This window comes from Scyliorhinus torazame, chromosome 21 (assembly GCF_047496885.1).
Source record: "Scyliorhinus torazame isolate Kashiwa2021f chromosome 21, sScyTor2.1, whole genome shotgun sequence".
NCBI lineage: Eukaryota > Metazoa > Chordata > Chondrichthyes > Carcharhiniformes > Scyliorhinidae > Scyliorhinus > Scyliorhinus torazame.
This window is the reverse complement of record NC_092727.1, coordinates 11,672,217-11,960,574: the sequence shown is the minus strand read 5'-3', so window position 1 is coordinate 11,960,574 and position 288,358 is coordinate 11,672,217. Positions and strand designations below refer to the sequence as shown.

General features: G+C 47.9%; 3 protein-coding genes and 1 long non-coding RNA gene across 6 annotated transcripts in view; 2 read left to right on the top strand and 2 right to left on the bottom strand.

Moving 5' to 3' along the window:
- Positions 1-28,004, top strand: part of bace1 (beta-secretase 1) — a 143,709-nt gene extending 115,705 nt beyond the window's left edge. The window contains exons 4-9 of one of the 2 annotated variants that reach the window (XM_072486514.1): positions 11,679-11,816; positions 16,109-16,243; positions 16,920-17,021; positions 20,986-21,135; positions 22,463-22,634; positions 27,131-28,004. In XM_072486514.1, coding sequence (XP_072342615.1) covers positions 11,679-11,816; positions 16,109-16,243; positions 16,920-17,021; positions 20,986-21,135; positions 22,463-22,634; positions 27,131-27,372 — 939 coding nt within the window. In that variant the 3' untranslated portion in view covers positions 27,373-28,004. The remainder of the gene's footprint in view (positions 1-11,678; positions 11,817-16,108; positions 16,244-16,919; positions 17,022-20,985; positions 21,136-22,462; positions 22,635-27,130) is intronic. The other variant, XM_072486515.1, reaches the window with a different exon arrangement.
- A 22,141-nt stretch (positions 28,005-50,145) lies between these two features.
- Positions 50,146-105,493, bottom strand: LOC140398167 (RING finger protein 214-like). Its single transcript, XM_072486507.1, has 16 exons — positions 105,419-105,493; positions 104,066-104,219; positions 98,595-99,102; positions 95,854-95,913; positions 94,214-94,354; positions 88,298-88,437; positions 76,811-76,879; positions 72,836-72,932; positions 69,998-70,086; positions 67,549-67,630; positions 64,235-64,339; positions 58,276-58,529; positions 57,715-57,829; positions 56,616-56,756; positions 53,316-53,411; positions 50,146-50,531 (listed from the first exon to the last, which is right to left on the bottom strand). Exons 2-16 carry the CDS (start codon positions 104,209-104,211, stop codon positions 50,466-50,468), a joined length of 2,109 nt encoding a protein of 702 aa, XP_072342608.1. The 5' UTR covers positions 104,212-104,219; positions 105,419-105,493; the 3' UTR covers positions 50,146-50,465.
- Positions 105,494-105,557: 64 nt separating this feature from the next.
- Positions 105,558-123,057, top strand: LOC140398168 (uncharacterized). Its single transcript, XR_011937429.1, has 2 exons — positions 105,558-105,677; positions 122,340-123,057. It is a non-coding gene; the product is annotated as an uncharacterized lncRNA (long non-coding RNA).
- Positions 117,387-281,804, bottom strand: abcg4a (ATP-binding cassette, sub-family G (WHITE), member 4a). 2 transcript variants are annotated; one of them, XM_072486505.1, is made up of 15 exons: positions 281,520-281,804; positions 228,924-229,161; positions 171,278-171,395; positions 170,988-171,120; positions 161,169-161,219; positions 155,183-155,328; positions 150,791-150,914; positions 142,052-142,166; positions 139,288-139,430; positions 136,816-136,914; positions 135,063-135,231; positions 132,343-132,443; positions 129,604-129,762; positions 128,466-128,584; positions 117,387-122,985 (listed from the first exon to the last, which is right to left on the bottom strand). In XM_072486505.1, exons 1-15 carry the CDS (start codon positions 281,562-281,564, stop codon positions 122,760-122,762), a joined length of 1,986 nt encoding a protein of 661 aa, XP_072342606.1. In that variant the 5' UTR covers positions 281,565-281,804; the 3' UTR covers positions 117,387-122,759. The 2 variants fall into 2 exon arrangements, with proteins under 2 accessions (XP_072342606.1, XP_072342607.1); XM_072486506.1 differs by lacking the exon at positions 281,520-281,804 and adding an exon at positions 251,836-252,276.
- Positions 281,805-288,358: the final 6,554 nt, after the last annotated feature.

The window sequence follows — 288,358 nt, the reverse complement described above, 5'->3', positions numbered from 1 at the left end:
CTCCAAGTCACTCATTATCCTGACTTGGAAAAATATTGCCGTTCCTTCACTGTCACTGGGTCACAATGCAGGAACCTTCTTCCTAACAGCACTCTGGGCGTGCCTACACCTCCGGGATTGCAGTGGTTCAAGAAGGCAGCTCACCACCACCTTTTCAAGGGCATTTATCGATGGGCAATAAATGCTGACTGAGGCAGCGATGTCCGCATGCTGTGATATAATTTTTTTTAAATGATGGCCTTCCAGGTAACACCCACATCCCGAGAATTAATTTTAAAAAGCCATTTGGCAGAAAGAACCTTCACAATACAATGCGAATGAAAATGTTCCTTGTACCCTTAGAAGCTTGCATTTAAGCTCAGCTGGATTTGTGCCAAGTTAATGTTACAGATATTTCTTTGAAGTCGACAATCAAACAGTGGATCAATGTTGTTGGTGAGCTGGTTAATATTGCCACGCTCCTTCAAAATTTTCTTTCAGCAATCCCAAAAAAATGAATCAGTTCTGTAATGATGTTAACATTTCAATTAACGTTTCTTGATTCACTGAAAGTTCAAAAGAAATTGACAGATTCTTTAAGAAACTGAACACTGATATGTTTGATCAGCCATCCACATTGGTCATCACTCTGACAGGAAGAGTCAAAATTTATTCAGATGTACAGTTGACTAAAAGCTTTTCACACTGTATTTATCCTATATATAATGATAGATCAAATACCTCTTAGCTTGTCAGTGGGGACAGAGGCGGACGATGGTTATGGGTGTGAGGGACGGAGGGATACTCTCGAGGATGGGAATATGAAACGAGACCCAAACATTCCGCACGGCTCAATACATGTAATAATAAAGTTCATGATGGAGTGCAGTGGTGGTCAACCCGTGGCCAGGGGATCACATGCGGCACATCTGGCTACTGACCATCGCCAACATGCAGGGTCGCCACATTCCGCTAATTTTTTTTTTTTCCTACCGGTATGGCTGAAGCGATCTGCACGTAAAGCGAGGGCGAATGAAATGAGGTGCGTGCTGATTGCTCACAACATCGACTGCGAGAGCCAAGTGCTCCCTCTGCATCCAAAGAGCAAATGTTTATTTTGTTTTTACCATTTGAAGTTAATGAGAGTGCAATTGATATATGAATGATTAAGTATCTTCTATAACTCAATATGAAGGGCAGGATTCTCACTTCTGGGCACTAAGTCTGTGCAGAAAACGGGCGGGAATCACTCCGGACTTTTTCCTAGGAAGTCCGGGGTGATTCTCCGTCTTCAAGGTGGCTAGCAGGGCCCTGGCATGCATCCTGCAGCTTGGGCTGCCGGTGGGTTCCTGCAGTTACGCCTGCGCAGCCACGCATGCGCACGGCGGCCGACCAAGGGTCCGCGAATGTGTGCGGCAGCTGTCTTCGCACCGGCCCCCATGCAACATGGCGACGCCCTACAGGGGCCGGCACGGAGGAACATAGGCCTTCCTAGGAATGAGCGCGCCCGCCGATCGGTAACCACCGATCGCTGGCCTGGCCACAGTGGAGGCCCGGAGTCGGATCCCCCCGCGCCCCCACCAAGACGGATCCCCGCAGCCAGGACGCCGAGGTCCCGCCGGGTGGGACCACAAGTGAACCACGTCGGCGGAACTCGGCGGGCACCTGGCCCGTCGAGCACGGAGAATCGTCGCCGGTACCGCTTTCAACGGCTCCTGACCTGTGCCACGTCGATCGCGCGCGACTGGTGGCGATTCTCCGGTCGCCGGAGAATCGCGTGCCGGTGTGGGAGCCTATTTTGGGTCATTCTTCGCTGCTACGCCGAGCGCGATTTCGGCGCAGAGGGTGAGAGAATCCCGCCCGAAATAATCGCCATGTGTTAAATATAATTCATGGGATTGTGGATAGGGAACAAGCCCAATTTCAATCATGCAGTCTATTGAGATGAAGGAGGGTCATTCAGGCGGCCCACTCACTAACACAGCAGAGTAATTCTTCCCAAACATATCTAAGTGTGGTCTCCAGCGAGAAACCTGCGCGATTCCCATTGGATCGGCACCATCCAGATCGCAATCCACCCACACTTAGACAATTCTTTGGAGGTTGGGGTGATTTGCATCGTGAATGAGATATGCAGGACCTAAAGACGCCTACAAGGCCCGTTCCTCAAAATTAAGTGACAGGCCCTATTAAACCATCCCCCCCCCCCCCCCCCTCCCCCGCTCACCCCGGTCCCATAGGCATCGTGACCTCCTCGCAGACATTGAGGGCATGGTAGCACAGTGGCTAGCACAGTTGCTTCGCAGCTCCGGGGTCCCAAGTTCCATTCCCGGCTTAGGTCACTGTCTGTGCGGAGTTTGCACGTTCTCTCCGTGTCTGCGTGGGTTTCCTCCGGGTGCTCCGGTCTCCTCCCACAATCCAGAAATGTGCAGGTTGGTGGATTGGCCATGCTAAATTGCCCTTAGTGTCCAAAAATAAAGGTTGGGTTGGGTTGGACGGGTTACTGGGTTACAGGGATAGGGTGGGGATGTGGGCTTAGGTAGGGAGCTCTTTCCAAAGGCAGGTGCAGACTCGATGGGCCGAATGGCCTCCTGCTCTGTAAATTCTACATGATACAAGGTGGGGGAACATTCCAAACCTTTGATCACAGAGGGGGAAACTGCCCCCAACTACTAAATGTTCGGGTCACCCCCACTTTCCCCCCCCCCACACCACACAGAGATCATGGTGACCCAACCCCCCCCCCCACCTCACCCTCACCAGCAGCATTCCTCCCCACCCCCGCCACACATCCTCATTGGTATCAACCCCCTCCCACCCCCAAGGTTCGCTTACATCTGGGCCCTCCCAATGGGGTTCCCTTCAGGCCCTGCCTCTTCAACCTTCAGGCCCAGCCCCTTCGGGCTCCACCTCTTGATACTGCCTCCTGATACCCTTGCACTGCCGACCTGGCACTGGAGGATTGACACTGCTATGGAGCCGCCATGCTTCCAACTGCCCGGGGGCTGCAATAGCCTCTGAGCCCTCCGGATTGGTAATCACATATGTGGAGACCAGTAGTGATTTGCACCAGCTTCTCATTGAGCCGGTGGGTGGGGGAATTGCAGGAGTCAGGCGGGTTCAGCTGAAAGCCTACCTTGCATGTTTCAGTGTGAGTTTTAATGTGCTGATGGTTCATGCCCAGCCAGGGTGTGAACCAGGTTACATCTGCTGGGAGCATCCTGGAGGCGCAGAACCGGTTTGGCGCCGCGGAAATCCCATTTCGGGCCTCTCCCGGAATTCTCCCGACAAAGCGGGATTTGCGGCAAAACATATCTGGCGAGTCGCCACCAGGTTGTCCATCACTGATGGGAGTAGCTTGTGAAGGGTTTGTAGAAGGATGGGCCAAATGCCCTTTTCTCATGCCATGCTTTTTCTTGTGTTCTAATGGATAGTTCTCCATACTGGAGAAACCCACAAACTATTCACCCAGATTGGCGAGTCTTCATACACAAACCTCAGGATGGCACTGTGCAGACAGAGCGAGTAACTTGGAAAGCAAATGGCAGTTTAGACTTTATCAGAGGGGAGTGGAGTAAAAGGATAGGGAAGTTTTGCTGGTGTACGGTTTTTGTCTCCTTACCAGCGGACGGATCAACGTGCCTTGTGGGGGCTGGGAGGGGGGGATTGGAAGCAGCCAAAGGTTCGCTAGATTGATCCCTGGGGCAAGAGGACTGTCCTATGAGGAGAGATTGAGTAGAATATTCAACGGAGTTTAGAATAATGATCACATTTAAATGTATAAAATTCTGAGAGGACTTGACATTCTTTGGGGCTGGATTTCCCATTGAAACCAGCCCACACCGTCTCGAAACCAGCTGGCGGGGGTGCGCTGGCGGGGCGCCGGACTCTCCGATTCTGGGACTATGCCCCCACGCCATTGTAAAAACTGTGGCCTTTGACGACAGAAAAGCAAGCAAGAAAGGACCACATATTCATTGCCATGCACGGGGCCAGCAGGGACCCGTCGTAAATCTTGCAGTTTTTGCTGTAGATATGGGCTCCTGCACTTCCGGGTCAGAGGTCGCGCATGCGCACGGTGGCCGCCTCCAGCGGGGTCCATGGCAGACTCAGACAGCGAATAGTGCCCCCAATCGGCCGCACGCCCGACCTGGACACCCCGCCCAAAAGTACCCCGGGCCCATATGAGGCCCCGCCCTCCGATCGGCCCGCCCCCCCCCCCGACCATGGCGGCCGCGGACTGGGTCCACAGCCGGCAAGCGAGTATCCCGACCGGCAGGACCAGGAGTCGTCCACGCCGTCGGGTCTTCGGCCAGTCGGGGGCGGAGATTGGCGGAGCGGGCCTCCAACAATGGGCGCAGGTAGGTGATACGCGGCGCGGCGTACTCTCTGAGTACGCCAAGTTTCGGGGCCCGCAGAATCGGGGAACCACCGCCGGTCCTGATTCCGTGCGCGGAAGTGGATTCTCCTCCCCGGCGCCAGACTCGATTTCGGCGTTGGGGTGCCGAATCCAGCCCTAGAACTGGGGTCAGCCATTTAGGACTTGAGATGAAAAGAAGTCCTTCACGCACAGGGTTGTGAATCTTTGGAATTTTCCACCTCAAGAGGGTTGTAGATGATCAGTTGCTGAGCATGTTCACAATGATGTGCTCATATTCACGGGATCGATAGATCAATAGGGAATCTAGGAATGTGGCGATGGGGATGGGAAAACAAAGTTGAGGCCGAGGATCTGTCACATATAATAGAATAGCAGCAGCGGCCTTACTATAACTTCAATTTCTTCTTAAGTTCTGCCAATACACTGCCTCTATCATTATATTTCCATCGTAACCAGCGTCTCGTACTGATTTTCTACCCCATAGACTTAGTCAGCTCTCTTGGCTAGTTCTTCTAATTCTCCTTCTGACCTTTGAAAAATATATTTTTGACACCAGTGGGTTAAATTCCTATGTTAAGTTTCTGTCTGTGCTCTTTCAGCGTAGCTGCAAACTCATTCATCTTAAATACTGTCCCTGTCACCCTTATGGCCCGCAAGGTGAGCATGCCCATCTTGAATAACTTGTGAGCAATTTTTTTGCTCCAAATTATCGCACAAGCTTGAGCTGCCTTTATTGTAAATGGGTCAATGCGCATAGGTTGCGAATGGCACTAAGAATAGCCTGAAATGGAAACTGAACCTGCAATGCCGATATTTATAATTTATATCATTTCCAAATTTGATGCAAAGTCGTTGGTGATTTTGGGGATTAAGTTCCGTTGTTTTTTCTCCTTGCTGTGATTTTAATGAGCGCCTATTTTTTTTTTTTTTTTTTTTTTGCAGTTTTGGCACTATTTCTTGCAACCGTCTAATGTTACTACAGCTGTTCCACAAAGTGATATTCCCTTCAGATCAGCCCTTCATACCGTTTGAAAACTCTCTGTTCGGGTGCTGGGATGCAGTTGCTTGCCTCAGGAGGCAGAGGTGGCATGCCTGCTCCCGAAAGCTTCTGAATTTCTGTTTGAGTAACCCTATTTAAAAAGGCAACAACATTTTTGTTGAAAACGCATCGATGGCAAATCTTTTGAATGAAAAATTCACAAATCTAATCTACTTTCACCAATCCAGAACAGTTAGAATCCAGCACACCCCGCCAATCCAGAGTCGGAAAATACATTTCCAAATTGAACGTTGGCAGAATGTTGAATGTTTCTCAAAATTATGCAAACGGGGAGTTGTGTCCTCACGTACCCACAAACGATGGACGGGATTCTCCTTCCCGGGACACCTGGATCGCGTTCCCCAAAGGACGGAGAATCGGGCGTTGGGGCAAAATCGGGATCGATGCCGGGCGCCGGCCTGATCTCGATGCTCCAACCACCTGCTGGGAACGAGGTCCATGACCGCGCGCCAGCGGGAGCATGGAAATCAATGCAAATAGGTCTCAATGACCCATCCGCATCTATAAAAATCTGTAAAATTCTAACAGGACTGAACAGGGTAGGTGCAGGAAGGATGTTCCTGATGGTGGGGGTGTCCAGAACCAGGGGTCACAGTCTGAGGATACGGGCTAGAACATTTAGGACAGAGATGAGGAGACATGTCTTCACCCAGAGAGCGGTGAGCCTGTGGAATTCGTTACCACAGGAAGCAGTTAAGGCCAAAACATTGAATGGTTTCAAGAAGCAGTTTGATATAGCACTTAGGGTGAGGGGGATCAAAGAATATGGGGGAAAGCAGAATTAGGCTATTAAGTTGGATGATCAGCTATGATCATAATGAATGGCGGAGATGGATTGAAGGGCTGAATGGCCTCCTCCTGCTTCTATTTTCTGTTTCTATTTAGCAGGCTCAGCGCCCAATCTCTGGCCCTCGGTGATTCTCCAATTCCCACAGCCGGGAATCACGTGGAAGCTGATCACTTGTGGTCTCCACCAGCATGACCCTGGCATGGTTGACCTTGCAGTGGTCCCCCCAGGCTAGGGCCACACTGGGGGAGGCCATCCGAGGGCCACCCCACCCCGAACAATGCACTGCCCGCCCATGCCTCCTCTCCCAGACCCCCCTCCCCCACGAACCCCTGGGGACCCACAAAATAGGGAGCCCCCTCCCCAAGGGACCCTGTAATTGGGGACCGCCCACACACAAATTAGACCCCTTTCGGGAAGCTAGGGAACAGTCCAGGCAGGGGTAGTGAACATAGAACATAGAACATACAGCACAGAACAGGCCCTTCGGCCCACGATGTTGTGCCGAACTTTTGTCCTAGATTAAGAATAAATTAATCTACACCCCATCATTCTACCGTGATCCATGTACCTATCCAATGGCCGCTTGAAGGTCTCTAATGTTTCCGACTCAACTACTTCCACAGGCAGTGCATTCCATGCCCCCACTACTCTCCGGGTAAAGAACCTACCTCTGACATCCCCCCTATATCTTCCACCATTCACCTTAAATTTAAGTCCCCTTGTAATGTTTTTTTCTACCCAGGGAAAAAGTCTCAGACTGTCTACTCTATCTATTCCCCTGATCATCTTATAAACCTCTATCAAGTCTCCCCTCATCCTTCTCCGTTCTAATGAGAAACGGCCTAGCACCCTCAACCTTTCCTCCTAAGACCTACTCTCCATTCCAGGCAACATCCTGGTAAATCTCCTTTGCACCTTTTCCAAAGCTTCCACATCCTTCCTAAAATGATGCGACCAGAACGGCACACAGTACTCCAGATGTGGCCTTACCAAGGTTTCGTAGAGCTGCATCATCACCTCATGGCTCTTAAATTCAATCCCTCTGCTAATGAACGCTAGCACGCCATAGGCCTTCTTCACAGCTCTATCCATTTGAGTGGCAACTTTCAAAGATCTATGAACATAGACCCCAAGATCTCTCTGCTCCTCCACATTGCCAAGAACCCTACCGTTAACCCTGTATTCCGCATTCATATTTGTCCTTCCAAAATGGACAACCTCACACTTCTCGGGGTTAAACTCCATCAGCCACTTCTCAGCCCAGCTCTGCATCCTATCTATGTCTCTTTGCAGCCAACAACAGCCCTCCTCACTATCCACAACTCCAGCAATCTTCGTATCATCTGCAAATTTACTGACCCACCCTTCAACTCCCTCATCCAAGTCATTAATGAAAATCACAAACAGCAGAGGACCCAGAACTAATCCCTGCTGTACGCCACTAGTAACTGGGATCCAGGCTGAATATTTGCCATCCACCACCAATCTCTGACTTCTATCGGTTAGCCAGTTTGTTATCCAACTGGCCAAATTCCCACTATCCCATGTCTCCTTACTTTCTGCATAAGCCTACCATGGGGAACCTTATCAAATGCCTTACTAAAATCCATGTACACTACATCCACTGCTTTGCCTTCATCCACGTGCTTGGTCACCTCCTCAAAGAATTCAATAAGACTTGTGAGGCAAGACCTACCCCTCACAAATCCGTGCTGCCTATCTCTAATCAAGCAGTGTCTTTCCAGATGCTCAGAAATCCTAGCCCTCAGTACCCTTTCCATTACTTTGCCTACCACCGAAGTAAGACTAACTGGCCTGTAATTCCCAGGGTTATTCCTATTCCCTTTTTTGAACAGGGACACGACATTCGCAACTCTCCAATCCCCTGGTACCATCCCTGTTGACAGTGAGGACGAAAAGATCATTGCCAACGGCTCTGCAATTTCATCTCTTGGATATATCCTGTCAGGCCCGGGGGACTTGTCTATCCTCAAGTTTTTCAAAATCCCCAACACATCTTCCTTCCTAACAAGTATCTCCTCGAGCTTACCAATCTGTTTCACACTGTCCTCTCCAACAATATGTCCCCTCTCATTCGTAAATACAGAAGAAAAGTACTCGTTCTAGACCTCTCCTACCTCTTCAGACTGAATACACAATCTCCCGCTACTGTCCTTGATCGGACCTACCCTCGCTCTAGTCATTCTCATATTTCTGACATATGTGTAAAAGGCCTTGGGGGTTTCCTTGATCCTACCCGCCAAAGATTTTTCATGCCCTCTCTTAGCTCTCCCAATCCCTTCAGTTCCCTCCTGGCTATCTTGTATCCCTCCAGTGCCCTGTCTGAACCTTGTTTCCTCAGCCTTACATAAGTCTCCTTCTTCCTCTTAACAAGACATTCAACCTCTCTTGTCAACCATGGTTCCCTCACTCGACCATCTCTTCCTTGCCTGACAGGGACATACATATCAAGGACACGTAGTATCTGTTCCTTGAACAAGTTCCACATTTCAATTGTGTCCTTCCCTGATAGCCTACGTTCCCAACTTAAGCACTTCAGTTCTTGTCTGACAGCATCATATTTACCCTTCCCCCAATTGTTAACCTTGCCCTGTTGCACGCACCTATCCCTCTCCATTACTAAAGTGAAAGTCACAGAATTATGGTCACTATCTCCAAAATGCTCTCGCACTATCACTTATCCTGGTTCATTACCAAATACCAAATCTAATATGGACTCCCCTCTGATCGGACAATCTACATGCTGCTTAGAAAAGCTTCCTGGACACACTGCGCAAACACCACCCCATCCAAACTATTTGATCTAAAGAGTATCCACTCAATATTTGGGAAGTTGAAGTCACCCATGACTACTACCCTGTGATTTCTGCACCTTTCTAAAATCTGTTTCCAAATCTGTTCCTCCACATCTCTGCTACTATTGGGGGGCCTATAGAAAACTTCCCAACAAAGTGATTGCTCCTTTCCTATTTTTGACTTCAACCCATACTACCTCAGTAGGCTGATACTCCTCGAACTGCCTTTCTGCAGCTGTTATACTATCTCTAATTAACAATGCCACCCCCCCCCCCACCTCTTTTACCACCCTCCCTAATCTTATTGAAACATCTATAACCAGGAACCTCCAACAACCATTTCTGCCCCTCTTTTATCCAAGTTTCCGTGATGGCCACCACATTGTAGTCCCAAGTACCGATCCATGCCTTAAGTTCACCCACCTTATTCCTGATGCTTTTTGCGTTGAAGTATACACACTTCAACCCATCTCCGTGCCTGCAAGTACTCTCCTTTGTCAGTGTTCCCTTCCCCACTGCCTCATTACACGCTTTGGCGTCCTGAATATCGGCTACCTTAGTTGCTGGACTACAAATCCGGTTCCCATTCCCCTGCCAAAGTCAGAGGAATTACAGCTGTAACACATACCTTGCAGCTCCACCTGTCCATTCCTGGAAGGAGAGAGCTGTGAAATACGTCTGGTTCCCACAGAACCTTTAGCTGCAAGCCATTCATAGCTTTGTAGTAGTGGTCTGTGATTGCCAGCTTGTAAAAAACCATCTGCAGTTTTGATTCGTTCATCTCACTTCATGGTTCAGTGGTCTAAGTGGTAAAACGCCAATGTTTACAAATATTGACACACCAAGGAGAGGTAAGTGCAGTGAAACAACACACAAGCAGAGATGGGGGAGGTCCTTTAGGCATGGGGTCCCTGTGAGCCATCTCCCTATTCCAGGGGCCCTGTGGGGGAGTCTCCCTATTACAGGGGTCCCGGTCGTGGGGTCTTCCTATTACAGGGGTCCCTGTGTGAGGGCTCTCCCTATTACAGGAGTTCCTGGGAGGGGGGTCTTCTTATTACAGGGGTCTCTGTGTGAGGACTCTCCCTATCACAGGGGTCCCTGTGGGGGGCTCTCCCTATTACAGGGGTTCCTGTGGGGGGGCTCTCCCTATTACAGGGATCCCTGTGGGGGGGGGTCTCCCTATTACAGGGGTCTCTGTGGGGGGGATCTCCCTATTACAGGGGTCCCTGTGGGGTGGGGTTCTCCCTATTACAGGGTTCCCTGTTGCGGGGGTCTCCCTATTACAGGGGTCCCTGTGGGGGGGTCTCCCTATTACAGGGGTCCCTGTGGTGCGGGGTTCTCCCTATTACAAGGATCCCTGTTGGGGGGGGGGGTCTCCCTATTACAGGGTTCCCTGTGGGGGGGGGGGGGCTCCCTATTACAGGGGTCCCCGTTGGGGGGGGGGGTTCCCTATTATAGTGGTCCCATGGGGGGGTCTCCCTATTACAGGAGTCCCTGTTGGGGGGTCTCCCTATTACAGGGTCTCTGTGGGGAGTCTTCCTATCACTGGGCCCCGGGAGGGGAGGAGTCGAGTTGCTCCGTATTTAGGGGTGGGGTGTGCACTGAGGCAATCCAGGGGTGGGGTGTGCTGTGCAGTGCAGGGGTGGGGTGTTCGGGCCGATTGGTGGTGCCGGGGGCAGTTGGGTGGCCGGCCGCTGGACCACACTATCCGACAATCCACTCAAGATGGTGGCCCGATAGCGGGATTCCCTGGGACTGCAAAGGGATCATAAAACTGGTGCTCCGGTGAGAAGGATTCACCGTTTCGTAATCGACGATCGGGGGGGAGAATCCCATCTGATGCCGAAATTGGGGGCGGCGCCTGTTTGACGCAGTTTTTGTACCCTCCGTCCCCTCCGAAATGGCGTCACCGCGTCGCTCGCTGCACACCATTGGGACAGCGTTTGCGCGTCACTTGAAGGCCCTCCCGTGATGCTCCGCCCCTAATGGGCCCAGTACCCCAACCGGGCGGGGGACGTGTGGTCTCAGTGGTCGGGAACCCAGCAGATCGTCGCCGTGCGCATGAGCGCCCACAGACCCGCCAGTTCTCCAGGTGTTTATATCAGGAAGGCCGTGCATTTTACGTGGCGCGGCTGCTAGCCCCTCACCGGTCGGAGGATCGGTGCCGGGGTCGGCACCAACGTTTTCGTCGTAAAACCAGACACTTCCTCCGGATATAGCCCCAAAATCGGAGAGTCCAGCCCATAGTCTCCCAAATGGAGAATCCCGCCCAACGTCTCGAACTGATGATTATTTTACAGTCTCCGTCAACATTCCTTTCCTTTCACCGACCCCGCTCGCTATTCTTCTTGTCATGTGTTGCAGATCTTTGACTCTTTGCTGGTTTAGTGATGTTTTTGTGCGTATTTTGAAATCTTGGCTTGCTGTTGCCAGTCTTGGATGCTCTAATGGTGGCACCGGCTAGAGGGGCTGAATGGCCAGTGTTATTTCATCAGAATTTGGGAATCGCTCCTACATGCTGGACCTGTTTGTTATTTCTGATCAGTTTCCACAGCCTAAAGCTTACTCTGGCGTCTTATGAGTGTTCCTTTAAAGGAAGAATATGATTTGAGTTACATCCTGACCTTCTCCTCCCCGTTATTATCTCTGCAGCCCGATGAAAACTTGGAGCCCTTCTTCGACTCGCTGGTGAAGCAGACCAGGGTCCCCAACATCTTCTCACTGCAGCTTTGTGGGACAGGCTTCTCCTTCAATGACTCCGACTCCGCATCGTCTGTGGGAGGGAGCATGGTGAGTGTACAACCCACCCCCCCCCCCCGCCCCCGCTCTCCCCCTCCCCCACCCCACCCCCGTTCCCCGTTTCCCTCCCCCCCACCCGCCCCCACCTCACTTCCCCAGTCCCCCGTGTTCAGACACGTTGGCTTTTAAGTGCACCTGTGGTTAGTGCTTCAAGTCGGTCGCCTTCCCCAATCGTCCAGCTCGTCCCCTGGGTCAGTAACTGCTGCGTTCACAAAAGCAAAGCACTGCAGCTGCTGCAGACCTGAAATAAAAGCAAAAGACAGCTCTAAATCCTCGGCAGAGCAGGTAGCATCGGTGGGGAGTCTGGGTTAATGTTCCAGGGAGGTGGGACGGTCCGCCGGCAGGACTGTTGTGATGAAAGGTTACCGCTTGGAAACGTTGGCCGGGAAAATTCGACTACCCGCGGATGTGCCGGGCCGTACAAACCTCCATTCTCGGAGACGAGGACCGGACAATCCCGCCAGCGTGAGGGGCGGGGCGATCCCGCCAGCGTGAGGGGCAGGGAGATCCCGCCAGTGTGAGGGGCGGGGAGATCCCGCCAGTGTGAGGGGCAGGGAGATCCCGCCAGTGTGAGGGGCAGGGAGATCCCGCCAGTGTGAGGGGCGGGGAGATCCCGCCAGTGTGAGGGGCAGGGAGATCCCGCCAGTGTGAGGGACAGGGAGATCCCGCCAGTGTGAGGGGCGGGGAGATCCCGCCAGTGTGAGGGGCAGGGAGATCCCGCCAGTGTGAGGGGCAGGGAGATCCCGCCAGTGTGAGGGGCGGGGAGATCCCGCCAGTGTGAGGGGCAGGGAGATCCCACCAGCGTGAGGGGCAGGGAGATCCCGCCAGTGTGAGGGGCGGGGAGATCCCGCCAGTGTGAGGGGCAGGGCGATGCCGCCAGTGTGAGGGACAGGGAGATCCCGCCAGTGTGAGGGGCGGGGAGATCCCGCCAGCGTGAGGGGCAGGGAGATCCCGCCAGTGTGAGGGGCAGGGAGATCCCGCCAGTGTGAGGGGCAGGGAGATCCCGCCAGTGTGAGGGGCAGGGAGATCCCGCCAGCGTGAAGGGCAGGGAGATCCCGCCAGTGTGAGGTGCGGGGAGATCCCGCCAGCGTGAGGGGCGGGGAGATCCCGCCAGTGTGAGGGGCGGGGTGATCCCGCCAGTGTGAGGGGCAGCGAGATCCCGCCAGTGTGAGGGACAGGGAGATCCCGCCAGCGTGAGGGGCAGGGAGATCCCGCCACGTGAGGGGCAGGGAGATCCCGCTAGCGTGAGGGGCAGGGAGATCCCGCCAGTGTGAGGGGCAGGGAGATCCCGCCAGCGTGAGGGGCAGGGAGATCCCGCCAGCGTGAGGGGCAGGGAGATCCCGCCAGCGTGAGGGGCAGGGAGATCCCGCCAGCGTGAGGGGCAGGGAGATCCCGCCAGTGTGAGGGGCAGGGAGATCCCGCCAGCGTGAGGGGCAGGGAGATCCCGCCAGTGTGAGGGACAGGGAGATCCCGCCAGTGTGAGGGGCAGGGAGATCCCGCCAGCGTGAGGGGCAAGGAGATCCCGCCAGCGTGAGGGGCAGGGAGATCCCGCCGTTGGGTCCGTTTCTGTCCGTGGCACCTGCTGAGTATTTTCAGCATTTGTCTTGTTTTTATAGCCGCCTACATTTCCCTGACAAGGGGTGGACTTGTCAGCGAAGCAATTGTTAAAACAAAACCTGAGAGACAGTCGGGAAATACTGAAAACAGACGCTCCTGCCTGTCTTGTCCTCGGTCGACAAGAAAATATGTGCCTGGCAAATCTGTCTAAATTCCATTACCTAATGCTTGTACTCGCTTCATCTGGTGAGATGCGTTGCGGAAGTCAAACATGCGAGACTGCTTTGTAGATTTTTCATAAAGTGCAGTTAATTTGAATTGGAATCGGTTGACATCTCACAGAGGAAGACAAGTTATCATTTCAAACGTAATCCCTCCAGGAAGCAGGCCAGGAGTTTGTTTTTATCATTTTACTGAGTTCTGACTGACAGGGAGGTTTGGGGAGCAGATGCATTGACGGCGTTCAAAAGGCATCTCGACAAATACATGGATAGGATGGTTGGATGGATGATAGGATCGGGCAGCACGGTAGCATTGTGGTTAGCACAATTGCTTCACAGCTCCAGGGTCCCAGGTTCAATTCCCAGGGGGGTCCCTGTCTGTACGGAGTCTGCACGTTCTCCCCATGTGTGCGTGGGTTTCCTCCGGGTGCTCCGGTTCCCTCCCACAGTCCAAAGATATGCGGGTTAGGTGGATTGGCCATGCTAAATTGTCCTTGGTGTCCAAAATTTCCCTTAGTGTTGGGTGAGGTTACTGGGTTATGGGGTTATGGGGATAGGGTGCAGTTGTGGACCTTGGGTGTGGTGCTCTTTCCAAGAGCTGGTGCAGACTCGATGGGCCAAATGGCCTCCTTCTGCACTGTAAATTCTATGATTCTATGAGGATGGGTCTAGAGGGATACGGCACGAGGAAGTGCTGAGGGTTCTGGCCAAGGGACGGTGTCATGACCGGTACAGGCTTGGAGGGCCAAAGGGGCCTATTCCTGTGCTGTATTGTCCTTTGTTCTTTGCTAGTTTCTTCAAGACACATCTGAGCCAAAGATTGCTGCAGTATATGGAGAGCTGGAGTAGAATTGGGTCTGTGCTCTCTGAAGTTTCAAGAGTAAGAGGTGAACCTCATGGGGAGAGTCCAGAGCTGGGAGATCACAGTCTGAGGACAATGGGTAGATCATTTAGGACTGAAATGTGGAGACATTTCTTCACCCAGTTGGTGAGCCTGTGGAACTCTCCGCCACAGTCGAGGCCAAAACATTGTGGACATGGCCGGGATGCTCCACCCCGTTAATGCTGCTAGCGAACGGCGAGCTTCTTCTCTCCGTTCGCTGGCGGTGGGTTTCTTTACTCCTGCCGCTTGTCAATGGGATTTCCCATTGAAGCTCCCCCCCCACGCCGCTTGGAAACCCCCAAGCGGGGGGGGGTGCTTGACCAGAGAATCCAGCCACCAGTGAATGGCCAGAGAATCCCGCCCTGTTTTCAGGATGCAGTTAGATGAGGCTCTTGGGGCTCAAAGGTTATGGAGGGAAAGCGTGAACAGGCTATTGAGTTGGATGATCAGCCATGATCATGATGAATGGCGGAACAGGATTGAAGGGCCGAATGGCCTCCCCCGGGGCTTGCCAGGGTCGACGTTGAGCAGCTGTTTTCGCTTAGCTGAAGAGTTAAATACGTGGCAGAGTCTCAGGACAATAGGGTGGGCACTTTTGGGCCGAGATTCTTCACTTGGAGGGTTGTGGATGTTTAGAATTCTCTACCTCAGAGGGCTGTAGCTGCTCAGTTGTTGAGTGTACACAAGCCCGGGATAGATGGACTTTTGGGTTGGAAGAGAATCGAGAGATATCGGGATTAGACAGGAAAGTGCAGTTGTGTCGAAGATCAGCCACACTCTTATTTGAAGATTGAACAGGTTCGAGGAGCAGAATGGGCCTACACTGCTCCCACTTCTTGTATTATTCCCTCTCCTGAAGAAGGCAGCCTCAACCGGGATGCTTCTCGCTGTTGACAGCTGCCGTCCAATTTGACCATTCTTCAACCATGAGCCCAGAAAAAGAGTGTTAGCGGGCGATGGGTTGGAGGGAGGTCACTCCCCTCCTCACCATGCTAGCTAAAGACCAAGGATGGCTTTCCTCCGGGTGCTCCGGTTTCCTCCCACAGTCCAAAGACGTGCAGGTTAGGTGGATTGGCTATGCTAAATTACCCCGTAGTGTCCAAAAAAGGTTAGGTGGGGTTACGGGGACAGGGTGGAGGTGTGAGGATAGGGTGAATGTGTGGGCTTGGGTGGGGTGCTCTTTCCAAGAGCCAGTGCAGACTCATTGGGCCGAATGGCCTCCTTCTACACTGTAAATTCTATGATTCTATGGCAGCCATGATGTATCTCACTAGCTAGGGCAGGGAAAAGGCCATTTTTAATTCCCTTTCTGAGCTTTGAGTGAGATCAGCTAACCCGGTACCCAGAAAGAGATGAAACTTGGAAACATCTAGTGTGCATGGAGTAGATGGAGTTAAGATACAGATCAACCATGATCTAATTGAATGGTGGAATGTACTTCAGGGGCTAAATGATCCACTGCTATTCTTGTATATGGCTCAGTTTTCATCTGAGCCCACATACTTCATGAAGTAGTTACAAGTGATGGCTGCAGATATGTTTACGGAGAAAATGTTGGTGTGTTACTGAGCTACGGGACGACTTTATATGTGACCACTTCTCACTTTCCTCCCAACACATAGATAATTGGTGGAGTTGACTCTTCTCTGTATCTGGGCAACATCTGGTTTACACCAATCCGGAAGGAGTGGTACTATGAAGTCATCATAGTAAAGATTGAGATCAATGGACGGGACCTGAATCTGGATTGTAAAGAGGTGAGAGATACCCACACATTTCCTACACACTCAACTAAACACAAGCCATTGGGCTGGAGCGCACACAACCTGACACAATAAAAATCTTTATTATTATAGCAATAATCTTTATTGTCACAAGTAGGCTTACATTAACACTGCAATGACGTTACTGTGAAAATGCCCTAGTCACCACACTCCAGCACCTGTTCGGGTACACTGAGGGAGAATTCGGAATGTCCAAATGACCTAACAGTATGTTTTTCGGGGCTTGTGATAGGAAACCGGAGCACCCGGAGAAAACCCACGCAAACACGGAGAGAACGTGCAGACTCCGCTCAAACAGTGACCCAAAGCTGGGACTCAAACCTGGGACCCTGGCGCTGTGAGGCAGCGGTGCTAACCACTGTGCTACCGTGCCGCCCTTATTGAACTTATTCTCAATAAAATACAATTAATAAATAAGATATGATGACATTTTGCATCATTTATTTGCAACATTATCGCCAAGATTAAGAAAACTTTTGTAATTTAACAACAGGGACTGAATAATGTCTATATGCCACTTGTCTACCTCACTGTTGCGTGATTTCTAGAATCTCAACCGAACTGGTCACTTATTCTCATTTGTACGTCGTCCATTATGTATTTGGGCTTGAAACGCTATTCCCTCTGTTCTGTTCCACCTTTTCCTCAGTACAATTACGACAAGAGCATCGTAGACAGTGGAACCACTAACCTCCGGCTACCCAAGAAGGTGTTCCAGGCCGCGGTGAAATCCATCAAAGCCGCGTCTTCTGTTAAGTACCGTTTCTTAAAAGGAAAGAAAGTTGACACCGTATGTTTAAGCCTGTTATTTCGCCCCATTCCTTCCTCCCTCGCAAAGTGGTTGGAATTGTCATCCTCAGTGGAGGAAAGGTAGGAGTGTGTGAGTATTTGGGTAGCACTTTCAAGAGCTCGCAAGGTACAATGGCCAAATGGATTCCTTTGTGCTGCATCATTCTGTGGTTCCTTCAGATACACTCCAATTATACCGTAGGACTCCGTCTGACAGAAAGGTTTAGGCTTTATCTGCAGAGGTAGTTGATCGCAGCCAGACAATTATAGGGACACTACGATTGGCCTCATTTACCTAGGGGGAGGATAAACAAAATCATAGTCATTTACAGCACAGAGGCAGGCCATTCAGCCCTTCCAATCCATGTCTGCTCGCCATTAGAGCAATCCAATCAGTTCCACATCCCCACTTGATCCCTGTAGCCCTGCAGATTTATTTCCTTCAAGTGCCCATTTGATTTCCTTTTAAAATCACGGAGTGTTTCCACAGCCACCACTGTGGGCAGCGAATTCCAGGTCATTATCCTTCGCTGTGTAAAAAATGTTCTCCCCACCCACCCACCCCCCCCCCCCCCCCCCCCCCCCGTCTCTTGCCGAAAACCTTAAATCTGTGTCCGCTAGTCCTTGTAGTTTCATAGTTTTACCTCGTCTACCTTATTCAAACCAGTCCTCATCTCGTACACCTCTATCTTCCCTTGACCTCTTTCCTCTCTCGATCGTTGTCGGGTGATTCCTGTGGGTAAGTCCACACATCTGATATCAAGTTTGGACTGGTAGTACGATGGCTCTCGAGGTTGATTACCCTGCATTTACTCACGATCCAGGTATCATAGAATTCACTGTGCAGAAGGAGGCCATTCGGCCCATCGGGTCTGCACCGGCCCTTGGAAAAAACACCCTACTTAATCCCACGCCTCCACTCTTATCCCCGTAACCCAGTAACCCCACCTAACATTTGGACACTAAGGGACAATTTAATTTGGCCAATCCACCTAACCTGCACATCTTTGGACTGTGGGAGGAAACTGGAGCACCCGGAGGAAACCCACGCACACACGGGGATGATGTGCAGTCTCCGCACAGACAGTGACCCGAGGCAGGAATTGAACCCGGGACCCTGGCGCTGTGAAGCAGCAGTGCTAACCACCGTGCCGCGCCAAAAATTCCCATTTATTTCATCATTTAAACCATTTTCTTAATCATGCAAATCATTTAAACTTGGCGTTTAATATTACCAGAGATTTTTAAAATTTATTTATAAATTTCAAGTACCCAATTCATTTTCTTTTCCAATAAAAGGGCAATTTAGCGTGGCCAATCCACCCACCTGCACATCTTTGGGTTGTGAGGGTGAGACCCACGCAGACACGGGGGAAAAAGTGCAAACTCCACATGGAGAGTGACCCGGGGCCGGGATCAAACCTGGGTCCTCGGTGCCGTGAGGCAGCAGTGCTAACCACTGCGCCACCGTGCTGCCTTGCTGTGTAGGTGTTACTGATTAAAGTACAGCACTTGGGTGAAACACAGGAGGACGACCAGTGCCCATGACTCTGCACGCCCGCACGAGTCAGCACTTGTAGGAGAGCTGAGGAAAATAAATGACTCTAGAATCTAGCCACGATGATGTGCAACACTTTAAACATTTAATGGATGTGTAACTTAAAATGAAACATTAACACTTGACCCAGTCTGGACCCCTCAGATGGGCATTAGATAAGAATATTTTGCAGAGGGGCAGAAAAGGTCTACCCAATGTCCTGGCCACTATTTATCCCTGCACCAACATCACGCAGAGAGATTATCTACCACGATTACATTGCTGTTTGTGGAAATTTGCTGAGCCAAATCGGCTGCGGTGTTTCCTAAATTATAACAGTGACTATACTTCAAAAAGTATTTAATTTAGATGTAATCTGGAACATCCTAAAGTTGTCAAAGATGCCATATAGATACCAGGGCCGGGATTCTCCCCTACCCGGCGGGGCGGGGGGTCCCGGCGTGATGGAGTGTCGGGAACCACACCAGTGTCGGGCTGCCCCAAAGGTGCGGAATCCTCCACACCTTTAGGGGCCAAGCCCTCACCTTGAGGGGCTAGGCCCACGCTGGTGTGATTTCCGCCCCGCCGGCTGGCGGGAAAGGCCTTTGGCGCCACGCCAGCCGGCGCCGAAAGGACTTCGCCGGGCGACGCATGCGCAGGAGCGTCAGCGGACGCTCACGGCATCCCCACGCATGCACAGTGGAGGGGGTCTCTTCCGCCACCGCCATAGTGGAGACCATGGCGAAGGCGGAAGAAAAAGAGTGCCCCCACGGCACAGGCCCGCCCGCCGATCGGTGGGCCCCGATCGCGGGCCAGGCCACCGTGATGGCACCCCCCCGGGACCAGATCGCCCCGGAGCCCGCCCGTGCCTCCAGTCCCGCCGGTAAGGTAGGTGGTTCAATCCACGCCGGCTGGCGAGGGTTGACTACGGCGGGACTTCGGCCGAAGAATCGCGGGGGGAGCCCGCCGACCGGTGCGGCGCGATTCCCCCCCCCCCGCCGATTCTCTGGTGGCGGAGAATTCGGGACACGGCAGGGGCAAGATTCACACCGCCCCTCGGTGATTCTCCAACCCGGCGAGGGGTCGGAGAATCGCGCCCCAGTTCTTTCTTTTTGCTTTCCTTAACCGCACATCGAACAATAAAATACATTGAGGGAGAGTGCTTCAAACTCTACATTTGGGGGAGATATTCAGGCCTTTGGGAGTTACTTTTTGAGGTACCATCTTGAGCAGTAATAAGAATGAACCTCAAAGGCGACTAGCTTGAAGTCACAGCCTCATGCTCCTCTGAACATTCACGATGGATAGTCTATATTGTGCTGTCAGCTTCATCGCATTGGGGAATCTCTCCGTTTCAGGCGGAGTCCTGTCTCCACAGTTGTAGATTGATTCCTTCATTAGACAACCTAACTGTGGAGGAAATGAAAGCGGCAGCCCTGAAAATTGTGGAATGGCAAAGTTGGGAAACTTACAGGTGATACAAAACTAGGAGAGGGGGGGTGGACAGCCTAATCACAAGGCACCCAAGCGACAAGCTTAAAATGTGTATGTGGGTGGACAGTGCCTCAGTGGTAAAGTGGAAGAAAATTAATCGGCATCAGAGGTATTCCATAAATGGTATTGAATTGGTTTAAGGTGAAGTTGGAAGAGTTGCAGAGTTTTGAGCGGAGCGGCTGCTGAACATGCCCGATGGTTACAGTGGAGCACTTAGCACTGATCGAAGTCAGTATAAGGTGAAAGAGTTCAGGCGTAAACTATTCACTGCACTTCATCAGCATGACTACCAAGATCTGGAGGAAGACATTTATGTCTTTGGAGACACTGAAGTGAAAAGCTGTTCAAAGTGATCGCCAACATCAAATGACTGGCTTATAAGGAAAGATGGGGAAAAAAGCGTAGGTTTTCAATCTCGATGGGAAGCAACCAAGTAACGATCTCACAGGCGGCGCCTCCGGTTATAGATAGTCGTGGACATCGCTTGTGACAAAAGGAGGAGATGTTGAAAAAGACTAATAGGAGGAAGTGCCTCTTCACACACACAGCAGTGAACATCTGGTCGGGACCCTGCTGAAGAGAGAAAGGAGAGAAAAAAAATCTGCAATCATTTAAGAAATAAATGCTGCAATTGGGGCACAATTGTCGCTCCTTTATGGATGGTTGAGCTCCAATGGCCTTCCTCATATGTCTCTTTTGTGACTTTGCAATGGTCGGACTCCCTTGTGCCATATCTTAATATACATAACACGCAAATGCACGTTTAAATGATAAATAACTGTATTTGGAAACTTGTACAACATCTGTTCTTTATTATCGGCTCTTGGGATAATGAAATATTCATGATCGTCATTACTACCTTCCTTTTTTTAAAACTTTTTTTCTCTTTTGACAGACTGAGAAATTCCCTGATGGCTTCTGGTTGGGTGAGCAGCTGGTGTGCTGGCAGGCTGGCACCACGCCCTGGCACATCTTCCCAACAATATCGCTCTACCTCATGGGGGAGGCCACTAATCAATCTTTCCAAATCACTATCTTGCCACAAGTAAGTTAGCAAGATGGGTTCCTCTCCCCCCACCCCCCCCCCCCTCAATTCTAACATTTAATGGATTTAACCTTTCCTTAATAATGAGTTTTTGTTTCACATCGGTTGTATATCCAGCTTTCAGAACAGTCGCCATTGGATAGATATGATAGATAGGGTGCGAGAACTTCATTTGTGAGCTGTTAGTCTCATTTAAGGAAAGAGATGGTACTACCAGGTTGTTTAAAAATCTAATGCCCTTTAGGGGAGGAAATCTGCTCTCCGTACTTGGTCCGGCCGACATGTGACTCCAGATTCACAGCAATGTAGTTGACTCTGAACTGACCTCTGCAATGATCTAGTAAAACACTCAGTACATCGACAACACCTGCTCGCAGGCAACTGGAGATGGCCAATAAATGCTGGGCTTCTCAACGATGCCCTCATCCCAGGACAGAACAAAAACAAATAATTAATTAAGTTCAGTTAGTGCAGGACCGAGCAAGAATTGAAACTGGGATCTTCCTCTCTAGCTATTCCTAGTCCAGTACAGGGTAATGAGATGAATAATTCGATAAAGACCTGGGGAGAAAAAGAGTGCAGGGCTACCAGGGAAGGGATGGCGAATGGCATTAGCCGAGTTGCTCCTACAGGGAGCTGGCATGACCAAGGCTCGCCGAACGGCCTCCTCCTGCACTGTTACCATTCTGTGGGCAAAATTGTACACCCCCCTATGTGGGGGTGGGGAGCATAAAATTGAATGGACGGCATTTGACCCCGGGAACCTGCCCACTCAAACGCAGATGCAATTTCACGTTTGGACGTGCAGAGACTCAGGCAGGAAACCCGTCCATTCACCTATTAGAGCCTTTAAGTGGCCATTTAAGGGCCTTATCCCACCCAGTCACAATAGCAACGCCCCCCCTCCCCGAAACACCGCCAGGCATCCCCTTCCCTCCTGCCGCTAGCCCCAGGCACAGCATTGCAGTACCGCATCTGGCCACTGCAGCGCTGCGCCTGGCCGGGTTGAAGAGTTGTCGACCAATCTGATTGGTCAACAGCTCTCTTGGCAGGACCTCCTTCCAACGCCGGGCGGACGTTCCCGCCCACTGCAAATCGACGCTCTGCGTTAAACGGCAGTCTGGGTGCGAGGGTTGGCGGCTGTGCATTAGGCGTTGATTCTCGGGATGGCCAGGGCCGATTGCTTGTCATCCTTAAAACTCTATCCTATGATTCTTTGAAAGTCGCCAGTCACTATGCTGGTGAATGAGGGTTCTACGCCTGGGCAATTGCAACCCTGTCGTGAATGTGTGATTGATTTCTGATCCTCCATTTCTTTTATTCACAGCAATATCTGCGTCCGGTTGAAGATGTGGCCACTTCTCAGGATGACTGCTACAAGTTTGCCATCTCCCAGTCTACCACAGGAACCGTGATGGGTGCCGTCATCATGGAAGGGTTTTACGTAGTCTTCGACCGTGCTCACAAACGCATTGGATTCGCAGTTAGCACCTGTCACGGTGAGTGTGACCAAATCAGTGTATGTGCTTCCAGTGCGAAGGTCATACCCGATGGAGTCCCCTTTCGTCGTCATCCTTTTAATCCTTCCCTTAGCTCTTGGGATTCCTGTCCAGGCGCCGAATCCAACTAAGTGTGCGAATGACTGATCTGCTCCTGATTCTTTGAACGTTGCTACCACGAACATGAGACTGGCCCACGGAGGGACTCCCATCTTTCCATATTCATAGGAAGGTGCCTACCCGTAACCACCCACCCACCACCACCAACCTTCCCGTTGTCAGAACATCTTTACCTCGGCAAGGCTGAGATAGAAAGTGTCTGTCAGGAATAAACCTATGCATCTTAACACTGTACTGCTCTTCCACAATATTGCACCCCTGCATGGTCCCTTTTCCTTGAGATATAACATATCGCATTTAGAAAATCTTAACGTTGTTTCTAATAGCCAATGACCCCTTGCAACAAACCTGTCCCAATAATTGCTCTCATTCATTCATATCTGGTAAATCCACAGGGAAAGGCAACAGAACAGCTGATGTGGGAGATGGTAAATTGTCAGATTGTTTGGGACTGATGTACATTGTTAAAGATGAGGGAAGCTTTACTCTGCGTTAGACCTGACCTGGAATTACATGATACCGACCAGGACACCATTCCCCAAAGCTATTACCCCTTACCTCGATAATATAACATATAATTTAATAATAATAATCTTTATTATTGTCACAAGTTACACTGCAACAAAGTGACTGTGAAAATCCCCCTAGTCGCCAGACCCCAGCACCTGTTCAGGTACACGGAGGGAGAATTCAGAATGTCCAATTCACCCAACAAGCACGTCTTTTGGGACTTGTGGGAGGAAACCGGAGCACCCGGAGGAAACCCACGCAGACACGGGGAGAACGTGCAGACTCCGCACAGACAGTGACCCAAGCCGGGAATCGAACCCGGGACCTTGGCGTTGTGAAGCAGCAGTGCTAATCACTGTGCTACCGTGCTGCCCTTTAAGCACACAAACTGCATGAAGGTTTTTTGTTTGTTCCACTGGCATCAAAGTAGTATCAACCCTTAATGGAAGTGTAACTCAAGCTATTTACAGAGCGCATTCCCTGCTCATGCCCCAGATCTCCGTCCTCTTTGGGTTCTCACTTTTGTTCCAGCTTGTTCTGGTGACCAGCTCCTGGCTGCTGTTCTGCGTAACCCTGTCCCCGTAACCCCACCTCACCTGCACATCTTTGGACTGCATCTGTCTCAGCCCCTCAGTCTTTCAGAGACTCCACTCCCAGCGGGGAGGGGGCCCACAGGAGCCGACCAGTTCCCCTGCTACCCCAAACGTCGCTGCTGGAGGCCCCACTACAATCAGCACAAAATATTCACGATAAGTGTACATTTTTTTAAAAAGTCTCACCGGAAGGCCGATAAAGCAACATGATAAAGAGGAACAAGGGGAATTGAAGATTTCAATATCAACTAAAGGAAGATGACAGATGGAAAATGTTTTAGTGATCTCGAGTTTTCTGCTATTTTCATTCCGTATTTTAGTGATTTAAAGTAAGTTTCTGAATGGAAGCTGTAAAATAGTTTTTAGCACCTACTTCATAGCATGTGGTTTTTTCTAATCAGATTACAAATCTCCCCGTGCATCCGCAGCACTAGCTGTGAAAAGGTAAAGTAACAACATGCTTTAATATAACGTGCTTTACTTCATTGCAATGTTCAGAAGACACTCGAGTCAATTTTAGGATCCAATATTAATGTTTCTATTATTTCACATACTAAAGCTAATGAATAAGTGAAACATTTAAGAGCAACGTGGTGTTAAAATGTCTGAATTTGTAGTTTGACTCGACTCGTAGCTCAGATCGCTGAAATGTTTCTCCTTTACTGCAGAAAGGAGGATAAGGGTTTGACTGAATGTTCTCTGAGATCAGCAGCCTCTAACACACCAGCAAATGCCTCACAGAAAGCGACTATGGAAGAAGTCTGTTTGCAGGCCTCAAAGATTCATGGTGGCACGGGGAAATATAAATTTAAAAAGGATAATAATGACTGGTTAAGAAGAGTATTTGGTAGAGTTGGAGCTGGTACAATTGGATTAAATCAGGCAGAGCTCACTACACTTGCTTTCCATGTGCTGACTCCTGTTGGAAAGTATGCATATTTCTCTTTTTCTCTTTCCACTGTCACTCTGCCTCCATCTCTCTCCCTTTCTTTATCTCACTCTCCTCATTTTCTCTATCTCTCTGCCTTTCCTCTCCCTCATTCACTCCCCTCTCTCTGTCGCTCCTCGCCTGTAACTCACCATCTCTCTCTACCTCCTTGCTCTCTCTTTCTCGTTCTCCCCCACCCTGCCTCCTCTTTCTTTCACTCCCCTCTCTCTTTCCCCTTCTCTCACTCCAGTCCTCACTCTTACTCAATCTCTCTCTCCCTCACTGTACTCCCACTTTGTTTCTCTAGTTGGGTGAAGATAAGATAAGCCTCAACTGCAGTCACTGTCCAGACTTGCACACGAGGAACAAACAGTTACTTGTGCAAAGTACTCCTTGCCCCCTGCAATCAACATTTCCCTCAGCGGAGAAAGGTGGCTGGGCGGACAAAGCTTTGTAGACAAGGGCTGGATGTGCAGCATGGCTCTCCATTGTCAACATTGTATATCTCTGTGACGGGGCAGTGGCTTAATGTTATTGTTGCTGGACTCGTAATCCAGAGCATCAGGATAATGCTCTAGGACCTGGGTTCAATTCCCACCAGGGTAGATGCTGAAATTTGAATTCAATACAAAAATTGGAATTAAATGTCTGAAGGCGACCATGAAACCATTGTTATTTGTCGTAAAAACCCATCTGGTTCACTTATCTGTCATCTTTATCCGGTCTAGCCTACATGTGACTCCAAATCCACAGCAATGTTGTTGACTCTTAATTGCCCTCATGATGCCCACATTCCATGAACGAATTTTAAAAAACTGAACTTGGTTGGGTTAATATCTCCCAGACAGACAAGTCAATGTTGATAACAATCGCGTACGCAATTGCAGCCATCTGCACGCCCTTCCTACTTTGGCTGTGCTGATCTAATCATCGAATCTCCATTCTCTCTTGTCCACTGTCTCCATTTCAGCTGGTTCCCAGTTCTGTTCACAGTTGCTTAATTAGATAAATCCACAGTGAGTTTGGATTAGAGTATTGAAAGTCAGAGAGATCTAGGTGTACAGGTCCACAGGTCACTGAAAGGGGCAACACAGGTGGAGAAGGTAGTCAAGAAGGCATACGGCATGCTTGCCTTCATTGGCCGGGGCATTGAGTATAAGAATTGGCAAGTCATGTTGCAGCTGTATAGAACCTTAGTTAGGCCACACTTGGAGTATAGTGTTCAATTCTGGTCGCCACACTACCAGAAGGATGTGGAGGCTTTAGAGAGGGTGCAGAAGAGATTTACCAGAATGTTCCCTGGTATGGAGGGCATTAGCTATGAGGAGCAGTTGAATAAACTTGGTTTGTTCTCACTGGAACAACGGAGGTTGAGGGGTGACCTGATAGAGGTCTACAAAATTATGAGGGGCATAGACAGAGTGGATAGTCAAAGGCTTTTCCCCAGGGTAGAGGGGTCAATTACTAGGGGGCATAGGTTTAAGGTGAGAGGGGCAAGGTTTAGAGTAGATGTACGAGGCAAGTTTTTTACACAGAGGGTAGTGGGTGCCTGGAACTCTCTACCGGAGGAGGTGGTGGAAGCAGGGACGATAGTGACATAAGGGGCATCTTGACAAATACATGAATAGGATGGGAATAGAGGGATACGGACCCAGGTAGTATAGAAGATTGTAGTTTAGTCGGGCAGCATGATCGGCACGGGCTTGGAGGGCCGAAGAGCCTGTTCCTGTGCTGTACATTTCTTTGTTCTTTGTTCTTGTTCTTTGATTTAGCTCTGACAATATTCTTGCTGTGGATTTTTTTTCCCTTCACTGGAATCAGGAATGAATAACTTGGCTGATTTTCCTTTGCCCAGCCAGTGGTCCTGAAGCGGATAATATTGGGTTCATTGCAACAAGCGCCTGAGACCAGCCACCTGAAACTTGCACCTTCTGCTCCACTGTGTCCCAGTTACACACCACCTTCACCAGCTCAGCATCCAGCAGGAGCTTGAACTGGATTTAAGTCTCGAATAGCAATGCCACACAGAATGCGGCACCCCAATTCACCTTAAACACTCTTTGCAACAGAATTCTAACCTGGGTCAAACAATTGCAATATTAATAACCTGCTTGGAGTGAATGACCAAGGGGGCTGTCTTTCAGGAATAGCAAATAAAGATCGAAGGCAGCCAGTTGTATCTGCCATTGGAGTAAAATTTCTGATACTAGCACCAAATTTAGAGATGGGCAAAATATTGAGGTAAACAGTAAAATGCGTTAGAATAACCAATATATTGTGAGGGTTTTCTCGGTGACACCACACCCCGACAGCTCAGAGACTAATGTTCTCTCCTTTGCTTTCAGTGCACGATGAGTTCCGTTCAGCCACGGTGGAGGGTCCATTTTTTAGCACAAACATGGAAGACTGCGGATACAACGTTTCCCAGACAGACGAGTCGACGCTGATGACAATTGCGTATGTGATGGCGGCCATCTGCGCGCTCTTCATGCTCCCCTTGTGCCTGATGGTCTTTCAGTGGCGTTGTTTCCGTTGCCTTCGCCGTGAGCACGATGACTTTGCAGATGACATATCGCTGCTGAAGTGAACGAGGATGAACTATTCGAAATGGAAGAAAACTTATTTTTCCCTTTTCTTTTTTAACAATGAAGCAGTTTACAGTGATCGCTAGAAGAGCAGGTTGTTTCGAAACTTCAATACCAAGAGTTGTGGCTGGTTTGAGACTCGCAGCAATTGTAGAGTAGACAAGATTACTTCCCAGATATACAGGCCCTTCCATATTGCATTACTATTCAGGCAGATCATTTCCTTGAGCTGTGACTGAACGTGCACAGGGCAGCCCAACACCCTATCGGCAGTGACGTTCGAGAGTTCAGTAAGTCAACAATGCTGGTACGCAACTCCTTCCCCCATGCGAAATGTCAAACTTACTGGGAGATGTCCACTTAAGTATCACTTTAAAAATAATCTCTAAATGTAAGCCACAGAGAAACATTTTTTTATTTGTCAAACTCCTCATCTTAGGTTATAACCAACCGAATTCCATCATATGTTCTGCTGGACTAATGGAAAATATGTGAATAGTAGAAATGATTGTTAATGACATCTCCTTGATTATTGTTAATCCCTGGCCTGACTAGTGCAACAATGGCCAATATCAATTGAGTGCAATACGGTTTTACACCACCAGCACATTAACACTATCTTACCATTTACAAAGTGTGGTGTATACATTTGTGTGTAAATGTCTAGAAATGTATACATTGCAGGATTGCATATTTAAGTTGCATTACATTTATAGGGCAGCATCGGATTATTGTGACATTTGTTACAATGACCACGCAATGACTTCTTTTCCTTTTCCTCCTGAAGACCAGGAACCTTTGCACAGTTACCGTATAATAGATGCTGGGCAAACTTAGTACTTGCCCCAAGTGATTTACCAAATGCAAACCCGATAATAAATGTAAACAAGTCAATGGTCGTGGTTTCCACCGCAGCTGAGCCTGATAGTGCCATTTGCACAGTGGGTACATTTCCCGCAGTGGCCTTTGGATGCTCATCGGCATCGGGAACCATGGCTGATTTTCCCTATCCGAGCCCAGAGTGCTGCGGCCAATTCTATATTTTCCTAACTAGGAGGGCAGGCATCCCGGCACACAGACTGGAGTCTGAACTTGGGACTTCCGGGATTGTATGGGTCACTTGCGCAGTCAGCTAAGCCACCGAGAGGAATCTGTACATTTTAAACTTGGCTGATGTTACAGTACAACCAGAACCCAATTGCCTTATACAGCTCTTCTTGAGATTACCCAACTCTGGTCACCCTCGTGAGCTAAATGGTGTTTTAATAGCAAATCTTCAACTCGGAACCAGAAAGCCTATGCTGAAGTTGTGTACTAGTCTCTATACCAGTCACCATTAAGACCCAGTTATATTGGCCCTATTTACACAAATGTCATATTGGTCAGTTTTTTTAATACTTTAACAGCTAAACTGATTAGGCAACACTCATTTGTTAACTTGCCAAAATTTTACCGATATCAAACTGCTGCCAAAGCTGGTGGCAGAGTGAAATAAGACAACATTGCTTTGTTCACATGTTACACATATAAAAATCAGATGCAATTTGTGGATTCAAGTTTTGGTAACTTTCCAACTTGTTCCACAAGGTTTTCCGCTATTAACATGGATTTCAACCTCAGGTGCAGATTACATTCATTTGTTGGCAAAACCTATTTGGTAGAAACAATTGAGATGAGTCTTGCACACTGGGGCAGGGATGGTTAACGAGGTGGAGGAATGTGCGGCTGTAATTACAGGTGGTCTGCAATATTGTGATATCAGTTCTTTGTGGAGCATCGTTCTTAAGGAAACTAGATAGCAATCGTCATTACCCTGGGATGTTCTCCCCGTGACTGCGTGGATTTCCTCCGGGTGCTCCGGTTTCCTCCCACAAGTCCCAAAAGATGTGCTGTTAGGTGAATTGGACATTCTGAATTCTCCCTCTGTGTACCCGAACAGGCGCCGGAATGTGGCGACTCGGGGATTTTCACAGTAACTTCATTGCACTGTTAATGTTAGCCTACTTGTGACAATAATAAAGATTACTATTATGTGCTCAAGGCAGTACAGTACTAATAGCTGTAACATGGCTCAGCACAGCATAAAGACAGGGCAGTGTTTGATGGGGCTGTGAGGGAAATAGTGGAAGGCGACCAATCAGAAAGGGTAGAGAGAAGAGACCAGGATTTGAGGGCAGAGAGGTTGGGTACGGCAGTGATAGGATTGATAAAGGAGGCAATTGATTCAAACATCCAGGAGGAATCAGAAAAGATACAAGGTGCAGTCACGATGGCAGCAAAGGAAAGAGACTGATCTGGGTCACCAGGCGAGTGACAGGATTGGACACAGCCTTGGTGGAAACAAATTAGGGTAACGATGGGAGCGAGACAGAGAAGGAAAGTAATTTAGTGACAGAGCAGGGATGTGACAGAGGGACAGAAAGGAAAATAACAGAATCATATGAGAAGGGAAGTTGATTCAGTCTGAAACGCTGCATAGTTCCTTCAAGGATCTGGGGAAAGCAAATCAGTTTTTTTCAGGCAGACATCGTGCAGAGGCACTAACATCAGTTTCCTGCCGTCAGCCAAAGAAATTGGCTTTTTTAAAAAAGTGACAAGCGTGCAGGGAAAATGTCTATAAATAGAAAATGTGTGCATCTAGTCTGCATCTGTCACGGTGTAGATATCACACTTCAAGGTGTCCAAAACATTTATAATGACAAAGAAAGCCAGCCACTTCCAGCTTTTTTTTCCTTCCCTGACTTTTCTAGCTTGGCCTTTCCTCGAAGACAGAAGGCGACATATTTACCCAAAACTGTCAATCTACAGAAAATCTGTCAACATTGAGCCGCAATGGGCTTCAGAATATGCTTCCTTGCATCGCTCCCTCGTGATAGCATTACCTGAGCAATTAAAGAGCACCGTCCAGGTTAAACACTGTTCTGTTTTAGCAGCTAAACATTACAAAATCCCGGATTGTTTATGATCAATGCCCCAAGAGATTAGCAAGACCTTTTCACAGTTTGAGTTCAGCTCAAACCGATACGAGCTTGAAGTCTTCATCTATTCAGTAGTTACAACTGGTGTGTAAGCAATACTGTGCCAAGTGGGGCGATACGATGGCTCAGTGATTAGCACTGCTGCCTACGGCGCTGAGGGCCCAGGTTCGAATCCCAGCCCCGGGTCACTGTGTGTGTGGAGTTTGCACATTCTCCCCATGTCTGCGTGGGTTTCGCCCCCACAACCCAAAGATGTGTAGGCTAGGTGGATTGGCCAAGCTAAATTGCCCCTTAATTGGAAAAAATAATAATTGGGTACTCTAAATTTATTTTTAATAAACACTTTGCGAAGTGGTTCAGGTGGAAATACATGGCTATTGCTGTTTGTTTGCTTATGGTCTTTACTGATACAAGTTCCTCTTCATCCAATATCGATCTATAAAGGGAAACAATTGGATTGTGGTGAAACAATTTATATTCTGCACCTTATGGACGCCATCTTGCAGACTTCCTAAGCTTCCACCCTGGGTCAACAAAATAGCCAAATTTACAAAATTAATTTAATTGCAACTTTGATATTCAAGGCAGCATCTCTAACCATCCAGCCTGGTAAGTCATGACAAGAATCTTGTAGCATGTTGGTACAGATTAGTCCCAACCTTTGTAAATACATGAATTTAGAACTCCTCGCGAATGCCAATGAGGGGAATGTGCCCACTCTGTTGAAATGAGTTCAGGACAGTCTGAAGTGCTAACCACTGTGCCACCGTGCTGACACAGCACAGAACTCTGGCAATCTCGCTCAACTGTGTTACCAGGATTATTGCTGTTGGAAAGATATCTCCCAGATTGTGAGGAAAAGGATGTTTATAAATTGGAATTAAGGCATATGTGTTGGGCGTATGACAGGGAGATTTAACCTGTAACTGATTAATGCAAATACAGAGGACCTGAACACACTTGACAGGCCAGCTAACTAAGGCATCGCGCGTTTAATGCTGTCCTCACTGACTGTCCACACACGCATACTGTCCACCAGAAATCACTGGATTGTAGTCAGAACCAAGGGCACTGAGACGTACTGTAGCTGAAATTAGCAAACACCGAACAGACCAGGGATTAATCGTGGTACCTGTTTGCTTTGTTACTAGTCTCAGCACCTAACCTACCTTTCAAACGCGTTCCTCAGAAACAAAATATTGCTAAACTGCAATGCAATTTACAAGACTCTGGGAAGCCACGCTCCTGCGGTGTAAGTTAGGGTGAGCATCTGTAGAGAGGACACTTCAATTTGGCAGAACAGCGGGGGTGCGGGAAGGGAGGGGGGGGGGGGGGGAGCCAACTCCACATTTAAGCATTACATTGACAGCAGTTTAATCAAGAGTGGATATGCTCCATCTAATTTGAAAAACAGCTGCATCGCCTAGCTGGTGGTCTGTAATCTGGGAGATAAACACTCCTCCTCCCGCTACGTTGAAAAAGTTACTGAGCAACCATAAAACTTTCATGCTCTAAAAAAAGTGGTGCGGCGATAGAATGAGGAACAAGCAATACATACTAGGTAGAGTCACCTGCCGTTTACAGAGCATTGATGGCGTTCCGAGGAGCAGCAACAAACACACAACTTACAACTTAGTTACTTCTGAGCTGTTTCGCAGTCATTGGTACCAGATGTGAAGTATTCTTCTTCGACCAGTCAGTATAATCACTTTTGAAATTACCATGCACAAAATTCAGTGATTCCTGATTGAGACTGTCAACTAAAAGAGAGGAATGGGCATTGTTTGGAAGGTCAAGAAGCTGTTGTGATATGGAGTGCCCTGCTGGGGAACACTGGTGAAACAAAGATCCTTCATGGTTTTGAAATGAGAAGTGGATCATCAACATTTGAAAAAGGTAAAAGGAAATGTATGAGAGAGGGGTTTTCAGAGATGGGGTGGCACCGGTGTAATGGGCCAAATGGTCTTGTGCGAAAAGATTCTGATTCGAATGCATATTTTCACACTTGTTCCTCTCTCCCTGTGCTTATCTAACTTCTGTTAAACGCATCTAAGCCGTTCACGTCAATGACTCTTGTGGTAGTGAGTCCCACTCTCTGGGTGAAGACTTCTTAGTGACCATCTAGCACAGCCTGTAATTCTGTTCTCTCCTGCAAATGGAAAAGCCTTTTCTCTGCGTGTTCTGTCAAACCCTTTCATGATCTTGAAAGACCTCTATCAAGCCACCCCTCAACCTTCTGTCTTCTAGAATAAAGAGATTCTGTTCAATTGTTCCTGACAGCTATAACCTCTCAGTCCTGGCATCATCCTTATAACCTTGTTTTGTTTTTAAGCTCTTTTGCCTGTAAATCCTTTTTAAAAAATAATATTGGGCCCAGAACTGTTCACAGTCCTGAAGTGTGATAATTGATTCAATCACCTGGAAGAAAATGAATCGTCATTGCAAATGGACAGAGATGTACAGCATTGTTCCCAAAACATTAATTAAAAACCTTGGAAAATGTGGGAATGCTACGTAAATAAATGTGGAATTTGAGTTACAGTAAAGAATAGCTCAGGCACTTTTGAGTCATTGATGGTGGGTTATCAATCACGGATGACCCAGCTGCTTCGTTTGGAACTAATGGGCTCTGGTCACGTTGTTTGGTATTAGCAACAAAATCATTCATTTGAAACTCTTCTGTATCAACAAGGACATTAACCTGCTCAAAATAAATGGATTAATGTCTTGGATGAACCAGCAGACAGAGGAATTTCATATATCGGTTGCTAACATTTCTCAACGTGACTCAACCCCATAGCTAATAATTGCATCTGCTCTGATGAACACTTTATATCATTTTGCATTTAATGTCTTTGTGACCAAGGCTGATGGAGTGTGTGTGCAGGAGCTAATTGAATCACAACTTGCTTCATTCTTTCCAACATTGTGCTTGAGCCAAGTGGCGAATTGGAAAGCTGTTACTACAATAGTTGAAATGTTAATTTACAGCTAGGTCCCCGTGCCGGTTGAACCGACCACCTGCCTCGCATTAAACCGGGCACTCTGGGAGATGTTTGCTCGCTTCCCTTCACGACGTGGCTTATCGCCCAGGCATGCTGGCAATGAGTGGGAAAAGGAAGACTTGCATCTCTATAGCGCCCTTCACAATCCCAAGACGTCTCAAAGCGCTTTATAGCCAATGAAGTACTTTTGCCATCACTATTGGAATGTGTGGAACGCAACAGTCAATTTGCACGCAGCATGCTCCCACAAATAGCAATGTGATAATGACCAGTTAATTTTGTTTCTAATGATAGTTAAGGAAATGAATATTGCCAGGACACCTGATAATGCCGCCCTACATATCAAAATAACACCATTAGTATTTTTACAGCCACCTGTGGTGCCTTGGTTTAAAATCTCATCAGAACGATAGCATCGCCGACGGTTTGTTTTTGGAGTGGGGTGTGGACCCACCGCTTTCAAACTCAAAGACGAGAGTCCTACACACTTGAGTCGCGGCTGACACCTATGGACAAATACACTCATCAAGGATGAAGAGGAAAGTTTGGAGGGAGATGGGTTGAGAGTGGAAAAGTCAGCCATCTAAGAGGAACAGTGAAAACAAAATTATAACGTGAGAAACAAAAGCGCTCCCACCAAGTGGAACCTGGTCTCCTGTGGGAAGCCATCTGGTATTGCAGATACCACAAATCTAGTCTAAACAGGACAAATTCACAGGAACAATCACTCCCTTGAAAATAGGGATGGTGGGTGTGCAGACATTAGTTTGCAATACAAATGCATTTAATGTAAAATATCTGTGCAGTGTCTAATTAGATCAACGTTCACCTCTCCTCGGAGGATCTGATGGTTGCACTGTTGACAGATTATACCCTTTCTGGGGTGGGTGAACTGTTCATGTGACACCTTCCAGTTACGCTGCGGAGCAACAGGTGAAGACAATGTAGCACCTCTGAATTTAAACCGTAAATTTGAAGAGCATTCACCTGCCAGCCAAAGTGGTCATTATCAGCATGCATCAGAACATGGACTACTGCTTACCAATGTCAGAAAAGACAGAACCGATACAGTTTGTACTCAAAGATCCTGAAAAAAAAGTTCAAACTAAATTACATCTATCTGAAAGGGCGCAATATATTTATTGTTGAGAATCTAGTTATCGTGCAAGATGGTTGACTGGGGAATGGTACAGTTGCACAGGTCAGCCTAGTACAGAGCCACATTCCATTCCCTGAAGAGCGTCACTGAATCATTTTACTTTCTGCAGCAAATTCGGTGCCTCTCATGATCATTTTTTTCTTAATGCTAGCCCACAAACAATGGGCAGCACGGCAATGTAATTTCCACGCCAGCTGGCGGGGCGGAAATCAGTCCGGCGCGGGCCTAGCCCCTCAACGTTAGGGCTCGGCCCCCCAAGATGCGGAGCATTCCGCACCTTTGGGGCGGCGCGATGCCCGACTGATTTGCGCCGTTTTTGGCGCCGGTCGGCGGACATCGGGCCGATACCGGAGAATTTCGCCCAAGATCAGGCCCATGGTTTCTAGTGTGGAAACAGTATGGTCAGATAGCACCATTGCTTCACAGCTCCAGGGTCCCAGGTTCGATTCCAGCTTGGGTCACTGTCTGTGCAGAGTCTGCACATCCTCCCCGTGTGTGCGTGGGTTTCCTCCGGGTGCTCCGGTTTCCTCCCAAAGATGTGCAGGTCAGGTGGATTGGCCATGCTATTGGCCATTGGTCCTTAGTGTCCAAAATTGCCCTTAGTGTTGGGTGGAGTTACTGGGTTATGGGGATAGCGTGTGGAGGTGTTGACCTTGGGTAGGGTGCTCCTTCCAAGAGCCGGTGCAGACTCGATGGGCCGAATGGCCTCCTTCTGCACTGTAAATTCTATGAAACCGGATTTTAACAAATTCACACAACTTACTATGGCGGGTCTTTGAACTCTTGAGCTTTAGATTGATAGTCCAGTATCATTATCACTGAACTGCCATGTTTCTTATAGTGTATCATCTAGGGTGCTTAATAAATATAAGCATTTTTTATAAGACATGTTTTGACCATTCTTACATTTAGCATTTACCAAATTCGGTGGCTTTGGGATGGGTGGGTAGGTGGGGAGGGTGTTACTTTATATAAATCCAGATTATAATTCACAGTGTGTCAGGGACAGTTTGCAGCATAATGAAAATATATAATGTAAGTTTTTCAGATTGTGACCTTCACTTTGCAGTTACTGGTACAGTATAACAACAGCCGACAGAAAGCTACACCACACCACCCTCAGTTTGGCTACTTTAAATTCTACATTTACAAGGTTTCCTACCCAAGTTGCTGCAAATATCTGGTTACTATAGTAACTTGTGGAGTAGTGGTATTTTGGAGCAGTGATATTGAACAGTGAAATTGGGTCTTCTCGCTTCATCTCCCCCCCACCCCCGGAAGGGCTGTGGATTCTATATCATTCAAAACTGAGGTCAATGGGATTTTCTCGGATATCAGGGAATGTGCAGAAAGGGGGGTAAAAAGTGTTTAGGTATAGATCAGTCCTAATCTAATTGGAGCAGCATTAAGGGTTGTATGGCCTCGTTCTGTTCTGCCTGTTACCTGTGCCTTGCTGCCACCCTTCAAATGTCTCAATATTAGCTTTGTGCATGTATCTGTGTGATTAGAAATACATTGCTCCCTTTGGGGGAGAGTAGGGGGGCTAATGGGAACACTGTATCTGACCATACTGTTTCCACACTAGAAACCATGGGCCTGATCTTGGGCGAAATTCTCCGGTATCGGCCCGATGTCCGCCGACCGGCGCCAAAAACGGCGCAAATCAGTCGGGCATCGCGCCGCCCCAAAGGTGCGGAATGCTCCGCATCTTGGGGGGCCGAGCCCTAACGTTGAGGGGCTAGGCCCGCGCCGGACTGATTTCCGCCCCGCCAGCTGGCGTGGAAATTACATTGCCGGGCGGCGCATGCGTGGGAGCGTTAGCGGCCGCTCACGGCACCCCGCGCATGCGCAGTGGAGGGAGCCTCTTCTGCCTCCGCCACGTTGGAGACCGTGGCGAAGGCGGAAGGAAAAGAGTGCGCCCACGGAACAGGCCCGCCCGCGGATCGGTGGGCCCCGATCGCGGGCCAGGCCACTGTGGGGGAACCCCCCCGGGGCCAGATCGCCCCGCGCCCCTCCCCCCCAGGACCCCGGAGCCCGTCCGCGCCGCCTGTCCCGCTGGTAAGAGAGGTGGTTTAATCCACGCCGGCGGGACAGGCATCCTAGCAGCGGAACTTCGGGCCGGAGAATCGCGGGGGTGGGGGGCCCCGCCAACCGGCGCGCCGCGATTCCCGCCCCCGCCGAATATCCGGTGCCGGAGAATTCAGCAACCGGCGGGGGCGGGATTCATGCCAGCCCCCGGCGATTCTCCGACTCGGCAGGGGGTCGGAGAATCTCGCCCCTTAACTCTGCAAATGAATGGGTTTTGAATGAGTTGGAATCTAGCCCCACCTCTCAACCGTACTTTCCACTTGCTGGCCCCTGTGATCATTGAGGTTTGGAGAAATGTTTTGTCGGCTGGTAAAGGTCAGACTCAACACTATGGGAATCGTACAAACGTTCCTGTGCTAGAAATAAACGTGGTTCCGAGTGTGCCACCTCTAATTTTACATCACATCACCAACTCCTATCTCTCCTACTCCCTCGAATTTTGTCTGTGTAAAGCTCCATGTGGGCTGGGCATTTTGTGATACTGGACTGTGAAATTTGGCATGCTATTCAGCACGGGAGAGATTGAGGCTAAATTGACGACCATCCTCGGAAAGGCACTCTTCAGTTGTGCTTACTGGATAATGATCATGAGAAGGAACTCCAAGTTACCTTTCTCCTGCCTAGCTCAATTATACTGCAGACGAGGTGAGCTAATTCAGGCAAGGTCTACTTTCTATTAAAACAAAATATTTTAGACATTGAAAAGGAGTGTAGGTAAGGATACAAGGGAGAAAGAAATCGAAAGGACCGCTGATAGGGTGAGATGAAATAATGTGGCTGCTGGATTTTGTGCAAACAAACGCTGGCATGGACCAGCTGCCTATTGCTGTGCTGTAAATTCCAGGTGATATATTCAGAAAATTACTTTATCAAGGGAGCAGCTGTAAAAGAGGATATAAGTTGATCAAAAGCACAAAGGCTAAAGTAACTGGAATCACTGATGTAATGACTTTAACAATCATGAGAACAATTCTCATCCAGCATCCCCTCTCCGGAAGTCCCCTTTCACCATCAGTTCTGTCAACAATGATTTTGCTAAAGATGCTGAACAAACACTCGCTGTACACATCAACAAAGCTAGCAGATGGAACACCAATGTCCTCCTAAAGACACATTTATATTATACCTCATACTGCATGCATTTCTTGTCAACTTCTCCCATTACACATTCATGTGTCAACATTTATAATGGTAAGTTCCTATGTAAACACGTCATTCTGTAATTGCATTCCGTTGCCAGTGGCGGCGCTGTAACATATTTTGCACACTCAGCTATTTGATCCACTGCAGATAAAGGACAGGGGGCACGATTCTCCGCTCCCGCGCCGGTTGGGAGGATCGCCTGGGTCGCCAAATTTTCCCGCGACGCCGGTCCGACGCCCTCCCGCAATTCACCCAAGCGGCGAGAATGGCCCCGTCGAGTTCCGCGCGGTGCAGGCCGGAGAATCGCCCGAGACACCCAAAATGGCGATTCTCCGGCACCCCTGCTTTCCTCAGGCCCGGATGGGCCGAGCGGCCTGCCCAAAACGGCGGATTCCCCCCGGCGCCGTCCACACCTGGTCGCTGCCGGCGGGAACAGCGCGGGAACGCTGGGGGGGGCGGCCTCAAATGGGGTCTGGCCCGCAATCGGTGCCCACCGATTGTCGGACCGTCCTCTCTAAAGGAGGACCTCCTTTCTTCCGCAACCCCGCAAAATCCGTCAGACATCTTCTTGCGGGGAGGATTCGGAGAGGACGGCAACCATGCATGCACGGGTTGACGCAGTTATGCGGCGCCGGCCGCGTCATGTATGCGGCACCAAGGCCTGGCGTGTGTAAATGACGCAGCGCCGCTCCTAGCCCATTATCGGGCCCTGAATCGGTCGGGATAGGGGCCGTTTCACGCCGTTGTGAACCTCGACGGCGTTCACGGCGGCGCAAACACTCTGCCTCCATTTCGGAGAATCCCGCCCTGGATTCCCGGTCCCTCAGCGGCGTGCTATTCGCCGGCGGTGGGATTCTCTCATCCCACCACTTGTCAATGGAATTTCCCATTGAAGACATCCCACGTTGCCGGAAGACCCACGAGAAAAGAGAATTCCAGCCAAGCGCACAATGTTGTAATGGACCAAAAGACATGGACAGGATGTCTGGCTTCAAGTTGGAGACTGAATTACATTATTCCCCATGAAAGATTCAGAATACATCTCCACATAGCATGCTTTTCACCCGTCCTCCTTTTAGTCTGCTGGGCATGACAACATAATGATAACCTTTATTATTGTCACAAATAGGCATACATTAACACTACAATGAAGTCATTGTGAAAATATGACATGTCACTTTCTGTACACATTGGAACACAGAGAACTGGAAAGGATCATACCAATCGATCTGACTCCACATTTCAGAAACAGAATACATAGTTCATTATTTCTGAGTCCGAAGGTCGTAGGTCTAAGTTCCATTCCAAATGGAGCACAAAAATCTGAGGCAACACTGCCCTGGGATGAGCCTTAGGAACGAGGCCTTGTCTACCCTGACAGATGGATGTAAAAAATCCCATTTCACCAGTTCAAGGAAGAACAGGATATCATCGCCAGTGTCCTGGGTAAAAGAAAAATGAACACTGATCAATGTCACAAAACAAAACAGATGATCTGGTCATTATCACATTGCTGTTTATGGGAGCTTGCTGTATACAAGTTGGCTGCCACGTTTCCCTCATTACAACACTGACTACGCTTCAAAAATACCTCGTTGTCTGTAGAGTGCTATGGAATACAATGCAGCTGTGAAAGGTATACAAAAGAAAGTCCTTTTTTTTTCTGGTTTACTTAAATCCCTCGATTGATTTTCTCAGCAAATGCCTGTTCAGCTCTCTCTGAAAGACGCTGCCAGCAATCTCGATTATTCCTTCTGCAGCTCCTTCCAAACATTCACCATTTTGCTAGTTGTATGCACCTATCCCTCTGCCCAGCTTCATTCCAATGACACCCTATATAACTCTCATCTAACAGTTTGAACAATGGGATTAGATAGGAGGGTGGGGGATGGCAGGGAGATGTCTTATTAATGTATATTTATTTTACAATCAAATCTAAGCAATATTGTTGAATGACAAATTCACAGCTGTTCATTCGCAAAGTGTGGTATAGAACCGCAAGTCCAACTTGAAGAAAGGTGAATAACCTTTAACTGTTATAAGTCATATTCATTATAATTACAAGGACACTTTGTACCTCCATTTTTGCCCAAATCAAGTGAATGTCTTTTTGAAACCTATGGTACTACTAAAAGAAACTTGTATATGTAATGTGTAAAGATCCTAGTGGTAGCTGAAATGTATCTGTACTATGTGATTGTTAAGTCCTACTTTATGTGTATAAGCCATAAGAATGATTTGTATGATGAAGAAAAAAGTCCTAAAATTCAGAATAGTTTATCAAATAATTATTAGATTCTTTTCCTCCTCAAAAAGCCTTTGAACCAATCACTCTTTGTGTCTCGGAATTCACCTACATACAGAAGTTAACATGTATGAATTCACACATTTTGTCTGTGCAACTCAAATCCTAGTTTACAGAACTCTGTCTCCACCAAATTCTCTCTCCGCCTCTCTTTAAAAATGCAATTCTGGCAGGGGTCTACCCAGGAGAAATAAAAACAGAAAATGCTTGGAATGGTGAGGTGAGCAAGCATCTGTGGAGATGCTTCAGGCCAATTTCCCTTTCAGCCATTAACCGCGTCTCTCTCTCTCTCCACAGACGCTGCCAGACTTGCTGAGTATTTCCAGCATTTTCTGTTTATATTTCAGATTTCCAGCCTCCGCAGTATTCCTCTTTGCAGTTGGCGAACATCGCTGAGTGTTTTTTTTTCCTCGACCTGCTCATCGAGAGGACTGGAATGTTCAGTCAGGGGGAGGAGTCCGTGGCAAACATCACCTCCTTCTTGCTCCAGTATCCACACCTGCCCTCAGGAGGCACTGAACGGTGGATGCTCAAGAACAACAACTAGAGTCAAATGGTTTTATTCGTAGACAGGGAGCACAGATGCTCCAACCATATTGCCACAGTTTGTGTCTCATTCTAAAATGGAAAACAGTTCGGAGTTGACTTTTTAAAAAAAGTTAATTTATTTTTTGTTTTAAGCAGCAAGCCCGTCGTGGGGAAAGTGCAGTGATCCCCCAGGTAAGACTCTGTGCACATCACTTTGTGCTACTATAGAAGTATCATGCAAAAATTGTACGTCATTTATAGATATATATATTTTGAAGACTCACGGAATGCGAGTGTTGCTGGGAAGGTCAGTATTTGTTGCCCATTGCTGATTGCCCTTGTTGAGAAGGTGGTCACTGCTGGCCACGTGGTGTAGGTACACCCACAGTGCTGTTAGGGAGGGAGCTCCAGGAATTTCACCCAACACCAGTACGAGAATGGAGGGATAGTTCCATGTCAGGATGGTGTGTAACTTTTGGAATAAAATTTGCAGGTGATGGTGCTCCCTTTGAGATGGTAGAGGCCATGGAGTTGAAAGGTGCTGTCGAATGGGACTTGGCAGGTTGCTGCCGTGCATCTTGGCAAGTTGCTCCCCAGTGGTGGAGAGACAGAATGCCGAAGGTGGTGGCTGGGGTGCCAATCAAACAAGCTACTTTGTTCTGGTGTTGAGCTTCTTGAGCGCTGGAACTGCACTCAACAGATAAATGGAGACTATTCCATCACACACCTGATTTGTGCCTCCAAGATGGTGGAAATGCTTTGGGGAGGCAGGAGGTGAAATGCCCGCTACAGATTCCTAGCTCTGACCTGCTCTTGTAGCCATCGTATTTATACGGTTGGAGGGCAGCATGGTAGCATTGTGGATAGCACAATTGCTACACAGCTCCAGGGTCCCAGGTTCAATTCCGGCTTGGGTCACTGTCTGTGCGGAGTCTGCACATCCCCCCCGTGTGTGCGTGGGTTTCCTCCGGGTGCTCCGGTTTCCTCCCACAGTCCAAAGATGTGCAGGTTAGGTGGATTGGCCATGATAAATTGCCCTTAGTGTCCAAAATCGCCCTTAGTGTTGGGTGGGGTTACTGGGTTATGGGGACAGGGTGGAGGTGTGGACCTTGGGTAGGGTGCTCTTTCCAAGAGCCGGTGCAGACTTGATGGGCCGAATGGCCTCCTTCTGCACTGTAAATTCTATGAAATTCAGTTTCTGGTCAATCGTAACCCCCCCCCCGCCCCCCCCCCCCCCCCAGGATGTTAATAGTAAAGAATTTAAGAGTGGTAATGCCATTGAATGCGTGTTTTCCACGCGTTCCACGGGTGTTTCCCACGGCGCCGGTGCTACCCCTCACCGCTAACAGAATCGGCGAGGGTTTTGCGTCGATTTTCCTGTCGTGAAACACACCGGATCCTCCGTTGGCATCCGCCCTTACCCTCAGGAACAGAGAATACAGCCCATTGTCTCTTGTTGAAGATGGACATTGCCTCGTATTTGTGTGGCATGATTGTTACTTGCCACTTTTCAACCCAAATCAGCACATTGTCTGGGTCTTGCTGAATATAGATACGGACTATTTCCGTATCGGAGGAGTCACAAATCACACTGCACATTGTGCAAGCGTCAACAACATCCCCACATCTGATTGCATGATGGAGGAAAGGTTAGTGATGAAACAGCTGAAGATGGTTGGGCCTAGGACCTACTCTGAGGAACTCCTCCAGAGATATGCACAGGCTGGGGTAATTGGCCTCCAACAACCACCTTCATGAGCATTTGATCAGCAATTATTGTATTCAATGGCAAAGTGGGCACAAAGGGCCACGCCTGCTCCTATTGCTGGTGGTCTGTGTGCTGGACATGACTTCTAACAGTCAGAATCTTTCCCCCGGACTCCCATTGACTTCAGATTTGCTGGGGCTCCTTGATATCAAGTGCTTCCTTGATTGCAGGGCAGTCAGTCTCACCTCACCACTTTTAGTTCAGCTCTTCTGCCGAGCTTCTGACCAACAATGGAGTCAGGAACAGAGCAGGCTCGGTGGAGCCACACCCAGCGTCAGTGAGCAGGTTATTTGCTGTCGGGGCTGTCTGATTGCACATTTACTGATAATCAAGGTTGGCCTGAAGTGGCGTTAATTGGCTGGTTTGGATTTGTCCTGCATTTTGTGGACTTACACCAATTACATAGTTCCTGTGTTTAAGCAGATAAATGATGAGGTCACCCCCAAAACCTCATGTTTGTGCCAGATATTGGTTTCTGTGTAACATGGTGGAGATATGGGGCTGCATTCTCCGCTTTGCAGACTACGCGCTGACAGCGGCGTGGGAACAGTGGTGTTTTACGCCAGAAAAAATGGCGCAACAGCTGCACCGATCCTCCGTCCAGTGGGGGGGCTAGCAGTCGCGCAGCATAAAGCCCCTGGCTTTACCTGCGGATACGGCCGAGTCCGTGGCTGCGCATGCGCACGCCGGCAACCTGCGGCAGCCGCGCGGTGCAGCATGGCGCTGGTCGCGTGCAGACCCAGCCTGCCAAATAATGTCACCCATAAACCTCCTTCACCAAACCCGGATCACACTCCACCAGCCCTCGCCGAAGCCCCCACCCCCGGCCAGCGCCGCTGGACCTCAGTGCCATGCGGGGTCCACAAAATACCATCGTGTTCCACGCTGCCGGGAACTCGGCCCATCGAGGGCAGAGCATCGGGGGGGAGGGCCTCAGGTGATGTCCTTCAGGTCCGCCGCTTTTTGAGGGGGCGGAGCATTGCAAAAGCGGCGCCACCCCCGCCTTCGGCGCCAGCAACCGGAGAATCCCGCCCATGAGATTTACAGTGTGAGGGTCGCTTCACCCCCACCCCAACCACTGAGCAGCCTGAATTCAAATGGTGGTTTTGATCCTCACAAAAGTTCCTCGCAAAGTAATTTTACCATCTTATTATTATAATACTACCCTCTTCCCCGGAATGGAGAAGGTTGGCAGGTGCTCAAATGGAGGTCTACAAGATGATGAGTAGTTTGGCTTGATAAGTGCTGCTCCCCATTGATTTAATGGGGTTATTGATTTAAAATCATTGACAAGAGAACTACAGTGAAGAGGATTTCACAGCGTTGTCAGCATCTGCAATGCTCTACTCAAACAGGGTCTGGAAACCAATTCCCTAAATAATTGTAGAATTGAGTCAGAACCAATTGAGGATGGGGAACTTATTAGGGTTACAGACAGAACCAAAAATAGGAATGCAGGAATATGGGGCGGGATTCTCCGAAATGGAGGTAGCGTGTCTGCGCCGTTGTGAACACCGTTGCGTTTCACGACGGCGCGAAACGTACGCTGGCACTACCGAGGGGGCCAGCACGGTGCTGGAGCGGTTCACGCCGCTCCAGCCTCCCTTCCTGGCGCCAACTGGCCAACCCGCACATGCGCAGTGGCACCGTGCCAACCGTCACGTGCGCGGGGGACGTCCTCAATGCGCCGGCCCCAACGCAACATGGCGCGGGGGCTCAGGGGCTGACCGCGTAACAAAATAGGGCTGGGACTGGAGAGGCCAGCCCGCTGATCGGTGGGACCGGATCGAGGGCCAGACCCCATCGGAGCCCCCGTCCCGCCCCCCACAGGCTGCCCCCCGACCCTGCGTGCAGAGTTCCCACCGGCTGCAAGCAGGTGTGATGGTGCCGGTGGGACTCTGCTGTTTCCGCGCAGCCGCTCGGCCCTACAAACCTGGAGAATCTGCGGCCTGGCCGCGGACAGCGGCCCGCGACCGGCGCAAATAGCTCCAATTCTCCGCTCCTCGGAGAATCGCGTGCCGGCGGCATCAAGGCGGCATGGCGCGGTTGCGGCGATTCTGCAGCCCAGCGTGGTGCTCGGAGAATCCCACCCAAGGAATAATCTACTCTTTCCAAGAGCCAGCACAGACACCATGGGCCGCATGGCGTCGTTCCAAGCTGTAAACTTCTTTAGCACAAAACACAATGGATATTTCCGGGCAGCCCACTCAAAAACCGCAGAGCTGGGAGCTGCCAGGTCTAAAAGAGACATTGTAAATGAATCGTACAGCAAAGCGAACAAAGGGTCAGTTTCCCCATCACACAAGTGAAAACTCTGAAATACATCAGTGTTTTGCCTCAGCTGTTTCTTTTGCTGCAGCTTTTACAGAGAAACTGGGAAAACAGCGAATACTCTGATCCGGACCCTCAGATGAGCACATGAATGTTTTCAGGCGACATTAAAGAATTATGCATATTCATTTTTATTCACAAACATCTCAGGTAGGAGGCGAAAACAAATGTTATTAATCATAATTCTGCGGGGGCTGTGTTATAAAATTATTAGAAACCACAAGTTTCATTGAGATTCTGTATTCCAAATAGGACCTTTTAAAAGGGAGAGAGCTACAAAAAAATCTAATGTAGTTCCAGTGGTAAAGGAATAATTCACCTGTAGGATCAAAGGATTTCAATGCTGGTTAAGATCCAGATTTGGATAGTTCTGCCAAGACGATGGGCGCATTTATTCGTCCAAACTCAGGAGCAAGATTCATAACCATTCCAACAATTAAAACATAGTGATGCTCAGTATGGCGAGGACCTACCTTCATCACTCATTCATGATATCCCGTCCTGCCAGAGGCTTTATTGCATAAAGATTATTGGTAATGGCGTGTTTGAGTTGCCATGGTAGCATGCACATACATGTTGCAGTCTAGAACCATGAGTAGCGACGGTAAAGGCTCCAACATCCTTTCTACCAGATGACTGGCCAGAAATCTCTCCTGCTCCCAGCTGACATTGCCGAGTGCTGGAAGGATTTTCAGGTTGATGTTCATGAACTTAACCTCCTCGGCCATCAAGTCTTGGGGTGGGATTTGAACCCGGAGCCTCTGGCTCAGAAGCAGGGACGCGACCCGCTGTACCACAAGACCTCCAAACAATACTGGGGTAAATGTAAAATATACAATTGAACTTTCAAAAATAGTCCTGCGCATAAAATAAACTTAAAAGTATTGCAGGGCGAGGAAGTACACTTTAACCTTGATTCACTATTTGTTCTTATTCTTGCAATTCCTCCCTCCAAGCTGTGGCTCCGGCACTCTGGCCCTGGAAGCATCAAGCCCCAAGTCCCAGGCACTCCCAGAAGAAAGGCTGCTCCTGCAGCAGCAGCAGTGCTGGTCCCTTGCTCCAGTTGGAAGAAAATAAGAACCGGTCCCTCGAGCCTTCTACGCCTTCTACAAAAAGATCATGGCTGATCTTTTTGTGCACTCCAGTCCACTTACCCGCCCGCACACCATAACCTTTTATTCCTTTACTGTTCAAAAATCTATCTACCTTTACCTTAAAAACATTTAATGAGGTAGCCTCAACTGCTTTGCTGGGCAGGGAATTCCAGATTCACAACCATTTGGGTGAAGAGGTTCCTCCTCAACTCAGTCCTAAATCTACTCCCCCTTATTTTGAGAGGGCTACGCCCCTTAGTAAGGGACTATGCCCCCTAGTTGTAGTTTTACCCGCCAGTGGAAACAACCTCCATGCTTCTCTTCAATCTATTCCCTTCATAATTTTATATGTTTCTATAAGTTCCCCTCTCATCCTTCTAAATTCTAATGAGTATGGTCCCAGTCTACTTAGTCTCTCCTCATAAGCTCATCTTTTCAATTCCGGAATCAATCTAGCGAATCTCCTCTGCACACCCTCCAGTGTCAGTACATCCTTTCTCAAGTGGGGAGGCCAAAACTGTACAGTACTCCAGGTGTGGCCTCGCCAGCACCCTATACAGCTGCAACACAACATCCCTGCTTTTAAAATCCATCCCTTGAGCAATGAAGGACAAAATTCTATTTGCCTTCTTAATTACTTGCTGCACCTGCAAACCAACTTTTTGCGATTCATGCACAAGGACACCCAGGTCCCTCTGCACAGCAGCATGCTGCAATTTTTTAACCATTTAAATAATAGTCCATTTTGCCGTTATCCATACCAGAATGGATGACCTACATTTATCAACATTGAGCTCCATCTGCCAGACCCTTGCCCACTCCCTTAAACTATCTATATCCGTCTGCAGACTTTCAGTATCCTCGGCACACTTGGCTCCAGCACTCATTAGTGTAATCTGTGAACTTTGGCACATTACACTTGGTCGGCAACTCCAGATCGTCGATGTAAATTGCGAACAAACTAGGCCCTGCATGCAGCACAAGCTGTGATCAGGCAGGCAATCCAAAACAGTCTCTCTCCCCAGCTCCTTCCCTCTTCTCAAGAAAATAAATAAATAAATAAAAATTCCTCTTCTCTCTACTTGCAAAGAAACAGGAAAGTCCAAAGTTCCTCCACAGGGAAGGCAGTCAGCAGGGCCGTAAGCTCTAGTCGAGAGGCATGATAGCAATGAGCATACCTTTGACTACCAGATTATTCCCATTTTAGATAAATCAAATAACAAATTAAACTACATCAAATAAACAAGGGATCCACCATTTTCTACTCCCATTGCGCTTTGGGGACTGTGTAAAAGAATTTCTCACTGGATTGAAACAGGTAAGGATAGGGATCTCATTCTATCAGGATTGATCCCACTCCCCAAAGTCGCCGTTGAGAAGATAGTGCCAGCTGGAACTCAAATGCAAAGTTTGCATCTTGGAAAATTTATCCTGCGTAACTGTGCGGAGGTGGGCGAGTGACGCGGAGACTGTGCTGCCAATAGCAGTCTTATGCAATTAAAAAAATACCCATGCGGAGAGCGGAGAAGGCACCTTGAATAAACGGAAGAGATCCAGCTTCATTTAGAGCTCATGCATCCCAAATTATTTCAAGCTTGCACCAGAATAAAAGCAAAAACGTGCACAGTAACAGGTCGCGCCGTAAAAGATGAAATAGGTTAGTCAGCATCCAAACGAAATAGGTTAAGGTTCATGCGGCACCCTCCCAACTTGACAGGTCTATAGCACAACTGAATTCTTCAGAACAATCGAATTCTTCGGAACAATGCAGGAGGCCAGCTGACTGACAGGACATTATTGGTTGGCCCATTATCTTGCCTAAGCAGCAACTCATTGCTTTTGAAACTGCTACACCCGCATCTGCTGCTAATACGCCTAATCACATTTTAGAAAGAGACAACAAAATTAGATAACACACACCACCGAAACAGAACAAGGGAGATGAGGCTGTCTGGAGTGGTGTGATTCAGTGGTTAGCACTGTTGCTTCACAACGCCAGGGTCCCAGGTTCGATTCCCAGCTTGGGTCACTCTGTGCGGAGTCTGCACGTTCTCCCCATGTCTGCGTGGGTTTCCTCCGGGTACTCCGGTTTCCTCCCACAAGTCCCGAAAGACGTGCTTGTTAGCTGAATTGGACATTCTGAATTCTTCCTCTGTGTACCCGAACAGGCGCCGGAATGAGGCGACTAGGGGCTTTTCACAGTAACTTCATTGCAGTATTAATGTAAGCCTAGTTGTGACACTAATGAAGATTATTATTATTGCATTTACACTTTGCAGAAAACAAATAAACTGCAGTTATGATTCCTTGCAATGACAAAATAAACCTGATAAAGGAGAGAGATATGACAGCACAAATCCCCTCGTGGGGTTAGTAGAGTCATTATCTGTAGCATCAACAGTAGTTTTCGGTTCTGCATGAATTGAATAGGATAAACTGATTATTACAGCAAAAGTGAATGATGAGACCAGATGTAATGATCCAGTGTGTACGGTTTATCTTTGGCTATTGGTCTTATACACAAGTATTCAGTTTGTCAGTGCATTTATGCAATCTACATATCTCACCTTGCGACGATGAGATCAGTTTTTCTCCTTCACTCCAACACATGACTTCACAGTCAGGAGTTGAGATGAATGCACATTCCATTGTTTACTGAAGGAAGAACTAATTTGGTGCAAAGTTATACAGGGCATTTCATCTCCACTTGTGGCACGTTTAGGCAGGAACAGGCTTCAGCTGGGCTTGGGGCCAAGGTGGGGGTGGGAGGGGAAGAGAGGATGGCGAGGAAAGGAGCTAGGTGGGCTCCCATTGTTCCGATCCTGCTGGGAAGCATGTGCACAGACACCAACGTAGGGCAAAATCAAGAGTTGTGATGCCCTCGAACTCTGCTTCTCACATGAGGAATGAGCACCCGAATTATGTAGCAGATCTCACGGTGTCAACACTTGAAAAGCAAAGTGCCAGACCTCCCTCTCTCCGAATGACAAGAGTCAATGGGCAGAGTGGACAGGGCAAGCCTCTAATCCAGCGATGGGCAACCCAGGCTGGTGAGTGGGCCACAAGAGTGACCCTCCTTCATCTCAAGAGGGCTGCAAGATTGAAATCGGGCTTGTTCACAAACCATGACCCACGGATAAGATTTAATATTCTTTACTCTGTCATGGGGTGTGGGCGCCGCAGGCAAGGCCAGCATTTGTTGCCCATCCCTAATTGCCCTCAAGCTGAGTGGCATTTTAAGAGTCAATCACATTGCTGTGGGTCTGGAGTCACATGTAGGCCAGACCAGGTAAGGGTGGCAGATTTCTTTCCCTGAAGGACATTAGTGAACCAGATGGGTTTTACAACAATCGACAATCATTTCATGGTCATCATTCGACATTTTTTAACTCCAGATATTTTATTGAGTTTTAATTCCGCCACCTGCCGTGGTGGGGTTTGAACCCAGGTGTCCAGAGCGTTATCCTGGGTCTTTGTATTACTCGTCCAGCAACAATACGACTATGCCACCGCCTCCCCTAAATATTTCATAATGGGATATAGAAAATGCTCAATCATTCATATATTAATAGAACTATTAATTTAAGCAAAATAAATATTTATACGTTGGACGCAGAGGGAGCGCACGGCTCTCATGGTCAATGTTGTGAGCAATCAGCACACTCCTCACTTTACTTGCCCTCGCTTTACGTATGGGTCACTTCAGTCAAACCGGCAGAAAAAAAACCTTCTATGGAACAAAGTCAGCGGAATGTGGCAACCCTGCGTGCGGGCAACAGACAGCAAAGTGTCTCGTGGCCCGCATTCAGAACCCAGGTGGGCTGCATGTGCACCCACCCCCCCTCCCCGGGCCGCAGGTTGCCCACTGCTGCACTGGATCCGAGCTTGACAGGAACAGGCATGTCACCTGATCTCGGGCTTGATCGGAGCCACCAGGCCGAGAAGCGATTCATGGCACAGTGCAAACTGAGGGCTTGTGATGGCAAATCAGAATCTTCCCCATGGTTGGAAGGGATGGGATTAGCCTCCAATATCTGGGGCAATGGGGCGGAAGTAAATTGAACACCGACAATAAATAAACCTCCAATTTCTTGCTCGTTTTTATCTTCAAAGTCCCGACCAAGATATTTCTTTAAGCTGTTAATTGTCAACAAGCCTCCCCCACAGAGCGAGTCGAGAGGACACTGCAGTACATGGTTCTCTTAAAGCTCGCCTGCTGCTTTTGTCTCGCAACTTCGCTTCAGTCCTACCAAAAAGGAAATATTCAAAGACACCCTGTTCACTGCAAACCGATGCTTCCAAACAGGAAAAGAATGAAGGAAAACAACAAAGTTTGCTGCATGCATAATGTGACCATCAATAACAAACGCGGCATATTTTCCCCCAAAAAAATCCATTTTATTCTTCGGAGAAAGGAACGAATCTCATAGCAGCATTAACTCTCTAAAAATAGAAAACCAGCATAATATATTTTTCCCAACATTTTTAGAACATTGGTGTCAATTTAATATGAACCAACACATTTGTGATTTGTCAGCTGCCCACTTGGAGCTCTTTTTCTTCTTCTTTCGAAACATAAATAGCGCACATCATACTCAGAAGTGCAATGCGGTCAGAATGCTCCAAGTATGAGGAACAATGTCAGGACAGCACGGATTCCTCCACCTCCGCCAGTCCTGCCCGTTGGAAACATGTATCATCTCGGTGTGGGGCAGAAAGGGCAGCTACTGTTTTTGTTGGACTGTGCCCAGAATTTGATGCACTGCGGAAAAAAAAACACCAAATACAAAATTAAAAGCAGAAAGCAAATTGCAGGTAGGCACCATTTGATAAGCCGGAATTGAAAAAAACCCAACACATTTCCTGGGCAAATCATTGCAAACGGAAACACGGGTCTGAGAGGTCAAGTATCTATGGAGGGAGGGGACTTGATGAATCAAATAATCTTTTCTCGATGAATGTTTGATGTACTTTAAAAAATTAAGTAGGAACCACAGGGAACATGCAAATGTCTTTCTAGACAGGGATAACTGATCACTTGAAACAATGTGCAGGTGTACAGGGAAAAGGCAGGGTTATGAGCCAAAGTCATTACTTTTGTTTGGAGATGGGCCAAATGGCCTCCTTCTGCACCGTTACCATTCTGTGAAAATTCTGCCAAGCTATCTGCCCGAACTGAATGACGGTGTAAGATGGCACTCAATTCTTTTAAATCCATTAGTCCATCAGCGCTTTCATTTGCTCCACCAAATTTGAAGAGCAACTCTCCTTAACGTTACTGATCTCAGTTGTGATAACCATGGGAAGGAGGCAGAGTAATATGTAACACAAGTGTTGCCTAAAGAACTTTCTGGATCACCTGTGTTACGATCCCGGACCAGACCCCAACAACTGCTAGGATACGGACAGAAACCCCAATATTTTATTTCATTTGTAAAACTGTGAGGAAAGTATACTTCACTCCAGGAATGATTCCACGCATAAACAGGGCTATGGTATTTTAAAACAAACTAACACAGTATTACTAACTTCAGCCTCTTAAAGAAAATAGCTTACAATTACCAGTTAAACAATGCTTAACAATAACAAACTGCTATTTTTTTATCTCCACACAAGCAAAACCCATCTCAGGTCAAAATCCATTTTTAAATAGTTAGCCAGCCCAGGAATACTTGCTGAAAAGAGATGGCTTGGATAAACCAATTTGAGAGAGAGAGATCCTTCAGGAACCAGCTGCAGATTCTTGCCTGTGTCAAGCTGCTGCTTAACCTGCTAGCCTTTTCAGAAACTTTTTAACTAAACTGCTTTGTGAAAAACTGTTTGCCTATACACAGTCAGATCTTTAGTCGACTGTTTCACCAGAAACTGCTGGTCTGCTCACAGGCAGATCTAAACTGAACTCTCCAAAACTCAACACCTGACTGCTTCAGCCCCTGGCTCCTCCCAGTAACTACATCATCTTGCTAAGCTAAAACAGAATGTCTCTAATTATCAACTCCCCTGGAAATCTTCTTTATGTAAACAAAAGTCCATTAGCCCAGCTTCAGGTAAACAATATCCATGGAGAGAATATTGATCTCATTTTTACGATGCTTTAATTATCTCTGTTGGAGCCACAAAGCCTGGTTGCCTTTCAAACCAGTTTTTTTTTTTTTTTAAACAACATCACTGCAGCAGTCAGATACACACCCTAACACAAGCTTTTAAAACCCTTACAGGACAAAATACTTTTAATAACACATCTGAAATTCCTACATTCATCACACCTGCAGCACCCAAACGCCAAGGCTGCAGGCTAACCAGCTCGTCAAATCAGAATGCTCCAGGCAGACGTGGCGAGTGTTATTATCCCGAAACTCACAGGATTGAGGGTGGGAGTGGGACTGATGGTCCAAGGTTGGCTTGGATAGCGTTGTGTAATCATCTTGTCACTAGTAGGCTTACATTTACACTGCAATGAAATTACTGTGAAAATCCCCTAGACGTCACATTCCGGTGCCTGTTCGGGTGCACAGAGGGAGAATTCAGAATGTCCAATTCACCTGACAAGCAGGTCTTTCGGGGCTTGTGGGAGGAAACCGGAGCACCCGGAGGAAACCCACGCAGACACGGGGAGAACGTGCAGACTCCGCACAGACAGTGACCCAAGCCGGGAAATGAACTCAGGTCCCCGGCGCTGTGAAGCAACCACTGTGCTACCGCGCCGTCCTTATTCTACTTAATAATAACAATAATAGCTTATTGTCACGAGTAGGCTTCAATGAAGTTACTGTGAAAAGCCCCTAGTCGCCACATTACGCTGCCTGTTCGGGGAGGCTGGTACGGGAATTGAACCCGTGCGGCTGGCATTGTTCTGTATTAAAGCCAGCGATTTAGCCCACTGTGCTAACCCATCTCCTAAACTTGCAGCCTCTCAGGATAATGTTGGGATGGGGGCAGGAATCCTTCCCAGTTTTTTCTCTTAGAAGCCAACGGTGCCTTCCCCACACCTTGCCATTTCCTCCCACAAGATTAGTGAGCGTTACATATCAACAATTTGCACCCGGAATGTTCAGGAGTATTAAAGGCTCCAGTGCACAACGACTCATCCAACACAATACGTATTGAAATGGTTCCTGACACAAAACTCCTTGGGCAGGATTTCCTAGTCCTTCCTGCCCCGGGATCGGAAATCCCCGCCCAAGGGCAACGGCCCTTTCTCTGGTTCGGCGAATTATCCATCCCGTCCACAAGTATTTGGGCCCCAATGTCCAAATAAATGTACCCGTCCTCAACAACACGACTCTTGCATGCGGTCGATCAATTAAGACATTTGGAAAGGAAGACAGAACTAAATTAAACTGACGATTTACATTCGCAACGGATTACTTATTTTGTGACCAATAGCTTGCAAGCGATTCTGCTCAGCGGCGAAAACAGTCCGCGACCCAAAAACATCCTCAGATGTTTTGTCACAGCTACAATCTACAAAAGAATGTTTTTCACATGAACAGTAGTGTCGGACGCCAACGGTCGCCTGATTAATGTCAGAAAATGGGGCACTCACCTCTCTGTGGACAATGTGTGAACAACCCATTGGCTGTGCTTCACCGACTTGCACAACCTGCTGACACATTAGACAGAGTCGTGGACTGCTCGGCATCTAAAGTTTAAAGGAACCCAATTAATACTTACACGGAGCTTTGAACTGATTAAACTCAGTCAATTCAATGATGTCAAGATTCTTCTAAAAAGTACTGGATAAAAGCATGAAATCTTCAAATCCTGGCTCATGGGATCTTTTTTTCCAATTTCACTTACGTGATGTGGGCTTCGCTGGCTAGGCCAGCATTTATTGCCCATCCCTAGGTACCCTAGGTGGGGAGTTGCCTTCTTGAACCGCTGCAGTTTTTTTTACAGGGAGTTCCAGGATTTTGTCCCAGCGACAGCGAAGGAACGGCCGATATATTTCCAAGTCAGCGTGATGAGTGACTGGGTGGAGGGGTTCCCAGGAATCTGCTGCTCTTGTCCTTCTAGATGTTAGTGGTCTTGGTTTGGAAGGTGCTGTCTAAGGAACCTTGGTGAGTTACTGCAGCGCATCTTGCAGATGGTACACACGGCTGCCACTGTTCCTCGGAGGTGAAGGGTTTGAATGTTTGTGGAAGGGGGAGCAATCAAGCGGGGCTGCTTTGTCCTGGATGGTGTTGAGCTTCTCGAGTGTTGTTGGACCTGCACTCATCCAGGCAAGTGGAGGGTATTCCATTACATTCCTGACTTCTGCCTTGTAGACAGTGGATAGGCTTTGGGGAATCAGGAGGGGAGTTACTCACTGTAGAATTCCGAGCCTTTGACCTGCCCTGGTAGCCACAGTATTAGTGCGGCTAGTCCAGTTCAGTTTCTGATCAATGGTAACCCCCAGGATGGCGATTGTGGAGGATTCAGCGATGGTAATGCCATTGAATGTCAAGGAGCAATGGTTAGATCCTCTCTTGTCGGAGATGGTCATTGCCTGGCACTTGTGTGGCGCAAATGATCTTACATAGGATCAGGAGGCAATCTAGCCCCTCAAACCTGTTGTATCATTGAATGAAATCACCGGTTGATCTGTGACCTTAAGTCACATGGCCACATAGCCCCAAATACCCTCGGCTAACAGAAATCTATCAATCGCAGGTTTAATACGAACAATCGACTTGAGCATCACATGCTGTTTGTAGAACAGAGATTCAGTGAATCCCTGCAGTGTAGAAGGAAAGTCGGCCCATCGAGTCTGCACCGACCCTCCGAAAGAGCACCCTCCCAAGGCCCACCTCCCCACCCTATCCCCCGTAACCTCGCACATTAATCATGGTCAGATCTATTTAACCTGCACTTTTTTGGACTGTAGGGGAAAACCGGAGCACCCGGAGGAAACCCACGCAGACACGGGGAGAACGTGCAGACTCCACACAGACAGTGACCCAAGTCCGGAATCGAACCCGGGTCCCGGGTTCCTTATTTCAGTCTTGAAAACCTGAATTATTTAGACTGTTCCTCCTGGTCCTAACCTACCCAGCCAGCAGAAATAGTTCTGTTCCCCTTATGGTCTTGAAAACTTTTTTAAAAATTTTTTAAAAGTCCAATTAAGGAGCAATTTAGCATGACCAATTCACCTATTCTGCACATCTTTGGGTTGTGGGGGTGAGATCCACGCAGACGTGGTGTCATGTGAGAGCGCCTTTAAGAAATGGATGTTTAAGCAATGTACCTTTAAGAAATGCAGTGATGTCAGAGTGTGGGTGGAGCTGGGCTTTAGATCAGCTATTTTGCAGTTTGAGTTTTCAGTTTGAAAAAGAGCTTGGGTGTGTGTCTGTGTTTGCAGTGAGCTGGATCTGCTGTGATCTCTGCCATGAAAGACTATCTCTGGATCATTTGGGTGATTTAAACTCATAAAAGTAATGCCTTTAACCTGATGTGCTTCTGTTTAAAGGTGTTAAGTCTCTCTTGGATGCTGAAGGAATAACTGAAGGATTATTTAGTGTTGTAATATTTTCGGGGTTATCTTTGAAGTAAGGGGGTGTTAAGAGATCCAATGTTTATTTAAAGAGTTAAGTTGAGTTCATGGAAGAAACACTATTTTGTGTTTAAAAGCCACGTGTTCATAATTGTAATCCCACACCTGGAGAACAAGCCGTGTGCTCGGAAACGCAACAAATACATTAAAGGGGGAGGTTGGTTGAACTCGATGATGCATTTTGGGGTTCTGAAAACACCTCGCCCATAACAGTGGGGAGAATGTGCAAACTCCACATGGACAGTGAGATAGAGCCTGGATCGAACCTGGGACCTCGGCGCCGTGAGGCAGAGGTGCTAACCACTGCGCCACCCTGCCACCCTGTCTTGAAAACCTTTGATCAAAATCACCCCATAACCTGTTAACTTTCAGGAAATTCTACCCTAGTTGGTAAATTCTTGACTCGCTCTTGTACAATTAAAACAAAGTGTCAGTCAGTGCAGGGTCACTGTGTCTACGTTGTATGAATTAGCACTCAAATTCTGTGTTTCACAGCTCCACTTCGGCCGGTTTCACTTCAATCTATTCAGCTCCTTCCCTCATACGCACACACTTCAATTCTAATTATCTGTCCGACAGCCAACTCCCTACAACGTCAGCAAACAGACTAACACGAATTTACAAACTCTTAATCAAACCTCTCATTCGGATTCCAACCCTCGACCTGTGGCTCTTCCAACTTTGCTGATCCAGTGGCTCGCACAGCATAACCACGTCAGCATTTGGGAAGAGTGGGCTGTAAATTTTCCCACTTGCTGGAAACGCCTCGGTTAAAAAATATCCTGCAATCTTCACCCTGGGGAAGGTTGGGAGGTTGTGATGGGGGCGGAGGGGCAGCGCTGGACCAGTGAACCCCGAACCCAGTGTTGGTAGTTGCTTTAGAAATTGTTAGGTCCTCTGCCCTTCACACTCTCCATGCCAATTCAATGCCAATCTAGGCCTGCCAATCAAAGCAGACCAGCAGAGTTTTCGGTTCAGAACTCTCATTGGCAATCGCAGCCTTTTTTTTTTATAAAAAGAAAAGTTTAATGAGCACGTCATTTAAAAAATAAAACTTTAGGCCATGACCTAATAGAGAGATTCCTGTTCGGCGAGAGAACCAAAGGTCATTGCGGTAGATGGGAATGTGGAACTCGAAAAACCGATTAGCCATGATCTTATTGATTGGGGCAGGCACGAGGGGCCGAATGGCCTACATCTGCTTCTATCTCGCTCCAGGGTGGCACCCATCATTTTCCAAGATCGGCGGTCTCCAGCCTGATGTCTTTTGGGCCAGGAGGAGTTTGTACGACATGGGCAAGGGAATTTACTAACCATCGCTGGACTCTCTTGGTATGAAGTCTGAGCTCCAGTTCTACTTTTCGGCATGGCCAGGTAAGGGTTGGTCTGAGAAGTTGCCAGTGGGAAGTGTCCAGGTGTGTCGGCAGAGACTCGAAATGGATGCAGGGGGTGCGTCTGAGTGGAATGGTGGCAGAAGATGTATTTTAAATTGACATTCATTAACATCGGAAACAATTGCATGCTTTAAGTCTTTATACGCTCTTTTGTACTCTTGCAATAAATGTATATGATAAATTTGTTTTAAATTTAAAAAAAATATATTCATTCTCAGGTTGCTACACTTGCAATCTTTGCTCAGCATCACCATTCAAGAGGCCCATTCACTTCGACTGCTCGATAAAACTGAATAGGTTCCATACACAGCAGATTCCAATGCCCATGGCCTGTGCCGGCTTCCCCATTCTCCGGCACCGATTCTTGGGCGCCCACAGGATTCCCGCCGCGCCAGTTGGGAGCCGTTGACAGCGCCCCCCCCCCCCCCCCCCCCCCGGCGATTCTCCGGGCTCCGATGGGCTGAGTGGCCGACGGGTTTGGCAGAGTAGGTTACCTGAAAGGTGAGTCTGCGGGGGCCGTCCTGTTGCGGGGTCATGGGGGTCCGACCCCAGGGTGGGGGGTGGGAGCATGGTGGCCTGGCCTGCGATGGGGACTTACCGATCGGAGGGCGGGCTGGTTCTGTGGGGGCCTATTTTACTCCACGCTGGACCCCTGTAGGGCTCCGCCACATTGCCCGGGGAAGGCGCGGAGAAGGAAACCTCCGCGCATGCGCGGGAATACGCCGTCCGTTCCGCGCTGGCTGGAGCTGCGGGGACCACTCCAGCGCCAACCTAGCCCCCTAGGAAGGGGAGCATTACCCATTATCGGGGACCGCTGACGCCGGAGTGGTTGGCACCGCTTTTCACGCTGGCGTGGGGACATAGCCCCATTATTGCAGAATCTCGCCCCATATATACCGCAAAGAAAAAGCTCAAAATAGCGAAAGGAAAGTGTTATTGATCGTATCGTGCAATAACCTATTGTTCAGAGAATATTGACCTCCACATTCACTTATTCAATTTTGATATTTGACACCTACCTGCTCGGCTTCCACCAGCCTCACAGCCACTTGGTGCGTTAGTTCATCCACGGAAAGGCCAGCAATTGTTCCCCGCGAGTTCTTAATCTGCTGTAGAATGTGGGTCAGCTGAGCCCTGGTATGAAGGAAAAGTAAAACAACGGGCCACTTGCTATTTACAGAGTGGTACAGCACGGTGGAGGTCATTCAGCCTGTGTGTATACACGTGTGTTTGCACGTGTGTGTGCGCAAACATGTGTGTGTAGGCATGTGTGTTTGCACGCGTGTGTGTGCGCGCGCATGTACATGTTTGTGTGCAAACGCGTGTGTGTGTGTGTGCATGCATGTGCCGGCTTGTTGAGCGAGTTATCAGGTAGACCCACTCCCGTGCTCTCTCCACCCCCCCACAACCCTGCAATCGTTCCCCCCCTTCCAAATGTTCATTCGATTCCCTCCAGACACGGAGATCACCTATAGGGAAAATTGCAAGTCTCCACACTTTCCCCACCCCTTTGATCCGATTCATTTAAAAGTAGCACGTGGGGCGAAGTAGGTCGAGTGGTGGGTTCGAGAGCAGCGTACCTGGTAGAGTTAGGAAATTTTGTCTCCAGTTTTTCCAGAAGTTTTTCCAGTTTGGTAGCAGGTTTGGAGGTAGGTGGAGCACTATGGCCAGCAAACTCCAGCGGCGCTCCCAGGTCCCGCAGACAAGCTGTAGCAGGGAAATCCGCTGGGTAACTGGCAGCTGCGTGCGAAGGTGCTGTGGAGTGGACGGTACTGGGGAAAAATGGAGGTAACTTTGGAGAATCTTGCCACGCTCTTTGAAGCACTAGATCAGGCTACCAGGTTAAAAGGAGGAAACAAAATGCAAAGAATTAGAATACTGTTCATGTTTGGCCATGAGGCAGAACCGGAGTCAATTATCCAACACAAACTATGGATTTCGGTGATAGCTAACAAACACAGCAAATGGAAAAATATTCCAAACTGCGACAGTCTGTTTATGATCGTTGGCCTTAAAATTACAGTTTAAAATAGGAAATGGTGAGTGGGCAGGGGAAATTCACAAGGACATGTGAAGTGTTCTGATTAGGGTGACAGTACGTTTGGAGTCAGTGTGATTTTTTTCAAAGTGATGATGTTGCCTGAAACAACTGTGCGTGTATGTGTGTGTGTGTATGTGTGTATGTGAGGAAGTCACTGTGTGTGAGGATGTCACTGTGTGTGAGGATGTCACTGCGTGAGGGTGTCACTGTGCGTGAGAGTGTCACTGTGTGTGAGAGTGTCACTGTGTGTGAGAGTGTCACTGTGTGTGAGAGTGTCACCGTGTGTGAGGGTGTCACTGTGTGAGGGTGTCACTGCGTGTGAGGGTGTCACTGCGTGTGAGGGTGTCACTGCGTGTGAGGGTGTCACTGCGTGTGAGGGTGTCACTGCGTGTGAGGGTGTCTGTGTGTGTGAGGGTGTCTGTGTGTGTGAGGGTGTCACTGTGTGGGAGAGTGTCACTGTGTGGGAGAGTGTCACTGTGTGGGAGAGTGTCACTGTGTGGGAGAGTGTCACTGTGTGAGGCTGTCACTGTGTGAGGCTGTCACTGTGTGAGGCTGTCACTGTGTGAGGCTGTCACTGTGTGTGAGGGTGTCACTGTGTGTGAGGGTGTCTGTGTGTGTGAGGGTGTCTGTGTGTGTGAGGGTGTCACTGTGTGGGAGAGTGTCACTGTGTGGGAGAGTGTCACTGTGTGGGAGAGTGTCACTGTGTGGGAGAGTGTCACTGTGTGGGAGGGTGTCACTGTGTGGGAGAGTGTCACTGTGTGGGAGAGTGTCACTGTGTGGGAGAGTGTCACTGCGTGGGAGAGTGTCACTGTGTGTGAGGGTGTCACTGTGTGGGAGGCTGTCACTGTGTGAGGGTGTCACTGTGTGTGAGGGTGTCACTGTGTGTGAGGGTGTCACTGTGTGTGAGGGTGTCACTGTGCGTGAGAGTCACTGTGCGTGAGGGTGTCACTGTGTGAGGGTGTCACTGTGTGAGGGTGTCACTGTGTGAGGGTGTCACTGTGTGTGTGTCGCTGTGTGTGAGCCTGTCGCTGTGTGTGGGTGTGTCACTGTGTGAGTCTGTCGCTGTGTGTGGGTGTGTCACTGTTTTGAGTCTGTCGCTGTGTGTGGGTGTGTCACTGTGAGAGTCTGTCGCTGTGTGTGGGTGTGTCACTGTGTGAGCCTGTCGCTGTGTGTGTGGGTGTGTCACTGTGTGAGTCTGTCGCTGTGTGTGGGTGTGTCACTGTGTGAGCCTGTCGCTGTGTGTGGGTGTGTCACTGTGAGTCTGTCGCTGTGTGTGGGTGTGTCACTGTGTGAGTCTGTCGCTGTGTGTGGGTGTGTCACTGTGTGAGTCTGTCGCTGTGTGTGGGTGTGTCACTGTGTGAGTCTGTCGCTGTGTGTGGGTGTGTCACTGTGTGAGTCTGTCGCTGTGTGTGGGTGTGTCACTGTGTGAGTCTGTTGCTGTGTGTGGGTGTGTCACTGTGTGAGTCTGTCGCTGTGTGTGGGTGTGTCACTGTGTGAGTCTGTCGCTGTGTGTGGGTGTGTCACTGTGAGAGTCTGTCGCTGTGTGTGGGTGTGTCACTGTGTGAGTCTGTCGCTGGGTGTGTCACTGTGAGCCTGTCGCTGTGCGTGAGCCTGTCGCTGTGTGTGAGCCTGTCGCTGTGTGAGTCTGTCGCTGTGTGGGTGTGTCACTGTGTGAGCCTGTCGCTGTGTGTGGGTGTGTCACTGTGTGAGTCTGTCGCTGTGTGGGTGTGTCACTGTGTGAGCCTGTCGCTGTGTGGGTGTGTCACTGTGAGAGTCTGTCGCTGTGTGTGGGTGTGTCACTGTGTGAGTCTGTCGCTGTGTGGGTGTGTCACTGTGTGAGCCTGTCGCTGTGTGTGGGTGTGTCACTGTGAGAGTCTGTCGCTGTGTGTGGGTGTGTCACTGCGTGAGTCTGTCGCTGTGTGGGTGTGTCACTGTGTGAGTCTGTCGCTGTGTGTGGGTGTGTCACTGTGAGAGCCTGTCGCTGTGTGTGGGTGTGTCACTGTGTGAGTCTGTCGCTGTGTGTGGGTGTGTCACTGTGTGAGTCTGTCGCTGTGTGTGTGGGTGTGTCACTGTGTGAGTCTGTCGCTGTGTGTGGGTGTGTCACTGTGTGAGTCTGTTGCTGTGTGTGGGTGTGTCACTGTGAGTCTGTCGCTGTGTGTGTGGGTGTGTCACTGTGAGAGCCTGTCGCTGTGTGTGTGGGTGTGTCACTGTGTGAGCCTGTCACTGTGCGTGAGCCTGTCGCTGTGTTTGAGCCTGTCGCTGTGTGCGTGTGTCACTGTGTGAGCCTGTCGCTGTGTGTGGGTGTGTCACTGTGTGAGCCTGTCGCTGTGCGTGAGCCTGTCGCTGTGTGTGTGTGTGTGTCACTGTGTGAGCCTGTCGCTGTGTGTGGGTGTGTCACTGTGTGAGCCTGTCGCTGTGTGTGTGAGCCTGTCGCTGTGTGTGTGGGTGTGTCACTGTGTGAGCCTGTCGTTGTGCGTGAGCCTGTCGCTGTGTGTGAGCCTGTCGCTGTGTGTGGGTGTGTCACTGTGTGAGTCTGTCGCTGTCTGTGTGGGTGTGTCACTGTGTGAGCCTGTCGCTGTGTGTGTGAGCCTGTCGCTGTGTGTGTGAGCCTGTCGCTGTGTGTGTGAGCCTGTCGCTGTGTGTGTGAGCCTGTCGCTGTGTGTGTGAGCCTGTCGCTGTGTGTGTGAGCCTGTCGCTGTGTGTGTGAGCCTGTCGCTGTGTGTGTGAGCCTGTCGCTGTGTGTGTGGGGGTGTCACTGCGTGAGCCTGTAGCTGTGTGTGTGGGTGTCACTGTGTGAGCCTGTCGCTGTGTGTGTGGGGGTGTCACTGCGTGAGCCTGTAGCTGTGTGTGTGGGTGTCACTGTGTGAGTCTGTCGCTCTGTGTGGGTGTGTCACTGTGTGAGCCTGTCGCTGTGTGTGTGAGCCTGTAGCTGTGTGTGTGGGGGTGTCACTGCGTGAGCCTGTAGCTGTGTGTGTGGGTGTCACTGTGTGAGCCTGTCGCTGTGTGTGTGGGGGTGTCACTGCGTGAGCCTGTAGCTGTGTGTGTGGGTGTCACTGTGTGAGTCTGTCGCTGTGTGTGGGTGTGTCACTGTGTGAGTCTGTCGCTGTGTGTGGGTGTGTCACTGTGTGAGCCTGTCGCTGTGTGTGGGTGTGTCACTGTTTTGAGCCTGTCGCTGTGTGTGGGTGTGTCACTGTGTGAGCCTGTCGCTGTGTGTGGGTGTGTCACTGTGAGTCTGTCGCTGTGTGTGGGTGTGTCACTGTGTGAGTCTGTCGCTGTGTGTGGGTGTGTCACTGTGAGTCTGTCGCTGTGTGTGGGTGTGTCACTGTGTGAGTCTGTCGCTGTGTGTGGGTGTGTCACTGTGTGAGTCTGTCGCTGTGTGTGGGTGTGTCACTGTGTGAGTCTGTCGCTGGGTGTGTCACTGTGAGCCTGCCGCTGTGTGGGTGTGTCACTGTGTGAGCCTGTCGCTGTGCGTGAGCCTGTCGATGTGTGTGAGCCTGTCGCTGTGTGTGGGTGTGTCACTGTGTGAGCCTGTCGCTGTGCGTGAGCCTGTCGATGTGTGTGAGCCTGTCGCTGTGTTTGAGCCTGTCGCTGTGTGTGGGTGTGTCACTGTGTGAGTCTGTCGCTGTGTGTGGGTGTGTCACTGTGTGAGTCTGTCGCTGTGTGTGGGTGTGTCACTGTGTGGGTCTGTCGCTGTGTGTGGGTGTGTCACTGTGTGAGTCTGTCGCTGTGTGTGTGGGTGTGTCACTGTGTGAGTCTGTCGCTGTGTGTGTGGGTGTGTCACTGTGTGAGCCTGTCGCTGTGCGTGAGCCTGTCGCTGTGTGTGAGCCTGTCGCTGTGTGTGTGGGGGTGTCACTGTGTGAGCCTGTCGCTGTGCGTGAGCCTGTCGCTGTGTGTGTGAGCCTGTCGCTGTGTGTGAGCCTGTCGCTGTGTGTGTGAGCCTGTCGCTGTGTGTGTGAGCCTGTCGCTGTGTGTGTGGGGGTGTCACTGTGTGAGCCTGTCGCTGTGCGTGAGCCTGTCGCTGTGTGTGAGCCTGTCGCTGTGTGTGGGTGTGTCACTGTGTGAGTCTGTCGCTGTGTGTGGGTGTGTCACTGTGAGTCTGTCGCTGTGTGTGTGGGTGTGTCACTGTGAGTCTGTCGCTGTGTGTGTGGGTGTGTCACTGTGAGCCTGTCGCTGTGTGTGTGGGTGTGTCACTGTGTGAGCCTGTCGCTGTGTGTGTGAGCCTGTCGCTGTGTGTGTGAGCCTGTCGCTGTGTGTGTGAGCCTGTCGCTGTGTGTGTGGGGGTGTCACTGTGTGAGCCTGTCGCTGTGTGTGTGAGCCTGTCGCTGTGTGTGTGAGCCTGTCGCTGTGTGTGTGGGGGTGTCACTGCGTGAGCCTGTAGCTGTGTGTGTGGGTGTCACTGTGTGAGTCTGTCGCTGTGTGTGGGTGTGTCACTGTGTGAGTCTGTCGCTGTGTGTGGGTGTGTCACTGTGTGAGCCTGCCGCTGTGTGTGTGAGCCTGTCGCTGTGTGTGTGGGGGTGTCACTGTGTGAGCCTGTCGCTGTGTGTGTGAGCCTGTCGCTGTGTGTGTGGGGGTGTCGCTGGGTGTGTGAGGATGTCACTGTCTGTTGACAATTGTTCTGTTGATATTGAGCAGGACTGGACGATATCTCTGGAGATTGGATGAATGAGAGATAATCTCATTGAATCGTATAAAATTCCGAAGGGGCTTGGGAAGGAGGGTCTGAGTGGCTGCTTTCCTCACTGGCTGAAGAATCTGGAAGTAGGGGGTCATATGTTCAAGATAAAGTGTCAGCCAATTTGGACTGAGAGGGGGATAAATATCTTCACTCAGTGGGCTGTGGATTGTTAACCACAGAGGGCAGTGGATGGTCAATCGTGGAGTACACACAAGACTGAGATCAACTTTGGGTACAAACCGAATCTGGGGATGTGGGAAAGAACGAAGTTGAGATTGTATGGAAGTTCATCCACAATCTAACCGAATGGTCTGCTCCCTATCCCACTTCATAGATTTTTCAAAACAAAATCATGCGAATTCCGGAAATCTGAAATAAAAACAGAAAGTGCTGGAAAAAGTCAGCAGGTCCGGCAGCGTGTGTGGAGCGAGAAATCGAGTTAGCATTTTAGAGTCCAATAGGACGCTTCTTCCAAAGAAACGTGAACTCATTCGCTGTAAAGGTGGCCAGACCCGCTGAGTTTTTCCAGCTCCTCCTGTTTTTATACATTTGCTGACGGCAGGTAGTGGAAACGACAGTTGCCGCTCTTTTCAGAGTTGCTGAATACATCCACACCACGCTGATCCTGGTATTATGTTCATTGATTGTGGTTTTTTTTTTAGAAAAGAGAAATTATTGAGAAGGGAAACACAGCTGGATTTAAGCGCGTCAAACAATTATACCAGAACATTGCCGCCTGTAGTGTTTAAATCTGGAGGGGACCCCAGTACTTTGAAATTCAGCTAGTTTTCACTTGTAATGTTACAAAATACTGTCAACTTACCAATACCGCTGGAGGAGCAGGTGGTAGCTTTGGTAATTGTATGTGAGAAAGGCTACCAAGCTTTGTCCCATTCTTCACCATCTGGATGTGACCATTGTACTGATTCTGTAGGCAGGATTCACAGAGCAAGGTACATTTTTTAAAAAATCTTGCGTTTCTATGGTGCCTTTCACAACCTTTGGACATCCAGAGCACTTTACAACCAATGATGTATTTGAGAACTGGGCCCGCTGTTGTACGAATGGAAACACAACACCTGGCTTGCACACAGCTCCACGGACCGCATCGAGAAAATGGCCATATTAACTGTTTTAGATGTTGAGTGAGGAATAAAGATCAGCCAGGAAACGGGGGAACACTCTTAGGCACGCCTTCAAAGTTTTTTTAAAAATTCCAATTAACGAGCAATTTTCGCCTGGCCAATCCACCTACCCTGCACATCTTTGGGTTGTGGGGGTGAGACCCACGCAGACACGGGGAGAACGTGCAAACTCCACACGGACAGTGACCCAGGGCCGGGATCGAATCTTGGGTCCCCGGCGACGTGAGGCAGCAGTGCTAACCACTGTGCCACCCCAGTCACTCCTTCGGAATAAGTGTTGGGGGATCTTTTACATGTCTACCCAAGAGTGCAGACATAGGGCCCCTCGGCTTCACGTTTTGTCTGAAGGACGGCACCTCAGTCAGTCCAGCACTCCAACTATTCCTGCTCCTACTTCATACGCAAGCTCACGTGCAAAGGGGTGCCAGCCTAGATTTGGGTGTTCAAGTGTGGGAGCAAATAGGTGGTAATGTGACATAGTGGGGGGAGAGGGGCGGTTGGTTAGCTCAGCTGGCTGGATGATTGGTTCTTGATGCAGAGCGACGCCAACAGAGCGGGTTCAATTCCTGTACGCCCGCGCCGCCTTCTCAACCTTGCCCCACCCCAGAGGAGTGGTGACCCTCAGGTTAAATCACCGCCAGTCATCCCTCCCCCTCAAAAAGGGGGCAGCAGCCCATGGCCCTCGGGGACATTGGAGACTTTTATTTTCAGTGGTATCGCCACCAGGTTAGTAGCCCTGAAGCCCAGGCTAATGTTCTGAGGACAGGGGTTCAATGCCCAACACAGCAGCAGGAGGAATTTAAGTTTAATTTATAAACCTGGAATATAAAGCTAGGTCTCAGTCATGGTGATCACACCCACCATCATGGTTAAAACAAAAAACATCTGGCTTACAGATGTCCTTCAGGGAAGGAAATCGGCCATCGTTATCTGGTCGGGGGCTGCACGTGGTGCACAGCAATGAAATGGGAAGGAGACTGGATCAGCGCACAAGAGGAGAAGAAAGGTACGCGGGCCGTGGGGAAAGGAAGTGGAGTGAGATGAATTGGACAGCTCCTTGCGAAGGGCTGCCACAAGAACACTGGGCTGAATGGCCTCCTTTGGCGCGGCAACTTGCTGACTCTCGCAGGCAAGAGCTTGACCCACCAAGCGACAGAGGGCAACAGCGGGGAAGGGAGCGCTTTGTAGATTTCTCTTGCTTCGCCTCGCAAGCTGCCTGCAGCAGAAACCAGCAAATTATTCAGACTGGGGATCTCTCGACAGAAGAGATGCCAGGTTTGTGAAAAAGAGGAAAGGAGACTTTTGATATATTTAAATGCCCGCAGCAGATGGCAGCACTTCGCAGTTATGGGCAGGATTCCCCATCTAGTGGCCAGATGGAGTACTTACAACAACAAAAAATGGCTCTTGGGCAAATTAATAAAATCTGAGCTGCAGAGACGCAAAGAAAATGCCCAGTGCTGGAAACTCCGAAGGGAAAACAGAAGTTAGAAATAAAGCAAGAGGCCATCAGCAGATCAAAGAGAAAGACAACGAGTTTCAGCTGAAGCTCTCTGAAGGGTTTTGAGGGAAGAACCAAACAAACAATGATAAAAGGAAAACCACAATTGTGAAGTTTTAGAATCCCTGGCCATTCTGTTAAAGAACGCAAACTAAAATTGCAAAACTCTTTTCCCTTGGAGGCTGACTGAGCTCCAGTATTCCTTTTATTACAATTTTAGGGAAGCCAGTGACTTATAGCTGGCAGTGCCCGCGCCCCTTAATAATAATAATCTTTATTATTGTCACAAGTAGGCTTACATTAACACTGCAATTAAGTTACTGTGGAAAGCCCCTAGTCGCCATATTCTGGCGCCTGTTCGGGTACGCAGAGGGAGAATTCAGAATGTCCAATCCACCTAACAAGCACGTCTTTTGGGACTTGTGGGAGGAAACCGGAGCACCCGGAGGAACCCCACGCAGACACGGGGAGAACGTGCAGACTCCACACAGACAGTGACCCAAGCCGGGAATTGAACCCGGGATCCTCGTGCTGTGAAGCAACAGTGCTAACCACTGTGCTACCGTGCCGCCCGTCTTTAGTCACAAGGTTCCGGTGTAAGGTCCCACTCCAACTGAAGCACAGAAATCCAGGCCGGCACTGCGTTGTAGCACGGAGGGAGTGGCGCACTGCTAGTAGTCGTCGTCTTTTGGATGAGGCGTCAAATCAAGGCGCAATCTGCTCCCTCGGGCAGGATGTACAAGATCCTATGGTGCTATTTCGGAGAAGGACAGGGCAATTGTTCCCTGGGTCTGGCTAATATTTATCCCTCAGTCACCATCATGAAACAGATCATCTGCCCATCATCACATTGCTGTTTGTTGGAGCTTGCTGTGCACCAATTGGCTGCTCCATTTCCTACATTGCAAATTCAAAATGCCTCATTTGACTGTATAGTGGTTCCTCATTTCACTCCCGAAATCTCTATGTAAATGTTTCGACTGTACCTCCTGGTCCGAGACTCCCCACCCAGCCAAAACAGCCCCGTAATAATCAGAAATAGTTCTGTTCTAGCTTCCCTTTCTGTTCCCCTTTTTGCCTTGAAAACCTTGATCGAATCACCCCATAACCTGCTACATTCCGGGAAATACAACCCTCACTTGTGTAATCTCTCCTCGTTCGTGTAGGACTTAAATGAACTGGCTGACATTACAGGGTCACTGTACGTCAATATTGTACAAGTTAGCACCCCCACATTCTGTATTTCGCAGCTTCTCTCTGCTCCGTGTCACTACACTCGATGCAGTTCGTCGTAGTGAGAAAAAAAACTGTTCTTTTCCATACGCATTGGGACATTCCAGCATGTCCTGTCTCAGCAACGTGGCTAAGGCGCCACAACATTCACTACTGCACCGTTAGTGCCGGCCTGGTACGCACAGAAATACTGCGCTCCCGTTCCCGATTTGACGGTCGCAAGGCAGCATCTCTCCACAACACAGATAAAAGTCTTACATTTATATTCTCCTGTTGTTCATTGATGTCTTTCTGCCTTTCCCGCCATTTCTGGACAAGGTTTGAGCTTCCTGGGACAGAGCTATGCGAGTAAACAAAAATAGACATATGAAACATTGGGAAGAATCATGCAGAAGCATCGGGAGGGGGGAGCGGGGCGCCTCCTGGCTGGTGACCTGGTGAGAGACTCAGGAAGGCCCAACGAACCACAAGCCAATCAAGCAGTGGCAAGGCCGCTGGAGTCGGCAGCCCGGCAGCTCTTGTGCTCGGCAGCACCGGAGTGAGCAACATAGGGCAAAGGGACGGGGTTTTCATGGCGAGTAGGGTATCTAACCCTCCTCCTGGCATGGGCATCAATGTGATTGGCAAAGAAAACTTACAAGGAGATTTTAAAACCACAGTTCACTGATGCCAGAGTGAGTCCAGCCAGTTTAGTCCAGCACCGCCTCCCAAACCAGCAAGGAGGGTCCAGTGCGCTGGCTGGGAAATGCACTCTCTCTATCCCTGTGTGGTGGACAGCAGGCTACAACTCCATGAGAACACGGGAGAGGGAGAGGGACAGGAATTGTATTGATCGCTCTCTGCTTGTACTCATAACCAATAAACCTGATCCAATCAACTCAAACATTGACAGAAAAAGTGTCACACAAAATACTGATAATAAGGAATAATATTTGTGAACAAAATGCTCAGACCACACATGGGGCTTTTAATAATATATCAACGGTACAACACACTGATGATAAAAATATCTCAATTTTATTTTCTACGAAAAGGGCGATAGGTTAAGATGCAATATTTTGTTCAGTTGGGTCATATTTGATATGCTATCTTCACAGGTTGCCTTTTTTCAGAAGTCAATCACTTTCAACTAACTCTTCTCAACACAAGGAAACATTCAAAGTTAACTGCTCACACAGAAGCTATAATAAATGCACCCAATTAGACAGATCTCTGTAAAAGGTTAACAGAGTGGATATGCTGAAGTATGACATATATATATATATATATTTTAATTTAGAGTACCCAATTCATTTTTTCCAATTAAGGGGCAATTGAGTGTGGTCAATCCACCTACCCTGCACATCGTTGGGTTGTGGGGGCGAAACCCACGCAAACACGGGGTGAATGTGCAAACTCCACACGGACAGTGACCCAGAGCCGGGATCGAACCTGGGACCTCGGCAACGTGAAGCAGCAGTGCTACTCACTGCGCCACCGTGCTGCCCTAGTTTTTTTTTTTAGAACATAGAACATACAATGCAGAAGAAGGCCATTCGGCCCATCGAGTCTGCACCGACCCACTTAAGCCCTCACTTCCACCCTATCCCCGTAACCCAATAACCCCTCCTAACCTTTTTGGTCACTAAGGGCAATTTATCATGGCCAATCCACCTAACCTGCACGTCTTTGGGCTGTGGGAGGAAATCAGAGCACCCGGAGGAAACCCACGCAGACACGGGGAGAACGTGCAGACTCCGCACAGACAGTGACCCAGCGGGGAATCGAACATGGGACCCTGGCGCTGTGAAGACACAGTGCTATCCACTTGTGCTTCCGTGCTGCCCAACATATAGATGATGTTGTATCGCCGACACATCAGTCAGTCACGTGCGAGGCTCTCTCTCTCTCGATGTTGCTAAAACCAAGAACCAGGGTCTGTCTAAGAGGAGATAGGTCTTGCACACCAGTGATTAAGAACCACGCCAGGAGTCCGCAGATGATGGGGACTATTCAAAACAGTCTCCATTACCATTATCCATGATATTGCTTTTCATACATTAATTCCACGAAAGGGGGATGTCAGGAAGCAAAAACAGGCAGGGGAGGGGTGCCTCTCAGCAACTGCTACCTCCCGCCTCCTCCCTCCACCCCCACTTCCCTCAATCTGGCACCGAGTGTCTTTAATCAAGGGACACTTTCCAGCCCACCCCACCAGGTTGGTAAGCACGGGGTTACCTCTGGTGCTCGCTGCCCAGCGACAGGCCATCTGCAGCTGGGCTAATACCAGTGTGGCAGTGGAATTGACCTCAATTAGTGGGAGGGCAGGAAGGTCGAACATGGGCCTAATTCCGGAGGCCAGAAGGTGGCGGGGTTCAGGCCCCTCCACCTGCCTGCCGACGCAAATGCTCTTCCCACCGCTAAGCTCACCACCACCACCGAGAGCAGAAGATTCCACCCGTTATTTCTGGTTGTTGCTCATAGGGATGTGAGGGGGACAATGCAAAACAAAACTGTTTCTTCACATAACGTAGCCAGCGATGGTCACAGAGCTGCAAGGCAAAGATAGGCGGAAGAAGGAGATGTAAAGTGAAATCTCGGGAACTGTCCTACCTTCGGCATTGAGTAAAGCCCTAAACGGGAGATGGAAAGAATTGGGAAGGCAGAGAATAAAGAAAACAATGCAACAGCTCTTTTATAAATCGGTTTACCTCACTTGTACACTGACCTTAAGTTGCAAATATGTAGTTTTGCCTCATTCGCTGCTTTGTCCATCATCATAATTGCAAACTCTCTTTTGCTCTCCAGAGTCTGAATCTGCAATAGCAGATGCATTAATGACAATTTGTTAAGGTAACGTTTGAGAACAAGGGCATCTTTATTCCCCATTCCCGGGTAAGGGTGGCTCTGGAGAGGCCACCATTTATTGCCCATTCCTAGTGCGATAAATGTAGGAATTTCAGATATATATATTGTTGTATCATATGTATCTGGTGCAAGATGGTTAAAAGCCTGGATTTGTGTGTGCATGTATGTATCTGCTGCCGTAATATTTTTTTTAAAAATCCCGGTTCAAAAGGCAGACACTGTGGCTACAGGAGGGGTCATTAATGCATCTTAAAATGAGATCATCCTTATTTCGAACCATGTTTAGGTGTAAAAGGACAAGCCTAATGGATTTTTGTTATGATTTCTGGGAGTGGATAATTAGAGACATTGTACTTAAACTTAAGTAATCAGGTCATGGGATTTGAGTGGGATGAGGATGATGTAATTAACGGGAGGAGCCAGGGGCTGAAGCACTCAGGTTTTGAGTCAGTCAGTTTAGATTTGTGAACAGAACAGCAGCTTCTGGAAAGAGTTGTCAAGTTAAACAGTAGTTTGGCACTGGCAAGAACCTACAGGTTGTTTCCTGAAGGAACCCACTCTCTCCAAGACATCTCTATACAACATGTATTCCTGTGTTTGCTAACAGTATTTAAAAGTGGGTTTTGTCCCGAGATGGGTTTTGCTTGATTGGAGAGAAAGAAGATAGCACTGAGGAGTTAAAAGTGTTTTGTTTTATTGTTAAGCATGGTTTAACTGGTAATTGTAAGCTATTTCTTTTACGATGTTAAAGTTAGTTTAATACTGTGTTAATAATGAAGTTTGTTTTAATAAACCATCTCTATTTGTGTGTGCGATCACTCCTGGAGAAAAATATTCTTTCCTCACCGCTTACAAATAAAAAAATATTGGAGTTTCTGTCTGTCATCCTAGAAAATCCAGGATTGTAATACCAGATTAACTCAAGAATCTGCGAGTAGACCTTCTTCCTGAACTTCTGGAGACTGTGTGATGAAGGTAGCTCGACGGGCATAATTTTATGCTCGCCCAAGGCATAGAAATACATAGAATATACAGTGCAGAAGGAGGTCATTCGGCCCATCGAGTCTGCACCGACCCACTTAAGGCCTCACTTCCACCCTATCCCCGTAACCCAATAACCCCTCCAAACCTTTTTGGTCACTAATGGCAATTTATCATGGCCAATCACCTAACCTGCACGTCTTTGGACTGTGGGAGGAAACCGGAGCACCCGGAGAAAACCCACGCAGACACGGGGAGAACGTGCAGATTCCGCACAGGAAGTGACCCAGCGGAGAATCAAACCTGGGACCCTGGCGCTGTGAAGCCACAGTGCCATCCACTTGTGCTACCGTGTTGCCCTCGCCCAGTTGCATGTTTTCCCGCCCAGCCTCAATTTTTAGGTTGGCGGTAGAAGGTATGAATAGGGTGGGAAACAGAGAAAAAAAAAGTGTTTCTTCATCTTGGGCGGGACTTTGGGGGGTACAAGGGTACGCTTCAATCTGAAAGCCCCTTGTTGACTACAGAGGTTTAATAATTCACATGTGGCACCAATTAGCACAGGTCCACCTTTAACGAGGTTGATTAACCATCAATATCAAAGATTGAATTATCTAGTTCTAAACAAAATTATACAGAACGATGCTCGGCACCAAATGCAAATAAAAGATCAGCAATGTGAGTGACCAACATCATCATAATAATCTTTATTGTTGTCACGAGTAAGCTTACATTAACACTGCAATGAAGTTACTGTGAAAAGCCCCTAATCGCCACATTCCGGCGCCTGTTCGGGTACACTGAGGGAGAATTCAGAATGTCCAATTCACCCAACAAGCACGTCTTCCGGGACATGGGGGAGGAAACCTGAGCATCCGGAGGAAACCCACGCAGACACGGGGAGAACGTGCAGACTCCGCACAGACAGTGACCCAGCGGGGAATTGAACCTGGGACCCTGGAGCTGTGAAGCAACAGTGCTACCCACCGTGCAATAGCTGAGAGATTAGACAAGACAATACCCCAGAATCGTAACATAGGCTGAGATTTTTCCGCTCCCGTTCTTTTCAGACGGGTTTTGACGGCGGGAGCAGAAAATCTTGCGAAAGACCCAAATCGCGTTTAATGTTGGCAAGAAGTTGAGCCGCGATTATCGCCATCCCACCTCGGCAGTGGCAGAGCAGGAATCACCAGGAAAAGTATAATGTATTTGATAATTCCACCCCACCCCACAATCCCACACATCAGAGGAAAATTAATTCCACGCAGCGCGAGTCAGGCCACTATAAATTATAGCTGATCCCCCACAGCGTGCACCTTGTGGTCACAACTCCCAGAGGAGCTCAGGTGAGTGCATCGCTCGGAGGGGGAAAAGAGGGTCACGCCCGGGCACTGTGTGTCTTGTGGGAGGGTTGGGGGGGGGTGGAGAAAGAGCGGTATCCATTTGAGCTTTTGTCTTTTAAAGGGGTGACCTTTAAAAATGGCGCTCCGATCTAATAAAAAAACAGCTTTGCTATTGGGGCGTGCCCAATCAGAGCCCCCCCCCCCCCCCACCCTCAGCATTACATCGTGGGACCCACCACTTGGCTTTTTGGTTTCTTTTATGTTCTCAACAACACAGCGGGGAAAGCCGCCGGTTGATTCTGGTTTTTCCATCCGCTGCCGCACTCTGCCAACCACAGAGAAAATTCCGCCCATAGCCTAAAGAAAGAAAGACAAACCTCCGCCTTCAGGGCACGCTCCGTCTGCTCCAGGATGTTCTTGTTGAGCTCCGCGTGCTTGCGCTTCAGCTTTGCCAAATCCTCGGTCAGCTTCTCCCTGCAACAGCCAGTCAATTCGCTAGATTAAAACGGGAGTGCTACCAAATCAGCGTTTAATATTAATAATCTTTATTCGGGTCACAAGTAGGCTTACATTAAGCCCCAAGTCGCCGCACTCCGGCGCCTGTTCGGGTACACCGAGGGAGAATTCAGAATGTCCAATTCACCTAACAAGCACGTCTTTCGGGACTTGTGGGAGGAAACTGGAGCACCCGGAGGAAACCCACGCAGACACGGGGAGAACGTGCAGACTCCGCACAGACAGTGACCCAAGCCGGAATCGAACCTGGGACCCTGGTGCTGCGAAGCAACAGTGCTAACCACTGTGCTATCGTGCCACCAATCAGCAACCCGATGCTCAGACTTAATTTTCCCCTCAAGAATGGGGAAAGAGAGAAAGAGAACAGGCAACTAACATCCAATTGGACAGCTGTCACAATGGAGATGGCACAGGAAGGACGGGCCGAACAGTCTCCTACTGCGCTGGGTGATTTCAGCTTCGGAGCGGTACAATTCTGGGTCGACACCGAACTGCGCTGAATCGAGAGCAGCATTGGCTACAGTTTGACCACCTGCTCACAGACGATTCGGGTTTTCGAAAAACCACCAGGAAGGAAAATTATTTATCCGTTCGACACATTATGACACTAAAGTTACTCAAACACATAGTCTTGCAGTTTGAAATCTGCATTGTGGAAAAATAAATTCTAAATTTTACAAAGACAAACGAAACATACTCTCAACACACGATAAATCTTACCATAAATCTTACCAGTTTCAAAAGGAAAAAGAAACTAATTTTCTGGGAATGTTGCTTGACTCTACCTAAAACGTTAACCCACTGTTGCTCCTCTACAGGTACTGCAGTACTCCCAGCATTTTTAGATATAAAAATTAGGCAATTGTGTTACAACGGGATAGAGTTTCTGCTTGGTGTAATCAGAGATCCGGGTGCAAACAATGTTGGTTTTCAATTAGTTGATCCCTCAATTTCTGTGCAAAATCTCTTGTAATATTGAAAGTATAATCTGCCAAGAACCAGCACAATCAGGTAGCATTTCAGAACGTTATTTTAAATTATTTTTTATGCTTCAAACTATATTCCTTGATGAATACAGTGGCAGAGTGCTGTCATTTGATTAATGCAGCAGAAAAAGTATATTTAATCAGATGTACTGTCCACAATCTGAGCAACACAATTTTAAATAAGCAAAAATGATTTAAAAACGATAGGGTTATTTACAGGGGTTAGTTTCTGAGTAATGCAGAAAAAAGACACGTTGTCGAAGTTTTGCATCTTGCACTCATCAGGGTAATTCACCGTTTTCTACTAAACAAAATAGTGCAGGTCATGAGGTGGGTATCGGGAGAGTCGTGGGCGGGTATCGGGAGAGTAGCGGAGCGATCAGTCGCATCGTTCTCACGATGGCCCCGATCGTGGGAGAAATGCCCAATAGCCGCTACCGGCATTTTTGTTGAGAACGGCAGCCGCTGCCATCTTTTAAATAAGAGAAAAATGAGGCTGTGTGCAGTCTTTCGGCCAGAAGTGTCAGCAGTGAGCAGGTCATGCGGCCTGCATGTACCCGTGTCGTCAAGCTCCCTGTATGTACATGTCTTTGGTGCCAAACCACGGAGGAACGCTTCTTCCGTTTTCTAGCTGCTGGCAAGCAAGGCAATCGACTGTGAGATTGAATCGTTTTCTTACAGGCAATAGACGGCCAGAGACATAAATAATCAGTTTATCTACTGGCCAGGATTTCACATCTGAATCTACTGGAGAGAGCTGCGCAGGAGAGTCCAGGGCAGGATAGAGCAGTGCTAATGTTAGCTGTGTACACAGCTCATGTCCTCTGATTAACAGCCTGCAAAGAAGAAACTTGGGGGGGGAAAAGCAGTAGAAAGATGATTTCTTGAGATATGGTTTTGTCAATTGTGCCAATGCACTAAGGATGTAAAGCCCATGTGTGTTATATGCAGGGAAGTTCTGACAAATGAGAGGAGAAGTTTCAGATTTTAAAGAGAGTGGTGGATGAAAACTTCCTTTTGAGGTATCCTATCATTCATCTGTTAACTAGCATATTCTCCGTGGTAATACCTCTGGATTAGCAGGTTACAGAGGGATATAGATAAGCTGCAGTGCTGGGCTGAGAGGTGGCAAATGGAGTTTAATGTAGAGAAGTGTGAGGTGATTCACTTTGGAAGGAATAACAGGAATGTGGAATATTTGGCTAATGGAAAAGTTCTTGAAAGTGTGGATGAGCAGAGGGATCTAGGTGTCCATGTACATAGATCCCTGAAAGTTGCCACCCAGGTTGATAGGGTGGTGAAGAAGGCCTATGGAGTGTTGGCCTTTATTGGTAGAGGGATTGAGTTCCGGAGTCAGGAGGTCATGTTGCAGCTGTACAGAACTCTGGTACGGCCGCATTTGGAGTATTGCGTACAGTTCTGGTCACCGCATTATAGGAAGGACGTGGAGGCTTTGGAACGGGTGCAGAGGAGATTTACCAGGATGTTGCCTGGTATGGAGGGAAAATCTTATGAGGAAAGGCTGATGGACTTGAGGTTGTTTTTGTTAGAGAGAAGAAGGTTAAGAGGAGACTTAATAGAGGCATACAAAATGATCAGAGGGTTAGATAGGGTGAACAGTGAGAGCCTTCTCCCGCGGATGGAAATGGCTAGCACGAGGGGACATAGCCTTAAACTGAGGGGTAATAGATATAGGACAGAGGTCAGAGGTAGGTTCTTTACGCAAAGAGTAGTGAGGCCGTGGAATGCCCTACCTGCTACAGTAGTGAACTCGCCAACATTGAGGGCATTTAAAAGTTTATTGGACAAACATATGGATGATAATGGTATAGTGTAGGTTAGATGGCTTTTGTTTCGGTGCAACAACGTGGGCCGAAGGGCCTGTACTGCGCTGTATTGTTCTATGTTCTATGTTCTATGTTTAGCACAGGGCTAGGGGCTGGTTTAGCACAGGGCTAAATCGCTGGCTTTGAAAGCAGACAAAAGGCAGGCCAGCAGCACAGTTCAATTCCCGTACCAGCCTCCCTGAACAGGCGCCGGAATGTGGCGACTAGGGGCTTTTCACAGTAACTTCATTTGAAGCCTACTTGTGACAATAAGCGATTTTCATTTCATTTCTACCAGATTCCACTCGTCAACCAATCAGCACACTCTGCTCAAGAAGTATAAACGTTGCTCCTTTTTAACATTCTTATGAATTATCCCGACGAGTGCAGAACAGCATGTGTATTTTCAGTGATACTCAAGTTCTATACTACCAAATGATTAGTTTGTTGCTTGGTAGGTTTTCAGAAATTGCTCTCAGAAGTTTTTCCAATGAGTGCCGGTGATATGCCCTGTGCCCCAAAGAACCAGCTTAATTTGATGAATCTCCTCGAAAGCTAGAAAACGGGACACAATTGGTGGAAACTGCCACCGGAATTCTCCAGAGGCAGGTCGCCATTGGCCAGCTGGTTCTGTTAGTGGCGCAGCCGGTGAGCGACGCAAATGGTCATCGGCTTCCACGGGACCAGGCGATCCTGCCGGCGGACAGCGGCAATCTGCGTCCGGCACCGGAATACTCACCGCGGGGGGGGGGGGGGGGGGAAGAGTGGAATTTCTGCCCCAACGTTAATTCATTTGATCTGGGATTTGTGGTCAGCTCCCAGTGCAATGTTTTCCCAGTTTTACACCAAAGATTACGGCAACTTAATCTGCATTTAAAATTCTGAGATCATTTGCAAGGATCTTTTCCCGTTTCAGGAAAACTATGCTGAAATAGACAGCATTGTCAGGGGGAACTCAAATGACATTTTTAACTTCGTCAGGATTGGGTTGAGATCAATAAAAAGCGTTGGAGCAAAAACTTACTCTTTGTCCGATTGGTCACTGATCAGGATGGCCACCAGGTTGCCCTTTTCTTCCTCTTCCTTCATCAGCCTGGAAATAAAATGAAAGACTTGCTGTAAAGTGACAAGGGTCAGACTAGGCTCAAAGGACAAGACTCAACCTTGGGGGCGGTGGGGGGGGAACATAACAGGAAATGCTGGAAATACTCAGCAGGTCGGGCAGCATCTGTGGAGAGAGAAAATAATTAAGGCCTGTCAGCTGCCTACGATACAGTGCAGCACATTGGCCTGCCCCTAAAGCCATCCGGAATGCTTCCAACCTGGCTCGGGACAGCTGCTGAAGGACTTCTTCACAACAGAGGATTCGGAGTCCACCTTGAGCAAGGGAAAAGCACATGGAGAAATCAGGCCGACAGACTACCAGGGGGCTCAATGCTAGCCAACCCTTTTTAACATATATACATCTATATAATGACCTGCCAACAATCACGTCACACCAGGTCATCCTTGATGATGATATCTGTTGTGCCATTCAAGCTTTATCCTTCAGCTTTTGGCCAGGCTGACCCTTAACCAAGTTGTTACAAAGCTGATGGATTGCAGTACCTGACGCCTCATGTTAAATCTCCCCAAAACCTCCACAATGCTCGTGCCAAAAAAAAATTGAAAATCTACATGGATGGCCAGAGGCTAAACCATGATCCCCGAACAGGCGCCGGAATGTGGCGACTAGGGTTTTTTCACAGTAACTTAATTTGAAGCCTACTTGCGACAATAAGCGATTTTCATTTTCCATTTCATTTCATTTCAAACCAACATACTGGAGAGTGATCCTCAGCAGGATTCTGCTCTTCTGGGACTACCTGAACAAAACAGCAGCAAAAGGCGAAAGCCAGAAAGTCTACTGACCAAACGTGCTGGACCTACGTGGGGCGTGTCTGCCACAACCCATGAACCTCAGCAATTTCCCTATCATACTCTGCAGCAGAGTACTGCTCACACATCTCGCTGCGCATCTTAACTGGGGCCCTTTGCTCGACACCCCTCCCCTGGCCTCCTCACTTCTCAAACATTTACCCCCCCTCACCTCACATATCCGACTGATGAAAACACATAAGCTGGTAGAAGACAGCTGTGCTGCACCTCACTTGCCACTCCATGGAGACCTGCTCAGCCCACCTATCCACCCAACCCACCATCCATCTCAAGGCCCCAGACATAGCGTCCTTCCTCAACAAGATCTACTTGCAGGCAACCATTAGATTAAGGAATTGAAAAGCTCGGCAAGTCACTGACAACCTACTCGTGACAAGCCCCATCCGTTGGATGGCAGGCTTTGAACTGCCACGGTGAGAGTGGTCCTTGCTAAATAGGTTCAGAAAAAGCCAGGGCCCCTCTGCAACCAACCTCCACCTTTGGCGCCTCAGTACAAACCCCTTATGCACTTTTGCAAAAGATATAAACAGTGCTGCAGATTACCGAGGAGTGTCTCCTCTACAGACTAATGGTGGGTTAATCACCTTAAACTCAGCAAACGAGGTGGCTTGGGGGATTTGTCTTCACTGGGGGGAAAAAGAAAGTCCATCTGTGGTCATCGTAAAAAAGGTCCCTTTTAATAAATAACTATTCCTTTCGACAGCTAAGCTCTGCCTGTGCACTGCAAGTGTTATTTCCCGTACTGTGTTACCTTACGATTTCTACACACATGATGTCTCGCCTTGTCATTAATCCGGCCTTGGTCCTAGGGTTGGCCATGCTATGAAGAAGCTTCCACCACGGATTTATTCCGCTGCTGTCCTCGCTACTTGCCCACATTCAGGTGCCATCTATCCATGCCATCTCGGGTCTTCCTCGCACAGGTTTTTCAGACATTCTGCCTTACATGACCTCCTTTTCCAAACACTCCCATCCTGTTCGCACCATGCATCTAAAAGATGGGAGCTTCCTTGATATCACTGCCTCAGACAAGTTCCCCTAAATATGCGTTAGATTAGAATAATTTTTAGCTAAACCAGCCGTGTGTTAAGCAGCCATCTTACCTGCACAATCTTCTCAGGAACAGCACACCCTATTGGAGTTGGGTGTGGCTCCCTTGTAAGCATATTTACCCCTTGGGGAGGCGGGGTGCAGAGATGGGAACATTGAAAAATAACGAGTGGGATTTTCCCACCAGCCCGCCGCGTGTTGTTCGGTGGAGGATCCATCAGATCCATCAATCCCGCCATCGTCAATGTGGAGGCGTCCTGCCGGTGTCAACCGTTGACAGCACCCCTCGTCACCGGGAAACCCATGCGCCGGCGTGGTACCGGAATTTCCCGCCAGCGTGAACAGCCGGCAAATCACGCCCGAATGGTTGTGCCGCGGAGTTCTTTGGGCCGCGGCTCCGTTGAAGGTTCTGAACAATTGCTACATTCAACGTTGGTTACAACGAGTGACGGCTTCTTTCCTGCTACTGAACATTTGTGGAATAGTTTGAAAAATAATCCCTCCACACATGAAGCCGCAACAGTGAAAAAAAATGTAAATTAGATGGTTTAAAGCTGGATTTCTGGCAACTGCAAGGAATGGTGATACCACAGCTTGTAAGAAGTAGAGGCAATAATGTGTGAACATAGTGGGATATGCAGAATGGACGATTGCTGTGATTAAATTTCCTCAATCTATCGAGTTTGGCAGCTCCTTGAAACCAGTATCTATTATAAAGCTCCTCAGGAACGCCTCCCCCTCTCTCCATAAAATATATATACTATTCTGCACAAAGACTTGGAATTTATTGTGGCAATCACATCCTTTGAAGTACTATTCCTTCACAATCAGAATGGTTACAGCACAGGAGGAGGCTATTTGGTCCATTGCACCTGCGTTGGCTCTCAACCTCCCTGCCCTTCCCCTGTGATGCGCAATCAATTACACTCAAGACGAAGTGATTCATAACTGAAGGCTTTCATCTGCTAGAACTCTTCCCCAGCAGCTTCGATACAGAAAGTGAAGGCTGCTGGGATGGCACCGTTTCTTAAACTCCGCCTCTCAGGGCGGAGCTACGTACAACAGCCAATGGTAGACTCCTGGGTCTGACCAATGGTCATCAGCCTCTTGGGTGCCGCTATACCTGGTACTACCACACCCTGTATCCCTCCAAATTTACCCTTATCCACTCCTTTCTCAAAGCCACAAGTGAACCTGCCCCCGCTATCGGACAGCATATTCCTGATTGGAACCACTTACTCTGAAAAAACATACTCTCCTCATGTCGCCATTGCTTCTGGTGCCCTGCACCTTGACTCCGTGCCGCTGTTTCTCCACTCTGCCACTAGTGGGGGCAGTTTCTCCCTATTTCCTCTGTCTCGAACTCTCATGATTTTGAAAGCCACAAGTAAATCTCCTTTCAACTATCTCACCTCTTTAGCTTCTCTTAATGTATCCACATAACTGAGGTCCCTCGAGAACCAGTCTCATAAATCCTGTACAGGCCCCTCTCTAAACTCTACACATCCGCCCTACAGTGCGTCGCCCAGACTTGGACACTATACCGCAGTGGAGGCTGTTTTGCTACAGGTTCACGCCAGCTTCCTGGTTTTTTGCAGCATATGCCTCCATCTATTTTTTTAAAAAAATTTAGAGTATCCAATTTTTTTTTCCAATGAAGGGGCAATTTAGCATGGCCAATCCACCTAATCTGCACATCTTTGGGTTGTGGGGGTGAGACCTGGTATATTACTGGTTAGCAATATGTCATTACTCTATGCTTTATATTTCCAGAATGATTTGAGGGTGTGATTATCAAGAAACCACTAATCTTTAACTCAAAGCAAAATAGGTTTAATGAATAACAAATCAAATAATGTTGAGTTCGTTCACTCTTGCAGAACTACAACCAGTGATTAAGTAATTCAGAATAAAGTATTAACGATAGTTAACTGCACGTGCTAACTATGCTATTATCTATCTCTCCAATTCTAATTCTAATGATCTCTCCACTCACCTGAGGAAGGAGCAGTGCTCCGAAAGCTAGTGATTCAAAACAAACCTGTTGGATTTTAACCTGGTGTTGTAAGACTTCTTACTACCTCTCTAACACACTGTTATCTAGTCACTACAGGTTCGAAGAGACCCAATATCCTTTGAGTTCACATATTTATACATGAATCTAATGCTGCCATCTAGTGGTTGTTACCCCTTTATAGAATATACAGTGCAGAAGGAGGCCATTCAGCCCATAGAGTCTGCACCAGCTCTTGGAAAGGGCACCCTACCCAAGTCCACACCTCCACCCTATCCCCATAACCCAGTAACCCCACCCAGCACTAAGGGCAATTTTGGACACTAAGGGCAATTTAGCTTGGCCAATCCACCTAACCTGCACATCTTTGGACTGTGGGAGGAAACCGGAGCACCCGAAGGAAACCCACGCAAACACGGGTTTTTTTTGCAGTGATATGAGAAAGACCCAAGCAGATATGGGGAGAATGTGCAAACTCCACACAGACAGTGACCCAGGGCCGGGATCGAACCCGGGTCCTCAGCTAACCACTGCACCACCCTGCCGCCCTCTATGCCTCCATCTATGACAACTCACGATCCTGTTTCTTAAATCACTTTTTGTCCTATCACTATCAACGATTTGCGCACAAAGCCTCCGGCAGGAGCACATCATGGCCTAACTCTTGGTCGAAGGGCTAAGTTTATGTATGAACAATTCTCTTGCAACAGGGCATGTCCAGGACACGTCGGGATGAATGATCTGTCGCTCTGCATTGGACGCAGGAACCGTCAGGAGTGGTGTCACACCTTGCTCGCTTCCAGGGAGAGAATGGTTCGACTTCTGTGTACCAAAGGACACATCAACATGAAACAACACACTGTGCCCCATGTCCATGTTTTTAAAATATTTCCCTGGCTGGACCATGATATTCAAACAAAAGCATATCGAAGGATATTTTACACAAGAAATGTGAACCCACCTCCCTCCCCACCAATTAGAATAGAGCTGATCACCTGTCCATTGTGAGGAGAGGTTTCAGTCTCCAGGTCACAAGTGATTTTCACAAACAAGGGAAAGAATGCAAGGATCCGAGAGGGAAATTCTTTCAGACAAGTGGCACTATTCCTCTTCAAGCAAACCAGGGAATAAATGTTCAGGTGCAGCATCGAAAGTCAGGGAATCACCGAAGAGGCAACTGCACATTCTTATGGGAAGGAGGAACATTGAAGGGGAGAGTGAAATAAGAGGGGACGAATAACCCTCCTCATCCATAACGGCAACACCTATCACAATCTTGGATATTCCCACGGTGATCTCTCCGCCAAGCTTTAGTGCAATTTAATGCAGGGTTTAAAAGTCTTAGACGCAGCCAACAGGCAGTTAGAAGCATGTCTGAAAAATCCCTTAAATATAAAAGTGGCAGGGATAAGAACATAAGAACTAGAGCAAGAGTAGGCCATCTGGCCCCTCGAGCCTGCTCCACCATTCAATGACATCATGGCTGATCTTTTGTGGACTCAGTTCCACTTTTCGGCCCAAAAACCATAACCTTTAATCCCTTTATTCTTCAAAAAACTGTCTATCTTTATCTTAAAAACATTTAATGAAGGAGCCTCAACTGCTTCACTGGGCAAGGAATTCCATAGATTCACAACCCTTTGGGTGAAGAAGTTCCTTCTAAGCTTAGTCCTAAATCTACTTCCCCTTATTTTGAGGCTATGCCCCCTCATTCTGCTTTCACTCGCCAGTGGAAACAACCTGCCCGCATCTATCCTATCTATTCCCTTCATATAATTTTATATGTTTCTATAAGATTCCCCCCACATCCTTCTAAATTCCAATGAGTACAGTCCCAGTCTACTCAACCTCTCCTCATAATCTAATCCCTTCAGCTCTGGGATTAACCTAGTGAATCTCCTCTGCACACCCTCCAGCGCCAGTATATCCTTTCTCAGGTAAGGAGACCAAAACTGAACACAATACTCCAGGTGTGGCCTCCCTTACACCTTATACAATTGCAGCATAACCTCCTCCCTAGTCTTAAACTCCATTCCTCTAGCAATGAAGGACAAAATTCCATTGGCCTTCTTAATCACCTGTTGCACATGTAAACCAACTTTTTGCGACTCATGCACTAGCACACCCAGGTCTCTCTGCACAGCGGCATGTTTTAATATTTTATTTAAATAATAATCCCTTTTGCTATTATTCCTACCAAAATGGATAACCTCACATTTGTCAACATTGTATTCCACCTGCCAGACCCTAGCCCATTCACTTAGCCTATCCAAATCTCTCTGCAGACTTCCGGTCTCCTCTGCACTTTTTGCTTTACCACTCATCTTAGTGTCGTCTGCAAACTTGGACACATTGCCCTTGGTCCCGAACTCCAAATCATCTATGTAAAATGTGAACAATTGTGAGCCCAACACTGAACCCTGAGGGACACCACTAGCTACTGATTGCCAACCAAAGAAACACCCATTAATCCCCACTCTTTACCTTCTATTAATTAACCATTCCTCTATCCATGCTACTACGTTAACCTTAATGCCATGCATCTTTATCTTATGCAGCAATCTTTTGTGTGGCAACTTGTCAAAAGCTTTCTGGGAATCCAGATACACCACATCCATTGACCCCCCCCGTTATCTACTGCACTGGTAATGTCCTCAAAAAATTCCACTAAATTAGTTAGGCACGACCTGCCCTTTATGAACCCATGCTGCGTCTGGCCATGGGACAATTTCCATCCAGATGCCTCGCTATTTCTTCCTTGATGATAGATTCCAGAATCTTCCCTACTACCGAAGTTAAGCTCACTGGTCTATAATTACCCGCTTTCTGCCTACCTCCTTTTTTAAACAAATTAACAGTTTGCTAATTTCCAATCCGCCGGGACCACCCCAGAGTCTAGTGAATTTTGGTAAATTATCACTAGTGCATTTGCAATTTCCCTAGCCATCTCTTTTAGCACTCTGGGATGCATTCCATCAGGGCCAGGAGATTTGTCTACCTTTAGCCCTATTAGCTTGCCCATCACTACCTCCTTAGTGATAACAATTATCTCAAGGTCCTCACGTGTCATAGCCTCATTTCCATCAGTCACTGGCATGTTATTTGTGTATTCCACTGTGAAGACCGACCCAAAAAACCTGTTCAGTTCCTCAGCCATTTCCTTATCTCCCATTATTAAATCTCCCTTCTCATCCTCTAAAGGACCAATATTTACCTTAGCCACTCGTTTTTTTTTCTCTATTTGTAGAAACTTTTACTGTCTGTTTTTATATTCTGAGCAAGTTTACTCTCATAATCTATCTTACTCTTCTTTATAGCTTTTTTAGTAGTTTTCTGTTGCCCCCTAAAGATTTCCCAGTCGTCTAGTCTCCCACTAATCTTTGCCACTTTGTATGCTTTTTCCTTCAATTTGATACTCGTACCAGCCTCTGCGAACAGACGCTGGAATGTGGCAACTAGGGGCTTTTCACAGTAACTTCATTTGAAGCCTATTTGTGACAATAAGCGATTTTTATTTCATTTCATTTCATACTCTCCCTTATTTCCTTAGATATCCACGGTCGATTTTCCCTCTTTCTACCATCCTTCTTTTTTGTTGGTATAAACCTTTGCTGAGCACTGTGAAAAATCGCTTGGAAGGTTCTCCACTGTTCCTCAACTGTTTCACCATAAAGTCGTTGCTCCCAGTCTACCTTAGCTAGCTCTTCTCTCATCCCATTGTAATCTTTGTTTCAGCACAAAACACTAGTGTTTGATTTTACCTTCTCACCCTCCATCTGTATTTTAATTCCACCATATTATGATCGCTCCTTCCGAGAGGATCCCTAACTATAAGATCATTAATCAATCCTGTCTCATTACACATAACCAGATCTAGGACCGTTTGTTCCCTCTTGGGTTCCATTACATACTGTTCGAGGAAACTATCGCGGATATATTCTATTAACTCCTCCTCAAGGCTGCCTTGACCGACCTGGTTAAACCAATCGACATGTAGATTAAAATCTCCCATGATAATTGCTGTACCATTTCTACATGCATCAGTTATTTCTTTGTTTATAGCCTGCCCCACCATAATGTTACTATTTGGTGGCCTATAGACTACTCCTATCAGTGACTTTTTCGCCTTACTATTCCTGATTTCCACCCAAATGGATTCAACCTTATCCTCCATAGCACCGATGTTATCCCTTACTATTGCCCGGATGTCATCCTTAAATAACAGAGCTACACCACCTCCCTTACCATCCACTCTGTCCTTCTGAATAGTTTGATACGAGGGATACAAGACAAACGATGCTATCCTTTTGCCTTGCCAAGACTAGCTTTCGTTATCTGGGGGTCGGGATGGCCCACAATTGGGCCTCACTTCATAAATTAAATTATACTAATCTGTTGACAGTATCAAATCGGCCTTACAGAAGTGGCAAAACCTCCCCCTGACCTTGGCAGGGCTCAGACTATTTAATTTTTAAAAAAATTCTTATTCGTTCATGGATGTGGGTGTCGCTGGCTGACCCAGCATTTATTGCCCCTCCCTAATTGTCCTTGAGGGGGCAGTTAAGAGTCAACCACATTGCTGTGGGTCTGGAGCCAGACCAGGTAAGGCCGGACCAGGTAAGGACGGCAGATTTCCTTCCCTAAAGGACATTAGTGAACCAGATGGGTTTTTACGACAATCGACACTGGTTTCATGGTCATCACCAGACTTAATTCCAGATTTCTTTTAGTGGATTCACATTTCACCATCTGCAGTGGCGGGATTTGAACCTGTGACCTCGGTGTACGCTGGGTCTCCGTGACAATACCACTACACCACCGATTCCCCAAAATGAACGTACTCCAAAAGGTTTTGACTTCTTTTCAATATCCTCCCCATTTTTCCCCTCCAGTTCTTTTTTGTCAAAAATCAACAAATTAATGTCCTCCTTTATTTGGGCAGGTAAGACTCCAAGGATCCACGGGGCTTTACTCCAAAGAGAGAGACAATCGGGGGCCTGGCTCTACCCAATTTATTATTTTACCATTGGGCAGCCAATATTCAGAAGGTATTGGTGTGGTTCAGCAATCCTGGTTCCATATGGGGACAAATGGAATTCTGCACTGTTTCTCGTCTTCGTGCAGTAGTTACTGCGCCATTGCCTTTCTCTCCAGTAAGATTTTGCCTGAATCCAGTGATGGTGTCCACCCTGAGAATTTGGAAGCAGTTCTCGCAGCATTTTGCGTTCTGTTCCCTGTCTTTTCTATCCCCCATTTGGAACAACCACCTTTTTCTGCCAGCAGTGGAGGGGAAGGGTTTGGAGATGTTTGGAGACCTGTTTGTGGAGGGTGGGTTTGTCAGTTTTAAGGTCAGCTGTTAGAGGGCTTAGTTTATTTTGGTGCTCAATCTTAATATGTACTTTTGCTTGTTAGGCTCTTTCTTCTATTGTGTAATTTTGGTTAATTGTAGTTGTATGGTTCTATTATGGAAAATCTTTAATCATTTTTTAAAAAACTTGCCCCCTAGTGTCTCTCAGCTTTATCCCGAATCCAGATTGTTGGAGCCAATATACTTCCTCAATATTGTGCTAATTTCCTCTTTAACCAGCAATGCAACCCCACTGCCTTTTCCTTTTTGTCTATCCTTCCTAAATACCGAATACCCCTTGATGTTCAATTCCCAGCCCTGGTCACCCTGCAGCCACGTTTCCGTAATCCCGATTATATCACACCCGGTTCCATCTATTTGTGCGATTAATTCATCCACTTTATTGCGAATACTCTGTGCATTAAGGCGCAAGGCCTTAAAGTTGTCTCTGTAACATTTCTCGTCCCGTTATCATTATTTTTCACTGTAGCCCTGTTTGATTCTGGCCCTCGATTTCCCCACCCATCACTTTCCCCCAAATGTTTTTTGTTCTTGTCCGTGTTTCCCCATCCTCGGACACCTTGCACAGGTTCCCATTCCCCAGTCACTCCAAATACTCCCATCCGCCCTGGTCCTGCCCAGGTGCAACCCGTTCAGTTTGTACTGGTCCCACCTCCCTTGAACAGGCCGATCCCAATGTCCCAAGAATCTGAAGCCCTACCCCCCTCACACCCCTTTATCCATGTATTCATCGGATATATCCTGCCATCTCAACTGACTGGCACACGGCACTGGTCGTAATCCTGAGATCACTACCTTTGACTTCTCAACTTTCTTCCCAACCCCCTATACTCTGCTTTTAAGGCCTCATTCCTTTTTTACCTATGTCGTTTATACCAATGTGTACCATGATTGTCTTGGATTCGCTGGTGATCACCCATTTTCTTCCTGCCTGTGGAGTCTTAGTCTGTGGTGAGGCCACCTCTCTATACATACTATCCACGATGCTCTCCAGCTCGCGGATGTCCCGGTGACCCCAACCGCCGCTCCAGCTCCGAAACCCAGGCTTCCAGGTACTTCAGTTTGAGATACTTCCTGCACACATGCTGGCCCCCAGGCACTTGGAAGCGTTCCTGGCTTCCCACGTGGAGCAGGAGGAGCACACCACAGCTTTACGCTCTCCTGCCATGACTTACACCTTTAATTTAAACCTTTTGGAAGATGCTTAAAATCAAATAATGTCAATCCTGACATTATTTATTAGGCCCTTCTTCCCTAATCCTCATTACTTAGAATATAGCCGTTACAAAACTATAAACCACAAAATAAAGACCGTACAAACTACGAGCGCTAAAAGTAGTAAATACTGACATCAACTCAGGAGCTGCAAACAGAAAGCTAGCACTCCGATTTCTCACTGCACTCTCGCGCCTTTTTCAATCACCAGCCTCCGCTCTCAGGCTCACTCTATCTTGCGCTCTTTTATCCTCCCGGCTCTGTTAAAAGATAGTGCATCTTTGTTTCCATTTTCTTTGAAACATTTCTATTCACCAAATATAAAATATTGAAAATGGGGAGAGGCGGGTGGGGGGAGGTGATGAGGCCGGTTGGCTGACAGTCAAGCATCATCCAATTGGGTAATGAGTCTTTGCTTTCCTATTGGCATAGGAAGGTGCAAGGATGGATGTGTTGGCCGGCCATTGGCTGGAGCATGGGGGCAAGTCTTTTGCCGAAACCTCCAGGAGTACATTTAAACACAGTTGGAAAACCTAATCCATCCTCCTGCCTCAGTTCAACATCTGAAATGAAATAATCTGGCCTTCATTCACAGAACCATTGTTATTACTTTACGAGTGAAGTTCGTTCAGGCGTCTCACAACCCACAGAATGAACGAAAATCCAGTATCAAGTGGTGCCTCATAGCTTCTCTCTCTAAGCAACCCTACTTTTCTCATCTGTACAGTGTATCCAAGGTTCAACGGCCCCTTCGACCTAATCATTATTACATCAGTTATAATCAAACGACTGATTGTTTAAATCTGTATTAAATCTGTTTAATAATCTGGAAGACTTGCCGCATAACAATATTGAAGCATTCCCAATTTGCTTCCTGTGCAAGATAACACCTCTCAAAATAAACCAGAAACAAAATATTTGCGTACCATTTCCCATTCTCGTAAAGCCTGGTGACTTCGTTCTTCAACTCTTGCTCTTTTTGAACAAACTCTTTCTTCTCCTTTTCGGATTTCCTCTTCAGTTCTTCCAATTTTACCTTCAACTCCTGGACCTGCTTAACATTATCCTGCATGGTGTGTAAAAATAAATAAGTCATTCATGCGTCAGTCTCTTGAACTTGGCGGTCATGCTAAAATTAAACCTCCTTCGTAAAAGCAGTTTCATCCGTTTTTGCATCATGGGAGTGTTTTAGTTTAAGATGCAAATTCTGAAGCCATCATCAGCAAAAGAAAGTTTAAAAACAAAAGGTGATTGACCTTGACTGTAAAAATTATCATGAGAGGTGTGTTATGGGCCAGGGTTTAGAGAACCCCAAAGTGTATCATGGAGTTCACCTGGCCCACAACCTTTAATAGATTGTGGTTATGGGGAGCACACGGCCCACTCTACAGGTGTGATGCAAGAGAGATCTAAAGTACTTTTTAAAACAACACCATTTTTAATTATGAATCCTGTTAACACTTTATAAACCCACAGTAAACTTAACAACTATCAACTCCAATAATCCCCACAGATACAATATTCTATAAGTAACCCATTATAACTTTCCTAACAACATCCATAAGGCCAAAATACCCTTTTTACAGAAAGACAGCAGGTGTAAATTATCTACAGAAATGGGTATTACTTTGCAATCACGCAAATGATCTGTAGACAGTCTTTAGATTGTAGAGAGACAGATCCTTATACAGCTGCTTGCTTTGCCTGCAGCTGTCCAGTTCTGAAAACAAAACTAAAACACACTGTAGCTGCCTGCTCAAAAACGAAAGTGAAAGACAGACAGCCCAGCTCCACCCACACTCTGACATCACTGCAGCCAGTTCATATGTATCCATTTCTTAAAGGTACATCCACTACAGCTATTTGATAAACAGCCAGTTCTTAAAAGTACTCTCCCATGACAGGTGGTACATCAGATGTGGGCACTTCACATGCAACCATGGTGGTTTATTCAGCTCCAGCACAGAGACAGCCTCAGTCAGTCCAGTAATGGCTCATTTCTCCTATTTCAGACAGAATCACAAAATGCTTCTGCAATTCTACGCCAGGATCCCATGTGGAAGTATTTGATTCATTGTCACATGCCCTTGTTTTATTTCACGCCTTATATTGATGCTTGCATAGGCTGTCTGACCTCCACAACCTTAGTCAGTGCTTCAGCAAGATCATCAGCATTTGCCGGCAAAAACAAAAATAAGCTCAACAGCAATGCTGACGAAGAATAGCTCATATTAACTATTTGTGGGGGCGGCACAGTGGCGCAGTGGTTAGCACTGCTGCCTCACGGCGCAGAGGACCCAGGTTCAATCTCGGCTCTGGGTCACTGTCCATGCGGAGTTTGCACATTCACCCCATGTCTGCATGGGTCTCACGCCCACAACCCAAAGATGTGCAGGGTAGCTGGATTGACCACACTAAATTGCCCCTTAATTGGAAAAGAAATTGGGTACTTTAAATTTATTTTAAAAAATTAACTTTGTGGCCGTTTAATTTTGGAAAGACATCCCACTTATACTGCAATGACCAAGATCGAGGTCAATAGCTACGGTACTCATGTTAGCCAGGCAGAACATAGAACATTACAGCGCAGTACAGGCCCTTCGGCCCTCGATGTTGCGCCAACCTGTGAAACCACTCTAAAGCCCATCTACACTATTCCCTTATCGTCCATATGTCTATCCAATGACCATTTGAATGCCCTTAGTGTTGGCGAGTCCACTACTGTTGCAGGCAGGGCATTCCACGCCCTTACTACTCTCGGAGTAAAACCTACCTCTGACATCTGTCCTATATCTATCTCACCTCAATTTAAAGCTATGTCCCCTCGTGCTAGACATCACCATCCGAGGAAAAAGGCTCTTACTGTCCACCCTATCCAATCCTCTGATCATCTTGTATGCCTCAATTAAGTCACCTCTTAACCTTCTTCTCTCTAACGAAAACAGCCTCAAGTCCCTCAGCCTTCCCTCATAAGATCTTCCCTCCATACCAGGCAACATTCTGGTAAATCTCCTCTGCACCCTTTCCAATGCTTCCACATCCTTCCTATAATGCGGCGACCAGAATTGCACGCAATACCCCAAATGCGGCCGCACCAGAGTTTTGTACAGCTCCAACATGACCTCATGGCTCCGAAACTCAATCCCTCTGCCCTGTGGTGTGAAAACCCGGAGGCTAAATTCAGTTGCTGCTCTTCCCAGTGGAAAAAGGATTTATGCAGCAATCTTAGCACTGCTTAAAATCATTTCAAAGCACATGTAAATTTCAGTGCAAACAAATCTCAGCTCCAAATAAAACAAAAGATATGTTAAACTTGAATAGTTACTATCGTCTAGCTGTCAGTGTAATTCAAATTTTATCAGCGGAGAATATGGATATTTTATTTTAAGTTAACTTGTAACAGGATTACTCGTTGGTAGAAAGTTCGGAGTTTGAAATCCACTCCACAAAATGTTATGATGAAATTGAGTTATTTTTGTCCACAGTCTGGTCTCAATCAGAACCTGAGTTCGGATTATAGGTATTATGTTATTTTAGTTCTCCCGGCTTGCAAGCTCCACTCACCCTGACAAATGCAGAGACCACTGTCTCCACGTTCCCAGAGTGGGTGGACAAAAGAAAGGCAAACATGTGCTCTCATACACATTCACGCAGGAACACATTCACGCAGTATCAAGTTCCACATACACCCGACCAAATAAGATAATGGTACGAATACAAGATTCTTATAGGTCCTTTACCCATATTCCTTGACCTGGCCATATAACCTAACCTTCACAGCCACTGATCCTGATAGGCCCATTACACATTCCTCCCCTTGGGCCTCTTTCTCCCAACATCCTTTGTGCAAAGAACCTGTCCTAATAGTTACCCATCCCCCTCTCGCCATGCTTTGCCGAATCCCTTTGTTCACTCCCTGCAACCCGAATTAATGTCTATAATGCCCTATCCCATTCCTCTGCTTTCCTATATTAGCCATGATGTGGAGATGCCGGCGTTGACTGGGGTGAGCACAGTAAGAAGTTTTACAACACCAGGTTAAAGTCCAACAGGTTTGTTTCGATGTCACTAGCTTTCGGAGCGCTGCTCCTTCCTCAGGTGAATGAAGAGGTATGTTCCAGAAACATATATATATATATATATAGACAGATTCAAAGATGCCAGACAATGCTTGGAATGCGAGCATTAGCAGGTGATTAAATCTTTACAGATCCAGAGATAGGGTAACCTCAGGTGAAAGAGGTGTGAATTGTGTCAAGCCAGGACACAATTGGTAGGATTTCACAGGCCAGATGGTGGGGGGTGAATGTAATGCGACATGAATCCCAGGTCCCGGTTGAGTCCGCACTCATGTGTGCGGAACTTGGCTATAAGCTTCTGCTCGGCGATTCTGCGTTGTCGAGCTTCCTGAAGGCCGCCTTGGAGAACGCTTATCCGGAGATCAGAGGCTGAATGCCCTTGACTGCTGAAGTATTCCCCGACTGGAAGGGAACATTCCTGCCTGGTGATTGTCGCGCGATGTCCATTCATTTGTTGTCGCAGCGTCTGCATGGTCTCGCCAATGTACCATGCTTCGGGACATCCTTTCCTGCAGCGTATGAGGTAGACAACGTTGGCCGAGTCGCACAAGTATGTGCCGCGTACCAGGTGGGTGGTGTTCTCACGTGTAATGGTGGTATCCATGTCGATGATCTGGCACGTCTTGCAGAGATTGCCATGGCAGGGTTGTGTGGTGTCGTGGTCACTGTTCTGAAGGCTGAGTATCCTAACTGGTCATCCCAGTCTAATGCTTTTTCTTTAGTTCAATTCCTCAGTTGCACAACATTTTAAAAAATTAATTCTCGGGATGAGGTCGTCACTAGCAAGAGAAGCATTTGTCGCCCATCTTTAGCTGCCATCGAGAAGATGGGAGTGAACCACCTTCTTGAAGAGCACCAATTTATATGCTGAAGTTACACCCAGAGTGCTGGTCGGTAATGTAACGACACCCTGGGCTGCGCGCGGTCAATCCCAGCCGCACATCACAAGTGAATGACCCAATAACTCTTCTTAAAATTCCAGACTTCGGTGGCCCTTGGCTTGTAGGTTTGCAACTTAAAAAAACAATCAAAGTTCATTTGCAATAAGATTAATGGTGAAATACGCAGCCGGTACAGTTGGTTAACTCCCTAACACCTACTGTATCTTGCCTCCCCCCACCCTCTACGCATATAAGGCAGACAAACACAGAGGTGGGGGGGGGGGCAGGGAAACGAAAGAGAAAAAAGCCTTTGCTTCAGATGATGGGTCCTCGCAGGCTTCCACCACAGTAGCTTGAGAATCACAGTCCTCGCTTTACAGCCTGTACTCTCAATGTTCCTGGCGAGACAGAGTCCCCGTTTCATCCGACTTTGCTCTCTGGTCGTGGCCCACCATCAGCACCTGCTTTCAGGAAACACACACACAGGCCTATTGAAGAGACTGGATATTTTGGGAGAGGTTTAGCAGCCACTCTCTGGATCTTTTCCCTCCACTGCCAGAACCAAAAGTGAAACAAAACCGCAAAATCAATGACCTTGAAAACATTCTAGTGGGTTCAGATCCAATCAGCACCCGTTACCAGGCATTGCGCAGCCCTTTGGGCCAATTCATTGGCCACTAGACAAATCAATCCAATCGAGTCATCACTGAAGCCAACAAATCTCCAGTCACTGGCTAAAACAGCACAGCCTTCTGGAATCTGCTTGTTTATATTAAAGGCTTCTTCTTGTAGGTTGCTTATTCTTAAAATCACAGGCCCATTAAACATTGAGGGATCAGAAATGTAACGGCACAAATAAAAGAAAGGGGAAAACAATGGAATCGACCAGGAATACACGAGGAGGAACAGGAAGGACCCTTACACTAGCAGCCCAGGTCCTGACACAGTGACAATGAAGAAATGTCTGACAGTGAAGTAATGGCCAAGAAAGAATGGTGTTTTAGTTGGTTGGTTGGTGACGGTGTACCAATGCAGCTTTTGTGGTGGTCCTTCTAGGTGGAGAAGGTTTTGGGTTGTCAAAGATGTCTTTATGCTCGGTATGACTGGAGTTTTCCCACTAACTTCAATTTCAAAAAGAATTATGCTAACAATAGAACTTTCAATTATGTAATCATTACAACAAAAGATCTTAATTTGTGCAGTGGAATATTTTGAGTGCTATGATTATTATATCGAAAACTAAACGTGGAAATCAAATCATAGAATCCCTTCAGTGCAGATTGGGGGCCATTCGGCCCATCGAGTCTGCACCAACCCTCTGAAAGAGCACCCTATCTAGGCACATGGCCCCACCCCATCCCCGTGACCCCACCTAACCTTTTGGAATTTATCGTGGCCAATCCACCTAACCTGCGCATCTTTGGACTGTGGGAGGAAACCCACGCAGACCCAGGGAGAAAGTGTAAACTCGACACAGGCTGTCACTCAAGGCTGGAATTGAACCCAGGTCCCTCACTGCTGTGAGGCAGCAGTGCTAACCACTGTGCCACCGTGCTGTCCCATCAGTGTCTATATTACATCGTTAAATAGGAATATGGGCCGTGAACCCACGACTTTCTGATCCCTGGTGATCAGCTCTAGCACAACACAATAGAAGTTAAACCTATTCTCCCCATTTTCTTGGGAAAAATATTTTATCCCTCAACCAATGTCACTAAAAAGAAAACTGCTCATTATATTATAGTCGGTGCGAGCTTGCTGCGCACAAATTGGCTGCCACATTTTCTGCATTACTGATGTGTAGTCTCTAATGTAAAATGCATCATTGGCTGTAAAGCCACATAGGGTGTCAATTTAACACAAGTCTTTCTTTCTATTTTACCTGGTAAATATTCTGTTCTTCTTCCTGTCGCTGCTGAAGCCGTCGAACTTTGACTTGGAACTGGTTCTCCATCTGCGTCTGTCGATCCAACATCTCCTGGTATCTATCCTTCAAAACCTCTCGTTCAGCTGTCACTTCATTCTGAAGCAGTCCCACAAGGACAGATTTAAGAAAAGGTAATAACTCAGGTGCATGGAGCAAATCCTTCCTGCTATGAGCGTACGCAACTATGTTTCACAAAACTCTGCATAGAGTTGTTTTAAAAAAAAATGTTTAAATATTCGTTCATGGAATGTGGACGTCGCTGGCTGTGCCAGCATTGTTTGCCTTTCCCTAATTGCCCTCAGGGGGCAGTTAAGAGTCAATCACATTGTTGTGGATCTGGAGTCACATGTAGGTCTGACCAGGTAAGGCCAGCAGATTTCCTTCCCTAAAGGACATTAGTGAACCAGATCGTATTTTTACGCCGATCGGCAATGGTTTGGGCATCATTAGACTTTTAATTCCAGATTTTTTATTGAATTCAAATTTCACCATCTGCAGTGGCGGGGTTTGAACCCAGGTCCCCAGGGCATTATCCTGGGTTTCTGGTTTCTAATCTAGTGACAATACCACTACGTCAGTCAATAATTTAATCAATCCTAAATAGGGAGCCCAAACACAACATTAAGTGTAAATGCCTTGCCTGTTTTTAAATGGGTGCAGCAATGAATGGGTACAGGAATCCACTTGCTGTCAACTATTGCCATTTCTAAATTGCCACTGCATGGGGAGGGGGTGGCGTAGTGGTGTTTCCACCGGACTAGTAATTCAGAGGCCCAGAATAATGCTCTGGGGTCCTGAGTTCAAATTCCACCACAGCAGAAGGTGAAACTGGAATTCAATAAAAATTTGGAATTAAAAGTCCAATGATGACCAGGAATTCACTGTCGGTTGTTGTAAAAACCCACCTGGTTCACTAATGTCCTTCAGGAAGGAAATCTGCCATCTTTACCTGGTCTGGCCTTGAGGTGACTCCAGTCCCACACAGCGATGCGGTTGACTCGTAACTGCCCCCACCGCCACCCCCACCCCTCCCCCTGACTGAAATGGTCCAGCAAGCCACTCCGTGGCTTTGGGATGGGCAACAAATGCTGGGCAGCAACGTCCACATCCCAAGAACAAATGTTTTCTTTTGCAATTTCTGGGATTAATTGGAAACAAGTCCTGAAGGTTGATCTCCGCGATAACTAACCGTCCACCTGCGAATATCACTTCCCCAATTACTGGGTGGGTTTTGGCAAGTGTGGTAATACCAGGTATTGCGGTACCTGAGAGGTGGATGACCATTGGCTAGACCCAGGAGTCTACCATTGGCTGATGTACATAGCTCCGCCCTGAGAGGCGGAGTATAAGAACCAATGCCATCCCAGCAGCCTTCACTTTCTGTATCGAGGCTGCTGGGGAACAGTTCTAGCAGATTAAAGCCTATTAGTTATGACTCACCTTGTGTCGAGAGTAATTGATTGCACATCAGCAAGCTTATCACATGCATTGAGCGGACGTTGTAAAACTTCCCTAATCTCTGAAAAGGAATAATTGAATGCTGGGACACAGCAGTATAGTTAACAGCAATAAGGTGTTAAGTGGTACTTACTTACCATGTACCTTTTAACATCCTGGTCAGTATTGACCACTGCATCTACAGTAACACGGTCTGTCTGGAATAGAAAACAGCAGCTTATGTTTCCAGTCCTGAGCAGATTCACATATTGGTAGAAGTTAGAAATTTACTTAATAAAAGGAAATTAAAACAGTCTTGCAAAAAAAATTGAAAGGAAAGCTTAATGGCATCATGAACTGAATTTGATATAAATTCTTGTTACAAATGTTTGCTTAAACCACAAACAATGTTGTACTTAAGAACCTCAGGAGCTCTCTGGAGGTTCTGAGTGAAAAGTGAGGTGGAGAGGTATAGGGTCGAGGCACCGAAATGAACAGCAGTGTGTTTAAATTGGGGATGCCCAAAACAGCAGAATGAGAGGAGCGCAGGGAAATGGAGGATTACAGACATAGTGAGGGGCAAGAGGATTTGAAAACAAGGTGGAGAATTTTAAAATCAAGGTGTTTAAAGCGGACTGCAAAGTGACCAACACTTGGGGAATTAATTAAGGGACGCTTCAGGGGAGTGGGTGGTTCGCTGGTGAATCATTGGAAGCAGTGGGATAGGATGCTTGGAAACCTCAGAGAGTGGGGTATGCACGTGTGAAGTGTCTTAACAAATCTGGGTGGCGCAGGCTGCAGAGAAGACAGCGTACAGTGTGCATGGATGGGCGGGTAACATACTTCAATTAACGCAATTATGGGCAAAACACGTCCTGGGTAGATCTGACCTGGGGCACAGGAGAAACGCATCAAACACGAGATGGTCTTAGAAAACCCAGGAAAGTTGGTCACGCTCCTTGACCGGGGGCCAATGTCGGTCAGTAAGCACAGGAGGCGATAGGGAATGGGTCTTGTTGAGAGTTATAACACAGGCAGCAGAATTTGGGAGAAGCTGATGTTTACAGAGAGTAGAACGTGGGAGACCTGCCACGAGTGTGTTGTAATCGTCGAGTCCAGAGCCAACGACGGCACGAGTAAGGTTTTCGGTGGTAGATGGGCGGAGACAGGGGGTAAAGTCAGACAATGGAGGTGGAAATGGGCAGTCGGCAAGATGGTGTGAATGGAATTGGAAATTCACCTCAGGCACCAAAGCTAAAAACTGAGATTAATCTCAGACTGTTGCAACGGAGAGGGATGGAGTCAGTAGCGAGGGAAGGGAGCTTGAACGGGGGATGAAAACAATGCTGTCAGTCTTCCCAATATTTCAGCTCATCCAATATCGGACGTCGGATAAGGGGTCTGATAATTCAGCAAGAGTGGAGGAGGTTGTAGCGAGTAGAACTGGGTGCCATAAACATACATGTGAAAACTGATTCTGTGCCTTCAGATGATCTTGACAAAGGGCAGAATATAGATAAAACATAGGAGGCCAAGAATAGATTCTTGGGAGACACCAAAGGCAACGGTGCAGGAACAGGCAGAGAAGCCACTGAAGCCGACTCTCTGGCTACAATAAAAATGGAACCAGGTCAGAGCAGTCCCACCCAGCCACAAGACTGCAGCAAGATAAGATCATAAGACATAGGAGCAGAATTAGGCCACTCGGCCCATCGAGTCTGCTACACCATTCACCATAGCTGATAATTTTCTCATCCCCATTCTCCTGCTTCTCCCCTGATCCCTCTTTTTTAATCTAAATTTAGAGTACCCAATTCTTTTTTCCAATTAAGGGGTAATTTAGCGTGGCCAATCCACCTAACCTGCACATTTTTGGGTTGCGGGAGAGAGACCCACGCAGACACGGGGAGAATATGCAAACTCCACACAGTGACCGGGGCCATGATCGAACCCGGGCTATCGCCGCCTGATCCACTTACTAATCAAGAACCTATCTATCTCTGTCTTAAAGATACTCAGTGATTTGGCCTCCACAGCCTTCTGTGGCAAAGAGTTCTACAGATTCACAGCCTTCTGTGGCAAAGAGTTCTACAGATTCACAGCCTTCTGTGGCAAAGAGTTCTACAGATTCACAGCCTTCTGTGGCAAAGAGTTCTACAGATTCACCACCCTCTGGCTGAAGAAATTCCTCCTGATCTCTGTTTTAAAGGATCGTCCCTTTAGTCTGAGATTGTGTCTTCTGGTTCTAGGTTTTTCTACAAGTGGAAATATTCTCTCCACGTCCACTCCATCCAGGCCTCACAGTATCCTGGAAGTTTCAATAAGATCCCACCTCATCCTTTTAAACTCCAATGAGTACAGACCCAGAGTCCTCAACCGTTCCTCATATGACAATGTCTTCATTCCAGGGATCATTCTTGTGAACCTCCTCTGAACCCTTTCTAAGTTCTTCATTCCAGGGATCATTCTTGTGAACCGCCTCTGGACCCTTTCTAAGTCCAGCACATCCCTCCTTAGATACGGGGCCCAAAACTGCTCACAATACTCCAAATGGGGTCTGATTAGAGCCTTATACAGCCTCAGAGGTACATGTTGGACGCTGGCAGATAGGTTGAGAAGGACAGGGAGGGAAAGTTTACCTTTATCACAGTCACATTGGATGTCATTTGTGGTCTTGATAAAAGCTGCTTCGACACAATGCCAGAAACCCGATTGGAGGGATAAATATTGAAAAGACAGCACCTCGGACGGCGCAGCACTCCCTCAGAACTGCGTTGCGAGGGTCAGCCCAGACTGGGTGCACAAATGCCTGGAGGGGGGCTTCAACCTACAAGCTTCTGACTCATAATGAAAATATATGACACGCCTATTTCCTGTGCACATTCTGGCTTCACCTCACCTGCACTGAGGAATCTGTATATCTTGTCAATCTTGTGAATTGTTTCAAATTATTGTGCTCCTTGTCCAGGGAGTCATGTGGTTCCTCTTTACGGAGTGTTGGCACAGTGTCGCTAGTGCTCAATTTCTCTCTACTTTTCCCAAAACTATTCATCAGCTCGTTGTCTCTTAATGGTTCATCAAGGAGCACCTTTGGGAACTGGCCATCCGGCGTCTCAGTTAGCCAACTCTGCCCGATGCAGTTTGACACTAAAGGATGCAGTGTTTCTCTATCATCAATAAAGGGCACAGGCTGCTGGAGTCCAAGGACCACTTCAGACTCTGAATGGGCATCCATTACATCCGGTACATCATCAGCAAATTCATCCTCTGCACTGTTTTCTGGGTCAGATTCATAGATGTTATCAGAGTCCTGTGCGAGTGATCCAGGATATTGTGGAGCGGTGAGCACTGTGGGCTCAAAGCCTGCAGGAGGGGCCCGTTCCTCAGGCGGAGACAGATCGGAATCACTGGGAGAGGGGGAAAAAAAACAATCAGCATCGATTTGGTCTTATTCAAAAATAGAATTTTCCTCCAATCAGAAGGGGGAAATCGCACAAAAGCTCCAATGCAGAGTTCACCCCCAACACCAAAATCACCATAGCTCTGGAACTCAGCATTAGGCTGCAGAGGGAAAGAGCAACATATCTTAACCAGCAGTTTTAATATATAAATACGTTAGCCCACTTGAGCACCAAAATAAGAATTTTTATTATGTCACAAGTAGGCTTACATTACCACTGCAAAGAAGTTACTGTGAAAATCCCCTCGTCGCCACATTCCGGCGCCTGTTCGGGTACACAAAGGGAGAATTCAGAATGTCCAATTCATCTAACAAGCACGTCTTTTGGGACTTGTGGGAGGAAACCGGAGCGCCCGGAGGAAACCCACGCAGACACGGGGAGAACGTGCAGACTCCGCACAGCCAGTGACCCAAGCCGGGAATCGAACCCGGGTCCCTGCCGCTGTGAAGCAACGGTGCTAACCACTGTGCTACCGTGCTGCCCACGGTCAAATCAAGGCCGACATTCCAGTGCAGTACTGAGGGAGGGCTGCACTGTCTTTCGGATGAAACATTAAACCAAGACCCAGCCTGCCCCTTCATCAGTAAAGATCACTATTTTGAGAGAAGCAAGGGAATTATCCTCTGTGTTCGGGTCAAATCTGCCATTCTTGTCTGGTCTGGCCGACACGTGACTCCAGGTCCACGGCAATACGATTGACTCGTAACTGCCCCGAAAGGGCCACCAACAAGCCACTCAGTTAAAGGGCAATTACGTTCGGACAGCAAATGCTGGCCTTCCAACAATCCCCACATCCCACGAAAGAATATTTTTTAAAACTGCTGTTTGTGGGGGTTTACTACGAGCAAATTGATCCCGTGTTTCTTACATGACAAGAGGGAAAAAAACTTCAAAAGTACTTCCCCGTCTGTAAAGTATGAGGCGATATCCAGTGGTCCGCGAAAGGTGCTATAGAAATGAAATCTCTCTTTTCTATCTTTAGCAGTGCATTTACAAATTTGGCCCATCAATCCTATCGAAGCACTCTCTGGTTGTGAAATGGAAGTAGTTTTAAAAAAAAAAAAAGATTTACTGTAGCGCCACTCGAGAGTTCTGAGCAGAATATTTTCCCAGTTCTGTTGGCCACAGCGGCTATCCAGCACTCAGGTAAAAGTTGGCTTCCGATGCAGAGCTAGCCTGCCATGACTGCACCTTCTTTATACTCTTTATTGCCACAAGTAGGCTACCATTAACTCTGCAATGAATTTACTGTGAAAATCCCCTGGTCGCCACATTCTGGCGCTGTTAGTGTACACGAAGGGAGAATTCAGAATGTCCAATTCACCCACCAGCATGTCTTTCGAGGCTTGCGGGAGGAAACCGGAGCACCCGGAGGAAACCCACGCAGACACGGGGAGAACTTGCAGACTCTGCACAGATAGTGACCCAAGCGGGAATCGAACCTGGGACCTGGGAGCTGTGAAGCAACAGTGCTACTATTGGCAGGAAACATGAATAAGCACCTCCACTGTGAAATGAAGGGAGCTGACCGACACCGCTCATTACAGACAGTCTGGTTTTCTATGGGCCACGTATAATTAGAAACTGAAAATTAGATTATCCAAATTCACTCAGAATCGCTATAGTCAGTGACGACAGGAGACAGTGCATCTGCTGGGGCCACAAGTCCCAGAGCAGAAAACCGGTGCAGCTCACTCTGTTATCCTGTCTTTTCCAGCATGTATTTTTTTAATTTGTAGATTGTACAACTTAAAGTAGGTAAAGGAGTGGTAGGTCGGCTTGGGAAATATCCAGGAAACCACTAGTTTTCACGATAGAGAAATCCAGGACCCTGGGCTGAATTTCCGTGTGGGCGGAAAGGTGGGTGCTGAGTTGCAGCTGCCCCCACTTTTAATTTTGGCGAGGTGGGTGTCTGAAACCCGATTTAGGAGCAGGTCTGAACCTTGTGGAATTTTTTGGATAAAGCTGGGTGCCCTTTTGGAGAGGCAGGTTACCTTTCGGATATGGTCCAAGGAGACCTTTGGGGGAGGCCAGATGCTGTTTGGGATTGTTAAAAGTAGGCATAATCATGCATACACTCATTGGAGCTGTCAAGGAACTGTCAACCATGTCAGAGAACTGTCAAAGAAGTCAAGGGATTCAACTCTGCTGAAGGTTAAATTTTTTTTAAATGTGGGGAGTTTAACTGTTATTTCACTCTGTTAACATAAGCCTGAGGGCTTATTTTCTGTGTTGAATGACTGATTTTACAATCTAACATTGTCACAGTGGGTGCCTGTGAAGTGAGCAGATTGTTTGACAGTTCCAATTGGTTATGGAATCCATAGGAGATTAGTTGAAGGAATCAGTGAGAGTTTTTCTGATTCGTCAAGATAGACAACTTTATTCCATATCAACATGGCTCGAGGTTTTCCCATGGTGGATAGTCGGCGAAATGGTATCGAAGGGGTAAGAGCAAAGGGTGATGGTGGAGGATCTGGGCTGGCTTGGTTTTACACAGTAGGTATAAAGGTCATGCGGGATAGATATGGGGTAGCTTGAGGACACAAGGGTCGATAGGGTGCCATGGGGAGGATGTGGCATAGGTTGGCATGGAGGTGTGACGGCTGTTGTTTGCTTTTCTTTCTTAACGTCAGCTAGGTTCCCGAGGCAGACCTTCCACCGTGCAAATCTCTGCACCCAGCAGCCTCCGCAATTGTTCTGGGGGTAGCGGGCCAGTCTTCTAATTTAGACCGCTCCCCCTGTTCCAGACTGAAAATTTGACCTGGCAGGCCTCTTTTCTCAGGTCGGGCTCCTGGACCTGGAAAATATCCCAACTCTGTGCACCTGAGCCTGGAGTAAAAGTCCAGGCCCCTGTAACCTCCTACAGCTCCACAACCGTCCCAGATCTCTGCGCTCCTCAATTCTGGCCTCTCCTGCATCCAGGGTTTGCACTGCTCCAACATTAGCAGACATCCCTTCAGTTGCCTTTGCCCTACGCTGCAAAATTCCCTCCCTAAACCATGCTAACTCTCTCTCATCCTTTAAGATGCTCATTGAAACGTTATTCAAGCTTTACTGCTATCTCCAAATGTGGCTTTGTGTCAAATTCTATTTGATAACACAAAGGTATTTGATAAGGTGACACATCAAAGGTGTGAAAGATAATGGGCGGGATTCTCCATCAGCTGACCAGAAATCGGGATAGGCGATTGGGCGGAGAATCGGTTCTGACTCCGAAATTGCGGCAGGCGCTAATTTGACGCCAAATCGCAATGCCCCAGCACCTTGCCAGATATTCTTGGACCCTCCGCGATTCTCCGCCTCCGATGGGCCAAGTTACCGACGCCGTGATTCACTTGTGCTTTTAAAAATCTTGAAACCGGTGTGGCAGCTGCTGGGGGAGAGAGAGGGGGTAGGGAAGATGTCCAACATCACCACAGTTTGCTGACAGCTGAGCCGCTGGCCGGAGGGGTGGGTGGCCAGGAGGTGAGCTGTGAGGTCGGGGTGGACGGGCACAGAACACCATTGCCGCAGCCGGCAAGGCAGCCATGCAGCTGCGCACACCGCTAACAGCCCACTTTGAACCTAGTGCCACGGGCCGTACAGGTGCCCCCCCCAGGTGCCCTCTGGAATCAGCTGACCCATCAGCTGTATGGGCACGCTCCAGCGCAACCAGTGGCATCTTGTTGGCTGGGATGAGTGTGTGTGGGGAGCGCAGTGTGTATGTGCGGCTGCAGCTTGTCAGCCTCCCGAGTGTCAATTACGGACCCGGCGAATCCCGCACCGTTTCCCATTGGAATAGGTTGTGTTCCGCGTGGCGCCGGTGCTAGCCCCTCAACGGTGGCGGAATCGATTCAGGTGCGGCGCCGGTGTTTCTGTCGTAAAAGTCCACAGATTCTGCCTTGGCACCAACACTTAAAAGTCTCAGAAACAGAGACGCCGGAGCAATAGCTCGTGGCGTAAGGGAGTAACATATTGGCATTGATTGAAGATTGGTCAGATAACAGGTAACAGAGGGCAAGCATACATGGGTAGTTTTCAAAATGTGAATAGTCCATTTTGGCAGAAAAATGAAAAAGCATATTCATAGAACCATAGAGTCCCTACAGTGCAGAAGGAGGCCATTCGGCCTATCGAGTCTACGCCGACCCTCTGAAAGAGCAACGTACCTAGGCCCACCCCATTCCCCGTAACCCCACCTTACCTAAACATCTTTGAACACTAAGGGGCAATTTAACGTGGCCAATCCACCTAACCTACACATCTTTGGATTGTGGGAGGAAACCGGAGCAAACCCATGCAGACAGCGGGAGAATGTGCGCACTCCGCACAGTCATCCAAGACAGTAATCAAACCTGGGTCCTTGGCGATGTGAGACAGCAGTGCTAACCACTTTGACACCATATCGCCCTATTATCTAAATGGTGAGAGATTGCAGGGCTCCAAAATTCCAAGGGATCTTGGTGCCCTAGTACATGACTTGCACAATGTACGCAGACACAGCAAGTAATTAGGAAAGCTAGTAGATATTATCATTTATTGCAAGGGAAATGGAATACAAAATTAAGGAGGTTATGTTTCAGTTATACAGGGCACTGGTGAGGTGACATCTGGAATACTGTGTACAGTATTGGTCATCTTATTTAAGGGAGAATGTGAATGCATTGGAAATGGTTCAGAGAAGGGTTTTCTGGTGTGGTATGGCGGTACAGTGGTTACCACTGCTGTCTCAGTGCCCAGGTTCCATTCTGGCCTTGGGTCACTGTCTGTGTGGAGTTTGTATGTTCTCCCCGTGTCTGCATGGGTTTCCTCTGGTTTCCTCCCAGAGTCCAAAGATGGGAGAGTTAGGTGGATTGGCCACGATAAATTGCCCAACTTGAGCAGCCTTTACTATATCTACATGTTTAAAAAAATGCATGCGGACTACCTTAGAGTAAGCTTTGAGAGTGCTGCATCACGCTCTACAGCTGTAACTTGTCCAGCAGCGTCCAGCGACACATCGGTGGACACGGTTTCTGGGGACAGGTTGGCAGATTTTGAATCAGTTTTGGTATCCGTATCCATGACTTTCATCGCAGGCTCTGTGTTGACAATGGGATGAAATTGTTTTAAAATGTATGCCGTACAGAAATTTCACAAGATTTAAATTCATCCCTTTCTTTTTTTTAAAATGTGCACTTCACTGACACTCCTCCACATCTCTTTGCCACCTCATGTTAAACAGATTATCCAACTTGCGACATCCCCTCCGAGCTGCACACTACCCTCCCTTGGAAATATATATGTGTTCCCTCATTGCTGCTGGGTCAAAATCCTGGAATTCCCTTCCAACAGCACCGTGGGTGTACCAACACCACATGGACTACAGCGGTTTCCGGTGGCAGCTCAGCACCACCTTCTCCGGGGGGGGGGCCTTTATGGAGGGGGTAACAAACGCTATTCGGCCTATCGAGTCTACGCCGACCCTCTGAAAGAGCACCGTACCTAGGCCCACCCCATTCCCCGTAACCCCACCTTACCTAAACATCTTTGAACACTAAGGGGCAATTGATCATGGCCAATCCACCTAAGCTGCACACCTTGTGGGTGGAAACCGGAGCACCCGGAGGAAACCCACGGCAACAGAGGGAGAGTGTGCAGACTCCGCACAGGCTTACCAAAGGCCGCAATTGAACCCGGGTTCCCAGGCGCTGAGGCAGCAGTGTTAACCACTGCGCCACCCTGCCGCCCCTCGCGAGAGAAGGTGCTGTGGGGCACTTTGGCATTGCTCCTTGTGGCAGCTTGCTGTGCCCATATCGGGCACCACACTGCCAACACTAGAACAGGGAGCCCACTTCAAAAGTACTTAATTGGCTGCAAAGAGCTGGGGGGGGGGGGGGGGGGGGGAAGAGATACCGAGGTCACAAAAGGTACTATGTGAACTCAAGTCTTTCCTTCCCTCACCAAGGCCTATATCTGTGCCAGCCTTGAAGTCAGAAAAGCACACATTGAAGAAAAGGGAAAAACAAAAGGCTGATTTCTGAATCCCATCGCTGCTCAGTCCAGACCCGACAAACAACTGGCTTTGGTGCTAGAAACAGTCTGAAAGTTTCAGCACCAAGCCTGATATTTAACTTAAAAAGCAACGCGAGTTTATTCTTTATTTTGCTTTAAAATTGGTGTTCAATTCCACAGAGCTCCCCAATCAGACTGTATAAAACGCCACTAAAAGAAACCGCAGGTCTCTTGAATCACAAACTAAGGCAGGGATACAAATTCCGACTCTGCTTCTTAAACATACCGACCTGACTGCTCTCCGGGGGGGTCACTGCTGCACAGAAAAGTATCACAGGTCCACCAAGCAGCGACAACAGTGCTTATTGGTGCAGCCGCTGAGCTCGTTCTTATGTTGCAGGCCAATAAAAAAAGGGTTTGTGCTATTCTGTGTGTTGTTCCCACAGGATCTCCTCAGCCTTGGCAGTAATGCTGCTGCTGTCATTTCCTCCCCGGTCCGCAGCTCGCCCCCCGGCTAGCGGGCAGGTTTGGTCGAATGCAGAAAGGTGAGAGAGCGAGATTGAGCCAGGTGGCAGTGAGTGAGCCAGGGTGCTCCTGCTCTGCCCCACTTGCTGCACCCCCCCCCCCCCCACCAGTGTACTCCTGCTCTGCTCTGCCCCACTTGCTGTACCCCCCCCCCCCCCACCAGTGTACTCCTGCTCTGCTCTGCCCCACTTGCTGTACCCCCCCCCACCAGTGTACTCCTGCTCTGCTCTGCCCCTCTTGCTGCACCCACCCCCCCAGTGTACTCCTGCTCTGCTCTGCCCCACTTGCTGTACCCCCCCCCCCAGTGTGCTCCTGCTCTGCTCTGCCCCACTTGCTGCACCCCCCCCCCCCCAGAGAGAGACAGCGAGAGAGGCACAGAGGGAGAGACAGACCAAGAGAGAGACAGAGAGACAGAGAGAGAGAGAGAGAGAGAGAGAGACAGACAGACAGACAGACACAGAGAGAGGTGGAGAGAGAGATTTACTGAAGAGCGACTGAGAGAGAGACACACAGAGAGAGACAGAGAGAGAAACAGGCAGAGAGACAGGCAGAGAGACACATAGACAGAGAGAGAGAGATTTACTGGAGAGAGACAAAGAGAGAGAGAGACAGAGAGAGAGATTTACTGGAGAGAGACAAGAGAGAGAACGCAGACTGCTGGAAAGTATTCAGTACGCCAACCAGCCTCTGGAAGCCAATAAGTAGGTTAGCCAATGAGGTAACAGCCTTTAGCAATTGCGGGCATCAGTCAAAATATTAATTTGCTTTTTAGATATAGATTGACCTGCTGTGCACTTCAGCAATTCGTTAAAACACTAGCACGTTTAGAACTATGTAAACGATTGTTCCTGATGATTTGCAATTTAATATTTTACCTTTTGTAATAGGTCAACCGTACACCTTTCAAATTAAACCCAACATTGATTATAATAATCTTTATTGTCACAAGTAGGCTTACATTAACACTGCAGTGAAGTTACTGGGGAAATCCCCTAGTCACCACATTCCTGCGGCTGTTCGGGTACACGGAGGGAGAATTCAGAATGCCCAATTCACCCAGCAGCATGCCTTTCGGGACTTGTGGGAGGAAACCGGAGCACCCGGAGGAAATCCACGCAGGCACGGGGAGAACGTGCAGACTCCACACAGTGACCCAAGCCGGGAATCGAACCTGGGACCCTGGCGCTGTGAAGCAACAGTGCTAACCACTGTGCTATTATGGGGATTTTGGGCATCAGAGACTCACCAGGGTATTGAGATCAGTCTGGATGTTCTAATAAAATACAGCAATTCCGTCGCCATGGCCTGACTAACAAGCTTCAACCATCTGAATGCATTTAGATTGGGTGCAGAGTACCACAAACTAAAGAAGCAAGTGAACAACTGCAGAGCGAAGAGGACTAATGTTTCCGGCAAGGCCTCTCTCACTGCCGAAGCTGATATTTCTCACATTTTCTGCTTTTATTTCTGATATCCTGGCATTTGCAATTAATGTAGATTTTAAAGTTACCACCCAGTGTCTGCTTTGTTTAGAAGCCACCGGTTTCAGCTAAATCCTATGCAAAATACTTAGGACCCAGCTATAGTTTCCAAGCGAGTCGGTGCACTGTGTCCAATTCTGGGAATCGAACCCGAGGTAGGACGTGAAGGCTTGGGAGTGGTTCGGAACGAGATCCATGGTGCCAGGGACGAGGGGCTGGAGTTGCACAAGTAGACAGAAGGAGCTGGGGCCGCTCTCTTTGGAGCAGAGAACAATGCCAAGAGGGGATTGGATAGAGGTCTTTAAAACCATGAATGTTTAGAGAGTGTAAAAAGAAGAGGAACTGATTCCAGTGGCTGAAGAGTCGTAAACCAGAGGGCCCAGATTGGAGGTGATTGACAAAAGAACCAGGAGGTGACGAGGGCATTCTTTTCCCTCACACGACGAGTGGTAAGGGTTTGGAAACATTGATATGGTTGGGGGATACATATTCAGTAGCAGCCTTCAACAAAGCAATTGGATAAATACTTGATGGGCCGAATGGCTCCCTTCTGTGCTGGACTATTCTACGATTCTTGGACTATTCTACCGCCGCTTGGAACAGACCCTCCCAATAGGAAAGATGGAGAAAAAGATCATTTCTGATATTGGTCACCATAACATACTGTACCTGCAGAAAGTAGGCATCCTGGCGTGGCAACAGAATGAGATGAGGATTCCTTGTGTAGACGTGCCTCTGTACCATCAGGTTCCACAGAAGTACTGGCGTCATCTTCAATTGTGCTCTGAGGTCTGTCACATGATAGGACTATTGCATCACCTTTGATGTCTCCAGGAGATTCAGGATCACCCATCTCTGTACTTGTACCAGTGTCGCCTGAACGGTCAGTGCAGTCATCGAGGTCCCGAACCCCACCCTGGGGCATGCATCTGTCACTGTCCTCTGTATAACCTCCCGACGTGTCAGGATTGTTGACAACAGCAAATACATTTTTCTGTTCTGGGCATTCGCTCGATGTTTTCTGTACGTGAATTGCATCATTGAGCGCCTCGTAATCCATTCCCCTCCCTAACATCACCTCCAAACATTAGAAATCCTTCTGCAGTACAGAACCTGGCTGTTTCAATGGATATTAGCTGGGGCCAACTGCTAAAATGCAACCAAAATAGGACAATCTGAAATAACATTCTACTTTTAATTTGAATGACTGCATTTAATCTTTCCTCAAAGAGAAAGCTAGGTTTCCACTTCTTAAATAAAAAAACTGAATTACATAACCAGGGCCGGGTGAGCTCAGTTGGTTGGAGGGCTGGTTCGTGATGCAAAGTGAGGCCAACGGCGTGGGTTCAATTCCTGTGTCGGCTGAGGTTCATGAAGGCCCCGTCTTCTTAACTTTGCCCCTCTCCTGGGGTGTGGTGATCCTCAGGTTAAATCACCACCAGTCAGCTCTCCCCCCTCAGAAAGGGAAAAAAAACAGCCTATGGTCACCTGGGACTAAGGTGACTTTACTTACTTACACCATTGGACCCAACTGGTCTGAGCTGATGTCCCAACTCATGAGTCCCCTTCTGCACCGCTTCTAATTCCACCGACATATTTTCCTCAGCTACGTTGCACAATCGAACACTCTCCATCGTTGAATACATTGAAGGCTGGGATCGACCGGTTTCCCCTTAATATCCTGAAAACTTAATCAAATCATCGCTTAACCATCTAAATTCCAGGGAGCACAATACTAGTTTGTTTAATCTCTACTCATAATTGAACCCTTGGGAGTCCAGATATCAATTCAGTCAATCTGGACTGCACTCCCTTCAAAACCAATCTCTATTTCTTAACATGTGATGCCTAGAACGGAGCCTAGACATCAATCGTCCCTGGTTTAATGAACCATTTTGTGCATGTTTCAAATTGGGAAATGAACCGGATGCAATCAGAAGCATTATCAACTGGGTACTTGAAGACATTAATATATTTCCTGGGAGGGAAATTTGCTACGGCTCTTCGGGGGGGGGGGGGGGGGGTTAAACTAATTTGTCAGGGGGCTGGGAAAACAAGCTGTCGTCCAGAAGCCAGTGTTAAGAGTAGTGAGGTACTGAGGAGGGTATCAAGGTCGCAGGAGTGTACCGGCAGGCAGAAAGGTGGGTTGAAGTGTGTCTACTTCAATGCAAGGAGCATCCGGAATAAGGTAGGTGAATTTGGAGCGTGGGTTGGTACTTGGGATTACGATGTTGTGGCCATTACGGAAACATGGGTAGAACAGGGACAGGAATAGTTGTTGGAAGCTCTGGGGTATAGATGTTTCAGTAAGAGTAGGGAAGGTGGTAAAAGAGGTGGGGGAGTAGCATTGTTAATCAAGGATAGTTTAACGGCTGCAGAAAGGCAGTTTGAAGGGGATCTGCCTACTGAGGTAATATGGGCCGAAGTTAGAAATAGGAAAGGAGCGGTCAGATTGTTAGGAGTTTTCTATCGACCCCCAAATAGTAATAGAGATGTGGAGGAAAAAAATTGCAAAACAGATTATGGATAGGTGTGGAGGTCTCAGGGTAGTTGTCATGGGTGACTTTAACTTTCCAAATATTGATTGGAACCTGTATAGGTCGAACAGTTTGGATGGGGCAGTTTTTGTACAGAGTGTGCAGGAGGGTTTCCTGACACAATATGTGGATAGGCCGACAAGAGGTGGGGCCACATTGGATTTGGTACTGGGTAATGAACCGGGCCAAGTGTTAGATTTGGTTGTGGGAGAGCACTTTGGAGATAGTGACCACAATTCGGTGTCTTTCACTATTGCAATGGAGAGGGATAGGGCCATACGGCAGGGCAAGGTTTATAATTGGGGGAGGGGTCATTATGATGAGATTAGGCAAAAATTGGGGAGCATAAGATGGGAACAGAAACTGTCAGGGATAGGCACAAATGAAAAGTGGAGCTTGTTCAAGGAACAAATACTGCGAGTCCTTGATCGGCATGTCCCTGTCAGGGAGGGAGGAAATGGCCGTGTGAGGGAACCATGGTTCACAAAATAGGTTGAATGTCTTGTCAAGAGGAAAAAGGAAGAGTATGTAAGGATGAGAAAACAAGGTTCAGTAGGGTCGCTTGAGGGTTACAAGGTAGCAAGGAATGAGCTGAAAAAAGAGCTTAGGAGGGGGCATGAGAAGTCCTTGGCGGGTCGGATCAAGAAAAACCCCAAGGCTTTTTACTCTTATATGAGAAATTTAAAAATGACCAGAGTGAGTGTAGGGCACCGGTCAAGGACAGTAGTGGGAATTTGTGCATGGAGTCAGAAGAAATAGGAGAGGCGTTGAATGAATACTTTTCTTCTTCAGTGTTCACAAAGGAGAGGGGTCATGTTTTTGAGGATGAGAGTGTGATTCAGGCGGGTAGGCTGGAGGAGGTAGATGTTCTGAGGAAGGATGTATTAGCAATTTTGAAAAACCTGAGGGTCAACAAGTTGACTGGGCCAGATGGGATATATCCAAGGATTCTTTGGGAGGTAAGGGATGAAATTGCAGAGCCTTTGGCTTTGATCTTTGGGTCCTCGCTGTCCACGGGGATAGTGCCAGAGGATTGGACAGTGGCGAATGTTATTCCTCTGTTCAAGAAAAGGAATAGGAATGACCCTGGTAATTATAGGCCAGTTAGTTTTACTTCGGTGGTCGGTAAGATAATGGAAAAGGTCCTGAAGGATAGGATTTATGACCATTTGGAAAGATGCAGCTTAATCCGGGATAGTCAACACGGATTTGTGAAGGGTAGGTCTTGCCTCACAAATTTGATTGAATTCTTTGAGGAGGTAACTAAGTGTGTAGATGAAGGTAGAGCAGTTGATGTTGTATACATGGATTTTAGTAAGGCGTTTGATAAGGTTCCCCATGGTCGGCTCATGAAGAAAGTAAGGAGGTGTGGGTTAGAGGGAGATTTGGACAATTGGATGAGTAACTGGCTATCACATAGAAGACAGAGAGGGTGGTGGTGAATGAAAACATTTCAGACTGGAGACCAGTTACCAGCGGTGTACCACAGGGATCAGTGCTGGGTCCTCTGCTATTTGTGATTTTATCAATGACCTGGAGGTGGCGGCTGAAGGGTGGGTCAATACATTTGCTGACAACACCAAGATTGGTGGAGTAGTGGATGAGGTGGAGGGCTGTTGTAGGATGCAGAGCTGTGCTGAAAACTGGCAGATGGAGTTTAACCCTGATAAATGCGAGGTGATTCATTTTGCTAGAAAACATTTGAATGTGGATTACAGGGTCAACGGCAAGGTTCTGAGGAATGTGGAGGAACAGAGAGATCTTGGGGTTCATGTCCACAGACCTCTGAAGGTTGCCACTCAAGTGGATAGAGTCGTGAAGAAGGCTTATAGTGTGTTAGTGTTTATTAACAGGGGGCTTGAGTTTAAGAGCCACGGGGTTATGCTGCAACTATACATGACCCTGGTGAGACCACATTTGGAGTATTGTGTGCAGTTCTGGTCACCTCATTACAGGAAGGATGTGGAAGCATTGGAAAGGGTGCAAAGGAGATTTACCTGGTTTGCAGGGTAGGTCTTATGAGGAAAGGTTGAGGGAGCTAGGGCTTTTCTCTTTGGAGCGGTGGAGGATGAGAGGCGACTTAATAGAGGTTTATAAGATAATGAGGGGGATAGATAGAGTGGACGTTCAGAGACTATTTCCTCGGGTGGATGTAGCTGTTACAAGGGGGCATAACTATAAGATGCAGGGTGGGAGATATAGGAGGGATGTCCGAGGTAGGTTCTTTATTCAGAGAGTGATTAGAGTATGGAATGGACTGCCTGCTGTGATAGTGGAGTCGGACTTTAGGAACTTTCAAGCGGTTATTGGATAGGCACATGGAGCACACCAGAATGACAGGGAGTAGGATAGCTTGATCTTGGTTTCGGACAATGGTCAGCACAACATCGAGGGCTGAAGGGCCTGTTCTGTGCTGTACAGTTCTATGTTCTATATTGACTTTCAAAGTGGCACCGTGTTCCTGAAGTAGTGATACATGTGGATATATACATGGGGGGGGGGGATATTCAACGTACATTAAATATATTTAGGGCGTGATCTGCTGGCCGCATCTTGCCCGAATGGGAGCAGAGTGAGGTGATCCCTCTTCTGGGATCTACCCTGCTCGCCACGCCTTGTGAGATCTAACGCGATCTCGCTAGATGTTATGATCTGAATATCGTCCATTGTGGCGAGATCACTTTACTTTTTAGCAAATCTGCACATTGGAGTGAGACTAATGTGCACACCCACCATCGACCTACCCAAGGTGTTGGAGCTAACCCTCTGGCCTTGGAGACCTCGGGTGAGCGTTGTTCACTGCTGGCCTCTGTGGTAAACCACTGTTGCACCTGTATTAGGTGATGTACGGTAGGACCTGTACTACAGGTTTGCCGGTGGTCCCTGCCTGTATAAATATGCATGTCCTCCAGCCAGCAGCCATTTCGCCAGCTGCTGTGGGAGGCCACACATCTGATAGCAATAAAGCCTCAGTTGGATTCAATCGTCTTTGTCCAATTGATCGTGCCTCAGTCTCCACAAATGGAGACCAGATGGCATGGCACTGGTGGGGAGCTCCCAGGGAATGAGAGGCACACAGGTGCCTGCCCTCTGGGCCGGGTGGAACACTGGCATAGTGTCAAGCTGGTAGTACCAAGCTGGCATTTTTCCCATGATGGGAAATGGGACAGGGAAGGGCTGAGGACCCCCTTATCAGGGAGTTGGGATTTTGGGGAGGGGGGGGACGGACGAGAGATCGGGACACCATTTCAGCCATGTCGGGGCAGTCCCCACTGAGGCCCTGCACCTACCCATGTGGGTGTTCAATAGTGTTGTTTCTCGGTGCACCAAGTGCCAGGAGAAGGGGGAGGGGTAGGGGTAGGGAGGAGGGGGCGAGCGGTAGGGAGAAGGGGAGGGGTAGGGAGGAGGGGGAGGAGGGGAGCGGGGGAGGGAGGGGGAGGGATAGGGAGGAGGGGGAGGGGTTGGGGTGGGGCGAATGTGGGAAGGAAGGGGCGGAGGGGAAAGGGGGAGGGGAAGGGGGGAAGGTAGGGGGGGCGGGTAGGGAGGAGGGGGAAGGGGTAGGGGTATGGAGGTGGGCGGAATGGGTGAGGGGGGAGGGGATGGGGGGGCGGGTAGGGAGGAGTGGGAAGGGGTAGGGGTATGGAGGTGGGGGGAATGGGTGAGGGGGGAGGGGAAGGGGGAAGTGGGGAAGGGAAGGGAGGTGAAGGGGAAAGGGAGGGGGGTGGAGGAAGGGAGGGGGGTAGGGGAAAGGAGGGGGGAAGGGAGAGGGAAGGATAGGGAGGAGGGGAGGCGGGGTAGGGAGGAGGGGGGGATGGTTGGGGAGGGGTAGGGATGAGGATGGGAGGGGGAGGGGGTAGGGGTAGGGTGATGATTGGTATAAATATTGGCCTTCACGCCCATGATCTTGCCTAACTCACCGTGGAACACGCCCTGGTACCTTCAGAGGACATCTTGAAAAACGCTGTTTGAAATTTTAAAGATTTCCAGCCAATTTAGTTTAATTCGCTGTAACCAGTCCCTTCCCAGCAGGCTTGGCCTGTGGCCCTCTATTTTTCTTCTTATGGAAGTTTACTGTGAGCAGGCCTTCTGTGAAATTGCCAGGCCGAGAGCGAGAATTCTTCCATGTGGGCGTCACTGGAAAGGCGTCCCCACCCCAATAGCCCTTGAACTGCGTGACTCACTCAGCCATTTCAGAGGGCAGTTCAGAGTCACCCACATTGCTGTGGGTCTGGAGTCACATGTAGGCCAGACCGGGTAAGGACAGCAGATTTCCTTCCCTAAAGGGCATTAATAAACTTGATGGACTTTTACAAGGATCAATGAATGTCACATGGTCACCGTTACTAGACAAACTTCATATTTCAGAGGCTGGATTCTCTGTTTTTGGGACTATGTCCCCATGCCGTCAGGAAAACTGAGGTCTTTTATGCCTGGAAAACTGGCGTCAAAAGGCCACAGATTCCCCATTTTGCTGGGGGCTAGCAGGCAGCATCGTGGAGCTCGCAGCTCCAGCTGCCGATACGGCCCCCAGCACTTCCTGGTCAGAGGCCGCGCATGCACACAGCGGCGGCCTGCCGCGGCCGCGCCGTGCTCCGTGGCGGACTCAGCCCGCGGACCTGAACCGGCAAAACAGTGCCCCACATTGCCCCCAGCCTCGAATGAAGCCCCCCCGCCCGGCGATCGGCCCTCTCCCGACTGTGGCGGCCCCGGACTGATTCCGCAGCCGCCAGACGAGGATCACGGGTAGTGGAACCATGTTAGAACCACGGCGTCGGGAATTCGGCCGGTCGGCAACGGAGCATCGCGGCGCGGGCCTCAGGCAATGGCCTGAGGCGGTGGATACTCGGCGTACGCCGATTTTCGGAGGGCGGAGAATTGAAGAACAGGCGCCGCTGCCGATTTTGTGCGCGAAAACGGTTCTCCGCCCCATTGCCGAACGCGATTTCGCCGTCGTGAGCGGAGAATCCAGCCCCAGATCTTTATTAATTGAATGTAAACTCCATTAGCTGCCATGGTGATATTTAAACCCACGTTCCCCCATCACCCTAAGTCTCTGGGTGACAAATCCGGTGATTTTGCCTACGCCACAATTCCCCAGTGAATCAGCAACCTGTTTAATCCTGGGTGGGAGGGGGTAAGAGGGGCCCAGAAACAGGGGCACAGGGGGCCATGATTTCTCTCCCTAGCCCTGTCTCCAGCCTAGGAGGAGCTGGCTGGTCTCTGAAAATGAAACAAAAAATGAAAATCACTTATTGTCACAAGTAGGCTTCAAATGACGTTACTGTGAAAAGCCCCTAGTCGCCACATTCCGGCGCCTGTTTGGGGAGGCTGCTACGACAATTCACCTAACAATAGCCCTGGATTCAGGAATGAGTTCTTCAGTGTGCCCACCCTCCAGGGATTGAGGATCAACAAACTCCCAGGACACTGTCCTGTGCAACGCTGGTGAAAAATCATCAAAGCATTGAAACATTTTTGTTTTTGTCATTTTCTTCGACATTTCCCGTTATAAAAATATTGAAAATGGTTGGTAAAATGGCGTTTGGCTGCCCGGAGGATATTATCCAATTGGGTAAAGGGTCTTTTGCTTTCCACTTGGGAGTGGGATGCAGTGCGTCACTAAGATGGTTGCATTGGCCGACTAATGGCTGTAACGCGGGGGACAAGTCATGTGAGGAAACCTCCAGGAATACATTCCATCATAGTTGGCCACCCTAGCTCCCCTCTCGACTACTACCTCCACATTGGGTTGCAAACTTTGGTTGAATGTTGTTCCAGAGCATGTGAGCTCTCTCCCTTCCAACTGCCCCATCCAGTTAAACAACCTCCTTCTCCCATTTTCCAATATTTTCATAACAAATAGATGAAAGAGTTCAAAGAAGATAACAGGCGGGATTTTCCGGCCTCCCCAGTCGCGCTTTTCTCGGCGGCGTGCCGTTCGCTGGCGGCGGGTTCCTCTCTTCCCGTCGCTTGTCAGCGGGATTTCCCATGGAGGCCACCCGTGAAGTGTTGCTACACAGACGAACCAACACGGTTGCGAATGGTACAACGCAGTTTTATTTCAGACATCTATTTACACTGGTAAACTGTTTACTGAGGTTCGATCATGACCCTTGATTCTGTGGACCTATTCCTAATTCTATCGTGTAGTGGCACTCAGCACATGGTGGATGTCTGAGTGGCTTGTAATGAGCTCTGTGCCCTGAGCCGTCTCCTGCTCGAGTGCCCAGGAAGTGTCGTGTTCCCTGTTTTGCACTGTGTATGCCCTTGCCTGTGATTGGCTGACGTGTTGTGTGTGTTGATTGGTCCGTTGATCTGTCCATCAGTATGTATGTATGTATGTGCTATGATGTTTACCTGAATATCATGACAACCCGGACACCCGCAAGCTGGGGCGCGCTACCAGCGGGAAAAGAGAATCCCAACAGTTGGAGAGTTCCGGCCAACATTACATGAAACACCCCAACGAGCATCAGGGTTGGGGGTCAGCTGGAAGAATAGCGTTCTTCACTCTCAGCCTAGATTGAAACTTAAAGAATGGAAGAAAGGTCAGTTGAATTCGATAGTAGCATGGCCTCATTGTCCGATATCCATGCCTGAGTCAGCAGCTTCCAAAGAATTCAACTTGGGGTGGCACGGTGACGCAGTGTTTAGCACTGCTGCCTCACGGTGCTGAGGATCTGGGTTCAATTCTGGCCTCGGGTCAGTGTCCTTGTGGAGTTTGTACATTCTTCCCAGGTTTGCGTGGGTCTCACCCCCACAACCTAAAGATGTGCAGGGTAAGTGGATTGGCCGCGCTAAATTGTCCCTTAATTGGGGGGAAAAGAAGAATCGGGTACTCTAAATTTATTTTAAAAATAAAGAATTAAACTTGCCGTGCAAAATCGAACTTGGGAAGTCTTCAGAATTATGTGTGGGTACAACAAACCTTGTATTTATATAGCGCCTTTAATATAATAAAACGTTGCATGGTGTCTCACAAAGCTAAATTTGAACCTGAGCTGCATTGGCCGGCACCTTGGTCAGGGATATAATTATTAAGGAGCATCTTAAAGGACAAGAGGTAGGTTTGGGGAGGGAATTCCAGAACTAGGGGCCTATGCAACTGAAGGCGTGACAACCAATGGTGGAGCAGATTATTTCAGAGCGTGCTGGGGATTACAGAGATCTGAGGCCATGGAGGGAATTTGAAAACTAGGATAAGAATTTTAAAATTGAGGACTTGCTTAATTAGGAGACAATTTAGTTCAAGCACAGAGGTGATATGGGAACGGGGCTCGGTGCAAGTAAGGGCACAGACTTGTGATATTATCATAAATATTAGAACTGCAAGGGTTAATGAAGTGTCTAGATCAGCCACTAGTGGGAGCTAGAGTTACAAGTATATAAGACATTGATGCTAAGCTTTGTGGGGGAGAGAAGTGAAGGAGTTAGCTAGAGCATAGACTGAAGGAAAGATAGTGTAAGAGCAGATCATAGTTTATTATAGTGTAGAGTATTATCAACTGTGTATTATTTAGAAGTACGTGTCAAATCCAAATTAGTAGTGTTAATAAATTTATAGCTTTGTTCAAGTTAAAGCTATTTTGTGGTCTTTGTGAACAGTACGCCAACCAGCCTGAATTTAGCATCACAAAAAACACCACAGCAGTGATGGACAACCTAGGCTGGTGAGTGGGCCGCAAGTCCTCAGCATTATAGAGATCAAAGATCAGGATATAAATAGTCATTTTATTAGTAATATATGGTAACAGAAACTTTTTACAGAAAGTAACATTCAGTAGAACAAAAGTCACTCGTATAAATATTCATTAGCAATTTTGGACATCACATCTTTGATTTGCATAAACATTATTAATATGTGACCCGTGTGTTGACTTTAATTCTGCTTAAAAATCAGCCTGACAGTCAAGTCTTTAGCACGTGCAATGTAAACAGAATAAGCCATGGAAAGAAAAATAATTTTGGTTAATTCACAAAGATAAAACATTCTCAGAGTATGCACGCCTCAAATCCCTTCAGTATATTTTTGTATAGTGCTTTCTCCAGAAAACACTGATTTTTCTGTCATATAATCACCTGGGTTCCAACGCCCCCCAGCTAACCAAAATAGCCACGTGAGCCCAGTGAGTTTCAGCCAACTATCCAACTGTGGACAGCATCACATCCCTGCCCAATGCCATTACTGGCTAATTGTCACAAACCTAACATGGGCATTTTCTAGTCAATGGGTACCGATAAAGGGCAGGAACGCTGGCTGAATGTCATGGAATAAGTTGGAATTTCAGAATGATTGTACTGAGACAAACGCCATCATAGGTGCAGAACTGAACTTTTCCTTTAAATGAATGTGCAAACCACGATCAGTCGACCGTGTAAGTGCAGTGAATACAAATACCAATTGATTAAAACAAGCTCGGATGTAGGACTTTCAGCCTTTTTGATCTGATCCTTTCAGAATGTTTACCCTATCTCCTACAGTTACTTGCTAATCCAATGTCTTGCAGCTACAGATTCACTTAGAGAGTTGCCCACACTTAATAATAATAATCTTTATTGTCACATTGTGATCCTGAATCGCATTCCTAACATTAACTCGACACTGGCCGTGCCGTGTATCCGCAGTGACCGAGCGAGTCCACAGGGATTGGCCTCTGGTCAAAGTTCTGGCCTTGTGACCATTCCCAATTCAACCAGAAGGGCCGAGTTGGTGCTTCGCAGGTTTTCTGCCCTTTTCCATCTCCCAAAGGTGTTGACTCATCAGAGCTTTACTGCTAAACCTCTTAGTTTTTCTACTTCAAGAGCCTGTTGTAGAGCACGGGTGGTCGGAAGCAAAACCAAAAACGTTTTTCCTAAGAGGTGCAACAAGACTTGAAGCTGTGGGAGGTGAGAGTGCCCACGAATTCTCCCAGTGTTGGCTTCAGTAATTCATCTAAGCTGCTGAGACAGAGCATCGATCGTACTACCTGCTAAACCAGCAGTAAGTTCTGAGCAGAAAAAAATTGTTCAACTCTTTCCTAATTCTTTAAACAAAGCAGGATGATTGACACTGAACTGTAAACCAAAGGTTGTCAGTTTGACACTTCATCAATGACCCCAATGGTACCCATCTGTATTTTAACCAATCTGGCTCAGAATAGCCTGCCTGGCACATTGAACTTATTCTGGTTAATTCCAAGTAGTATTTTGCTTGATTAAAAAAATGAAATTGCCCGGTTATTTGAATTAAGCATTTTTAATAAAACAGCGCAAAACGTTTTGTTTTTATTGAACCACTTTCATTTGAATTACCAGATAACACGGATTAAGCAACTTGGAATTAAATGTAGACTGCTTGCCGTTCTGATTTCCTGCATTTGCAGATTTTAATTTCTTTTAACTTTGTGAGTTTTAGAGAAGGATTGTCTTGATTTTTTAAAATAAGTTTACAGTACCCAAATTAGGGGCAATTTAACTTGGCCAATCCACCTACCCTGCATATCTTTGGGTTGTGGGGGTGTGACCCACGCAAGCACAGGGAGATGTGCAAACCCCACACGGACAAGTGACCCGGGGCTGGGATCGAACCCGGATCCTCAGCGCCGTGAGGCAGCAGTGCTGACCACCGTGCCGCCCAAGGACTGTCCTGATGATTGAGGCCCCCAACTTTATTGACGACAAAGAGCTAATTCAAATGTTGCTATGAAAGACTGGTATCAGAAATCTATAGCGTTAGCTTTCAAGTGAGCTGTATAATACAAATTGGTCTTGTGAAGGTGCTGAATTCTTTGACATCGTTGCAGACTGTTTAGCTCTTATATACACATATATGGCAGTTAAATCTTACAATTGCATTGCTTCTGTGAGTACATAGAGATAGCCTCCCTCGGGCCAGGCTCGCACAGTTATATTTTAAACCCCCTAGGTTCCTGAAGAGCACTTAAATGTTTTATGTCACATTCAAATTCCTCTGAACTTACGTTCTGCAGATATATTTTAAAAGTTATTTTAAAAGAGCTTGAAGCACAGGTCTCAGTGGTGGGGCGGAGAAGTTTCAAGACTGAATGTTAGACTGGATGGACTATGTTTTCCCACCAAAAGCCCCAATCTTTGTCCTCACCAAACTGTGGCTGAGCAAGATGCTTGAAGTGGTCGGATGTTCAAGCTCACCTTCCCTTGTCCACTGACCTTTCTTTGGTTTTCTGCCTTGCTGTTGAAACTTATGGTGCACAAGAATTAATCTCAGAGGAGAAAGAAATAGATAGAATTCCCATCCTCCTTAAGCACCTCAGAAAAACCACCCGTTGTGGTGAACCACTGTAATAGGAGATGTAAGGTAGGACCTGCACTACAGGTTCGCCGGTAGCTCCTGCCGGCTGGCTCCGCCCACGGAGAACTGTATAAATATGCATGATCTCCAGTCAGGAGGCCACGCATCTGACTGTAATAAAGCCACAGTTGTACCCAACTTTAGTCTTTGTGCAATTCATTGTTCATCACCCATGTGATGGATGGAGTATCATGGAGTGTGGACTTGTTTCTTTAATGTAAATTTAGAGTACCCAATTCTTTTTTTTTTCCTAATTAAGGGGCAATTTAACGTTCACAATTCACCTACCCTACAGATCTTTGAGTTGTTGGGGTGAGACCCACGCAGACACGGGTAGAATGTGCAGACTCCACACGGACAGTGACCCGAGGCCAGGATCGAACCTGGGTCCTCAGCGCTGTGAGGCAGCAGTGCTAACCACTGCACCACCGTGCCGCCAAATGGATACTTTTTGGGGATTGAAAAGAGCATCATCAAATTAAAGTTAAACTGGCTCATATTTCACTTTGGGGGAGAGGACATTTGATAGCTACGAAACCCTCTGACCTAAAATTATATGTCAGACCCAGATGGGGGGAATTTCACATTTAAGGTAAGTGACTGAAGGCAAAAGAAAAAAGATGAAGAGGAGGAATAACTGGAGAATTGAATCTGGCAATAAAAATATTTGTCGACAAAAAACAGACTGAAAGTGAGTGACCAAAATGGGTTTTGCTACACTGCGAAAGTATCCATCCTTCAAAAGTACTTTATTGTCCCTAAAGCACTGTGAAGTCTCAGGTAGGCATGACAGAAACTGTGACTGTGGGCTATCCAATATGAACTGTATGAGCCTTTGATTGGGAAACTAAACTCAAGTGTACCAAAGTTAAAACTATAAAACTATACAAGCAAACAGTCTCCCACACATGACAATCTGCTATGCCGATGAGATCAAAGGTTCAATAGGTCATTGACTGAAATACTGCAGCGCTGTCTTACATAGAGCTTCACAATGATATTTCTATAAGAAGTTATTCTGTACAATACGAGGTCGGGTCATCGCCTTGAATTTTCATGCTTCGTGGAGATGTCACGTTATGATTACTGGAACAGGTTCGAAGTGGGAATATTTTGAACCCACATGCCCCAAGTGAGATACTGATTACTATTCCTGTCACAGTGAGACTAAAGAAGGAGGGCGGACGCCATGAAACCCATCTTCTAATTAGCACGTAAAGGCTCAACTCTTTACTCAATAGATGGGATAAACAAGAATGCACCACAAGGACCTGCAGATGCTTCACATACGACTTGTGTCACTGACAACAATAGGTTAGTCATTTTGCCAAACCCAAAGTCGGGTGAGAACACAAGGGCATATCAGTTGGGCACTGGTGCTCATGAACTTGTTTTGTGATGATTTAATTGGAAGAAAAAAGCCTCAACAACTCATTAATACTTGTGCAATGTTAAATACAGAGAAACGTAGAGAGAAAAAGAACTGCACCTGAAAAAAATAGGACTTATAGCTTTTGGGATACACTTTAGAAATTTTCACGCAGCTGGTTCAAAAGCCAACATTCTACTCGTGATCACCACCACGTGTTGGATACAAAGGATACCTCAGGTCTTTATATAATGAACTCATGGAGAATAAAGATTGTGACACTGGCGGGGGAAGCGACCACATCACAATTTGGTGGGTAGTCTGCAACACCAACAAAATATTAGGTGAAAAGTGATTTAAAAAAAATAAAACCTCAGAAGTATCAGATTTTTAAAAAGAAATCAAACATTTGACAAAATATTTAGCTTTTAAAAGGAATTGCACAGTTTGAGATCATATCCGCTGTGATGAATATAAAAATTGGTGCATTTGTTCGACACAGCTATACAAATGGAGCAGGGGTTCAGTCACGGACCAGAATGGTCCAAACGTCTGGAAGTTATGATCGGATGTGGGGGAGGAGGAAAACTTGAATAATTCAGACCCTTTGTTGAAATAATGAAGGAAGGGAATCTCCAGATACCAAACATAAGAAAATTAAGAGCAGTACAAAATTCTGTAAAAATGAATTATACTCCAGCTACTCTAAATGGTTAACATTTTCAAGACTGTACTTGTTTTTAAATATATTTTTGAAATTTCAGAAACTAATAATAGACTTTTCACAATGCCTGCTATTATAACAGTTAAAGCCTGGTTCGTAAAGCCTTGCTTAAGTTTTTTAAAAACTTACAATTATTATAATTTGACAAGACGTGCTATAAGCTAACATGCTCCAGGTGAGAGATAAAGCATACATTGCCCTACAAAAACTGTGCTTATTTACAGTCCTGTTCAAAAATCAAAATTTCATTTGTTTTTTTTAGAAAAAACGATGTACTTAAGAGTAGCACAAGATCAACAATTCATCAATAGGGCTTCTTCGAACACGTACTCAGGAGGTGAAACATTCTGGAATTTTGACTGTGCGGAAGACCCAGACAGAATTGATTCATTGTGGCTCCAAAAAGGTTGTTTTCTCTGACAAACTGTTTTCCAGATGGACAAGAATTAATCAAAATTTGCTAAAGTAACTGGAGCGACAAAAATGAAATCATTAAACCCACAGGTTCATCACAAGCCGCCGCGACCTTTGGAGTCTTAGCTGTTCAGGCTTTGAGGCCTAGTTCACTGCGGGCCCAATTAACAGGCCGCATCCTTAAACAAAAGCTCAGCAGAGTGAATCCTTCCCACAGACGACGTGACTGAATGCTGCAAGAATATTCACCTGCAATGCAGTCGTTTCTCTATCTCTCGGACTTGACTTTGTATCGCAGGACGAGGTAGGCCAAGAGACGCAAAATAATGAAAAAAATACCGAGGACGATGAAATCCACATAAAGCTTGCCGTCCTGCACATCCAACTCTTGCAGAACTTTCTTTGGTTCCTTAAAAGGACAAAACTCAGTATTGCAGGTCAGATTTTTTCTCTCCAGTCCATATATTGACAAGATGACACCCTCGAAGCCATACCTGTTTCAGCGAGAAAAAGGACAAGCAAACAGCATTGTTACTCTTTTGAAATAAATTGCTATTGCAAATGTATCTTGTTTATGTTACGTCCTTGATCGCACCAAAATTAGAAAGCCTTAAGCTCTACATTATCCAGACAGCACCTTGCCCCACCATCAGATCTCAAGGCATAAGGCATTCTGATCTTACACCCTTACTGATCTTATTGATTAAAGTCAATGTCAACTCAGAGGAATCGAGATTCGGAGATGAGGGAGAAAGGATATGCTGACAGGGTTAGGTAAAGAGGAGAATCTGAAGTAGAATATTAACAGTGGCATATACCAGGTGACCAATTGGCATGCTTTTGTTCTGTGGGATTAATGTAATTCAATGTAACTCAGCAGGCCCAGCAGTTGGGATCAATACAGTTGCCGTCAGCATCCTTCGGTTTCGAAAGGGCTGGAGGGGTTCCACCCCGATCACAACAACAACTTGTATTTATGCTGCACCTTTAACATAACAAATCATCACAAGGCCCTTCACAGGGACATTATCAATCAAAACTTGACTCTTGAGCTCTTGAGTCATAGAAAGAGACATCAGGGCAGATGACTTCAAACATGATAAAAAGAGGTAGGTTTGAAGTGTAGCCATCTGGGATGGCCACTTACAACAAGAAACATGGACGTTCGCAAAGCCCAAAGGGAAATGTGGACAATGTAAGATTCAGGCAGGCACAGAGCCTGAATGTATATTTGTGAGCAACCCCCAACCCTCAACCGCTTAGCATTTTAATGGCCCATCTCCGTAAGACAAAGGATTGATACTCAGGTAACCGATACAATCCCAGACATTTCGGCGCCACTCCCTGTACTCAGGAAGCATAAACAACAGGGTCAATGACTGCTTAGGACACGCCCAGCCATCAAGGCACCCGCCCCTTTTAGGTTCAAATCGAATACAGTGATCGAGAACTACCCAATTAAAGGGGTCCAAACATAAGGACCGCCCAAAAGAGCACGAAACTCCCCAAGGATAAAGAGAGAGACCGACATGCGTTCGGCCTCTCTTGGACCTGGTGCTCCGGCAACGTCCATCTCCAATTGTAGCACCTCCAGAAGCAAGTTCAAGTTCAACGCCCGCTACCAGACGGATGAGCCCAGCTGAACAGCAGTTACTTCTCCAGACCCAGTAGATCCAGATTCGAACAAAGGCCACTGTTCCTCTGACCTAAGCCGGGTGCCTGAAGTTAAGTCCAGGTTGTCATAGTTGTTAGGTGTAGTTTAACTACTAGTGTTTATGTTGCATGTGTAAGTTAATCTTGTGCGTAAATAAAGTACCATTGATCTTGAACTAACTAACTGGTTGTTTGGCTCTTTGATCGATACCCGGTTGAACCTTGTGGCGGTATCATTTTATACCTGGCGACGCTGAGCAATATAATATAGATATCTAAAGAAATAAGGGCAACCTTATTGATTGCCATATTTATAGCAGGTAAAAAAGGCAACAGAAGGAGTGTCTTAAAGGAATAGAGAGGGGTAGAGATCTCTACCATAAGGTGGAAGGGTTTAAGGAGAGAATTCCAGCACTTAGCGCCAAGACAGCTGAAATTGCAGGTGGAGAGATTAAAATTGGAGTTTTGTGAGATGTCAGAATCGGAAGAGCTCAGGGATCCTGAAGGTTTGTTGGGAATGCAGGAAGTTTCAGATAAGAAAGCCATGGAAGGATTTGAAAACAGCATTGAGCATTTTAAAATGGAGGTATGGCAGACAAAGAGGCAATGTAGATCAGCTAGCATGAGAGTGTTGGTGGTGTTTATCGAAGCACCATCAACCTGAGATTTATAACTCTGTTTCTCTCTCTACTCAGAAGCTGACTTTGAGTACTTCCAGCATTTCGTCTTTTTAGTCCATATTTCCTGCATCTGCATTGCTGTTGCAATATTCCAGATTAATAGTCCATTTTGCACGTGTCTGAGCGAATCCATACTCTAGAATCAGAAGTGTTCCTGTTTACCAAGGGCAGACTAGCAACTAACTGGGCAAAACATGAAGATGGACTCAGTTCCCCTAAATTGTGTTGGTTAAGCTGAATGGAACCAATGGGTCAGAATTGGAAATATAATTTTTTTTAAAAAGTATATTTCTTGAGGTTTTACATTTTGAGAAAACCACAACAAAATCAGAAGAATCATTCAGCACAGCAAGCAAAAAAATGACTCCGCATACATGACTACAGAGGGAACAGGAGAACAGAGGTATAACTAGCTCAATGCAATTATTAGACGTAACTTGATGCCTCAATAATCCCCACCAGGGAACTAGGGGAAACAGGTTAAGGCCATGAAAACATGGTAAAATGGTGCACACCGTCCCACACAGCAATTGCTCGCAGTTGCCACGAGAGTTCAGGATAAACTCTGGTCGCCATGTCCGGCGCGCACCAATATATATCACCCTCAACTCCAGCAGCGCCAATAACACACTGCACCTCCTGTCCTTGGATACCAGATCTATCTGCACCCATACAGGAACCAATCATGGATTCTTTACACCCACCCTTAAAAAAAAAGTAACGTACAACGAAAATACCCGAGAACCCAAATTCTAAAAGGGTGTTACATATATATCACATAACCCAACATAGCCCCAGTCTCAGGCCCAGAAAAGAACCAACATCACTCATAGATTAACATAGAATTTACAGTGCAGAAGGAGGCCATTTGGCCAATCGAGACTGCACCGGCTCTTGGAAAGAGCACCCTACCCAAGGTCAACACCTCCACCCGATCCCCATAACCCAGTAACTCCACCCAACACTAAGGGCAATTTTGGACACTAAGGGCAATTTAGCATGGACAATCCACCTAACCTGCACATCTTTGGACTGTGGGAGGAAACCGGAGCCCCCGGAGGAAACCCACGCAGACACGGGGAGAACGTGCAGACTAGAGCACAGACAGTGACCCAAGCCGGGAATCGAACCTGGGACCCTGGAGCTGTGAAGCAATTGTGCTATCCACAATGCTACCGTGCTGCCCTCCATACATTTATACTCAGAGGACTAGCAGCAATTATGATCACTTCCAAGAAAGAACAAAGGACGGAGAACTAGAACTAGCAGGAGTGGATCACATGGTAACAAAGGATCAGGGCCCTATCATGGGTCCGTATTCCCCCCTGAACGCTCATCACCCATTAATGAAGACGAGAACAAGCTGTTCATTCAAACAAGAAAGCGTCCCCGACCATTAGGGGGAGCAACAGGATATCAACCAAATTACAGGACTCTGCTCAACCCCAAGTCCCCGTGCACAGAGGAAGCATAACCCAGCCTCTGAGGATGTCTCTAATGTGTGCCTTCGCGAAGGGACATCTCAAGCTCCAGGGGGCGACGTGATATCAACCACAGCACCGGACCTGGCTTAGCCCAGCACATTATGACACACAGGAATCAGTACCCCCAGGTACAATAAGGGAAGCCTCCCATAGACCACTGGACAAGACCAGGATTTATAACAGTAAGAAGTCTTACAACACCAGGTTAAAGTCCAACAGGTTTGTTTTGAATCACGAGCTTTCGGAGCGCTGCTCCTTCCTCAGGTGCAGGAGCAGTGCTCCGAAAGCTGGTGATTCAAAACAAACCTGTTGGACTTTAACCTGGTGGTATGAGACTTCTTCCTGTGCTCACCCCAGTCCAACGCCGGCATCACCACATCAGGATTTATAACAGCACACTGTTCGCCCAGATGAACAGAAAAACCTCGAAGGGAAGAATGTCTGCGCTGATCAAGAAAGATTAGCCACCGCCCTGAATTGCACACCATCAGAAGAAAGATATTGTGGGAAACGACAGCGCTTCCTCAACAGAGACGCAAACATTGCTTCCACATGGAAACCCCAACCACAACGAGGAGGACACTCAGGAAACCACCATATAAGACCACTTGGACGATGTGCCTAATTCTCCGTTGGAACATACCCCCACATGAGAGAAGGGCTCCAGCAAATGTAAAGGCAGGACAAACAGTCTCTCTAAATCAATCAATGATTGACCAAACCCACCTCGGCGTGCGCCACCACTCAATTCCTCCTCTTCTAACAGCTCTAAAGCAAAAAGATACCAAAAAATCCATTCGAACCACAAGGAAAAGTCATAAGGAACCCAGTCCTCTCCACGATACATAGCCAGCCTGGGACATCGAAGGAGACAAGTACGGATTTACTCATTTATTCTCTGCTGGGATGTGGGCTTTGCTGACCAGCTCAGCGTTGTTGCCAATCCCTAACAGCCCTTTAACTGAGTGGCTTGCGAGGCCGCTTTGGGAGAGCAGTTTAGAGTCAACCGCATAACCGTGGTTCTGGAATGTAGCCATCTGGGATGGCCACTTACAACCAGGAACAGGGAAGGTCGCAAAGCATAGCGGGAAAAATGGACATTGCGAGATTCAGGCAGGCTCAGAGCTTGAATGTATATTTGCGAGTGAGGATTCCAGACAGTATCGAAACCCCCAACCGATTAGCATTTGATGGCCCATGGCCGCCAGACAAAGGACTGATACTTGAGCGACCGATACAACACCAGACATTTCGGCGGCCCTCCCTGTACTCGGAAAGCGTAAACAACAGGGTCAATGACCGCTTGGGACACGCCCAGCCATCAAGACACCCGCCCCTTTATTGGTTCGAATCGAACACTGATCAGGAGTTACCCAATTAGCGGGGTCCAAACCTAAGGACCGCCCAAAAGAGCGCGAAAACCCCCCCAAGGATAAAAAGAGAGACCACCATGTGTTCCGCCTCTCTTGGACCTGGCGCTCCGGCAACATCTACTTCCAAGTGCTGCACCACCAGAAGCAAGTTGAAGTTCAACACCCGCTACCAGACGGATGAGCCCAGCTAAGCAGCAGTTACTTCTCCAGACTCGATAGATCCAGAATCGAACAACGGCCACTGTTCCTCTGACCTAAGCCGGGTGCCTGAAGTTAAGTACAGGTTGTCTTAGTCGCTAGGTGTAGTTTGACTAGTAGTGTTTATGTTGCATGATTAATTGTGTGTAAATACAGTACCCTTGACCTTGAACTAACTAACTGGTGTTTGGCTCTTTGATCGATATCCGGTTGAACCTTGTGGTGGTATCATTCGATACCTGGCGACTCTGAGCAAGAGAATATTGATATCCAAAGGAAGGAGAGCAACCTCATGACTGCCACATTTACAGAAGGTAAAAAAGGCAACAGGAATCACATGTCGGTCAGGCCAGGTAAGGATGACAGCTTTCCTTCCCAAAGATGTGTTGGGTAACTAATCCAGGTAATTGAGACCCACTTGAGGCCAATTAAAGGGGGCCAACTGGCATTTTCCAATCAGTCTCCAGTTAGATCCCTGCATGCGATGGGAGCCAGTTCCGACAGGCGGGCACCTGGCAACACATTGAGCTACAAGAGACAACAGGAAATTTGATAATACTTCGACAAAAGAGTGCAAAACACTTACCTGACATAGGAGACATAGGAGCTCCATTGTAGGTAGGTGGGGATGGTGTCAAAACTAACAAAGAATCCAGAGAACAGGAGCACTGGAATAGCGGTAACTGGACCCACAAACGTGGCAACCTAGAGGTAGGTGACGAGGCATAGAACAAACATTCAAATTAAAAGCACATAACTTTGCGAAGTTGACAACTATTTAAGTAAACTAACATGTAATGCATATTGTTGAACGCTTCTCGGTTCAGGTTTGTGAGAGTTGGTTGGCGGGTGCAGTGGTGCAATGTGTTGGATCTCCAACGAGGTGCCCGGGGGGGGGGGGGGGGTTTGTCAAGTGGGTTTTACATCTCAATCAGATGTCGTGGACTGGGAGACACCAAACGGAGGCCAGGATCTTCGCCGGGCCAAAGGGGAATTCCAAGCTTGTGGGCAGATTGCGTTCCTGGAACAAGATGGAATTGTATCCCCCCCCCCCCCCCCCCCCCCCCGCCACACAACAGAAACGTCAATAATTTACAACACCCAAAGAACGCGCAACATTGAACCGTGAAAGGTTATGATAGAGTAAATGGGGGGGGGGGTATAGTAGGGGGAGGGGGCAGTTATGGGCGCTTTGTTTTGTTTGGGGCAGAAACGAAAAATGGAGGTGGGCTTGGGGTGGCGGGATTAGGGTTGGGGGGAGTGGGGGTTGTTAGTTTTGTTACCTGTTGCCGAGGTTTGGCTTTTGTACTTTTGTATATATGAAAAATGCCTTCAATAAAAATATTTCTTAAAAAAAAGAGAAAAATAAGGGAAAACTGATTTACAATGGCAGAAAGGTTTGTAATCAGAGGACACGGACATAAGATAATTGGGCAAAGAAACAGAGATGAAGATTTTTTTCTATTGCAATGAGTTTTGATGATCTGCAGGGGCTAGGGAAGCTAACTCAATAGTAACTTCCATGAGGGGTCTGGATAAATGCTTGCAGGGGAAGAATTTGCAGGGCGATGGGGAGCGTCGGGATGTGGGGCTAATTGGGGAGCTCTTTCAAAAAGCTGACCCAGGCTCGATGGGCTGAACGGCCTCCTTCTGTTCTGGATCATTCCATGATCGACAGTCTTTGGGTAAGTTCACGTGGTTTCTGCACCGAGGCAGATTGTTACCTGTAAGGATGTGGATGCCGCACCAATCAAGAGTCCGAGTGACTGGGCCACTAATGCCGTTGCTGTGGCAAGACTGGCGAACAAGAGGAAGCGTGCAGCTTCGGGTGGCTGTGCTGTCATCCAGTACACAATGCTGCAGTACACAATGGGGCAGATCACCTGGGGGAAGGAAGACAACGGCTTAACCATGGAATCGACCCAATGTTTCCTCTCCAATCCTGTCGCATCACTTCTGGCTTCGAAACTCAAAACATCATTCAGCTCCACTGCTGTTGCGAAATAAAACCTAAATTGTAGGCCGGAATTCTCTGGTCGCTGTGATTCACTTTTCCCGCCGGCATCGTGCCCCCGCCGGCGGGCTTCCCGGCGGTGTGGGGTGGCTACAATGGGGAATCCCATTGACAAGCGGCAGGAGTAGAGAATCCCGGCGCCAGAGAATGCCGCGCCGCCGGCAAACATGCGGCTGGCGGACTGGAGAATTCCGCCTGTTGTTGTCCAACTCTAGACCTTCGGTGCCAAGTGGTGTTCTCAGAATAGGACCATTTGTCAAATGACCATTTGTTCATGGGGGACAGAAGAATCTGTTGTCAAGACCAATACGAGGCCTATTTTTAAAAGAAAATTGTTCTCGGATGTGAACATCGCTGGCTGGGCCAGTATTTATGCCCATCCCTAATTGCTCCCTTTAAGTCATCTACTACTCAGGCGTCTACTACTTGTGGCGCAGTGGGTAGCGTCCGTGCCCCTGAGCCGGAAGCTCTGGGTTCGAACGCCAGCCCTGGACGTGATGGCCGAGGAAGGTGTGTTCATAACGCGGCCAAACAAGTTGAGTGTCAATCTGCAAAATCCTTCCAAACATGCCAATGGCTGATGGTACAAATGGGAGAGGTTCCCGGAGCTACGCTTGAGCTGCCCCTCAGGCTATAAGCCCTGGCAACAGACTAGTACCTGTTTCGGAAATTACCAGCCATGGAGACTGACTAGATGCGGGAAGACAATTGAAATTGGAAGTGAGCGTTTTTGCTAGGCCATTTCAGGGGGTAGTTAAAGTTACATACATTGCTGTGGGTCTGGAGTCACATGGAGGCCAGGCTGGGTATTGGCAGCAGATTTCTTCCCCTGAAGGACACTAGTGAAGCAGGTGGATTTGAGTGACAATCTGGTAGTTTCATGATTATTAAGACTCCTCCTTTATTTCAGATTTGCTAACTGATTTTAAACTCTTCCAGCTGTTGTGACGGGATTTGAACTCGTGTCTTTGGAGCATTAGATAACAATGCAGGAGTGGGGACATGGCTTTGGTTAGAAATACAAGAATTTGGTACTATAGGGGGAGGCTATTCAGCGCATCATGTTGCTGTTGATTCTTCACTGGAGCGATATTAAGACCAATTCCATTGCCCTGTTCTCTCCCCGAGTCCCTGGGCAGGATTTCCCAAGCTTCCGCAGCGAAATCGCAATCGGCGCGGAAGTGGGGAATGGGCATTGACTCTGAAATCCGGCACGACGCCGCTCCCGCGATTCTCCGGTCCCCAGAGAATCGACACGAATCGCGCACGGGTGATCTATGCGGCGCGGGTAGTGGGCCATTGACAAAGGCCCCCCGTGGCAATTCACCAAGTGTAACTGGCCGAGTTCCCGACGACGTGGTTCTCTCATGGTCCCACTCGTCGGGAACTCGCCGTGGCGGCCGCGGACTCAGTCCGTGGCTGCCCTGGTGGGGGGGGGGTGGGGATCCTTCACCAGGGGTGGGGGGGGGGGGGCTCACAGACGGTCAGGCTATCGATCGGGGGCCACCGATCCGTGGGCGCGCGCAATCTCGGGGGGGGGGGGGGGGCGTCTATCTTTTTGGTGCCGGTCCGACTATCTTTTTTGTGTCCACCATGTCGCAAGGGACGGCCGACACAGGCCGCAGCCCTGCGTATGCGCGGACCCCGGCCGGACGTGCAGGGCCCCTCTATCGGCAGTCGGAGCTGTGAAGACTGCTCCAGGGCCCTGCCAGCCCCCCCCAGGTAGGAGAATCACTCTGGACTTTCTTCAGGAAAGTCCAGACTGATTCGCCCGCATTTTCACGCTGGAGTGGAGACATAGCCCCATTATTGAAGAATCCCCCTGTATCTTCCTCTATGTCAAACATTCCTCCAATTTTCCTGACAAGGAAGCAATAACTCCCGAGTCAAGCATTCCTTGCTTGCAGAATCCCTAGGTCTAAATACATTCATTCTAAGATCTCTCCCCAATCTCTCAGTGACAATTTTTGTATGGTTGATCCTTTGTTGCTAAACTCTTAAATCAGAGGGAACAATGTTTCCCAATCACTATCAAAACCCTTCCTAATTTAGAATAAAAATCTCTATTAAATCTCCCCTTTAGCTTCCTCAGATTCACTGGAATTAACCCCAATACTCCTGGGAATTACCTTTAGAAACCAGAGTCCAGCTATTTGGGAGAGAGGTTAGAAAACAGGTCTTCATACAAAGGGTGGGTGTTTGGAACTCTTTCCACAAATAGCAGTAGATAATAGTTCAATTAATAATTTAAAATCTGGGATCGATGGGCCTTTTCCTGGGGTATTTGGGAAAGTGGATGGCGTTACGATACTGATCTCGTTGAAAGGCAGATCAGACCCAAGACGATTAATGGCCGCCCCTTGTTCCTACCGACCTCACTATTGACACACACTCCCGATTTAATACTTATTGAATGGAAAAACTGAATAGATATTTAAGCGCTACATACTTGAAAAGGAACATCCGCCATGGTTTTAGCCAAGTAGTAAGCCTTCAGGCTGTACCAGTAGTTGAGGTGCTCTCGTAGAAAAACAGACATCTCAAGTGGAACTGAAGTGAGAAAAGGAAATTAGCGGCTGAGACTTTCCACGGTGCACGTTTTCAATAACTAACAAAACAGTGCTACTTGCTGGAGAACTATTTAATGAAAACGCGGTGATAAGAGTCATTATGGCACAGGATGAGGCCATTTGCACCTCAGCCCCATGCTGGCTCTCTGTAGTCTGAATGGACAAGTAGGTTTTTTTTTCTCGGCAGGATCTGTACATCCCGGGGAATAGAGCTGCTCAACTTTGCATCAATGGTAAAAATGGAACATGGCGCAAGAATTTTTTTCGCTGTATTTAATGACCTGCTTATTTGCATTACATAGCAGCAGGGTTCAATTCCCGTACCAGCCTCCCTGAACAGGCGCCGGAATGTGGCGGCTAGGGGCCTTTCACAGTAACTTCATTTGAAGCCTACTTGTGACAGTAAGCGATTTTCATTTCATTTCAACTGGGCTGAGTTGAGTGGAAAATCTAGGGTGTCGCTGGCAATGCTGCACTTTCAGAGGTACTGCTTGTCAGGGGTGGCTTTAAACCAAGGCCCTGTCCTTTCAGAACCTCGGTACACTATCTCGAAGAAGAACAGGAGAATTCTCCCTGACGTTTAGCACAGTGGGCTAAACAGCTGGCTTGTAATGCAGAACAAGGCCAGCAGCGCGGGTTCAATTCCCGTACCGGCCTTCCGAACAGGCACCGGAATGTGGCGACTAGGAGCTTTTCACAGTAACTTCGTTGAAACCTACTTATGACAATAAGCGATTATTATTATTACGTCTTGGGCAATATTTATCTCCAATAAAACAGAATTTAAAAAGCACAGACAATCTGCTGATTAGCATTTTACTACTTGTGGGTTGCCACTGTATCACCTACTTTACAGTATTTACAATACTTCAAAAGCATTTAATTGGCTGTAAAGTGCTTTGTGATTGTAATTGTCTTTAATGTTGTGTTTGGAGATGTAGGTGCAGTGTCTCTGAAAATATAATCTTAAAAGATCAGCTCCAGTTCTATCCTTCATCGCTTCTCTATTTGGGACAGAACAATGATGTTGTGAAAGGCTCTGTATAAATGCAAGTCTTTGTCCCGATTGTTAAAGCACCTCCACTCAGGAGAAACCTGTTGTGTTCTGTGATGTAACCGTTGTAATGATGTACACAGAATACATAGTTGATTAAGTATAAAGGTGATTTATATCTAAACACATGGAAAAGATAACTAAGAACTGGAGCCATTTGGGATGGCCACTTCCAGAATGCAAAATGGACGCTCGCAAAGAATGAAGGGAGCTGTGGACAGTGTTAGGAAAACAAGCAGGCACAGAGCCTGTATGCATATTGGAGAGACAGCTCCCAGACGGAGTTGAAACTATAGGTGATGCACGATCAATGACCACTAAAGCGAGGTTGTAGTCCAACTGAAGGCTTTAATAAGCTAGATGTTTCCCCCAGCAGCTCAGGTACAGAAAGAAGGCTGCCGGGGCGGCACGGGTTCTTATACCCCGCCTTGCAGGGCGGAGCTACCATACAGCTTGACCAATAGGAAGCATACAATATCTACCAATGGTGTTCCAGCATTACCAGGTACCGTAATACCTCTACACAGACTACCACAATAGGTCAATTAACATATTGATTCCCATCTCCGGGAGCAAAGGAAAGACACTCAAGCAACCAATATTGTTTCAGACATCCCGGCGCCAGTTCCCCAACCAAAAGCACAAACAAAGCAAGGTCAACGGCCACCAAAGACACGCCCAGCCATCAGGGCACCCACCCCTTTACTGGTCAAGATCAATACCAGTGATCGAGAAGCGGCCCAATTAATTGGGGCCAAGTTTAAGGCTCGCCTAAAAGTGCGCGAAGCCCCTCCGGGTATAAGAAGGAACCCCCACAAGAGAATCGCTCTCTTGGATTCGGCTCTCAATGCGCAGAGACCCATCCACCAGCTGCACCAGAAGCAAGTAAGTTCAAGGTCAACGCTCGCTACCAGACCGACGACCCTAGCTGTTCTCCTGTATATCCTCAAACCCAACAGACTCAGATCCAAACAACGGCCATTGTTCCTCTGACTAAGTGGGCACCCGAAGTTAAGTATGGGCGTTAGCGTTAGAGATAGTTTAGTTTGTAGTACTGTTGTGCATGAGTAGATCTTACTGTGTGTGTAAATAAATAGTATTGACTTTGAACTAACTAACTGGTGTATTAGCTCTTTGATCAGTATTTGGGTTTGAACCTTGTGGCGGTATCGAGAGATACCTGGCGACTCTAAAGCAAACATAATTAGGATTAAGGAAGGCGACCATATTGACCGCCATATTCATAACCAGAGAAACAGAGCAACAGAACCTACTATACAGACAATTGCTACTAAATGAATTCAGTGAATTCGCCTGGAGCTACTCTAAGTGTGACTGTATTCTTGTACGTCTTACTACCAACCGCCGGGGGTGTTGAGTCAGGTGATAGATCTCTATCGCCACCAGCTGGTTGGCGGTCGCATTACTAACTATATGCAGAACTGTGCACAGGCATATCACAGGTATGGCACCACAAAACCCAAGAAGAAAAATGAAAGGCTAAAAGTTACAATCAAACAACATGAAAATAACATTCTTCCTTACAGGTCAGTACAGTTGGCATTAGAGCAGCAAACATGAGGAAGAGCATGGAGAAGAAGAGGCATCCTGTGTTGTTGAACACTTTCTCTGCTTCATCTCCAATGTTCAGGTAGAGCAGACCTATTAAGACGCCAATGCAGATGTGGGACATGAACCGCAAATGAGTCAGAACCTACAGGAGATAAGATAATGGAACCCACTGTGAGATTCCCAATGCAGAGCACCCCAAATAACCAAGTTTATCCAACTCAACAAACGCCCGCACACAATGTGATCAATTTTCCAATTCTCTCAACCATTGCAAACATTTGATCCCAGAACAGTTCCATGGCATCTTATTCTAGCTTAAGGTGATTTGCAAATCACACACAGCGAGTGGTTGGGGTCTGGAATGCGCTGCCTGGAAGTGGTGGTGGAGGCGGGTTCAATCGAGGCACTCAAGAGGGCATTAGATGATTACTTGAATGGAAACAGTGTGCAAGGGTACGGGGTAAAGGCAGGGGAACGACACTCAGCCATGATGCTCATGAGGAGACCTGGTGCAGACACGGTGGGCCAAAAGGCCTCCTTCTGCACCGTATGAATCCTGTGAGTCTGTGAAGTGTGGGAGCCCAGAAGGTGAAGGTTGGAGATAATGACAGAAAACTCGGTAGGTCTGGCAGCACCCGTGGAGACAGAAACGCAGTTAGCATTTCAAGTCGATGACCTTGCAACAAAACTGCAAGATGCCAGCAATAAGCATTTTAACGTAAGCGGCGAGCCAGTGAAAAGGAGGATCCAGGGAAAGAGCAGCGAAGGTGTGTGATTGGGTGAATGGCAGGAGTAATTAAATGATTATAAGTCCTCCAAACATGTCACAACTCTTTCCCTCTCCTTCTTTCCACCATATTTTGCTGTGGTTTGATGAAGGTGGTGGTCTGACTGTGAAAGCCCAAAACTCAATGCCGTCCTCCGCCCACAAGGGGTCGATGGCGAGCACTCAGGAATGGAAACACTGGGTGATTTCCCCCTTCCCCACCAGGGACGTTTACAGTCAGATGTAGCAACTCTGGTGGGGGGGTTGAGAGAGATGCAGCAGGGGGGGGTGGTTGCAGGAGGAGGGGAGAAAGGTGCAGCGGGGGGGGTCAGGGGGGAAGGGAGAGAGAGAGGTGCAGTGGGAGGGGGGGTGTTGCAAGGGGGAGGGGAGACAGGGAGGTGCAGCGGGGGGGTGTTGCAGGGGGAGGGGGAGGTGCAGCGGGGGGTGTTGCAGGGGGGAGGGGAGAGAGGGAGGTGCAGCGGGAGGGGCAGGGGGAGGGGAGAGCGAGAGGTGCAGTGGGGGGGGGGGGTGTTGCAGGGGAGAGAGGCAGGTGCAGCCCTGGGGGGGTGTTGCAGGGGGAGGGGGAGGTGCAGCGGGGGGGGGGGGGGGTGTTGCAGGGGGGAGGGGAGAGAGGGAGGTGCAGCGGGGGGGGGTGTTGCAGGGTGAGGGGGAGGTGCAGCGGGGGGGGGTGTTGCAGGGGGGAGGGGAGAGAGGGAGGTGCAGCGGGGGGGTGTTGCAGGGGGATGTGCAGCAGGGGGGGGGGTGTTGCAGGGGGGAGGGGAGAGAGAGGGGTGCAGCGGGGGAGGGGGGGAGGTGCAGGGGGAAGCAGATCTTTTATTGGACTACTTCATTACTTCCCGAAGAGCTGAAGTGAATTGTCACCACCACCCCACCCCTTGCACCCAACACTGAGATTAGCTTGTAATTCTGAAACAGAGCAACCAATCCAGCCGACCTTACCATGTCTCTCAATATAGAAGTGAAGGTTCTTCTGAAGAGGATACAAAACTGAACGAAGGAGCTTATTGCAAACGTACGGCTTTCAATTGGGCCTGTGTCCTGGACAAAGAAAGAGAGAATAAGAGAATATCAGCGGTGCCTATACGTTTTCAGTTTTCATGCTCGTTCTGAAGGGTGCAGTGCGGTTGAATGGAAGAGATTACTATTTTTGGCACTCAGTATTGAATGTCATGTGGACAGTCTAACGGAGGGCAGAGTTCTTCTGAATCCAGCAATATGACTTTGACTCTGCACTTTGAGGCCTGTCCTTCACAGCACTTTGACCTTTCCTAATTACCACATGCTTCATGCCGGTGACCTTTTCTCAGTTGCAGTACTGACAGAGTGCTGCACTGCTGTGAGGTGTGTGGCAGGATTCTCCGTTCCTGAGCCTAAGGGCGGCATTCTCCCGCAATCGGCGGGGCGGACCCGTACCGGCGCCAAGCGCGGCGCCAACCACTCCGGCATCGGGCCGCCCGGAAGTTGCGGAATCCTCCGCACCTCCCGGGGCTGGGCCGGCGCTGGAGGGGTTGGCGCCGCGCCAACCGGCACCGAAGGGCCGCTGCAGGCCGGCGCGAGTTGGCGCGTGCGCAGAACCGCCGACATGTTTCTTGCGCATGCGCAGGGGGTTTCCTCTCCGCGCCGGCCATGGGGGAGCCACAGAGGCTGGGGCGGATGGAAAGAGTGCCCCCACGGCACAGGCCCGCCCGCAGATTGGTGGGCCCCGCTCCTGCCCGAAAACCGGCGCCGGAGAATTCGGCAGCCGGCGCGGCGGGGCGGGATTCGCGCTGCCCTCCGGGGATTCTCCGACCCGGCGATGGGGTCGGAGAATCCAGCCCTAAGTGTTGATGCCGCGGCAGGATTTATGGACTTCCACGCCACCCCTCAAATGGACAGCAAAGATCCCGTGGGATTATTTCAAATCGAAGCAATGGAGTTCTCCAACACAGGAGACCTGGGGCAGGATTCTCCGATATTGGCGTGATGACTGCCGACCGGCGCCAAAAACGGCGCGAATCAGTCCGGCATCACGCCGCCCCAAAGGTGCGGAAGTCTCTGCATCTTGAGCGGCCGAGCCCTCACCTTGAGGGGCTAGGCCCGCGCCAGACTGATTTCCGCCCCGCCAGCTGACGGGAAAGGCCTTTGGTGCCCCGCCAGCTGGCGCGGAAATGACTTTGCCGGGGCAGCGCATGCACGGGTGCGTCAGCGGCCGCTCACGGCATCCCCGCGCATGATGGAGACCATGGCGAAGGCGGAAGGAAAAGAGTGCCCCCATGGCACAGGCCCACCCGCAGATCGGTGGGCCCCGATCGCGGGCCAGGCCATCGTGGGGGCACCCCCGGGGTCAGATTGCCCCGTGCCCCCCCCAGGACCCCGGACCCTGCCCGCGCCGCCGTGCCCCGCCGTCCCAAAGGTGGTTCAATCCACGCCGGCTGGCGTGGGTTGACAGCGGCGGGACTTCGGCCCATCGCGGACCGGAGAATCGCCAGGGGATTCCTGCCGACCGGCGCGGCGCAATTCCCGCCCCCCTCCGAATCTCCGGTGGCGGAGAATTCGCGACATGGCGGGGGCGGGATTCACGCCGGCTCCTGGCGATTCTCCGACCCAGTGGGGGGTCGGAGAATCACGCCCCTGGCCAATATCATCCAACATCACAAAAAAACATGATCTGGTCACAAATATGTTCCTGTTTGTGGCAGTTTGCTGTGTTCCTGACAGCACAACAGTGCCTACACTTCAAAAGCTGTTTGTGAAGCTGTTTGAAACACCTTGAAGTGGGGAAAGGCGCTACACAAATCCGTATATCGCCGATCCAGCATTTCCTAAGGGTGGAACCTTCCAGCCCTTCTTTTTTTAAATATAAATTTAGAGTGTCCAATTCATTTTTTCCAATTAAGGGGCAATTTAGCGTGGCCTATCCTACCTACCCTGCACATCTTTGGGTTGTGGGGGCGAAACCCACGCATACACGGGGAGAATGTGCAAACTCCACAAGGACAGTGACTCGGAGCCGGGATCGAACCTGGGACCTCAGCGCCACCATGCTGCCCTCTTTCCAGAAGAATTTTCCAGCCCCGCCAAAATCAGCTCCTCCCCCTACCCAACCTCACCACAGCAAGCCCCACGGCGGCGGGGTGGGCGAGCCGTGCAAAATGCCATTGACTTTGACGGGGTTGGAAGATCCCGCCGATGGCCAACAACTCGCCACAATTCCCTTGGGAAAACCCGCCATGGGGGTGGGAGGATATCCAGGGATATCCCAGCCATATGTCTTTCCGTCACGAAATATAGGAAGTTGGAAAGAGAGGCGGAAAATGTATTTTATTTTAATGTGGTGAGAACCCATTGAAAACTCTACCAAGCTGGTGTTTGGCCGTATATTCGTCATTACAGTGTTCAGAAACTGTAAATGTTTGTGTCTCACTCTATTACCGTCAGGCTCTGGGTCTTCCAGGCTGATGAATCATTCCCATTGGATGGGTTCTTCTTTTCCGCCATGGTGCACATTCCATCCTGAACAGCGTTAAACAGCAGAGGGTTCAAATCTCCATATTCGCCCGAGGCAACTTCGATAACTGAGCAAGGAAACAGCAACAAAAACGATCAGTGGGGACGGTCAGGACGGACTTGAAAGCCGATTAAGGTGCAGTCGTGGATGGCCTGGGGAGGGGAATAAACCCGGCACATTTAGAATTTGGATGTAGAGGAGTGACAAAGGCAGCCTTTACGCGACAAAGCTCAGGGAACAAGTGGAAAGGCAGCAGCGAAGGTTTGTGCCAGGGATTTGAACACAGCATACACAGTCCTTTCTGCTCCGTAAAACAATACGAAAGTGAGTGCCTATTCCCTGGACCAGCTCAATAAACTACCACTCACAGTACGGTTAATACACATGACAAGCAAATGAGTCATTATCACTAAACTAATACGCACTGAACCAAAAGTTCCCAACAGTTCCGTGGGCTACCCATTAATCCAGTACCAGAAGAGTAAATGCTCAACAAATCTGCAACAAGATTGATCACAACGCTAAGTTTCATAAATTCATACATTCATAGAATTTACAGTGCAGAAGGCCATTCGGTCCATCGAGTCTGCACCGGCTCTTGGAAAGAGCACCCTTCCCAACCGCACACCTCCACCCTATCCCCATAACCCAGTTACCCCACCCAACACGAAGGGCAATTTTGGACACTAAGGGCAATTTAGCATGGCCAGTCCACCTAACCTGCACATCTTTGGACTATGGGAGGAAACCGGAGCACCCGGAGGAAACCCACGAACACACAGGGAGGACGTGCAGACTAAGCACAGACAGTGACCCAAGCCGGGAATCGAACCTGGGACCCTGGGGCTGTGAAGCAATTGTGCTAATCACTCTGCTACTGTGCTGCCCATGCTACCATTGCACTTGCTATATAGTCACAGAATTAGCACCAAAAGCAGCCCAAATGTATCGAACTAGCATTAAACAGGCAGCAGAATTTAATTGGGGAGTTTTTCTGGTGCAGTTAGAGTTTCTAATAATTATCGAATAATCTTGCTTATTTTCCATTATTTGTCTTTTTTTTCTTCCATCTAATTTCTCTCACCTTGAGACCAGTCGTAGAATAAGAGGGAACCACTGAAACAAAATGGCAACTCCTGGGTGGGGAATTTGGTCAGAGACATTCCACATAGGGCAGCACGGTAGCATTGTGGATAGCACAATTGCTTCACAGCTCCTGGGTCCCAGGTTCGATTCCCGGCTTGGGTCACTGTCTGTGCGGAGTCTGCACATCCTCCCCGTGTGTGCGTGGGTTTACTCCGGGTGCTCCGGTTTCCTCCCACAGTCCAAAGATGTGCAGGTTAGGTGGATTGGCCATGATAAGTTGCCCTTAGTGTCCAAAATTGCCCTTAGTGTTGGGTGGGGTTACTGGGTTATGGGGATAGGGTGGAGGTGTGGTCCTTTGGTAGGATGCTCTTTCCAAGAGCCAGTGCAGACTCGATGGGCCGAATGGCCTCCTTCTGCACTGTAAATTCTATGAAATTTCCCCTTGTGTCTTGTTGAGTCCAGAGTGCAGTTCCACTGGTACAGCGGAAGCCCTCTGGAACCCTCATTCCGGCGAAGTCGCTCTTCACGCACGAGCTTCGACGGTTCATGTCACCAAATATTCATCACCACTAATTGTTGGGAGACTGGACTAGACCCCAATTATTTGCAATATATAAAACTGTGAGGAAAGGATACTTCAACCCAGGAGTGGAGGCTCTGGCCAGTATGTACCTTTTACGTTAAAACAAACTTCGATTTAAACATGAAATTAAGCACATTAACATCAAATAAAATAGCTTTACAATGATCTGTTAAACAGTTCTTACCTTTTTAAAAAACCTTTTACTTATGCCTTACACCTTCACTATAAATACTCCAACCAAGCAACTCAATACAGTTCAAATGCCACTTACAAATAAAGTTAACAAAACAGTTACTTGCTTATATCTGTGTAGACCTTTTGGAGAGAGACCCTTTCAAGAGCAGATCCAGTTCACTTCTGTCTTGCCAGACCCTTCAGCTCAACCTAACAGCATTTGGCAAAACTGAAACTACAGGCAGACCTGGTTCCTCCCGTAAATTACATCATCTGTATCCCACTAAGATGTTCCATGACCTGCTTAGCTCGGAGAAATTATTCACAAATGGTCTACTCTCCAGGGAATCTCCAGCTATCAAAACAATATCCCATTAGCCTTCTTCATGTAAACAAAAAAAGAAACGGTTACCACACCTTTTATGACACCTTAATTACAGTTTTTTGTATTTTAAAACAGGGTTTTTTAATAACATTACTGCCACAAACATCAAATACAATATATAACAATTTCTATATTCATCACATAATCCTGGTCTCAGCCGATGTTGACACACATGCACTCGAGCAGGGAGGAATAAGAGATTTGTTTTTCATACGTTGTGCTGAGCCCAGTTGCAGCATCCGGCTTCCCATCCGGGCTCACTTTAGCCACAGAAGGACCCAGCACAGCTGCAGGCCATTTGGCCCATTATACCTGTGCCAACTCCTTGGTAATGCTATCCAATTAATCCCACTATCCACCTCTCTCCCCATAGCCCCGTATCTTTCCCACTCAATCTACTCAACGGGATCTCGACCCCGTGGTCGAAGCGTGTTAATAGAGGATTGACTTTGTCACTTACTAAAGTCAGCAGGGTTGTGATAGGTTGGGCAATGCAATCCCAGTCCTTTAAGATAGGGAATGAGACTGGGAACGCTTCCTTTGTAGATGCACTGTCCTTGACTCACGATGAACAGCTGTGAGAAGAGAAAGGAGATTCAAATTAAAATGTGTTAAAGGCTCTTCTAAACTTGGAAGTGCTGTTTAAAAAAACCCAAACTAACCAGATTGAAAACATCAATTATTTTTTGCGCCGTTTTATTCTTTCTGCTGACGACTGTATGTTATTTGTTTAAATAGATGACATAATATAGTGCTTATAGGATGATTAACTTCATGGAATTAGTTTCTGATGCTAGAATGAAGCAATAATCATAAACCCAGTGTTGGCTCAACGCACACAACTAACATTGATTCAATTGTCTGACACTGTTCATTTCAATTAACCACTGGCCCAGTCGCCAAGCTATACTATTCTTTACTTTGCTATTTGGTGTGCGCGGCTTTGCCTAGTTGGCTCAACACTCTCTCCTCTGCTTAAGGAATACTGTGGGTTCAAGTCCTACTCAAGGACACGAGCTCAACACCCAGGCTGACGCCGTACTGCAGTGCTGAGAGAGTGCTGCACTGTCAGAGGGCTTTTGCACGTCATGTTAAAAACAACATTTGTCTACCTCTTGAGATGAGCTTCCAAAGACGCCATGGCCAACTTGGAAGACAACTGGGGAGCTCTGCTGATGCCTTGACCAACAGTCCTCCTTCAACCACCAAAGGCAGATTGCCATTATTATATCCGTCAAATGCCTGTCATCTTGTCCTACATTTTCAAACCCACTCCCCTTTCCCCTGCTTTTTTTCAAGATTCCTGATCAATGGACAATGATCAGCAAGCTGAAGGTGGAAGATGTTGAATCTTAGAGTACAAGGCAAGTGCTAAATAACCCATTTTGGCAACGCATGGATTGGATTGTAAGAGTAAGGGAATTCTGAACTTTGGTCTGATCACAGCTGGACTACTGTACACAGTTGTGTTCTCTTTACCAGAGGAAGATTTATTTGCTTTACAGGGAGCGTAACTAAGGTTCACTAGATTGATTCCTGGGGTGACAGGGCTGCCCTGAGGAAACGATCTTATTGAAATGTATATAAGACTTAGAAGGGTGGAACGGGTAGATGTTGAGAGCTTGTGTCCGCTGGATGGACAGTCTAGCATAGCGATGGGAAACCCAGGCCAGTGAGTGGCCCTGCTTCACCTGAGTGGGCCGCAAGACTGAAATCGGGCTAGCTCACTTCACTGGCCCTTGCTTTACGTGCACGTCGCTTCAGTCACACCGGCACGAAAAAAAAAAACTATGCACAATTCTGGTCACCACACTACCAGAAGGATGTGGAGGCTTTGGAGAGGGTGCAGAGGAGGTTTACCAGGATGTTGCCTGGTCTGGAGGGTGTTAGCTATGCGGAGAGGCTGAATAGACTCGGACTGTTTTCATTAGAAGGTTGAGGGGTGACCTGATAGAGGCCTACAAAATTATGAGGGGCATAAACAGAGTGGATGGGCAGGCACTCTTTCCCAGTGTGGAGGAGTCAGTCACCAGGGGGCATAGGTTTAAGGTCCTTGGGGCAACATTTAGAGGAGATGTGCGAGGCAGGTTTTTTTTACACAGAGGGTGGTGAGTGCCTGGAACGCGTTGCCAGGGGAGGTTGTGGTAGCAGATACATTAACGGCGTTCAAAAGGCATCTTGACAATTACATGGATAGGATGGGTCTAGAGGGATACAAAGAGGTGCTGAGGGTATTGGCCAAGACTGGGTCATGACCGGTATGGGCTTGGAGGGCCAAAGGGCCTGTTCCTGTGCTGCATTGTTCTTTGAATGGAAATCAACAGAATGTGGAAAACCTGCGTGTGGGCCACAGTCAGCAAAATGTCTGGTGGGCTACATTCAGAACCCAGACGGGGACACAAGTTGCCCACCACCGGTCTGGAACCTATGGGTCACAGCCTCGGGATAAGAAGTCAGCCATTTCAGAACATAAGAAATAGAGCAGAATTAGGTCATTCGGCCCCTCGAGCCTGCTTCACCATTCCATAAGATTCCGGCTAATCGGGTTGTCGCCTCAACTCCACTTTCCTGCCTATCCCTTGACTCCCTTGCTGATAAAAAATCTGTCTAACTCAACCTTGAATATACTCAATGACCCAAATCCCACTGCCTAAGAATTCCAAACATTAATGACCCTCTGAAAGAAGGAATTCCTCCTCAGCTCTCTCTTACTTGGGCATCTCTTTATTTTTAAACTGTTCCCTCTAGTTTCAAATGCCCCCCCCCCCTCCCATGAGAAGAAAACTCCTCTCAGCATCCATCCTATCAAGTCCCCTCAGAATCTTATATGTTTCAGTCAGATCTCATTCTTCTCAGCTGTGTAGGTCCACCCTGCTCAATCCTTCTCCTGAAGACAATCCCTCATTCCAGGAATCAGCCGAGTGAATCTTCTCCAAACTGTTTCAAAGGCATGTACATTCCTCCTTCCGTCAGGCGACCAAAACCGTACATGACACCCTCGGGCCTGGTCTTAGCAATTTAGGGCAGAGATCTTTAATTGAGGTCTTTATTCTAATTCTCAAACTCCCTTCATCGTCTGAGAGTGGAGCAAACTGTTGTCCCTTCCTTCAGCCTCTGCTCCACCTGAACCCAGTCCCTATGCTCCTAAGAGTCTTATCATACACAACTCCTGAACAACCAGTACTTGAAAAAAACATATTTGCATTCCTTCAACAGAAAACCCGCGCCGGGGGGGGGGGGGGGGGGGGGGGAGGCTTTAATTTTGGAAAGAACAGAAACGAGAGGGAATGAAACTTCGAACTCTGATCAATATTTGATGAGCTGCAATGCCATATCATGACAGAAGGTGGCAGTCAAGACTACAGTCTATGATTGAGCTGCTGGGGTCATTGTCTCTCCATTACCTGAAATGTATTTTACTTGAGGCAGATGCTGAGAAATCCTTTGGACTCGGGTCTGGGCTATAGCTGAGGTGATCCTCTTTAAATATAGAACTCAGAGGTCAGTTTACTTGTCCTAGATGAAAACCTACGCTGAAAATACTGAGCACAGGCTGTGTTCAAACATGGACAGCCGCTGTCCCACCCTAAGCCCGGGACCACTGCTGCTCCCGGCTACTTGTCAAGACATGTGACAGGGTGTGAGAGACTCCACCCCTGTTTCCTATCCCCTTCATCCCCCCGTCCCCTCCTTAACACTTCTCAGCAAGCAAGCTATGTTGGAACTTAGTGAAGATTGGAGAGTGATTTAAAATCTGTCGTTCAATATTTATGTACCCCCGTGCTGTACCTGTCCTGGGAGTGTTTGATGGGGACAGTGTAGAGGGAGCTTTACTCTGTATCTAACCCCGTGCTGTACCTGTCCTGGGAGTGTTTGATGGGGACAGTGTAGAGGGAGCTTTACTCTGTATCTAACCCCGTGCTGTACCTGTCCTGGGAGTATTTGATGGGGACAGTGCAGAGGGAGCTTTACTCTGTATCTAACCCCGTGCTGTATCTGTCCTGGGAGTGTTTGATGGGGACAGTGTAGAGGGAGCTTTACTCTGAATCTAACCCCATGCTGTTTCTGTCCTGGGAGTGTTTGATGGGGACAGTGTAGAGGGAGCTTTACTCTGAATCTAACCCCGTGCTGTATCTGTCCTGGGAGTATTTGATGGGGACAGTGCAGAGGGAGCTTTACTCTGTATCTAACCCCGTGCTGTATCTGTCCTGGGAGTGTTTGATGGGGACTGTGTGTAGGGAGCTTTACTCTGTATCTAACCCCGTGCTGTACCTGTCCTGGGAGTGTTTGATGGGGACAGTGTAGAGGGAGCTTTACTCTGAATCTAACCCCGTGCTGTATCTGTCCTGGGAGTGTTTGATGGGGACAGTGTATAGGGAGCTTTACTCTGTATCTAACCACGTGCTGTATCTGTCCTGGGAGTGTTTGATGGGGACTGTGTGTAGGGAGCTTTACTCTGTATCTAACCCCGTGCTGTACCTGTCCTGGGAGTGTTTGATGGGGACAGTGTAGAGGGAGCTTTACTCTGAATCTAACCCCATGCTGTTTCTGTCCTGGGAGTGTTTGATGGGGACAGTGTAGAGGGAGCTTTACTCTGAATCTAACCCCGTGCTGTATCTGTCCTGGGAGTATTTGATGGGGACAGTGCAGAGGGAGCTTTACTCTGTATCTAACCCCGTGCTGTATCTGTCCTGGGAGTGTTTGATGGGGACTGTGTGTAGGGAGCTTTACTCTGTATCTAACCCCGTGCTGTACCTGTCCTGGGAGTGTTTGATGGGGACAGTGTAGAGGGAGCTTTACTCTGAATCTAACCCCGTGCTGTATCTGTCCTGGGAGTGTTTGATGGGGACAGTGTATAGGGAGCTTTACTCTGTATCTAACCACGTGCTGTATCTGTCCTGGGAGTGTTTGATGGGGACTGTGTGTAGGGAGCTTTACTCTGTATCTAACCCCGTGCTGTACCTGTCCTGGGAGTGTTTGATGGGGACAGTGTATAGGGAGCTTTACTCTGTATCTAACCCCGTGCTGTACTTGTCCTGGGAGTGTTTGATGGGGACAGTGTAGAGGGAGCTTTACTCTGTATCTAACCCCGTGCTGTATCTGTCCTGGGAGTGTTTGATGGGGACAGTGTCGAGGGAGCTTTACTCTGTATCTAACCCCGTGCTGTACCTGTCCTGGGAGTGTTTGATGGGGACAGTGTCGAGGGAGCTTTACTCTGTATCTAACCCCGTGCTGTACCTGTCCTGGGAGTGTTTGATGGGGACAGTGTAGAGGGAGCTTTACTCTGTATCTAACCCCGTGCTGTACCTGTCCTGGGAGTGTTTGATGGGGACAGTGTTGAGGGAGCTTTACTCTGTATCTAACCCCGTGCATTACTTGTCCTGGGAGTGTTTGATGGAAGTGCAGAAAGAAATTTATATCCAGGGCAGCACAGTGGCACAATGGTTAGCAATGCTGTATCAGCTCCAGGGACCCGGGTTCGAATCCCACCTTAGCGACTTTGCAATTTCTCCCCGTGTCTGTGTGGGTTTTCCTCCGGGTGCTCTGGTTTCCTCCCACAATCCAAAAGTGTGCGGGTTAGGAGGATAGTCCATGATAAAATTGCCCTTCCGTGTCCAAAGGTTATGTGGTGTTACGGAAGTGCGGGGCAGTGATCCTCGATAGGGTGCTCTTTCAGAGGGTCTGTGCAGACTCGATGGGCCAAATGGCCTTCTTCTAAACTATGATTCTATTTAACCTGTGCTGTACCTGCTATGTGTGTTTTGGGACAGTTTAGTGGGTGTTTAACTTTGTATCTAACTCACGCTGTACCTGCTGTGGAATTGTCTGCTGGGCCAGTGACTTTTTAAAATTCATTCATGGGATATGTGCATCGCTGGCGAGGTCATCTTTTACTGCCCACCACTAATTGCCTTGGAGAAGAGAGTTCTAGGATTTTGACCCAGCAACAGTGCAGAACAGTGCAGAGGGAGCTTTTTCCATTCCTTGGGGGCAGCACGGTAGCATTGTGGATAGCACAATTGCTTCCCAGCTCCAGGGTCCCAGGTTCGATTCCCGGCTTGGGTCACTGTCTGTGCGGAGTCTGCACGTCCTCCCCGTGTCTGCGTGGGTTTCCGCCGGGTGCTCCGGTTTCCTCCCACAGTCCAAAGATGTGCAGGTTAGGTGGATTGGCCATGATAAATTGCCCTTAGTGTTAGGTAGGGTTACTGGGTTATGGGGATCGGGTGGAGGTGTTGACCTTGGGAAGGGTGCTCTTTCCAAGAGCCGGTGCAGTCTCGATGGGCCGAATGGCCTCCTTCTGCACTGTAAATTCTATGTTAATCTATGTTTGATGTACTTGCCCTGAGGGTGTTTGATGGAGACAGTGTAGAGGGAGATCTACTCCCATTTGGAAGCAGGTGGTCGTATTAGTGAGAGGCAGCACGGTTTTGTGAAGGGGAGGTCGTGTCTCACTAACTTGCTAAGAGTTTTTCGAGGAGGTCACAAAGATGATTGATGCAGGTAGGGCAGTGGATGTTGTCTCTATGGACTTCAGTGAGGTCACAAAGATGATTGATGAAGGTAGGGCAGTGGATGTTGTCTATATGGACTTCAGTAAGGTGCCTGGATCTCGCTGCCGGAGGAGGTGGTGGAAGCAGGGATGGTAGTGACGTTTAAGGGGCGTCTTGACAAATACATGAATAGGATGGGAATAGAGGGATACGGACCCCGGAAGTGTAGAAGATTTTAGTTTAGATGGGCAGCATGGTCGGCACGGGCTTGGAGGGCCGAAGGGCCTGTTCCTGTGCTGTACTTTTCTTTGTTCTTTGTTGTTCTTAACCCATGATGTACCTGCCCTGGGAGTGTCTGATAGGACACTAAACCCTGAAACGGAAGGCATTTCCAATCATTAACATCCAGCACTCTGTTAACAGAACTTCTTCCCTCCTCTGCTCTACAAATAAGCAATAAAATGTGTCATGAATGATATGATTCGGTGCAGAGCACACAAATTACTAAACGAGAAAATGGCCAAGGTGTATCCACTTCCATTCTGGTAGTCACGTGATACAACAAGAATCGAGTCGCTGACTAATGCAAGAGATCAATCTCTATAAAAATGAGTCTACAGCCGAGTCAGACATGAGGTCAGGACAATCCCGTGGTGGAGAGATATGGGAACAGTCAAGCTTATGTCACCCGTCCCTCCGATCATGCTACACTCTCCCACCCCCACCCACCCCCCCCCCCCCCCCCCCCCCCCCCACCCCCACCCCCAACATCATCATCATATCTGAAATTCTTCAGGAGCTCTCCCAAAAATGTTATTAACTGAGAGGTTTGTGTGTGTTTTTTTTTAAGTGGACTGTATTCCTCTCAATAAGAAAGCGCACAGCTGGAGGGAAAATGTAACTAGATTGTCCACCAGCAGTTGCGTCGGCAAAAGTCTTTGCTTCACTCATTTTCCATTTTTGCGGAGATGGGCAGTGCTACTTGTTGTTGCAGAGTCACTGTGAGATTCTGCGGGGTTGTATGTCAATTTGGTGCAAGAACGAGGCAGGATGCTGCTGATAAGGCGGGTGTGATACTCTCTGGCTACAGAGAATTGGTGCGTAGAGATAACAGAGAGGCTGCGATAGACAGAGTGATGTTTATCCAGCCACTTTTATCACATTTACCGGGACCCAGCTCAAATTCCACCACACACAGTTAATTACATTAAAATATGTTGTTATGTTGGCAAATTCAGCAACCGGTTTGCGCATAGCAAGATCCCATAACAGAATAAAGAAAGGCCTGAGCGGCTTTGGTGGTGTTGGCTGAGAGATGAAAGGTTGGCTCGGGGAACGCTCTTCAGAAAGTGCGGTGATCTTCAAAGCCCATTGGAACCAATGGAGGAGGGGCGGCTCGGTGGCGCAGTGGTTAGCACTGTTGCCTCACGGCGCCGAGGACCCAGGTTGGATCCCCGCCCCCGGTCACTGTCCGTGTGGAGTTTGCACATTCTCCCTGTGTCTGCATGGGTCTCACCCCCACAACCCAAAGATGTGCAGGGTAGCTGGATAACTCTGCATTCATTGCCCCAATGGGGACCAATACAATTTCCCCATGACCCTAATTAAGCACAGGTAGCAAAGGAGAAAGGATCAGAGAAGGTCACGTGTGGACAGAGGATTGACATGTGGGAAAGGAAACAGTGTCTATTTTTGCAAACTCCTTTAACTTGGCAAACGGCGGGGGCGGGATTCACGCCAGCCCCCAGCGATTCTCCAACCCGGCGGGGGGTCGGAGAATCCCGCCCCAGGTTTCTGAGTTCAAATAGCTCAACACCGTCCAGGACAAAGCAGGCCACTTGATCGGCACCGCACCCAATATCTTTAATATTCATGCCCCCCACCACCGATGTTCAGTGACAGCCATGTGTACCATCTAAAAGATGCACAGCAGCAACTCTCCAAGGCACCTTCGCCAGCATATCCAAAGCTGTGAACTCTACCACCAAGAAGGCCAAGGGCAGCAGACGTGTAATAATAATCTTTATTATTGTCACAAGTAGGCTTACATCAACACTGCAATGAAGTTACTGTGAAAATCCCCTAGTCGCAACACTCTGGCGCCTATTCGGGTACACGGAGGGAGAATTCAGAATGTCCAATTCACCTAACAAGCACGTCTTTCGAGACTTGTGGAAGGAAACCGGTGCACCCGGAGGAAAGCCACGCAAGCACAGGGAGAACGTGCAGACTCCACACAGACAGTGACACAAGCCGGGAATCAAACCCGGGTCCCAGACACTGAGAAGCAACAGTGTTAACCACTGTGCTACCGTGCCGCCAATATGAACACCACCAGTTTCAAGGTCCCCTCCAAGTCACTCGCCCATCCTGACTTGGGAGTATTATCGGCATTCCTTCACTGTTTCTGGGTAAAAATCCTAGATCTCCCTCTCTACCAGCACTTTGGGTATATCTACACCACTGTAGCAGTTCAAGGCCGTGTCTCGCCACCACTTTCTCAGGGGATTCTGCCAGCACTGCACACATTCCATTATTAAATAGAATAAAATGTTCTTGATGCAGAACATGCTTGAAGGTCCATCGGTAGACTCCTGCTCCCATTTCCCGTTAGATCGGGAGTCACAACCCACGTAGCCACAAAGCACATCTCGCCGATTAGAAACTGGTTTCTGCTGCACTGATCGAGGATTAGGAAAACATTGTACCTTGTCAAACATCTCAAAGAGTTTGGCGCTGGGCTGATGGATGGTGCAGATTATTGTTCTCCCGCCCTGAGCAAGTGACTTCATCAGCGATACGACCTGGAAACAGGAGGCACTATCTAGACCACTGCGATAGAGGGAGGGAGGGAGAGAAAAACAGGGAGACATCGTAAATAGAGCTATATTGTCTGGCACTCACCATAAAACCCCAATGACCATTTCTACCTCCTTGAGTAGTGGTGTGTGGCTGATTGCCCATTCACGGCCTGCCTGACAAAGTTGGAACTTTGGACTATTCCCACTGCTCTTCTTGCTCTCCAGTGAGCTTTCCCTTCCCTTTTGGTCAGTCGGGTTTAGGTTGTCAACTCTCCCCCCCCTTGTTGGTTATCCTTTAGTCTCCGGGAATGAAAAGCTATTGCCACGAGCTAATGCAAGAGCAGAATATTGTTAAATAGTGTATCACATATTGTTGAGTTCCCTTTGCATTTTATTTCTTATGTTTATTGGTTAGCAACATGTTGGAGATGGGAAAACGGTTGTCTGACTGGGTGAGTAAGAAACTGGGAAGTCCTACAACGTGCCTCCGGGAATAAGTCCAATCAGAGTTAGCAACCTTAGTTGTGGCTCGATCAGGTCTCGAAAAACGTCACCATGTTTCGCAGCCTTCCAAGCAAAGAACTGAAAATGCAATACAAACAGACTTTGTGTCTGATACAATGGAGAAGATAACTCTGCATTCATTGCCCCCATGGGGACCAATACAATTTCCCCATGACCCTAATTAAGCACAGGTAGCAAAGGAGAAAGGATCAGAGAAGGTCAAGTGTGGACAGAGGATTGACATGTGGGAAAGCAAACAGTGTCTATTTTTGCAAACTCCTTTAACTTGAGCTCATCCCAAACCCTGCTGTCTGTTTTGCTACTCACTCCAACACCCACCCACGCATCAACGCATCACTCTCTGTGCTCGATGACCTACTCTGGTTTTCGCTCCATTGATGTCTCGATTTTAAAATTCCCATTCTGGTGTACAAAATTCCTCCATGCCCCTGCCCCTGATCTGGCTCTGTAAGTAACCTCCTCCAGCCCCTTCGAGATTGCAGAGATTCTAACTTGGGCTGTTGCTGGGACGTAGGAAGCGGGGATGTACAAACAGCAGCCCTGCCTGCAGTCACTTGGGCCCTAAGCTCTGATACTTCCTCTCTAAACCTCCCCGACTCTTTACTTTTCCCTCCGCCTTCAAACCCATCTTCTTGGCCAAACGTTTGGTCACCTACCCTGATGTCTCCTTACGTCGATCATGGTCAAATTGTGTGTGATAGTTGTTGTGAGCTTTGTTGAATTAAACTTTTGACCGGGTTATTTCGTTCTCTTCCTCCATCCCAGTGGATAAATGCCAGGTCTTCACTTGGCAGTTGCCCAACCTACTCCGACAGCTGATTGCCCAGGGGTCATCCCATGGGTACCCCGTTTTCTGCCACCCTGCCGACTGCATTTGGGCTCCGGCTGGTCGACCCAGAAGTGGATCTGTCCGAGAGTCGGAAAAAATCCATGCCATTGAGATTGGTCGGACCCCCAAATCCTCAGACCCATCACTTCCATTCCTCCTGGCTGTGCCCCTGGCTTCAGGCCTCGCATGCATCATGCCTGTGTCAACAACCCCTCCCCACCATCCACCACCTCTCCCAAACTACGCCCCCGCAATTTAAAATCGGAGACTGTCTCTGAGCCTGTGGGACAGAAGCTCATTTTATGATTGAACCTGAGAGCTGTCTCTTGCTACTCTTGCTAGGGTGGCACGGTAGCACTGATGCTTCACAGCTCCAGGGTCGCAGGTTCGATTCCTGGGTTGGGTCACTGTCTGTGCAGAGTCTGCACGGTCTCCCCGTGTCTGCGTGGGTTTCCTCCGGGTGCTCCGGTTTCCTCCCACAGTCCAAAGATGTGCAGGTTAGAGGGATTGACCATGATGAATTGCCCTTAGTGTCCAAAACAGGTTAGGTGTGGTTACTGTGTTATGGGGATAGGGTGGAGGTTTGGGCTTAGGTAGGGTACCATTTCCAAGGGCCGGTGCAGATGCGATTGGCCGAATGGCCTCCTTCTGCACTGTAAATTCTATGATGTTACTGCGCAGCGCGGCATGTACTGAGAACGGCCTTCAAGCATTAGATTTCAGCCTCTGATGGTAAGTTGGTGAATATCAATCTCCGACAACGGGAGAGCCTGAAGCTGCCATCCCACTTCTTTGGCTCGTCTGTGACCTGCAAATTCGCCATTGCTAAAATGACAGTGAGATGCTGCATCAATGGGGCTCCAGTTTAATCTGGGGGCTCGCTTGAGTCAACAACGCAGAGCTGAAGGAAGGAAATTTCATAGCTGTAGTCAGGTAAAGAGGTGGCTGCTTGGCACAACTCCAGGAAGCTGCAATCAGACTCTTGGCTCTGGCATCACAAGTGGATTTCTCAATGGCCGGGAAGCCTGTTCTTTGGCATTCACTCCCTTCGCATCTCATATTCCTTCCTCAAAAGCCCGTCTTTGTTTGTCCGTGGTTTCATTTTTCTTGCGTGTATTCATTTCTGTCTTTCCCATTCAGCATTTCCCCCTTTGCCCAGCTCTCCCCGGGATACTCTTCCATGTGCGCAGTGCTGTACAATGGTGGCCCTTGCTGTTTGTCCAAACCATTTTCATTGAAAATAGCCAGAGAGAAAAAAATTGGAAAGTGACAGATGGCCACAGAGAGATTAGCTCGGATGACTCATTCACAATTTTGCTCTGAGACGCCGTTCCTCCTTGTCTGCTCTGCAGGAGCAGGTTTTTAGGACACAGTGTGGGAAACACCTTCGACGCAGTTGTGACATTAATTTCATCCTTGTTTAAGAATCCTTCCATTGCCTCATCCCCTCCTTATCTCTGAATCTCCTCTATCCCTATAACTCTCCAATTTCCCTGCACTCCTACTATCCTGGCCTTTTCCACATCCCCGATTTTAATGGCTCCTACTCTGGTGGCCTTGCCTGCAGTTGTCAAGGCCCCAAGCTCTGGAATTTCCTCCTGAAACCATCTCTTCCTGTCAGACACCCTTTAAAACCGACTCCTTTGACCAAATATCTGGTCATCTGCCCTAATAATCCCTTCAGGGGGCTCAATGTCAAATTATGTTGCTCATGTTATCATAGAATCAGAGAATTTACACTGCAGAGGAGCCTTTACATTCAGCCCATCGAGTCTGCACCAGCCCCTGGTGGGGGCACCCCACTTAAGCCCACACCTGAACCCTATCCCCCTCCCCCAACCTAACCTGTTTTTTTTTGGACACTAAGACCAATTTAGCATAGCCAATCCACCCAATCTGCACATCTTTGGACTGTGGGAGGAAACCGGAGCACCCGGAGGAAACCCACGCACACACGGTGGAAAGATGCAGACTCCACACAGACAGTCACCGAGGTCGGAATTGAACGTGGGAACTTGGAGCTGTGAAGCAACAGCGCTAACCACTGTGCCACCTTGCCGCCCCTGTGCTATCGAGCCGCCCCAAGTGCTTCAGGGTGTTTTGCAATTCTGAAGGCACTATAGAAATGTATGCTGTTGTTAATCATCTGTCGCTGGGATATCGCCGAACACTCCTGCCCTGTGACACTGTGCTCAATGCCAATCAGGGCAGCACGGTAGCATAGTGGTTAGCACAGTTGCTTCACAGCTCCAAGATCCCAGGTTCGATTCCCGGCTGGGTCACTGTCTGTGCGGAGTCTGCACGTTCTCCCCGTGTCTGCGTGGGTTTCCTCCGGGTGCTCCGGTTTCCTCCCACAGTCCAAACATGTGCGGGTTAGGTGGATTGGCCATGCTAAATCGCCCTAAGTGTCCAAACAATGTTAAGTGGGGGTTACTGGGATAGGGTGGAGGTGTGGGCTTAAGTAGGGTGCTCTTTCCAAGAGCCGGTGCAGACTCGATGGGCCGAATGGCCTCCTTCTGCACTGCCAATTCTATGATAAGACATAGGAGCAGAATTAGGCCACTCGGCCCATCGAGTCTGCCCCACCATTCAATTATGGCTGATATTCTTCTCATTCCCGTTCTCCTGCTTTTCCCCATAACACCTGATCCCCTTATTAATCAAGAAAGAAATCAGAAGAAAAGGTTGATCATCCCCTGCACCACTGCCTTTTGGGATTACCATGGTTACACGGCAACTCCAATGGCCCAGGGGAATACTTTTGGACGTGGCGCTGGGTGTTATCGGAGGTGCTGTTGGTGACTCTTCTTTATTACAGCCTCCAGTGGGAATGTAGCACAAACCGTAGATCAAACCAACACAGGATGAAACGCCAAATGGGCAGACTCAGTTAGGCCATTGCGCCAGTGGGTAAAGTTACCTCTGGGACATGCCCTTCCTCTTACCTGGTTGGCTCATCAAAGAACATAACGGGCGGATTGTTGACCAGCTCCAGAGCGATGGCTAGGCGCTTGCGTTGTCCGCCAGACAGTGAGAGAGTGCGGGTGTTGGAACAATCGAGGAGTCCCAGAGCCGTCAGAATCTCATTTACCTTTAAGCAGGGTGCAAAGTGTTAGAACCAGGTAGGAGATAAGTAATGGTGACAGAATCATACAAAACGTAGCCCATCGTACTGCTACAAACCACGCTTTCCTCACTCATTATAGTTAAAAAGCCACAAATTCCCTTGACCCAAGGAATTACGTTTTTCAAAACACTGGGACAAGAGCCCTCAATCCAATTTTGGTACAAGCCACACTCACGTTAAATGCGAAGGTATCCCATACCCCAGGAGGGTAATTGGAAACCCAGTGAGGAGCAGTCGGTCGTTGTGTGAACAACTAATAAAGGATATTTATTAACTTAAAAGACAAACACACACTACAAGGAGGACTAGAATAATAATAATAATCTTTTATTGCAACAAGTATGAAGTTACCGTGACCATATTCCGGCACCTGTTCGGGTCAGCCTGTACGGGAATTGAACCTGCGCTGCTGGCCTAATTCTGCATTATAAACCAGCTGTCTAGCTCACTGAGCTAAACCGGCCCAGAGACTAGAATATACTATGGCACTTAAGTAGACTGATGACTATACTCACAGAATCTACTTGAAACTATCCCTTGGACCCAACCACCTGTGTTTACCTGAACTCTGAGGCAACCCTTTTCCCAAACAACATCCAATTTTAAGTAACTTTATGAGCTAAATCCAGTCAGTAATTACCACAACCAGGTTATGGTGGCCACGCCTGAGAACAAGTCTTCAGGTGCATCGAAGGCAAAAAATGGCTGCTTCTTTCGGGAGACTTCGGCAGCTTGATGCAGTTCTGATGTTAGCTGCCTTTCTCTCTCTCTCTAGTTAGGGTTCTATGGTTGTACTATTTCTCATCCTTTGATGTTATTCACCCCGTGGAGTCGGCTTTTGGCAGGTCTGTGTCCATTTCCTTAACTCTCCACTTTGAATTTACTACCTCTGTCGCCCCATTGCTTCCTCTAGTCACAGATGTAAAGCACTTGTTTTCCGCTGACTGGCAAATTTGCATCTCAACACTTTTCCTGATGTCTGCCTCCAATCACCTCCCTGTTATACTTTGATTTCTAATCTTAATTTTCCCCCATTCTTAACAGTACCCTGTGCCAGCTGTGAAAGAGCTATCTAATTATTCCCACTGCTATTAAGGGTGACTTTTGTTGTCCTGAGCTTCCTGATTAGTGTATATGTTAATTGTCACTATTATTGTGCATTCCTTTGATGTTATTGGTCCAGAAATGGACAGGTCAAGAGTGGGCAGGAATACTATAATATTCTTGGTCTCATTGTATTAACACAGGATGAGGTAATGAAAACATTACATTTATTAATAAGCCTCCTACAGTGGCCATGAGGTCTACAAGGAAGAGGAAGATCATTAGACATTGAAACACTTCCTGTGATGGTGGCGGCATGGTAGCACAGTGGTTAGCACTGTTGCTTCACAGCGCCAGGGTCCCAGGTTCGATTCCCGGCTTGGGTCACTGTCTGTGCGGAGTCTGCCCGTTCTCCCCGTGTCTGCGTGGGTTTCCTCCGGGTACTCCGGTTTCCCCCCACAAGTCCCGAAAGACGTGCTTGTAAGGTGAATTGGACATTCTGAATTCTCCCCCTGTGTACCCGAACAGGTGCCGGAATGTGGCGACTAGGCGCTTTTCGCAGTAACTTCATTGCAGTGTTAATGTAAGCCTACTTGTGACAATAAAGATTATTATGAACTGCAGAGCAGGCTTGAAGGACAGAGTGGCCTATTCCTGCTCCTTTTGTATGATGCATTCTGTGTCTAATTGGCATAAAACACAGATTTGAGAGTGCAGATTTAACGGCCATCGTGTGGTGGGTAGTTCTTAAGGACTTTTTTCAGCTATCCTCAGCTGTTGACAGAATTCCTCAATTGAAACAAATCAAGCATTGGTGTGTTGATGTACAAACCAGGCCTTCTGTGTGAACACGAGTTGTGTCCATTAGTCATCAGAACAGAAATCCCCTCCTATTGCTCACTAAATGTGAACTAATCATATGGCCATTTGGAATATTTCCCAAATAACCTTCCTGAGTAATTTCATAACGCAGTTATCCATGCTGTTCTTATTTTGTAAGAATGCCAAACAACTTGGTGTTCAAATCCCTCCATGACATCACCCCTCCAAATCAATGTTGCCTCTACCAGCCCTACAAACCTCGAAGATCTCCGAGCTCTTCCGATATTGGACTGGTGCACATCCCTCATTTCTGCCAGCCATTGTTGATGGTGGTGTCCTCTGCTGCCAAGGCCCTAAAGCTCTGAAATTTCCTTCCTAAACCCCACCACCTCTCTCTTTTCTGTTGAAACACCCCTTAAAGTTACCACGGTGACCAAACTTTTGGTCATCTGTCCTCATGTCTCCTTGGCCTGGATTTTCAAGATGGCCTGCGCTGAGCACCTGTCACCCAGAGTCAGAGGGTAAACATGTCCCCCGCCAACTTCGACAGTCCACTGCCGTTTTGTGCTCAAATGGCCGGCAGCTCTCCAATCTATCCAGGCACAGCGCAGGGTTCCCGGGGATCGTGAGGGGCGTGATGTTGCTGTTGGGGTAACCGACAGGGGAGGGGGGGCCGGAGGTCTCCGTAAGGGAGGGAATCCCGGATCTGAAGGGGCCTTCTCTTGGAGCCCCCTAACCCCTTCCCACCCAAGATTGAGGGTGAGAACTATTTCTGTTTCCCACCCTCAGCAATTGTGTGCCCGCCAGAATAAAAGTTAAGTAGGCCCTTATTTGGGGCATGGGCCTCCTTTTCGAAGCCCTGTCCACCCCACTGTAAAATTGCATTCAGGTTGGGGTAGGTAGGGTCCTGGAGGGAAACCCGTCCATGCTACTTTAAGCTCCCCACCCCCATCTCAGAACCCATCGGGAGGGGCAAGTAGAATTATGGCCCTCCTTTAGTTTGGGGTGAATACTTTTGCTTGACAACACCCCTATGAACCACTTTCTGACGTTTTACTATGTCACTATGTCAAGGGCACTATATAAATGCAAGTAGTTGTTTGGAGTGAGCCTGTATGCCCTTTTTCTGTCCAATTCCCCTTCAAAGAAGATAAACAGTTTTTGGTATCATTCTGTATTTTCAGAGCACAGAAAACCAGTTCTTCATTATTCATAGTGACTCCCTTTCGTGTCCTTACAGATCAACGTAAGCAGGTGGCCACACAAAACACAGGAGAGGAGCGAAACAAAATTGGTCTAAGATTTATCCCCTAAGGCCCTGATTCAGCTTAAAGGCAGCTGATGTGTTGCACAGGCACAATGAGGTAATTTCATGAATTAGAAGCTCCACCACAAGCTTTGTTAAGTGTTAATGCATTATCGTCAGGAATTGCAGCATATGTGCACTGAGCTCAGAACGAAGGAAGGAGACGTCACAGAGCAGGGCTCCCATCCCCTTGTACCTGCAGCAGATATTTTTGAAAGAGCTATCCAATGAGTCGCCTTCCCTTCCTCTCTCCCTCTACATGTTTCCCCTTCAAGTATTCACCGAATCACTTTGTGAAAGTTATTCTTAAATCTGCTTCCATCACCTTCTGAGGCTGTGCCGTTTAGATAACAACTTTTGCACTCCTTTCTTTCGCCATTTGCCGTGGGTCCTCTGAATAGTGACCATCCTGTCAGTGAACGGTTTCCCCTTACTTACTCTATCCCAGCCGGTATGCGGCGGCTCATTGATGTGCCGTGAAGGCTCCACACGCGTGGCACAAGATAAGTTTCAAAATTATTCAAGATTAATGTGAATAAACTCAATCTAAACTCTGTTTTCAGCTTCATGGTGGGCATCCCCAAATCCACGTCCTCCCACGAACGTGCCGACTGGGAATGGGCTGCACACGCTCAGTTCCTCCACCTTCGCTCCATTTTTATTTCTATCAGTTTATTTTCATTTCTTCCATTGATCTGTTTTTCCCTGACCATTGTTCCTCCCCTCCCACCACCCCACTTGGGCCACCTGTTCCTCGTTGTCCTTTGACACACTGCTCACCTTTGTTCTGCCATTCACACATTCTAATCTCTTTATGTGCCGCTATCAGCGCCCTTCTTAGCCTTAATCATCACCATTTACATTCCTTTTGTCTTTCTGTCCACAGCATCTTTGTCAATCTCCATCGCCCCACCGCTCCTTCCCCTCACAAATCTGACCCCATTTCCAGTTCTCTCTAGCTTTGACAAAGAGTCAACCAGACTCGAAACGTTAGCTCCCCCCTCTCTTCACTGATGCTATGATGTGGAGATGCCGGCGTTGGACTGGGGTGAGCACAGTGAACACCAGGTTAAAGTCCAACAGGTTTGTTTCAAACACTAGCTTTCGGAGCACTGCTCCTTCCTCAGGTGAATGAAGAGGTAGGTTCCAGAAACATATATATAGACAAAGTCAAAGATGCAATGCGAGCATTTGCAGGTAATTAAGTCTTGCAAATTACCTGCAAATGCTCACATTTAAAGCATTGTCTTGCATCTTTGACTCTGTCTATATATACGTTTCTGGAATATACGTCTTCATTCACCTGAGGAAGGAGCAGTGCTCCGAAATCTGGTGATTCGAAACAAACCTGTTGGACTTTAACCTGGTGCTGTAAGACTTCTTACTCTCCACAGATGCTGTCACACCTGCTGAGATTGTCCAGTATTTTCTGTCCAGTATTTTCTGTTCTTGTTTCAGATTCCAGAGACCGCAGAAATTTGCTTTTATCTCCAGATTGTTTTCTGTTGGTAATCCGAACCGCGCATGCACCGTCTGGGAACGGGCCGCACATGCCCAGTTTGGATTTTGTACATCGGTGAGACGCATAGGCCGAACTGATGTTAAAAAATCGAGAACTACGCATGCGTGGCCCTTTCCGGCTGGCTCATGCACAGGAGATGCCAGGTTTATTGGGGGACTGGAGATGCTGACCACAGAGGTGAAGACAAAAGGCCCGTGCGCCTGCACAAAAAGCAAAAACACAAAAAGGGCGCAAAAGAATGGGAGAAGCGAGGGAGAGGTGGAGAAGTTGGGGGAAAAAACAGGAGAGAAGATAGGAAGAGACAAAATATAAGTTCCCATTAAGGGAAGAAGACAAAGGTAAGAAACAGGAACCAATAGAGTTAAGAAAAGGAGCAACAGGCTCTAATATTATTTTTGGCATGCGAACGGTCATTGTAAACTTCTTAAACTGCTGAAAATTTGATTAAATGGTGGCTTGAAGTATTTATTTGGAGGTTTTAGAGACCTCCTTTTGCAAGAGAGCAGTTCAGTTGGATAGAATAAGAGGAGTGCCTGAAAACCTTTTACAGGATAAAAGGTGCGCCACAACGTAAAAAGGTTGGGAACTACTGCTCTATCCAACACCCCTAACAAATCTACTGTTAATGCTCTCTGCGCAAAGGAGAACAAACAGAGTCTCTTGACATAACTGAAGTCTCTCAATTCTGGTAAATAATCTCCTTTGCACCATCTCAAAGGGATTGACATCCTTCCTAAGATGTGGTGCCCAGGAATTGAACACAATACTCCAGCGAATTCCCGACATGTGCTCACATTATGTAAAGCTTTCTCGCGGGAGTGCTAATTAATAAAACGTATTGTTATCTAGCAGATTACCTCCTGTTTCAGGGACCCAGAATAGGATTGGAAAATGACTGCAGCATAATTACACGCAGACAACCCAGGCTGGAAGCTCGGCTGACATTTAGCAAGTTTATTTTGGTGCAAATACATTTACACTTCTCCTGAATTCAATTTTTAAATGCATTATTCGGAGCCATGTGCAAATAGCGCCTTCGCTGGTGTGATCGAACTAAACTGTAGCCCAATCTATTTCAAATTGAATTACCCGAAGAGTTCTGTGACTCACCAGTTCCTTTTTAACTTCTAATTTCTCTTTCAGTTTCAGGTGGGCCGAAACCTGTAAAAATAAAGAAAAACAATGTTTTAAATAACTTCTCGTTCAATATCTTATTTGTGAAACTCTGGGTGGGATTTTCTGGCAGTGGAAACAGCTCTTAATTGGCTGGCGGCAGGAAATTCCGATTCTGCCGATGTCAACGGCATTTTGCTCTCCTCGGCGGCTGCGCTGCTGGGGAACCCAATGCGCGGGGGTCACCGTCGACAGGATCATAAGCAGGAAGGGCTGGAACGTTCAGCCCTACATGTCTGGTATCAATAACTAACAAACTGTAATCCTCAGAAATCAAAGGTTTCAATTCCACAGTGCTATGGTGTCGAACCAGACCCTAACCTATGTTAGCAAACCGGACGAGACCCCAGCGATTTTTCAATTTGTAAAACTGAGGAAAGGATTCTTCGCCCCCAGGAGTGACAAATAGGGATCTTATATTGAAATAAACGTGATCTTTAACAAAATATTAAGCACATCAGCATCACAGAAAAATAGCTAAGTTAAACAGTTCTAAAAAATCTCGGGAAGCACTTTTAGAACTTATACCATCTCTATTTCCAATTAAGCAAAGCCAATTACAGATCAAAAGCAAATAAAGTTAGCAAACACAGAATTACTTGCTGTACCCGTGCATAGAAATTATCTTTCAGAAAAGGAGAGAGAGACCCTTTCAGGCACAACGTGGAAATACTTCTATCTTTTTAGACTCAAAAATCCTACAGCCAAAACTGCTTGCTACAGACCTGGTTCCTCCCATTAATTACATCATCTCTATCTCACTAATTGTCTGATGGCCATCTTAACTGAGGCTAAACACAGTCCCTTTAATAATATTCCCCCAGGAAACGTTTGTTCTATAAACAAAATTCCATTCACCCAATATAGGTAAACAAGTACATGGTTGGAATGAATGATTATCTCACTTTTATGACATCTTAATTTCAGCCTTAGCAGACCAACAGACTGGCCACCTTAACCTAAGTTCCTAATAGCATTTCTGAAACAGATATATATATATGAAATACAATCTATATAAAAACTTCCCACATTCATCAGAACCCATTCTCACGATTTCATTACCAGGTTATTAACTAATTTGTTTTGAGAGAAATTTCACTCCCACATATGTAATCTGACAAGTGTTTGAGCTGAATCCTCGTCCTCACCAATTAAGATCCTCTGAATATAGACACGGAGACACCTCGGCTGCCACGTAACTGAGGAGATATTCACAGAAAGTATCGGCCAGTGATAATTCTATCTATCAGGCCATGGATGGGTTAAACCATTAGCCATTCATATGGAGTACTGGCTACTTAATGAGCCCCATAAGCACCCCAAATCTGAGTAAGGGAGAAACAAATGAACAACAGAAACTAGGAGGATATAAATATAAGACAATTACGTTTTTGAAATTCTTTCCCGGGATGTGCATGTTTCTGGAAAAGTCAGCATTTGTTGCCCATCCCTACTGGGTGGCTTACGAGGCCAGTTCAGAGGGTAGTTAGGAGTCAACCACACCGCAGTGGCTCTGGACTCTTAGGTAGACCAGACCAGGTAATGATTGCAGATTTCCTTCACCAAAATGTATTTATTAGTGAACCAGCTGGGTTTTAACAGCAATTGATGATAACTGTCATGGTCACGATGACTGAGAACAGCTTGATATTCCAGGTTTATTGACTGAATTTAAGTTGCACTAGCTGCCATGGCAGGATTTGAACCAGTTTCCTGAGAGCATTAACCTGGGCCTCAGGATTACGAGTAGCAGTGATATAACCACTATACTACCATCTCTATCAAGTTAAATCAAGCCCACTTGATTAGCACTTCCATCCACCAGGTTCAACATTCACTCCCTCCACCACTGACACGCAATGGCAGTGTGTACCACCTACAGAACGGGCTGTAGCAACTCATAAAGCATCTTTGGCAGCACATTCCAAACCCACAGCCTCAACCCTCTGGAATAACACGAGCAGAAGGTCACGGGAACACCATTACCTTCAAGATCCCCTCCAATTCATAGGGGCTGGTTTAGCACAGTGGGCTAAATAGCTGGCTTGCAATGCAAAACAATGCCAGCAGCGCCGGGTTCAATTCCCGTACCGGCCTCCCCGAACAGGCAGTGGAATGTGGCGACTAGGGGCTTTTCACAGTAACTTTGTTGAAGCCTACTTGTGACAATAAATTATTATTAAGTCACACTACATCCTGAATTGGAGCTGTATTGTCGTTCTTTCACTGATGCTGGGTCAAAATTCTTGCACCCCCTTCCTAACAGGCTCTGCGGCTTCCTACAACCCACGGGCTGCAGCGGTTCAAGAAGGAAGCTCACCACCACCTTCTCAAGGGCAATTAGGGATGGGCAATAAATTTCGATCCCTTTAGCCTCAAGAGCTACATCTAATTCCTTCTTGAAATTACACAACAAGGCCAAAACATTGTGTAATTTCAAAAAGGAATCAGATATAGCTCTTGGGGCTAAAGAGATCTAGGAATCGGGGTTCTGAACTTGATGATCAGCCATGATCATAATGAATGGGAAAGCAGGCTCGAAGGGCCGAATCGCCTCCTCCTGCTTCTATTTTCAATGCTTAGTCTGGTCAGCTATGCCGTCATCCCGGGAACAAATTTAAAAATGCAACTGTTATGAATTTGTAATATATTAATTAATATTTGATTAATTAATTATTACTATTTAATTCAATAGGGAAATAAGGAGACATGTCAGCACTCGGGAAAGGGGAACTCAATAACAAAGGAGGTGGTTAAAGCAAAATGTTGAGATGCTTTAAAAAACACCAGACAAAACAGAAAGATATGATGCCAGGTTGAGATAAGTTCCTGTGCTGCATATTTTTGCAAAGACCTTTAAGTGAGTGGTTTAATCCACGTCACCCAATAATGCAACAGACACAAGCGCGGAGGAAAGGATTTCTACAATAACGGCAATATTCGTTCAGAAATATTTTCAACTCAAAAGCTTTCTTGCAGAAATGGAAGTATTTCATGAATAAACTTTGACTTGGTTGTCTTTGAGGTTCTCGGAACGCAGGAACAAGTGGCTGCCATTCAACAGCTGTTTGAGGCAGTCAGATGCGGGCAGCACAGTTGGGTGCGTAGCTAGTGGTCCGTGTGTGCAGGGCACCAGCCTTGGCGGGTGTATGGGTGTTGGCACGTGGTGCAGGGTGGGCTGTGAGCAGACCCTGGCTCAAAAGACATTTTGATTATTAAATTGCGGAGGAAGAGTCACAACACCGCTAATTACTTTTAATGAGAAAAAAGTTGTTAAACATGAAAAGTTGGATTATTATACAAAACTCCTTTACTCCCCCCTTATCTTAACAAATGCACACAGATTTAAAGATCAACATGGATTACAAAGCGCATCCTAAGCTTCAATGGTCTTATTAACACAAAAAGTCCCTTTTAAGCACACAAGATGACTGCGGTCAAATACACACTCAGCTCTAAACCTAACCTGTCTTTAGATGTCTCATCAAAGTCCCCCCAGATGATTGTCGCGTGAGAGTTTCCAAATTCCACTTCCAAATAAATTCTTTAAGGTTTTCTCTCATAATAATGCTTTCCCTTCGCGGTTTGAATTCCATATCCAGTCCAGGGTCTACATGTGACACTTCCAAAAAAAGCAAACTTTGAATCCAACGGTTGAATTTCACACCAACCTTTTTAGGGTTTGTCTTGATTGCTGTGCAAACGGCTCATAATTGCTTAAACTCTCGATTCCCAGACTGTATTAAAATGACATCAAATGTTTCACCTACCTCTTGAGATCTGCTGTCCCACTTTAAATCTGATTACTGCAATTGTCTCTTTTACTCAGAACACTTTGTTTACTCTTCCTTGAATTCTTCTGAACAATACTTTGGTCTCTGTTCTCTTAATTTCAGGTGTCTTAAACATTTTTTTCCATCCCAATTCCTTGTTTATCTGGACTGTAACTTGTACTTTCAGAAGTCTACCTCTTTTTAGCTCCCATCCTGTCCAGTCTTTCTTCTGGCAGAGTTGAGAGATGTTCACTCCCTGAGGTCCTGCCTCCAACTGCACTCAAATTACCTAAACTAAATCTTTATACCTTAACAGGCCCTCCAGTGGTTAAGCAACACCCACATGCCTATGTCTTTTCTTGATTTTTCACAACATAGCCCTCTCGGAGCACAATAGAATCACAATTGGAACTTAACCAACCCCCACACATACAAACACCTTTGTCCAGCATGAATCTAACTACAGGTTTTACCCTTCCAGGCACAGAAACATTAAATTAAACACTTTAAAACTGTACCTTATTTCTAATGTGTATCAATACAAATATAAATCCCTTAAAACTACCTTTGTTTTTCTAATGAACTGCTGAAACCCTCACTTTCCTGGTGGAGTTTGAGGATTCTGGACTGTTGTGTATCCATAATTTTAATCACCTCACCCTACGTGGTCACCCATCAGCTGTCAAGACCCTTACTCCTGGCATTAACTTCCTAAATATTTCCACCTCCCTCTCTTTCTTTCAGACACTCCTTGAAAGTTACCTCTTGTGGCTCATTGGCCTATGTTGTAGTTGTTAAGCTCACAGGGTCTATCTACACCACCGTCAGTTGAGGCAGAGAGCAGCTAGCTGGAAGACCACCCACTAACAATCCGTATGGACGGAGGCCATTCGGCCCATTGAGTCTGCACCAACCCTCCGAGAGATCACTCTACCTAGGCCCACTCCCCCATCCTTTCCCTGTAACTCCGCCTAACCTGCACATCTTTGGACTGTGGGAGGAAACTGGAGCACCCGGAGGAAACCCACGCAGACACGGGGAGGATGTGCAGACTCCGCACAGACAGTGACCCAAAGCCGGAGTTGAACCCAGGTCCCTGGTGCTGTGAGGCAGCAGTGCTAACCGCTTTATTTGACGCCAGATTGTTGATGGGAAAGGGTGATGGAAGAAAAATATAACACAGCTTACAGACTGAGGAAAAGAAAAGGTGGAGGCAATGCACCAAATGGGAAAGGTGGACTGTATAACACCCAAGGGCAAAAACAGCTTGAAGGATAAGCAGATGCTCGATTAGCTGCATCATTGTCGAGATGTTTACATACAGGGAACCTCTGGTGGGTTAGTCAGGCTGTTTCCAATGGGATCCCCCTCCAAAGCCACAACACCTGTGACAGAGGAGCCGTAGGCACTCCTCAAATTTATTTGGTTCAATGTTTAGCGAGACACGGAACCACCTCTATTTCACACTGGCAGACTGATATTGTTCAATTCCAATGGAAAACAAGTAACAAAATCTTCATTCCATGAGGAATTTCACCTTCTCTGGCATTGAATTGTCTTCAAACATCCTGCCAACTGCACGTTTCGAAACTGCCCATGGAAATGATGGCAAAAATAGTGTTGCAGTAACTGACGGTCATTAACTTCAATGCCAGAGGAACTCAAGCAAGATAGACTAATAGAGGAGGCTCTGTACCTCGTCCTTGAAGGAAGTAATTTGAGGAGTGTCAGGTTAGCATCTGTTGTGTGTGTTTTGGGTTACATCATATATATCTCCTTCAGAGAGGGATTCTATTCTGCCTGGCACATTTAGCGGAGATTGCCCGTATATAAATATCACGTCATGAATACAGCTGAATCAGTCATCAGACCAGCTTGTGTTTACCCTTCAACATACACTCCCCAATCTAGTTCCTTGGGTGTTCTCACAAGGGAGGATGGAGGCTTTAGCTGTCGAGGGTATCCGTTGGGCAGGGTTCTCTGTTTTTGCAACTGACAGTTTTGGATGAGATGGGTGCAGTGCATTGAAGAAAATCTGGTGGGAGCATCACATGCTCGCCTGGGAGTCAGATAAATGCTTCATCCTTTGAATTTGACACAATAACACATTTTCCCAACATGCAATGGCATTTGGGGCTCCCTGTCCGTCTGAGATTATCTGATATGTGTGACAGCATGCATTAGGGAAATGGTCCCAACTGTATAAATGGTACCCTGTTAAAAAACAGGCGCTGTAGTGATCTGAAGTCATTTTGCTGGTTTATGATGTAACCCAAATTCCTTTAATTCAATTGCAGGCTCATAAACACAATTATTCTACAATCAACTGCCTTTATCGATGTCCTGATCAATGTCTCCTCAAATCACAGCACTTGCCTTTTCTTATCCTGACATTTACAAAGCACCTTAGAATGTCACCCACATGTCTCCATGATAGATTTTCTTCAGATGTCATTTAGCCGTACTCCCAAGGAACCATAGGCATCTTGCTCCATTTTTAAAAAAAAGAGGCATTTTTGCCTACATGTAGCTTGAGGGGTGCCATTGCACCAGCATGGGGCTTTGCAAGAAGGCAGGGGCTCCATGAATTACCACAGCCGGTGCAGGTACTGAACCTGTGCAGTTGACGTCATTATGCATCACACTCTATTAGTCAAGTAAGCTGCCACCATGCCCCCACTCCGTCAGATTGTAACATTCTGGGATTTAGTGCAGGAATAATTTGAGATGTGACACTGTGCTTGGGAAGAAAAAGATTACTTTGAATCTATTGGGGAGGGAAAAGTGCTCTTGGCTAATTGATAGAGATTAATGGCTGTGATTAGTCAATCATTGTATTATCATTGCGAGTATCAGGGTGGAGGAAGGTGAGCTAGATCAACTTTGGCCTTCTGTCATCGATCAATTCCTATGCTGCTACGAATTACTTTGGAAAAACAAGTACTGTCGCCAACTACAGTGACCATTCCATGTGTCTTCAATGGGCAAAACAAAAGCAACAAAAGATCACAATATGTCTTTGGTTGAAGAGAGGAATGTTGACCAATTGAGACGCTGGGACACTCAATGGAGCAAAATATGCTCTTGAACCTCCGTGGAGCGAGTAGACTGGACCCTGCTTTTGACAGTGCAGTACCCACTCTCAATACTGAACTGTTAGCCAACATTGCACACTAAATAATAATAATAACCATTTATTGTCACAAGTAGGCTTTAATGAAGTTACTGTGAAAAGCCCCTAGTCACCACATTCCAGCGCCTGTTCAGGGAGGCCAGTACAGGAATTGAACCCACGCTGCTGGCCTTGTTCTGCATTACAAGCCAACTGATAAGCCCACTGTGCTAAACCAGCCCCTACAAAACCCACTGTCTTCAGACTCAAAAGGTAAGAGGGTCGACTGATGCAAAGTCACCTGTGCAAAGATGCAGTTTATATGCAAGATGTTATCGCAACTTTGGTTTGGAACTGAACAGGAATCAGGATGGCACATGTCGCAGGTGAACTTTTCAACTTTAGCATTTGAGGCCAGACCTGGAGCTCAGATTCCAACTTTCTTTATATTTTTTCCCACGCAGCGACTCTTAACTGGAGGGATTTACTCGTGTCCCTTTGTGTCCTGTTCAGCCTGTGCATTCTTTCCCCTTTTGTATTTGAATAGTTGTAAAAATGGTGGTTTAATTTCAACAGGCTGTTGCTTGTTCTGGCTCACCTTCAAGATCCATTAGGCCTGTGAAACTGGCAGGGAACGGTGCAAAACAACAAAACCAGCAGGTGGGTATGCAAGCGGGGGAAGTTGAATACTTGCATGCTGATCTCTTTGGCAAACAATTTCTACCTGTGAAACACATCAGCAGCACCCACAGCAGAGACCAACCGGCCAGGTACGGCTTTAAATCTTACTTGGTAAACTGCTTTGTAATGTGGATCTTCAGGTCAGCAAATCAAGCAGTGCACAATGAAGATGGCAGGATGGACTTTTGTCTTTTCATGGATCACTGAAAATGTCACGGTCCCACAGCAAACCACGGGGAAGTGGTTAGCAGAGTAGGTTAGATGCTTACCTTTCGATCTCTGGGTTCTGGGTTCAAACTCTGCCCAGATGGATGACATACGAATCGCCTCGTTGGATTGGCTTTAAACCTCCAATGCAAAATTAGTTTGGGCAGAATCAAGTTCAGGGCACAAATCTGCACTAACGCACAGAGCGTCCATGACAATGGCTGTCAATGCAGCATGCTACCCCCATAAACACCTTTGGGAATGGAAATTTGGTGGGGCGTGAAGCAGGCGACCCATTATCGCCGGTTTTCCACCCGCGTTGAAGATAAAAATGACCCCCATGAACCTCAGAAGTCTTGGGGCGGGACTTACTGCCCTTCGCGCCAGCAGGAACTTGCGGTCCTACTGATGGGGTGGCGAGCCACACAAAACAGCGTACGCCTCAGTGGGGCAGATCCCATCGGCAGCCAATGGCAAGCCCCTCCGGGGGGGGGGGGCACCGGGAAATCCTGTCCTCGGCGTTGGGGGAAGAAGTGCATTTGATTGGCAACCGGACCAGACTTCATCCGCTCTGACCCAAGGCTGCAGACGTTTGGACTCAAATAGGAAATTATCTACTTTCTTTAAATATTTTACAAACTGGAGCCCTACAAACAGTGGAATAATGTTCACCGAATGAAAAGGTTCACCGAAAAATGAAATAGAGGGTAACTTCAAACTAACAAGTCTGCGGAAAAGCTTGAAATTAAAACAGAAAACTCCGGAACAAGTCAGCAGGCCTGGCAGCATCTGTGGAGCGAGATGCAGAGTTAACGTTTCGAGCCCAATATTCCTCTGCTTCGGAATGGCGAAGCTCACCTGATCAGCTGGGGTGCTTGTTTGACACCACACTCCATCCAACCTCCCCCAAAAATCCCTCATATCCGACACATTCCCCAGGGGCTTCGACCTATACAGATTTTTATAAAACTCCTTAAATACCTTGTTCACCTGCTCCAGAGACGCCACCAGCTCTCCTCACCCATCCCAGACCCAAACAATCTCTCGTGCACCTACCTGCTGCCAGCGCTGGCCTGCCAGCAAGCGACTGGCCTTATCCCCGTCTTCAAATACTACCCCCTACTGTTGAACCGCCTTTCCTGTGGACAGAAGGTCACACCCCACCTGCAATTCCTTTCTCCTCACCAGACGTTCCGGAGTTGGATCCTCCGCATACTTCCCATCCACTTCCAAGATTTCCCTACCAGCCCCTGCCGCTCCTCTCTTGCCTCCCTGTCCACTTGAGTTTATCGAGATGATCTCGCCCCTTCCCGCCGCCCTCAGCGCCTCCCAGATCACTGATGGCGCGACCTCCCCGTTCCTATTGAACCCACATAGCCATCAATCACCTTTCCCATTTTTACACAGTCCAATGTTGCTCTCATCGATTTCAATAGAGGATAAAGGTACATGGGGTTAAATCCAGCGTTGCTCCCAATCTTGTCCGTATTTAAAATGTGGGGTAAATAAAAATGTTTCCCACTAATGATACATTCCCCAGAGTGTAAGACTTCTCCCCAGTTAGAGTGTTGTTGCTCTACAGATGCCTCGAATTGAAAATTCTCCGTGGGTCCGTTTCACAATCCCTGAAGATTCACAACCCTGCAAAATCTCCGAGCTGCTCACACTCTCGCCTCTTGTCCAGTGTCACTTCCTTCACTCCGCCATCGGTGGCCGTGCCCTCAGCAATCTCGGCACCAAGCTCTGCAATTCTGTCTCTAAATTTCTCTGCCTGGCCCCCGTTAAGCAGCTCTGTGAAACCTGTCAAACTGACAATGCGCCCATCCTAATGTCTCCCTCCTCGACCCAGAGTCAGTTTATTTTTCTGCCGATGTTCCTGTCAAGTCCCTGGGGACATTTTACTACATTACAGAGACTGCGCAAATGCAGGTTGTCGTGGTTGTGGGACAGATGGGAAATGGCGTGTCTGTGCTGACCACATACCATCATGGCTTCCAGAACGGTGAGGTGCGGGAGGAGCATGTCATCTTGCATGATGTAACAGGACATCTTCCTGAAGGTTCGCAAGTCCCGAGGCTGCCCATTTATCAGGATTTGGCCTTTCATCCCCGTTTTCCTGCAAGGAATAGGAAGGCAGTGTTAAAAAGGACCATTGCCGTTCGTTATTATAACCAACAGCACAGAAACCAGCCATGTTGGCCCCAATACGTCCATAGTCATGTTTATATTCCACACCAGCCTTCTGGAGAGGATCCATTATTTTTAAGACTCACCTGTATCCTGCCAGAATGTTCATGAAGGTTGATTTTCCAGCCCCTGAAGGACCCATAATCCCGATGAGTTCCCGACTGCAGAACCTTCCGGATAGGCATTTTAGGAGAGTCTTGTACCCTAAGATACAAAAGTTAAAATATGCGTGACAAGAGCATGGCATTTAACACACTAGAAAGCCGGTTAGCACTTCATTTATTCATGCCATAGACATTTATTTGAATTCAGGATAGCCTGTTGTACACGGTCTATGAGAAGGGACTAGCCAATCTCGTCCTCGTCTCTTAGTTACGATGTTCCCATTGCTGTTACGTTATCAATAAATTGTGAGTAACATTCCAGAAGGATGTGGTGTGGGGAGTGGAAAGGTCAGACGGGTATAATAGAGGGTGTTCCTCTGAGGGTGAAGGGAAAGCACATTGCTGAGGCAAGGTAAATAATTATTATCAGAAGCTTAATAAGTCCATTATTATCAATGGGTAGCACTTTTGCTCGGAGTCACAAGTTGTGGGTTCAGGTCCCACTCCAGTCAGTTGAGCACGCAATTCGGACCAGCGTTCCAGTGTAGTATCGAGAGAGGGGCCTTGTTTAGGATGAGACATTAAACGAAGGTCTGCCCACCCACGTGGATGTGAAACATCTTTTGTGCGGGATTTCCGGATGTCTTGGGCAGGACCGGAAGATTCCGCTGGTGAACAATGGCGAGCTCCCTCCACCAAGGGAATACGCGCCCAAGGGTGGGGGGGGGTGAAATATTCCCAGCCACCGTAAACTGACAATTGATTCAATCTTTGTCAGCGGCCCACATCCAATGAACACATTTTATTAAAGTGAGTCTTACTAAGGCCAACATACTTCTCCCCATTAGCTCAGCCATATATCCCGCAACCATCATCATCTAAAAGCAAGTGAACTGATTGGTTCTGGCACCTTGTTGTGCATAATTTAACTGTCACATTCCTTTCACTGCATCAGTGACAAAGCATCAAAAGAGGGGCAAAGTTCAGAAGGCGGGACCTTCAGGAATAACCTCAGCCGGTACGGGGAATTGAACCCTCGCTGTTGGCGTCGCTCCGCATAACGAACCAGCCGTCCAGCCAACTGAGCTAGCCCAGCCCCTTCATTTTAATTAAAATTCCCTCAAACAACCTGAGAGATCACATCACCATAAATTTGGTTCAGAAGAAGAAGGTGTTTCGCTTCAGTTTACGAATACCAGTGTGTCCCACTGTCGCCTGTAGCTGGGTTCCTAATGAAATGGCTTCACTCACAGTTCCTGTTTTTTGAGCAGCGCGGAGGAACACTTCCTCCTGGAATCTCCCCTAAAATTCCCCTTCACAACTTGAACCTTTGCCCTCTTCTGTTACTAGTGTGTCAATTATATTGCTGAAATACGGAGGTGAAGGGCATTGTTTCATTAAGTACCCAGAGCACTTAGAAAGAGAGACCGCTGGGACACTGGGTGCTGGATAGGAGGCAGACATTTGTAATGCAAATTAAGGAACTATGCAGAAACAAATTTGTGTCTCGTTTTATATTTCATCAACTGACTTGGGATCAGATTACCACCTTCCACCCTGCCTCGGTATATCCAACAAACCTGTGATAGTACCACTGATGCCGCCAACATATCACCGATTAACAGAATACCCATGGCAGCTGACTGGTGTTTGAACAATCCGATTTTGCTTTTTAATTTGGCGTGGACATTTTGTCATTGTTTGCAGATGACACCAAGATTGGCGGCATAGTGGATAGTGAAGAACAGGACCTTGGCCAACTGGGCCGATGAATGGCCGATGGAGTTTAATTTGGATAAATGTGAGGTGATTCATTTTGGTAGATCAAATCAGGGCAGGACGGCCTCAGTTAATGGTAGGGAGTTGGGGAGAGTTACAGAACAAAGGGATCTAGGGGTATAGGTTCATAGCTCCTTGAAGGTGGAGTCGCAGGTGGAGAGGGTGGTGAAGAAGGCATTCAGCATGCTGGGTTTTATAGGTCAGAGTATTGAATACAGGAGTTGGGACGGTCTTGTTGAAGTTGTACAAGACATTGGTAAGACCACACATGGAATACTGTGTGCAGTTCTGGTCACCCTATTATAGGAAGGATATTGTTAAACTAGAAAGAGCGCAGAAGAGATTTACGAGAATGCTACCAGGACTTGATGGTCTGAGTTATAATGAGAGGCTGGACAGGCTGGGACTTTTTTCTCTGGAGCGATGGAGGCTTAGGGGTGATCTTATAGAGATCTATAAAATAATGAGGAGCATAGATAAAGTAGATAGTCAACATCTTTTCCCAAAGGTAAAGGAGTCTAGAGGGCATAGGTTTAAGGTGAGAGGGGAGAGATACAAAAGAGACCACAGGGTAAATTATTTCACACAGAGGGTGGTTAGTACCTACAACGGGCTGCCAGAGGCAGTGGTAGAGGCGGGTACAATTTTTTCCTTTAAAAAAGTTACACAGTTACATGGGCAGGGTGGGTATGGAGAGATATGGGCCAAATGCGGGCCGAAGGGCCTGTTTCCACGCTGTAAACATCTATGACACTAGGATAACGCTTTGCTTGCTGTGATCACGATGAAATTGACGCAGGGAATTTCTTGTGAAGCTCGTGCCCACTTTATGGGGAAAAGCAGAATGGCAACTGGGGAGTAAAAACTGAAAATCAGTCCTTCGCTTCAGGCATCCATAAGAAGCCAATTATAGATCAGTATCGGAATAGGCTATTTAGCCAACTGGCTACAGAGCTGGGAATTGCAAAGACAGAAGGAAGAAAGGTTCTACCTCAAAAAAAATATCATTTAAATAATTGATATTTACAATTTATTGAGCTGCACAGTTACAGTGAAACCATCGTTTAAACTCTGGTTTACAAAAATATTGAGTAAGAAAGAATATTCTGAGACCTATTTCTCTCATTTAGAGCCTCTTTGCTTTATGTGAAGGCTGCTAACTCAACCATGTAATATGGAGTGGCCCAAGCTGGGATTCAAACCTGGGACCTTGGAGCTGCGAAGCCACAGTGCTAACCACTGTGCTACCGAGCCGGTCCAGAGATATCGGAGGCTGAACATTTAGCCTATTGGCTCTGCAGCTCAGAGAAATCCTTCCCCCCCCCCCCCCCCCCCCCATCCCCCTCCCTCCACCGCCATCGTTAATTGGCCAGTGAGCCCACCCTTTGCCCTCTAATTCGCCAAATCGGGAAAATCACCGGTGAATTATTGTTCCCCACTCAGTTTGGTCTTTTTGACCCCCATTTCAGCTGGATGGCGAGGGCTCGAAGCTTGCCAGGGAAACACCCACATGCTGACTGAATAAGACTCAGCTGTGATGCATACAGTCAAGCAGCATTCATTAGCTTTAAGAATGAATAACATGCCTGGATGGAGCTGAGGCCGATGGAACCGCGTCCCTCGAAGAAGAAGGGGAATAAAATGCTAATATTCCAAAGTAGTCCCAAGGACTTTGACATCAAATTGAAGATGAGGGTTCCTTTCAAGATCTTAACCCCTGTAAGACATTTCCCTGTATTATCTCATGGTGAGATTTCACATTGCAATTAAACTTCTGATGGTAGGCCTGTTGGTCAGCTGTTAAACACTTTGCTCTACTTCAACTGGACAAAATTTGGACGATTCAATTAGTTGCTAAGAGCAAAGTAAATCTCAGCGTAGAAGCACATTTTGTTAGTCGATAAATGTCTGAAAATTCGCCATCACTTCAGAGATGGAAAGAAGATGACATCATTGCCCTGTGCCAGGAATCGAAGTCTCGATATTGATCTACTCAGAATATTTAGTGGCAATATGAAAAGCATGGTAAAAGGTAGAGAGTTGGCAGGAAAGTGAATCCCACTCTGTTTACCAATACAGCTGTTCCTTGTTTACCACTTCTAATGCGTTCCTTAAAAAAAAGCACATTAAATGAAAATAAAGTGGGGGGAAGGTGTGAGGGGCGTGTGAATGGGGGAAGTATGTGTGTGGGGGGGGGGGGGCAAGGGTGTGAGGGGGGTGAGAGTGGTGGGGAAGTGTATGGGGGGTTGGGTGGGGGAAGTGTGTGAGGGGGTGTGGGGGAAGGGTGTGAGGGAGGGAACTGTGTCAGTGGGGGTGTGAGGGGGGTGAGTGGGGGAAGTGTGTGTGGGGGGTGGGGGTGAGGGGGTGAGTGAGGGAAGTGTGTGGGGGGTGAGTGAGGGAAGTGGGGGATGTGTGTGGGGGTGAGTGGGGGAAGTGTGTGGGTGGTGAGTGGGGGAAGTGTGAGCGGGGGAAGAGTGGGGGGGGTGAGTGGGGGAAGTGTGTAGGGGGTGAGTGGGGGAAGTGTGTGAGGGGTGAGTGAGGGAAGTGTGTAGGGGGGTGAGTGGGGGAAGTGTGTGAGGGTGTGAGTGAGGGAAGTGTGTGAGGGTGTGAGTGGGGGAAGTGTGAAGGGGGGTTGGTGGGGGAAGTGTGTGAGGGTGTGAGTGGGGGAAGTGTGCAGGGGGGTGAGTGGGGGAAGTGTGTAGGGGGGTGAGTGGGGGAAGTGTGAGGGTGGGAGTGATGGAAGTGTGTGAGGGTGGAAGTGTGTGAGGGTGGAAGTGTGTGAGGGTGTGAGTGATGGAAGTGTGTGAGGGTGTGAGTGGGGGAAGTGTGTGAGGGTGTGAGTGGGGGAAGTGTGTGAGGGTGTGAGTGGGGGAAGTGTGTGAGGGTGTGAGTGGGGGAAGTGTGTGAGTGGGGGAAGTGTGTGAGGGTGTGAGTGGGGGAAGTGTGAAGGGGGGTGAGTGGGGGAAGTGTGTAGGGGGGGTGGGAGGGCAAGTGTGTGAGGGTGTGAGTGAGGGAAGTGTGTGAGGGTGGAAGTGTGTGAGGGTGTGAGTGATGGAAGTGTGTGAGGGTGTGAGTGGGGGAAGTGTGTGAGTGGGGGAAGTGTGTGAGGGTGTGAGTGGGGGAAGTGTGTGAGGGTGAGTGAGGGAGGTGTGTGGGGGGGGAAGTGCGTGAGGGTGTGAGTGGGGGAAGTGTGTGAGGGTGTGAGTGGGGGAAGTGTGTGAGGGTGTGAGTGGGGGAAGTGTGTGAGGGTGTGAGTGGGGGAAGTGTGTGAGGGTGTGAGTGAGGGAAGTGTGTAGGGGGTGAGCGAGGGAAGTGTGAAGGGGGGTTGGGAGGGCAAGTGTGTGAGGATGTGAGTGGGGGAAGAGTGTGGTTCCCTCGTATAGGGGTCCACATCGAGGCCCCCACTTCCCCCCTGTGCCGCCTCCATTGTCCCCAGATTTTGAGGGCAGCCGCCACTACCGGGCTTGTGGTAGACCTCATTGGAGGGAGCGGCAGCGGCGCCATTGCCAGCGCCCCCAGACTCGTAACCACACAGGACGCCGTCTCCAGCCTCTTCCATGCAGTCCCCTCCATCACCCACTTGCGCACCATCGCCACATTGGCGGCCCAGTAGTACCCACAGAGGTTGGGCAGTGCCAGTCCCCCCCCATCCCCACTCCGCTCCAGGAACACCCTTCTCACCCTCGGAGTCCCTCGCGCCCACACAAACCCCGTTATGCTCCTGTTGACCCGCCTAAAGAAGGCCTTCGGGATAAGAATGGGGAGGCACTGGAACAGGAACAGAAACCATGGGAGCATCGTTATCTTGACTGATTGCACCCTACCCGCCAGGGACAGTGGCAACGCGTCCCACCTCTTAAACTCCTCCTCCATTTGCTCCACCAGCCTCGTGAAATTAAGTCTATGCAGGGCCCCCCAGCTCCTGGCCACCTGGACCCACAAATACCTGAGGCTCCTCTCCGCCCTTTTTAGTGGGAGCTCGCCAATCCCCCTCTACTGGTTCCCTGGGTGAACCACAAACAACTCACTCTTCCCCATGTTGAGCTTGTACCCTGAGAAATCCCCGAACTCCCTGAGGATCCTCATTACCTCCGGCATTCCCCCCACCGGGTCCACCACATATAGCAGCAAGTCGTCCGCATTGAGCGACACCCTATGCTCCTCCCCACCCCGCACCAACCCCCTCCAGTTCCTCGACTCCCTCAGTGCCATAGCCAGGGATTCAATCGCCAGTGCGAAGAGCAGGGGGGACAGGCGGGACCCCTGCCTCATCCCTCGATGCAACCGAAAGTACTCAGACCTCCTCCTGTTCGTGGCCACACTCACCATCGGGACCTCGTACAACAGCCTAACCCACCTGACGAACCCCTCCCCAAACCCGAACCTCTTCAGCACCTCCCACAAGTACCCACAGTCTACTCTATCAAAGGCCTTCTCAGCGTCCATCGCCACCACTATCTCCGCCTCCCCCTCCCTCGCCAGCATGATAATAACATTCAGAAGCCTCCGCACATTCGCGTTCAACTGCCTCCCCTTCACGAACCCCATCTGGTCTTCGTGGACAACCTGCGGCACCCAATCCTCAATTCTCGTGGCTAAGACCTTCGCCACCACCTTGGCATCTACATTTAACAACAAAATCGGCCTGTAAGACCCACACTGCAGGGGATCCTTGTCCCGCTTCAGGATCAAGGAGATCAGTGCCCGGGACATCGTCGGGGGCAAGGCCCCCCACTCCCTTGCCTCATTGAAGGTCTTAACCAGCAACGGGCCCAACAGATCCACATATTTTTTGTAGAATTCGACGGGGAAACCGTCCGGCCTCGGTGCCTTCCCCACCTGCATGCTCCCTATCCCTTTGGTCAGCTCCTCCAACCCAATCGGGGCCCTTAATCCCGCCACCAGTCCCTCCTCCACCTTCGGGAACCTCAATTGGTCCAGAAAGCGGCCCATCCCTCCCTCTTCCAGTGGGGGCTCAGACCGATACAGTTCCTCATAAAAGTCCCTGAAGACCCCATTGATGCCAACCCCACTCCGCACCACACTCCCTCCCCTGTCCTTAACTCCCTCGACCTCCCTAGCTGCGTTCCGCTTCCGAAGCTGATGCGTCAGCATCCGGCTTGCCCTTTCCCCATATTCATAAACCGCCCCCTGGGCCTTCCTCCACTGCGCCTCCACCTTCCTGGTGGTCAACAGTTCGAATTCGGCCTGGAGGCTACGCTTCTCCCTTAACAGTCCCTCATCCGGCACCTCCGCATACCTCCTTGTCTACCTTCACCATCTCCCCCACCAGCCTCTCCCTTTCCCTCTGCTCCCTTCTCTCCTTGTGGGCCCCAATGGAGATCAGCTCTCCCCTAACCACCGCCTTCAGCACCTCCCAGGCCATCCCCACTCGGACCTCCCCGTTATCATTGGCCTCCAGGTATCTCTCTATGCTTCCTCGGACCCGCTCGCTCACCTCCTCGTCCGCCAACAGCCACACCTCCAAGCGCCACAACGGGCTCTGGTCCCTTTCCTGCCCCAGCTCTAGGTCTACCCAATGCGGGGCGTGATCCGAAATGGCTATCGCCGACTACTCGGTATCCTCTACTCTCGCTATCAGCGCCCTGCTCATAACAAAAAAGTCGATCCGTGAATAGGCCTTATGAACACGCGAGAAGAATGAAAATTCCCTAGCCCCCAGCCTTGCAAATCTCCAAGGGTCCACCCCTCACATCTGGTCCATAAACCCCCTCAGCACTTTGGCCGCCGCCGGCTTCCTACCCGTCCTAGACCTGGAGCGATCCCGTGCCGGATCCAACACTGTGTTAAAGCCCCCCCCCTCATTATCAGGCCCCCCACTTACAAGTCCGGGATCCGACCCAACATGCGCCGCATAAAACCCGCATCGTCCCACTTCGGGGCGTACACGTTGACCAGCACCACCCTCTCCCCTTGCAGCTTACCACTTACCATTACGTCCCTGCTGCCATTGTCTGTCACAATGCTCGACGCCTCGAATGACACCCTCTTTCCCACCAAGACCGCCACCCCTCGATTTTTGGCATCCAGCCCCGAATGAAACACCTGACCTACCCACCCCTTCCTCAATTTTACCTGGTCTGCCACCTTCAGGTGTGTCTCCTGGAGCATGACCACATCCGCCTTCAGCCCCTTCGGGTGTGCGAACACCCGGGCCCGCTTAACCGGCCCGTTCAGTCCCCTTACATTCCAGGTTATCAGCCGGATCAGGGGGCTACCCGCCCCCCTCCCCCGCCGACTAGCCATAAACCCCTCCTCGGCCAGCCACGCGCCCGCACCCCACGCCCGGCCTGTTCCCCACGGCGGCAGACCCCGACCCAACCCCCTCTACTTGCTCCAGCTCCCCCTTGACCATACCAGCAACAACCCCCCCCTCCAGCTAGGACCCCTCCTAGCTGCTTTGCTCCCCCCATTGCACTCCCGCAAGTCAGCTGACTCCTGCTGACCCCGGCCACTCCCGCCTCTACTTCGACTCCTCCCATTGTGGGACATACCCTCCCCCTCCATTACCCACCAGCAGGCTCTCCCCCTCCCGCTTCCATCCCAATCGCGGGGAAAAAAAACGTGCTTCCTCGCCACAGCCCCCTCCAGCCTTCAGCGCAGGAAAAAGCTCGCGCTTTCCACCTGCCCGGCCCCACCTCCTCTGGCGCAGCTCCTTTTACAGGCCCAGTCCCCTCACCCCCGACTCAGGCCTCCCCCTCCCCCCGCGGGCCCCATCCCCCCTACCGGCCATCCACCCCTACTCCGTTTACTTGCCCCCCTCCAAGAGCCCACCTGACAGACCCAACCAAAACAGTGCCCAACCCACCCTAAACACCCACACCGAACCAAAAGAAACAAGAACAAAGAACCCCCCCTCAAAATGTAACACAGCAACAACAATCCCCGACCATCCCCACGCCCGACCCCACACCCGACCCCCCATCCCGACCCTCAGTTTGTGTCCAGCTTCTCGGCCTGAACAAAGGCCCACGCCTCCTCCGGGGACTCAAAATAATGGTGCCGGTCCTTGTAGGTGACCCACAGTTGCGCCGGCTGCAGCATGTCAAACTTCACCCCCTTTCTGTGCAGCACCGCCTTCGCCCGGTTGTACCCGGCCCTCTTCTTCGCCACCTCCGCGCTCTAGTCCTGATATATTCGAACCTCCGCATTTCCCCACCTGCTGCTCCTCTCTTTCTTGGCCCACCTGAGTACGCACTCCCGATTGACGAACCGATGAAACCGCACCAGCACCGCCCACGGAGGCTCGTTAGCCTTGGGCCTCCTCGCCAGCATTCTATGGGCCTCTTCGAGCTCCAGGGGCCCCTGGAAGGACCCCGCTCCCATCAGCGAGTTTAATATGGTGACCACATAGGCCCCCACGTCCGATCCCTCCAGGAGGCCCAGGATCCCCAGATTCTTCCGCCTCGACCGGTTCTCCATCTCCTCGAACCGTTCCTGCCATTTCTTGTGGAGCGCCTCGTGCGCCTCCACCTTTACCGCAAGGCCCAAGATCTCGTCCTCGTTATCAGAGATCTTTTGTCAGACTTCGCGGATCGCCAGCCCTGGGCCGTCTGGGTCTCCAGCAGCTTATCAATAGAAGCCTTCATCGGCTCCAGCAGGTCCGCTTTGAGCTCCCTGAAGCAGCGCTGGATAACCTCCTGCTGCTCCTGCGCCCACTGCATCCATGCTGCCTGGTCCCCGCCCGCCACCATCTTGCTCTTCATCTCTCGCACTTTCTTTGGGTTCACCACCATTTTTTTAGTCGCCCCGCTCCTGGCCCAAGCCATACACTGTCGGGGGAATGTTGCAGTCTTCTTCCCACACCGGGAAATGTCGAAAAAGTGCCGTTGGGGGCCCTGAAAAGAGCCCAAAGGTCCGTTCCAAGCGGGAGCTGCCGAAGTTGCGACTTAGCTCTGCATAGCATCAACCGGAAGTCCATCAATTCTCCTTTCAATAAACAGGGCAGCACGGTGGTGCAGTGGTAGCACTGCAGTCTCACTGCGCCGAGGTCCCAGGTTCGATCCTGGCTCTGGGTCACTGTCTGTGTGGAGTTTGCACATTCTCCCCGTATTTGCGTGGGTTTCGCCCCCACAACCCAAAGATGTGCAGGGTAGGTGGATTGAACACGCTAAATTGCCCCTTAATTGGAAAAAATGAATTGGGTACTCTAAATTTGTTTTAAAATTCTCCTTTCAATAAATGACAATATTCCATTTGCCTTTCGAATCACTTGCTGTACCAGCATACTAACCTTTTGTGATACATGCTTTTGCACAAGTGGATAGCACTGTGGCTTCACAGCGACAGGGTCCCAGGTTCGATTCCCTGCTGGGTCACTGTCGGTGCGGAGTCTGCACGTTCTCCCCGTGTCTGCGTGGGTTTCCTCCGGGTGCTCCGGTTTCCTCCCACAGTCCAGACGTGCAGGTTAAGTGGATTGGCTGTGATAAATTGCCCTTAGTGACTGGGTGACGGGAATAGGGTGGAAGTGAGGGCTTAAGTGGGTCGGTGCAGACTCGATGGGCTGAATGGCCTCCTTCTGCACTGTATGTTCTATGTATCAGGGCACCCAGACCCTTTTGTAGTGATCAAATTCACATTTTCCCACATTGTACTCCATTTGCCAATTTGCTCCCCACTCATATAGCCTATCTATGTTCCAATGCCAGGGTCCTTTTGTCCACTTCACAACTTACTTTCCTACCTATCTTTGTGTCATGAGCAGATTTAGCAAAACCTTGGGTCCCTTCATACAACCGTTGATATAAACTGGAAATAATAGAGGCCCCAGCACTGATCCCAGCGTTCATCTTGTCAACCTGAAAATGACCCATTTATGCCAACTCGCTGTTCAACAATCCTCTATCCATGCTAATGTGATTGTCAGGATTAATGACAAAGCATGCTGGGTGGTACCCTAAGTGCCTGCTATCAGTGCTGACTCACTGCAAATTGCTAATGGACACCCAGAGCCTGTCAAAGTGATCACATTCACATTTCCCCACATTATACCCCACGTGGAGCAGTGGTTAGCACTGCTGCCTCACAGCACCAGGGACTCAGGTTCAATTCCGTCCTCGGGTGACGGTCTAAGTTTGCACGTCCTCCCCGTGGCTGCAAAGGGTTTCCTCCGGGTGCTCCGGTTCCCTCCCACAGTCCAAAGACGTGCGGGTTAGGTGGGGTTACGGGGAGTGGGCCTAGGCAGCGTGCTCTTTCAGAGGGCCAGTGCCGACTCGACGGCCCAAATGGCCTCATTCTGCACTGTAGAGGTTCTATGATTCCATGACAACAAATTTCTCAGCAAGGCCGGGGTTCTTCTTGTAATGAGGCAGCTCCTGATGATTGCATGGAGACATAATCAGCTTGTCATGTCCGGATCTGCAACAATTTGCGTGTTACTGATGAGCAAATTAATTATGCTCCGTGTGAGAACTGAAAATTCATCCATAAATAAAATTACTGAACTGCTGTCTGGTTGAGCTGATCCATGAAGATGTGTCACAGAATTCCAATGATACCTTTTCTGTTGAAATGGTCCCTCCCCCCATTTGTCGTCTCTGAGCTCTGAGAGTATTAGAGATGTTGTTTATGACACTGACAGTGTTTGCAATCAAGCAATCCTGCCCCAAGCATTGGCACTGAAAGAGAGATGAGACAGCAAACCTTAGCTATTATGATTAATATCGAGCTGATACAAAGAGATTCAAGCCCTCAATTCTCCAGTAGTAAAAGAGAATGCATTTTAAGCACCACTTCATAAGTTCATAAGATATAGGAGCAGAATTAGGCCATTCGGCCCATCGGGTCAGCTCCGACATTCTATCATGGCTGATACGTTCCTCATCTGCTACCTCCAATGTTACAGGCCAGGAGCTGGATTGCGAAATCAGCCAGAGCATCTCCTCCCTACAACACATGACCTAGGAACGGGAGTCGGCAATTTAGCCTCCCGAGCCTAAACACACTCAATGTGACAAAAGCAAATTACTGCGGATGCTGGAATCTGAAACGAAAGAGAGAATGCTGGAAAATCTCAGCAGGTCTGAGCTTTGACAAAGAGCCATCGGACTAGAAACGTTATCCCTCGATGTGATCATGGCTGACCCCATCATGGTCATAACTCCACCATCCTGCCCGTTCTCCATAACCCATTACTAATTAAAAATCTGTCTAACTCCTCCTTAAATTTACTCACTGTCCCTGCATCGACCGCACTCTGGGATAGCAAATTCCACAGATTCACAATCCTTTGGGAGAAGTAGTTTTTCCTCAAATCTGTTTTAAATTTGCTACCTCTTATTCTAAGATTATGAAGAGGAAATATCAGCTCCACGTCTACTTTATCCATATATCCATACATCTTATACACCTCAATTTGATCTCACTTCATTCTTCTAAACTCTAGAGTATGGGCCTAAACTGTTCAATCTTTCCTCATACGACAAACCCCTCATCTCTGGAATCAACCCAGTGAACCTCCTCTGAACTGCCTGCAATATCACTGCATCTTTCCTCAAATAAGGGGACCAAAACTGTGCGCAATACCCCAGGTGCGGTCTTAGAAATGCCTTGTATACCTTGTATTATGATCACAGAATAAAGAACCTAAGCTTTCCTTAACTAGACACTGCTGGATAAGACTCTCAAGTGACACATCAACTTGCATTAATATATCGCCGTTCTATCCTTAGGGGGAGAGTGTCATGAGAATGTTGCTTTTAGAAATGTTTGGCTGCTCATATTACTGCAGTGATGTCAGAGTGTGGGTGGAGCTGAAGCCAGACCAAGCAGGTGTACTGCTGTTCTCTCTGCCATCAAAAGACTATCTCTTGATCATTTGGTGAATTTAGAATTATAAATGTTCTCAGTAGTGAATGTAAACTTAACGTGTTCCTGTTGAAAGGTGTTTCTTCTGCCTTCTGGATGTTGTTTGGGAAGTTATTAAGCATTACTTAGTGTTGTATTCTTTGGGGGTTGCATTTGAATTGATGGTTGCTAAGATGTTCACTGTATGTTTTAGAAAGGTTAACTTGAGTTCATAGAATAAACATTGTTTTGTTTTTAAAAATACTTTTCCATTTCTGCTGTACCACACCTGTAGAGTGGGCCGTGTGCTCCCCATACCACAATCTATTAAAAGTTGTGGGTCAGGTGAACTCCATGATACATTTGGGGTTCTCTAAACCCTGGCCCATAACAAGAGCAGGGATGGGGGGGGGGGGGGGGGGGGGGGGGGGAGAGAAGAAAATTACAGATAACAGAAATAAAAGAATAGACACCAAGACACGTGAGTGAGAGGAAGATACCAACAGCTCCATCTCAAAGCTAGGTTTCAAAAAGGTTTCGGAAGATGGAGTGAAAATTGGAATGGGTGGGGGATGGCAATGTGAACAGGGAATTCCAAGGATTAGGCAACAGAAGGCTCTGAACTAATAATGCAATGCAGGATGTGGGGGAGTACTAAAGTTCAAAATTGGAAGGCTGTAGGACACGGGGGCGCAATGTAAGGCTGGAGGAGATTACCCAAGATAGGTTGGAGCGATCACATGGAGGCATTTAAAAACGAGAAAGAGGATGTTCGAAGTTAATCCTCTGGTTGGACAGTGCAGTTGAAGTGAGGGGTGATTATGATTCAGTGTCGACAGGACCCAAGCAGATGGGTGCTGAACAAGTCGGGGATAATGGATGGTGCAGGGTACAAGTCCAAATGGAATAAATGGAATGGTACAAGCCTTACTGGTACAATATATTCTGCTTTATATCAAATAAAGAGCAAAATGACAATGTGAGGAAACTCAGCTTGCCTCGGGCAAAGATAGATCTGGCTTGTATTCCTGAGTTTCTGTTGTTTGAACGGGAATAACAAATGCTCAGTAAACTCAATGATGCTGAACAACAGCAGGATTCCCTCCACCAGCAGTCAAACCCTGGGAACCAACACCAAGCAGTAATTATACACAGCCCACCATCCGCCGGTGTACAAACAGCACAACTAACCCAATGAATCTTCTTCCGAATACTGTAACCAAGCGGCTCCAGGGAAACGTGTGTTACTAAACAATTGAAAATTAATGTAAAAATATGTTGAATGCAACTTCACTGGCCTTTACTTCCCTTTCCAACCTAAACCTGTCTTTTACGATCTGCTGCGGAACACAGGAGATTGTCCAGAACCTGGATTATTCATTCTCCGCCACAAAACTCTTCACTCTTCTTCCTCCTCATGTCCGCATATTTCCCCGGCATCGTTCACTGGTTGTGAACACTGTTGCAGACTTGGGATAGAATTCTCCATCTGGGAGTATGTTCTCCCGCCGGAGGAGAATTGCTCCGGTTTTACGGTCCCCATGGGAGTGCAAAGCGGGATGCAGTTCCGTATCCCTTGCCCTGCAAACTTCTGAATGGCGAGGAATATGAAGGATTCCCTCGGGAATACCACTATCGGGCCGCAATATTGAGCGGGCGGCCCGATAGCGAAGTCCCACGGCTGGCCACACCCCGCCCCACCGCACCGCAAACCGTCTCTCCACCACCCCCTTCTCCGCACTGCAAAGCAGCCCCCCACCCCCAGATTGCCCGGGTGACCCCCCTTACCCAAGTACAAGGGTTACCCGACACGACCGCCCCCCCCCCCAACCCCCTGGGACCCCTGTAATAAACGGACCCCCCTCCCAGGGACCCCTGTAATAGAGACTCTCCAAGGACTCCTGTGATAGAGAGACCTCTCCCCCAAGGGACCTATAATATAACCTCCCAGCACCCGCCCCCCTCCCCCCGGCACCCCTGTAATAGCACCCCGCATAAAGGAGACCCCTGTCTGGAAGCTAGAGAGCAGCCCAGACAGGGGAAGTGAAGAATTATAGCTGTAACATTTATCTTGAAGCTCCAAATGTCCATTCCTGGAAGACAAACGTTTATGACCTGCGTCTAAACTCCTCAGATCCAATAGCTGCAAGTCATTCATAACTATCTAGTAGTGGTCAGTGATTGACAGGTTCCACACACCATCTGCAGGTTTGATTCATTCATCTCCCTTCATGGATGAGTGACTCTAAGTGGTGAAACCCCAATGTTTACATACATTGACCACACCAAAGACAGGTAAGTGCATTCCAAGCACTAAGTACATTCCAATTGCTCAAGTGCGTGGACCTCGATTCTGGTGCCAGCAAGGGTGGGGGTCGGGGCATCGCGTTTGGATCAGATCTCACCGATGCCCGGTGGCGATCCCAATTTTTCATTCGCATCGTGGACTCTAGTACCGGCGACAGCCGATAAAGAATCCAGCCCTAAGTGTTAATGCCAGGACAAAAGGGCATGCGGTTCACGTTCCCTTTTGGGGCGCTATTTCTGGAGCAATTCAGGACATGCCAATGGGCTAGTACTCTACTGGTGCGAATTCCAAGTAATTCCCAGCTCAGTGGGCATTCTAACTGCTGGGGCCAGAATTAACGCCAAAGAGCCTGGCAGCTGATTTGAAGCACTCCACCTGCCACACACTCCCTACAGCCAGTAGGATAGCTCAAAGAAGACCTGCCCCCGAGGTCTAGAGTCCGAGGTGGACCCACTGGTCCATGCCAGTGAAGAGCAGAAATGCTCAGGGCCATATCGGCAGCTAGAGCTGCAAGATCTACATTCCCTCCCTGCTAGCCCCCAGCAAAACGGCGAATCAGTGGGCCGCAGACTCAAGCTTGCCCTCCTGAACACTGCCTGAGAGGTGGTGGCAGAGGCAGTCAGCGCTGCCAGTCTCACCAGGAGGAGCTAAATTGTTATCCAGAGAGCTGAGGTGTCACTGGGGCCCACTGGAAGGGACAGAGAACCGGGGGGCGGGAGTGGGGGGGGGGGGGGGGGGGGGGGGGCGGGTTTGGGTTCCGTAGGCCGGGGTCCGGATGTCCTCTGGTTGGGTTGATCTCTGCTGATCTCCTGTTTCATGTGCAATGAGGCAGCGCTTCTGAGGAGTGCCAACACCTGGTGTGCCCCTGATTGAGCTTGGCCCTTGATGATACAGCTGGGGTATGAGGTTGTTCAGAGGGGTGGCCTGGGTGGGCTCCCAGATGACCAGAGGCCTTCTGAGTATTTAAAGGACACAAGCAGTACTCGGCAGTGTGAGCAGCCAGGAGTCTGTAAGTAGCACCAAAGGGGTGCCTTTAAAAGGGAGACTGCAGCAATGGAGGTCTGAGCCAGGCCACCCCGATCCTGAGGTGGACACGCCAAGTCCACGGAATTGGCACCAAGTCACTACCCGCTACTATCCTCGGCCCGGGCATCCATCCCCCACCAAGCCCGACAGTTTTCAAAAGTTTTTCTGTGTTTTTTTAGCTTCCTGCTCCCCCTCGGTAGACATGGTGCCCAGTCCACGTTTGTAGATACTTTTGGTAATTCACGCGCACGAGATTTCCGCCTGTGAGGAGAGGAGCATCGCGGCGGGGCGGAACATACTGGGCTGGATTGTCTGCTCCCCGACACCGAAATCGCATTCGGTGACGAGGCGGAGAATCCATTTTGACGACAATATCGGGGGCGGCGCCGGTTGTTTGATTCTCCACCCCCTGAAAAGTGGAGCCACTATAGGAGTACACCTCGCAAAGCATCCACAGCCTCAGGCCATTGCCTGAGGCCTGCCCCGCGATGCCCCGTCCCCACCCGGCCGAGTTCCTGACGGCGTGGGTAACGTGTGCTCACACCGTTCAGGAACCTCGCGTGGTAGTTGCGGACTCAGTCCGGCGCCGCCCCAGTCGGGGGAGGGCCGATCTGCGGGGGCGAGGCCTTTATTCGGGGCTGAGGGCACTGTGGTCGGCCGGTCCGGGGCGCGCGAGCAGCCAAAGTGGGGCACTGCTTTTGCGGTCCGGGTCCGCGAGCTGAGTCCGCATTGAGCACGGCGCGGCCGCTGCAGGCCACCGTGTGCATGCACGGCCACGGAACCGAAATGCTCAGGGCCGTATCGGCAGCTACACTGCCTCTCTGCTAGACCCCAGCAAAATGGCCAATCGGTGGCTGTTTTGCCCCAGTTTTCCTGGCGTAAAAGACCACCGTTCACACGCCGATGTGGGGACTCAGTCTCCAAAACAGAGAATCCAACACACTGTGTTGAACCTGATCCCATTCAAATGCATGGCATTGCCGGTTTTGTATGCCACTGCCAGCCCGGGTCGCAAACCTCGTTATCGCCGCCAGCGGGGGACCGGATCAAGGCGCCCGAATCAGCCAGGCGCGGACATCGATTTGCCCAATTCTCCACCCGATCGCAGTTTACATTTGCGATGTCGCGAGGCGGACAATTTCACCCTTGGTTTGTCTATTTGCAGGCAGCTGCTCTTAAGAGGAAATGCCACATAACTGCGCCTGGCTATAAATTGAGGTAATTTGAAGGGGAATTATACAGGCTTCTGAGTTTCACGCTGCAGGTCAAGGACATCCTTCCTTTGAATTACAGTTTCTATTGGATCCACTACAAAAGGTGGCATTCTGATGGCTGTTGTGCAATGGACGCCTGTTAAACAGAAGACAGCTCACGGGAATCAGAAATCACACTATTGTTATAAGGATCCTGTGTTGTGCTATGCAATGCACAATATCTGATTCTGACGCAACACACAGTGTATGATTCTGCCCTTACATTCCCTTATGGGCACAAAATCAAACCACTGTCAGGCAAAAACAACCACGGGTAATTGGAGCTAGATTTTCTTTGGGTTACAGTTCAGAACCCACCTTGCTTTCGTGATTAAGAAGGTGAATAATTAGGATTGCAGATATTCTCACTGTCAGCAGGGGTTGGGTGAATCTTCTCTATGGATTAAATGACAGAAGTCACAAAGAGATAGTAATGAAACAAGAACCAAAAGATTGGCCTGGAGGGGGGTGCAGATGGGAATTATAGAATAATCACCAATCGCAACAGTCCAAAGAAATGGGGCAAACGGGTTTCATGTTAATGGGGCTGATTCTAAATGAAAGAAAGTTCTAATAGGAACGGGATAATTGATGCTTTAAAGCATGAAAAAAAGGACTTTGATGTCGACGTTAAGAGAAAAAGACGATTTCACTTATTAATAATTAAGCAAGATTGAAATGAAGAAGAATGCCTGCCAGCTCGCTTCTCTTTACAAAGCCCGGGCCCTAACTAGCTCAGCTGAAATATTAATTTGTTCACAGATTTATGTAATTTCGGCATGGAGTCGTGATTGAATCATTACTCCTGACATTTCAATCTGGAAGCCCTTTAGTAAAGCAGTTCACCATCATTTCGAATGAACATCTCTGCTCCACGCTGTGTCGGCCCAATGTGGGCCCTGTTGCCTTGGCCATTGTGGCAGGTGTTCCGATTCCGGTCTGCATTAGCCCTGAAAGTCGCCACTGAAAACTGCTCCCGAAATCATGCGCGAGAGCGACACACAGGTCTCGTGCGTAAACCTGAAGAGGAGTGGGAAACAGCCCGGGGGGGGGGGGGGGGGGGGGGGTGGTAACTTTCAATGGGAGGATTTGAGGGTGTCACCGATAATTCAAACAGTTTTTATGCTCATATCAGCACTAGCTCAGCACTCGTGGCCTCTGAGTCAGCAGGTCGTGGGTTTGAGTTTAAATCCAGAGATGAGACACTAAACCAAGGCTTTCCACCTGGGTGGATACACAAATCCCATCAGCCTGTTAGGAAAAACAGGGGAGTTATCCCTGGTATCCTGGCCAATATTTATCTCTCAATCGCCATTACTGAAATAGATTATTTGTTCATTGTTGTTCGTGGGATCTTGCTGGGTAACTGCAGCATGATGAAGCTAAATACTCCAATGTCACTCATTCTGGAAAGGCGTAGTCCATGATGACAAGCCCTACTCATCCCCCCCCCCACCTCGCACACCCCGACTCCTTGTTTTTCCAATGCTCTAGAATCGACCTGCAGGGCGGGATTCTGCAGACGCGTCCGCCCGGCGACCAGAGAATCCCAGCCTGGGGTCAATGGACTTCTCCATTGTCCGCGGCTCGCCCATGGCGATCTTGTGGCAGGCAGGCCGGACGAATCCAGCCCTTAGTTTCAAAAGAGGAGAAACTGTGTTTCTAAATTGAAGTACCACAGATGCTGGAAGTCTGAAATAAAAAGAGAAAGTGCTGCAAATACGCTGGAAACATCCGTGGAGGGGGAAGCAGTTCATGGTTCAGATCTGTGACCTTTCATCAGAATAGGTCATCTACCTTTCTCTTGCTTTCTCCCATTCAAGGTGCTGATATGGCTTGGTTTCCATGGATACCAGAGACCCAGCAATACCTTCCCAAGTGATCATTCCCCATGGGGATGGATAGCACGATATCTGACCATCAAACCTGCATTTGTCTAGTGGTTTACACAACCTTGGGATTCGTTAAAGAGCTTTCCAGCCAGTAAATACTGGTGTCAAGTTTAATCACTGCTGCAATGTAGGGAAATGTGGCAGCCAATTTGCCCACGGCAAGCTCCGATAAACGGCAATTAAATAAACGACCAGGCAGATAGTTAGTTTCAGGTGTTGGTTGCGGAATACACATTGGACCAGACGGTGTGGGGGTGGGGAAGGGAGAGAACTTCCCATGTCTTCTTCACAATGGGGGGGGGGGGGGGGTTGAGGGGACACGACGACTCGCAGACGAATGCGATCAGGACCCCACCAGACATCGATGAACACATTCAATGCGGAAGAACTCACTGGGCAAGGGTCAATTGCACTGCATAATTATTGCCCTGTTGATGCATGGGGACTGGTCATCACCAGCACGCAAAGCACAAAGACCAACAGATAGAATCAACACCCACTAATTAAACTATGATGTGAGGGAGGTGTCGCTGCCCTGTTTGAAAAGGAAACTCAGCTTCGACTGGTCACTGAAGTTGGGAGCCCCCAGTTTGACAGGCTCAGTTCCACAGCCGATGGCACGTTAATCCGTCGAGCCACAGATTTAGTTCCAACAAAGAGCAAAATAATAATGGGGCTGGATTCTCCGATCCTTCGGCTTTGTCGGCGCCACCCCCGCATCGATCCTCTGCCTGGTGGGGGGCAAGCAGCCACGCAGCGTAAAGCCCCCGGCTTTACCTGCCAATACGGCTGCAGAATGTCCGGGTCCGTGGCCACTCACAGCGCACGGTGGCGGCTGCGTCGTCCAGCATGGTGCCGGCCGTGCGTGGACCCAGCCTGCCAAAAACTGCCCCCGTGTAATCCCCCTCGCCACACCCGGACCGGGCCCCACCAGCCCCCCCAGCCCCCGCCTCCCCCCCCCCCCCCCCCCCCGCCAGCGGAACGGCTCACCCCCCCCCCCCCCCCAAATGTGGTGGCGCTGGACACAGTCTGAAGCCGCCACTCGAAGTCCCCGAACGTGGTGAGCACACGCGGGCGACATCTTCGGGAACTCGGCCCATCACGGGAGGGCGTCAGGTGACGTCCTGAGGCCGACCCGACGGTGTGCGGCATCGAGCACACTATTTATGAGGGGGCGGAGCATTGCAAAAATGGCGCCGCCCCAATTCCAGCGTAAAAGTGGATTCTCATGGCCGATCGCTGAACGTGATTTCGGCGACCGGAGAATCCAGCCATCTTTATTGTCACAAATAGGCTTACATTAACACTGCAATGAAATTAATGTGAAAATCCCCTAGTCACCACATTCAGGCGCCTGTTCGGGTACACAGAGGGAGAATTCAGAATGTCCAAATTACCTAATACCTCGTCTTTCGGGACTTGTGGGAAGAAACCGGAGCGCCCGGAGGAAACCCACGCAGACGTGCAGACTCCGCACAATTAGGACTGAAATGTTAACTCTGTGTGTCTCTCTCTCCTTACAGACGCTGGCAGGCCGGATGGGCTTTTCAGCCTCCTCTGCCCTTGTTTCCGATTCCAGCATCCACAGTATTTTGCTTATTTTACACTTGTATTTTGGATTTGCCACAAAGCTGAGCCCCTGACTATTTCAGGTGTAGGTTAAAAGTTGTAATCTACGGACAATAAGATAGATGTGTAATGATGTGAATAAAATGGAGGAAAGGTTTGCGCAATCCAAACCTACCTTGTGGCCAAAGCAGCAGTAGCCAAGCACGTTGTAGAATTGCTTTGCATCAAGGTGGCCTTTTATGTAAAAAGGGCATCAAAGTGAAGGAGCAATAAACTCCTGGGACCAAATTCCTGGCCCAATTCCTGAAGGTTCAAATTTAAATAGGTACGCAGTCTGCCTCCTCCTTCAGCACCCAGGTGTATCCTGTCCTAACTACAAGTCACCATTTACTGAAAATGATGACTTTGTTAGTCTCTCCTCAAACGCTGAGTGTTTTCAGCATGTTCGGTTTTTATTACACATTTCTACCGTCCACGTTTGACGCAGATGTATTGGTTCTGATGAAGAACCAAAGGACTCGAAATGTTAAGTCTGCTTTCTCTCCGTACAGATACTGCCAGACCTGCTGAGTTTTCCCAACGACCTCCGTTCCAAAAGACGAGTAAACTGCTCCCTCAGCACTGCACCGGATTGCCGTGGTTACTGCTGGACTCAAACCTACTGATTGCTTATTGAAGACAAGCGTGCTATCAGCTGAGCCAAACTGACGTTCTCTGGAGGAAGGACAACAGAGTTCCGATTTTCATCTCAAGCTCACGCACTCTCCCTGTGCACACCTCCGTGACGCGGCTCTGCAACAGTCCAGATCTGTTTCCGGTCGCACAAGAAGTGACAGCCCTGACTGTTGATTCTCCTCTCCTGTCCTGACCATTTCACATGCATTGCAGTACTTCCACTAGCATCGTAGCCACCATCAGACAGCAACTTTGTTATTTGAAAGGATGTAAAAAGTGTGCTGCGCAAGGGCATGCATCCCGGGTCACCTTCTGGAATCCCCTTTCCTCACAAAGGGGATTCATGCTGGGCGACCAATTGGGATTCAGAGTAGGCAATCGCCACAGGGGGTTGGAATCCGCTTTTAGGCAGGAGACATGTAGAGAACTGGGTGCAGTTGTGTGGTGGCTGCTGTCTTACTAATAAATCCTTTTTGTTTTCACAAATGAAGTCTGCCTCCATGCCACCACCACAATCACTGGCAGAGAGACTGAGATCAGGATTGATGGGAAGCACTTCATGCCCAGACTCTGTGCCAACCTACTATGCGGTGACCAAGATGCCCTCCAGTATGGTCTCCCCCACATTACAGCAGAACACTGCGAAAAGCCCATCATTGGCTGTGAAGTGCTTTGAGGTATCAAAGACGCTAGAGAAATGGATGTCCTTTTTTCTTTTCCATGGTCGCGCCTTTTTCAGTTCAACAATGGTCCTTCGATAATCCAAAGCTTCTTACAACGCTATTACAAAGCCACACTTAGCTGATCCATAAGCTGCTGAACACTCAGTCCGACACTATTTGCTGCTGTCTTTACAATCATCTGTTCTGCCAAACAAACTCATCATTTTAAAACAAAATTGGGTCATATACATTCTATATTATGCATGTGACCACAGCATTTGTCACAATTGTGAAAGGGGTGTTGGCGTCCCACTCACCCTCAGATTAGGATAGTTCAGCTCCCTGACGGTTCAGTAGGCAATGGTGCAAACACCAGACTTTCTCAGGGTCAATTGTTAGTCTTGTGCTGAGTTAGCATAACACCCACCACAACGGGTTATCAGTCTTTCTTAACCAGCAAGGGGACAAATCGGCCTGGGTCCCTGGCCTTAATCTCTATCTTAACTATTGTTGATGTAAAATGTGTTTTACAGGCAAAATGAGAGCAGGATCAAGCTTAATTGTGCGATTCTCTGTGATTGAACGACATTCCAGCACTGTTATAACCTGCACGGATCCTATTAGAGTCACAGAGGTTCACAGCATGGAAACAGGCCCTTCGGCCCAACTTGTCCATGCCGCCCAGTTAAGACCACTAAGCCAGTCCCAAAGGCCCGCATTTGGCCCATATCCCTCCATACCCATCTTTCCCGTATAACTGTCTAAATGCTTTTAAAAAGACAAAATTGTACCCACCTCTACTACTGCCTCTGGCAGCTCGATTCAAACACTCACCCCCCTCTGTGTGAAACAATTGCCCCTCTGGACCCTTTAGTATCTCCCCCCCTCTCACCTTAAACCTATGCCCTCTATTTGTAGACTTCCCTATCTTTGGGAAAAGATGTTGACTATCTACCTTATCTATGCCCATTATTTTATAGACCTCGATAAGATCACCCCTTAGCCTCCTACACTCCAGGGAAAAAAGTCCCAGCCTATCCAGCCTCTCCTTATGACTCAAACCATCAAGTCCCGGTAGCCTCCTAGTAAATCTTTTCTGCACTCTTTCTAGTTTAATAATATCCTTTCTATAATAGGGTGACCAGAACTCAACATGGTATTCCAAGTGTGGCCTCACTAATGTCTTGTGCAACTTCAACAAGACGTCCCAACTCCTGTATTCAATGGTTAGCCATGCTTCTTGGGGAATATGAGCTCCCGCAATGAGGGTGGGGGAGCAATCACTAGTTGTTGCAGCTGTATAGAGCTCACCAGTGAGGTACTGGATAGAGAAGGAAGCAGTGGTGAACTGTTGCTGTATTGTGTTCAGTTTTGGTCTCCTTACCTGAGAAAGGACGTACTGGCGCTGGAGGGTGTGCAGAGGAGATTCACTAGGTTAATCCCAGAGCTGAAGGGGTTGGATTACGAGGAGAGGTTGAGTAGACTGGGACTGTACTCGTTGGAATTTAGAAGGATGAGGGGAGAACTTATAGAAACATATAAAATTATGAAGGGAATAGATAGGATAGATGCGGGGAGGCTGTTTCCACTGGCGGGTGAAAGCAGAACTAGGGGGCATAGCCTCAAAATAAGGGGAAGTAGATTTAGGACTGAGTTTAGGAGGAACCTCTTCACCCAAAGGGTTGTGAATCTATGGAATTCCTTGCCCAGTGAAGCAGTTGAGGCTCCTTCATTAAATGTTTTTAAGATAACGATAGATATTTTTTTGAAGAATAAAGGGATTAAGGGTTATGGTGTTCGGGCCGGAAAGTGGAGCTGAGTCCACAAAAGATCAGCCATGATCTCATTGAATGGCGGAGCAGGCTCGAGGGGCCAGATGGCCTACTCCTGCTACTAGTTCTTATGTTCTTATGTTGCTGCTGTGTACAATATTGTTGTAAATAAAGTTATTTTCTGTTTGACTTGACAAACTCGAGCTGGATTCTTCGTGGCCCTCACAAATAGCAGTCATTAGATTTCAATAAACAAAGAGTGACCAATAGGTACATATATGCGTGAACACAGCCCCACAACAATGTGACTGCCCTTTGAAGTGGTCACTTATAATAGCTACAATTCAAGAAGGCATGGGCAATAAATGCCAGCCATGCCTGCAACGACCCTCATCCGGAGGATGAATATAAAGCAGTAATATCCCTGGAGGGTGATACAGCAATGTGGAGCCCAGTTGCATTATCGATCTGCAGCTTAGTAAAAGCTGTGTAATTCAGTGCAAACAGGAGGGGAAAGCCTATGATCATTGATGAACTCAGGCGACCATGTTAAACCAGCCAATGCATTTCTTCCCTGCCTCAGGAAATTGGTGTCAGCCCCAGCATCGTGTGGACTGCCTGCCTGTGGGCAGCGTGCAGGCTGAGCTTAAATGCAGAAGCCACCAGCAGTGACAGCAAAGCTGTGTTACTGGCAGCCTGTCGACCTGTAGTAACCCTGTCTGCTGCAGAGTGAGTGAGCTCTGTGTGGCCAACTGGGAAAATTGGTGCAAATCAGCAGCTGCAGAGCTGTCCCCTCAGAAATAGGGAACATCGTTGTTTAATGTATGCAATTAGTGTTTAAAAAATTGAAGTACAGCTATGGAATCAATATTCGAATGCTTACCATTGGAACTGAATAGAAACCCATTGGGGAAATAAAGGTCTGAGACGATATCCTTTTAAGAATTTATTTGTGTTCCATCAACCCCAGCTTCCTGCAGCTGAACGTAGCTCACTCACTCTGCAGCAGACAGGGTTACTACAGGTCGACAGGCTGCCAGTAACACAGCTTTGCTGTCACTGCTGGTGGCTTCTGCATTTAAGCTCAGCCTGCACGCTGCCCACAGGCAGGCAGTCCACACGATGCTGGGGCTGACACCAATTTCCTGAGGCAGGGAAGAAATGCATTGGCTGGTTTAACATGGTCGCCTGAGTTCATCAATGATCATAGGCTTTCCCCTCCTGTTTGCACTGAATTACACAGCTTTTACTAAGCTGCAGATCGATAATGCAACTGGGCTCCACATTGCTGTATCACCCTCCAGGGATATTACTGCTTTATATTCATTCTCCGGATGTAGCCAGCACTTCTTGATTAGTAGCAGTTTAATATAACTGAGTGGTCACGTCAAAGGGCAGTCACCTGGCAGTGGGACTGCAGTCACATATAAGCTAGACGTGACGAGAAGAAAAGGTTTTATTCCCCAAAAGGACATTGGTGTACCAATGAGTTATTTTAACCTCATCTTCCCATCGGGTATCTGATGGCATCAAATTGACCTCCGAACCTGTGGTGATATGCATCACTGTAAATACACACGGGGTTAATGTAAATACACTACAACTAAGTAATCACTAGAGGGAGCACCAGAGACTTCAAGACATGCAGACATACAGCTCATGAACACATAGAATAGGACACGACCAATGGACAGTCAAGACACTCAGAGGTGACACTACCGTAAGGGGGCAACCCATATAAAAGGACAGGGCACACATGCTCTTTCTCATTCCACAGGCGACACTTAGAGAGAAGGACAGGGGCAGATCAGAAGCATCACACCCACCGCATGGATTAGAGCAGACTGGTTAGTTAGACTGAGTTACCATAGCAAGATTAGCAGGAGAGTCAAACTCAAGTAGGAGAATTGTTAACTGTTCAGTAAATGTGTTAAACCTATCTCCAAGTCTGAACCTTGCTTTGTCAGAGCATACATCAAAGAAGCTGCTTATGCTACATGAAGAAGCATAACACAACAGAACCCACACTCCACAAAAACTTCACTTTCCACTGAAGACACTGGGCAATTGAATAAACCACACAGAGAGCAAGACAACAGCACAATCTAATGTCATCTTCCCCCAGAGTTAGATTAAAATCACCCTAAATTTCCAAAAAAGATTTAAGGGTGTTTCTTATCTCAACTTAACTCTTTGGAAAAAAAATATTTTGCTCTGCATATTTTGTTTCGCATGCAACAGGCAGATAAATGATGGTCTAAAAGTCTCCTCCGACTGCACCTTCCCAACACACAACCCCTACCACCTCGAAGGACAAGAGCAGCTGATGCACGGGAGCACCACCAGCTCAGGTTCCCCTCCCAGTCACTCACCATCCTGACTTGGAAATTTATCGGCCGTCCCTCCACCATCGCAGGGCCAAGTTCCTGGAATTGCCTCCTTACTCAGCACTGTGGGTGTGCCGCTTGGCACATGGAATGCAACTGTTCACGATGGCAGCTCACCACCACCTTCTCAGAAATGGACAATAAACGCTGGCCGAGGCAGTGATACCCACAACCCAAGAAATTGTTTTTAAATCCCCATTTCTGCACCAGAAGAGGATAATAATGCCAAATCCCAGAAAAGTATATTAAGTAATGGGCTGTACCATGAATGTAAAACTGGAAAAAAAAAATAAGATTATCAATTGTACAAAGGCAGTTTAATTAAAAGTAAAGCTTTTCACTTTTAAAAGAGTAATTATTACTATTCAATCAGAATTCAATAATAATCTTTATTATTGTCACAAGTAGGCTTACATTAATACTGCAATGACGTTACTGTGAAAAGCCCCTAATTGTCACATTACGTCGTCATAGCTAACAGAGTCATATTATGTGATCACTGTATTGATCACAACCTAGCTACGTGTCTGTAACTATATTGGTAGCCACATTATATTACCACCATAATCTGGCTCACTGAAGCTTGACTGGTCAGAATGAACAGCCATCTGTGAGTGGTCAAAGGGACTTGTGACTGTGAGACTCCCTCTTCCCAGAATGTGCTTCGTTCGAGTTCTGGCTAAACGCCAATCTCACCTCAGACACTCTATCATAATCAGGGAAAACAGACCAAGAACCACCTGAGTCAGCTACTTGGAAAGTAAACATAACTCCAGATAAACATTTTTATTGGGTAAAGAAAAGGCTTGCAATTTTATAGCACCTTTCGTGACCTCGGGTCACCACAAAAATGCTTTCAAGCAATTTCAATGTTTTTGAGGTTATATGTAGGAAATGTGGCAGCCAATATGCACACAGCAAAGCACAAGGAGGCACGGTAGCACAGTGGTTAACGCTATTGCTTCACAGTGCCAGGTTCTCAGGGTCAATTCGCAGCTTGGGTCACTGTCTGTGCGGAGTCTGCACGTTCTCCCCGTGTCTGCGTGGGTTTCCTCCGGGTGCTCCGGTTTCCTCCCACACGTCCTGAAAGACGTGCTTGTTAGGTAATGTGGACGTTCTGAATTCTCCCTCTGTGTCCCCGAACAGGCGCCGGAATGTGGCAACGAGGGGGTTTTCACAGTAACTTCATTGCAGCGTTAATGTAAGCCTACTTGTGACAATAATAAAGATTGTTATTATTATTATTACCAGGCACAGCCATGTGACAACGGCCAGTTAATCTGTTTTAGTTGTTGCTTGAGGGATACATGTAGGGCCAAGACACCGGAGATAAACCCCCCTGGTCTTTTCCGAGGCCATCTCATTGAATCTTTCATGTCAATCCGAGATGGTAGACAGTTTAAGTTTCACAGGGAAGGATTTGCGGCACAGGAGGTGACCATTTGGTCCAGCATGTGCTTGCCAGCCAAACACAAAAAGCTATCCAGACTAATTCCAGCTCTTAGTCCATGGCCATACAGGATGAAACCTCGAGTGTTTACCCAACTGTTTTTTTTTAATACCAAATGGGTTTGTGCCCCTTTCAGGCACTGAGTTCTAGACTCCAGCCACCATCTCGGTGAAAATGTTTGCTCTTCCTCTCCCTTCTACTATTCCCATCAATTATTTTAAATCTATTCCTCTGCTTACTGGCCTCTCTACTCATGGTATCTGTCATTCCTATCCACTCTAAGACCCTCATCAAGAAAACAACCTCAGCCTATCCAATCTTTCGTCATAGCTAAGATTCTCCAGGCAACACTCCTGTAAATTACCTCTGTACCCTCTCTACAGCAATCACATCTATGCTGTAATCCTTACCACCATAACTGTACGCAATTCTCTAGCTGCAATGTAACTAGCGTGTTACACAGTTCTGGTGTCGTATCCTCCCTGCTTTTACACTTGTAGCCGTGCTTGGCCAGGAAAGGTAAGTATCCCATGTGTTCTTGAACACCTTATCCACTTGTCATGCTACCTTCAGTGGATCTATGGACATTGTCATGTGAGAGTTCCTTTAAGAAATGGGTGCTTAAGAAATGAACCTTTAAGAAACGGGTGTTTATCAGTGATGTCAGAGTGTGGGTGGAGCTGGGCTGTCTGTCAGCTTTTTACTTTCGTTTTAGGCTGTTTGCTGCAGGGTATGTTTTAGTTTCATTTTCAGAGCTGGATAGCTGCAGTCACAGCCAGAAGGTGTATTAGAGTCTCTCTGTAATCTAAAAACTGTAAATCGATCCTGGTGATTTTAAACTAACAACGGTAGTGACCTTTATCTGATGTGCTTCTGGTAAAAGGTGTTTTAAGTCTTATGGATGTTAAAAGGAAAGCTTAAAGGATTACTTAGTGTTGTATTCTTTGGGGGTTGTATTTGAATTAATGGTTGCTAAGATGTTCACTGTATGTTTTAAAAAGGTTCATAGAATAAACATTGTTTTGCTTTAAAAAATACTTTTCCATTTCTGCTGTCCCACACTTGTAGAGTGGGCCGTGTGCTCCCCATACCACAATCTAGTAAAAGTTGTGGGTCAGGTGAACACAGTGATACACTTTGGGGTTCTCTAAACCCTGGCCCATAACAACATGCACTTAAGATCCCTCTGTTCCTCTACACTTTACACTATTGATTTTGTATTTCTTGCCCTTTTGCCCTCCCCAAATGCATCACCTCCCATTTCTCTGAACGGAGTTCAACTTACCACTTTTCTGCCCTCCTGGCCAATCCATTCATATCTCCCTGCAGTCTATAACTTTCTTCCTCCCTATCAATCACACGGCCAATTTTCACATAATCTACAATCTTTATGGACGACATTCTCCGACCCCCCACCGGGTCGGAGAATCGCCGGGGGCTGGCGTGAATCCCGCCCCCGCCGGTTGCCGAAGTCTCCGACACCGGATATTCGGCGTGGGCGGGAATCGCGCCGCGCCGGTTGGCGGGCCCACCCGCTCGATTCTCCGGCCTGGATGGGCCGAAGTCCCACCGATAAATTGCCTGTCCCACCGGCGTAAATTAAATCACCTACCTTACCGGCGGGACAAGGCGGGGTGGGCGGGCTCCGGGGTCCTGGGGGGGGGCGTGGGGTGATCTGACCCCGGGGGGTGCTGCCACGGTGGCCTGGCCCGCGATCGGGGCCCACCGATCCGCGGGCGGGCCTGTGCCATGGGGGCACTCTTTCCCTTCCGCCATGGCGGAGGTGGAAGAGACTCCCTCCACTGCGCATGCGTGGGAAACTGTCAGCGGCCGCTGACGCTCCCGCGCATGCGCCGCCCGGAGATGTCATTTCCGCGCCAGCTGACGGGGCAACAAAGGCCGTTTCCGCCAGCTGGCGGGGCGGGAATTCCTCCGGCGTCAGCCTAGCCCCTCAATGTTGGAGCTCGGCCCCCAAAGAAGGTGCGGCACGATGCCCGTCTGATTGTCGGCGGACATCGCGCCGTTTCCGGAGAATTTCGCCCATGTGCCTACATTTAACTCTAAGTGCGGGGTTCCCAAACTGGTGTCCGTAGGACCCAAGGATCCGTGACTAGGCAGGCACACTTGGAGAATTTGAAAAATGCTGTAGAGCTCCTTGTCCAATCAGAGGCTGGATTCACCAGCCTGCCTTGTGGAACCTTGCCAAAAGCCTTGCTGAAGTGCATGCTGACAACATTAATTGTGCTACCCTCATCAACCCGCCTTGTTACTTCCTCAAAACATTCCATCAAGTTACCAGATGTGACCTTCCCTTAATAAACCCATGGTGACTGCCCATGATTAATCCATGTCTTTTTCTATTATGATTCATACCATTTCTCAGAACCTGTCCAATAATTTGCCCACCACTGAGTTTAGGCTGACTCCTGCTTTCCTTCCCTTCATTATTAAACAATAATGTAACTTTAGCAGTTCCACTGTCCTTTGGCACCACGTCTGTAATGAGAGAGGATTGAAAAATAATGGTCAAAGTCTTTGCTACCTTGTTTCCTCTAGGATACATTTAATCTGGGCCTGGTGATTTATCTACATGCAAAGATAGCGATTTATTATTTCCACTCTCATAATGTTTATCCCATCCAATATTTCACACTCCTCAATTGCAATGTGTTTTATCTCTCTCTTTCATGGACAGTATCACAAAGGCACAAGACCAGCCATGATCGCACTGAATTGCAGAGGATGGGAGGAGGGAAGGGGTGTATAATCAGAGTCAAAGGCTCCAGGGCCCAAAGAGGGGTCCATGGACAGGACTGGTGGCCCCAATGATCTCCCAAAGGTGTAAGGAAGTCCATGTTTAATAAATTCCATGGTTTTCATTTAGTTATGCGCAATTGTTAAGGAGTCAAAGTGTATTAATCAACTAAATGAATCTGTAAGACACTGGGGGTATCATACTATGTGAACTTTATCTCTAGGTACATTCCTATTTGACAAGCGATGCGTGTCATATTGCCTTCAGCCAAAGTAAGGTAACGATTTATGGTTTTACCAGGGCAAATGTTAAGAGAATCAATGTTACATTTTATGGCTTGATTAGAGGATACTATCTTGTAGTTTAATTGTGAAAGTAAATGCAGAAATACTGATATTAGGCTATACGGAGGAGTTTGACATACATTCCTCTCGAAGTCTGTGAGTTAAGTGAAATAACTTTAGGTCTCAAAGTACAGTTTTAGGTCTGCTTTGAAACTTAAAAGTGCCTTAAAGAGAAAAAGTCATTTTCCTTCAAAGTATACAACAGACTTTGTACATTAAGGGCGGCTCGGTAGCACAGTGGTTAGCACTGTTGTTTCACAGCTCCAGGTCCAGGTTCGATTCCCGGCTTGGGTCACTGTCTGTGTGGAGTCTGTACGTTCTCCCCGTGTCTGCGTGGGTTTCCTCTGGGTGCTCCCGATTTCCTCTACAGTCCAAAGATGTGCAGGTTAGGTGGATTGGCCATGATAAAATTGCGCTTCGTGTCCAAAACGGTTAGGTGGGGTTACTGGGTTATGGGGATAGGGTGGAGGTGTGTGCTTAAGTGGGGGTGCTCTTTCCAAGGGGCGGTGCAGACTCGATGGGCCCGAATGGCCTCCCTTCTGCACTGTGAAAATTCTGTGAAAATTATTTTTTTAATTCATTTTTATGGGATGGGGGCATCGTGGCTGGGCCAGCATTTATTGCCCATCCCTAAATGCCCTCCATTTCAGAGGGCGTTTGAGAGTCAAGCACATTGCTGTGCATCTAGAGTCACACATAGGCTAGACTGGGTCAGGACGGCAGATTTCATCCCTTAAGGGACATTAGTGAACCAGATGGGCTTTTAACATAATCGACAATGGTTGTGTGGCCATCATGAGACTTTAATTCCAGATATATATTGAGATTCCATTTTCGCCATGGTGGGATTCAAACTCGAGTTCCCAGATCTTGCCCTGGATCTGTGGATTACTATTCCATTAATTTACTAGCCCAGTGACAATACCACAATGGTACTGTCTCCCCGTACTTGCACCCGGTGGGGTCTGTGGCTATTCGGGAACTGCAGGCTCATTTGGACAACTTTCCCCCAACTCCTTCTGGCAATTATAATTGAGTTGAGTATTACAATTGAGATTGGAGTGAACCCCAGATTTTAAAGAGGGGTTTCCTCTGACGCACAGCTTTTACATTTTTATTCTGACTGACCCTGTCAAAGTTCCAAGTCTTCAGACGGGCTCAGCAGTGAACACCTCTCCCAGTGGCATCAGCCGACACTTCAGAGATGCCGACCCTCTGATTTGGACAGGCAGCATCAGGGACCTAACCACCGGCACTGGGTGGTGGAGGATGCCATCTGTGGTAACTGTGCCGAACATGCACACAAACGCACACGAACACACACAAACACAATCATTTTGGGTGTTATTTGTTGACTTCTTGACATCCAAATATTTTCTCATCACCTCAGTATGATTATGCCATGGGTTGTTTTGTGAATCCACGGCTTCTGTGCGATTCTATTTAGGGAATGCACTTCTGAGAAAAACGTACACTAGCTTGGGCAAACAGTCTACTTCCAGTAATAAGTTGACGACTTGCTGTAAAATGCAAATGCATAATACCAAACCTTCTCTCATGCCAAAGATCCGTACTGTAGGAGGCTGCTTTACTATATTGATGCATAATTAATTCTGGCTGCTCCCACAGCCCTGGAACAAACCATTACCACTCCATTCATTTATTCTCCATTTCAAATATGCTGACCAACGCTGAGTTTGCGAATTTCAGAGTTTTGCTTTCTGTACAGCTTTGCAGTTCATGATGGAGGCACAGGGAGTTCTCGAAAGGAAGAAGGGGAGAAAAGAACTATATTCTTCCCACCTCAAGACACTGTAGTTGACAACAGCGTCAAACATGGGTAACAGCTGTGAGGCAGTGGGTTTCTCCTTGGTCTGGAATTCACCATAAAAACATTATGCTGAAATACATAGTTCGAAGGATTTAAAACTCAGAACAGGTCAATCAACCCAACTGGTCCATGCTAGTGTTTCTGCTCTGCAGCAAGTGTTTATCCCATCCCTCTTCACCTCACATATTAGCATTTTCTTCCATTCATTCTCCTTTCAGGCTTATCTAGCTTCCTCTTAAGTGCATCTTGCTACTTGCTTCAACCATCGTAACGAGTTCCACATTCTAATCACATGCTGTGCGAAGTAGTTTCTCTTGAATTCTTAACTGAATTGACTGGCAACTCTTATATTTATGACCCCTAGTTTTCGCCCCCCCCCCCCCCCCCCCCCCCCCATCACCCCCACACGCACAATTGGGAACATCTTCTCTACGTCTACCTTATTAAATGCCTTCATCATTAAAGACCACTGCAGGCTCATCATTCTGCCTTCTCTCTTCTCACTGGAACAACAGCATATGCGAGCGCAGTGGGTTACTCTCCCATTTATGGTATTGGGTGAAGTGAAAGGAACTTTATATCTGACCAATTTGCCTGAAGAATGATACCCAAAGCATCATCTTTCATCTAGATGAAAATGAAAATAAACAAAGAATAATCAAGACTGCAGTGAAGAATAAAAGTTTTATTTTCAGTACAGTGCAGGCCAGGCTTTGTGTTAATTCTGTCAAAGCATCAATCACCCATTGCAGCAAATTCCCAAAGTAGGACACCGGATGCTTGCCTTAAGGTTGGCATGGTTACTGCTGCATGGTTCTCTGGAAAACGGCACTAAGGACAACTTTGTATCGTCAGCTTGCTGAATCTGCTTCTGTACATTCAACCTAAGGCAGGCATTGTCAAACTCGGGGGCGTGACCCGCGGGTGGGTCGCGGGCGGGTGTCGGGAGGGTTGCGGAGCCGTCCGTCGCTGCGCTCCCGATTGTGCAAATCCGCGCCATAACAGCTGCAGCAGCCGGCTTTTAATAACGGCGGCTGTAAGCGGCCTTCAAAATGGCCGCTAACATGTTAAAAAAAAAGGCAGCCGGACTGCGCATGCGTACCGGTGATCGGGCGCGCATGCACAGCATGGCCGCTTTTTTTTTATAAACGGTCGCAGCTTTGTTTTACAAGTTGGAGGGGATTTATTCATTCTATTTTATTCATTTTTTTTTCATGTATTTTATTCATTTAACTTTTTTTTGCAAGTTCGGGGGGGGTTTTATGTGATAAAACTTTACAGAAAAAAAATGCAGAACTTTGGACAGATGGAGACTCCATACTTTCCGACACCAGAAGGCTTCACCTTCATCCAACAGGTTCCATTGGAGGAGCGTGTACGAGGGCCAATGGGACCCAAAACCATTTCCTCCATTTTTGGCAGCAGCAAACAAGATAAGAGAAAATGCTGGGTTGCGCAGGTCAGCCGGCGTAGGCCGCGATGGTCAGCAGGCGCCGGTCGCAAAAGAAGGGCGGCGTGGGCCGCAAAGGTCGGCCGGCCTGGGTCTCAAAGGTTGGCCGGGTTGGGTCCCGAAGGTTGGCCAGTTGGTAAAAATGGGTCCCCAGAAATAAAGTTTGAAAAACACTGACCTAAGGCATCTATAAATCTTACTCAATAAACTTGCAAACTGAGGTTGGGTTTAAATTGCACTCTTTTGGGACTTCAAGACAGGGTGTCCCCCCGAACAGGTCTCACCCTTCAGGGTTTTCTGACGGACACACACATTTTTGGTCGATGCACATTTTCATCAAAACAAATGTTTTGTGCAAACAGACCTTGAAACTTGGTCCTCTTGCTGCTATTGAGTATTTATAATGATACAAAAGGTACCAATTGCTCAAACATACATATACGTTGTGGGCTCGTTTCAGGAAGTTATACCCAGGAACATTTATACAAAAGGTAGAAAGCTTGACGACATCAGCATCTGAGCTGTGTGTGCTGTGCTCTGCTCACAGGCCAAAGTGAAACAGACCAGATTACATGACATATTTCCCATGATGGCATATCACAACATCCCCCTTTCTTTTTAAAACACCAAGTTAAATTCCAACAGGTTTATTTGGAATCACTAGCTTTTGGAGTGCAGCTCCTTCATCAGGTGAGTGAAGAGGTAGGTTACACAAACACAGCATACATATTAAGACAAAGCCAATGGTGCAAGATAACACTTTAAATGCAAGTTTTTGCAGGTAATTAAGTCTTCATAGGTCCAGACGGTGCGAGTGGAGAGAGGTATAATCACAGGTTAAAGAGATGTGAATTGTCTCAGGCCAGGATAGTTGGTAGGATTTCGCAAGACCAGGCCAGATGCTGGGGGGGGGGGGGGGGGGGGGGGGGGGGGTGTTAAATATAGTGAGATATGAATTCAAGGTCCTGGTTTAGGCCATACTCATGCGTGCGGAACTTAGCTATTAGTTTCAGATCGGCGATTTTGCGTTGTCGCGCATCCTGAAGGCCACCTTGGAGAACGCTTACCCAAAGATCAGAGGCTGAATGCCCTTGACTGCTGAAGTGTTCCCCGACTGGATTCCCTGATTCCTGTCTGGCGGTTGTCCCGAGACGTGGTACATTGGCTAGACCATGCAGATGTTGCAACAACGGATGAACGGATATCGCGCAACATACCAACGAGGAGAGGCAGCCAGAAAGGGAGAATCGCAGGTACCCGAGGGGAAATAAAACAACTCAGTACAGCACTCAGCCCATCCCCAAATCTCCATGCACCCGGGGACCAAACCCAGCCTCTCGAGGACCCCCCCCCTCCCAACAAATACAAATTTATGCATGGTGGGGATAGTGAAGGATTCTCTAGGGGAATCCTGTTATCGGGCCGCCATTTTGAAGGGCGGTTCAATAGCGAGGTCCAGCAGTTGGGTCCCATCCCCCTCTCACAATTAAACTCTGTCTGGAAGCCCCCCTGAACAGAGACCCCTGTCTGGAAGCTAGTGAAAAATAATCACTGCTTTAACACTCACCTGCGCAATACACCTGTTAATTCAGGCACAGGAAGCAGCACCTGTCAATTCTTGGAAAGAGAACACCGGTCAGCTGGTTTTAAACCCCCTCAGATCTTTGATCTGCAAAACCATTTATTCATTTCCCTGTGAAATTGCTTTCCCTAGACTGTGACTGATGCCAGGGTCCCAGGTTCGATTCTTGGCTTGGGTCACCGTCTGTGAGGAGTCTGCATGTTCTCCCCGTGTCTGCGTGGGTTTCCTCCGGGTGCTCCGGTTTCCTGCCGCAAGTCCCGAAAGACGTGCTTCTTAGGCGAATTGGACATTCTGAATTCTCCCTCTGAACAGGCACCGGAGTGTGGCGACTAGGGAATATTATTATTATTATTCCACACACAACCAGCTGTCTGCATTGATTCATTCATTTCCCTTCACTTTGAGTGGCTTTGAAATAGTCAGCTGTGAACCTAACAGAAAGCAGGCAACACTCTTTGATGTGGTTCAGGAGCTGTCAATCATAGCTTGATATTTATAAACATCAAAAGAAGTCTTACAATACCAGGTTAAAGTCTAACTGGTGTGTTTGGAATCACTAGCTTTCAGAGCGCAGCTCCTTCTTACTGTGCCCACCCCAGTCCAACCCTGGCATCTCAACATCAAATAAACATTGAGGTTAATTTCACAGCTGACTACATCTAAGCCAATCAAGCTGAAAGGAGATGAATGGAGCAATGCAGACAGCTGGGTGTGTGCGGAGGCACACAGCACTGAAACAGAAACCATGCCAATGCAAGCTGGGCCCAATCCTAGCCCACTCCAGTTGATACGAACAAACACAGATTTTAACATGATCTCAGCTCTTTCTCACACAAAGACACCGACCAAATACTTCCTGGGACTTAGGACCAAGCCAAGTAACCCAAGGAAAGACAAATACCAAATGTGCACTAGCATGACATTGCAACTCAGCCCATTCTCTTGTGAAATCTCAGCCGCTCCAGCGCTCCCATCATATGACCTTCCGAAACTCTCAGTTTTGTCAAATCATCCTGGATATTTCGATGTCAGGTTGTGAACTGAGGCACTAGGAGCAGTTCTGACATTGTTCTGCTGGACGAGGCCTGACAGATTCCATGATTGTCACTAGTGCGAGGTCATGACCTGCAATCCTATTCTCCGTGACTAAGAACCTTTGTGGCACCCAGGATGTTCGCTTGTGCTTGCATTCCAGGACCATGGATCCTGCACATGGAATAAGTGGACCCCATTGTATGCTGAAAGTTGCACAGTACTAGTTTTCGCCATGATCTTCCCACAGTTATTGATAAATGTGTTTTAGAATTCGCAGCGGTAGTACATTGGCACCTGCCCCTGTATCAATCTTGGCCAATAACGAATAGTTGCCAACTTTATGAGAACATATCATTTCAATCTTGGCGAACAATTTGGATGGTGTGACGGGTTCCATGTTTTCCATGAAACTGATGATGTGAAACCAGTGTTCACTGCTCTTCATCTCATCGCGCATATTATCGTCATTTTCTGGTTCATTAATCATCTTGTGTATATGTTTCTGACGGGATATCAGATGGTTATTTTTATTGATTGAAAGTACACAGAGTGTATGGTTTGTATAGATCAATGCATGACTGTTTGCAGCTGCATCAACCTTTGCTCTAGTGCACAGTGCTGCCAATGGCCCTTTCTGCCACATGCCATGCAAAATTGCTGGAAAGTTGGACATTTCCTTGGTGAACGCAGGAGGCACAGCTTCCACATGTCCTGCTAGGTTTGGGTGTACTGGCAAGTGCGTCAACTATTGGAGTTGTACTTAGGACCTTAGCTTTGTTGATCTGTGAGGATCACTTGGTACTGCCATCCATTTGAGTGGCCCTTCAAGGCTGTATGTTTTCAGCTTGTCTAGCAGATCCTTCTGGAACGATTCCATGGGAGTGAATGCAATCATCAACTCAACAATGAAGTCTGCTAGCTCTGCATTTGAAAAGTCATAGTACCCACCCTTTTCTTTGCACCTGCTGATGAAGTGGTCTATGGATTCTGTTGGCTGTTGTTGAAATGCCAAGAACTCTAGTCGATGAATACGGAAGTTTAATCTGATTCTGAAACAGTCTTCCAATGCAGTCAATATCTTTTGGAAATCCATTCGCTCTTCTGCTATTAATCTTAATGTATTCAGTCCATGTACACCTCCATTCCCAATTGCCACGTTATTTTTTATGGCTTGCTCGTCTGGTTCAGGTACACCTGAATTGAGAAACCTTAGCTCTGTATGCTGTTTAAACATTTGTAGGGCTGCACAGTGGTACAAGGGTGACACAGTGGTTAGCACTGTTACCACTCAATGTCAGGGACCCGGGTTCAATTCCAGCCATGGGTGACTGTGCGGAGTCTGCACGCTCTCCCATATCTGCGTGGGTTTCCTCCAGGTGCTCCTGTTTCCTCCCACAGTTCAAAGATGTGCAGGTTAGGTGGATTGGCCACGCTAAAATTGCCCCTTAAGAGTCCATGGATCTGTAGGTTAGTTGGAGGTTACGGGATATGGTGGGGGAGTAGGCCAGAGTAGGGTGCTCTTTCAAAGGGTCAATGCAGACTTGATGGGCCAAATGGCCTCCTTCTGCACTGTAGGGATTCTAGGATGTTGAATTCTCTGCTCGCAGGTCAAAGTGGAACGAAGACTGGATCACGTGACACACTTCTCTTCAGGTAATGACATGCTTTATCCCTTAAAGGCTTGTTAAAACAGCTCCCCGAGTCCTTGTGACATAACCGAATCGCAAACTCTTCACATTAACCTTGACTGAGACCCGACTGGCAAAGTAAGTTATCCATCATCATCAACACCTTTATTTGATTTACTGACACTTGCAGATTTCCAAAGCCCTCTTCCTCAGCTTTACTGCAATGCTCAATACACATGAGCCGATTACCTCAATTAAGATTTAGCTGCAGCGAGCTGACTGTAGATCATTACCAGCATCTATCTGCAAGGAAATTTCTGCGTGTCATTAACCAGCAATGACCCAAATAGCTTCCATTGGTGAAGATCATACACTGAACTCAATGCAGTTTGTCAGAAAATATTTGTGAGCTTCGCAGCAACACTTTCATTTCCTTGGTCCCGACCACACGCAAACAACAACATTTTTTTTTTTTTTTTAATAAACAATTTTATTGAGGTATTTTTGGCATATAAAACAATGACATTGTACAGTACTGTACAAAAAGAAAGGCAAATAACGCATAGTACAAACCACAACTCCATTCTCGCAAGGACCTGCCTAAACCACCCCTACTCTACTTTACCCAACCCCCGCCCCCCTGCTGACGATGAATTCTCCGCGAAGAAGTCAATGAATGGCTGCCACCTCCGGGCGAACCCCGACAGTGAGCCTCTCAAGGCGAACTTAACTTTCTCTAGACCGAGAAAGCTCGCCGTGTCCGATAGCCATACTTCGGACTTCGGGGGCCTTGAGTCCCTCCATGCCAACAGTAATCATCACTGGGCTACCAGGGAAGCAAAGGCCAAGACATCGGCCTCCTTCTCCTCCTAGACTCCCGGGTCCTCCAACACCCTCCGACAAAAAAAAGGTTAGGAGGGGTTATTGGGTTACGGGGATAGGGTGGAAGTGAGGGCCTAAGTGGGTCGGTGCAGACTCGATGGGCTCCTTCTGCACTGTATGTTCTAAATAAACCCCAAAGACTGCCACCTCAGGACTCATTACCACCCCAGTTTTGAAAACCCGGGACATGATGTCCGCGAATGCCGGCCAGTACCTCATGAGTTTAGGGCACGACCAGAACATGTGCACGTGATTGGCCAGCCCACCGGCACATCTGGCACACTTGTCCTCCAGCCCGAAGAATTTACTCATCCGGGCCACCGTCATGTGGGCCCGGTGCACGACCTTAAATTGGATCAGACTGAGCCTGGCGCATGTTGCGGACGTGTTTACTCTGCTCAGAGCTTCTGAACAACAAAATTAATTGGGCAGATGAATAAACTCACTGGCTTGTTTTCATTTAGTTTCTACTCGCATGATATCTACGAGACACGCAGAATTGGAATCAAAAGTGTACCCTCAGTGGCCTTTTCTTCTTTTGAATCACAAGAAAGATGGGCAGCATGGTGGCGCAGTGGTTAGCACTGCTGCCGACTGTGCTGAGGACCCGGGTTCAAACCCGGCTCCGGGGTCACTGTCCCTGTGGAGTTTGCACATTCTCCCCATGTCTGTGCGGGTCTCATCCCCACAACCCAAAGATGTGCAGGGTAGGTGGATTGGCCACGCTAAATTGCCCCTTAATTGGAAATCAAATCATTGGGTACTCTAAATTTATATTTAAAAAAAGAATCACAGAAAGATACAGCGCAGGAAGCGGCCATTCCACCCATTGTCGCTGTGTCAGCTCTTTGAACTAGCTATCCAATCGGTCTCTCTCCCCTGCTCTTTTGCCCATAGCCCTGCAATCTCTTCCCCTTCTAATATTTATCCAACTCCCTTTTGAAACCTGCTTCCACCCCCCCCCCCCCCCTTTCAGGCAGCGCATTCCAGATCATTACAACAAGCTGTGTAAAAAATGTTCTCCCGAGCCGATGGCATTAATAATGGTTACATAGAACATAGAAGAGTACAGCACAGTACAGGCCCTTCGGCCCACAATGTTGTGCCGACCATTTATCCTCATCTAAGATCAACCTAACCTGCACCCCTCCAATTTACTGCTGTCCATGTGCCTGTCCAAGAGTCACTTAAATGTCCCTAATGACTCTGACTCCACCACCTCTGCTGGCAGTGCATTCCACACACCCACCACTCTCTGTGTAAAGAACCGGCCTCTGACATCTCCCCTATACCTTCCTCCAATCACCTTAAAATTATGTCCCCTCGTGACAGCCAGAGGAAACGTCCCTGGCTATCCACTCTATCCATGCCTCGCATCACCTTGTATGCCTCCATCAAGTCACCTCTCTTCCTTCTTCGCTACAGTGAGAAAAGACCTCAACCTTTCTTCATAAGCAACAGATTAAATTCCCTTCCACAGCGGTTGTGAATTTTCGGAAAAGTCAATTATTTTCCCTCTTGTGTGTGAAGTTAGCTGATGATCCTTCTCGCTGTTAGTCTTCAACCTAATAGGGTCCATTTGGTTTTGTGGGGTACCGACTGTGGGGCACATGGGGTTGACGGCACATCTGGGCACCAAAGAGCCCCCCCCCCTCCCCCCCCTCTCTGCAATTCAGAGGCCCTGATCACTTTATTTTAAATTTATCAGGCGAGCAGCCGGGGTTTTAAAAAAAAGCATCCCCGCTGCAACTTGCTGGATTGAGGCCTCAGAAATCAGGCTGATGCAGCTAGCAGTGAGGTATTGCAAGGCGAGGAGGTCTATGTGCCAGCGAGTGAATTAGTGGTCCCAAGTGTTTTTGAGGAGCCTCGAGGATCTCCTGCTCCTCGTTGGGCCAGGAAAATAATTCAGCACTCACATCTGGCGGGCCTCTTCTCTTCCATTACTCGTGGAATTGAAGAGCGTTCAAGGCAGCGGCTCAGCACCAACCTTCTCAGGGGCAATTCGGGATGGGCAACAAATGCTGGCCTCGTCAGCGACGCCCACATCCCATATAAGTGGCACGGTAGGACAGTGGTTAACACTGTTGCTTCACAGCACCAGGGTCCCAGGCTCGATTCCCGAGTCACTGTCTGTGCGGAGTCTGCACGTTCTCCCTGTGTCTGCGTGGGTTTCCTCCGGGTGCTCCGGTTTCCTCCCACAAGTCCCGAAAAACGTGCTTGTTAGATGAATTGAACATTCTGAATGCACCCTCTGTGTACCCGAACAGGCGCCGGAGTGTGGCGACTAGTGGATTTTCATAGTAACTTCATTGCAGTGTTAATAAACCTACTTGTGAAAATAAAGATTATAATTAGTAGATTAAAAATGTGACTGCATCATGTACTCTCGGCTTGGACCCTTCACCCAGTTCAAATAACCATGTAATATTTTGGTGATATGATATTTTATTACATTGGTGTCAGTTTTGCTTCAGTAAGTAGCCGTCTCTCTCACTTGAGAAAAGATTGTGGATTTAAGTTCCACTCTAGCCACTCAAGTACAGAATTTAGACTTGATTGCTGCATTGGGTGCCACATTGTCAGAGGAACTGTCTTTCAGATACGATGTTAAACTAATGCATCTGCCCTCACAGGTGGATGTAAAAGATCTCACGTTACTAGCAAAGCAGAGATGTTGTCATTGGCACCCTAGCCAATATGTATTCCCCAACAACACGTAGAAACAAATTTTCTGATCATTATCACATTGCTGTTCATGGAGCCTTGCTGTGCGGTTGCAAATCACTTTGGGACGTCCTGTGGATGTGAACAGTGCCAAATAAATGCAACTCTTCCTTTATTGTAAATGAAGGCAAATTACTGCGGACGCTGAAATCCAAAACAATGCTGGACAAACCCAGCAGGTCTGACAGCCTCTGTGGCGAGAGAAGGGAGCTAACGTTTCGAGGCATGTATGACTCAACAAAGAGTTGACAAAGCTCAACAAAGGGATCTTATAAAGAGTCACTAGATGCAAAACATTAGCTCCCTTCTCTCTCCACCAATGCTATCAGATCTGCTGAGAGTGCGTGGGATTCTCTGTTCTTCCTTTATTATTCCCGGTGTTGGAGCAAAGTTTCTCTGACCTCATCAAACGGCAACAAGTGAGCTTATATAAATAACTCGCTAGTTATGCACTGAGATCTTACGACAACCTGGCACAAATCCAAGGTTATCCTATTAGCGCAAAATCCCTCGAGTTCATAATAACCTTCCTGGCCCCGTCACAAAAGTACAAGTTTAATCAGAAAAAATAGCAATACTTTCATATGTGGCAACTTGTCGCAAAAGGCTTTGCACATTTAATTACTTTTGATTGCACAAGCTGCTGTTAGCGAGACAAGTTCGGCAGCCATTTGGGATTCCTCATGTGACCAGACTGCTTACCTTAGGTCAACTCATTTGGAAAGAGAAACTCCTGAAGTGTGCCAGACGGACAGTGTGAACTTTTAAAAGTTTACATCTTTCAAAGTTAAAGAACAGTCTATAATATTAATCAGGAATACATGATAATGCAGCAGTGCCAGGTCAAATCATCTGTACAACTGCACACTCACTCAGTAATCATCAGCAGTCAGGAGAAACATGCATTTCCCTCTTAATTTGCTTCTCTGAAGAGATTAAGTAAAATAGGGCAAATTTATCACAGCAGAAACAGCTCACGGTTCACTGGAATGGGCAGCTTCAATGGTCTATGTGCCCTTTTCTTTTTCTGAGCATTCTTATGATATGCAACCAGCGTTTTACATGATTCATTGAAGTACATCGATGAAGAAATTGGCAATATAGGTCACTGACTGCATCTCGCTTCCCCTTCAACAATATGACTATATGGAGATACACAGGTCAAAACTTCAACCTGTATCCAAATCACAAAGTTTCACTTTCCCAACCTACAAAGCAAAGTGATTGGATTTCTCAAGTGGTCAAAAAAATCGATACAGCTTTTAGGTAATGTATCACATGGACTTTGAGGAACTGAACAATATGACTAATGGATGACAGCCATTTTGGGGCTGCATCCAATCAAATTAAATACAAGGCTAAAAATGCCATTTGAGAAAACAAAATTCCTCACAAGCCAATTTCGGGAGCTCTTGCCTTTTAACGTCTGTTTATGGTCTGTATTTATTTTGTGCAGAGTGAACACGCCTCAGTCTTAACCTGTTCCCCCGCACGCACATCAACAGCCCTGACTGATATCATTCTCATTAGGGTACATGTGAATCTCAGTGAAATATCTGTCTGTCTCCTTGTTGGCAAATTCCTCCAATTCCCTGCAAATTGGTGTCATGATATGTTGGATCAAGGGGAATGTTACCAGGGGCTGACAACCACATGCACTGGTGGAGGTGCAGAGATGTCCTTTGCCTCCTAGCAGGGCGTTCTCTTGGCTCTGCTTACAATCTGTAAAAATAAAAAGCCTCATCGTGTATAGAATGGACACTTGGCTTATATGTTACATTGACCAGGAAATGACTGTGGCATCAATACAAGCAGTAAATGGAAATTGCTAGAAGGCAGAATGCTTGTGAGAATTCTGCAAAATGTAACATGGGGAGCAGTGAGAAATGTGTGCTGACCGACTGAAAATATGATCCAACAATGGAGGCAAGACTCCTGTGACTGGTTTGAAAAAAGTAAGCAAGCCCAAGAAGAATTTCTGATCCTGAAGGTAGGTTAATTACACACCCCATCCACCACCTTAAACATTCAATCCCTCCACACCACCGTGGCAGCACCGAATACCATCGCCAAGATGCATCTCAGCAGCTTGCCCGCCTTCTTCCACAGCGCCTTCCAAACCCGCAAACCCTACCAGCCCGAAGCTGAAGGGTAACAGATGCATGGGAACCACCACCTGTAAGTTCCCCTCCAAGCCACACAGCACGTTGACCTGGAAATATATATATATTTTTAAAGTTTTTATTCTCCTCATGTTCAACATTTTCATCAAATAAACAGCCAAATAAAAACAAAACAAATACAAGAACAATCCCCCAAACGCAAACAGCACCTTACTCAATATACAGACCAAAACATCCCCCTGGACATTTCAGGTACAGTTAATCAGTAAACAAAGACAACAGAACTAGCCCCCCCACCTTTCCCCCCTCCCCGCAATGCTCAATGGCATCCAATTCTTGAAAGTGTATAATAAACAGTCCTCATGAAGCATAGAACTCATCACTCACCCCCTCTCTGCTCGGACTTTGCCTTCTCGAGAGTCAAAAATGCAGGTAGGTCCCCCGCCAAGCCGAGGCCCAGGGTGAAGAAGCTGACCTTCACCCCACTAGGACCGGGCAATCAGTGAGGCGAAGGCTAAAACATTCCGGGCCCTGACCACTCAGCTTGGCCCGCTCCATCCCATTGGCTGACCTGGAAATATTATTCCCTTTCCAAAATCCTGGCACCCCCCCTCCTTCCCTAAGCGCACTGTGGGTACACCTACACCACATGAACGGCAGAGGTTCAAGGAGGTGGCTCACCTCCACCTACTCAAGGGCAATTAGAGATGGGGAATAAATGCTGGCTTTGCCAGCAATGTTCACATCTCAAAAACAAATGATGGACATTGACTATAACTCTACCATCGTCTGTCAACTTCGCTGGAGATCAAAGCTGGGGTCTTCTTAGTCTGGATGACTCAGTTTGGCATCAGGAATTGCATTTAGTATTTGACCTCTCTACACTGGCCTCTTTTCTGTTTCTGTATTAGTTACACAAGATTGAAGGTTACATTTTATTTTTAATGGGTTGGCATTGGACCAGCAGGATGATGTCATCGCAGCGCATCGACAATCATACATTATCTCTGGGTGCATATGCTGCTACATATCAGGAAGAGGTTCAAAGTAAATTTGACTAGACAACGTGGCAACGCTGAGTGACAACCGATTTAAAGCTCACACAGGCGGCTCCAAATCAGCCGACAAAGAGAGCCATGCTCAATGACAGTCAGAGGGCAGGCTCTCTCCCAGCATGGACGTGCATCAGGTTTTCACTCGGCAGGCTAATGAAGTGGATGGGATGAAGTGGATTAAAATGACCATCGCTTAAAAAGGGGACAGTGTGCTGAGAATAAATGACTGTACAGGCGCACAGCTTGCTTGCTCATTTCCATCCCTCCCGAAAGTAAGCATCGGGTAAATGAGAAAAACGAGAAACACAGACTGAGAAAGGGAAATAGAGAGATAGAAAGAGAAAGAAAACGAGTGAGCAGGCCAAAGAGAGAGATGGGGGAGATGTGACAGAGAAAGAAACGTATAAAAAAAGGGACTTTTGTTACATAATGCGTCATAGTTATCTTCTAGTTCTGTATTTATAATGATTTGTTTCCTGGTCCCCTTATTAATCCGGCAAATGTGTTTTAGTTTAACGTCTCATCTTAAAGACGATGCTTCTGACAGTACCCCATAGGGGATTATGAGCTGAAGCCCCCTGGTTCAGAATTCAAACCCACCTTCTTCTGAGTGAGTGACAACGTGTCACATTTATTAGAATGAGAAGCTGCCCAAATCACGTTGTAATTATATCCTCCAGCCAGAGGCAGCACTCTAGTGCTTAAGTGGTCAGAACACAAAGAGGAGGGGGAGGCCATTCAGTTTCTTGAGCCTATTCAGCCATTCAACGTTTTGATGGCTGATCTATGGCCTAACGCCATATACCTACCTTTGCCCCATATTTCTCAATAGTTTTAGTTAGCAAAGAAATTATCAACCTTAACTAAATCACCAAACTCCTCAATTCAATGAAACATCTCAATTCCCAGCAACCTTTGCTTCCCACATTTTTTTCCAGTTAAATATACCTACTGTACCAATTTAAACAGTTCAGTAAAAGCAATGACATAAAAATGTGGTGTGAGTTACATCCTGGTCAAAGTGTCCCCCACTGTCTAACCCTACTCCACACATAATAATAATAATGGCTTTGGATCTCTGTACAATGTCACAGGACATCAGCCGATCCCTTATACAAGTAGGGAGTGGAAGAAAGTACACTGGGTTCACTTAATTCCATGAGGTAGAGAAAGTAGAGAAACTAGATTGCTGGCCATAGGGCAGAGCAGTTTAAAATGAGATTTAATAGAGGTATTTAAAAGGATGATGGGTTTCGATAAGGGGGAACGGTTCCTTCATGGGTGAATGAGTAAGTAACCAGAGGATATAGATTGAAGATAATTAGCAAAACAAGTTGAAATAGTTGAAACAAGTTTTCTTTTTGAAACGTAGCAAGTTGTTTTGATCGAAAATGTGTGAGATTTAGAGGGTTAAGAAAATCTAACTTTCTCTTTCTCTCTCCACTTTGTCGCCTGATGAATTGAGACAAACATGGATAATAACTAAAATTCAGAAACCATTCACAAAACCTTGAATGTTGGCAGAGTTGCATGATAAAAAACAATTCGTAAACCTCCAGATTCACAGTATAACAATATAAACAGTGTCAATCATGTCCAGTGATGCCTGGGGGAATATAATTTGACACAGAAATTCGTGGCACAGAAGGATTCAACCCATTACCTCAGTGTTGGCCACAAAAAGAGCTATCCCATCTACTCCTACTTTCCACTCAGGTCTTGGTCTTCCAAGTTACAACACAACAAACGCATATCGAGGCACATTTTAAGAGGGCTTCCACATCTATCATCCTTCCAGGCAGCGCTTTCTCGGGCAACACCAGCATCTGTGCGAAAAAACTAATCCTTTCACCAATTACCATCTATGCCCATGGCTATTGACCTTTCTGCTAAGGGCAGATGGTCATCCCTATCCCCTGTAGCTAGAGCCCTCATAATTGGACTCGCCGCTATTAAATCTTCCTTCAGCCTCCCTCTGTTTCAAAGGAGGCAATTCAAGCCTATCCAATCTGCTATCCCAGCTAAAATTCCCCATTCCTGGCACATCCTCATAAATCTCCTCTGTGCCCGCACACGTATGTGTAGCTCTGTTGCATTCAAAGGAAAGCCAACTGTTTGGCAAACGCTTTTCCTTTTGGAGAAAGCAAGTGCTCCATTAAAACCCATCCCAGGATTACAACTTTTGGGTTGCGGCATTTGTAAGTCACAGAACTGTGACTGAGCCATCAACTGAAAGGAAGATGAGTTTATGTGAACTCCTTGGGCGGGATTCTCCGATCCTGGGACTAAGTGTTGACGCTGTCATAAACGCCGGAGCGTTTTACGACGGTGCCACCTGTCCCCTCGGATCAGAGATCCTGGGCCGCACAGGGGGCCAGCATGGCGCTGGAGCGCTTCACACAGCTCCAGCTGCCGATACGGGCGCAAGCACGGCCGGCCCGTGTTTGCGCATGCGCAGGGGTTGCCATTTCCGCGCCGGTCCCGATGCAACATGGCGGAGACCTACAAGGGCCCGGCGCGGAGGAACATAGGCCCCCACCGGAATAGCCCGCCCGCCGATCGGTAGGCCCCGATCGCGGGCCAGGCCACCGTGGAGGCCCCTCCTGGAGTCGGATCCCCCCTCCTCCCCCACAGCCAGTACACTGAGGTCCCGCCGGGTAGGACCACACGAGAACAACGCCTGCGGGACTCAGCCGAACTCGGCGGGCACTCGACCCATCGCCTGGGGAGAATCGCCCCCCCCCGACCGGTACTGCGGCGATCCGCGCTGCATCGGAGAATCCCGCCACATATTCTTGTCTCTGGCAGCCGGCCAACTATGTAGAAGGTTAGGTACAGAACTCCGTGAGGAACCAAATGGTGCCCCCCCCCCCCCCCTCCCCCCCGCCCTCCCCCCCCTGGAGTTTATACAGGATGGTTTTCTGGACCAATACATTGAGGAACTGTTATAACCTGCTTGATTACTACTGGCTGGGGACTAATGGCAATCCCACAATCCTTAGTGAGTATGAGCTTCCCCAATGAGGGGTGGGGGGGGGGGGGGGGGGGGGGCGGAGAAATCATTAGCAGAGGCACCTGCAAAAATAGAGCTGGCCAGTGTGGAACCAGCTGGAGAGGGGAGAGGAGGGAGCAGTGGTGGAGTACTGCTGCTATTGTAGATATGTAATTGTAAATAAAGTTATTTCTTTCGATTCTGCAAACTTGTGCTGGATTCTTCGTGGCCCTCACAAAAGGAACCAACTCGAGAACAGGTCATCCTAGATTGGGTGTTGCGCTGTGAGAAAGGAATAATTGGCTATATACTTGTGCAAGGCCCCTTGGGGATGAGCGACCATAATATGATAGAATACTTCATCAGGATGGAGAGTGACGCAGTTAATTTTGAGATTGGGGCCCTGAATTTAAATAAAAGGAAACTACGAAGGTATGAAGCACATGTTGCCTATGATGGATTGGGGAATACTACTTAAAGGAATGATGGTGTATAGGCAATGGCAAACAGTCAAAGAGACTGTGAATGAACTGCAGCAATTATTCATTCTTGTCTGCTGCAAAAATAAAACGGGAAAGGTGGCCAAATCACGGCTTACAAGGGAAATTAGAGATAGTATTAAATCCAAGGAAGAGGCATACATAGTGGCCAGATAAATCAGGAGACCTGTGGATTGGGAGCATTTAGCAAAGGAGGACAAAGAGATTGATGAAGAAGGAGAAATTAGAGTATGAGAGAAAGCCTGTGGGGAATTGTAAAAGCATTTATGGTTCCACGAAGAGAAAAAGATTGGTGAAAACAAATGTAGGTCCCTTAGAGTCAGAAACAGGGAAATTTATAATGGGGAAAAAAGAAATGGCTGACCAACTAAATACATATTTGGTTCTGTCTTCACCAAGGAGGACACAAATAACATACCAGAAATGTTGGGGAAACACAGGGTTTAGTGAGAGTGAGGAACTGAAGGAAATCAGTATTAGAAGAGAAATAGTGTTGGGGAAATTAATGGGATTGAAGGCCGATAAATCCCGAGGGCTGATCATCTACATCCCAGACTACATAAGGAAGAGATTCTAGAAATATGGATGCATTGCTCGTCATCTTCCAAGATTCCAAAGTTTCCGGAACAGTTCCTACAGACTGAAGGGTAGCTAATACAACCCCACTATTAAAAAGGGAGGTGGAGAGAGAAAACAGGAATTATGGACCAGTCAGCCTGACGTCGGTAGTGGGGAAAATGCTAGAGGCCATCATGAAAAATTTAATAGCAGAGTGCTAGGAAAACAGTGGCAGGATCAGACAGAGTCAGCATGGATTTACGAAAGGGAAGTCATGCTCGATAATCCTACTGGAATTCTTTGAGGATATAACTGGTAGCGGCGACAAGGGGGAACCAGCTACTTGGACTTTCTGAAGGCTTTTGACAAAGTCCCACGTAAGAGACTAACGTGTAAAATTAAAGCGCATGGGATTGGGGGTACTGTATCGAAATGGAAAGAAAACTGATTGGCAGACAGGGAACAAAGAGTAGGAATAAACGGGTCTTTTTCCAAATGGAAGGCAGTGATTGGTTGGGTACCATAGGGATCAGCACTAGACCCCAGCTGTTCACAATATATAGATTAATGATTTGGATGAGGGAACTAAATGTAATACCTCCAAATTTGCAGATGACAGAAAGCTGGGTGGGAGGGTGAGCTGTGAGGAGGATGCAGAGATGCTTCAGTGCAATTTGAACAGGCTGAGTGAGTGGGCAAATGCATGGCAGATGCAGTGTAATGTGGATAAATGTGAGGTGATCCACCTTGTAGCAAGAACAGGAAGGCAGATTATAATCTGAATGGCATGCAGGTGCAGCAGGTATAAAGAAAGCAAAGAGAGAGGATTCAAGAACAGGAGCAGGGATGTCTTGCTGCAATTATACAGGACCTTTGTGAGGCCATACCGGGAATATTGTGTGCAGTTTTGCTCTCCTTATCTGAGGGAAAATGTTCTTGCTATAGAGGGAGTGCAGCAAAAGTGTACCTGACTTGATTATGGATGCCTTATGGATCAGCTGCATTCATCAGTAAGCCAAGATACCAGTCCAACAGGGCCCAAACCTCAGGCTGTGGAACTACTAGATAGCAAGATCAGTAGCTGATTCCAGTCACTGGTCTTCAGCAATGTCACGATGTGAAGCTGTGCACATTCTTACAACCATGGAATTCCTACAGTGCAGAAGGAGGCCATTCGGCCCATCAAGTCTGCACCGACCCGCTGAAAGAGCGCCCTATCCACGTCCACTCCCCAGTCCCACCAAACCTGCACTCATAGGAATCTAAGGGGCAATTTGGCAGGGCCAATCCACCTAACCTGCTCAGCTTTGGACTGTGGGAGGAAACCGGAGCACCTGGAGGAAACCCACGCAGACACGAGGAAAAGTGCAAACTCCACACTGACAGTCACCCAAGGTTGGGATTCAACCTGGGGCTCTGGCGCTGTGAGACAGCAGTGCTAACCATTGTGCCACCATGCTGCCTTCTTGATGAGCTGTGTCACTCAATAACATTTTGGAGAACATTTCAATGGCTTTCTTCAATCGGATAGACGCCCTGTCATTATATCCTGTCCTTGTCAGCAATTTCCTGTAAACCACAATCTTCCCCAGCCTTAACTCCTTGCTCATAGTTGGTCAATGCTCTTCCGACTCCAGCCTCCTGCACAACCTCTTCACCCTCTGCCCCACCCACGGTAGCAGAACTTTCACCCATCATGCACCAGCACACTCTTACCAACTATTTCAGGGGGGAAAAATGCTTTGAAGCATGTTTTTCTCGAAGGCTTTAAGCAGCGATGCTTGACGGAGAGCTTTAATTGAATACCTATATAACCCCCTCTCTCAGAGGCAGAGCTGGTCGCTCTTGACTATGACTACCCATGAATTCTCTCATTATCAATTATTTCAGACGGCTTTAGCAAAGAAAAATGGTTGAGGATCAAAGGTGAGCAATGAAACATTACCTTTTCTTTGAAAATATTCGAATTTTCAGCGCAGGCCAACAGCAACACAGAGGCCATCAATTTAAATTTGTGCTGCTTGAGCACAAACTAAACAGGTTCAAATTACAAAGCACAATGGCATGAAATTGCCGAGTTTGGTTGCTTGTCCCTTCACTTAGCTTGAAGGGCGTGTTGCAAAGACAATGACGCCCACCAACTGCTTTCGGCCGTCAGTCCATTCCGATGGATTCACTTACTAATTCCCAAGGATCGTGGAGTGAGAACACGCACTAAAGCAGAATAGGCCTGTGTATACTTGTGTTTCCTCATAAGCAGACACCCGGTTTCATATTCTGATTGCAGCAGGAATTCACGTAGGGTGACCGCTTTTTCGAGTACCGTCTGCTGACCGCTTTGTCGAATACCTCTATTCTGTCCGCAAGCATGTCCCCCGATCTTCTGCTGGCTCGTCATTTTAATTCTCCACCTTGCTCTCGTGCTGACATCTCTGCCCTCGGCCTGCTGCACTGTTCCAGTGAAGCTCAACTTCGTCACTCTGTGGGAAAAGACAGTCTTCGCCGGGTGACGCCACTGGTCTGGAACTCAATCAGACCCCCTCCTCTATGAAGGCCGTAGGTTGACACAAGGCTGCCATTCTGCGTGTGTAAAGGTCACTGCTATAATATCTCAGTCTCTGTGCTCCCCATGACAAAGCCATAAAGCAAAGAAGGCAGCACGGACATAGAAACCAATACAAAGAGCCCACGGCGAACCATTCTGGTGGCACGGTTGCACAATGGTTAGCACTGCTGCCCACAGCAGTGTTACAAGGATCGGGCGACGGAATGGGCCTCGGCAGAGTGCTATTTCGGAGGATCAATTCAGACGCAATGGGCTGAATGGGCTCTTCCTGCACTGTAGGGATTATACGAATATAAACAAAAGGCAGCTCTCATACAATTAAGAGGTTATACATTTATAAATCAGTACAACAGGAGAAGGACCCGAGCTATGCGGGTCCTACAGACCGATCTCCTTATTAATTGTTGACGCCAAACTGTTGGCCAAAATCTTGTCCTCCAGGTTCGAAGACTGCGTTCCGGATGTGATTGGGGAGGATCAGACGGGATTTGTTAGGGGCAGGCAGTTGGCGGGCAACGTTAGAAGACTGATGAATGTGATCATGATGCCCCCAGAGGTAGGGACGGAGAGGTAGCGGTCGCAATGGACACAGAGAAGGCTTTTGATCGGGTGGAATGGACCTATCTGTGGGAGGTGCTGGGGCGCTTTGGGTTTGGGTGGGGCTTCATCAACTGGGTTAGGCTGCTGTATCAGGCTCCTGTGGCGAGTGTACGGGCGAACAGGTTGACATTGGGCTATTTTAGGCTGTATCGGGGGACGAGGCAGGGATGCCCCCTCTGCCCACTGATGTTTGCGCTGGCCATAGAGCTGCTGGCAATTGCGCTGAGAGCCTCAAGGGGCTGGAAGGGGCTGGTTCGGGGAGGGGTGGAACACAGAGTTTCGCTACACGCAGATGACCTGCTCCTATAGGTTTCTGCCCCACTAGAGGGAATGGGAGAAATTATGAGGATTCTGGGGGAATTCGGCCGGTTTTCGGGTTATAAATTGAACATGGGGGAAAGTGAGATGTTTGCGATCCAGGCAGGAGGGCAGGAGAGGCGACTGGGGGAGTTGCCGTTTAGAGTGGTAAGGGGAAGCTTTCGGTATCTCGGCATCCAGGTGGCAGGGAATGGGAACGGCTACATAAGCTAAATTTGATCCGACTGGTGCACCAAATGAAGGAAGACTTCCGAAGGTGGGACATGCTCCCGCTATCACTGGCTGGGAGGGTACAGACAGTGAAAATGATGGTCCTCCCGACATTCCTGTTGGTTTTTCAGTGTCTCCCCATTTTCATTCCACGGGTCTTTTTTAAACAGGTAAACAAGGTGATCTCTGGCTTTTTATGGGCAGGCAAGACAAACAAACAAAGAACAAAGAAATGTACAGCACAGGAACAGGCCCTTCGGCCCTCCAAGCCCGTGCCGACCATACTGCCCGCAAGTAAAAAAGGGGATGCTGGAGCAGAGCCGGGGGAGGGCGGGTTGGCGCTGCCGAACTTTAGCAATTACTATTGGGCGGCAAACAGGGCCATGATTAGGAAGTGGGTGGTGGTGGTGGTGGTGGGGGGGGGGGGGGGCAATTTGGGGGCATTGGTAACGGCCTCTGCCATTCCCGCCAGCACGGTACTCCACCAGCCCCGTGGTGGTGGCGGCCCTGAGGGTCTGGGGGCAATGGAGGAGGCATATGGGAGCAGAGGGAGCATCGGTTTGGTCTCCAATCTGTAATAAATTTGGTTTGCCCCGGGGAGGCTGGATGGAGGGTTTCCGAGAAGGCAAAGAGCAGGGATCGAGAGGATGGGAGATCTGTTCATAGAGGGGAGCTTTCCCAGCCTGAGGGAGTTGGAGGAGAAATTTGAATTGACGGGAGGGAATGAGTTTAGGTACCTACAGGCGCGGGACTTCCTATGTAGGCAGGTCTCAGCCTTCTCGCTCCTACCACCAAGGGGGATACAGGACAGGGTAGTTTCCAGAGTGTGGGTTGGGGAAGGGAGGATTTTGAACATCTATAAAGGAACTATGGGGTCAGAGGGAATGCAGACCGAGGAGCTGAAACACAAATAGGAAGAGGAGTTAGGAGGAGAGATAGAGGACGGTCTCTGGGCGGATGTGTTGAGTAGAGTCAACGCGTCCACATCATGCATCAGGCTCAGCCTGATACAATTGAAGGTCGTTCACCAGGCACACCGGTGTCCCGGAGGAGCAGGTTCTTTGGGATAGAAGACAGGTGCGTAAGGTGTGCGGGAGGACCAGCAAACAATGTTGATATGTTCTGGGCATGCCCAAAACTTAGAGGATACTGGCAGCAGTTTGTGGATCTCATGTCCAAGGTGTTAAAAACAAGGGTGGCACCGAGTCCAGAGGTGGCGATTTTCGGGGTGTCGGAAGATCCGGGAATCCAGGAGGAGAAAGAGGCAGACGTTCTGGCCTTTGCCTCCCTGGTAGCTCGGAGACGGATACTATTAGCTTGGAGGGACTCAGAGCCCCCGAAGTCAGAGACCTGGCTCACTGACATGGCTAGCTCTCTCTGTTTGGAGAAAATCAAGTTTGCCCTGAGAGGGTCAATGTCAGGGTTCGTCCGGAGGTGGCAGCCGTTCGTCGACTTCTTTAGGGAAAATTAACCGTCAGCAGAGAAGCGGGGGGGGGGGGGGGGTTAGCTTAGATTAGTGTGTAAGAAAGGTGGGGACCTGTGAGGGAGGAAGACGGCCTTTGCACTATGTTTATATTGTACGTACACAGTTTCTTCTGTTATTGTTACAAATCACAAATACCTCAATAAAATGTTTATATTAATAAAAAAGAAATCAGTACAAGATCACAAAACAGTTACGCAATCTTTTCTAGCCTGTCTTAGTTCACCCCTTGAACAATCCTAAAATCCCTGAATTACAACATTCTATTTTTCTTGAAAGGTTTCCTGGGGTGTTTTCAACTCCAATGCTCTGCCTGGGAGCCCATTTCATTTGCTGGTTCTGTTTCGTTTACAGAAGAATTTTCTGGCATTGGTCGTAATTCAGCCTGCACTAACATCAACCTTATTCTTCACGTCTGCTGACCGCTTTGCCGAATACCTCCATTCTGTCCGCGAGCATGCCCCTGATCTTCTGGTGGTTCGTCATTTTAATTCTCCACCTTGCTCTCGCGCTGACATCTCTGTCCTCAGCCTGCTGCACTGTTCCACTGAAGCTCAATGTAGGCTTCAGGAACAGCACCTCAGCTTTCAATTAGGTGCTTTTACAGCCTTCTGAACGCAACATTGAGTTAAACAATGTCACACTGTAATCTCACGCCCATTCTGGTTCCTTTTCTTTGCTTCCTTCAGTTTATCTCTTCAGACAGCAACTCGCTGGCCTTACTAGGGGGTCTGGCCAGTATTTTGTGTCTTTTCTTGCCCTGTCCTGGTCCCATCTTTCCCTTGCTCAAACCCTGTCCCATCTCTCACCCTTCCCAGTTCTGATGAAAGGCCATAGACCTGAAACAATGGCTGGAATATTCCGGTCTCACCGGCAGTGTAAGGTTTGGTGGGAAGCCAAAAAATCGGAGTCTCGGCAGTGGGATGAACTTTAGGAATTCCGTTCCTTGGACTTCGGAGACAGGTCGAGCTTCCCGACAAACAATGTTGGGAATCCTTTCGCAGGCATTAGCATGTTACGCCTACTCGCCAAATGTCTACTCACCGGAATTGAGATCACCTCCAAATTAAGCTCCCCGCCAATAAGAAATTAGAATGTTCACTTTTACAACTGCATTTAAGTGACGTCGACCTGGTGAGGTGACCGTTGACACGATGAGCGGTGAGTTACCGCTGCATTGTCCTCTTTGGGGAGTGTCTGTAAATGCCAGCCTGTGCCTGAGACCAGGTGGTGGCAGTGCAGGTGGCGTGGAAGATGACCAAGGAATGAAATGAAATGAAAATCGCTTATTGTCACAAGTAGGCTTCAAATGAAGTTACCGTGAAAAGCCCCTGGTCGCCACATTCCGGCGCCTGTTCGGGGAGGCTGGTACGGGAAGGGTGTGTCAACGGACATAGGGTGGAGCAGCGGCTGGGAAACGATGGAAGGGGTAGCGCACACTATTGGGTGCCCTTTAAATATGGCGCCAGGGCCTTCGACCCCACGGGGTAACAGTGTGCGCAGCGACTTTTGACCTACCCCTGCCACAAGATAGGCAAGCTCCTTGTGGATGTATGTTTAATGAGGCGGATTGCGTAAGTTCAGCTGTCCCGCTTCAACCCCCCCCCCCCCCCCCCCCCCGTAGATATCCACTCTCATTTCTGCACCTGGACCCCAAAATGGGAGATTCTGTCCATTAGCTCCGGTTTTCTCTCTCTGCACAGATGCTGCCCAACCTGCTGAGCTTTTCCAACATTTTCCTATTTTATTTCCGATTTCCAGCGTCCACACTGTACTGCTTTTCCATTCCAAATAAATGCAGCTGTTGTACCCATGGAGTTGAATATCCTATTAAATGGAACCCGGTGAACAGTCATTAAGACTCCTAGGCCTATCACGGCTTCATCTTTAGGCATACCCACATGAACTAAGGTCCATCAGCAGCATTCACGGAGTCGATATTGCTCGAGTTCCAGTCCTTCATGCAGTATTTTACATTTGCCTGCATTAATTTCAGGTCTATGGCCTTTCATTGGCCCCTACATTTTGTCCAATTCACTCTGTACTTCCCGAGCTCCTTGCTCCGAGACCTCCTAGTTTGATGCCGGTTACAAATTCAATCAAGATTTTCTAATCTAGGTCATTTACACAAATTAGAGATAAATGGTAGTTCCACTATGGACCCACATAAATCCCACTCATTTCTCCCCTTCCAACCCACATATTCTGGCATAATTCCTTTGTACTTGTTGCTTTCTACCTTTGAGACAATTCCTATTCACTCTTCCAGTTTACCCACAATCTGGTGCTTGAGTTTTTAAGACTATCCTTTTGTGAACTATTTCTCACATCCCATTGGACTTATCACTTGGTCGAAAAAGGATAAGGAAATTGAGCAGGCAGAATCCTCTCCTTCTCTGTATCAGTCTCAAGACGTTCTGCACTAAAAAGCAATTCATTATCGACCGTGGATTAAACAATGGATTATGTTGGATTATGTGTTTAAGCAGTATAGCATTTTTCCCTCCTTCAATGAGCTTAATTGAATCTAGTTACAGCCTTACCTACTAATTAGAACTAGGTCATTCATAGGTAATGTAGGAAACATTCCTTCGCATTGAGCACATCGAAACACTCTCCTTCAAAAAACTGTAGATGTTAGTTTTGAAATTTTCTGTTGTCTTGAGATTCAAAGATTTTTTTTTCCAGTGAAAGTATTAAGGGGTCCAGAACTATACCAAATCGAGTTTAAAAAAAATAAATTTAGAGTACCCGATTATTTTTTTCCAATTAAGCGGCAATTTAGAGTGGCCACCCATCTACTCTGCACATCTTTGGGTTGTGGGGGTGAAACCCATACAGACATGGGGAGAAGGTGCAAACTCCACACGGACAGTGACCCATGGCCGGGATTCGAACCCAGGTCCTGAGCGCCGTAGGTAGCAGTGCTGACCACCATGCTGCAAGTAAATAGAGTTGAGATACAGATCGAGCCTGATCTAATTAAATAGTGGAACAGGTATTAGGAATGGAATGGATTACTCCTGTTCCAGGGAAGTGGTATTGTCACTGGACTAGTAATCCAGAGGCCCAGGGTAATTGATCGGAGTTCGAATCCCTCCATGGCAGATGGTGAAATTTTTATTCAATAAAAATCTGAAATGAAAAGTCTAATGATGACCATGAAACCATTGTCGATTGTCGTAAAAATCACGAATGTCCTTTCGAAAAGGAAATCTGTCATCCGTAACTGGTCTGGCCTACATGTGACTTCAGACCCACAGAAATGTGGTTGACTCTTAAATACCCTCAGGGATGGGCAATAAATGCTGGCCCAGCCAGCGATGTCCACATCCCATGAATGAATAAAAACTCTGGATTGAAGAACAAATGTATTACTGAAGAATTAAAAAGCAAAGTAAACCTTCCCCTACCTCTCTTTTTCCAACAAGATCCCTCGCTCACAGAATAAGAGAGGTCATTGAACTCAATGTCCACTGCTGGGCGTTTGGGCAGGTGGGAGAACCTCTGTGCCTCTGTGATATGGTTTTCCACCTTCTTAAGGTGTGTAGTCAGCAGCGGGGCATCCTGGGACCCTCCGTTGCACACAGCATCTTCCAAAGCAATCGACACACAACCAGGATCAACCGGCTTTTCGGCCATCACTCCACGCTGTGGGACAAGAAAGAAAAAAGGTTAAATTGGGATGGATGAATGGAAAAGCATTGTCCTCTCTTTCAACATACTGTGGAAATACGCTTTTTGCATAAAATAAACAATTTGGGATTTGAATGGTGTTAGCCTCAGCGCAGTGGTAGCACTCTCGCATCGACATTTATCCAATGGTTGTCTGTAGGAGCAAGCTGCGCACAAAGCGACTGCCATATTCTCTGCACTGACTATCTAATTGGCTGTAAAGTACTTTTGAGATGTCCTGAGGTTGTGATCACAAGATTACCCATGATTAGGACAGCACAGTGGCTAGCTGTGCTGCCTCACAAAACCAGGGAACCGGGTTCGATTCCGGCCTTGGGTGACTGTGTGGAGTTTGCACACTCTCCCAATGTCTGCGTGCATTTCCTCCGGGTGCTCTGATTTCCTCCCAAAGTCCAAAGATATGCAGGTTAGCTGGATTGGCCATGTTAAATTGCCCCTTGGTGTTCCAAGGTTAGATGGAGTAACAGGGATAGTATAGGGGAGTGGGCTTGCTCTTTCGAAGGGTTGGTCAGACTTGATGGGCCAAAAGGCCTCCTTCTGCAGTGTAGGGATTATATGACATAAGTCAACCAGTGCTTTGCTGTTTGGTATGAGCTCTACTCGGATAAGTATTTTAATTTTCCCTTAGTTTTCACAGTCCTGAACACAGGTATCCACAAACAGAGTGGAGAGGGCACAACGGAATGAATATTGCAGGGTAAGATATGGTTACGACTCTAGTATTTGCTAAATGACCCTCCTGTGGACAGGTGATGTCATCCCATGTGGCAATGGGCATTCTCACTTCAGGTGACATGGTGACAAGAATGTTCAACCATCTTCCGCATTAATGAACTCTCATCCAATTGTCGTTTTGACTCCAGCCCCAGCGTGCAATGCCAAAGGGCCAAACCAGCCTGGTTCCATTGGTAATGTTTTGACCTTGGGGTCAGAAGGTTGTGGGCTCAGGTCTCCAGCACCAAGTTGAGCCTCTGTTGCAGTACTGTACTGGCAGAGGTCTCTACTGTGGGAGGATCAGCCCAGAGGTCATTGTTCTCTCAAAAGCAGACTGGACACCGAGCTTAATGTTGTACACAGATCTTCCTATGAACAAACTGGCTTGGTTACCTTCCGAATTACAGTAGTAATTTATGCAACCTGTGTGGAGTGCTGTGGGACTTTGTCAAACAATGGGGTCAACAGATGTATCAATACAAATTAGTGTTTAAAAATTATTCTCTAGTAATTAGCTTTGTTCAATGAAGAGTGCAGGAGAGCAGTGCCAGGCACACCTAAAAATGAGCAGCAACCTGGTGAAGCTGCAAAACAGGAGTATTTGTGTTCAAAATAGCGAGAGACAGAGCTGAGCAATTCCACACCAACAATTCAGATCTAAGTTCTGCTGTCCTGCAGAGAACGATGGTGGACAATTAAAGAAGTCACAGGAAGGGGAGGCTTCACAAATATCCCCATCCTCAATGAGGGGGAGTCCAGCACATCATTGCAAAAGATAAGGCTGAAGCATTTACAACAATCTTCAGCCAGAAGTGCCAATAAAGCTGCACTTGCTGACCAATAACCTTCTCAATGACGCTCAGTTTGGGTTCCGCCGTGGCCACTCAGCTCCTGGCCTCATTGTAGTCTTGGTTCAAACATGGACAAAAGAGTTGGACTCCAGGGCTGACAAGTAACATTTGAACTATAAAAGTGCCAACAATGATCAATTTCCAACAAGAGAGGATCTAACCACCTCCCCTTGACACTCAGTTACATTACCATCGGTGAATCCTCCGCTATCAACATGCTGGGGGTTATCATACTGTGTCAACAAGAGCAGGTCAGAGGCTGGGAGTCCTGCTGTGAGTAACTCACCTCCTGACTCTCCAAAGCCTGTCCACCATCTACAAGTTACAAGTCAGGAGTGTGATGGAATACTCCCCACTTGCCCACTTGCAGCTCCAATAACACTCAAGAAGCTCACCACCATCCAGGACAAAGCAGCCCGTTTGATTGGTACCTCATCCACAAACATCCCCACTCTCCACCACCAACGCACAGTGGCAGCCATGTTTACCATCTACAAGGTTCACTGCAGGAATTCATCAAGGCACCTTAGGTCGTACCTTCCAGACTTGCAACCCCTACCATCTAGTAATGGCAATAAATGAATCATGAGTAATAAATGCTGACCTAGCCAGTGATGCCTACAACCCATGAATGAATATCACTAAGGGATTATATCCACTTCCCGTTCAGTCCCTATTACACAACTTCTTGATTTGGATTGTTCAATTTCCTACATTTATTGAACGGAGGATTTAAAACAGCCAATCCAATGTTCACAATTGACACTAATGATTTTGACCTTGGGATCAAAGAACACAATTTCTAATTTTGCTCATGACGCTAAATTGGGCCAGGGCAGGGAGACGATGGGGGGTAAAGTAAATACTGAGGAAGACTGCAACAAGTTACACAGGAACATTAACAAACTTGCGAAATGGGTAAATAATTGGCAAATGAACATAAGTTCAACACAGATAAATATGAGGTAGCACATTTTGGCAGCAAGAATAGGGAGAACAAAGAAAAGTTTTAGCGCACAATGACTTACGAGAGAGACGAGTAGAGATGAAGTCGATGAGGCTTTATTAAGCGAGACTTGTCCCCAGCAGTTCAGCAACAGAATGGAGCGGCGGGGAGAAGCTCAGGTTCTTATACTCCGCCTTCATGGCGGAGCCAGGAGTCAACAGCCAACCAGGACCCGGGATCTGTCAGCCAATAGCATCACGGCTTCACAGTCCCATATGACCCCTAATACATACTACCACAAAAGGTACAGCACAGGAACAGGCCCTTCGGCCCTCCAAGCCTGTGCCGACCATGCTGCCCGTCTAAACTGAAATCTTCAACACTTCCTGGGTCCGCATCCCTCTATTCCCATCCTATTCATGTATTTGTCAAGATGCCCCTTAAATGTCACTATCGTCCCTGCTTCCACCACCTCCTCCGGCAGCGAGTTCCAGGCACCCACTACCTTCTGTGTAAAAAACTTGCCTCGTACATCTACTCTAAACCTTGCCCCATCACCTTAAACCTATGCCCCCTAGTAATTGACCCCTCTACCCTGGGAAAAAGCCTCTGACTATCCACTCTGTCTATGCCCCAATACTTCAAAGGTTCAAGTCTAGTTGGGTAGAGGAACAAATGGCAGTGCAAATACCAATCACTAAAAGTTGCAACATGAGTTAGCAAGGCCATAAAAAAGCAAATCAAGCTCTTGGCTTTATTTATGGGGGTTATAATTGAAAAGTAGCAAAATCATGCTAAACCAGTACCAAAGTTTGGTTAAACTACATTTAGAGAATTGCATGTGGTTCTTGACACCATGTTATAAAAAGAATATAGAGGGGCGGGGGTTGTGATTTACAAGAATGGTACCGGAAATACTTGAGTATATTTAGCAGGAAAGGATTGACAGACAACGTCTAGTCTCTTGAAAAAAGGAAGCTGGGATAACGTACTAAATATATCTATTACAAATTCTGAAAAGCTTAGAGAGAATGTTTCCTTTTGTGAGTAAGAGCATTACTAGAGCACATCCATATAAGTTAGTCACCAGGTTCCTGGGTGGCATGGTGGCACAATGGTTAGCACCGCTGCCTCAAAGCACCAGGGACCCGGGTTCGATTCCTCCTACTCTGCACACCTTTGGGTTGTGAGGGTGAGACCCACGCAGACACGGGGGGAATGTGCAAACTCCACACAGACAGTGACCCAGGGCTGGGATTGAACCCGGTCCTCAGCGCTGTAAGCAGCAGTGCTAACCACTGCGCCATTGTGCCACCCTCACTGTCGGGGTTCTATCAAATCTAATAGGAAATTCAGAAGAACTTTCTTGACCCAAAGACTGGCGAGAATTTCGAACTCGCTACCATCGGGAGCAGTTGAAGCAAATAGGTAGATGCTTTTAAGGGGAGGCTCAATAAGCGAATGAGGGAGAAGGAAATAGGTTACAATGACAAATATAAAAGAGGAGGCTTGAGAGGGGCACAAATGCTGGCCGATCCATTGGTCTGTTTTAATAGCATATATCCTACTGAATTGCCAGATTCCATCCAGAAACAGTGATGGTTTTAAGAGTGTAACCAATTATGCGTAAATTGTAGACCTCGGTTGATGTTTTCCGCTGGTTTCATCTGTACTGAGTCAGTAAACAAATGGTTAACTTGGCACTGGTACAAAGACTTGGATATTTTTATCTCCAGCTTATAGAGTTTCTGAACATACCTTCATAAATGTGTTTAGCCCGGTTCAGCTAAACTATAATTAAAGATAATAAGGGAATAATATACTCAAAGACTAATGCATGGGGTGTCTTTTATCTGGCTAAACTCCCAGGGTTGCTGTGCCCTCGGTTTTTCTGGTATGTTTTGCTGGAGGAACAGTTCAACTTTTCAAGTAGCGTGGTTGACTCTTAACTCTCCTTTGAAATGGCCAAGTAAACAATTCAGTTCTTTTCAAATAGGTGGCTCACCACCACCTTCTCAAGGGCAATTCATGATGCTCACGGTGTCAGTGAAGTCCACATCTTTTTTGATAATTACAAAAACAGTTCTGTGTACCATGGCCCATCGAAAAAGCGCAGTAAACCCCATACCTTCGGATCGAAAGCAGCGGTGAATCACTAACCTGCGGGCTCACCGTCAGACAACCCACCTCTCATAAGCAGAAGCAATAAAAATTCAAGGAAAATGAGAACACTCTTTCACCTTCAACAGCAGTGCCTAGATGCACAGGAACAGAAAGACTCCTCTCAAACACAATCTGAATACAATCGAAACTTTCCAACATTTGGGTCGGTGAGTAGTTATCTAACCGACTCCTGAAGAACAAAGGGAGGAGATATTTCATATACATGTAAATATGTTTGTGTATGCAAGATGCCTCTTTGACAGGCAGCACGGTGGCGCAGTGGTTAGCACAGCTGCCTCACGGCGCTGAGGTCCCAGGTTCGATCCCGGCTCTGGGTCACTGTCCGTGTGGAGTTTGCACATTCTCCCCGTGTTTGTGTGGGTTTCGCCCCCACAACCCAAAGATGTGCAGGTTAGGTGGATTGGCCACGCTAAATTGCCACTTAATTGGAAAAAATAATTGGGTAATCTAAATTTTTTAAAAAGATGCCTCTTTGCCAAAGCTTCCATCTGCAATATATCGTTCACAAAATGTTATTCTTACTATTAAAAAATCCATTTGCATTTTTCCCTAACCATTGCACAACCTGGTCTATTGAACAGATCTGCCTCTGACTTAATTGGTTTTATAACTTTTATCTGCGGTTAAACGCTGGGGTGCATAGCAGAGGCTTCTCGACCATGGAAAAGAGTGGCTCAGTGCTATATCATACAGCGTACTTCCAAATTGTGCCAGCCAGGCGTTCTTCAATCAGTTTGTCTGCAGGAAGATGCAGCAAGTGTAGATGTGATGAGGTTCAAAGTTCACAATACTCTCACGTCAAGAAAGAAAAATCAGCACATACTTTATTCACAGCATTGTTCGCCAAGGCTGTTGACATATCCTGAGAGAGGTGGGCAGTGGAATAGTCTGCTGGCACACGGTATCATGGAGTAAAATCCATGTGGTGTAGCCACACAGTAAGTGCCTCGAGAGAAGAAAGGAGAGAAAGGTGCGGCACGATAGCACAGTGGTTAGCACTGTTGCTTCACAGCGCTAGTGACCCGGGTTCGATTCCCGGCTTGGGTCACTGTCTGTGCGCAGTCTTCACATTCTCCCAGTGTCTGTGTGGATTTCCTCCGGGTGCTCCGGCTTCCTCCCACAAGTCCCGAAAGACGTGCTTGTTAGATGAATTGGACAATCTCAATTCTCCCGGTGCCGGAGCATGGTGACTAGGGTTTTTTCACAGTAACTTCACGTCAGCCTACTTGTGACAATAATAAAGATGATGATTATTATTATTAGATCAGTTTCCTTTCCTAAAAAGGGATTTCACTCCCAGCTCATACACTGCACAGCTCAACAACAGCACAGCAGCTAACCCAATGCACAGCAAGGATGTCTGCCCTGCGAATTAGTGAACGACACACAGCACAGGTGAGAAGAAATAGTGAGCAAAATAACAAAAATGAAATGTATTATTTTGTTTTAAGCATGCACCCACAGAACATTGATGGCAGTTCAAAGTAACCACACTGTATGAGGGACACTGAGATGTTTGAGAGACGAGATAAACATACCAATGCGTGTCTTTCTTTGCCTCCTCGGTGAGGGAAAGATGGAAAATGGGTACAGGGAAAGCAAAGTCATATTGGCACAAAACGAATGTCACCTTGAAACCGTCAGGGTAAATGTTCTGCAGTTACTACAAGATGAAAAAGGATCTAATGATCTTACCCACAGCCTTCGGTCGTACTTACCAAAAGCTAAGGAGCCGATCAGTCAAAGAAAATGAGAAACAGAATTAATGAGTCTCATTTCGACATCGCTAACACTATTAAAGGAGTTTCAAAGATATTTGAGTCTCCCAAAGACATCATTCCTTTCTTTCCTTCATGCTGATTTAATATCCAGATGTCTGAAAGATGCAATTGAAGGCATCATATTCGATAACAAAGATATTAGTTCCTTTAATAGGTTAAAATGTAAGTTCAGGCATGTTAATAGGAATCTGTGATCCATAAGGCACTTGTTGAAGATGTTATGTCAACTGGCAAATTACCTTTCAAGAGGCAATTTTTTTTTTAAATTTAGAATACCCAATTCATTTTTTCCAATTAAGGGGCAATTTAGCGTGGCCAATCCACCTACCCTGCACTTCTTTGGGTTGTGGGGGCGAAACCCACGCAAACACAGGGAGAATGTGCAAACTCCACACGGACAGTGACCCAGAGCCGGGATCGAACTTGGGACCTCGGTGCCGTGAGACCGCAGTGCTACCACTGCGCCACCGTGCTGCCCTCAAGAGGCAATTTTATGGATTAGTGCACTTTGTATAAAAGTCTCGTCAATGACTCGAAAATGTCCTTACATCACGCAGTGTAAATTCATGTTTTGCATTAACTTTTAAAAATAACAAATCCTAAAAGAACTTACTGTCAAACTTTACACTTCCTCAGGTACACACGCAGAAAGATATCTCCACGAGGATCCTATAGAGGTCCTTTACTGATTAGAGAAACCACAGACACTACTTTCAGATTGGCTATGGTGGCAGGACAAGGCACCACAGATTCCAAATTCATCATTTTATGCGGCCACGGCGAGTCCACCCCCGTGTTGTATTAAAGAAATGTAGGTTTATTTACAAGGCTATCATACACAGCTCCCGGTAGATGCCAACTGGGTCTTAACAGTTGGTGCCGAACCGTTAACCCCCCGCACCCCTCTCTCTGGCCAGCTCAGACCAGCCCACCCCTCACACCCATCTGGCAGGTTGTAACAGTGTGAACAGGTGTTTAATGCGACAACACACACACAGTTTTGTGCACTAGCCCCTATAACTAAACTGTGCCCTGCACCCGTGCCAACTTAACTGGTGTCTAGCCCACTGGCCTTATGGCCCCTAACGCTAGGCCTTGGTGGATCCCCAGACGGTACAGCAGGAGTGGAGGCAGACTACTGTGATCCCCACCCAGTGACCTGGTTCCCCTCCAGTTTTCTTCCGCTCCCGACGGTTATGAGTGGCCTTCTCCTAGGGTGTGTGTGGGGGGTGAACAGAAAATGGCAGCGTGGACTGACGCATACAGTGCATGGGGTGGATAGCTGGTGGCCTCAGCAGCCAGGGCACCCAGCCGTGGCGGCCGGTATGGGTGCCGGCATGGATGGGGTGTCGGGCTACAGGTGTGTGGGACACGGGTTAGTGCCCTAGGGAGGTTGTGCAGCTTATTACGGCACCGTTGGCCAGTCCGGACGGTGTTGCTGAGGCGCTGACCGCCTCTGCCACCTGCGTCCAGGCACGGCAGACGGCGGCTGGCAGCCTCCTTCCTGGGCCGGGGTACAAGGTCATCCGCCTCTCCTCCACGGCATCCAGGAGGGTCTCCAGCTTGGCGTCGGTGAAGCGTGGTGCTGCTCTCCTCACTGCCATCTTGTTGGCTGGGATGAGTGTGTGTGGGGAGTGCAGTGTGCAGAAGTCAGCCTCCTAAGTGTCAATCCCGAACTGGCGAATCTGGCACCGTTTCTCATTGGAATCAATGGTGTTCCACGTGGCGCCGGTAGTAGCCCCTTAACAGTAGCTGAATCAGTCCAGGTACGGCACCAGTGGAGGTGTCGTGGAAGTCCACAAATCCTGCGCCAGCATCAACACTTAATCTCGGGAATGGAGAATCCCGTCGCTGGTCTTTAGCGGGATTTAATGCAGGTTCCCCTGCTCCCACTGCCGGTGGGAGTGAGATCTTCTGGTGAAAGTTCAGCAACATTTTGACGCCAAAGGTACAATCAAGTGGCATTCAAAAAGCTGGCCTCCTGCTCTAATTCAATCTTTCCCAGGCCCCCAAAACACTCAAACTACTCACCCTTCCGTTTTCTCTGCTTTCTGCAAACGACAGCCGTTAGAAAAATCCCTCAGCTTGCTTCCAGCCAACCTCTGCTACATCCGATATTGTTACCCCCATATCTCCACTTAAACTTCTCAACACACACAATTTCCCAAATTCTGCCTACCTAATGAAGCGTGAAACAAGAGCAGTTTTCTTTTCTCCCCACGGACCATTAAGAGGTTCCCGAGAGGGAGGCACCCAGGAGAAGCACTTAGCAAATGCAAACCGAGTCACTTCCTCAAGAAGGCAGATTCCTTGAGCATCGATGGCCCCTTTTAAAATTTTGCCATTTCATTTCAAGTGCAAATGAATGTCACTTCTCACTAATTCAATCTAAATGGTGCTTTCAGTGCTACCATAACATGCACCAATATTGATAATAATAATCTTTATTGTCACAAGTAGGCTTACATTAACACTGCAATGAAGTTACTGTGAAAATCCCCTCGTCGCCACACTCCGGCGCCTGTTCGGGTACACAGAGGGAGAATTTAGAATGTCCTAACAAGCACGTCTTTCGGGATTTGTGGGAGGAAACCGGAGCATCCGGAGGAAACCCACGCAGACACGGGGAGAACGTGCAGACTCCGCACAGACAGTGACATCAGTTTATGTTCCAAAATTGCAGGCTTGATGGGTTGAAGGATCTCCCCTTGCAGAGACATAGATATCCGAAAGTACTTGTAGTGGTTCCTTTCTGATGTGCAAACCCAGACAACTGGCTCTACTGCCCGTCTTATTGAAACTAGCTAAATCAAACAGCTTGAGGGTTGCGTCTGACACCTTCTGGTCTGTGTGTTTCTGTCACTGTGCCTTTAATAACTGCGGGAACAATGAAATAACATCTCTAAAATAGAAACATACATACCCTTTCAGGTCTGCTCCACCATTCATTATGATCATCAAGTTCAATACCCTGATCCCACCTTCTCCCCCATATACCTTAATTCCTTTAGCCCCTGATGCACTATTAATTGCGACGAGACGAGAGCAGAGAATAATCGAGGCTTTATTAAGCAGAGGTGTGTGGCCTCCTGCAGCTGCTACCAGAAATGGGAGCAGCTCGGTGTGCACACTCATTTATACTCCGCCTACTGGGTGGGGCCAGCAGGCAGGGATCTACCCCCGTACCTGCAGTACAGGAGCCTTCCCGTATTACCTCTAATACAACTATTATACAACCAGTGGTGACTACCACAGCCCCAAGAGCCATATCTAATTCCTTCCTATTTAAAAAGTAGTAATGTTGGCAGGTTTCACTGGCCAGCATGCTTTTTCTAATTCATTCTTGGAATGTGGCTATTGCTGGCAAGACTCAACATTCATTGCCCATCCCCAATTGCCTTCTTGAGCAACTGCAGTCCCATGCGGTGACAGCCTGTTCTCTGTAGCGGTTTGGTACAACAGGATCATTTCAGAGCATTGTTAAAAATTAACCGCATTACTTTGGACCTGGGGTCAAGTGTAGGCCAGACCAGGTAAGGATGAGACATTTCTTCCCCCGCCCCGCCCCCGCCGCTCCACCATCACCCCCAAATGAGATTATCGTGAGCCAGATGCATTTTTGCAACAATCCAGCAGGTTTGTGATCATTATTAACGAGGCCAACATTTTATCGTGGATTTATTAATTGAATTTAAATTCCCCCAGCTGCGGTGTGGGATTTGAATTCACTTCTTCAGAGCATTAGAGCAGGCTTCTGGATTACCATCCCATAATAATACGATTATGCCGCCAACCCTGACGATGGCAAATGTGCTGTTATATAAAATGGCTGCAGGTTGGGAAGGATCTTTTCAAACCACACCAACAGCAAATAAGCTTAACTGTGATTTTAAAAAGATTCTATAGAAAGTACCCTTTTTCTCAGTTAATAAAGTTTATTAGTGTCACATGCATTACACACTGCAATAAAGTTACTGTGAAAATCCCCTCGTTGCCACATTCCGAGGGAGAATTCAGAATGTCCAATTCACCTAACAGCACATCTTTCGGAACTTGTCGGAGGAAACTGGAGCACCCGGAGGAAACCCACGCTGATATGGGGAGAATATGCAGACTCCGCACAGACAGTGACCCAAGCGGGAATCGAACCTGGGACCGCTGTGACGCAACAGTGCTAACCACTGTGCTACCATGCCTAATAAAGCGGTTAGCTTCTGAAAAGAAACTGGGAAGATCCAATACAAAAACAGAAAACACTTTCCTCCATGAATGCGGCTCCAACAACACACAAGAAAGCTTGACGCCACCCAGGACAAAGCTGCCTGCTTGATCATCACTCCATCCACCATCAACACAGTGAGAGCGGTGGGTACTATATGCAAGATGCACTGCAGAAACTCACCACGGCTCCTTCGATAGCACCTTCCAAACCTGAAGCCTCTACCATCCAGAAGGACAAGGGCAACAGACGCATGGGAACATCACCACCTGCAAATTCCCCTCCGAGCCAAAAAACATTGAGGCTTGGAGCTATATCACCATTCCTTCATTATCATGTGATCAATGTCCTGAAAATCCCGTCCTAACAACAGTGGCTGCACCTACACCACAAGAATCACAGCGTCCAAGAAGACTTCTCACCACCAATCTCTCAAAGGCAATGATGGATGGGCAAGAAATCCTGGCCTTTCCAGCGACACCCACATCCCACGATAGAATCCAAAAGAGAAAATGCTGCAAAATCTCAGTAGGTCTGGCAGCATCTGTAAGGAGAGAAAGGAGCTAATGTTTTGAGTCCAGATGACTCTTTGTCAAGGGCATTGATCGCGAATGGGGGGGGCACACTGGGTGCCAACCCGGACCACCCTACGGAGTGGCAACAACACCCACCAGCTCTGGAGGGCCCCAGCGCACTTGCCAGCAGCACTTGTCCCACCATGCCACCCTATTTCGGGTACTGACTCCGGGACGCTGGTGGGTGCCGTTGCCACTCCATAGGGTGCTCTGGGTTGGCACCCAGTGTGCCACCCCCCTTCACAGTCAATGCCTCTAGGGCCCTGGTGTTCATCTCACGATGGAGGGACAGCTGGTTCGGGCCCCGGCTTCCCGTGCATCAGCTGGCTCAGCCGGCCCTGTTGGCTCCCCATGGTCTGCAGCACAGTGCTGACATCCTCGTCGAAGCTCCTCAGTGACTTGGACATGCTCTGCAGAGCCCGGCTATGCTCACACCGGACTGAGAGACTGAGAGACCTGCCCTAGTGACCTAGTGACCGGGACATGCTCCTGAGGGCCATCCGAAACTGAGACAAGCCCCGCAGCACCTCATCAAGGTCCACCTGGAGGGTAGGGGGTGACAGCTGTGCCGCGAATACGGTGGTGTACTTCTAGCTCCCCTCCGAGGTGTTCTCAGGAGAGGCAAGGGCAGGACCACTCCGGATGGGCCGGCACATTCGGATGAAAATCCTGCGGGAGAATGGACATGTGGTAGGTGGGAGAATGGGTCAATCTGCATGGCATTAACAACTCACGTCTGACAGAACATCTGGGTAGGGTCTGGTGGGTCCTCACCGCTGTGCCACATGCCAACCTCTCCGTCAGTGACAGATCTGCCCTCGGCCACCCCCGCAACCTCCAGCACCTGTACCTCGCAGGGAGTGAGGACTCCAATGTCTGGCACACTGCCGCCCGTCTGGACCCTCTCCCATCTGTTGTGGGCCAACTTCCCCTGTGGGTTCACAGAGGGGGAATCGAGGGGGTGTGGTGTGGGGGGTGTGGGGGGGTGTGGGGGGGATGTGGTTGGGCGGGGGGGGGGGGGGCGGTTGGTGCTAACCCACCCATGCGGCCTGATGGAGGTCGTTGATTTTCCTACGTCACCGGGTGCCGATCCTCTGGGTGACGCTCCCTGAGCCGACTCCCGCTGCCACTTCCTCCCAGGTGGCACTGGTTGCCCTGCGGCTGACCCTCCAACACCCTTGGGGAGCCTTACTCCCGCGTTCAGCAATCTGCCCAGGTCGGCAACCCCTAATAATGGGGCTGGTCTCCTCGGTGACACTGCTGCGAGCTGAGTGGGCCCGGCTGTGCAGAGGCGGTTTAGGTGCTGCTCTCCCTTGGTAGCAGGGGTCTGGCGAGCACGGTCCCGGCAAATCAGCCGGCAGGACCATCACCTGTGGTCCTCGTTAAATGGTCTAATTAACATCTATAGCGGTGACCGCCTTGCCAGCCCAAGTGTCGGGAAGCCCACCGCTACCACACTTGCAAACCTTTTGGTTAAATCGCACCCCGTGTATCCACCAAAGAAGGTGGGCAGAGGAATTGCTACACATCTCATTGTGGATAACCCTGGGACTCAATCTAGTGACCAATTTATTTGGAGGAGTCCATGGAATACAGCCACATTTATCTCTCACCAGCACATAATAAGGAAATTCCAAAATAGGAATGTGAGGATATAGTGCAGGTAGCCAGGATTAAATAAATCATTCCCAAGTATCGGCATGCATAATTACTCTGCTGCCAATGACGAAGCAACGTACTCCAGGCTGTTTAATGGCCTTAGTTAGAGGTTAATGGGAGCTAATATTTTTCATGTAAAATAAGAATTTCATGTTTAATAATTAAAGATGAAGGCTATAGGCCAACTATGTATCTGACATACGAAACACGCATTTAGTTTATCCCTAGTATCTTCATTTTACCCAGCAGGTGGGTGAGATTACCTTCAATTGAGCTTTGATTTTTTATAATATCTGTGGTTGTGAACACAACAAATCGTCTGTTATACAAGAGATGACAAATATGGGGGACCGACTGGATGGATCACTCCGTCATCTCCTCTCCGTCATGTTTGCTAGTAATTAAAAAATGGGGGAGTTGAGGAAGGGATGACTACAACATTACCCGGCGATGAACATTATCTGTCATAATTTTGAACGTGGTTTTCACATGTTTATCAAGAAACAATTCTGGCTGAAGGACCATTTTACCACTTGGTCCATTGGATCAATCTCATGAGAACTAGGTGCATGTAGCCTAATCAGTATTCAGTAAACCCCAGTTGTAAATTGTGTGACCATTGATGCCGGGTATGGAGAGAGCTGGGATCTATTATGATGTCTTTCATTTCACATGGTCTTGAATCACTCATTGACAAGGGTTACTTATGACGAATGAAGTGCTGAACAAGTGCAGAATTGCACAGTGACTATTAATCCATGAGGAAGTGTAGGCAGAAGCCAGTAAAGTATAAATATCAGGATGGACAAGTTGGGCTGAATGGTCTTGTTTCAGTGCTATGATTCTATATATTATGATAAATGCACATATAAATATGTGTACACATGTATTAGTACATATAGGATTATGTACACAATAGTTATAAAATGCATGGACATTGAGATGTATTTATTAATAATGGTTCTCTTTATAGAACTTGTGGGCCATTGAAGAGGAATGAAGCATCAGGAAGATGCTGACTTCATAGGATCAGGGGTAGGCCATTCAACCCCTTGAGCTTGTCCCCACCCTTTAATGAGATAATGGCTGATCTGTGACCTAACTCCATGTGCCTTTGGCCTACATCCCTTCATCTCTTTGCTGAACAAAAATCTACCTATCTCGGATTTAAAATGAACAACTGATCTAGCATCAACTGCTGTTAGTGGGAGAGCTCCAAACCTGTACCACCCTTTGAGTGAAGAGGTCCTTCCCAACATCTCTCCTGAACGGTCTGGCCCTAATAGACTACGCCCCCTGGTTTCCGAATCTCCAACCAGTGGAAACAGTTTCTCTTTATCTGCCCTGTCTTTTCCTGTTAATATCTTGGATATTTAGATCAGATCACCCCTTAATCTTCTAAATTCTAGCAAAAACAAGTCTAATTTGTGTAATCTCTCCTCATAACTTAACCCCTGTAGTCCAGGTATCAATTTTTCAAATGTGAGGTAATGCATTTTGGAAGGTCTAATGCAGGTAGGGAATATACAGTGAATGGTAGAACCCTCAAGAGTATTGACAGTCAGAGAGATCTAGGTGTACAGGTCCACAGGTCACTGAAAGGGGCAACACAGGTGGAGAAGGTAGTCAAGAAGGCATACGGCATGCTTGCCTTCATTGGCCGGGGCATTGAGTATAAGAATTGGCAAGTCATGTTGCAGCTGTACAGAACCTTAGTTAGGCCACACTTGGAGTATAGTGTTCAATTCTGGTCGCCACACTACCAGAAGGATGTGAAAGCTTTAGAGAGGGTGCAGAAGAGATTTACCAGAATGTTGCCTGGTATGGAGGGCATTAGTTATGAGGAGCGGTTGAATAAACTCGGTTTGTTCTCACTGGAACGACGGAGGTTGAGGGGCGACTTGATAGAGGTCTACAAAATTATGAGGGGCATAGACAGAGTGGATAGTCAGAGGCTTTTCCCCAGGGTAGAGGGGTCAATTACTAGGGGGCATAGGTTTAAGGTGCGAGGGGCAAGGTTTAGAGTAGATGTACGAGGCAAGTTTTTTACACAGAGGGTAGTGGGTGCCTGGAACTCGCTACCAGAGGAGGTGGTGGAAGCAGGGACGATAGTGACATTTAAGGGGCATCTTGACAAATACATGAATAGGATGGGAATGGAGGGATACAGACCCAGGAAGTGTAGAAGATTGTAGTTTAGTCGGGCAGCATGGTCGGCACGGGCTTGGAGGGCCGAAGGGCCTGTTCCTGTGCTGTACTTTTCTTTGTTCTTTGTTCTAAATCTACGTTGCACTCCCTCCAAGGCCAAAATATCCTTCCCAAGGTGTGGTGCCCAGAACTACGCACAGTGACTCCGAGTGGGGTCTAACCAGGGTTTTGTAAAGCCGCAGCATAACCTCTGTGTCCTTATACTCCGATTCTCGAGATATAAAAGCTGGAAATCCATGAGCTTATTTCAATTTGCTTCCCTGTCTATGAAATTTGTATTTGAAAGCTCACCATACTGCTGGTTTCTCCTGTCCAAAAGAACATTTGCTCAGATCAATCAGCTGGACTCACTTAAATGCTTGCAGCAAACAGAAACACTTAAGTTTTCTTTTTTATCTTGGCCTAGAAAAACGTCAATTTTCCAGAACTGAATTTAAATTGATCTTCTTTTGATATCCGTGCTTTTCTCATTCGAGGTTGCATTTCGGGGGGGGGAGATTCAGAGTAACTATTTTCAAATTGGATTATAAATTGGGAGTATTTCTGTGGCATTTTGCCATCAAGAATTTGTATGTTTAAATGTAGAAGATGTCAAACATCTGCCTTCCACAGTACAGTTCATTGCTATGTTCTGGAGTTGTGCTGGTGTTAATGAGACCCCACTACGGTCACAGCGTTCTATCGCTTTCATTTTATTTATTCATCCAAGGGATGTGGGCTTTGCTGGCTACTTCAGCATTCATTGCCCATCCCAAAAGAAATGCAAGTGTCCCACTCATTTTTCCTTCTTCATTTTACGGGATGTGGGCATCGCTAAGGATTTATTGTCCTTTCATAATTGCCCTTAAGGTGGTGGTGAGCTGTCTTCTTGAACTGCTGCAGTCCATGCTGTGTAGGTACACCCACTGTGCTGTTAGGGAGGGAGTTCCAGAATTTTGACCCAGTGACAGTGAAGGAACGGGCGATATATTTCTAAGGGTTTAGCACAGTGGGCTAAATCGCTGGCTTTTAAAGCAGACCAAGGCAGGCCAGCAGCACGGTTCAATTCCTGTACCAGCCTCGCCGAACAGGCGCCGGAATGTGGCGACTAGGGGCTTTTCACAGTAACTTCATCGAAGCCTACTTGTGACAATAAGCGATTTTCTTTTTTTTTTCTTTTTCAAGTCAGGATTGTTTCGGGACATCTAGGTGGTGGTGTTCCCATATATCTGCCGCCCTCGTCCTTCTAGATGGTAGCAGTCATGAGTTTGGAAGGTGCTGCCTAAGGAGCCTTGGTGAATTCCGACAGTGCATCTTGCAGATGGTGCACACGCCTGGGACTGTCCATCTTTGCTGGAGGGAGTGAATGTTTGTGGAAGGGGTGCCAATCAAACGGGCTACTTTGTCCTGGATGATGCTGAGCTTCTCGAGTGTTGTTGGAGCTGCACTCATCCAGACAAGTGGAGAGTATTCCATTAAACTCCTGACTTGTGGCTTATAGATGGAGGATGGGCTTTGGGTCGGTGGGGGGGTGAGGAGATGAGTTATTTGCTGCAGGATTCCTAGTCTTTGACTTGTCCTGGTAGCCACGGTATTTATATGGCTAGTCCAGTTCAGTTTCTAGTCAATGGTCCCCCAAGATGCTGTTAGTGTCAGCGATGGTAAAGCCACTGAATATCAAAGGGTGATGGTACGATTCTCTCTTGTTGGAGATGGTCATTGCCTGACACTTGTGTGGCATAAATGTTACTTGCCACTTGTCAGCCCAAGCCTTTTCTGATCAATCTTCCTTCCCCCAACTAAATCCATATCAACAAATTAATTTACTTAATTCCTGTTGATGGAATGTGGACGACATAACATTTGGTTACAGATGCAAACTCTTTTTCTCCTGGAAAAATGCCACACAATTTCCAACTGCATGCAACTTTACTCATATCATCAGGGGAGCAAGGGTAGGCCCCTCATTCTAGGAGGACTGATGGTAAACTCTGGTACGATTGAGAGGAATGGCCTGCTATTTGCTATTTCAGAGGGTCTGGGTGGACTAGAGAATGTGGAGATGTTGAGGGTCTGGTTTACTAGGAACATGGCGAGGGGTTGACAGTGGTGATGAGGCCTGTGTGAAGTAGCTTAAAGGAGCCTGATAACATTGAGATGGAGTGTGTGTGGTGAAAATGAGTCTTTGAGCCTTCAGCTCCCCACCTGCTCAAAAGGTGGATGCCAACAAATTTAAAAGCAGGAAAGTCTGTACATCGGAAAATATCGTAAAGGCACGTTTCATTGTTTTAGTCAACTAGGAGCTTCTTCACCAGCTCAACCGGCAAGATGGAGGGACTGGATTAAGGGGTCTGCATTTCAACAAGGCCATGGAGATTAGAGATGGGCAGGAGGAGTGTGTGCCCTGGAAAGAGATGCAAGTGAGGAGTAGATAATCCATTACATGCCTGTAATGCAAGACATGCATACAACATTCAAGGGAGGCCGTGGTGTAGTGGTAATCCAGAAGGCCAGGTTAATGCTCAAATCCTACCAAGTCAGCTTCTAGGCAGGTTCGACCAAAGGCAGGAGCATTGTGCCATCAGATTATTGTCCAGGTGACATAGATTAAAATCTATGCCTTTACGTTCCTCAATTTATGCTCTTAGTGTATGCACCAGTTAAGTAGCACGCAAAGAACTGGATTTTGAAAACTGTAGCCCTTCTTGCTGTTGTGTTCGTCACCAGCTAACCTCTCCTACCACAACCAGTCCTTCTCTTTGAAGCTTTCTTACTTCCTTCCCAAGGGCACTTCTGCCATCTTCTCCATTCCTTTTCAAATGCAAATCCATATTAAAGATCTGAGCAGCTGCTAATAACCTTTGAGACTTGAATTCCCACTATAGTTTCAAAATTTGAGAACCATCCTAACTAGCTCTTGAAGCTTTTTATACGAGAGAAATCTGTTGACTAACGTTAAATATTCCTCATTTCCATAACCTCCTCGCTGTGTAAAGTTACAGAAACTCAACGTTGCTTGGGGAGATGATTGCTCCACAAAGATTTTCTGAAGTCTATTTCTAAGGGGTTCCTTGAGAGGCGGAATTAAATTCGATAAGGGAGAAAAACTGTTCAGCTAATGAAGTCAACAAAGAGGGAGGAGATTTAGCCAATTGGATTAGAATAGACATTCTTTCCAAAATCTTTAGGTTTGCGTGTAATCTAGACACGTCTCTCTCAGGTGGTCTTTTATTTTACCTACAGAGAGGTGGCTCTGCCAAAACCACTCCTGAACTCCTTGCTGGAAGGAACAGCGTGCTTCTGGTGTTCCTCACCTCACTTTCATGTATAGTCACACTCGATGGCAAAAAGCAGAAATAACATGTCAGAAAGTGAAAAAAAAATTATAAACACATAGAATATAGACTTGCAGGACTGACAGGCCACTCAGTCCCAGATGAGCAGAAATACAATGAGTTTGCCTAATGGGTCCCTCATGGGTCCCCTAGGATACTGGCGCCATTCAAAACCTGATGACAGAAAGAACATGCATTCATTCGCTCCTTTCATGACATCCAAATAGTTTTTACAGCCAACGAAAGAAATTTGGGGCACGCTTCAGCTTCCTCGTCGCACCTGACTTGGCATCGGGACAAGGCGTTGAATCTCACGAGCGGCCTCTTCCGAAATTCGCACTGCCAGCTGTCACTGTCAGCTGGCAGTTCACCTGGACACCCTGGCAGGGTTCCTGGGTGCACTGCCAGGGTGCCAGGCTGGCAGTGCCTGGGTGCCCAGATACCAGTTTGGCACTGCCAGGGGTCAGGCTCGGGGGGTGGGGGGGGGTCCTTGCCAGGTAGAATGGGAATGGGAGGGGGGATCCCCAGTGGCAAGTCCAATGTTCGGGGGATGAGGGCGTGTCACAAAAACAGGAGGGGGGAGTGTCCTGAAGGGCGATGGAAAGATCGGGGCAGCCCTCCGATCTGCGAGGGGCTTGCCAGCAGGAAATCCCTCTAACGTTGTCCTCGGTGGAGAGAATCACCCCCAGGCAGAGTGCCGTTGAATAACGGGATCTTTCTCGCTGCAGCCACTGAGGGACACCCCACTGAATTGCACCCTTGAAGTATCGTCCAGGTTGTAAAGTAGGAACGTCAGCAACCAATCTGCACACAGCAAGTTCCCACAGACAGTAATTAAATAAATGATCGGGCCACGTAATTTTATGAGTTGGTTGAGAGATAAAGTTTGGATAAAACACGAGAACTTCCTTCCCAGTGTTTGAATAGCGCTATTGAATATTTGCCTGAGAGTGAAGATGAGGCCTTGTTTGAACACCTCAACTGATAGACAGCAGCTCTAACAGTGCAGCATTTATTCTGAACTGCATGAAGTGCCAGCCTAGATTATGTGCTCAACTCTCTGGAGCAGGTCTTGAACCCACATCCCTTAACTCAAGCTGTTACCCACTGAACCAACATTGTGGTGTAGCAAAGTTTCATAGTTTTATTTTTCACCTGCTATCAAGCATTTCCCCCCTATAAGGGCAACAATTGCTGACTGCGTCACATGGACGTGCTCACATCCTATTAAAGAATTTTTTAAAAGCCAGACAGATGCAAAGTAAATTTTAGAATGATAGAACAGCACAAAGGAGGAGGCCATTTTCCCCACTGAATCTGCACCAGTTCTTTCAAACAGCACTCTCGCTCCTCCACTCTGTTTTGATAATTGTTCCCCGACTCCAAGCGAGAAAATGCAAGTCCTGCAAAGCAAACCGAACATTTCGCAACAACCACCCTTTATCCTGTGTAACCGAGAAGCTATTTCTCACATTTGGAGCTGCTATGGGTGTTGTCAGGGCATGCCGTGTTACAAATCGGGTGCCGTGTCAGATTTGAAGTCTGGAGTTTGCATATGCTGTCTGAGATGGAGACTGCAGATGCAACTAAAGAAATGTCCGATAACCTAATCCCTATAATGGAGCTGGATAACCCATTAGAAATGGCATGAAGAAATGGCCAACCACAACTCTGCATGGAATCACTACAGCCAACAGACTGAAGGGGAGGGGATAAAAGGAAGAGGCGGGGGGAGGAGAGCGAAAAACAAAAGAGAATAATTAAAATAGAAAGGTTGAGAGCAAGCACTCTCCTGTGACTATCTTATTGAATACATTTCACCAGAAAGCCCAGCTCATAGGACACAATAAATCAGAGTCTACCAATTTATTCACCGGGAGATCAGCATATTCTCTACAAATATCACAAGGAATTGTTCAACCCATCAGACAGACAATTGGCCGAGACACCATTAACACTCGGCACCATTGGCCGTTCTCTGTCTTTCCAGAAACAAATAAAGCAAAATTAATTTGAAATTCCCAGATGGCATTCCACAACAAGCTGGTTCACTTTCTAATTGTTATCCTTAGTTACCCAGGAATTTAGAAGTGAAGGGGTGATCTGATCGAAGACTTCAAGATATTCAATGAAAAAGGCAGGGTAAATATTTCCACTGATTGGAGATTCTAAAACTAGGGGGCATCGTCTAAAAATTAGGGCCAGACTGTTCAGGAGAGATGTTAGCAAACACTTCTTCACTCAAAGGGTGGTAGAGGTTTGGAACTTACTCCCACAAACAATAGTTGAAGCTGCAACAGTTGTTAATTTTAAATTGGAGATAGATTTTTGTTACGCAAAGATATTAAGGGATTTGGGCCAAAGGCAGGTATATGGAGTTAGGTCACAGATCAGCAATGATCTCACTGAATGGCGGGACAGGCTCGAGGGGCTGAATGGCCTACTCCTGTTCCTATAAATTGGTCCTTCTTGCTGGGGAAGCAGCCAATGGCTGTCAGCAGCTCTACACTTCAGATTTGAGTGGAGGCTGCGAACTAAAGGGGGCAGCGCAGAAAAGCTCAGGCCAGTCCTGCTCTGTGGGCACACAGGCAGTCCCAGTGTCAGTCACCCGATAGTGGGAAAGGGAGTACCCTCCTCGGCCCAGAGGAAGACCTCCATGGGCACAATTGAAATCAGCAAACACACCATAGACCTGGGATTGAACTACTCTGTGTTCAGCCAATTAAACTAAATCAAAAGAACTGAGGGGACAACGTTACAGGGGCAGCCTCTTAAAGGGGTACAGCCATAAACAGAAAAAGATCGCAAAATGAAATTTCAAAACATCAAACTGAAATGTGATTGAAAGGGCCAATAGGTTCCCCAGTCCCTCTGGTGGCCAATGGCCATGGCAGGCCCCAATGGTGCCAGCGGACACAAGGTGCTCCCTTTCCTAAGGACTCCCCTCTGTGAATGAGTAGACTTGGGATTGAAACTAGGAACCTGCCCATTTGCAGGCTCAATATTGCACACATTGACCAGTGTTTGGGGCACTTCCCCATTATATGGGTCATCCCTTAACCGGTGGGCGAACACTGACAACACAGCGCCAGGGTCCCAGGTTCGATTCCCCGCTGGGTCACTGTCTGTGCAGAGTCTGCACGTTCTCCCCGTGTCTGCGTGGGTTTCCTCCGGGTGCTCCGGTTTCCTCCCACAAATCCCGGAAGACGTGCGGTTAGGTAATTTGGACATTCTGAATTCTCCCTCCGTGTACCCGTGGCGACTCGGGGATTTGCAGAGTAACTTAATTGCAGTGCTAATGTAAGCCGACTTGTGACGATAAAGATTATTAATTAAAAATAATAGAGGAGTCAAACAGGTGATAGGTGAACCTCTTCGAATAGTTCCTCCCCCCCCCCCCCCCCCCCCTCAGGAACACTTCCATCATCTCCTCCCAGTCAAACATCCTCTCAATGATCAGATGGGACTGGGTGTGGTCGGACACTGAGTGAGGGGGTCGGCAGGAAACAGGAGGTACAATCTGGTGGAAGAACATTGACTTAAATAGAACTCTGAATTATTAATTGGCGGCACGGTTGCCCAAACGCGGGACACTTGCAATCAAAATGCAACATCCTCAGCAAAGGGTAGCAACCCCGACCGTCAAATTATAATAAATCTCCAAACTACAGGGCAGCGTTGACTTGACAGCGAGAGCGCTGAATGCATGCTGCGGGATAGCAACATGGTAACGCGGTGATCCCCTCACAGAAGAACGGAGCAGCGTTTGAGGAAGGGGGTTGTTATTCTGAAATAAACGTGGCTGTTAAAATTGCATTTACAGCGCGTTCTATCTCCCACTCCTCGAGCACAGCGCATCAATTCCCCTCAATGACCAGCTTGCTGAGAAAATGGGCATTCCCGGGTATAAGCGAGGAAATCAGGAGGTGGATGGATGTCCTTGGGAATGATGTGCAACAAAGTACAATCAGAGTTGAATCCGGATCATGTTGTGTTGCTCCATTCGGAGACACACAATAAACAATGCAAATGTATTTATTTCTCAACCTCAAGGCATTTTTGCAGCATTCCCACTTTGCCTGGGTGTAAACTGAACATAGCAAAGCCGCGGACATCTCCCATCTATGCATTACACACATTTCGATAATGTCAAATCACAAATCAATCTCTGCACCTACCTTCCTGCGCTGGGTGTAGTGTGGAGAATGCCAGCAGCCCTCTGGTCGATTCCCCCCTGTCTCTCTCTCTCTGTCCACACTGTAGCTCCGAACCTCTACCGTTGCCAGCACTCTCTCTCACACACACACACACACACACCCTCCAGCCTGCTCACAAAGCTGGGCTTCTCATGGGCAAACCAGCGTTAATCCTTCCTGGTCTCAATCACGGTTTAAAAATACAAGACCCAGAATAATCCCAGTTAAATTGCTGCTGATCCCGCGGGATGAATTCTTGATCACTGCAGCAAGAACAAAATGTTTTTTTAAAAAAAAATATATATATATATATATTAAAGCACCCAAGCAGCATCAAGGGCTGGAGGGTTTAAGGTTGCTGCTGCAATTCTCTTTTTCTTTCTGTTCATTTTTTCCCTCTATTCCCGCAGACAGCAGCAGACTGTTAATCTGTGCGGGACTGAGGTCGCCCTGGAGGCGTGGGGATGTCATGAGAGAAAAGGGGCAGGGGCAGGGCAGCCCCCCACCCCGCCCCCCCGCACCCATCTGATTTAAAATGGGATGAACATCCAACAACTGCCCCTTAGTACTTGCAACAACAGACATTAAAAGGCAACTGCTTTGTCAAGGCTGGCAGCTGAAATCCCATGGAACCAATAGGCCATTCGGCCCAATTGGTCCATAGGGGGCCTCCTTATATAACCCAGTCTGTATATCCTTCCGACAATTTGGCAAATTCCTGGGATCTCAAACCTCCACAATGTGTACCTGTGCAGCGAGCACGTTTGCCCTTAAATTTCCTTGTTAATTTGAACATCAGAACTTATACTGGAGAGTTGGAATTGAATTATGAACGATTGGACTAATTAACAAGCGTTTCTAAAGACCATTTCAGCTGAAGAGGAGTTATGTTTTTTTTAGTCCATTTAGGGGATGTGGGCGTCGCTGGTTAGGCCAGCATTTATTGCCCATCCCTACTTGCCCTTCAGAAGGTGGTGGTGAATTGCCTTCTTGAACCGCTGCAGTCCTTGAGGCAGCCACAGAGCCATTAGGGAGGGAGTTCCAGGATTTTGTCCCAACGACAGTGAAGGAAGGGGTGCTATATTTCCAAGTCAGGGTAGTGAGTGACTTGGAGGGCAGTCTCCAGGTGGTGGGGTTCCCAGGTATCTGCTGCTCTTGGCCTTCTAGATGGTAATGGTTGTGGGTTTGGAAGGTGCTGTCAATGGAATCTTGGGGAGTTACTGCAGTGCATCTTGTAGATGGTGCACACGGCTGCCACTGTTCATTGGTGGTGGAGGGTTTGAATATTTGTGGAAGGAGGAACAATCAAGCGGGCTGCTTTGTCCTGGATGGTGTCGTGTTTCTTGAGTGTTGTTGGAGCTGCACTCATCCAGGCAAGTGGAGAATATTCCGTCCCACTCCTGACTTGAGCCTTGTAGATGGTTGACAGGCTTTGGGTGTCAGGTGGTGAGATACTCGCTGTAGGATTCCTCGCTTTTGACCTGCCCTGGTAGCCACAGTATTAATGTTGCTTGTCCAGTTCAGTTTCTGATCAATGGTAACCCCCAGGATGTTGATTGTGGGGGATTCAGCGATGGTAATGCCATTGAATGTCAAGGGGTGATAGTTAGATCTTCTCTTGTAGAAGATGGTCATTGCCTGACACTGGTGTGGCGCAAATGTAACTTGCCACTTGTCAGGCCAAGCCTGGATATTGCCCAGATCTTGCTGCATTTGGACACGGACTGCTTCATTATCTGAGGAGTCGCGGGTGCTGAACATTGTGCAGTCACCCGCAAACATCCTTACTTCTGACCTTATGATGGAAAGGAGGTCAATGATGAAGCTCAGATTAAATGACATTAAAATAGTAGCTGAATTATGTCCACTTCCAGATCCATTTGCCCTGAGGCAAACCCTAACCCGGAGGCAAATGTAAAACGGACTTGATCCCCATTTCCAATCAGCAATGGCACTGGTGATAAGAAGGTTAAGAAATAGGAGTGAGAGTAGAGCCTGTTCCCGCACTCAACCTAATGACTGACCTCGGACTTCAACTCGCCTTCCCTCTCAATCCCCATAGCCCTCGATTCCCCTACAATTCACAAACTTTGAATATACTCAATGGTTGAGCAGCCACAACCCTCTGGGGTAAAGAATCTCAAATTCTCAGAGGGAAGATATTCCTCATTGGTTCAGTTCTAAATGGTGAACTCCTTGGGCGGGGTTCCCCGGCCGCAGCCGCCCAGCAACCGGAGAATCCCGCCCGAAGTCAATGGACTTTTCCACGTATCACCCGTGGCAATCTTGCGGCCGGCGGAAGAATCAAGCCCCTTATCTTCAGACATCGCCCCTTAGTTCAAGACGCTTCAGCCAGAGGCAACAGCCTAACAGCATCTACATTGACAACCCATTAAGTTTCAAAGAGATCACTTTCTTCTAAACGCCAGGGAGTATGAGTTCTATCTCCTCAACCTCTCGTTATAAGTCAACTTTAGGGCAGCACGGTGGCGCAATGGGTTAGCCCTGCTGCCTCACGGCGCCGAGGCCCCAGGTTCGATCCCGGCTCTGGGTCACTGTCTGTGTGGAGTTTGCACATTCTCCCTGTGTTTGCGTGGGTTTCGCCCCCACATCCCAAAGATGTACAGGCTAGGTGGATTGGCCACGCTAAATTGTCCCTTAATTGGAAAAAAATGAATTGGCTACTCTACATTTATAAAGAAAAAATAAATAAATCAACTCTGTCATCACAGGAATCAACACAGTGAACCTTTGCTGCACTCCTCTGAGCAACACACATCCATCCTTAGATAAGGAAACCAAAACTATGCACAGTGCTCCAAATGTGACCTCACCAAAGCCATATAAAATTGTAGCAATTGCAGCCTCTTTTCATATAATTTGCAGTTTTGTACAGCAGGTGATATAAGCATTGTACCAAAAAAAATCTTTATTTCATTTGACAGGCAGAATTCTACTCCAAAATGACCCAAACCAATGTGAAGGATTTTCTTTTGTTTATACATGGGCTGTAACTTCCTCAAGAGTGACAGTCAGCGTCAGATTGCCACTCCATACCGGCGGCAAATTTCTTACGTGCCTGTCTCACCCGACATTCTTGACTCAGGTCGGGCAAAATCCAGGCAGTTCAGCCATTCACGAGGCCCAGCATCAAGGTCTAACAGACTCATAGTGAAGGAAGTCGCACCCCTTTTTTACTGCACTGGCTTCGGGAAAACAGGTTCGTTTGCAGGTCCCATTGACACTAACAGGCCAGGGAGAAGTTAAGTGTCAAAGGCAAGGCAAGTGGGTGGGATTCAGGGGCTAAGGGGGGTAATCGAAGGTCGGGTGAATGAGGGGATCGAACATAGAGGAGTGGATCTGGGAGGGGGGTGGAACCAGCCAGGTCGGGGGTGCGGAATCTGTGCAGGGGTCAGTCTGGGTGTTTAAAATAATTACTTGGAAGTTAGAAGAGGTTTTATTTCTTCTAACTTTTTCAAAGCAATAATCAGCATACCCCTGGCAGAACCATCCAAAGTTAGCGATTCAAATCACTTTCTCGATAGTTCCCAGTGCAGCTCAAAGTGCCAGGGGAAGCTAGTTCTTCTGGACAATTGCCGTGCAAATGCTTACCTGGTAAGATCCAAGAGAGATTCCCCAGTTCATCTTTGGGATATCCCCCAAATCCAATACTGGGGAGCCCAGAAATTAAGACCCCGTGTAAATGGAATTGGGATAATGGTATTTCTACTGAAATAAATGGTAAGCATCACTGCTTTGAACAAGCATGAAGTTTGGGGCATTAAGCTGAAGTAAGAATGAATTCACAGACTGTACATTTTTGGAGTACGTTTTCTGGCTTTCTTTAAAAATGCAAGGACTAGGGCGGCACGGTGATGCAGTGGTTAGCACTGCTGCCTCATGGCGCCGAGGACCAGTGTTCGAACCCAACCCCCGGTCACTGTCTGTGTGGAGTTTGCACATTCTTCCCGTGTCTACGTGGGTCTCACCCCCACAACCCAAAGATGTGCAGGGTAGGTAGATTGGCCGCAATAAATTGCCCCTTAATTGGAAAAAAGAATTGGGTACTCTAAATTTTTTTTTTTTAAATGCAAGGACTATGTTGTCCCTGTGTGGGGCGTTATAACGTACAATAGAAATGGGAATGTCTGTCTCACTCAACAATCGAGGATTGAAAACTCCTCACCACATAGTAATGACTCTTTCATTAAAGAAATAGAGTCATTTAATTTGTAAGTGTCTCACAAATAGGCTTACTACTGCGGCTGATATACTGAGATTGGTAGGCACATCAGATCTGACCACATCCAAGCTCAAATCTCCTTCACCTCTGCCAGTCCTCAAACCTGCTACCCACTGCATATTTGTATCTCCATCCATAACCTACCTGGCTGTAAGATGTTGACCAGTGTTGCTCCTTGCTTTTTGTTGTTCCCCACTTTAGAAACTCACCTCTTTGATTTCTACTCCCCTCACCCCCCCCCCCCCCCTTTCCACTTAGCTCTGTCTGTCCTCACGCTCTCTTGGATACAGATGCTACTAGAACCATCAACCTAAGGAATGCACTGTTGGGTGCACAAAAATTCTATCATGTATAAAAGTCCTTTGTTTTTCTTTTGTTAAGGAGAAGCGATGAAGAGGTTCGGATTTGTATAGACTGACATAGCTTACGTTCAGACATCTCAAGCCGCTTCGCAGATAATTTATCATTTCAAAGTGCAGGCATTGCGTTATAGAAGCCAATATGGCAGCTTTTCTTTCTCAAACATCTGAAAGCTGATCCACTCACCGCCCATCGGGTTCACCAATGTCCTTCAGGGAAGGAAATCTGCCATCTTCACCTGGCCTGGCCTCCCTGTGACTCCAGATCCACCGCAATGTGGTTGCTTCTTAATTGCCCTCTGAAATGACCAACCAAGTCACTCAGTTCAAGGGGCAATTAAGGATGCTGGTCCAGCCAGCTGGTACCCACATCCCATGAATGTATTAAAAAAAGGAATCTATTTTTCTTGGTAATTGGGCGAAGGAGGATTGTGTTGGCCAAAAGAGCTGGCTGTGTCCCTTCAAGTGGTTTCATAGAATCTTCTGCCATTCTTCTGATCGGACAGGTGGAACATGGGTAAATTTGATCACTTGAAGGACAACACTTCCAACAATCGCAATTAATCAGTGAGCTGGAGTATCAGTCTCCTGTTTGCACTTGGGTCCTCGAGCGGGCCTTGAACCTATCAATTACCTCACTGAGCTCAGCATGCTACCCACTGAGCCAAGCTGACGTAAGCCAACCTCAATTACATATTCAAATCCTGACTTCTCTTCATTACTTTGATTTTGCCTTTCCTTTAGCTCCTCACATTTTTCCTCCATTCATGCTTTACTCCTTTTATTTCTAACAAACGCCTGCAGTGATGATCAATATGGCAGCATGGACTGTCAAAGAGAAACTGCCTGTGCTTAAAAATAGACTCTTTATAAATATTGCAACATCTCATGAATTAAGTGCTAATGTATTACACAAGCACCAAACTGCAGGTGGCCAAATTTAACTTTAAGCCTAATTCTGAGAACCATTTTAAATCAGGGACTTTGCTCATTTTTTTTGCTAATGTCCAATTACCGCGTAAATTTATTATTTATATAGCCCATGATTAAAGCATTGTATCTTTCATTTGTCATTTCTTTTTAAATCACAGGATAAAATTTTTCTTGGGTTTCACCTTGTCCCCTGCTTTTCATGGAGTTTTAAATCAACTGCAAATGAGAGGGTGAGAACGTTTTTAATCCAAGTCTTGACTAAACAGAGGAAAGCTTGAAAGAGAAAAACACTTCATAACACATCATGTATATTCCTTTAACATTCCACACGTAACAATCACAATTGAGGATTCCTCACCTACTGCAGCCCAAGAGCTCCATACATGGTTCCTAAATTCAAAGTGAATCAAACGGGCCAATTGAAATGGGCAGCACGGTGGCACAGTGGTTAGCACTGCTGCCTCGCAGCGCCAGGGACCTCGGTCCAATTCCGGCCTGGGGTCACTGCCAGTGTGGAGTTTGTATATCCTCCCCGTGTCTGCGTGGGTTTCCTCCGGGTGCTCTGGTTTCCTCCCACAGTCCAAAGATGTGCATGTTAGGTGGATTTGCCCCTTAAGTGTCCAGAGAACTGCAGGTTAAGCTATGGAGAGAGGGCTTTTTGGGATGGGATGGTGCTCTTTCGAAGGGTGCGTGCAGATTCAATGGGCCAAATGGCCTCCATCTGCACTGTAGGGATTCTATCTTGCTTTCCCTCCTCCGAAAATGAACTTGGGGATGTGATTTTCTTGTCCTCTATGTAGCAACACGTATGATGTGTGTTTGGTGCTTCCCAACTGTGACCTGATAGACACAGGAACAGGAGCATGCCATTTGGCCCATCAAGCCTCTTCCACTATTCTATGAGACCATGGGTGATCTGCAACCTAACTCCATATTCCCATCTTGACTCCATATCCTGAATATAATTGGCTAACAAAAATCTATAAATCTCAAGTTTTAAATTTATCAATTCATAGAACCATAGAATCTACGGCACGGAGACAGGCCCTTCGGTCCAAACTGGTCCATACCAACCAAAAAGCCCATCTAAGCCAACCCCATTTGCCTGCATTTGTCCCATATCCCTCAAAACTTTTCCTATCCATGTATCTGTCCAAATGTCTTTTAAATGTAGTCAATGTCCCTGCCTCAATCACTTCCTCCAGCAGCTCATTCCACATACGCTCCTCAGGTTCCCATTAATTCTTTCCCCTCTTAACTTAAACCTATGCTCTCTTGTTCCCGATTCCCCAAACCTGGGAAAAAGCCTAAGTGCATTCACCCTATCCATGCCTCTCATGATCTTATACACCTCTGTAAGATCATCCCTCAGTCTCCGACGCTCCAAAGGAAAAAGTCCCAGCCTGTTCAATCTCTCCCTGTAACTCAGTCCCTTGAGTCCTGGCAACATCCTTGTAAATCTCTTCCGCACTCTCTCCAGTTTAATAACACCTTTCCTATAGCAAGGTGACCAAAACCGAACACAATTCTCCAGGTGCGGCCTCACCAACGTCCTGTACAATTGCAACATAACTTCCCAATGTCCTGACTGATGAAGACCAGCATGTCAAAAACCTTCTTCACTGCCCTATCTACCTGTGACTCTACCGTTAGAGAACCGTGCACCTGAACTTCAAAGTCCCTCTGTTCCACGATACTCCCTAAGGTCCTACCTTTCACCATGAATGTCCTACATTGATTTGACTTTCCAAAATGCAACACCTCATACTTATTTGTATTGAACTCCATTTGCCATTTCTCAGCCCACTTCCCAGCTGATCAAGATCCTGCTGCAATTTTTGATAACCTTCCTCACTGTCGACAATACCATCTATTTTAGTGTCAACTACAAACTTACTGATCATGCCTTGTACATTCTAATCCAAAACATTCTAATCCAAATCGTTAATATAGATAACAAACAGCAATGGGCCCAGCACTGACCCGAGACACACCACTGGTCACAGGCCTCCAGTCCAACAAGCATCCTTCCACCATTACCCTCTGCTTCCAACCATCAAGCCAATTGTATATCCAATTTGCCAGCTCTCCCTGGATTCCATGTGATCTAACCTTCCAGAGTAGCCTACCATGTGGAACTTTATCAAAGACATTACTGAAGTCCATACAGACTACGTCTACCACCCTGCCCGTATCAACCTTCCTGGTCACTTCATCAAAGTAATTTGTAAGGCATAATCTCCCATGCACAAAGCCGTGCTGACTACTCCTGATCAAACCCTGTCTTTCCAAATGTCTGTATATCTTATCCCTCAGAATCCTCTCTAGTAACTTACTCACCACAGATGTTAGGCTTAACGGTCTATAATTCCCAGATTTTTCTTTGCAGCCCTTCTTAAATAAGGGCACATTTGCTACCCTGCAGACTTCTGTACCTCACCCGTGGCTAACGATGATGCAAATATCTCAGCCGGGGCTACCGCAATATCTTCTCTAGCCTCACGCAGTGCTCTTGGATATACGTGGCCAGGGCCAGGACATTTATCCACCTTCATACATTCCCGAGAGGTCATCCTCCTGTACTGTAATGTGAACTGTCCCCAATATATCGGCACTAACCTTCCCAGGTTTCCAAGTCTTCACGTCTTCCTCCACGGTAAACACAGAGGAGAAATATTCATTGAGAACTTTGCCCATCTCCTGCGGTTCCACGCATATGCGTCCACCTTGGTCCTTGAGGGGTCCTATTCTCTCTCTGGTTGTTCTTTTGCCTTTAATATCCTGAAAGAATCCCTTTGGATTCACCTTAATCCTTTTGACCAAAGCTACCTCATGCCCCCTTTTTGCCCTCCTAATTTCCTTCGAGTAAACTCTTGTATCCCTTGATTCCAGCTGCTTGTACCTGAGTCACGCCCCCTTCATTTTCCTGGCCAAAACCTCAATGTATTATCATCCAGGGTCTCCTACTCCTGCCAGCCTTGCCCTTTACCCTAACAGGAACATATAGACCCTGAACTCTGGCTATTTCACTTTTAAAGGCCTCCCACTTGTCGGAGGCCCCTTTGCCCTCAAACAAGCTACTCCAATTAACCCGTGCAAGATCCTGTCTAACTCCATCAAAATAGTCTTGCCCCAATTTTGAACTTGCACCTGTGGACCAGTTTTGTCCCTTTCCAAAATTATTTTAAAATTAACAGAACTATGGTTACTGGTCCCAAAGTGGTCCCCCATCGTCACCCCAGTCACTTGCCCTGTCCTATTGCCCAAGATTAGAGGGGCTGGCTTTGCACACTGGGCTAAACAGCTGGCTTGTAATGCAGAACAATACCAGCAGTGCCGGTTCAATTCCAGTACCAGCCTCCCCGAGCAGGCGCCGGAATGTGGCGACTAGGGACCTTTCACAGTAACTTCATTGAAGCCTACTTGTGACAATAAGCTATTATTATCATTATTTTTTCGCTTTCCCGAGTAGGTCCCTCCACATACTGCCTGAGGAATCTTTCCTGAACACACTTAACAAATTCCACCCCATCTAAGCCCTTAACACTATGGCAGTCCCAGTCTATGTAAAGAAAATTACAATCCCCTACTATGACAACCCTGTTACTCCTGCAAGTCTCCCCAATCTCCCTGCATATTTCTTCTTCTAATTCCCGTTGACTATTTGGGGGCCTACAGTACAACCCCAATAAGGTCACCATCCCCTTCTTATTTCTTAGTTCCACCCACAAAGCCTCGCCAGATGATCCCTCAGTTATTTCATCTCTAACTACTGCCATGATGCTCCCCTTAATCAAAAATGCAACACCCCTTCCTCTCTTTCCTCCACGTCTGTCCCACCTAAAGCGCCTGTACCCTGGAACATTAAGCTGCCAGTCCTGTTCCTCCCTTAGCCATGTTTCAGTTATGGTTATAATATCCCAGCCCCAGGTACCTCTCCATGCCCTGAGTTCATCAGCCTTACCTGTCAGCCTCCTGCATTGAAATAGATGCAAATTAATCCAACATGTTTTCCCCACTCCCTGCCATGCTCCTGTCTATCATGTCTATTCAGCTTACCTTTGCTGAGTACAGATCTCCTTTCAGCCCCTCATTTGCTTCAAGCATCAATTGCCATTTGTGGAAGAGAGTTTCCAACCTCTATCATCCCCTGCATGAAGATGTGCTTCCTAACTTCAATCCTGAAAGATCTGCCACTAATTTTTGGACTACACCTACCAGTCTGGACTTCGCAACTAGCAGGTCTAGTTTCTCACAATCAAATTGCTTTTTCTGATGTGTATTGATGATCTAGATCTTGGTGTGCAGGGGACAAAGCTTGCAGATGATACGAAACTTGGAAATACTGTAAACTGTGAGGAGGACATTGCAGAACTTCAAAAGGAATCTAATAAAAGGGAATTGGTTAAGGAGACAGATGTACTGAGGGCTTTGATATGCGTATTAGCCGAGCAGCATTGTAAACAGATATTTACCTAGCAATAGGGCATAGAATTGTAGGAATTAAAGGCACAGATGGTGAAAGTTCAAACGAGAAAATGAGGGTGAATTTCACGTTTACATTTTAAGGGATCAGCTTATATAAGAAATGTCATTATGAGGGACCTCTAAGTAGTTCAGAAAAGAAGAGATTGAGGACAACACAATGGCACAGTGGGTTAGTACTGCGGCCTCACGGCGCTGAGGTCCCAGGTTCGATCCCGGCTCTGGGTCACTGTCTGTGTGGAGTTTGCATAATCTCCCCGTGTTTGCGTGGGTTTCGCCCCCACAACCCAGAAATGTGCAGGGTAGGTGGATAGGCCACGCTAAATTGCACCTTAATTGGAAAAAATGAATTGGGTACCATAAATTTTTAAGAAAAGAAAAGAAGCGACCCAACGAAAAAGCAAGATATCAATGGCAGGGTTCATCCTATAAGCCGAGGAGAACTGAGCTGGCCCAAGATCACAGCCACGCAAGGCCAGAAGCTGTGTTCACTCCCAAACATGCCGTTGCTGGGGACTCCTGATGAACTACCAGTTGTTGCTATTATAAACCAGAAGAAATTCCCAAAAGAGATACAAGTGCCAAGTGTGGTAGTTATTGCTGGATTTTGCCTCTAGTGTTAAAACCTATGGGATATTGTTTGTGTGGGGTTTTAGGAAAAAAGAGGTGATGGAACTGGGTCAATTTAATGATATTGTGTGTAGCCATTATTGTAGGTAAGAGTACTCTTTATTGCGTGTTTTACTGTTAAATAAACATTTATTTTACTGAATTATTACAACAAGCTGGAACCTTCCTCGCTGATCTTCATCTCTTTCCTCACATTATACTAAATTGCAAAAATTACAGTTAGGAACCAGCATTCCAAGTTTCCACTCAGGGATTTGGAATACCCTAGCATTTAATATCAACTGGGTTCTTAACAGCAGACAAGTTGTTGGAGTGGGCAGGTCAGCGTCAGATTAAGTTTAATGCGGAGAGGTGATGCATTTTGATTGGAAGAACATGGATAGACAATATAAAAATAAGGGGCAAAATTCTTAAGGGGGTGCAGGAGCAGAGGGACTTGGGTGTTTATGTGCATAAATCATTGAACATAGAATTTACAGTGTAGGAGGCCATTTGGCCCACCGGGTCTGCACCGACCCTTGGAAAGACCACCCCACTTAAGCCCACACTTCCACCCTATCCCCGTAACCCAGTAACCCCTCCTAACCTTTTTTTTTGGACACTAAGGGCAATTTAGCATGGCAAATCCACCTACCCTGCACATCTTTGGACTGTGGGAGGAAACCGGAGCACCCGGAGGAAACCCACGCAGACACGGGGAGAACGTGCTGACTCCGCACAGACAGTGACCCAAGCCGGGAATCGAACCTGGAGCTGTGAAGTCACAGTGCTAACCACTGTGCTACTATGCCGCCCAGGTAGCAGAATGGGGCAGAACAGGTGGAGAGAGCAATTAATAAAGTATACAGCATTCTGGGATTTATTAATGGGAGCATAGAGTACAAGAAAATGGAGGTTATGCTGAACTAATATAAGACAGTTAGACCTCAGTTGGAGTATTGTGTACAGTTCTGGGCGCCATGCTATAGGCGTGAGGATGTGAATGCATTGGGGATTGTGCAGAGGAGATTTCCAGGAATGGTTCCAGGGATGAGAAACTTCAGGATGGAGACATTGGGAACGTTCTCCTCAGAGAGAAGGCAGCTGGTGAGAGCACATTTGATAGAGATGTTCAAAATCATGAGGGAGCTGGACAGAGTAGACAGGGAAAAATTGTTCTCACTCGTAAAAGAATCAAAAGCGAGAGGGCAGAGATTTGCAGGAGAAGCAAATGTGATGTGAGCAAAATCCTTTTCACACGGCGAGTGGTTGAGGTCTGGAATGCACTGCCTGGAAGTCAGATGGAGGCAGGTTCATTGTGGCATTCAAGAGGGCATTAGATGATTATTTGATTGGAACCAATGTGTAGGGTTATGGGGAAAACACAGAGGAATGGCATTACGTTATGACCCTCATTCGGAGAGCTGGTGCAGACAGGGTGAAACGAATGGCCTCCTCCTGCCCCATAACAATTCTGTGAAATTCTGATCAAATTAACCTGTAACCTTCTACATTCCAGGAAATACAACCCTAGTTTGTTTAAATCATTAAATATTCAGTAGCTTGGGGATTGAGCAAGTACCATTTTATAGTATCATGCACTGGTGCTTCAAGATATCTTACTATCTCCTGTTTATTTCTTCATAGTCAATCGTATTTCTCGTGGGTTAATCACCATTTCCAATCAACTGATGACTTGTTTTCTGGTCTTAAATGTTGTTGTTCAATAAAGTCCATAAGAAGACGAAGAAGAAAGGCTTGGGTTTATTATATCCTCATGTGGTTCCTCCGTCCAATGGGAAGGCTAGTCTCGCGGCTGGAGGCGGCGTCGTGTAGAGGCACCAGTCTAGGGTCACTTGTTACGGATCCACTGATGTTCTCGCCGGCGCAATACACCACAAGTCCAGTGGTGACGGCGGCACTGAGGATCTGGGGGCAGTGGAGGGGACACAGGGGAAAGGAAGGGGCCTCGGTGTGGACCCTAATACGGAATAACCATAGATTTGCTCCAGGTAGAATGGATGGGGGGTACCAAGGCTGGTATAGGGCAGGTATTAGGAGGATGGGGGACATGTTTATAGATGTGGTTTTCCCTAACATGCAGGCGCTGGAGGAAAGGTTCAGCCTGCCCCCGGGGACTGCGTTCAGGTACCTTCAGGTTCGGGACTTCCTTAGAAAACAGGTGGGGACATTCCCGCGGCTGCCCCCACGTAGGATCCAGGATAGGGTGGTGTCTGGCGTCTGGGTAGGGGAAGGGAAGGTGTCGGACATAAAACAGGAGCTGCAGGAGGTAGAGGAAGCCTCAGTGGGGGAGTTGAAGGATAAGTGGGAGGAGGAGCTGGGCGAGGAGCTGGATGAGGGCCTGTGGGCCGATGCCCTGGGCAGGGTGAACTCCTTCTCATCATGTGCCAGGCTCGGATTAATCCAGTTTAAGGTGGGGCATCGGGCGCATATAACGGCGGCAAGAATGAGTAGGTATTTTGGGGTGGAGGACAGGTGCCCGAGGTGTGCAGGGAGTCCGGCGAATCATGCCCATATGTTTTGGGCATGCCCGGCGCTTAAAGGATTCTGGCAGGGGTTTGCAAGGGTGCTGTCTAGGGTTTTGGACGCTCGGGTGAAGGTGAGCCCAGCGGTAGCGATATTTGGGGTGTCGGAGGATCCGGGAGTGCAGGAAGCGAAAGAGGCCGAGGTCCTGGTCTTTGCCTCCCTGTTGATATAATATGAGTTGGGCATGGAGACAAAACCCACATTGTTCTGTTTAAAAAAACAAAATTCTGTTTTGTCAGCAGTTTTATTGTAAGCTTTGGGCTATGCTTATTGTTATTTTTTATTACTATCTGTATTTCTATTTTTGTTATGTAAAAACGCTGATTGGAAAAACTTTAATAAAACATTTATTTTTTTAAAAAGGGAAGGCTAGTCTCTATTTATAACGCAAAAATTGATTTGGCAAATTTTATGCTCATCAAGGTGAGGAGTGTTCTCGATGGGAGCTGGAACATTTCCAAATTCAGGCATCTCGGATCAGCAGTAAGTACTGGCAGCTCAGGTGCAGTTCCGTAGAATTCCTACAGTACGGAAGGAGGCCATTCGGCCCATCGGGTCTGCACCGACCCTCTGAAAGTGCACCTTACCCAGGTCCACTCCCTGGCCTCATCCCTGTAACCCCACCTAAACTGAACATCACCCCTCAATTGGATGCGCAGCCACATTCATAATGAATGGCGGAGCAATCGGGAAGGGCCGAATAGCCAACTTCAGCGCCCATTTTCTATATTTCATCTTTAAAAGTGAAGGGAATATTCACCTAATCTATGCAACTTGTCCTCATAATTTAACCCTTTTAGCCACAGTATCATGCTGGGATGTACAAATGTTGTTTTATGATGATTTGAAGCACCTTTTCAGGCCTTTACTGTGGGCAGCACGTAGCACAGTGGTTAGCACAGTTGTTTCACAGCTCCAGGGTCCTAGGTTCGATTCCCGGCTTGGGTCACTGTCTGTGCGGAGCAAGTACCTTCTCCCCTGCGTGGGTTTCCTCCAGTTTCCTCCCACAGTCCGCAGGTGTGCAGGTTAGGTGGATTGGCCATGATAAATTGCCTGTGGCGTCCAAACGAAAGGTTAGAAGGGGTTACTGGATTACTGGGATAGGGGGGAGGCGTGGGCTTAAGTCAGGTGCTCTTTCCAAGAGCCGGTGCAGACTCGATGGGCCAAATGGCCTAATTCTGCACTGTAAATTCTATGATTCTATGAAATGCGAGTTGTTATTGACGATCGAGTTGCCTCGTCCCAGCGCGGATTATTACGGAGAGTAGTCTTCAACGTAGGACCTTCTCCACTGGGAGTTGGAATTCTCGAGCCGCTGCAATGCCAGTGGTGTCGGTACACCCACCCAGTGCTGTTAGGGAGGGAGTTCCCAGATTTTGACCCAGTTACAGTGAAGGAATGGCGATATACTTCCAAGTCAGGATGATGTTTGGCTTGGAGGGGAGCTTACATTCTGGGGATCAGACTATTAAATTGACATTCAATCTCACAGTGTCTATAGTATCGTCATACCCATTTTAACAATGTGATTAATGGCAAAAGGCACGGGACCAATTCTGTTTTTTCCAATGAAATGAAATGAAAATCACTTATTGTCACAAGTAGGCTTCAAATTAAGTTGCTGTGAAAAGCCCCTAGTTGCCACATTCCGGCGCCTGTTCGGGGAGGCCGTTACGGGAAATGAACCGTATTGCTGGCCTGCCTTGGTCTGCTTTCAAAGCCAGCGATTTAGCCCTGTGCTAAACAGAGGTTACAGTTATTGTATGATGCCTTCCACCTCACCCAGGAACATTAGAAAATAGTTTACGACTTCCGGTTGCGGCGATGCCCAGCTAAGCCGCACGTTTCGGCGGCTCAAGCTCCAACGGACCTTCGGGCTCTTTTAAGAGCCCCAATGGGAAATTTTTGGGCGACACAACCCGGTGTGGGGTGAGTGAATAGGGAGTCCCCCCCCCCCCCAACGAAAGAGGAAAATATCGGCGGCGGCGGCTGCAGCGCGAGGAATCGTCGACGAAAGGGACAGAAAGGGAGAAGACACAAGATGGCGGCGGAAAAAGCCCAGGCGACATGGGGGCCCGAGCAAGACGAATTTCTGAGACGGTGTGTGGAGCTACTAAAGAGGGAGGTGCTGACCCCGATGCTACAGGCAATTGAGGGGCTCAAGGAGGCACAAAGGACCCAGGAGACAGAGCTCCGCGTGGTGGAGCAGAAGGTGACGGATAATGAGGACGAGATCCTGGGCCTGGCGGTCAAAACACAGACGCACGAGGCACTCCATAAAAAGTGCATTGAAAGGATTGAGGCCCTAGAAAACAGAGCGCGAAGGAAGAACCTTTGGATACTGGGTCTCCCTGAGGGAGTGGAAGGAGCGGACTGTGGAGCTTATGTAAGTACGATGCTAAGCTCATTGATGGGAGCTGAGGCCCCTACGGGCCCCTTGGTGGTGGAGTGGGCACATCGGATCCCGGCGAGAAGACCAAAAGCGGGAGAACCACCCAGGGCGACAATCGTGCGATTTCACCGCCTTAAAGATAGAGAAGAGGTCCTGAGATGGGCTAAAAAGGTGCGGAGTAGCAGATGGGAGAATGCAGTGGTACGGGTGTACCAGGATTGGAGTGCGGAGGTGGCGAGAAGGAGGGCGAGTTTTAACCGAGCCAAGGAGGTGTTACACAAAAAGAAGGTGAAGTTCGGGATGCTGCAGCCGGCACGACTATGGGTCACGTACCAGGAGAGACACCATTATTTCGATACGGCGGAAGAAGCATGGACCTTTATTAAAGAGGAGAAATTGGATCGGAACTGAGGGACTGATACTGTAGGGAATGTTATTGTTATTGTTATGGTTGATGTAAAAAGAGAAGTAAATTGGGATGGGGGAGACACTAGGAAATGTGGGCGCCGGTGAGGGGGGAAAGAAGGGACATAGGCGGAGAATGAGGAATGGGAGGGAGAGAGGAAAGGGAGCTGCGCCACAAGAGGCGGGTTAGATAAAGGGATGTTCCCGCGCCAGAAAGATTATGGCGGGAAGACAGGCGCAAGGCGGATGGGAGTTCCCCACACGGGGGGGGGGGTCAAGGAGTGAGCAGGAGTAGCCGGGGTCAGTTGAAGTCAGCTGACTTGCGGAAGTAATATGGGGGGAGCAATCACGCTAGAAAGGGATCTAGCGGGGGGGACGGGGGGGGACAACTGGGTTGCTGCTGCGGAAATCAAAAAGGAAATGGCTAAAGAGTGGGTGGACGGGGATGGAATGCGACGCCTGGGGAGCGAGTGGGAGCGCGGAGGCGGGATATGGGACTGGCCTAGAGAAGGTGATGGCTAGTCGACACGGGAGGGGGGCAGGTAGCCCCCTAGTGAGGCTGATCACGTGGAACGTGAGAGGCCTGAACGGACCGATTAAAAGGGCCCGAGTGCTCGCGCACTTGAAAGGACTAAGGGCAGACGTGGCTATGCTCCAAGAGACGCACCTGAAGGTGGCGGACCAAGTTAGGTGAAGGAAAGGATGGGTGGGACAGGTGTTCCACTCAGGACTAGATGCAAAGAATAGAGGGGCGGCCATATTGGTGGGGAAACGGGTAGCATTTGAAGCAAAGAACATCGTAGCAGATAGCGGAGGTAGATATGTAATGGTGAGTGGCAGGCTGGAGGGAATGGAGGTCGTGTTGGTTAATGTATATGCCCCGAATTGGGACGATGCGGGATTTATGAGACGGATGTTGGGTCGTATACCGGACCTGGAGGTAGGAAACTTGATATTGGGAGGGGACTTCAATACCGTGCTGGACCCAGGGCTAGATAGATCCAGATCAAAGACCGGAAGAAGGCCGGCAGCGACCAAGGTGCTCAAGGGGTTTATGGACCAAATGGGGGGAGTGCATCCATGGCGATTTCTTAGACCGAGGGCCAGGGAGTTCTCCTTCTTCTCCCCTGTCCATAAAGTGTACTCCCGGATAGATTTTTTTGTTCTGGGAAGGTCGTTGATCTCAAGGGTGGAAGAAGCTGAGTACGCAGCCATAGCGGTTTTGGACCATGCCCCACACTGGGTGGACCTGGAACTAGGAGAGGAAAGGGAGCAGAGAGCACTCTGGCGATTAGATGTGGGATTGATGGCGGACGAGGGAGTGTGTGGAAGAGTGCGGGGGTGTATTGAGAGATACCTGGAGGTCAATGATGACGGGGAGGTCCGTGTGGGAGTGGTATGGGAAGCAGTAAAAGCGGTGGTCAGAGGACAGCTGGTCTCCATTGGGGCCCACAAAGGGAAAACAGAGGCCAAGGAAAGGGAAAGATTACTGGGGGAGATTTTAAGGGTGGACAGGGCATTTGCAGAGACCCCGGAGGAGGGACTGTACAGGGAGAGGAGACGACTCCAGACGGAGTTTGACCTCCTGACCACCAGAAAGGCAGAGGTGCTGTGGAGGAAGGCACAGGGGAGGAGGTATGAATATGAGGAAAAGGCTAGTCGCCTGCTGGCTCATCAGTTGCGAAAGAGGACAGCGGCGAGGGAGATAGGGGGAATTAGAGACGAAAAGGGAGCCACGGTGCAAAGAGCAGGGAAGATAAACGTGGTGTTCAAGACCTTTTATGAGGGACTGTATAGGTCCCAACCCCCAGAGGGAGAGGAGGGGATGCGGCAGTTCCTGGATCAATTGAGGTTCCCGAGGGTGGAGGAGCAGGAGGTGGAAGGCCTGGGGGCACCGATTGGGGTGGACGAGGTTATTAAGGGGCTGGGGAACATGCAAGCAGGGAAGGCTCCGGGACCAGACGGGTTCCCGGTGGAATTTTATAGAAAATACGTGGACTTGCTGGCCTCGTTGTTGGTGAGGACGTTCAATGAGGCCAGGGAAGGAGGGACTTTACCCCCGACAATGTCGGAGGCGACGATTTCGCTAATTCTGAAGAGGGATAAAGATCCGTTGCAGTGCGGGTCCTATAGACCTATTTCATTATTGAATGTGGACGCCAAATTGCTGGCAAAGGTACTGGCATCGAGGATAGAGGACTGTGTCCCGGGGGTGGTGCACGAAGACCAGACAGGGTTCGTAAAGGGGAGACAACTGAATGTCAACGTGCGACGACTATTAGGGGTGATAATGATGCCCCCAGTGGAGGGGGAGGCAGAGATAGTGGCAGCAATGGATGCAGAGAAGGCATTTGATAGGGTGGAGTGGGAGTATTTATGGGAGGTGTTAAGGAGGTTTGGGTTCGGGAACGGGTTTATTAGCTGGGTCAAACTTCTTTATGGGGCCCCAACGGCAAGTGTAGTCACGGGTCGGCAAAGATCGGAGTATTTCCGATTATATAGGGGAACAAGACAGGGATGCCCGCTATCTCCACTGTTGTTTGCGTTGGCAATTGAACCTCTGGCCATGGCGTTGAGAGACTCCAGGAAATGGAGAGGGGTGATTAGAGGGGGAGAAGAACACCGAGTCTCGCTATACGCGGATGACCTACTGTTGTATGTGTCGGACCCAGCGGGGGGATGATAGAGGTTATGCAGATGTTGAGGGAGTTCAGAGATTTCTCGGTATACAGGCTTAACATGGGGAAGAGTGAACTATTCGTGATACACCCAGGGGACCAGAGTAGAGAGATAGAAGGCCTGCCTCTAAGGAAAGTGGAAAGAAACTTCCGATACCTGGGGATTCAGATCGCTAGGAGCTGGGGAACCTTACACAGACTTAATCTGACACGATTGGTAGAACAAATGGAGGAGGACTTCAAGAGGTGGGACATGCAGCCTCTGTCGTTGGCGGGCAGAGTGCAGGCAATTAAGATGATGGTCCTCCTGAGGTTCTTATTTGTATTTCAATGTCTCCCTATACTAATCACTAAGACCTTTTTTAAAAAAATAGACAGGAGCATCACGAGCTTCGTGTGGGCAGGGAAAGTCCCGAGGGTAAGGAGGGGGTTCCTGCAACGTAGCAGGGACAGAGGAGGATTGGCGCTACCGAATTTGGGTGACTATTATTGGGCCGCCAATGTGGCGATGATTCGTAAATGGATGATGGAGGGAGAGGGAGCGGCGTGGAAAAGACTGGAGAGAAAGTCCTGTAAAGGGACGAGCTTAGAGGCGCGGGTGACGGCGCCGCTACCGCTCTCACCAAAAATGTTTACCACGAACCCGGTGGTGGCGGCAACATTGAATATCTGGGGACAATGGAGGCGACAGAGAGGTGTGCGGGGAGCCCTGGTGGGGTCCCCAATCAGGAACAACCATAGGTTTGCCCCAGGAAGAATGGATGGAGGATTTCAGAGCTGGCACCAGTTGGGAATTAGGAGGGTGGGAGATTTATTTATAGAGGGGACGTTTGCGAGCTTGGGAGCATTGGAGGAAAAGTATAAGTTGCCCGGGGAAACTTCCTTAGATATATGCAGGTGAGGGCGTTCACTAGACAACAGGTGAGGGAATTTCCGCTGCTCCCGGCACAGGGGATTCAGGACAGAGTGCTTTCGGGGGTGTGGGTCGGAGAGGGCAAGGTGTCAGAAATATACCGAGAGATGAGGGAGGAGGGGGAGGAGTTGGTGGGCGAATTAAAAGGAAAGTGGGAAGAAGAGCTAGGGGAGGAGATAGAGGAGGGTATGTGGGCTGATGCCCTAAGCAGGGTAAATTCCTCTTCCTCGTGCACCAGGCTTAGCCTGATTCAATTCAAGGTGCTACATAGAGCACACATAACGGGAGAAAGACTGAGCAGGTTCTTTGGAGTGGAGGACAAGTGTGGGAGGTGCGGCGGAAGCCCGGCAAACCACACACATATGTTTTGGTCGTGCCCGGCACTGGAGGGGTATTGGAAGGGAGTGACGGGAGTGATTTCCAAGGTGGTGAAGGCCCGGGTCAAACCAGGCTGGGGGCTAGCTCTATTTGGAGTTGCGGATGAGCCGGGAGTGCAGGAGGCGAAAGAGGCCGATGTCGTGGCCTTTGCGTCCCTAGTAGCCCGGCGTAGGATTTTACTCATGTGGAAGGAAGCGAAACCCCCCGGACTGGAGGCCTGGGTAAACGATATGGCGGGGTTCATAAAACTGGAGCAGATAAAGTTTGCCCTGAGAGGATCGGCTCAAGGGTTCACCAGGCGGTGGCAGCCATTCCTCGACTACCTAGGGGAACGTTAGAGGGAAGACAGATGACCAGCAGCAGCAACCCAGGGGGGAGGGGGGGGGGGGGGGGGGGGTGGAAGTTTTAGTTTATGTTAAATGATTAGAGTACCATGTTGATTAGCCATTTGTTTATTGTTAAACTTTCTTTACTGTTATGTTTGATCTGTAAAGGGAAAAAATTTTGATCGAAAAAATTTTCAATAAAATATATTTAAAAAAAAAAGAAAATAGTTTACACGCAATATTTCGAGGAGTATATTTCAAAAGGCCTGACTTTATAAAGGGAATAAAATTGGATGAGGGACAAAAGCGCAAACTGCACAGTTAATAGAATCAACAAAAAGAGGCGATCTGTCAGATATCAGAGTCTGACTGGATTCAAAAAGACAGTTTTTCCAGAATGTTGAGTACAATCTAAATGATATTTCTCCCAAGTAATCCTTGTTTTTTTTCTCTATTGCATTAGTTTAACCCACAAATTGGTGGGTTTACCAATGCCCACTGCTGAACTGGCTGGTGACTGGAGGAAATAGCTCCTTCTCTTGTTCCTTCCCACTCTTTCTTTTATAGTCTCACTCGACGACAAAATGCAGAAATAACACAGTGAGCGATTCAGCAATCACAGAAACATGCAGAGCCTTTGGGACCCCACTCAAAGCCCTGATAGGTCTGACTCAGGTGGACAGAGTTTTAAAGAGCTTGCGAACCTCTTGGCAATCCTTGGCGAATTCCCCAAGATCCACAGAGCCCAGTTTGAAACTCTATGAAAGGCAGAAGTAAAATTTATGTTGAGCCTTTTCACAACTTCAGGACAATCTAAAGCACTGTGCAGCCAGTCAGGTACTTGTGGAATGGAGGTAATGCTGGAAACACAATAGCTAATTGGAACACACATATTTCCACAAAGCATAGGTAAATATATGGCCAGATCATACATTATCTAGGTATTGTTCAACAGATAAATATTGGTTAGGACACTGGGGTAAATCTCATGCCGTCTTTGACGAGAACCATGAAGTCTTCTAGATTCACCTGAAACGGTTGACTGTCCCTCAGTTTAACGGCACATCTGAAATAAAGTAACTTTTTAAAATTCATTCACAGGATGTGGGCAGTACTGTCTAGGCCAGCATTTTATACCCTTCCTTAACAGCCCTTGAGAAGGTGGTGGTGAGCCGCCGCAGTCCATGTGGTGTAGGCACACCCACAGTGCTGTTAGGAAGAGAGCCCCAGGATTTTGACCCGGTGACAGTGAAAGATCAGCGATATATTTCTAAGAAAGGATGGCATGTAGCTTTGAGGGGAACTTCCAAGTGGTGGTGTTCCCACGCATTTGCTGCCCTCAGCCTTCTAGATGGTAGCGATCGCGAGTTTGGAAGGTGCTATCGAAGGAACCATGGTGGGTTCAGTACATCCTGTAGATGTTCCACAGTGCTGCCACTGTGCCTCGGAGCTGGGGAGAGTTATTGTTTTTGATGGTGGATAGGGTGCCAATCAAGCAGTTTGTTTTGTCCTGAACAGTGTTGATATTCTTGAGTGTTGTTGGGAGAGCATCCAGGCAAGTGGAGAGCATTCCATCACATTCCTGATTTGTGCCTTGGAGGTGGTGGACAGGCTTTGGGGGAAGAGAGTTACTCGCCACGAGAATTCCCATTTTGCAAACAGTAAAATCCCACAAACACAATGAGATGAATAACTGGCTCCCCTGTTTTTAATTGGCATTGAAAGTATATTAAGACACAAAGATAAGACACTGCATTCCTTTAATAATTATTTAAAGTTCATCCAAACCTTGCAAACAACACACAAGGGCCCCAGTACCTGATGCGTTATGTTCCATCTCCCTTAATGCGTCAAGGCAGATTAGAGTTAACAACATTTTAATAATTAGCTGCCACACTGGGAGAATGTCTCTTTTGAAGATACCTTGATCATCATTTATTTATGGAGATGCAAGACACAGAAGGGATGTGGGGTCTCTCGTTTGTTCTTCAGATCACGTTGTCTTGTTTAAAGAAGCAGAGTAATCAATAAATCAGCTCAGCTCGTTGGCTGGTTAATGAGAGAGGTGGGCGGTAAGTGCACTAACAAATGGCTTTCCATCCCCTATATACAGACAGCAGCTGAACCACCTTTTCCCATCAGGCTTTCTGAATGGTGGGGCCTAACAGCCTATTGAATTTCAGCACCATTCATTTGTTCTCTCACTTGAACAATCGGTGCAATGCAGAGAGAATATCACAAGTCGTGTCAAATCTCTACATACATGAGAGAGAGAAACACAATTTATTCAACCACATTACGCAAATCTACGTTTCCCCAGACTACTGAGTTACGTCTCCTTCTTCTAGTTCCAATAGCAGTACTGCATCTGGCCTCAGTTTCTCTGGACTGCAAAAGGGTTATTTTTTTCCCCCAATTGTATAAGGTTTTGGCTCCCATTTCTGGTACCAATCCAATATCTCCTCCAGGAACAGTTAAGTCTGTTTGGTGATTTATGGATTAGGGTCACAACGGAATAAGCCTTTGTGGTCACTCCCTTATGATTACATTGCCGAGAGACCACTGAAAGGCAAAATAGTAGCAACATCTATTCCATAGGTGCAAAAAGGTCAGAGTTTGTCGCATTTATACTTTTAATTACAATTAGTAAGATATGTCGGAAGCAATGCACACTAATGTTTCCTCTATTAAAGTATCCAATTCAGTATTAATGGTGGATATGGAAAATTCTAGATTCAGAGAAGTGGAAGATATTTTACTAATATTCCAAATCAAACATTGGGTTAGATATGCTAAATTTAAATTAAATAATCTTTATTGTCACAAGTAGGCGCAATGAAGTTACTGTGAAAAGCCCCTAGTTGCCACATTCCGACGCCTGTTCAGGTACACAGAGGGAGAATTCAGATTTCTCAGCTGGTACGGGAATTGAACCCGCGCTGCTGGCCTTGTTCTGCATCACAAACCAGCTGTCTAGCCCACTGAGCTAAACCAGCCTTTCTTGCCCCTTCCTTAGAAAAAATAATAATTTGGTACTCTAAATTTATATTCAAAAAAATAAGTGGATTGGTTTACAAAGAGAAGGGCCAAAATGGTAGGAGGCCCTGCTGTTGATAGTGGCAGGGTCAGAGGAACAAGAGGGTGAGGCCATGGAGGATTTGTAAATGAGGCTGAGAATTAGGTTTGACAGGAAGAGAATGGAGGCGGGCAAGGATAGAAGCGATAGGCTGGATGGACAAGAGTGTCTTTTTCCTGTCCATTAAACTCCAGTAGTGAAACTCCATCCTGGACAAGAAGCAAGTGGCAGAGCTTCAGACCAGATGGAGTTTGTAAAAAGTGCGGCTCCCAGGGTTTGAAGAGGAGTGTATCGGAGACGCCTAGTCAAAATTTTTCAGCAGTGACAAAAGCACAAAGGTGAAGACTTGTATTTATATAGCTCCTTTATGGCCGCAATCATTCCAAACCACTCTACAGTCAAAGACGTTTTTCTTGAAGTGAAGTTACATTGTAGGAATGCATCAGCTGATTTATGCACAACAAGCTCCCTGATGATGACCCGATGATTTTTTTGGTTAAGTGATGGATGAGTATTGGCCAGTACACTGGACATAACTCCCCTCCTCTTCTTCCAAGTGGTACCATGGTATCATTCAGGAGGGACGGGGACTCGGCTTAATGTTTCATCAAAAAGAAAGCAGCAGGGTGGCACAGTGGTTAACACTGCTGCCTCACAGCGTCAGGAACCCGGGTTTGCCGGCCTTGTCTGTATGGAGTTTGAACGTTCTCCCCGTGTATGCGTGGGTTTCCTCCGGGTGTTCCGGTTTTCTCACACAGTCCAAAGAAGTGCAGGCTGGGTGGATTGGCCAGGCTAAATTGCTCTTTGGTGTCCAGGGGCGTGCGGGTTAGGTTACAGGGTTAAGGGAAAAGGGTGGGGTGGGCAGAGGAGTGGATCTGAGTGGGGTGCTCTTTCAGAGGGTCGGTGCCGACTCGATGGACCGAATGGCCTCCTTCTGCACTGTAGGGATTCTATGAACTGAATCAGAGACAAATTAAAGTGGCCACTTAGGCACTTTACTGGAGGAATTGTAATACAGGTGAAGTTTTGCCCAAGCTGAATCACCATCATCAAGAGACGAAGGGAGAAAATTGTTGGCAATGGAGATTTTCCTGATGTCACCAGTATTGCCTGCGCAAAATTGATCAAAAATAATTTAATTGAATGGATCCAGTTACCAATTAAACTGCACTGAAATAAATTTGTGGGTCCACAGGGACAAAGGAACAAATCCAAAGGGCAATATGGATTCTTCAGTATATCAGCAAAGGCAGCTGTAGGAAGGAGGAAAGTATGAGGTATAAAATAAGCAGAGCTGTGACACTTACGGCATAATTGTGGTAGTCGGTATTAAGGGTATTACTTAGGTTGAGGCTGTAAGATCATTGGTGTGGGAGGTACCTGAGACAGGAAGATCATTGGTGAAGCCTGCCTGCTGGTTCCGCCCAGTAAGGCGGAGTATAAGAGTTGGTGTCTCCCTAGCAGCTGCATTCTGTACCTGCGCTGCTGGGGGAAACATCTAGTCCAATAAAGCCTTCAATTGTCATCCAATCTCGCTTCTGGAGTCATTGATTGAGCATCAATAATGTAAACAGAAAACCAATAAACTCCAAAGAATACAATTTGATTTTACTGGACATGGGTGTGCACAATTCTAATCTAAACTTGAAGAGCCGAGACATCTCACTACTGCCGAGTTTAATCTGTGACGCCATGGTGAGTCAGTGCCCCCCCATTTGTGTCCCATTGCTAAAAGTTGACTGGAATCAGCTGGTGCCCACGATTATCTGTGCGTTACACCTCCACTCTGTAGAGAGGGGGAATAATGGTCAGGAACTACGTCTCCCTCTATTCCAACCCACTCAGCAACATGGAGACTTCAGCACCACCTGCTCCCTTGACCTTGGAGATGGGGGGTCACCACTGTAGGGCAGCACGGTAGCATTGTGGATAGCACAATTGCTTCACAGCACCAGGGTCCCAGGTTCGATTCCGGCTTGGGTCGCTGTCTGTGCGGAGTCTGCACATCCTCCCCGTGGGTGCGTGGGTTTCCTCCGGGTGCTCCGGTTTCCTCCCACAGTCCAAAGATGTGCAGGTTAGGTGGATTGGCCATGATAAATTGCCCTTAGTGTCCAGAATTGCCCTTAGTATTTGGGTGGGGTTACTGGGTTATGGGGATAGGGTGGAGGTGTTGACCTTGGGTAGGGTGCTCTTTCTAAGAGCCAGTGCAGACTCGATGGGCTGAATGGCCTCCTTCTGCACTGTAAATTCTATGATAATCTTGTCAACTTTGGAGTGACAAAGACTTGCATTTATTTAGCACCCTTCAGGACATCCCACGGTCAAAGTACTTTTCAACTGTAGTCACTGCTGTAATGTCGGAAACCGACTTGAGCACATCAAGCTCGCCACAAACATCAGCACGGAAATGATCAGCTAATTTGTTTTTGTTATGTTGGGTCAGGAATAAATATTGGCCCCTGTTCTCCCTTGAAATAGTGCCATGGGATCTTTTATGTCCACCTGAGAGAGCAAACTCGACCTCAGTTTAATGTCACATCTGAAAGACGGCACCTTTAACTGGTTCCGAGGATGAAGTCGCTGCGTTATAAAGGAAGGCTGAACAGCTTGAGCCGCTTCTATCCACAATGCTACCGTGCTGCCCTGCATAATGTGGTGGTGAGCTGCCTTCTTGAACCATTGTAGATACACCCACAGTGCTGTTAGGGAGAGAGTTACAAGATTTTGACCCAGTGACAGTGAAGGAACGGTGATACGTTTCCAAGTCAGGATAGTGAGTGACTTGGGAGTGGTGGTGTTTCCGTATCTGCTGCTCTTGTCCGTCTAAATGGTTCTGGTTGTGGGTTTGGAAGATGCTGCCCAAGGAACCTTGCTGAGTTTCTGCAGTGCATCTTGTAGATGGGACAGAAGTTTATTCACGGTGGAGGGACTGAATGTTTGTGGAAGGGGTTCCAATCAAGCAGCTTGCTTTGTCCTGGATGGTGTTGAGCTTCTTGAGTGTTGTTGGAGTTGCACTCATCCAGCAAAGTGGAGAGCATTCTTTCACACTCCTGACATGTGCCTTGCAGATGGTGGACAGGCTTTGGGAGGTCAGGAGGAAGTTACTTACTGCAGGATTCCTAGCCTTTGACCTCCTCTGGAGCCACAATATTTATATGGCTAGTCCAGTTCAGTTTTTGGTCAATGGTAATCCCCAGGATGTTAATAGTGGGGCAGTAATGCCATTGAGTTTCAAGGGACAATGGTATGATTCTGTCTTATTGTCACTTGTGTGCTGTGAATGTTACTTGCCACTTGCCAGCCCAAGCATGGATGTTATCCAGGTATTGCTTGATTTGGATATGAACTGCTTCCATATCTAAGGAGTCACGAATGGTGCTGAATATTGCCATCGCCACTTCTGACCTAATAATGGGAGGAAGATCATTGATGAAGCAGCTGAAGATGGTTGGGCCTAGGACACTCCCTGAGGAACTCCTGTGAAGATGTCCTGTAGCTGGAATGACTGACCTCCAACCACCACAACCATCTTCTTTTGTGCCAGGTATCACTCCAACCAGCAGATAGCTTTCCCCCTGATTCCCATTGACGAGGGTTTAGCTAGAGCCCCTTGATGCCATACGCGGCCAAATGCTGCCTTGATGTCAAGGGCAGTAACTCTCACTTCACCTCTGTCATTCAGGACTTTTGTCCATGTTTGAACCAAGGCTCTGATGAGGTCAAGTGACCCTGGTGGAACCCAAACTGAGCGTCTGTGAGCAGGTTATTGCTGAGTAAGTGCCGCTTGATATCACTGTTGATGACTCCTTCCTCCACTTTGCTGATGATGGAGAGTAGACTGACAGGGTGGTAATTGGCTGGGTTGGATTTGTCCTGTTTCTTATGTACATGACATAGCTGGGCAATTTTCCACATTTGATGCCAGTGTTGTAGCGGTACTGGAACATCTTGGCTAGCGGCGTAACAAATTCTGGAACACAATATTTAGGGCTATTGCTGGAATATGGCCAGGGCCCATAACCTTTGCAGTCTCCAATGTCTTCAGTAGTTTCTCGATATTACCTGGAGTGAATCGTATTGGCTGAAGTCTGACGACAGTGATGCTGGGAACCTCCAGAGGAGACCCAATTGGAGCATTTACCCAGCACTTCCAGCTGAAGATTGTTGGGAATGCTTCAGCCTTGCCTTTTGCACACATGTGCTGGGCTCCTCCATCATTGAGGATGGGGATATTTGTGGAGCTTCCTCCTCCAGCAAGTCGTTTACTTGTCCAACACACCATTCACGACTGGATGTGGCAGGACTGCAGAGCTTAGATCTGGGATCGCTTAACTTTGTCTATCACCTCCTGTTTTGTAGCTTCACCAGGTTGGCAGCTCCTGATGGTGCTCCTGGCATACTCTCCTGCACTTCACTGAACCAGGGTTGATCCCCTGGTTTGGTGGTAATGGTAAAGTAAGTGATATGTCAGACCATGAGGTTACAGATTGTGGTTGAGCACAATTCTGCTGATGGTCCACAGCGCTGCAATGATGCCCTGTCTGGACGTGCTAGATCTGTTTGAAGTCTATCCATTGAGCACGGTGGTAGTGCCACACAACATGATGGAGGGTTTCCTCAATGTGAAGACAGGACTTTGTCTCCACAAGGACTGTGCGGTGGACATTCCTTCCGATACTGTCATGGACAGATGCATTTGCGGGCAGGCAGGTTGGTGCGGACGAGGTCAAGTATGTTTTTCCCTCTTGTTGGTTCCCTCAGCACCTACCGCAGTACCAGTCTAGCAATTACGTCTTTAGCACCCTGCCAGCTCGGTCTGTGGTGGTACTACCCAGCCACTCATGGTGATGGCCATTGACGTTCCTCACCCAGAGTACATTCAGCGCACTTGCAACCCAAGTCGTTTTCAACATAGAGGAATACTAATTCATCAGCTGGGGTGGGGGATGAGGGGGTGCGGGAAATCTGGTTTCTTTGCCCATGTTTAACCTGAAGCCACGAGACTTCATGATCGATGCTGAGGACTCGCAGGGCAACTCCCTCCCAACTGTACACCACCGTGCCGCCAGCCACTAACAGTTTGCTGTTGGCGGTTGCCAGGCGGTCTGTCCAATTTCATTCTTTTTTAGCGGTTGAATACAACATAGTTGCGTGCCGGGCCATATCGGAGGGCATTTGGCCGTGGGTCTGGAGTCACCCACAAAGCAGCGCCACATTTCCTGCCCGAAGGCGAACCGGAGGGGTTTTCAACAGCAACCGGTGGTGGTTGGGTTAAGATTTTTCTTGACGCCCGAATGTTCTTCATGGGAGTTTAAGCTCCACCGGAGCGGCACAGTGGTTAGCACTGTTGCTTCACAGCTCCAGGGTCTCAGGTTTGATTCCCGGCTTGGGTCACTGTCTGTGCGGAGTCTGCACATTCTCCCCGTGTCTGCGTGGGTTTCCTCCGGGTGCTCCAGTTTCCTCCCACAGCCCAAAGATGTGCAGGTTAGGTGGACTGGCCATGATCAATTACCCCTTAAGTGTACAAAAATGTTAGGGTGGAGTTATGGGGTTACAGAGATGGGGGTGGAGGCTTAAGTAGGGTGCTCTTTCCAAGGGCCGGCGCAGACTCGATGGGCCGAATGGCCTCCACCTGCACTGTAAATTCTATGATTGGAAGCCAGGTCCCCAGAAGATTGCCCCAGGGTCTCCGGGTCACTGGACCAGCGACAGACAGACCACCTCCCAGGTCAGAGACCCAGCCTGGTATCGGGCGCTCAGTGATGCGCTCAGTGTGCCAAGCTGCCGATAGGAGCTTCTCTCCATCTGCAACTCCGGAATTCGCTGCAGACCGCGGGGTTACTCTCGGTCAAAAAAGAAATCCGGGGTTACTCTCGGTCACCAGCCCTCGGCTGTCTGCAACCTGCAATCCCCAGCAGTGAGAGAGAGGCGCAATAAATAGGAAAGAGGAAATAGGACAACACACTAAAATATTGGGGCAGCATTAATTCTACGCAAACAGCAAAATAAAGGATTGGATACATATGTGTGACATTGCAAAAAATGGATTTCCACTAGAGACGCATTGCAAGCTTCAACATTTAACTTGGGCATAGCCACCAAGTGGTAGATTATCTCAATGTTTATATGCATGCATATACTGTAAACACGCCGTCCTCAGTATAAACAACACATTAAACTACCCCCCCCCCCCCACTACCCTCAATTTTAATAAGCACAGTTTTCAGAATACATTTGCGGGGTTTGCAAAAGTTGCGATGTTCAATTATTTTCAGCATCTGCATCCAATATGTATGCACATCAAAAATATTCCATACTGCACCTTTCTGTTGGGTGATATGGCAGAGATGAAACAAGACGAAGCCATGAGGGTTACTCTGGTACCACAGACAGATTCCCGAGATCTCTCTGTGTTTCTGTCCCTTTAGGATGCAGCAAAAGAGGGTTTTTCTTTTTAATCAGCCACGAAGTGAATGCTTTTAATTTCCCGGAGATTTGAGCCAAGCATCACACACGGGCGTGCTGATGATATGGATGCATCGAGGATCCAGGCGCAGTTTCAATATTTTACTGCAATAGAATCAGCGTTCGCCCCTGCCTCTCTGCAGGTGGAAACCAGCAGCACTATCTCTCTTTCCTCCCCCCACCCCTCTCTTTCTCTACTTTCCTTCCTTGTTACACTGGGAGGCGTTAATTGGTGCTGAGGCACAACTGCACATTTTCCTCCCCTTCACTGAAGTGGCTATTCGACTGTGGATTGCATCCTAATAATAATATTGTCACAAGTAGGCTTACATTAACATTGCAATGAAGTTACTGTGAAAATCCCCTTCTTGCCACATTCCGGCGCATGTTCGGGTACACAGAGGGAGAATTCAGAATGTCCAGTTCACCTAACAGCACCGTCTTTCGGGACTTGTGGGAGGAAACCGGAGCACCCGGAGGAAACCCACGCAAACACGGGGAGAAAGTGCAGACTCCGCACAGACAGTGACCCAAGCCGGGAATTGATCCTGGGATCTTGGCGCTGTGAAGCAACAGTGCTAACCCCTGTGCTACTGCGCGCCCTATTTGATCATGTCCCTCCGCTCACAGCCTCACCTGTAAACTCTTCTGCTCTGTGGTGATCATGGGTCAGATAGCATTGTGGTCATGTTATTGGGCTAAAAACCCAGTAAGCCTAACCTTGTTAGCCCAGACAACGTGAGGTCAAATCCCACCATGTTAATTCTGGAATTCAGTTTATGCATTAGAAAAATGGGTATTTGTAAAAGTGATAATGAAGCTGTTTTATGTCATAAAAATCACCTGTTTAGCGAATCTCCTTTGGAGAAACATACCTGCTATCCTTACCTGCTGATTCCAGTCTCACACTAATATCATTGATTCTCAGTTGTACCTTTGCCAACCACTCAATGGTGCCCAACTGAGCAACTAGGTTTTAAAATCTCTTCACAGGGTGTAGGCATCACTGGCTAGGTCAGCATTTATTGTCCATCCCAAACTGCCCTTGAGAAGGTGGTGCTGAGCTGCCTTCTTGAACCCCGCCAGTCCATGCAATGAAGTCCATGCACCCACTGTGCTGTTAGGGAGGGAGTTCCAGGATTTTGACCCAATGACATTGAAGGAACCGCCGATATATTTCCAAGTCAGGATGGTGTGTGTCTTGGAGGGCAACTTCCATGGGCATCTGCTGCACTTGTTCTTCTATGATGTGGAGATGCCGGCGTTGGACTGGGGTGAGCACAGTAAGAAGTCTTACAATACGCTGCAGGAAAGGATGTCCCGAAGCGTGGTACATTGGCAAGACCATGCAGATGCTGCGACAACGAATGAACGGACATCGCGCGACAATCACCAGGCAGGAATGTTCCCTTCCAGTCGGGGAACACTTCAGCAGACAAGGGCATTCAGCCTCTGATCTCTGGGTAAGCGTTCTCCAAGGCGGTCTTCAGGACGCACGACAACGCAGAATCGCCGAGCAGAAGCTTATAGCCAAGTTCCGCACGCATGAGTGCGGCCTCAACCGGGACCTGGGATTCATGTCGCAATACATTCATCCCCCACCATCTGGCCTGCGAAATCCTACCAGCTGTCCTGGCTTGACACAATTCACACCTCTTTAACCTGGGGATACCCCATCTCTGGATCTGTAAAGTATTTAATCACCTGCTAATGCTCGCATTCCAAGCATTGTCTGGCATCTTTGAATCTGTCTATATATATGTTTCTGGAACATACCTCTTCATTCACCTGAGGAAGGAGCAGCACTCCGAAAGCTAGTGACATCGAAACAAACCTGTTGGACTTTAACCTGGTGTTGTAAGACTTCGTACTGTGCTCACCCCAGTCCAACGCTGGCATCTCCACATCATGGCTCCTCAAGACTGTTATGGGCCAGGGTTTAGAGAACCCCAAAGCATACCATGGAGTTCACCTGACCCACAACTTTTAATAGATTGTGGTAGGGGGAGCACACGGCCCACTCTACAGGTGTGGTACAGCAGAAATGGAAAAGCATTTTTTTAAACAAAACAATGTTTATTCTAGAAACTCAGGTTAACCTTTTTAAAACATACAGTGAACATTTTCGCAACCATCAATTCAAATACAACCCCCAAAGAATACAACACTAAGTAATCCTTAATAACTTCCCAAACAACATCCAGGAGACAAAAGAAACACCTTTTAACAGAAGCACATTAGGTTTACATTCACTACGGAGAACATCTATAATTCTGAATTCACCAAATGATCAAGAGATAGTCTTTTCATGGCAGAGAGATCACCAGTACACCTGCTCTGTCTGGCTTCAGGTCCAACACTGAAAATGAATCTAAAACACACCCTGCAGCAAACAGCCTCAAACGAAAGTAAAACGCTGACAGACAGCTGAGCTCCTCCCACTCTCTGAAATCACTGCAGTAGTAAACACCCATTTCTTAAAGGTACTCTCACTACAGATATTTATATACACGCCCATTTATGAACACCCATTTCTTAAAGGTACTCTCACATGACACTCAAACTCCTCCAGACCTGCAAACGCGCCCCCTTTGGACACACCCACCTGCCGCCACCCTGGACCCTGGTATCCAGCCCCACCAGCACAAACCTATGGTTGTCACATATTGGCGCCCACAGCGACATGCCCTCCAACCCAAAATGTTTCCTACACTGCTCCACACCCACAACGCCGACACCACCACTAGGTTCACGGAGTACCTGACTGGCTAGAACGGAAAGAGGGCCAACAACAGTACCCTCAAACATGTCCCCCTACACAACGTGGCCTCCATCCGCCCCCACACCGAACCCTCCTTCACCGCCCATTTCCTCACCATCGCAATATTCTCCACCCAATAATAATTTATCAAATTCAGCAACGCCACCATTAATCCTGCCCCCTTGCATTAATCGGGAAAATCTCGCTCTTCCCCATTTTCAAACTCTATGCTCGGCACCCCCACCCTGCTCAATCCCCTCGACGCCCTAAGTGCGATTGCGAACAGCTCTATTGCCAAGCCGAAAAGCAAAGGGGAGCATGGGCCCCCCTGCCTCATCTCCCGATACAACCTGAAGTATCCCAAACTCACCCTGTTCATCCAAACACTCGCCATCGCCGCCTTGTACAACAACTGAACCCAATTCACTAACCCCTGGCCACATCCAAACTGGTCCAACAGATCCAACAAATACACCCACTCCACCCAATCAAAAGCCTTCTTTGCGTCCATCGCCACAACTACTTCTACCACCCCCCCCTCCGAGGGCATCATAATCACATCAAGTAGCCGACGCACATTTGCCGACAACTGCCTCCCCTTCACAAATCCCGTCTGGTCCCCTCCTATCACTCCCGGCACACAGCCCTCTTTTCCGAGACGTCTACACCATCGCCAACAACTTTGTATCAACATTAAGCTGGGATATCGGATGGTAAGATCCACACTTCTCCGGGTCCTTGTCCTTCTTCAAAAGCAGCGAGATGGAAGCCTGCGACAATGTGGGGGGGAATACCCCCCTATCCCTCGCCACATGGTATGTCCTCACTAACAGCAGCCACAGCTGCTCACCGAACTTCTTAGGAAACTACTGGAACCTGTCCGGTCCGGGCCTTCCATGCCTGCATCTCACCCACGGCATCCATCACCTCCCTCAGCCCTATTGGAGCCCCCAGTCTCTGCGCTCCTCTCGTTTCACCCGCTCCCTGTGCATCCGGATCAACATAAATTTACCCCTACCTACCGCCTTAAGTGACCCCCACAGCTTGGCGGCCATGACCTTCCCCGTGCCGTTCAACTCCACATAATCCCAAATGGCAGCCCTCGCCCGCTTACACGCTCCCTCAACAGTCCAAAGACGTGCAGGTTAGGTGGATTGGCCATGATAAATTGCCCTTAGTGTCCAAAATTGCCCTTAGCGTTGGGTGGGGTTACTGGGTTGCGGGGATGGGGTGGAGGTGTTGACCTTGGGTGGGGTGCTCTTTCCAAGAGCCGGTACAGACTCGATGGGACGAATGGCCTCCCTCTGCACTGTAAATTCTATGGTTCAACAGCGAACCTTCACTGCAGCTGTTGGGCCTCCCCCTGAACTATCCGCAAATGCATCCTATGCGACACATGGTCAGAAACCACCATCGCCGAGCACTCAGAGTCGACCACCCCTGCCAGCAGCGCCTTATCCATTAGAAAAAAGCCAATCCAGGAGTACACCCTGTGCACATGTGAGAAATATGAGAACTCCTTTGCCCTTGGCCTCCCAAACCTTCACAGGTCCGCTCCCACCATACGATCCATGAACCTTCTAAACTCTGTAGCCACCGCCGACACCCTCGGCGCTCGTCTGATCCCTCAACTTCAGATGTGTCTCCTGGAAGATGTAATTGAAAATATGGAAAGATGTGTCATTTGAAATATGGAAGTCTGGCAATATCTGGTCTGAGAGAAACATGAGAGGATACAGGGAAAGATCCCACAAAGGGTTAACAGCAGCTGCCAGGGAAGGATTGTAAAATGCAGATAGCCTTGGTCAAGCAGACTTAGCAAACAAGACAAACAGGATTTTGAATGAAGCCAAAAACAATGGCTCACGCCTTAATTGAAATTAACTATCTTAGTAAGGATCTGGAAAAGAAAGGATGAGGTTCAGTTGACTTTGGTGATAATTCTAGGTGTGAAATTTTGCTAATACCAGGTAAATTAAAGAAAACCGGAGACTATCAGTCTATGAGAAACAGCATTCAAACCCAAAATCAAAGTCAAAATTATGAGCTGAGGACACAATTGGAAAATAAAACTATCGAAATGACAGGAATTTAAATTCACACCTCTATTGAAACCAAAGCATTTTGAACATCACAAAGGACACAATGTAATCAGATCAGTTGGATTAGAAAGTTTAGATCAAAGATACTTTTTACAATCAAAGAAAATCAGGAGTTACTTTACAATAAAGTCATAAAAACTAGATAACTGTTAGAAAAATATATAAACCCGAAGAAAGGGAACCAGAACCAGAACTCAGAGGGAGAGAGAAGCAGAGAAGGAACAAGCAGTTCAGAGTCAGATTACAGTCAGCTCGGCCATGGGAAATGGACAGGGCTTAGCAGCCAAGCTAAAATAGCTAATACATCGAAGGAAGACTAGAATTTAAAGAGTAGGCAAAGTCAGCTCAGAGATAGCCAGCAGAGTCAGCTCTCACAGCTCGGTACATGGGAAAGACAGGACAGAGCAACCGAGCTCATCAGCGAATACATCTAAAGAAGACCAGATTTTAACGAAGATTGATTGTCAAGTTGGGCCTGAAGGTCCCTTCAACCAACCAGAAGGATCCAGAAGCAAGATCTTTTTCCTTTCTGTAAAGAAAATATGTGCAGCTTTTAAAAGAAAAAATATAATAATAAAATAACTTAATTTAACCTGAAATAGTGGTTATTCCAAAGTCTACTTTACTTACTTAACAATGCAGGGCCCAGGATCGATGCTACTAAGTGGTAAGTAGATGAAATCTTCGGTGAATGTATGGGTTATACCGGGAGATAACTTGAAAACATAGTTTGACCTGAATCGCACCCACTGAAGCTTGCATCGGAGTCGGGGAGTGAGAATCCCTGATCACCATTTAGAATGTCGGCCATTTTTGGTCTAGGGGAACTTCTAAGAATAGTGGTGAGTTTTCAAAAACAAAGAACACAACGTCCGCCTTCAAGCTCGTCAAGTGCGTGAAAACACATGATCGCTACACAGGCCCATTCAACCCTCGCACGTCCTCACGGCCAGTCTGGTCAAGGGGCTCCCTGGTCCCCTGCCGATCAGCCATACCCCTTTCTAAGCCAGACCCTGGGCCGTGTCACACGTCCCTCCAGGCCCGCACCCAGATATCTGCTGTCATCTCTCCCTTCCCAACTGCGGCACACCAAACACACCCATGTGTGGTCGACACCACTAGCGGTATATTGAATGTATTACGGAACTGCCCGTATATTACAGGTATGAAGGTAAATCCCTGCCTGCTGGCTCTGCCCAGCAGGGGGAGTATAAAAGTGTCTGCTCTCTTGCGCTGAATCCATTCTGGTTCCAGCTGCAGGAGGCACAACATCTTGTGCAATAAAGTCTCGATTGTTTCACCATTCTCGTCTCGTGGTAATTGACGGTACATCAATTTATTGTACAAGATTTTAAAAGATAGATCTCCTAATCAAGCCTGATTGCCTGGAGCTGAGCCCTCAAGCAGCCAATGCCACGTCTACCTTCAACCACTGGCTAGCCTGCTTCGAAGGCTACCTCAGAGCAGCCACTGAAGAACCCTCGGACCCACAGAAGCTCCAAGTCCTCCACTCACGGGTGAGCCTTGAAATTTTCCCCCTCATCCGGGATGCGCCCACCTACTCAGAAGCGATGACGCTCCTAATGGGACATTACGTTAAACTGGTGAACCAAGTGTACGCCAGGCACCTCCTGGCCACGAGACGGCAACTCCCCGGGGAGACTCTGGATGATTTCTTGCGGGACCTACAGATCCTAGGTAGGAACTGTGACTGCCAGGCTGTTTTGGCAGTCCAACACACCAAACTTTTAATCAGAGACGCTTATGTCACGGGCATGCAGTCTATGTACGTTCGCCAGCGACTACTGGAAGGGGGTAAGCTCGATCTTGCGG

Bases quoted from the DNA above. Each gene is read 5' to 3' on its own strand.
- abcg4a (XM_072486505.1), bottom strand. From the start codon at position 281,564: ATGGCTTCGTCTTGTTTCATCTCTGCCATATCACCCAACAGAAAG. The intron at 142,167-150,790 runs GTACAATGTTTT...CTCTTCTCACAG, and splicing joins TCTTTGAGATGTTTGACAAG to CTGTTCATCGTGAGTCAAGG. The intron at 136,915-139,287 runs GTAATAGAGTGA...TTCTTTGTCCAG, and splicing joins GGAAGACCCAGAGCCTGACG to GACACAGGCCCAATTGAAAG.
- LOC140398167 (XM_072486507.1), bottom strand. From the start codon at position 104,211: ATGAAAGTCATGGATACGGATACCAAAACTGATTCAAAATCTGCCAAC. The intron at 72,933-76,810 runs GTAAGTTTTTGC...TGGCTGTTGCAG, and splicing joins AGTGACCAATCGGACAAAGA to GGAGAAGCTGACCGAGGATT. The intron at 58,530-64,234 runs GTAAGTTGACAG...TTAACCTGGTAG, and splicing joins CTGCTCCTCCAGCGGTATTG to CCTGATCTAGTGCTTCAAAG.